This window comes from Poecilia reticulata, chromosome 7 (genome assembly GCF_904066995.2).
Source record: "Poecilia reticulata chromosome 7, P_reticulata-male-v2, whole genome shotgun sequence".
Lineage (NCBI taxonomy): Eukaryota > Metazoa > Chordata > Actinopteri > Cyprinodontiformes > Poeciliidae > Poecilia > Poecilia reticulata.
The window spans coordinates 29,722,536-29,982,114 of NC_088836.1; the positions used below are offsets into that span (position 1 = coordinate 29,722,536).

The following is a 259,579-nucleotide window of genomic DNA, read 5'->3' on the forward strand; positions in this document are numbered from 1 at the left end:
CTTCCTGACCTTTAAAGCCACCCTGAACTTTTGGACCTTCTAAATAAAAGTGCATAATTGCAGAGCGCCCAATTGCTTCTAAATAAATATTATTGTATAACCTCATATTATTTTAACAAACCAATGTTTTTGTTTCAACAGATATCAAGCTGGCAGTGTGTGCAGCTGCCACATGCTCTCTAGTCCCATGTCTTTAATCCAGGTTATATGAGCATGGATTAAATTAGCACCCAGATGAACACCAGGTAGTTTAATTAACCAACCTCCTTGTTCCTTTTTGTCAACAGTGAAACATGCAGTAATAATGAAAAATGTCACAATCTCTTTTTAGCATTTCAGGAACAATTTAAATTATATAAGGCCTTTGATCCATTTAGCATAATCCTGTGGACCATTAATTTAGCCACCGGGAAACTAAAGAGCTGCAGGTGGTTTACATCACAGAAATGACATAATGAAAGGTGGAGTCTTAGATAACGGCTGGTGGGGATTAAAGTGCTGCTGGAAGGACGGCGCTGCTCTAATCACACACTTAAAAAACAAAACGGTGGCAAATTACACCCAGAAAATTACGCTTTGGATATTTCCGTTTAGTTTAACTTAAATAAGAACTTGTGTTTTTACATTGTGGAATAATTACAGAAGAAAAAACAACAGGAAATCTACAACAGAATGTCAATAACTTGTTTTCAACTTGGCAACCAATAAATAGCACATTATCTCAAACAAAACCGCTACTAAGTCACATTTCTGGTGTAATCGTGTTTAATTCAAGATGTTTCATATATTTGATGTTTTGATATTTTTAGGACTTTACAGAGTAAAGAGCTGTGATTTAACTTGACTGGAGGAACCGACACGGCTTACAGTTTGAACAGGAACATATTTATAATTAAACATCAGAAAACCAAGATCAATTCATGATATTTTTTATTTAGCTGGGAAATTTTCTGTTAGTGTTACCCACTGAGAAAATGGCAAAATGAAATTGGTCTGAGGCAAAACACAACATTTTCACAGGAGCTTTATTTATGCATTTTTATGAACAAAGATGTATGTTTTGTTTTCTTATTTACCTGTAATTTATAGACTATTTTGAGCTGTAAAACTTATGTAAGCTCCCGTCCTGCCGACATGATGGCTCCTCAAAACAGAAAAATCATTTGAAACACCTAAAATAGCAGATGACCACAATAACCTCTTTAGCCAGTATCCATGGCAACATAAAAGCGATAATCACTTTGTTCGTATTTTGTCTCTTTTTGCATCAGATGGATTCAGTTCAGGTAGCCGAGTCCATCAGAATCCCTTCGTTTGTTTGTTTTTGAGCTTTTTCAAACATCTTAAGCATAAATGAACAAAGAAAACAATAACATAATATCAAAATATGCAGGACAGATGTTTGGGGGATTTTATAGATCCAGTTTCTGCAAGTTTTCTTAACCAGTCTAACACAGGAGTCTGCAACCTGGACCAGCTTGATAACATTGACTAAATAAATAAAAAACAGTTTATTTAATATAGATATAACAACAAATGCAGGATTTCAACAGTATTTTGTCTTTTTTTCTGGAATATTTACATTTAATGTCCACAAAGAATGACCCTAAAGCACTATCGTCCTTTTACATCTGTTTTTTTTGTGTTTGTTGTTGTTTTTGCATTTTCTGTCTCAGAAAAAAAAGAATATTCATCCTTTCTTTCTTTTTTTTGTTTGAAATCCAGACAAAATAAACATATTGCCACCACAAAGGTGGCTTTAATCTTTAAAGCAAATTCTGGAAGTTGCTTTAAAGATTACGGTGGATATTTGTCTAAATCTATACGTTTTTGTTTGTTTTGTTTTTTTTGCATTTTCTTTCTGTCTCAGAAAAAAATAACATTCGTCCTTTTTTATTTTTTCTTTATTTTAAATCCTGAAAATAAACTTAATGGTGGTTCTTTAAAAATTAAAATACATTTCCTAAAGTTGATATTTGTCTAATTTTATAAGTTTGTTCTTTGCATTTTTTGTTTTGAACTTTCCTTCTCAGAAAAAATATTCATCCTTTTTTATGTTTTCTTTATTTTAAATCTTGAAAAAAGAAACATAGTGGTGGTTCCTTAAAAATTACAGCAAATTTCCTAAAGTGGACATTTGTCTAAATTTATAAGTGGACATTTTTCAAAACGCCATGTGACATTTGCAGCTCTAAATGAGTTTTATTTGTTTTTCCTGAGAACAAAGTGACTCTTAGAGTTTGCAGATCCCTGGTCTAAAAGAAGTCTGCAGGGTCTGCTGTGAATAATCTCAGTTTCCAATAAAGAGATTAGAAATAACCTCATAATTGTTCCCAGTCTGAGCATCAGGCAGGTCATTGCTGATACATTTCCATCTAGCTGCAGCATTACCTCATGTCTTATATGGAAAACATAAAACCAAACTTATGTTGTTGCTTCTGAATTTCAGATTTTTACATAAACTGTGTTGTTTTATCATGTCGTAAAACTAAAACCAAAAGAGAGCACCGTTTGTCTTCACCACTAAACATAGCAGCACATCTGCATGTACCCAGCATCTCTCTTCTCAGATGCATCATTTAATTTAAGCTCAATAAAGACTTATTGCATCGTGCGCAGACAGTGGTAATGTTTACCAGCCATAATTACATGACCAGAGGGGACAATCTGCGTGGTCTGCACAACATGTCCTCTGTCCGCGCTGCACGCCTGTTCGTAAGGCAAGCGACAAGAGCGCCTGATGCAGATTAATACATAAGCCTGTTAAAGGTTGCCCTGAAGTCGAGTGGTGTGCAGCATACCTCAATAATCCAAAGCTCTATAGCTAAAGGACGCCTGCTGACCTACTGTACATTATCTGTGAAAGTGATGTCAACCCCAGAGGCTGTGAAGGAAATGTTTGTACCCATATAATAATGGATCTGATGCCTCTAATGTGGTAAAATTAAAAAGTAGTAAAATGTAAATAGGAGTAAAAAAAGTATTTGGTAAAAGGCCTTAATGAAGTACTGAGTAACTGATCAAATTATCAATCATTTAATATTTAAATACTACATCATCATGCCCTGCGACAGACTGGCGACCTATCCAGGGTGACCCCGCCTCTCGCCTGGTATGTTAGCTGGAGATGCACCAGCAACCCTCCCGACCCCACTGAGGGACAAGGGTGTGGGAAAATGGATGGATGGATGGATGGATGGATGGATGGATGGATGGATGGATGGATGGATGGATGGATGGATGGATGGATGGATGGATGGATGGATGGATGGATGGATGGATGGATGGATGGATGGATGGATGGATGGATGGATGGATGGATACTACATCATCAGATGGATCAGAATTTAAAATTAAGGGTACATTTTGGTATTTAAGGACCAAAATGACAATAATTCACATAGGTTACCAAAAAAAAAAAAATCAGCCAACCAAATTAGTTTTATTCAATATAAAACTTATGAAACAAAAACTGACGGTGTGTGTCTGTGCCTGGTGAATTTTTGGCTAAAACATATTTGCTCCCCAACGCAACATTTACACCTGAAAATGGCTGCTAACAGTTGTGCAATTATACAACCATGCATCTTTGAAAAGCAATAGTAGAACCTCCTGCACGCGTTTCTGGATTGTAAGTCAACAACATAACACTTGTTTTTACTGAAGTCACTGTATGATGCAAACAGCAGTAAAACCAGCTGATAAAACGTGTTGAAGCTCCAATTGTGTTGCTAGATAACAGGCGGGGCTCTTAACAATCAGGAGGTTTTTGAAATGGCTCATTTTCCAGACACCAAAAACACAGTCAGATGTTTTTTTATGTGCTTGGGTTGTTTTTAGAAGCAACTGTGAACTAAATTAAAGTATAAAATTGTGCAAAATGTGAATTTTGTATAATAGTTCTGCTTTTGAATGTATCTAATTTTAGCTCACCTCTCTCGCCACTACAGCTTCACCCATTCAGAAGACTTTGTTGTGAATGCTAAGGCTAGTTAGCATAGCCAGTGATGGCAGCAGAAAAACAGATTACCTGTAATGATGAGTTGTTTCTCCGCCATTACCACATTCAGCAAAGTTCATGAGTTGATTGACAGCGCTAAGCCCCGCCTCCCTTTTCTGATTGGTTGTTTTTGGTTGCAAGGTGCAGAGAGGGTGGAGGAGATCAATCTTTCACAGATTATCTGTCACACATTTTACTGTCACATGCTGTAAAATGTAAACTTTGTTTTACTGCATCTTTAAATATTTAAACGACCAGTGTCGCTTTGTACTCTATTTAACAATAAAGCTATTTGTGTAAAATCGTAACGTTTATTATTATTATTATTATTATTATTATTATTATTATTATTATTATTATTATTATTATTATTATTATTATTATTATTATTGTCCATTTGCTGCAGGCTGATGAATGATGCGGCTGCAGCCAGGTGATCCTGTCTGAATGAGAAGCCCCGCCCCTTCCGCGTTCTGTCCACGGGGATGCAATAATCCCCGATGTGACAACGGCTATTTGAGCGCCGCTTCACCCAGTAATCTGTCCAGACCCCGCTGAGCTTTTGGTAGGAGAGTCGCAGCTCTTTACCGTGCAGGAGCATCTCGGTGAGTCTCAGCTGTTTGATGCTTCATTTTGTCTTATGCGAGCAGCTTGTTTAGATTAATAATCGACAATATCTTCTATTTGTTGTTGTGCTTTTTTGTTTTTTTTTTTCTATCATGGTTTCAAACCTGAGCTGAATGTCTGATGATTCATTTGTGTCGCAGAGATTTTATTTTTTTATTTTTTCCAGCGGATGCTGCAGCCGCTTCGGCTCCTCTGCTGGTGCATGGATGCATCATCCAGCCTCAGACAGCAGAAAGCATTTTCTCTTGTTTTCTGTCACGACAGAATAACAGCAACAGCAATTAAACAGGAGCAGAAATGATTTATTTTTTAAACTGCAACTTGTTGCATGTTTTTGACTTTTAGAAATCGCTTTTGTTTTTTTATTGTCTTTGCTGCAGGATCTGCGTCATGTAATGACATGAAAACTGAATCCACTCTAAGACTCTCATTAATTTCGCCGTTAAAGTTTAATACATTTAACTGAACTTATTGAGACACTCCATAAGAAGAAACTAGGTTTTACTAATAAATTCTGCAATCGTTTTTGGAGCATCTGACTCAGTGAAAGGTTGATCCAAATGTCCTCTCTGTTTCTTAGTAAGTCATCTTTGCCTTTATAAAATGTAAATCCGTGCAGTATAGAGAGTTTCTTAGATAATTTCCTTCACAGCTGTTTTATTTTTTTTGTTTGTTTTCACTTCGTTTTATTAGTGTCAGTTTATGCGTTTTTCTTTCGTCAGCAATCTATTAAAAAAAAATATATATATATATATATATATATATATATATATATATATATATATATATTTCTCCTTTCAATATTGCCACCTTCATAAAATAATAGTCTAAGTAATTTTTTGTCAAAAGTGATTTATTTTATTTTTCATAAAAATAAAATTGTTTGCCTAAATTAAAGAAGAGATGGTGTTTTGTTTTGTTTTTGTATTTTATTAAACAATAACACTTCTGGCAAAAAGAAGAAAATATTTATTTGTTTGTTTATTTATTTGAAGGCAGACAATAAAAAGTAATAACAAAATAAAACATGTCATGCCAACAGACATGCAATTTTACCCGACTTGTTCAAAATGAAACGGGTAGAAGATGCAATATCTTATCACTTCCTGTCCCTCTAAAATGACTCAGGTTATTAATTTTAGTGATGACATGTTTCATTAGGCCTGAAGGTATTTCAGGGTGTCACCTGTGAGGCGGTCAGGTCTCCAGATCAGGAGTTTTTAATCCCTTATATAAGAGAAAAGAGGACACGAAACCAAAGTGGGTAACCTGCTCCTTTAAAGTGCTGCTAATCCTTCTTGGAACCTCCAGTTTTAATGGCTTCTTCCCCAACTCAGATTTAATCCTTCCAGGTCTTGATCTGGTTATTTCCTCAGGATCTGATTTTATTCTCATCATTCGGTTTTGCTTTTATTCCCTTTGTGAAGTTGCTGCCCAGATGTGAGCTGAATAAACTGGCTTCTGGTCAGATTATTGGGCGAACCCTTAGTCTGCTGCTGTCAGACAGTCTGAGCTGTGCGGCAGACGCATCAACCTTCACAACTGCTTCGTCATGCCTGCAGTAATCCCACATGACTGTCTGGACGTATGATTATTATATCACGGTGGAGGAGTCGGCACGCTGAGCAGGCGTCGCTGCCCACGCAGCACTTTGACCTCCGTGGAGCTTCGCTGTGCGCTGACCTCTCGTCTTGTGTCTTCTGTTTCCCTCTGAAAGAAATCCCCGCCGCAGACATGGGACGCCAGGAGGCCGACTACGCGTGGAAGAAGAACACGGAAAACATCCAGGAGATTTTTGAATTCATAGAAGAGTTGGGATCGTAAGTACTTCGCTCATCTGTCTGTCTCTTGTTGTTTGAAATGTTCTGCACAGCTGGAGGTGGAGCAGATTAGTGGTTTGATTGGATTGACCTAAGGAGGCCTGCTTCGTTAAAGTTTGAGTTTCCTGTTTGATGAGGCAGAGACAAAGTTCATTCACTAAAACTGGGACATGTCTATTGGTGTTTTTCTTTAAAAAAAATGAGTTGAAAAAAACTGAGATGTGCCACTCAAATAATCTTTCTTTTCATAAAGAAAATCTAAAGCTTCATCTGTCTCATATTAGCAAAAATTAGGGGCAAAATTTACATTTTCGTTCATGAATAAAACAGAAATAATGCAGCTTGAGTATGAAAACTTAAGAGTTCAGAAATCAACATTTGGTGGAATAACCAGGAGGGTTTCAACGGGTTTCAGTGCAGTGGGCTCTCATGTTGTTCCAGAGCTGTATCTATTTTAGATAATCTTTTCTGCATGTTCCACATGTTGCCTGAACAAAAGTGTCTATTTTTTACTTTTTGTCAAATTTTCATCTCCATAAATTATCCTAAACGTCAAAAAACTCATCATTAAAACTATTTATGTAAATGTGAACATATATAGATGCTCCTGACATAAACAGTGGTTTTCTAATCAGGTTGTGGTGATAATAAATACAAATTAAGTATTTATATATGAAAAAAGACACAGAAACAGACTAAAATATAAAGCATTAGCTATAATTCCTCCTGCTGAAGTCATCGCTCTGCAACTTTTTGCTCCACTCTGTGCAGACGGTTCTTAATCTCATCTGCTGGCCTGATTTCTTTCCCATCAGAGGTGATAATCAGCAAGCTGAGTGTCTTAAAAACAACAGATATAAAAAAAGACAAATCTAAGGTGCTGCCAAACTGAAAACACAATCTTGTAGAGAACGCTGCCGAGGGATTTTGAGCTGCAAGCATCAGCAGTGATTAGACTGTTTTCCCTGCAGGGAACAGTGTGTGGCTCAGTTAGTCAAAAGCAATTACGTTTATTTCCCTGAACTGCTTGAAAAACAGGCTCAAGGTTTTGGTTATGTGGGCGAAGATTTATGGAAACCATAAAGCGCTAGACGTTTTTTCATTGGTTTAGTAAAAAGAGGCACCAAAATTGTTTCTTTGTAAATTCACTTTCAAGAGAAATTTAGCTTCCTTCACTACATTGTCATGAAAATCCACAAGAATTTAAAATGAAATAAAGCACATTCTTAATGAATTAAGCTTAATTAATAATAGATATTTTTATTTTGACAGTTTGCTGAGAAAAAAGATAAATTGTAGTACACACTTCAGTAATAATGTCGACTATGATTCATTGTGGTGTACCACAAGGTTTTGTTGTCGGCTCTGAACCTTTTTTCTTCTTGTTGTTACACATAAATTATTATTAACATGAAATGCATTACTTGCAAATGATGGAGAAGTCAAAAATTAAACATTTGACATGAATAAATAAACAAAAAATTACAGCGAAATTTTTTATATGTATATTTAGTGATAAGCAAACAAAAAATAACATCAGTTTTATAATAAATTATATCACAAGCATCCTAAAATAATGGCCTAAGTCATTTTATTTATTTTGCCAAAAGTTATATATTTTGCCTAAATCATATTTTGGCAAAAAATGACTTTAGGAAGATGATGACATTCAAAATGCACCAAAAACTAGTAGACAAAAAGCTCAAAAATACAGTTTGATTATCATTGTGAGACTTGACTATCTTAAGTCTCTGTTTTCTTTTTGTTTTATTTAAAAATGTTATATAGACTGTAAAAACATTTAAGTGTATTAAGATGCTTCTACCTTTGATTTGCGAATAAAAATGAATATAACATACATTCATTCGACTAAATGACATAAAATCCTGCTTTGTTTTAAAGGAAGTGTGAATTCTCTTCAGATCCAGCTGGATGAAGAAGTTCTTGTTTATTTTGTCTCTAATGGTGCCTGAATATTTCTAGCTTAACCATTTGGCAATAAAAACAAAACCGGGTCATAAAACTACAAACAACAGATCAGCTGTGACCTGTGTTTTATTTTTCGTCTATATGAAAAGTGTGTCACGTCCTGAGCAGGTGGCGGCTTTATGACATCCTGTCTGCCTGAAAACCTTGACACCTGTCTGTGACCCGGCCCGCTCAGCGTCTGCTCCTTAAGACGCCCCGCCGCCGCTGCACATGCTCACCGTCTGACCTTTGGGGCCCTCAGCTGGCCACGGTTTCCGTTGCGTCAGGGATAAACGCTCTAATCCACCTGGAGGAACAACTATTCCCAGGCTGGGGCTGAAGATAGCATGGGAACAGAACACAATAACAAGCTTCTGGCATGCGAATAGTTAAGCTGCAGAGTTCATCGGATCTTAACCTTATGATGATACTCTTCTTTACTCGCTCCAAGAAACTCAAATCTGGACATTTTTATTCCAAGAAGAGGCATTAAAGAGAATAAATGAAACACAAAAAACATGCAAATAAATTTATTCAATCAAATTTCTTGAAACTACGGGATTTGCTTAATTTCTGTATTAGTTATGTTTACATTATTACCAATTAATTTACAATTTTTTTTGTCTATTAAAACTGAAACTGTGCGAACTACTTTAAAATGCACATTTCTGTGATTTATGGAGTAAAATTATGGAATAGTTCTGATAATGACTTGAAAAAATGTATCCAAAATACTTTTAAAGAAAAAAAAGTATGTATTATTTCCAACTTATATTCTTGATTTAATGTATGCAGAAAAGAAAAACATTTACCACCACAACCAACCACACATTTTTAAAAAATTATTTTCCTTTCTCAAATATGCTCTGCCTTTAGTTGTCACAAAAAATCTGGGTTACATTTTGCAAGGAACTAAAGATTTAATTTTTCTATTTCCAAAAGTAAAAATAATTTTCTACTGACTCATCTGAAGCTGCTGATGCATTAAATAATCACAACCTACAAATGAACGTGTTTTAATTAACTTTCGAAATGTGAAAAAGCTTCTAGCAGACGAACAGGAAAGCAGGTTAATGATTATGTGACTAATAACTCATTTCCTCCACCGCTGATCGTCTTAAAATCATGTGTGTCGTCAACAGAGGCGCGTTCTCTCAGGTCTACATGGTGAGAGAGCGGAAGACCGGAAAGACGTTCGCCATGAAGTGTGTGAAGAAGAAAAAGAAGAGGGACATCAACCTGGAGAACGAGATTGCTGTGCTGAGAAAGTAATGACTGTTTCATTAACCGTTCCTCAGCTGGTATAGAGCTAAAAATGTCTCATAAAATCTTGTTTTTTCAAACAGAATCCAACATGAGAATGTTGTAGGGATGGAAGATTTCTACGAAAGTCGGACGCATTACTACCTCATCATGCATCTGTGAGTTTTCCATGTGTGTGATGATCTAATCAGAGCTGCTAATGATGATGGCGATGGCTGAATTTTACCGGTGTGGATCCTCTGTGTCAGGGTTTCGGGCGGTGAGCTGTTCGACCGCATTCTGGACCGCGGCGTTTATTCAGAGAAGGACGCCAGCAGGGTGATCCAGCAGGTCCTGGAAGCCGTCAGCTACCTGCATGAAAACGGCATCGTGCATCGAGACCTCAAGGTGAAAAATCACATTCAGATTTTATTCCTCTTACTTAGATGAATTATTGATATATTGGTTCTTAAAATACCAACATTTCCACTTAACTTTATATTTCGGTCCACCTGATGATGCAATTTTTAGATATTAAATGATTGATAATTTGACTTTTTACCAAATACTTGAAGATTAATCATCAGAATTATCATAAATAATCATTAGTTGCAGCTCTAATTAGCCTTTCAGCTACTTTAGGATGCTGAACAGATGTTGTGTGTTTGTCCCTCCCAGCCAGAGAACATCCTCTGTTACAGCCAGGACGAAGACTCCAAGATCATGATCAGTGACTTCGGCCTGTCAAAGATGGCCGAAAACGGCATCATGTCCACGGCGTGCGGCACCCCAGGTTACGTAGGTAAGGAAACGCTGTATAGGAAATGATCAGATACTATAAATGTGACACGATATAAATTATTTTAACCTTTTCTTCTCTCTCTCTCAGCTCCTGAAGTTTTAGCACAGAAGCCCTACAGCAAGGCAGTCGACTGCTGGTCCATTGGCGTTATCACATACATCCTGTAAGTATCAATTAAAAATTGATTTTCACATTAAGGGCTGCTTGCTGCATCTGAGATCTGTTTTCCTAAATACTAAAAATATTGATTAAGTGATGAAGAATGCCTTTAGTGAGTGAGAATATGCTATTATAATAAACATATCTTAATAGTACATGAACAATAGCACCCTCTAGTGGACATTTACCTTGATAGAGCCGATGTGCGGATTTAAATAGTAAAATTAGAAACAATGATCAACATATTTGATGTGTATTGATCAGAGTTGAGTAGTAACTAGTTACATTTACTCAGTTATATGTAATTCAGTAACTTTTCTGAAAAAAAAAACAAACTTTTAGGAGTATTTTTTCACTATTTACTATTAAGTATTGTTGCTTAATTGCGTTTCTGGATTCTCCACCATCTGAAAGAAAAACAAATATGTTTTAACCAAAAATTCACCTGAAGCAGACATAAACTTTGCCAAAGTTTTTGATAAAGTTTCAGAAGTTTTTTTATTGAAAGAAACTGATTTGGAAATTTCATCTTTTGCCTGATTTTGTTATTTTCTTTATTTACATGAATTATTGTCATTAAAATACAAAAACTTCCACTTAACTTTATATTTTGGTCTGTCTGAGGATGTAATTTTTAAATATTAAATGAGCCGACTTTTCACTAAATATTTTTTTACTCTTACTTGTGTAATTGTGTAATAAATTTTACTTGAGTAAAAATATACTGAAGTAGTGCTACTCCTACTTGAGTATAATCTTTGAGTACTCTGGTTTTGCTTGTTTCATAAATTGGTGACTTTCTATGATGTATAACACCTTGAATCTATTTGTTGCTGAAAGTTGATACATAAATTAAATTGAAAACATTCAATTAAATAACTAAATGCTCATGTTTCTTTGCAGACTCTGTGGTTATCCTCCTTTTTATGAAGAAAGTGAGACAAGACTCTTTTCCAAGATCATGAAGGCTCAGTATGAGTTTGACTCACCATTTTGGGATGACATATCTGAATCTGGTAATTATTTTCCCTTTTCATGCACACAACTCTCTCTCTATAGTGTTTTCTTGTCTTTTTTCCAATAAAGTAAGTGTCCCGTTTTCCTCTGCAGCCAAGGATTTCATCCGTAACATGATGCAGAAGAACCCCGGCATGCGCTACTCCACAGAGCAAGCTCTCAGACACCCCTGGTGAGTTGCACTCATCTGTTTCAGGTAACAGCCTAATCGCTACCTTGGAATAAATCTAAGCTTTCCATTGCGTTGTTTGTTCTCCAGGATAATCGGAAAGACGGCTCGGAGCCAAGACATCTACTATTCCGTCAGCGCTCAGATCCAGAAGAACTTCGCCCAGTCCAAGTGGAAGGTCAGTTCGCTCTCATTTCCTGGATTTGATGTGATGTAACTTCAAGTTTGGAGCCCATTAATCAGGTGTGCGCCTAAATCCTTCCCGATTAAGGCCGGTTAAATAAGATGGGCTTATGGAAAAGGCACTAACTGATGATGAGGTACCAAACCAAATTGGATTGGTCCCCATTAGAAATTAGCTTAAAACATCTGCCAAGTTTATTTGTGTCGCACATTTCAGTTCATCATTAAAACATCACCAACTACAACATTTTAGTTTGTCAAATTCTATCATCAAAATTAAGAAAATACACATAAAATATGGAGATTATTGTTCTCTAAACAGGTTGCAAAATAGTGTTGTTGTTTTTTTACATTAGTTGAATATAGTTTTGTGTATATTCATAATAGAAACGCAGCTAATGTTCCGCAAACATAGAAAATCTTTTCAATTGCTTATCTTCCATTAAATAAGAAACACAATTAAAATCACACTTGAATAAGTTGGTCATTAAAACCATGACGAGCCTCCAACTACTTTCTGTTGTCTTCTTCTTCCTGGTTTGTGCATCATACGTCTCATGTAATGTGAAAAAAGTGTTTTCATTGCAAAATAAACCAATTTTGAAACAGTCAAAGAAAGAATACCTCATTAAGCAAATTTGTTTTCCAAATGTCAGATTACATTGTCAATGTAAACGTAGCTGGCATAATGACTTTGAGAGGAGTAAATTCACGCACAAAAATGAGGAAATTTCTCAGTTTTAAATGTAGAAAAGTTTCTAGAAAAAAAAGTACAAATTTTGAGATTAATCTCAGAAATTTAAAAAAAAACTAAATGTAACTTTCAGTTTCAAAAGTTGAATATTTGCTAGAAAAAAAAATTGAAATTTCCAAAAGTCAAAAATTTTCAGATTTTGAAATTCCAAGAAAAAAATTCCACATTTTTTGGTTGAAACTTTCTGAGATTAATCTTAGAAATTTCTGAGTATTTTTCTAGAAACTATTCCACTTTTCAAGCTCAGTAATATTTTTGTTTTTCTAGAAAATGTCTGATATTAACCCAATTTTTTTCTAGAATTTTTGTTACTTTTCAGATGCCAGTATTTTATCTTGCTTTGTCCATAAAATAACATAAAAAACCAATGCATTTTCATTACATGGTTAATGAATATTGGGGTGATGTGCTCCGGTTTTTCTGGTTTTAGTGAAAAACCAGGAAGGTTTGCGGAAAAGTTGTCTTGAATGTGACGTTTTTCCTTGATCTCCATACAGCAAGCCTTCAATGCCACTGTAGCCATCAACCACATGAAGAAGCTGCAGCTGGCGCACACAGAGCTGGCCCTGCGGCAGGCCAGTGTCCCAGACATCAAAGTGATCGACGTGTCTTCGCCAACAAAGAGCCGCAAACATCCAGATCTGGAAAAACCAGAGACTAAGAAGGAAGACGTCAACGGGAACATAAGCGAGACGCAGCACATGTCTCTGCCCCCGAGCCACGTCGATCTGAAGAACCACTTCCACCCACTGAAGGCCAGTCAGAGCCAGAACGCCGCGCAGCACGCGCCCACCATGGCCGAGCAGGGGAAGCACGTGTACCACTCAGAGCCCGCCAACCTGAACGGGTAGGCGTCAGGATCCAGTCATGGATCTGGACTGTCTGACAGAAGCAAACATCTACAAAAAAAAGAGCAGGCGTACATTTCTGCCAAAAATTCTTAGAAATATTCTAGAAAAAACTTGGAAATTTCTGAGTTTGAAAAATTTAAAATTTTCTTAAAGAAACTCAGAAATTTTCAATTAATATCTGAAATTTACTAGACAGCCACCCCCCAAAAGAAATTCTGAGTTCAAAAATTTGCTAGAAAGAATATCAGAAATTTTCATGAATTTGCTAGAAAAAAACTGAAATTTTTTGATTAAACTCAGAAATTTTTTTTAAACATGTTTTTAGAGCTTAAAAAGTCAAAAATTTGTGAGAAATTTTGGAGAAAAATTGTAGAAATTTTTTTGTTGAACATTCTCAATTTTTGAAATTTCCATATTTTTTATAAAAATTAACATCAAAATTTCTGAGTTTTTCCTAGCAAATTTTAAAATTTTCAAAGGCAAAAATTTTCTTGTCTTTTTCTGGAATATTTCTGAGATTCATCTCAAAATTTCAGAGATTTTTTGGCAGAAATTTACTCTGTTTTTTTTTTTAATCTGCATTGGTCTTAAACACATCTGATGTGTGATAACGTTTCTCTGCTTTTTTTTCTTTCAGGTACGCTAAAAACCGGAATGGGAAGACTTTACAGACCGGAGTTTGCTCTATCATGTGAAAGCTGGATGAAGTTTTAATGGGTTAAAACTTTTTTTGGTGAGTGGAAAATCAAATATGATATAAATTGTGTTGCATTCTTTCACGTTTTGTCACTTTACAAACAGCATGCATAATGTGTTTTGTTAGTATTTTATCTGATGAGTCCACACAAGGTTGTCTAAATTTTTCATATAGGTAAATCTAAAAAGAATCATACTCACTGAGTCTAGGCTTTGACTGGACCATTCTAACACCTAATGATGCTTTGGTCTAAAGAGCACCAACAAACACTAAACACTCTGACTTTTGGTTATAAGTAGCTCCAGGAAGCTGATCCTCCTCCCAAATTTAAAATCTTGGATCTCATTTGCTTTTTCCGCACCTTTGTAAATATATTTGAATTTTATTGGCCGGATCCAACTTCTTTGGGTTGCAAGTTCAGGTACAATTTGAGCTTTTGAAATGCTTTCAGCTGCTCCCAGATGTATAAACAATGCCTTGTTGCCATAGTTACACTTTACAACAGCTGTCTGAAAGTTAAAAAAGTAAAAGTAAAAACTCTTACAGCTGCACAGCATCCAAAACCAAAGGGAATAATCACCCTTTTTTTTTTTAAACAAAGATCTCCTTGAGCTGCTTTGTGTTGGTTTATCACATAAAATCCTGATAAAATACACAAATTTGAGGCTATAAAGTGACAAAATGTGCCTCTCAGTTCCAGCTCATACCAAAGATCTTGTGTTTCTGCCCTCTGCAGGTCAGTGCTGCTGTCCTGACTCGGCGTGACGCCGTCTTGTGTCAGCAGCTCCTCTCTGCTCAGAGTCAGAGGAGGCTGACCCCCAGTGGACCCAACCGGTCCGCACCATCAGCCTGTGGGGCTTCTTGTCGGAAAGAGTGCCAATAAAAACTCAAACACTCACATTAAACCCTCCAAACATTGATCTAAGACACACATCTCCACACTGCAGACACTGAGTTTCAAACGGTGGATTGGAAAAGAGAGTTCCTGATCTTTTTAAGGAAAGTCGACTTGTTTGCTTTTTTTTTTTCAAAGGATCCTTTGAGCTCTGAAAAGCTCAGACAGGAAGGAGACGACAACCTTCACAAAGTTTTGTAAATAAATAAAAACCCACGTTGTAAATAAATCATTTTAAAGAAGTGCTTCTACTAAGCAACACTGATGTAAATGTATGTCTTCATTCTTCCTGTAAATGCTTTTCTTTGTGTGCTCAAGCTAATAAATCGCAGTAATTATGAATGTTGCAAGTATGATTAAATATTGCCAATGCATAGCTCTTGCATGCCATCAGTGATTTAAAACCTAAATGCTTAGTTAAAACACACTTTGTAATGTGATTTGTTTATTTTATTGTATTCAGTTTGGTGCAGTTTTATTGTTTTCAGTATATTCTGAAGAAATCTGTTTGGCTCAGAAGTAAAAGATAAATGTGAAATTTATGTCATTACTTCAACTCATAAGTCAATAAAATATTCATTTACCAAAAATGTTTCTCAAATTGTTTTCTGTTGTTTTTAACAGAGATATTTTTAAAAGAAACTATGTAAATAAATAAAAATATATTAATAAAAATAAATGATAAAAATAATTTAAAAATCTACATGTAAGACATAAAATGAAATGTCTGAAATAGGTTAATTCTGAATTGTTGAAATTATTTTCAGTGTTTTTACTGACTAAAGTAAGCACTGATTAAAGTGCTTAGAACATTTTACTACATATAACTTGTTTCAGGTATAAGAAAAACTGTAAAATAGGCAAAAAAAAATTTAAATTTAGCAGTAAAGATTTCATCATCTATATTAGATATAAAAAGAAAATCAGCAAGAATATTTTTTAAACTAGGGTAAAAATAAAAACTGGCTTAAAAAAAACAACTGAACTTTTTTATTAGAGCATTTATGTATGACTGACTGACCAAAACTGCAAATAAACTTTTTTCTTACTGTTTTTTTCCTATCTTCAGAAACTCTTCAGCCATATTCGAACATTTTCACCTTCGACCTGATTTAGTGTCTCCAATTAAACTAACCTGAAAGCCAATTAGCAGGCAACACTTCATTAGATCGGATTACACTTAAGCGCCCAACACAGTTAGGATTAACAAGAGAGAGTATTTAGAGCGGCAGGTTTCAAAAAACGTGAATTACACTCGGCATAAAACACATTTTCAGAGGCTGCAACAAAAAAAAATCTCTAATTCAATGCATGTAAGCTTAACCAACTATATTTTAGCTTTATATACATTGTTCCGCTTGTCTGCATTTGCTCTAAACTCTTGGATTAAAAAGGAAAAATCACCCTTTCATTATTGAAATGCTGTAAGTAAGCATTCTAGTCAATCATTTTTATTTAAAAGCAGAATAAACAGGACATCCTACCCTTTTTCATCCAAACCCTCACTGAAAAGCCTCCTCACATCTGGACCCATTTCCTCACCTAAAGACCAGTCTGGTGAAGTCCAGTGTAGAGACAGACTCTCCATTCAAGCACAGAGATGCAGTAAATTGGGGCAAAGGTCTCCAAACAAACTCAACCTTTTCCCGGCAGCTGCCAACTCAAATGCCCAGAATCCAAAGTCACTTTGTTTAAAGAGGAACATTTTGGACAGCGTAATCACAGAGAGATTACCACAGCGTCTTTGGAAACCTCATGTTTATTTAGCAAAAACAAACCAAAATGTGCAACATTGTCAGCGCTCACATCAGGGTGCCGAGGAAAACCACAGAAAAAAATAAATAAAAGAGATAAACTGGTGAGAGGTTATCCTAGAAACAAAGTCCCAAATTTAAGTAGAAAATCAGGGAACTTTACTGGCTTTTGGTGTATAATTTGCTCCCTGATGGATGCTCGTACACTGTAAAAACACAAAATCTCACAGGGTTTCCCAAAGAAAACTTGCTTTTGAGTTTAAAAATGTTTAAAGTTGGCAGGAAATTTGAAAATATCACAAGGTAATTATGTGTTTCTCAAAGAATTATCAACAATACCTAAACACCAACTACAAAGTCTTTAAAAAAAAAAAATCAAACATTAAAATAAATAAATAAATAATTCTTACTCTGGTGGGAGTATAAGTTACACTTTCTAGTATAACTAAGATAGTTATATTAGAAAGTAGACTAACAATACTTGGTAAGATAGATAGACCAATTACTTTGAAATTCATTCGATGTAAAAGTAATTTCTCTTGTCAAAATATTTTTTTTTCTTTTTTTGTTCTGGATAGTTTTTTGTTTGTTGTTGATGATGATAAGAAAGGTTTTTGATGATGTAGTGAGAATGGTGGGCAGCTCATGGATCGCTGATGAGGCAGTAGAGCTTGATGATGATTTGAACAAAACAATATGGCGGTAGGAATCATTCGCCTCTGTTGTTGTGTCCTACCTTGCCTGAAGGTGTTGGCAAGGTTCTTCTAATGTTCAGATGGCGCAATATGGCAGCGTAGCTTTGGTCAACCTGCCCCAGGGCAGCTGAGGCTACAATCCAGTAGGGTTGAAAAGTGCTACAGTTAGAGCCAGAAATATTTGGACAGTGACACAATTTTCGCAAGTTGGGCTCTGCATGCCACCGCATTAGATTTGAAATGAAACCTCTACAACAGAATTCAAGTGCAGATTGTAACGTTTAATTTAAAGGGTTGAACAAAAATATCTGATAGAAAATGTAGGAATTGTATACATTTCTTTACAAACACTCCACATTTTAGGAGCTCAAAAGTAATTGGACAAATAAACATAACCCAAACAAAAAAATTTTTTTTCAATATTTTGTTGCGAATCCTTTGGAGGCAATCACTGCCTTAAGTCTGGAACCCATGGACATCACCAAACGCTGGGTTTCCTCCTTTTTAATGCCTTGCCAGGCCTTTACAGCCGCAGCCTTCAGGTCTTGCTTGTTTGTGGGTCTTTCCGTCTGAAGTCTTGATTTGAGCAAGTGAAATGCATGCTCAATTGGGTTAAGATCTGGTGATTGACTTGGCCATTGCAGAATGTTCCACTTTTTTGCACTCATGAACTCCTGGGTAGCTTTGGCTGTATGCTTGGGGTCATTGTCCATCTGTACTGTGAAGCGCCGTCCGATCAACTTTGCAGCATTTGGCTGAATCTGGGCTGAAAGTATATCCCGGTACACTTCAGAATTCATCCGGCTACTCTTGTCTGCTGTTATGTCATCAATAAACACAAGTGACCCAGTGCCATTGAAAGCCATGCATGCCCATGCCATCACGTTGCCTCCACCATGTTTTACAGAGGATGTGGTGTGCCTTGGATCATGTGCCGTTCCCTTTCTTCTCCAAACTTTTTTCTTCCCATCATTCTGGTACAGGTTGATCTTTGTCTCATCTGTCCATAGAATACTTTTCCAGAACTGGTCTGGCTTCTTGAGGTGTTTTTCGGCAAATTTAACTCTGGCCTGTCTATTTTTGGAATTGATGAATGGTTTGCATCTAGATGTGAACCCTTTGTATTTACTTTCATGGAGTCTTCTCTTTACTGTTGACTTAGAGACAGATACACCTACTTCCCTGAGAGTGTTCTGGACTTCAGTTGATGTTGTGAACGGGTTCTTCTTCACCAAAGAAAGTATGCGGCGATCATCCACCACCGTTGTCTTCCGTGGACGCCCAGGTCTTTTTGAGTTCCCAAGCTCACCAGTGAATTCCTTTTTTCTCAGAATGTACCCGACTGTTGATTTTGCTACTCCAAGCATGTCTGCTATCTCTCTGATGGATTTTTTTCTTTTTTTCAGCCTCAGGATGTTCTGCTTCATCTCAATTGAGAGTTCCTTTGACCGCATGTTGTCTGGTCACAGCAACAGCTTCCAAATGCAAAACCACACACCTGGAATCAACCCCAGACCTTTAAACTACTTAATTGATTACAGGTTAACGAGGGAGACGCCTTCTGAGTTAATTGCAGCCCTTAGAGTCCATTGTTCAATTACTTTTGGTCCCTTGAAAAAGAGGAGGCTATGCATTACAGAGCTATAATTCCTAAACCCTTTCTCCGATTTGGATGTGGAAACTCTCATACTGCAGCTGGGAGCGTGCACTTTCAGCCCATATTATATATATAATTGTATTTCTGAACATGTTTTTGTAAACAGCTAAAATAACAAAACTTGTGTCACTGTCCAAATATTTCTGGCTCTAACTGTATATGAGTCTGATACCATTTCATTTGCTAATGTTGGTGCCCTGCAGCAACAACACGCAAAGAAAGCGAGTGCACACATAAAGTTCTGTGCTTTTGATTTAGACCATATCCTTAACAAATTTCGGAATGCTGCAAATGGGAAAGTATCCAACATGCTTCCCTGGAGAAAGCAGATATACTCCTGCTTGGGTTTGAAGCAAGACATCCTAATCCTGTGGTTTCATATTTAAAACCTGATGCAGTCAGGAAAGCAGTAAAGGTAAAAATCCAAGAGATTGCTACTGTGGAGCAATCTCTTCACAGAGATTGCTCCACAGCAATCTCTGTGGAGGTGCTTGGACACTGATCAAGGAGTTACGCTGTGTTCAAAGGCTAGTCCCAATGTCTATGTAATTCCAGACGGGATAGGAGCTACTCTACTCCGTAATGTTGTTTGATCCCTACATCCAGAAAGCTTCTTATTCCTTAACATTCTTGAGGTAAAAGAAACACAAGGAACGGTCCAATCACTTCCTCAATGCATAGTTTCAGTCTTCTTTCTATTCATGATAATAAATGGACAGCCATCATGCAAAATTGTGTTTTTTGCATTTTTTGATGAGTTTAAGTGACTATCTGTGTATCTGTACTACTGGAAAGATACAGATTGAATTTTCTTTCAAGGTGACGTTATTGTTCTCTATCCTAATCTTTTAAAAAGTTCTTTTTGTATGTTTTCTCCAGCTTGTTGACATTGTCAATCGATATGACAACTTTGACCACAGAATTTGTTTTTATTTACACTCTTGCATGAAACTTGCTATATTGACATGGTTATTTCCCAACAATTGAAGAAGTTCTTTTCAAAATCTGACAGAAAGCTCAATCATCGAGTTTTAAACCCGGGAGAGTTGGAAGAAAGACCGTTACCTCAGTATATGGTGTATCTGCTCTACCACTGACCCATAAGTCACCTAGAAGTTTAAATATTTAATTTATCAGGTATTTTCTGATTACTAAAAAGACAAAAGACAAAAGATGGACATTGGCCATCACTGTGGCTAAAACTCCAACTAGACTAAAAGCTACCATGCAAAGTGTGCATCATCTGTTGTACAAATGTTGATTCAGCCCTAATTTGTGTTCTGTGTCAATTTCACTGAGTGTGTGACACATGGTCCTGTGTGACAAAGATCAGACGCATTTCCCAATTCACTTGCCTGACTTCACCCCTCTGTCGCGTGCAGCAAGATCTGGGTCGCAGGGCATGGAGTTTCAGGCAAAGATTGCATGCACACGCAAACATATACACACACACATGAACACTGCAGTCTCTTACCAAGTCAGGTGGGTTGCTTGAGTGCAGGAGCCAGAGCAGCACACGACTGCATGATTCAAATGATTGTGTAGCACCTTATCTGGCTGTGGAACTTATCTGTTGGTGTTCAATAAGGGGTATTACTTGTATAACCAAACTATCTTTGTCAGTCAATACGTGGGAGGGACTTTTCTCAGCCACACATACTTTGATTGGACATTGTTCAAGCTCACCTGAGGAAGACTATGTGCACAGTTACAACTCACCCAATACAAATCAACCACACGTGTTGTTCAGTTTGTGTCAGTATTGATGGATATGCCAAAACCCTATTGCTCGAGATTGTCCACACACCAAGCTGTTTATTGTATCTGCTTTGGCGCAAATGTGATGTCACATGCACAGCATCACGTACAAGGAGTGTCTCACTTCTTGCTCTACAACTGCATGCCCTTTGACACAAACAAGTGTGAATCTCTTAAAAAAATGACTGTAGTGTCTCATGAATATGCATCAGGTCTGAGGGAGTTGACGTGGCTCATCTCGCCCTTAAATTGCAGGATTTTCTCCTGCCTTTCCACCATCAAGATTGAGCCAAACACTTTGGGACAATCAAGACTTTGGTACGTGCTTCAAGGTGAGTTGTTGCTTCTAAAACACGTTGAACATTTTCAGAACTATTTTCTCAGACAAAACAAGTTTGTACATTTTTTTTTCTTAATTCTTTTTTTCAGCAGGGTCATCAAATCCAAATATGGAAAGCATAAGCGACATCATCCCTTTCGCCAAGGATCTGCTGAGCCAAAAGCCTACCCGCAGCATGTTGAAGATCTACATGCTCGGCTCCACTCTGGCTGTCCTTGGAATGGTTGGCGGAATGGTGGAGATGATTTTCCTGCCCTTTGCGGAGGATCACACCATAGAGGAAGAACTGGAGCAACTTCTCATTGAAAACAAGAAAAAGAAAGATGTACCAACAGCTGACACTACCTCTGTTCGTACTGAAGACGTGATGGCAGTCGTAATGTCTGAGGCGAAGGTCAAACATCCGGGATCTGCTTTGCAGAGAAGCTCAGCCAACCGTTTGCACGCATCTTAGGGAAACCTTTCGAACCCAGAAATGAACTCTGCAGACAGGGTTGTTTATGGCAGTAGTGATAAACCCTATCACCACATTAAACTGATCCCTTTTTCTGCATTATTTATTTCATATGTGGCTAAAAATGCAGTTTGCCCTTGTTGTTGACAAAACAAAATACGGTGAACTTTTAGACTGAAAAACTGCAGGATACAGTAATGTCTGGCTGCTGGGCAGCAGATTCTAATGAATGACTTGTACTGGATGTTCAAGGAAGAATTTTACATGTTTTAATAAACAGCTTTTCTTGTGCAAGCAAAATTCTACGTATTATTTTTATAACTATGTGGGCTAATTCAAATAAATTCATCATAAAATGTAAGCAAAATATAATTTATAAAATTCAAATTTAAAACAAAAAAACTGTTCATAATTGATTAAATAGTCTCATAAACTGGACAGTTTCACAAATCAATAATGGTTTTTGTCCTGACTTAAATAAGTGAGCAGAATCTGCACATCTCTGTTTTTTGGGGATTTGTTCACAAGAGCTTAGATACACAATGTATAATAATTTAGAGTGTTATGTCACTGTTCCGTGACATAATATTAGACATCAATTCTTCTAAAAAACATGAAAGCAGCATATTAATTTGAGAACTACTGTGATGATCCATCTTCCCGGTGATGGTCTGGAACAATTGTTTTAAACATATAAAGACACCATAATGTAAACAAAATCTCTATTTAAATTTTAGATTAATTTGAGGCAAATAAAACATGCACATTTTAGCTTCGGATGGGGTTTAAAGAGTGCGAAAATCATAGATTTTGGATTTGTTTTTTTCTGGTAACAGCACTAGATGGCAGTGTTACGTAAAACTGCAGGTGGATTCAACTTCCGCTCAAGTAGCGGAAACGACGTCATTAAACCGCACTATGTTTACTATCTGTGGCTACGCGCCAGTCGAATGAGTAAAATACGTTTACACATTTATTTAGCAAAGGAAAGAAAGTTGAAGTGAGTACAGATGGGGGATTCCTCGGCAGCATCGGGGACGTCGCTGAATTCAAGCGGGGTAAGAGTTGCTCTCTTCGGCCACGAAACAAAATGTAACGGTGTTTAAGCTAGGTAGCTTTAGCTCGCAGTCACACAGCAGGTATATTTCTTCAATGTCTTTCATATTGAGAAGGATTAGTTACTGAAAGTAAATATATTTACAAATTTCTGCGCTGTGTTATGAGCGTTAGGTTCAGATAACTTCCTTTTTGGTCATATCTACATATGTTTTGATAAAGTTGTAGCAAACTAAAGATAAAGGCTTTATTCAGGCTCTATTTCCTCCGTACTCTGTCAGCGGGGAGCTAAAGCAGCCTCCAGCCCCGCAGAGAACTACCAGCTGGCCCGGCGGCGGACCCTTCAGGTTGTTGCCAGCGCCCTGCTCACCGAGAGCGGCTTCGAGAGCGCCGAGAAGGCCGCCGTGGAGACGCTGACGGAGATGATGCAGAGCTGTACGTATGATTCATTTAACTGGAACATTTAAAATATTCTAAAGATCGTAAAACTTTCATGCGAAAACCTGAAATGGTGGCCGTCCATAAAATAATCATCAAAATAGAGCACTTAAAAAAAGGGATGTTTGAGAACCTGTCCTTTACTCCTCATTAGGAAGGGAAGAATAATCTTGGGCAATATTGCCAAAACTGATATCACGACATAATTCTTAAATGCCTTGATAATTTTTGTTTGGGTTTGGCCAAACAAATATTTCACTTCAAAACATTTTTTTTAACTAGAATAAAAAATATATTTATATATAAAAATATACAAAATCACACTATGCTTTTTGCACGTCAAAGAAAATACAAAAAATAGATGCATATAAATGTAAACTACTACTACTACTACTTTCTACCGCCTGTCACGAACATCTCCATAAGAGTAACAACTGTCAAATGACTACTTATGTTTCTGGGTAACCTTCCAGAAGGATAAAGAAGTACATATTACATCTTATGTTGATTTATTTTTATTTATTATTATTGTTATTTCAAATCAATTCTAAAAAAAAAGTACATAAAATGATGTTTCTTTTTATTTATTTATTTTTTAATATCTGTAAAATTTTGTCCAGGGATTTTAAATTGTTTTCTGCAGTTTTGAATTAAAATGTAATTAAATGCATTTTTCAGACATTAAGAGTTTGTGTTGACAATACTGAAATCCGTTCTCCACTGACATTCATTTAAATAAATAAATGAATGTCAACACAAACAAAATTTTCTTATTTTTATGCCACAAAAATAAGAAAACTTTTGTGGCAAATTTTCTCTTGTAATAACAAAAATGAATTCATTTTCTTATTTCAAACATAAAAAAGTCTATTTTATTAAAAAGCAGGATGTGATTTAAGAAATGGCAATTCTGTATTCACTTTTCTGTACAAACACAAACCCTTAGATAAGGAAGAAAAATCACAACTGGTGGTCCAAATTGTTTTATATTTGAATATTATTACATCCCTTTTGTTGTGAAATAGAAAAAATGAAATATTTGTCTTTTTTTTCCTTCAAGACATAACTGAAATTGGTCGATGTGCTAAAACGTACTGTGAACACACAGCCAGGAGCGTCCCGACGTTGTCGGACGCCGTGGTGACCCTCACTGAAATGGGTGAGCTCAGAAATCCACAAACCGACGGCATGCGTTTCCTGTTGCTGCCGACAGACTCGGATCTGATGAAATTCTAACTGTTTGTAGGTTTCAACGTCGACACGCTGCCTGTGTATGCAAAGCGATCTCAGAGGATGGTCATAACCGCCCGTAAGGAAGCTTTCTGCCTCTCATTTATGTTCCCCGTGTGTTTTCCAAACGTCTAGCGTTTTTATTTTCATTTTGAATTTCAGCTCCAGTGACGAACGCGCCGGTGACTCCTAAATCTCTGTCTGCTGGACAAAAGCGGACGCATCCGTCTCACATTCCCGGCCACTTCCCGGAGTTCCCCGACCCTCACACCTACATCAAGACCCCCGTGAGCCAGAAACCAGTTTTGGAAAACAAATCCTTGAAAATCAAATGAGCTTGCTGGTTTCTCTGAAGGTAACTGCTGATTACATTTGAACTTTTACGTCCTTCAGACATTTCGGGAGCCCGTGTCGGACTACCAGGTGGTGAGAGAAAAAGCTGCCACCCAGAGGAGAGACGTGGAACGAGCACTGACACGTTTCATGGCCAAAACCGGAGAAACCCAAAGCCTCTTCAAAGATGACATCTCTGCCTTTCCCTGTGAGTGATGTCATTGTAACGCTGGTTATTTTATACCTTGTTTGTTGAAATGAATTGTTTCTCAATAAGGTTTTAAGTAGAAAAAGTAACGTTTTAAGTCAATTCAGCAGTTTTTCTGTATCAAATCGGTATTTACTGATACTAAATCTAAAACATCAGTATCAGAAGTGAAACGAATGGATCACTGCATCACTAATACGTATGTGACTGATTTCAGTGATCGCTGCCCGGCCGAGCACCATCCCGTACCTCAGCGCCCTCCTTCCTTCAGAGCTGGAACTGCAGACTCTGGAGGAGACGGACTCGTCAGAGCAGGACGACCAGACAGACAGCGAGAACGCAGCAGGGAACGTTATCGCTGTAAGTCCTCACAGCTGGAGTCTGATGAGTTTAGTACTCAGTGGTATTTTTGTGGGCAATTTTCTTCAGAAAATTGAGTTTTTCTTACTGATCTTACCAATACTAATCATGTCTTTCAGTCATCCCTTCTGTGAGTTGTACGACTGAAAATCTTTGTTTAATTACAAGAATATAATTATTGTATTATTAAGGGTAATAATAAAAAGTCACAATTTTACCAGGAGAAACATTTAAAAATTCAGAGGAAAAAAGTTCTTAAAGAAAAAAACTTGCATCCTGACATGACAGTGAGCTATGGAAACCAAGAGTGGAAAATAAAATCCACAGCTTATTGCTTTTCTCTTTTGTTCTTCACTGTTCTATAACTATTTTTTTAGTGGCTTATTTAATTAGTTTGATACAGCAGCGGACACATTTTAACGAAAACTCTCTTTGCGTCTCAGGATGATCCAAGCGCTGACAAAGAGAACTCTATGCTGCCCCCTGGTAGCGTCGTTCCATCAAACAAGGCCAGCGAAGACAATGTGATCGACAACCCGTATCTCCGGCCCGTCAAGAAACCCAAAGTGAGGAGGAAGAAATGACTTCGCTCCTATGATGAACTCTTGTTTGCCTCTTTTGTTGCGGCTCAGCCGTGAAGACGTTTTCTCCTCTGAGGCAAAACTTAAAACCTGCTGTGAGAGCAGGAAGCAGCCGCACTAAGCAGATTGATGATGACACTGGTTTTTTTTTTGTTTGTTTTCTGTACACACCCACTTCATATTGGGATTTGTATGCAACAAATGTTCCACGTCACCTGCACCCACTTTTTTTCCAAATACAGAAAGCAAGTTTGTTTTTTTTATTAACTCTTACAGTATCTGCTCGGTGAGGATTTCTGCAGCTTCAGGCGACTCCTCGCGGCGTCCATGTTGTGATGTGATTTCATGCTTCAGCTGTAGAGTTAAAAGTACAAACTCAGATAGGCCAGTCTGCCTCTGTGCCTAACAAACTCGTAGTCGGCGGGTACCTGAGGGGAGGAAAGAAAAACAGAAGCTGGCTTTCATGTACAGTTTATACATCTGGGGTTCAACCTCTGTTGTTTGTGTTTCTACATTTATAGTGTTGGATTGTCTTTTAAATACAATGACTTGACAAAATAGTGGAGGTTTTTTTTTTTCTTCCTTCAAAGTTTGTTTTGTAAAACCTCAAATCTTTTTGGATTTTATTTGGATTTATGCGATAGCCCAACATAAAGTGACACATTTGAAAAGTTGGATCAAAATGATACTTGTTTTTTTTTTTTTACATTTTAAAAATAATGTGCAGTTTAGGGCTGCAACTATTGATTATTCTGACGATTAACTGGATACAAAAAATTGGCACATTTTGCTGATTTACACTTAAACCATTTTATACAATATTAGAAATACAATAGAAGATGCCAATAAACAAATTTAATTTTTAAAGAAGAAAAACATTTTATTGCCTGAAATGCATTGACAGCATTTATTTAGTGTTTGCTTGACACACAGGATGCATCTGCAACTAAAAAATACTTGTAAAAGAAAAAATAATCAGTACAGTATTGATTAATTTTTGGATTAAGTTATTAATAATTAAATATGAGAAGGTGCTTAAAAGGAGTTTTTTTTTTTTTGTTTTAAGAAAATTTGATTTGGTTGCAATGGATTTTATTTACAGGTGTCATAAACGAGGCTGAAACATCCCATTCACATCCATCCATCCATTTTCTTCCGCTTATCCGGGGTCGGGTCGCAGGGGCAGCAGCTTCAGAGGGGAGGCCCAGACTTCCCTCTCTTCCAGCTCCTCCGGGGGAACCCCAAGGCGTTCCCAGGCCAGCCGAGAGACATCGTCCCTCCAGCGTGTCCTGGGTCTTCCCTGAGGCCTCCTCCCGGTGGGACGTGCCCGGAACACCTCACCAGTGAGGCGTCCAGGAGGCATCCTTACCAGATGCCGGAGCCTCAACTGGCTCCTCTTGACGTGGAGGAACAGCGGCTCTACTCTGAGTCCCTCCCGGATCCCATTCCATCCCATTCACACTTTTCAGAAAATCAGCCACGTTTCATTTCCTTCCTGACCTAAAATATTTGATACTTTGTGTTGATCTATTACATAAAAGCCCAAACAAGACACAGTGAAGTTTGTGTTGTTCATGTGAAAAAGTTCAAGCGGTATAGGTATATATTTTGTTTTTTGGTGTTACTCACCGTCACTTTGACAGCCTGCTTGTCCAGCTGCGGCAGTTTGGACCAGTCCGGTTTCCCGAAGCACATGGGCCAGATCACCTTCCTGTTTCTTTTTGTGATGTGTTCGTACGTCCCGGGGCTGAGTCAGGAAGAAACGGCCGTTAGCTCAGTTCAACACTGCGGCGTAGTTATGGACCGTCTCTCACCCTGGGCTGTCTTCGGCGGTGGTTTTTGGCAGTTTGAATTTATATTCATAAGAACCGAACGGAGCTCTACCATGAAAAGGAACTCTGGATTTGCTCTGGTCTCTCTGGAACTGCTGAGGGGATGGCCGAGTCAACTGGAAAAATTCAAAAATGAATTTAAGGATTATGGATCAATCCATAAAGATGAATTAAATCAAGGTCAAGGGTCAAACATGACAGGATTGGTCAATATTTTAAAGGTGCAGTACTTTGTAAAATGTACTTTTTTGAGGTTGACGTCATGTTATAGAGTTATTCCCTAATCAAAATGACACCTGGAGTGTTGCTTTGATTCTCTCATGCATATTTGAGAAATACTTTAATATCCATGGCAACCGTTCAGCTGTGTAAAACGCCAAGGTGGACCTAGCCCCACCTTTGAGGCACAGCTCCTCCTCAGAGCTGCAGCTTCCAAGCTTCTGAGCTCCAGCATTGCACAACAGCTCTGCTCCTTCAGACTAGCCAGCAGCAATTAGCAAACACCTGGTGGAACTGCACACCTACTTCTCAGTACAACAATGCATAATAATGCGTTGTACAACAACGCATATCATAACATAAAGGAGGGATGTTATGATGACTTCCTGAAGACGGAGTTTCAGAAAGAGCGGGAGTTTTTAGACTGACGCCCAATTTCATTGCATTAAATTACGAAGTAAAATTTCTTTTCAGTCCTTTTTGATATCGACGGCATTTTTATAACAACTGAAGTTAACATAGTTACTTGATTGTGCCATTTTATAGCACAATAATACTGCCCTTTAAGTACACAGTTCAAGGTACTTAACTGTGTACCTTGAACTGTGTTGGTTTTGTTCAAAACCAATGCCTCCATACAAGAGCCTGAAAAATATTTTTCTTTAATCATGAATATTTGATTTATTGCTTATTGCCTTATTGCTTAATTCAATAATATTTGAAATTATTGAATTAAAAACATCACACTAATCAGGATTGACCTGAATAACAAACTTGTGCTTACACCAAACTTTTCTTTTTGTAATTTTAAATTTTTCTTTGTAAAAATTTGTTGATATGAAAGAAAATTTAAAACTTGGCCATCAAGTCAGATAATTGTCGAAAAATAATTACTTTTGTTTCTGTTCTGGGAACAACTGTGGACATTCTGAATGATTCTCTTTATTAGAAGTCTTAGTCAGAGGCTTTAGTCAGAGGCTTATTCCAAATCTTTGTAATACAGACTGCTACAGAAGCTATTTCCACCATTAACAGATGTTAATTAATATAAGCTATAGCAATATTTAATTTCCCTTTGGGATAAAAAAAAAGTGTTTTTGAATTTGATTTCTGTCTCTTATAATGTTTGCATTACATAATGAAGAAATTATTTGATTTGAGCATTTTCACGGTCCATTTAAACCAACAGCAGGGACTAAAATTGTAGATCTATAACCTTCAATCCTTTAGACATGAATGCACATGTATCATATTTGCTTTGTGATTCATAAAGTCATATAGATTCTTGAATATTTAGTATTCTCTGACATTATATGTAGCCTAATCCTGATCACCAAGCAGTGTGACTTATATTACACAAGATAAAAGACATAAAGAACATAAACCCATAAGGTAATCTCAGGTCAGCAGAGTGAAAACGCACACATGTTCTCTATTAAACTGAGTCAACGTCTCCATTTGATTCAGTGAGGGAAAAAAATCCAGCTCACTGTGCCAAAGATAAGAAAACCCATCAAACTCTGAGCTTCAACAAACATTATCAGGTTGTGTTTGTGCAGGGCGTCCGTCAGTGCTGCTCCAGAAATAAAATAGTTCAGTGTGAAGGATGTTGGTCTTGAGATGTAAACAGAGGAAAGATATGCTGCTGAGAAGGTGAAGTGGTTTTTTTTTTTCCAGCAGAATTCAACAGATCACTTTACACACGTCACTAGTTTATACGGTGCAGGTTGGAGTTCTGACAACCTCATGTTCCCTTATCAAAATGGAAAATATATCTCAGAATCAATGAAAAATCCTCTGAAGTGTTAGTTTACACATTAAAACAATAAAATGATCAGTGCAAAGAAATATTACACCAATTAGGATTTCTAAAGAATCTTCTAGATCAAAATAACATCATTTATTAAAACATCACTGTGATTTACTGCTTAATTCAAGTTTTAATAATTCATTATAAAATGATTGATTCCAGGTTTGTCACCCAGACAGAATCAGACTTGCGTTATTAAAATTTTGCTTATTGAGAAGGTAAAAAAATATATAGGCTATCTTTAATATTTTGCTATTTCACAAAAAAAAAAAAAAAACTTTGTTTTTGGCGCTTGAACGCCACTGTCTTCCAGCACTACAAAGAAAGGCTGCAGGTTATTTTTTATTAAGTAATAGCTGTATTTTATAGCTATATGCTGTCACATTTTCCTTCTTTTGATAAATGTTGACTGGTGTTCCTGTCGATAACTTAACAGTTAAAAACCGCTTTGACATGCAGTATAAACAATACCTTAAAAGGAGGGAAACGAGTGCCAGTCCGGGCAGAGAGAGCATATCCCTTGTAACTCTCAGGTTTTTTTCCTAGATTGTAAAGAATGGAGCGAAACTGTGAAGAGAAAGAAAACAGCGGTCCTCTTAAAATTCAACATAATGTTGACTAAAATCTCTTATCTCCGTATGTGTATTTATTTATTTATTTTATAACATCTTTCACATTTACAAAAGATTCACAGATTCACTCATTGGGATTTTCTTATCTGTAAAATCCACACACAAAAATATGCGGAATTTAATAATAAACAAAGCGGGGTGTAGGCTAATCTCCGTTCCTCCCCCAGCATTTTTAGATTAGACTATCCTCTCAATAAAAATGAAAATAAAAAAATACAACACAAAATGTGAAATGTGTACTGTCTGTATCTCAGGTTTAAAAAAAAAATGTGATCAGCATATTCACCTCATCGTTGTCATAGCAGCCCGGTCCGAGATGCGGCGGTTTCCGAGCTTCATATCTTTTCAAATGGTTTCCTAATCGGTCGAGTGCAAAATTTCCTGGGTAAATTCTCCTGTCCTGTGAGCTTCCGAATCTAATTCGAAGAGAAAGCGGGCTTGACATTTTACAGGTAAACTGCCGACAGAGCGAGTAAGACTAGCTGAAAAGTTTAGGGCCGTTGCTATAGTAACAGGGACGTCGCCATAGTAACACAACGCCGAAGTTGTGTAAAGTTCTGGAAGCTAACGGCTATGCTACAAGTCCAGACAGTAGCAACTACTTCTATGTAATAGAAAGAACCACGGTATGCAGAAAAAAAAGCATATTTCCGTTAGAAAACCTCGGCATTTTGAGATTATCAGAATTTTTTATAACAAATAAAACTTCAAGTCAAACATTTTCTATAAAAAACTAGAATTTTCTAGAACAAACACAAAATGTCAGAGCTGCAGAAGTTGAAAACTTTGCAAGAAAAAGATTCAAATGTTGAGATTAATTTAAAAAATTGGGGGTGGGAGGGGCGGAGTTCTATTTCTAGAAAAAAAATTCTAGAATTTTTCTGATTTTCAGAAGTCTAAAATGTTCAACATTTGAAGCTCAAATTGTCACTTTTTTCTAGGAATTTTCAAAACTTCAGCAAAACTTTACTCTTTTTCCATCTACCATGGTCATAATATGCACACCAACAATAGCCCTAAAACATTTATAAATACACACATACGCATTATAAATTATTACATTACACATGCTATATATGTGCACAATGTGTAATATTCAAACATTTGACAACAACCGTTTAATCCATTTATTTTTATTCACAATTTTAATTCAAATTCCAAAATACTTTATTGATTCCAAGGGGAAATTAAATGTTCTGAATGCATTAATTCAATATTCCTCATGTAGTAGCACTTGCACATCAAAAGTTTTGACAAATATTCAACTGAGGCACAAAATAGATTAGCTGACGATCATTAGGCTTGCAAGGCAAAGTAAACAGAGTAATTATTATTAATTTTATTTTTTTTTTTACAAATAAATTACAGTTTAAGCAAACATCTTATAACAGTGATAAACTAATGTGGCCGAACCCTGACAAGTGAAAAATAGATATTTTACACAGCCACCTTTTTTTGTTTTACTAGTCATGCTAGTATATGAATAGAAAAGCAAGATTTGAGGTCTGTAATGTTCCAGCCAGCATTCAGCGAACACATGCATTTTGGCAATAAAGGCATTCAGGTAAGAGTGCAAACTGCTTGTTTGAGGCACCATTTTTTTTAGCACATGGACATTAAATCTAAATGTATAACTTATACATTTTGGGACATTAAAATATGGAGGAAAAAAAAAAAAGGAATGTGTTTTGTTCTAAAAACATCTGCCAGGGAGTTGCTAAAGAAAACTGAAGAAAAGCATCTGTATCTATAGACGTCCAGATGTAGAAGCAACATGGCGGCTTCATCAGGTACTGAAAGACACTGGAGTGAATCTTTGGATAAACGCTTCAATCGGACTGAGGGACTGAGATTGTTGGACCTTTGGGGTCGTCAAACCGGTCCATTGTGTTCAGCTGCATGATCATATGCAAGCCGTACACGAAAATTAGCAGCAAGAGCAGTGAGGTGACGAGGCCCATCCAAATCCCAGCCGTAAAGAAACCGGCGCAGTCGCTGGCGTAAGAAAAGTTTGTTCCATTGGCCAAACGGAAACCCTGAATCTGCACCAGAAAAAACAAAACAAAAAACACACAAAAATAATTAAAGATTTTTAAAAATCATAATTTCCTTAAGCACATGAGGGATTCATGCGAGGTTAGAACAGTTTTTTTCAAAGTGGGTGGCGCTAGAGGGCGCTGTGGGGCACCAGAAAGTTAAATAAAAATAAATTAAAAATTTAATCCCATACATTCATTAATCTTATACATTTTTGTTTTCTGTTATTTGATCATTTTTAAAATATAAAATATAATTTTAAATAATTTATTAAAATTTTTGTTTCTGATTGGCTGACAGTCAAATTAACCAAACTGCTTTGCTCCTCGAGCAAGACGTTAAAAAGTTTGACAAAAAAAAAAAAAGCTGTGGAAGCGAACTGGGGGAATAAAGTAAAATATTAATGTAAGTAATAAAAAATAGTATATATTTCCTTAAGATCAAAATTTTGATAAAATTCTCCACCACAGAACTCATGGCCAATTAAAATCAGAAGGCATGAGGCAGCATTTATGCTAAATGAACGTAAAAATTACTGAAAAGTAAATAAAAAGCATTCTAAAAGTTTATTTTTCTTTAAATATTTTGCAGCATTATGTGGAAAACAGCCATTACCTGGAAGTCAACGAAATCCAGCTTCCACTGAGTGGCGTTTTGGTTGGCTGGGACGAGCAGGGTGTCTCTGAAGCTGCTGACCGACTGGCAGTGGAAAGAATATTCCGCAGGCGCGTAGATCCCGTGTCTCCCAACAAAAGACGCGGTCTGACCAGACGGACGCACCAGAACCTGGACGGAGTCCAGGGTGAACCAGTTTCGAGCAGAAACGGGATAGAATCGCTGACTCATTGCAAACCTGCAGGAGAAGAAAAGAAAGTTACTCGAAAATGTATTGAGAAATGATGAATTGATTCCAGCAAATGAAAAAAGAATCAAGATTATATTAGTATAGAAATCTGAATAGTAAAACAAGTTTATAGTCTCCCAGAAACAAATTATGGGGAAATATTTATTGATGTATTTATTTATTCACCTGCTATGGATCAATATTAAGAAGCGTTTTCTTGCATCTTCACTGGGGAAAGTTACAAAAAAAATTCTTACCAAGTTTTCTGGCATTTAGCAAACAAAAATAAATTTGGCAATTCTAACTAAGGTAAAAGAAGAAAAGTTCAGTCTGATTTAACTACAAACACTGAGAAAAAAGTGTCTTTTTTCAGTGCATGTAAATATCTGACTTCAACTGTATAATAACTTTAAGAAACTTCAATAGTAAAAACTCTTAAAATGTCTCATTATTGTTTTGCTTTTTGTTTGGATAAATAAAGTATTATTGGACTGTACTGAGTGAAGCGCTGTAGTTTAAAAATAAACCAAACAACTGAAAAAGGTGCCGCAGTTAAAAAACAAAAATATAGTTTTACAATATATGATGTCTACTAATCTAAGTCTATATTACACACATGCAGCCTTATTTTTCTATAAGGCTGTATATTATTTTAATAATTTTTTATTAAGATAATAAAAAGTTATTTTAAAAAACTTTAAAATAACTTTAAAAGATTATTTTTAGAGGGTTACTTTCTAAATACTTTCCATATTTCAGACTTTAGAAAAGTCAACCAATGACTGTAATTTAAAACATTACTCAAATAAGTTTAAAGTATTTAGTGTGCAGCTCGTTGCCTTACCTCAGAGTGTAGTTCACATAGGTGAGCACAAGCCTGCAGGTGGGGAAAAGCAATACATTGAAATAACTTTATAATTTATAATAATAAACCGATCATCTTTAAACTGAAAACACTGTCTTACTCTGAATTGGTGTTGTTACACATGGATCCGTCGACTGATGCGTTTTCTTTAGCAAGGTCGATGAAGCCCTGAGAGCCTGGATGGCTGATGGTGAGATTCTGAGCCCACAGCATAATGCAGGGACGTCCCGTCGCATTACTGAATATTATAGGTGCTTTAACATCAGCAGGAGGGGCTTGTAACAAGGTCCGGCCCACTTGCTGGTTTAACGAAGATGACTTTGAAATCACCTGAAAATTAGAACAAAGTTCAGTTAGTAACTTCTACTGAAAAATCCAGAGCATGTCCAAACTTTAACCATTTATGTTTCTGACAACTGTGAGATCTTACTTGTGACGGCTGCAGCCCTGTGTATGCTGCAGTGTAGGAAACATCTTTGGCCTTCAGGGAACTCAGAACTTTCCCTATAGTCTCATCTGGTGACAAAAATAATGAGTTATGTCCTTTATACTGATATCAATCCATAATTCTCTACTTAAAAAAATAACCAGTATTTTAAACATACCATTGTTGGAGAGGACTTCCTTGCAAGATTTGAGTGAGCTGCAAAACAATAAAGAATTGGTAAATCTCTACGTTTCCATTACAAATGTGAGAAAATCTGTCAATGTGCTGCTGATGTTGAAAAAACACAATTTTGAAATTGTAATGTTTCCTTTAAATAGGAAATTAAATGAAAATAAGCTTGTTCACAAGATAAGTCAATTATGCAGCAACGGATGTAAAAGTTTAATGAAATGTATCCATGTTTTAGCAATCATCATCTATCAACCATCAGAAGAAATGTCTGTGTTTCATTCAGGCACTGGGGAGACAGACAGGTAATAAGCAATAAATCAACTAATCGCACGATAAATTAAAATAAGCTCAATAATTTCCATTTACATAATTTATTGTCAACTCTTTTCTGTCTCTTTCTACCAAAACCTGGATGACAAATGTCTTCATTCTGGTGCTTTGTTTCTGTTGTTTTAGTTTGTTTATTTTCAATATTCAAAACGTCTTCCAGTTCCAGTGATAAACATTCATTATAATTTAATGCTAATTGATCTTTGAGAATGTGTTCTTGCATTATTGTAACATTACTTGAAAATGGCCTCAAAACAACAATATTGTCATTTATCGTAATAACTTCTGTAACGGTTTGTCATCTAGAAACGTTATTGTGGCATTTTTGGGAAATTGTAGTCAGATTTTACAGAAGAACTATGGATTCAACACGTTCAAATGACAACCTTTAATGAACTATCACTTCCTGTCGTCTTCTTCATCGTTTCTGCCAGCAGTACATCTAATTCGATACGGCTAAAATAAACACCGCATCCTATTAAGAGAATTTATGTTCGCAATTTGAATTTGCGCAGTTTTATGGTTAATGGGAACGCAGGTGGCGATTACAAATGGAAATTCACAGAAAAACAAAAGAATCTCACTCGCTACAGTAAGGCAGATTGATGATCAGTAAATTGCTGGTCGATGTGTTGAGGCTCAGGTGAGACAGAGTGTCTGGATCGACCAGCAGGGGGGAAGCGCTGAGTTTCTGCTGCAGCAGGGTGGGGATGGCAGACTCTCCTGTCCACTCCAGAGCAGGAAAACTCACTGATGAGGAAGATGACTGGAGTGCAGCCTGTAAAAAAGTGATTGGAATATGAATATTGTTATTATGCAGGTTGGTTACCAGCTCATAATTAGTGTCCAAAACAAACCCACCTCAAGGTTCCTAAAGGCACTTTCCTGTTTGTTTCCAAACGCTCCACCAAACATTGTGAAGTCATCTTTGCTCAACTAAACATAAAAATAAACATATTTAGTTAAAAACAAGCAACAAAATTATCAAAATAAGTTAAGAATCAACACAATAAACAAACTGCAAAAAGCCCAGAACAATGAAAGAAGGAACCGTGCAAAGGGAAGTACAGTAAAAACTCAGAGTCACGCCAGAATGAGGAGTCTGTTCCAGCGTCTCCTGCTTTTTCTCATGATTCAGTAAGACTGGGGCTTTTTGTTTAACATTTATTGCAGAGAAGGAGGCTGGGTTTTAATTTACCCGCTTGTCAATATGTACAAAAGGTTCTGTGTCTCAAAATGCCAGGAAGTCCAACAATAATACCCACTTTGGTAACTGAAGGCTTAAAATGACAATTATATATAAATCATACATGACATTGGTGCTTTTTTATTACAATTTATCTCCATTATTTGTCTTTAAGTAGCAATAGAAATAAAAATAGTACTTAGTGAATGCCAAACTGTCTTAATAGAGTAAAGATGTTAGCCTCAGCTTTCACAAGCCTCAGCTAACTTGTGTTAGCAAAAGCTAACTAGTGTGTGCGATGCTCTGACCTTGTCCTGCAGGAACAGGAGCACAGTGTTGGAGCCAGAGCCAAACACAGGCGAGAGGTAGGCGGCCAGCTCCTCCATGGATGTAATGTGTCCGGCCGGTGGAGAGGTCAACGAAGGCAAACTTAAATGACAACAACAGAAGCTAAATGCTCATTCTTCAACTTAGTTGCTAAAACATTAAGGACAGTCGTCACAGCAGTTTACCGGTTTATTCATGAGTCAATGCATTTTCAATTAAAATATTTTCATTAGTCTGTTAGACGTGTTTGCTATCATAAAAGAATAAACTCATTTACTTATCTGAAGCATCCATTTGTGATCAAATCACATGAGAGATGATTATGCTAACACCTGAAATGTCCTTTTTAGTTCTTATTCCAGATTTTAGTTTTGAGGAATTCAGACAATAATTTAGACAAATACATAATAGAATTTCTTAATTTTGTTTGGTTCATTAATAACAAGTACCTATATGCCAAATTAAGCCACTGATTTGATACATAAGAACGCAAAAACAAAATCAAGTTTTAGTTTTTAACAATAATGTTTACATTGAAAAGCAAAGCCTTTTTTGTTTCAAGAAAGATTATTCTTTATTACTGTTTTTAATTGCAGAAATATCATATTCTACTCTAAAAAAAAGTGACACTCAGGCTAAATAAAGGGATTGTAATATGCAGTAAATTACGTTTATTTTACTAACTAAAATCACAGATAATTCAACAGAGGTCATAAGGTCATAAGCTGAATGTTTGATGGCAATTTATAAAAAAATATACTTATAGTAAACTTCTTTGTACTTTTTGGTCACACTATTTCAAAGTTTTTAATGATCCAAAGTTGTATATTTTTAACCTAAACTCAACATCATAGTATCAACTAAAAACTAGTTTAGTCGTCTCAGAGGTTTGCTTTGAAATGTAACTCTTTAGAAAATGTTGCTAACATTCCTAATAATGCCAGCTAATCAGCTCGATTATTGAGCCTCTTGTCATGTCATTGACCCACAATCACACAAAGCACAATTTGCAGCTTTAAGAAAAATATGTGCGTATTTTTACAGTGGATATGTAAGTTTTATTATTAGTTGTGCTGGACGTTTGCTTGTGAAAATAAATACAACACTATATTTAATAACGCCCAAAGCTGCATTGTCGAATAAATTCTTTATAGTTTCTTTAAAAAACTAAAAGGACAGAAAAATTTCGATTTTTTCTTCACGTTTGTGTTGTTTTAGAAATCCTAGACATTAAAAGGCAACGTAGCTACTTTGTTAGCTTTAGCATGTAAGACTAGACTTCAAATGACTCTTCTTACGTAAATTTAAAAACGAAAAAGAAAATGAAATACCTTTTGGTAGACCACATAAGAAGTGGCACTTGTGCCGTGCTGCTCCCTGAAGCTAAAAAGGCGGCGAAAAAGAATATAAAAGCCATTATTGATCCTTTACTGAAGTTCCTGGATTCCGCCATTTTCGTTCTCCTTTCCGCACAGCTGCGCGTCACGTGACTCCGACCAGCTGACAGTCATGTGCGCGGATCCAAAGAACTTCCTGCTTCTTTCATTCAACCGGAGCAGCTCAACACTCACTCCAAATGCGGCGGAAGGCTGCAGCCTTTACCATTTTGTGATGTTTTAGTTTAAATTAAAGCTTAAGAAAGGTTTTAATTTACCCAACATGACAGTGTTGAACATTTTAGCTCCCTTCCCGCCTGCTTTAATGTTAAAAATACCTCATAATGTTGCAATGTGTAATAAAACACCTGCTATTGTTCTTAATAACGCTTGAAAATGTGTTTGAAGTGCGCTGACTAAAAAGTGAGGGTTCACCTGGAAGCTGTCCATGGTGCTGACACTACGTAAAATCATGACATTTTACCACCACAGCTTTTATATGCCTACATGTTCACACATAGCGATATAAAACTCTGAAAACAAATAATACAAAGAAAGTAACTGCATATACAAGTAAAACTATCTATATAGTGTGCCTTTTGTTATATTTATAAAGCCCAACGTGTTTTCAGTCTGAAAAACCAACTCCCATCCACCCAGCTGTGGCGGCGGAGGGATACCACTGCGTGCATCCACGCAGGCAACGCTGCAACCTACAACTGGGAAGGAAGGATGGCAAATACTAAGAAACCAGCTTTGCTCCCACGATAAACTGGTAAAATCTGAACAGAAATGTTGAACTAAACTTTAGGTGTGAAGAAGTCAACTCAAAGTGGGGTTTCACTTTGGCCTCACTGTGTTGTTAGGTGGGAAGAAGCATAGGCATAGAAAGGTAGACGCCGCATAAGCATCCGGATATACAGCAACGTCGCCGCCATATTGGGTGTGTCATTTATAGTGAGATTTACCCAAAAAATATTTTAAATAGGATTTTAAATAAAGCTATTTGTAATAATGAATGAAGAAAATGATATTCATAGTAATTATAACAAATCTAATTATTTTATATACAAAACAATACTAGGTGGTTCACATCTGTATTATCTATATATACATGATCTAATTCAGTGTTTTTCAAAGTGAGGGCCACATGCTGCCTGGTGGATAAGGGGGGCCTTAAAAAGTTGTAGCAAAGATGAGGAAAAAATGGAAAAATATAACATATTTTACTTATTACATATTTTCTTATTAAAAGGGGCGATTGTTGTAGAATTTTTTATTTGGTGATATATTTAACATCAGATTTAAAAAGTCATAATATATTTATTACTTGATAAAAAAAATTCTACCACAGAACCAGTTGTGGACATACATTTACGTGGAAATTTGGGTATTTTATTGACAATAATTCATATAAATGACAAAAAATAAATAAAATCAGGCAAAAGAAAATTATACCAAATCAGTTTCTTTCAATAAAAAACTTATGAAACTTTAATAAAACTTGCAGGTGTGTGTTTGGTGAATTTTTTGTTAAAACAGTTTTGTTGTAGGTAGAAATTTGACTCAGTTAAGAGTATACTAATAAACTTACTCAAGTAAAAGTACAAAATACAGCATAGTAAAAACACTTTTTCAAAAGTGTTTCTCGGGTAAATGTAACTAGTTTCTACCCAACTCTGAATAGAACTAGTTACCAACTAAAATCAGAAGTTATGAGGCAGCATTTAAATGAATGTAATAATTAGTAAATAAAAGTGATAAGAAAAACATACAATTTAATGATTCTTTATATATTTTTTGAAGCATTGTCTAATTGACATTTGGACTACACAGAACATATATTGTACATAAATTAATTCAGCAAAATCATTTGAAACGTAAATGTTGCTTTCCAAGGCGAACGTTCCACTCACAATATGGCGGACGCGCTGACGCATCGTCTCTGCTTCGCTACGTCTATGGGAAGATGGGAGAGAGAGGAGGATGCGCACTATTTCCCGACGCGCAGTGACATTGTTCTGTATCGCTCCACGGACAGGGCCATCTTTGGTCGTCTCCGCCGGTGACAGTGTGGGCTGAATTCCCCATTGATCATTAATGCCCAATGATTAATAAATAACACGTACCGCTGAAGAGCCTTTTAAAGCAGCCACGCCTGAGAGAAAACAGGAATTTTATTTCTCAGCTTTTTTTTGTGTGGACCCACTGGCATTATTTCCTTCAGCACCCTTTCATTTCCCAAGGCTGAAAAAAAGAGGGCGAGACGGGAGAGGCGGTGATACAACATGGATGAGGAATATGATGTGATCGTTTTGGGCACCGGACTCACAGTGAGTAGAGACAAATAAACACAGAGTTTGTGAACTTTTTAAATGATTTCCTTCCCCCCCACCCCCTCCACACACAGAGACAGAGATCAGGCCTGCTACCGTTTCTGGAGTGAAAGCCTCAGCTGCAATTGTGCGCTGTGACATCAGATAATTGTGTTTGGATTTGCGCATTAGAAATATCGCTAAATAAAACTACAATTGAGCTCCTCGTCTGTCACCAAGAAGCCCGCAGATCTCAGAGTCAGCTGGGTGATTTTTTAAACAATATTTTTTCTTATTATTTCGGCTGCAGACTGTGCTCAGTGTTGTGTTACGCCCTGTAGCATCTTTTAGGCGTAACCCTTCAGTGTGTCATGGTTCTCTTTGCATAGACAGGCCTCCATCCTGGGGTTGGCGCAGGCCTTATAGCACAGCTTTTTATTCACGGCTTTACTTTCACTAAACACGCACTGCGACAGAAACACGCCGGGCAGAAAGATGTGATCGTTTCATGTTTGTATTTGCAGCTATGGCAGCAAATATTTAGTTAGGTAGGTTTAATGTGTCACACGCCTCTCTAACATTTATTTATATATTATCTAAAATAATAATAACAATACTTTTAATAAAGAAAATAAAAAGTATATTTAAAAAACTATTTAATAAGATGTGATTAGAGTTAATTCACTTAATAAACACCGTATCTAAAACATAATTAAGCAAGTTATTAATATTAACTTTCTATAGGTCATGATAACCTTCAAATTCAATTTAATGTGTTTGTAACTCATTAGTTCAAAATGTTCAAATAGTTATTAATTGATAGTGATGGTTCTCCTGTAGCAGTTTGTATTACAGTGAATTTGAAGAAGCCTCTGACTGAAGACAGTTTTTTTCTAATATGGTCAGAGTTGTCCACAATTTCATTTATTTTATGTAAAGTCCTTTAAACTTAAGTAAAAAAATATCCCTTTCCTTAGTTATTTATAACATACATAATCCAAAGACCCAATATATCTTGTTACATTGTTGGTTTTTTAATACTAGTTATTTTAAATAATAATAAAAGTTAGTTTCCTATTCACTTATTATTTTGCATGTATCCATGTAAAAGTTTCTGCTTTGATTTTTGACCATTTTGCGTCTGGAAATGATTACATTTATTTCATGATTTTATGTAAAATCCTCTAAACTTAAAAAAATTCCCATTTATTAAATAATTTATAGCATAAATAATTCAAAGAGCCATTATATTTTACCTGTAACAAATCCAGGGCCAGTGAAATTGTTTTAGTTATTTAGTAGTTGTTAATAATAATAATAATAATAATAATAATAATAATAATAATAATAATAATAATAATAATAATAATACTTTCTTCCCTATTTACTTAACTTATATATTTTGCTTGTATGTGTGTAACATTTTCAACTTTTTGACCATTTTGAGGTTTGAAATGATCAAAAATGACATAATTTGATTGTGTTTGTATAAAAGATTGATGGACGAATATTTACTAAAGATTTATTTATATATATTTATTATTACCAGATTGCAAGTAGCTCCTAGCAGAACTTCATTTGCAGCCGTTTTTCCAATTGCACCGACCAAAATTATTACAAATGCTGGAGAGTCAGAGAAGAGGAGTTAAAGACTAGATTATTAGTTATTGATCAACAAAAAAAATATGTCTGGAGGTCATGAAACACAGTAGAAATGTGTAAAGTAGCAATAAAATAACTAAATATACATACAACATAAACTTATCCTGTGCCAGCAGGGTGACTAAACAATTACAGAGTTATTTAATACTTTGGATCAACTCTGATCACATTTCTCTACAGTAGATTAAACAGAATATAAACATTTCTTGTGGTGTGTTTGAAATAATTTGCGGTTAGTGTGAGGTGTCCCGTAACACTCAGCTCCTTTTTGGATGTAAAGATTAGGACTGAAACATTTATGTTGGGGTGAAATGATTAGTGCTAATAATGGTTATCGTCATTGTTTTTGCTCGTTTGAAGACAAATTCTATTATTTATTTTTGATATTGAACATCAAAATGCATTTTTTTATACAAGTTTGCAGTAACAGCGTAGCAGTTGTGTTCTGGTTGTGATGGTGCACTTTCTATAAACCTGTTGGCTTTTGTTCGTGGATCTCTGGTTGTTTGTTTTCTGAGTGTTTTCTGGTGTTTAAATGTTTCATGCAGGAATGCATTCTGTCTGGGATCATGTCTGTGAATGGGAAGAAGGTTCTGCACATGGACAGGAACCCTTACTACGGTGGGGAAAGCTCTTCCATTACACCGCTGGAAGAGGTACGGCGGACAGCAAATCATATTGAAAGAATTCGTTTATCACGTTTTTGTTAATTCTTAAGAGTTGATTTAATTTGCTTTTTCTCTTTCGTGTCCTGCAGCTTTACAAGCGCTTTACTCTCCCTGATAGCCCACCGGAGTCAATGGGCAGAGGAAGGGACTGGAACGTTGATCTCATCCCCAAGTTCCTCATGGCTAATGGTCAGTATCAGCTTAAATATACTGCATTAAACTTTTCCACATTTTGTCACGTCACAGTCACAAACTTTATCTTCTTATTGGGATTTCCAACAGAAAGAAGCACAATGAGGGTTAAGTGTTCATATATTTGAACGGTCCAGTCAAAGTCCAGACCGAAATTCAATTAAGACTGTGAAATTTGATGTGCACAGTTGTTCTCCGTCCAATTTTCCTGACACTGAGTTATTGTGAAAATATGTTTAAAGTCGGTAAAGACTTCCACCTGTAACTGTAATGAACGATGGATCATGAATCTGTCACATTAATAAGGTTTCCTGGACAATAAATTGTCCCAGAAGTTATTAAAATAAACAATAATGTTGTTATTTTGAGGCTATTTTCATGTAATATAATAGTAATGGCAAGAATAGAATCTCAAACATCACTAAATTTTAAATTTTAATGAACGCTTAACACTGGAACTGAAAAACATTTTAAATATCGAAAGTAAATAAATAAAACAATTCAAACAACAATTAATTATGAAGTGTCTGTAAACAAAATCACCCTTCAAAAAATGTGTTAGTTGAGACCAAAGACTTTTATCATCCAGGTTTTGGTAGAAAGACAAAAACAATAAATCATGGTAATGGAAATTATTGAGCTTGTTTTCATTTATCATGTGATTAATTGATTTATTGCTTATTGCGACAGGCCTGTTCATGTCGCAGTTTTCAGCTCTTTGATCCATTTGAAAACCATTCTTCACCTACTTCCTGTTTCGCAATCATGTGGCGTTTTGTTGTTGGTCGTTCTGCTTAAAGTCTCATTAAAATATGGTGAGGCTTCCTGTTATCCAAGGGATAATAAACGTTTCAAGGTCAATGTAGAACCTTAAATATCACAAACATAAGATAAAATGAGATGATAAGAAAATCTGAACAAGTATTTTTGGTCTAGTTTTTTAGTGCACTTGAAATAAGTCAAAAGTAGGTCAATGGTAACATTGCAGGAAGATATTGGATTTAGATTTGAGTAAATAATTCCTTAAAAATGTATTTTAAAAAGTACTAATAGAAGATAATTTTACTCAAAACAAGACATTTTTCTTATATTTCAAGTGCAGTAATCTACCAGTAGAACTAACACTTTTTAATAAATATTAAGGAATCATTGCTGAAAAATTATTTCAAGTGTACTGAAATAATTGCATATTTGAAATTAAGCCAAAAATACCTTGGTAAAACTTTGTGTTTTTGCAGTGAAAGATTCAAAGAACGAGTGTGTGTATTTTAGGTCAGCTTGTGAAGATGCTGCTATACACAGAAGTGACTCGGTACCTGGACTTTAAAGTGGTGGAGGGAAGCTTCGTCTACAAAGGAGGAAAAATCTACAAGGTGCCGTCAACCGAGACGGAGGCACTGGCTTCCAGTAAGACCCGCAAAACTCCTCGGATACAAATTCACAAAGAGCTGCTCTCGTTTTTCATAGTTTCTTGGTACATTTTGAGATGAATCGTCTTATTTTAACGTGTAGATCTGATGGGAATGTTCGAGAAGAGAAGGTTTCGGAAGTTTTTGGTCTTTGTGGCCAATTTTGACGAGAACGACCCCAAGACCTTTGAGGGGGTTGACCCTAAAACCACCACCATGAGGGACGTCTACAAGAAGTTTGACCTGGGCCAGGATGTCATCGACTTCACTGGCCACGCCCTGGCCCTCTACCGGACAGATGAGTAAGAGTGGGAAAAAAGAAATGTGAAAAGAAGTACAAATATTTCATGAATTTAATTTAAAGATTCACTTGATTGTTTTGTATCTGCATCCAGCTATCTTGACGTTCCCTGTTTGGAGACGATCAATCGTATCAAACTGTACAGCGAATCTCTGGCGCGTTATGGAAAGAGCCCCTACCTCTACCCGCTGTACGGTCTGGGGGAGCTGCCGCAGGGATTTGCCAGGTTTTTAAATTATTTCTCATTATTTAGTCAAACTTTCTGTACAGAGGAGAAAAAAGCTTGTTCAACTTTTATTGCATAATTTCACCCTTAAAATCAAGCCTTTAGCTTTAATACATTTATTGGAGAAAGAGACACTGCTAAGTAAAGAAGTTATTTTTAACACATCACCAGTTGCACAATTATTGTTCCCCTCCTTGCCTGTGGTGGCGCTGCACCAAGAATTACTGAAGGAAACTACATGAAAACCTCAGAAGAAGAAACTGAACACAACTTCCTCCTTCACCAGATGTAAACAAAACTGGAGTAACGATTTTACTGGTTGGAGGATTTCTCTTTTGTCGCTGGTAAAAAGACTATGAGCGATTTCTCCCGCCAGTGATAGACTTGCGTGTTTGTTTTTGTTGAATTTATTTACCCAGAATGCCATGCGCTGCTGTCCACTTCCTGCTTTTGGAGTGATCTGCGGTTCTCTTGGCGTTTACAAACACATTCAAACTGCGCCAACTGAACCGAGGCCAAGATTTTTAGGCAAACTAGAGTTCACATTTTTGGTCCCGATCAGAGGTTGATTGCTCATTCACACCTCCCGAAATGAACCGGACTTTTCAGGCAAGTGGACCGGAGTTTGACTGAAGCAGATTAAACAGGGCTGGTGGGAGTACAGAGATTGAAGATTGAAGTTTTGGGCTACAAATACTCTAGAAAAAAATAATAAATGTGCGGAAAGTACGCAAGATCCACAGTCAGATACAGCAGAGGACATTTGATACAATGGGACAGTTTTTTTTTTTCTAATTCAGCAGTTATGAAAACTTTGTTCTTACTGAAAATAGTTTCTGTAACTGATTAGTTAAACAAAACATTTGGCCAATCAACACAGAAATAGTTACCTAGTAAAAGAATCAGATTTCATGTCTGAGCTGCTTAGTCCTTTTCAATCCCATAGAAAACCAGTGGAATATAAGTTTGTTGAAAACAGTTAACTTAATTGAATTAACTGAATTAATGTACCCAGATTGAAGGATGTGTGAAATTATGCTTTTGTAGTAACATAAGAATTAATTGTTTTAATTTATGTCTGTAAAAAACAGTAAAGTTGAAAAAATTTAATTGAATTTGATTTAATTCGTCTGTTAGGCTGAGCGCAATCTACGGAGGAACCTACATGCTGAACAAGCCTGTAGATGACATCGTAATGGAGGGTGGCAAAGTGATTGGAGTGAAGTCAGAAGGCGAGGTATGACAGCGGGGGTATGTTATTATTCATGTGATAACAATAAGTGTCTTTAAACGTGCTGTGTGCGTTTCTCTCCTGCTGTCTCCAGGTGGCTCGGTGCAAGCAGCTCATCTGTGACCCCAGCTACATCCCGGACCGCGTCCGTAAGGCGGGCCAGGTGATCCGTGTCATCTGCATCCTGAGCCACCCCATCAAGAACACCAACGACGCCAACTCCTGCCAGATCATCATCCCTCAGAATCAGGTCAACCGCAACTCTGGTGAGCATTTCTCAACTACAGGATCGGATTACGTTTGATTAAACGGCACATGTTTACCAGAGGTAGATTCTTTTCTGTCATCTTAAAAATACAGTTAAAAATCTGCAATGTCGCATTGTGTAATAACGTAATAAAAGCAGGTTTTAAAATGTATTAAGACATCACGCAAAATGTGATTAAAATTATTTCAAGTTATACTCAATGTAATCAGCCAAAATGGAGGCACCTTTGTTAAAAAAGTCTGAATGTTTAAGTGGACAAATGACCTAAACCAGGTCTAAAGGGATTCTGCTTGACTTTTTTGTTTTTATTGACCAGACATCTACGTCTGCATGATCTCTTACGCTCACAACGTGGCGGCCCAGGGGAAGTACATAGCCATCGTCAGCACCACAGTGGAGACCAGCGAACCCGAGGCTGAGATCGAACCGGCCTTGGAGCTCCTGGAGCCCATCGATCAAAAGTCAGTGCCGACACTTTGTGCTTTTGTGCTTTAACAACCCGGCATCTATAGGAAACGTTTTGATAATTAGCAAAAATATAGCATTTACTGTTTCTTTTTCCTCAGGTTTGTGGCTATTAGTGACCTTTATGAGCCCACAGACGACGGCACTGAGAGCCAGGTAAGTTATTTCCCTCTTATATGTTGTTTTTGGTTAATATGCTAATAAAACAAAAGATCTTTGTTGTGAAATGTTCCAACATTCATGTATTTATCTTCAAACTATTACATTACCTTCATGCCTTAGTGAATATTCTCTTTGAATTCACGTTGTTAAATTGCATGTATTATGTAAATTTCACATTTAGCACATTTCTGTACTTCCATTTGGGTTTCTGCGGCTTCTAAAAACAGCCTAAGCGCTAAGTTAATATTTTTTGGTGTCTGGAAAATGATTCGTTTCAAAAACTTCTGGAATGTAACATCACAAATCAGCAAGCGCTGTCCGTTACCTAGCAACCTCAGCGGAACCCAACATGTGACCCCAAACAGACTTCCAGCACTTTCAGGCAGCTGGTTTTACCACTCTCTGCGCTGTACAATGGCTACTGGAAAAGACAAGTGTTCTGTTGTTGGCTTATCATTCAGAAGCTACTTGTTGCATTCTTGTCAGTTGTGCTGGAGGCTCTACTAATGCTTTTCAAAGATCTATGATTGCATAATTGTGCAGCTCATTGTGGAAAAATGATTTTGCGGAAAAAAAAAATTTAATGAACATGTTTTGTACATCGTGCAGACCTCTTTAATGAAGCACAACAGGTCACTTTTAAACTTCCAGGGGTCAGATATTTTGCATTGCAGACTTCTGCAACTGCATAATGTATTTCCACTGCTAGCTGAGCAGTGTGCTGGAGTTTCCCCTTTTTTCTAATATTTCATCATGCAAATGATTTCAAAAGCGAAAGTAAAAATGCAAAATAAAACAGCTTCTTAGGCACCAGCATTTTGTCAAAACTGCTTTCAGCTCCAAACAGCTGCTGCCTCAGTCTTAGTGCTAAGCTAGTGCTGCGTTAGCATCAGTTCATTAGCTTAAGCTGCTTAAACGTTGTTTCTTAATGTTTTTGGTGTGTTAGTGTGTCTACAAACACTCTTTATGCAGGTCTAAATGTGAACAAATAAAGCATGGTTTTGTTAAATATCAAGTAGTGTCACATATATATATAAAAAGTGTAATAGGGCAATGTGATTTTCTTTTTAACCATCATGTTTTCTTTCAGAGGGCTCATTTATTAATTTTTTTCAGTACATATAAATATTGAATTCTGTATTAGTGCCGACAAGTACTCAAATTATTATTAGCTCAAATAAACAGAAAATATGCCTGAATGTCTTGATGTTTGGGCTAATTAAAGTACTTGTTAGGAAAGGGCAATAAATCAATAACAATATATATCGTTATAGACAAATGATCAAGTAAAATTAACTAGTTACTACCCAACTCTGTATTTAAACATGATTAATTAAACAACAGATACATTGAAGATTTAAAAGATTTAAGGGATCAATATTTTTTTTTCTCATCTTCTCTCCAAGTTTCTGAGGCCCCCACAGTGGGCAGTGCTCGTTACCTAGCAACCCCAGCAAAGGCCAGGCCGTTACCTAGCAACCCAACTGACGTAAATGCAACCAGTTACCGCCCAACTCTACCAATGACTGTTGTAGAAACAGCTTTTTTTGTATTATATGAGATAAAGCACTGTATTTTGCTGCTTTGTCACTTTCTACCTTAAAATCCTCAAGTACAATAATTTTAAAAAGAAATGCTGTCAGAAATTTGTAAAAAAAAAAAAAAGATTTTTGAAAATCAGAGATAAAATGATAAATTGTCGCCAATTCTCACCGTTTTCTTCCAGGTCTTCGCCTCGAGGTCCTACGATGCCACGACTCACTTCGAGACCACTTGCAACGACATCAAGGACATCTACAAGCGCATGACCGGGACCGACTTTGACTTTGAGAACATGAAGCGCAAACAGAACGACGTGTTTGGGGAGGACGAGCAGTGAGGGCGGTCCGAGGGGTTTCTGGGAGCAGAAAAAAGAAGCGAAGGCGGAAAAGGAGCCGAGAGACGGCGTCTGCCTCCTTTTCTTTTCTCTTCCTCCCTCTCTCCACTCTCAATGAAATTCGCTCACAGACAAAAACACATACATGCTTTTCAAACACTCCCTTCCTCTGACACAGAAAAGCAGGGTTGAGTAGGTCTTTCTTTCAGTTGTGAAATATACAGTATAACCATAACTTCAGCTTCGTCATTAGGGGTGAGTTTTTGACTTGTTGCAGATTTTCAGAACATTTCAGTCCGTTTTTGTCCGTCATTCTCATATCAGGCTCTCGCTGTTTGGCAGGTCTGAGCTTAACGTAAAATCCTCTCGCAGGGTCACCTCCAGTTGGCATGCATGCATCTTTTACACAGTAGTTATTGTACATAGACTGGATCAACTCAGCGGTTTAAGGACCGGACCGCTCCCATCAACCCTGCTTTCACTCCCCCGTCTTTTACCTGCGTGACTTAAAACAGACGCCGCTCCTTTTTTTGGCGAAAACTTAAATGTGATCCAAACAGGCATATAAATGGGCTGTTCTGTCAACTGGTAGTGCTCACTTTTGCAACGCTGTTGTGTTCTCAGTGCAAGCAGGCAAGTTAATCAGTGGCTATACCTGTCGCCCTCCAACCCCTCTACATGAAAAAACGAAAAAACAAAAAACACTTTTCTTTGTCCGAGTTATGTAACAACAGTTTTGAAACTGAATACTTTCTAACTTGTTAAATTATTAAAGAGTTTATTTCTATATAATGGGTGCACATTTCACTGGCTGAAGTTATGAAGTTTACAGAGCAGAGGTAGAAACTGTGGTCTTCAAGTCGAACTTAAAAAAAAAAAAAAAAGGGAATTTGTGGAAAACAAAGACCAGACGTTGGTTTGTGAATCTTTTTTGGGGGAATAATGGCCTTCGAAGAAGTGAAATAGGAATAGACTGGAATGTGGCATGAAGGAAAGACTGAATGTTGGGAAAGTTGTTGGGTTTCTTTGCGGGGTTTTGAAGATGAAGACTGAAATTTCAGCTCTAGGTGGAACCACCCCGTCTTGTCTCGGTTGTTTGACCCCTTGTGTTTGACGTTGTTCCCTTTCTAGATGTTAGGTGGAAGGAGGACTTTGTAGCGTAGACGCAGTCACACGTGCGACCCATTCTGAACGAACCGAGTTGCTTTTATTTAGCCTTAACGTCCGGTCCGTCTCCGACGCATGGACACCATCAGAAAAATCGGCTGCTTTGTTTTAACTCAGAACGTTGTTTGCAGGTCAGTCTTGTGCCAAAATTGGTCTTTTTTGTTATTGGCGACGATTAAAGTTCACATCAGCAGAGAGTGCAGAGCTGAAGGGAAATTGTTTTGTTTCATACCAGTTTAAGGGTTTTATCATACAACTAAGAGGAAACAGACAGGCTGCTGCCGTCATTTGCTAGAAAAGCGGCTTCATCTCAATTTACCGCCCACCACCAACCCTCTTCCAACTCCAAACTAATCTCATCTCTGTGTCTTATCCTTACAATGTATTTATTTAAATTCTTGCCGACGTCAAATGCTGACTCATTTTAAAATTGTGTTGCTCTAATTTGTTTATTTGCTGTGTCATATGTCGTTTACCTTATCACGTGATCATTCCATGATTTAATGTTATGTCGTTAGCGTTCCTCTGATGTTTTGGTGGAAGGAAAACTCAACCTCAGCCTTGAATTCACACTGTGCACCGTTCAGCTTCATGTGTGAAACGTCACCTGAAGAAAACTGGAATATTGTTTACCTGTTGTTCCCTCTCTCTCACCATCCTCTCCTTTTTTATTTACCGAGAACAGAAGCCTTGTGTGGTGTTGCTGTTTTTATTTTCATCCAGTATGGCCTTTGAAAACCACTATCAACAACATCCCTCGAAAATTGACAAAATAGTCCAGGCTGAGTAGTAGAAAACTTACTGTCCTTGTTTGATCACTAGTATGTGAACAATACCTAATGTCTTGTGTAACAAATAAAACCAATTAAACTATGAAATGAAATGATAGAAAAATAAAAAGCACATGGCAAACCTGGAAAAAGTGCCTCAGATTTCTTTTTCATTTTCTGGGAATAATATAATTTCACATACATACAAGACCTTATACAATTGGACTGAACAGCTTAAGAGGAGTGATGCTTTAAAAAAAATTACATATGATTTAGACAGAAAGGAATACTGCAGCGTATTAGGACCACTGTAGATAAAAAAATGGAGTAAATTTCTGACAAAAAAACCCTAAAATGTTGAGATTGAACTCAAACTTTTTTTGTAAAAAAACAAGGAAATTTCTATTTGAAAAGTGAAAAAATTGCTAGAAAAAAAAACTAGAAAATTTTGAGGGATTTATCTCAGAAATGTTATTGATGTATAAAAAAAAAACAGGAAAAGGTCAGAATTTCAAAAATCAAAAACTTTTTGACTTGGAATATTTCTGAGTTTTTTTCTAGCAAATTTTCAACTTTACAAACTCCGAAATTTCCTTTTGTTTTGTAGAAAATTTCTGAGACTTTTAGCACATTTTTGACTTGAAACTCAACTCATCAGCAAGAATTTTTTTTTTTATCAGAAATGTACTTTGTTTTTCCTATCTGCAATAGACCCATTGTGCCATTGTAAAATGCCATATAAGATCATTCCAATAAATAACTTTCAAAGCGGCTGCATAAATAGATGATCTGTTGTTGCCAAGCGACCAGAAGCACATCGAGTCTCTGTTACGGACACAAAGTGAATCCAGGGAGAGATAAAGAGCCTCTGTTCAGTTCTCTATTTGAGTAACTGTAGATTTTAACTATTATTTTCCTAACTTCTTCTTTCTGCCTCCAAGCTGCGCCACCCAGCCCTTCCTGTTTCACAACCGCCTCTGTGTCTGTCGTTTTTATCCAGCGGACTCCCAGTCAGCTCCGTCCTTTGTGTGCGTCCTGGTACCTGAGCCATGCTGTGGGCCAGCAACAGGTGGAGCGGACTCGGCTTGGGTTACATATTGTTCACCACGTAACTCTCATAGGAGTGACTCAGCAGTCTCTCGATCTCCGCCTTGGGAACCACCCAGCATTTGCCCAGGTGGCGCTTTTGCACTGAGTCTTTCATCGACTTGTCCTGTAAAGTCACGTCCATCTGCTGTGCTGCCCACCTCAGGATTCCCCTCGCTTGAACCCCGTCTTTGTTTTTGGGGTGACGATTGGTTGTCACGGTTACAGTCATGTCAGAGTGCTGAAACTGGCCTGCAGGCAGAAAAAGAGGAGCAATAATTAACTGTAACTACATTTCCTCCCCATGAAATTATAATTTAAGGTTTTAAGTAACAGTGAAATAAACACAGAGGGTTTCTTCAAAGTCTTAAAAAGTCATAACTTTAATAAATTTTACTTTTAGACCTATTAAAATCTTACAAATGCTCAGAATATCAATGTTTTTGTGCCAGTGGCGTATATGTCCTGGGATTTGTAGTTCTAGCAAACTGGTTGACAAAAGACAAGCAAACAAAAAGTCCTCGTTAATTTAGCCTCCATCAGCTTCTTCATCATGTTAAGTTTTAGTTTTCATAACTCACACAGGTTTTTGCAGGCAGGCAAAGAAAAATAAAATAAGTAAAATTATCACAATAAAGTCATAAGATTATGACTTTTGTCTGGCAATACTACAATTTTATTCTTGTAACATTATGATGTTATTCTCATATTATTACAACTTTATTCTCATTATTATGACTTTATTCTGATAATACTACTGCAACTTTATGCAGGTAATCTTATGACTTTATCTAAATATTATGACTTCATTCTCATATTATTATGACTTTATTCTCATATTTCTCTTTTTTCCTTTAACCTGGCCCTAATTTCATTCATAAGACATTTTTCTCGTGTTATAAATCAAATAATCTGCCAGTGCAACAGATACTGACCAAAAATACTTGGTAAGATTTTGTGTTTTTGTAGTGATAAATGGATGGATGGATGTTGTTGAAGTTAAAACTTAACCCTGGATGAGTTCCTCACCAGCTATCTTTCACCAAGAAGCAATAATGTTACCAAAACCAAAGATTCTGCAACTCAACACAATGTATAAAAAGGAAAATTTTAAGATCTCCTGCTTACCCAGAAGGCCTTGGGTCGACCTTGACAGCCCCCTTCCATCTGTGATGTAAAACCCCAGGTGAGCCATCTGCAGGAAGTTGGGGTGTTTGTAGTGATGGAACAGCACCAGGAAGCGCACCCCTTTCGCCAGCTCGATCCAGCAGCTCTGATGGTTGTCCACGGTCACAGTCACGCCCTGCCTGGTCACAGATCCCTGCTGATTGGTGGGGAGGGTCTCCCTTCCTTCCCCATCCACTACCACCCCATCCAGCGTCAAGGTGATCATGATGTCAGCCGAACTGCCAGCCGGTAATGAGATGGTGAGCCGGTCGAAGTACGTTCGGGAACGGCCTTCTGCTCCAGGCTTTGGTAGAGCTCCCATCAGGTGACCGTCCACAATGATACCTGGAAGAGCAACATGCACCCTCTGTAAACTCCAAAATAGGCACTAGGAGGTGCTACAGCACCGGCTCCTTTTCCTCTGGACAAAAAGGTGCCCTTCTGAAATTTTTTATTATTTTCAGTGTATTGTGTGTGACTCAAGAGAGCACATGACTGATCAGAAATAGGTAACTACATATAATGTTCAAGTAGTGCCTTTAAAAAATCCTCATATTGCTAAAGAAGCTGGTGGGTCAGTGTGATGCACAAGCTGCCTTTTTTTGCCACTGGAGCCCCAGAATGTCTGTGTACGTCTCTGCATTTTGCATTTAAGATAAAAAAAACTTTGCCTGTAAATATGTTCTACCCTGAACTCATGTGGCCTAGTTTTAGCTTTACCTGGTTCAAATTCTAACCAAAGGTATATAATAATTCTTACAAAGCACCTGTTTATGTCTAATTATTAATGTTAAGTCAAGGAGAAAGGGATGAGCCTTTCCACATAAAATAGAAAATACTTTATTGATCCTCAAAGGGAAATTGCTTATATGCTAACAGCTACTCCAACCTAAGTGTTAAATATTGGTGCGTGCAGATAACCATATACAAATTACATATATAAGTGTAATATTGCACACATGTTGAAGCATTCTTTAGCTGCAGATGCATCCTTTGCTTCAAATGATCAAGCGTTCACTAAAGGAATGCTATGGAAATGCATTTTAGGCACTAAAATGTGTATAAAACATGTAGTTTTTGCATTTTTAATGTATAAAATATGTTTCAGTGGTTTAATGAAAAGAATCTAAAAATTTTTACTCGATTAATCGTTAGAATAATCAAATGTTAGCAATTGAATCAAATGCTTACCTCGCTCTGGATCCTCCAGAAGTCTGAGAACGTCGTTGGCTCTGCCGTCCACAGTGAAACACAGATCCTGGTGCAACTTTGGAAGTTGGACCACAAAATGAGGATCTCCATCCACTACAACAGAGAATCCAGCAGCTAAACAAAGCCAGACATCACGACTTTGTGATTTAAAATAATAAATAAATCCTGACCTGATGAGGAGAAGAGTCTCACAGAGTTCAGTCTGGACTGAGGTTCTAAAAGGACAAGACATTCAACTAAAGGACAGTCCTCCTCACTCCCAAGCACTGAAACCAATGACAGGACTTCTATTGCAGAGAACGGCACTACTATGAATTACACTCTCCTTCGAAATACTCACCAAATGAATCACTGCTGTCGTCCCCTGAGAAAACACAGGAATGTTTTTAACGTAAAACATCAGATTTGTTTTACCAAATAAAAAAACAACTAACTTACAGGTGTCGTAGCTGATATCGTAGTCATAATTATATGTTGCATCAAAATCTGGCAAATAGAAGGAGTCATTAAAAAACAAAAAATAATCACTTCCACTGCTTATGTGAAGAGATTTTATTTTCAAATGAAGAGTTGTTACCCATACCTGTAACAAGATTCAGATCTATTCAGAAAGAAAAGAGCAGAAATTAGTTAAATTCTCGATCACAGGCAGGTTTTACAAATTAGAAATAGGTTCATAAAACCTGAGTGAAGTTGGTTTCCCCACCTTCTTCAAATTTAACAAATTGATTTGTGCCGCTCTCATTTTAAAGATACTAATATTAAATCTTTCCAGAGGTAATCAAAGGTCAACTAGCTCAGCTATATTTACAAAATGGATGGTTGACATTTGGTGACCCCTTGAAACATTTAGTAATACCTTGAAAATGACATCAGCACAAACAAAATGTAGCATAAACGTTTGACACCAATTTCGTTTGAATAGAAGAAAGCAGGAGGAGCAAACGACAAATGAACAACTAAATAAAAATAACCAAATAGATCAGGAGGCAAATGAAATGTACCTTCTTCACTTTGAATGGAGGTAGAGACATCTAGGGGAGAAAGAGAGGATTTATTTTGAATTAAATATGAAAACCAGCATTCACTCCATCCATTCATCCATAATGATTCTTTGATTTGACTGAATTTCATTTTGTCGGGAAGTCAGAGAAACGGCAGACAGTGGCAGCATTTCCATCACAAATGTTCGTAAGTCCGCTAATGTCGAAAAAACACAACTTCCCCAACTGCAGTGTTTCCATTAAACAAGAAACGCAATTAAACTCACGTGTGAAAACGTTTGCGCCAGTGGGAACATCTGGTTTGTGATCAGCGTTTCCATTGCAGTTTTCCAAAATAAACCAATTTTGATACGGCCAAAAAAAATGAATACCTCGTGCCAACATTTTTATGGAAGAGTTTTTTTTTTTTTATTTCAGCGTGTTTCCAATATTATCAAAATGTTAAGTTACGCAATGACTTGGTCAATGGAAACGCAGCTACTGTGTTACTTACCCAGAAGTCCAGCTGCTTCCCACAGTCCTGGTCCTTCTGTAACGCCGGGCATGGGAGCAAAGGTCCCCAACACCAGGGTGGCAATGCTCAGACTGGTGTCAACGTCTAGATTTGAGCTGTTGTGTCCAACGTCTGGCGGTGAGGCCGGGGTGGGCGAGCGCAGTGTGGCTACAGGAGTTTCAGACTGATGAAGATCTGGGACAGACTTGGTGCGGTTCCCCACCTCTGAAAATGGCCCTGATGGTTTCCCAGGACTGGTTCTCCTTGTTCCAGCTGCAGGGTCGGTTCTGGATGAAGTGAGGTGTGGTGAAGTGCTGGTATCCAATGTTTGCATAGCTGTTGTCGTTGGGATAATGGTCGTTTTGCCAGGAGCAGGAGGCTGTGCGGTTTTTAGAGCATTTAGAAGAGAAGTGGATAACTTTGGAGAATGAAGGGGTGTTTTTGGATCATCCTGGGAGGTAGCAAGTTTTTTTCCAGAGATTGTTGCTGGGGCAGTTTTGATAGGCCTGGGACTTGGGTTTATGGCTGTTTTTTTGGCTGGAGGAGCCTTTGTTTTAGCCAGAGACACTGGCAAAGGCTTCGTTTTCTGTTTACTTGCAGGTTGTTGAGGAGGGTGTGGTTTGGCTAACCTAAGGCTGGGCTTTCTGGGAACTCTAGTGGTTAACATTTCGATGGGGCGCACTGTTGTTGTTGTTGTTGCTGTGGTGGTGGTGGTGGTGCCAGTAGTTGTGGGTTTCACAGTGGTCAATGGCTGAGCTGCTTCATCTGCATCTGGCTTTACAACAACCAAAGAAGTGACTGGGGTCACAAAGTTATATTTGAGGGAGAGGTTGGTGGCTTTCTCTGCCAGTAACCTTTGAGTTGCAGGGTCAGTTGCATTGAGTTTGCCCAGTAGTAGCTCTTTGATGGTGAAATATGCCCAGAGACGACGCACAAAGTTGGACACTCCTTCCAACTCTCCTGAACAGTTTAAAAAACCTCTGCTCCCATTTTCTTTTGCACTGGAAATAAGCACATTATCTTCCAGGCTTATGTTATGCTTTGAATCGGTTGCTGAGACCGACACCTTTAAGTCTTTGACTCCAGGTTTTACCCTTCCTGCCACAACTAACTCCGAGCCTTGGAAGTAGTTTGGGAACAGGGTATGGGTGACATCAAACGCCTGATCGTCCATGTAGGAAAGCTGGACGTCTGACAGCAAAGGGTTGGCCACTTCATCATAGAAACCCTTCAGTTGCAAAGCTGCATCTGCTTCCTCATACACCATCCTGGCCACACCTCGGTTCTCCAAAGCCAGGCGTCTTAGGAGAAGGAAGTCCGCGTCATCGCCAAAGGCAATGCCAAACAGAGTAACCGAGCCCAATGCCTTCTTGGCGTTATTAAGGATGGCGTCACCAGATGTCACTCCAGTGGTCGCTTCCCCATCTGTCAGAAAGATAACCAGGGGAACCCGCTGGGATGCAGGGCGGCTGGAGGATCCAGAGGATGACGGGTTAACAAGCTGGGCAGCAGATAGAAGAGCTGCGTTGATATTCGTCCCTGATTCGACAGTAAAGTCAACACAAATCAGTTTTATTGGCACAAAAACAACATACATTTGATGCAAAGGATAAAATTTCCACTCACATCCTTCTGCATTAATTCTCCTCACAAACTCTTTGGCCTCTCGCACGTTCTGCCGAGTTGCTCGCACTGTTCGACCTTTCTTCCAAGTGTGAACCTTATCTGAGAAGGTGATGATGTTAAAGTGGTCTCCTTCTCTAAGGTCTCCAAGGATGGTGTTCATCGCCTGCTTGGTCTACTGACAGAAATCAATGGTGTTATTGACCCACTTTTGTCTTAAGCAGAAAAAACAGTAAGTAAAGCTATTTTAGAGAAAGTATTTCATCTTCCAGATGCTTTCTTCTCTTTACCTGCTTTATCTTGGTGCCTATCATAGACCCACTGACATCTATGACAAATATAATATCCTTGGGAACCACTGGAAGCCCTCTTGGTGCAAAGTAATGCACAAAGTAGCCATCATACACCTAACGGGCGTAAGAAGTCAAAGATTTAGTGAGATTCAAGTGGCTTTGACAAACCAGAAGTGGAACGATGCAGCTGACCTGAACGTCACCCGAGAGGTCTTTGAGCTCCACATCATACTGAATGATGAAGTCTGCATTTAACCCTTTGGGGGATGCGCTGGTTTGCTGATGAAGAGTTGGGTTGTAGTAAATTCTAGCACAATTATCGCTCTGCTCAACCCGAGTGGAGGCAGGAGGGCTGGAGTCACCTGGAGGAAAGCAGTGCTTCATCAGGCATGTTGATAGATCACCATTAAATGCAGACAGGAGCAGAAAGTGACAAAGGAATGAGATGAAAATCTTTATCTTGGTCTAATTTAATCTATTTTGCGCAAAGAGCTTGAATTTTTTTCCCTCTATAATCGAAATCTTATTTTTACAGAAAATAAGTGTAAAGTGGAGATTTGAGCGTTGATGATTGGCAAACTGTGCTCCTAAAATATAATATCTAAAAACATACTTGGAAAGATTTATATTTTTACTGATTGTTTTTTTTCTTACTAATATTTCACTTAAAATACAGTTATAGAAAGTAATCTTCGTTCAACTAATTTAGTTTCTGAGGTTATGGTGAAGTGCATCTGTATAGATTTTTAGTGTTATATTTCAGGTAATAATAAAACAAGCTAGTCGTTTCTAGATGCTAAAATTGTTTAATTTCAACCTGAAGTATACAAAAAACAACAGATTTATGTTAATTGTTAAAGAAAAAGTAAATGTTTTGATTCAGATATTATAATCAACTGGACTGAAAAACATGTAAAACAAAATATAGCAACAATAACTACATGAACTTTAACAATTAACATGCTAAGTGAGGTGTCTAAAATCATTCTTTGGAAAGGATCTATAGTCAAAGCTGGTGACATTTTGTCTTGGAATAACCTGCGGATTGTCAAGTAATTAATTGCATTATTATATATTTATTATTACCTGGAATATATATATAAAAAATTTCCCATCTTTTTATGGTGTCTGAATTTCCAGACTTTTTAAATTTATTCTCATAAACACAGTGGACACTAGGCAACATACCAAGTGATATAAAACTAGTATTCAGTGATTTTTCACTGTTTTAAATTATACTTCTTGGCGTCGTACCCTGGGCAGAGTTCGACAGCAGTCGACTCGTCTTCAGAGGAAGAGCTTTGATGAAACTGATCCCCGTCCTTTCATTTATGCTGACTTCCAACGTGAGGTTCTGCACCGGCTGCCCGGTCCTCAGACCCAAACTGAGCTCGTAGCGGCCGAGTCGACGAGGTAACAATTCCTCGTAGGTCAGGACAAAAGACATCCGGGTTCCCGATGGGACGCTCACTGCTACACGAAACTTCTCGATTTCCCTTTCTCTGCATTGACAAAACGAATAAGGCAAGTGAAAAGTTCAGGTAGTTTTTAAGAAGCTCTATGAAACCAAAGATGTAAAGAACATTTCTTTGCTCACAAGAAGTTTAAAAAAAAAAAAAAAAAACTAACTTGGTGGCGACAAGTCCAGCTGTTTTTCCTTGCTTTTTAGCGGCGTCGTAAATTTTCCTGGCTGACGCTCTTTCCTTCACTTGGGCAACATACACCTTACCATTGGAGGCACTGTGGGATAGAGGGAAGAGGAGAAAGAAGCAGCTCTTTGTGTGACGTACAGTAGCCAGATTATGTTACTTTTAGTGGACTGAAGTGAGTTTTTGAGAGAGATTTACTTTATTTTGCCTCTTGTTTAGTAAAGCAAACATTCAATGCCTTATGAGGGTTAAATGGAAAAAAACAACCTTGAGGAACTTTGATCTTCTCAGGTTGAGCTATAAATACTCTCAGTTCTAAAAGACTGAAGATCTATGATGTCATGTGACAGGGTGTCACTTTAAGGTCATGTCTTTTAAGTGAATATTTCTAATGAGCAAAAAGGTGCAACTAAAATAAACTGGGTCTTATTTGACACAGAGCAGAAATCACATAAGCGGAGAGTGGAAAGTGTGTGTGCCGGGTGTATTTATGCATGTGGCTGGCTTAGTGGCTGAGGAAATGACTGAACATCACGCAGAACACAGACTTCTTAGTTTCACACACAAAAATGCCAAAGAACCAACGTAATGCGTCTGCCACACTAATTTCCCTCAAGGTATCTGGAGATAGGGCTGTTTTGGTCCTGTGTGTGTGAAAATATGGGAAAAAAGCTCACACATACCTAAAAATATTGACTCCACATGCAAAGTCTACATCCACCGATGCATGTAGTAGTATACAGTAGATGTAGGCTTGTGTGGAGTAAGTGTACGAAAACTGGCAGGCTGCCTCAGTAAACGATGTGGGGAGAAAAAAGGGGCGACTGGGCCAACCTCTGTCATTTTCTCTGTTAACTTTCTGACTTCCATTTACAAAGCCTGGTATTCATTCAGCTTCTGGTTTCCCCTCCTCCTGACCTGCTTCCGCTCCCAGAACCAGCAAAGCCCACTTGTTTGTTTTATTTATATTTAGCATTTTTAAATAGAATAGATGCCAGGCTTTTTAGTAATGGAATCAAAGTTCTTTACGCCATTCATCCAAACGTTTATCTCTGGATTGTGGCCGTCATCAAGAACATTTCTGATATCTGTCTCAATTTAGTCCGAGTGGCTATGAAGACTTGAAATATGTGAATTTTAGCTCAATTTGTGAAACCTAAGGGCCCTTTGTGACATAAATATATGCTATCTATCCCCCGAACCAGAACCAAACATGGAGAAACAGCCACAAGTCTGGAACAAACTTCCAGAAAACTGCAAAACAGCTGAAACACTGAGTTCCTTTAAATCAAGACTAAAAACATGCCTGTTTAGAGCAAAATACATGAGAAATGACCAACTTCTTGATGCGTATTGATGATTTTTGAAGCTGTGACTCAGATCGTTCCTCTTTAGGTCTAAATATAACTCTAGATTTTTTCTGTTTAGCTGAAAAGAGCTGTGGCATATTGACTTGTTCTAAGCATCTTTTCTGCTCTTGAACTGGTTCACAGTCACATGGTGACATCATAACGTAGAGCTGTGTATCATCTGCACAGCTGCAGTAACAAATCTGATAACTTCTTCTTCTATTCAAATCTTAAGTCGTGTTTTCATTAACTATAAGAGGAAAATCTTAAAAATTAATACAAAAACTCGAAGACATCAATTAGTGCGTAATTAATCTCTGTAATGTGTTTCACTTATTGAGTTACCAAAATAAACTGTTCAATAATATTCTAATGTCTTTTTAAATATTACAGTGTTTGTAAATATTTGTATGTTTTCAGTTTTTTTTTTATTTATCATGTTTTAATTTTTATGCTCTACTTTTATGTGTTTGTGGAAGGGTTTTATAAATAATACTTGCAGTAGGAGCTGAGACATGCAGATAAGATGAATTTGTTTTGGTTATCTTACATGGTAAAGTTGGAGATGAACGCCGACGAGGGCAGGTCCACCTCAAACGCTGCCTCTTTAGTGATGGGCATCTGGTTCCACACCGAACTCTGGATCGTTGTGACAGCGTAACGAGACACCACCGAACACCTGACATGGTAGTCTGTGACCTTTAGCTGGTGGCACAAAAACACACACATGACAACAGAAAAACTAAAAATAAAGTAGGATTTTTATCTATCAGAATGTAAACACAATATTCTGAGCCAATGTCTTTGGAAAACAAAGATGCATTTAGTGTCTTGTAAAAGTATTGTGAGCTTTAACATATATTTCTATGTCAGAACTGCAAATTTATTGGGACTTTATATAACAGATCAGCAATAAATAGTAAATAAGTAAATAATTGCAAAGTGAAATGAAAACTTGCTTTTAACAAATACAATTTTAAAAGTGTCGTATTCCTCTTGATTCTTACACCCCTAAATAAATCTGATTATATTATTAAATATTACCCCACATTTTTTAAGCCGTACATAGTACTGGCTAATCCATAAAGTGAAAATGGAAAGAATATAACAGAACTGGATCCTGGTATACTCAGATATTGGGAAATGATTCCTTCCTGTAGGCGTCAACTTTGTTGAGGTTTTAAATTTTCCCTAATTGATAACTTTTGTCTGTGACATATGTAATTAATGTGGCAGTTTGACGCTATGAAGCTTACCTATGGTGTAAATTTTATGCCACAACTCAATGTAAACAGACATCTATCATTGGCTGTTTATGCTAATTAACATCCATATTTAGTTCTTTCTGTGCTTTTTAAAACAATTGTTCAGGTACCACTATCTAATCAAATTCCCCTCGCAGTACACTGGAAATTCACCGAAGGTTGCAGACTCGATTGTTTTGCTGCTACTACAAGGCTGAGTAGCCATGGCAGTTAAACACCATGATATTGAACAATGCCATGGAGAAACATGCTTTCCTCCACAAATCTGACCTTTGTGGTGCCGAGAGAAGCCCATAAAAAGTCATGTGGATAGAGCCAGAAACCCAGTTAGAGACTACAAGTGGTGATGAGGTTCACCTTCCATCAGTTCCAGTCACCAGAACTGCATTGCAATGGTTTAGGTCAAAGTCCAGGCCTAAATCCAGTCTGCAGAAAGACTCAAACGTTGATGTTCAAACACTCCAACAAATCTGACTAAGTGCAAGTATTTTTGTTTTTGCAAAAATGATTGGGCAAAATGTTGATGATTAGATTGAGAAATGCTGCATCTTCCATGTCTCTCTGCCAAACAGAACTCAATAGAACCTGACTGCATGTCAAGGACACCACAATCTGACTTTTCATTTAGGTGTGCTGGGCCATACTCCCAGTAAGACACATTAAAATTTGTGGTTGTACCCAAATCTGAAAAAGTCTGAGGAGTAATAGTAACCTTGCAAGTGAAATGTTAAGTTTGGCACCTAGCATTGAAACGGAGTTGCATTTCCAGTTCCTTACACTGTATAAAGCAATTATGTGGCTTGTGGGTTTTACTCTTTAAAACAAAATGTGTGACGATGCCCTCGTTTTCCCACTGAGCCGTTACCTTGACGTTTTTAGCAAAACAACTTAGATTTTCCCAATTTTGCAATCCTGTACTAAAATTAGATTTTTTTCCATGCTTTTCTTCCTCCATTTAAGTGTGTTGCAACTCAATAAAGCAGATTTTAGACAAGTATGGACTCTGTTCAGGTAGAGGTCTTAGTGGAGTAAGCAGAAAGGAAGCAGTGTTGTTATCTTAAACTAACTGTGCCAGTCTGAGACGTATCACTTTGGTGCCCTTCCCTTGTTTACTTATGGGACGTTGGCGCCTGATCTGGTTAGTGCGGGCCACATGACTCCATTACGAGGCGACATTAAGGAGGAGGACAGCCACTCCAGGCCTCCAACTCACTGGTATTTAAGAACGCTGTGGTTTGTGCTACACAGACAAGATTACTGTATGTTCCTAGGAAATTTCTTAGTTAGCCCTGAAGCAAACTGAAGGTAAAAGCCACAGTGGCATGACTCAAGGTACCAGAAACGTCTCTTTATGTCTTTAAAGAAACGTCTCTTTATGTCTTTAAAGCTTGGACCTCTTGGTTAATTTGGTGTCATGTGTAGCAGTAAACTCAGTTGAAACTCACCACTGGTTTTGCTGGTTTGCTTTGACGTTTTGTTCTCTGGAAAAGAACAAAAAAATCATCAGGTATCTAGTGTTACGCATTTTTGGGAATCAGTGCTTTAAAGAAATGCTGAATTGCACAATAAATTAGGTCAAAACTGGGTTAATTGCGCCACCAATCTGAGCAAATGAGGGTTGGGTCAAGATCTTATGTCAAAACAGGTTGAATTAGCCATTCATGAATGAATGAATGAAGGGGAAGTGGAACTGGAAATAAATGCTCTCACTGTACACAGGATTGCACGCTCTGCCTCCTGTTAATTCTGCACACAAGTCCGTGCTGTGTCAGTCCATTACCAAATATCCTGTGCATTGGTGGGACTTTAAACATAAACAACCTGCAGGGTGGAAACCCTTCACAGGGAAAATATTATACAACCTATACGAGATGTAAATTACTCCTTTAGTTACCAAGTCTGGGCGTGTTCCAGAAAGTTGCATAAAAATTTAAATATATCCTTACCTGGAATTGTAAATTCCTCCTAAGATGCGTCTTAAAATCCCCCGATAATCCTTCTTGTGCGCAGTAATAAACGCAAAGAAGAAAACATTGAATCCTCAAAACCTTCATGCTTGCAACGATTCGACCTTTGGATTAAAACCGAAGAAAAACGTCCGGTGATCTCACGTTGGGCGCATTTTACACAAGCTTCAAGCGGGAGTAATTTTAGCTCCGATCCATGTGAGAGCGCCCTAAAAATGAGATCTGATCAAGAGTTACACCTGCGATAGGTGAGAGCAAAAGAAAAGCGGGTACAGCGCAGACGTCAGAGGGAGGTTTGCGCACAGCTGGGGTTCACACATGCTGCCACCGAGGTCGGAGAGAAATGAGGGGTGACTGGCACCCGGATCCAAGGTTTGGATGAAAACGCCTCCATCTCCTCCCCTTCCACTGCCGGTTTGAAAAACCTAAATAAATAAATCCGTGCAGCAGCGGTTAAGATCCATTGAAGTTTACGAATGTATTTTCTCACCTCACATTTAGTCAGATAAATAAATATCTGGCTCGGATAGATTCTGTCCAGTAGGTTCCCAAAACGCACCAACTCAACCCTCCTACCACTGACCCAACATGGATTAACTGCCAGAGAGAATGGATGGATTAGAAAATGTTAAAAGTTTCATCTCCATTTGTATTCAGCGAAAATCCTCATGAGAACACCCTTCATTGTCACGTTACATTAATGTCTAAATGTTTGAAAGATCAGGCTCATCAGAGGCTTCGCAAAACCACGGTGTATAATTTTTTGTTGTTTTAGATTTAGACCTTTAAAATGTCCTAGAAAAAACAAGAATATTTCTGAGTTTCAAAAGTTGAGAATTTGCAAGGAAAAAAAACCAAGACTGTCATGAAGTAACGGTGATGAGGTGAATGAGAACGCAGGTAGACCCAGGTTGTGATGATGATAAGAATTTTAATGAACTGCTCGACAGTCCAGTAAACTGTAGAGTTAAGACTGATGATGGGAGCTGGACTTAACCAGTTCTACTGGGACGACTAAGATTAGACTGACTGACAATGACAAGGACCCGACAAGAGACGGAGACAACAGCTGGACTTAAATACACACGGGGGTAATCAAGGGAACGAGACACACCTGGGGACAATCAGGGGCTGACAGGACAACACGGAGACTCACAAGAAACAGAAGCCAAAAATAAACACAATGAAAACTCAAATCCTCACAGACATTTTATAGAAAAAAAAGCGTTGACATTTTTATTTTCCAAACTCAAAAATTATCGACTTTTTTCTAGAAAATTTGTGAGACTAAATAAAAAAATATAATAAACGTTTTTTGTTGTGAATTTTAGACTTTTGTCCTATTTCTTGAATTTTTTTTTAGATTGATTTCAAAATTTTGGGGGAACTTTTGGAGTTTAGAAATTTCCATTTTTTTTTCTGATTTTAATTTCCATTTTTTCCGATTTTTGGAAGTCAGAAATGTCCTTGTTCTTTTGTTTGTTTGTTTTAATAAAATAAAAATAAAATCTGTTTGGCCCCGATTCACCGTCGTAGCTTCAGTTACAGCCATGAAAGCAAGAAAACGGTCATTCTCCAGAAAGATGGAAATCCTAAATAAAACAATACATATGTCATGCATGAACCAGTCAAAGTCCAGACATAAATCTTATAATCAACACATAAAAAACAAACGTATAAATAAATTATATTGAAGTTTTTGGCTTTAATGTGACAAAATCTAAACCATTTCAGAGCCTGAGTACTTTTCCAAGCCACTGAATGTTTACATAAAATTCTTCATTCCATTTATTTTCTGTAGTTATTCATGTATAATTGTATGTTACGATGTTATTTGTTCATAAAGAAGCAAAAGTAAACAAAAAATGTCTTGTTTGTTGGGAGCTGTCTGTGGTGCTGATTCCTAATCCGGTTTTCATCATCTGAAGAGGATCTGCATCGTTTAACCTCCACATACACACAGGGCATTTTTACATCAGTCATTCTGTAACTTGTTTGTGATGCGTTCAACATAATCAGAAACCTCAACCACACAGAGAAGACAGTAACTATCCATAGTTGTAGGTTTTCTTTCTTCTCTGGTATTGTAACAGAAGTCCATGTGAGTCTGGATTAACACTTTCCATCTCCTCCAGTTCTTCTGTTTTGATCCATTTCTCTTCTGTTCACCATCAGAAAACATTTATGTGGCTCTCTAAGATTTATTACTATCTATTAACATAGCTATAGTCCATTTCTCCCAGATCTGACTTTAGTTGTGGTCAGGAACTGTCTGAAGAGCTTCCTCTGTCTTTCTGCTGACGTTCACATTCTGCAAGCAAAGAGAAACACAAATTCAATTTCTACTGGCTGCTACTAGTGTTTCCCAAGCATGATAGGGCCACCACTGTGCTGTAAACCTGATAGAAATGGCTTTTGCTCATTGAAACCAGATTTTTAAAATTAAGGATACATAAGAGGCATTTCTCAAAACACAAAGATGTTCACATATAAACCTTTAAATAAATGTAGATTTATAAATGTTACACTTTCTTATGTTGCAGAGAAGTTATAAGGTTGGAAAAATGCTCCTCTAAAATTATTCTCTAACTAAAATAATATTACTCCAAAGCTGCATTTTCAATATTGATGTGACTTTCGGTTGTGTTTCTGTTTAAATTACTTCGTAATTATTTTACACAGGAAAACTCTGATGTGTGACAAAGTTCGTGTGAAAACTTCATTTTTTATTCCCATGAATGCAAACAAATGTCAGGTTTTTCAGGGTGGATCTGTCTGGTTCTCTTTTAGAGTCTTTGTGTTGATCTTTGGTTCTTTTAGCTTCTTAAAATGTTTTAAAAGTCTGAAAGATTATTCATAATTTAGACTTGACTTGTGTTAATTGTGAAGAAAACCAATACCAAACATGTAGCTTGATCTTGAAAACCTGGTGGATATTATTTAGAGAGAAAACTCTCATGAGAAGGCTTCAGAGTAATCCTCTATTATCTTATTATTCTCCTTTAAAGTTATGAGGTATAGACTATTTACTAATTACCAAAAAAATCCCTCAAAATCAACAGAAATTATTGCTTTATCAATAATCTTATCCTTGGTCAGATTGCATTTATGTTCAAACCACCATAAACTCAGAAATTTCCTTTTTTTAGTTTAGAAATCCTGAGCTTTTTCTGGTAAATTTTTGACTTTTTTAGCTGAGAATTTTCCTGTGTTATTCTGTTATTCCTGTGAAATTTTATTATCGTCATGTCAGTTTTTTGTCTTTTTTTCAGAATCATATTTCCTGTTCAGTCACGCTCCCTCAGGGTGCTGTAGTTCTCCTTCTGGACACTAGATGTCCTCAGTTACCAACATTTTTCCATCTTCCTGTTTCACTTTCACTCACTATTTCTCTCAAAATATACTCTTAGAGGTGACCTATTATGCTTCCTTGATCAAGTTTAAAACATGTTCATTACATTTTTTTTTAGCATAAATCATTCTTTTAATCTGGAAAATTCTTTCTGTTTTGAGTTCCTTTCCTTTTCAATTTAAATACGTTGCTGCTGCACCTCAATGTTGACACTCACATATGTGTAAACATACGCAATTATACAACCGTACATCTTTGAAAAGTAAAAGTGGAGCCTCCTGCACAACCAACAAGAATGCAGGAAGTAGTTTCTAAATGGTAAATCAACAACAAAACATTTGTCTTTTCCAGTAGCCATTGTAAAATGGCGGTAAAACCAGCTGAACAAACGTGCTGGAACTCAGCTTGGGTTGCTAGGTAATGGGCTGGAGTTGCTAGGTAACAGGAAGTTGATTTGTGAAGTTACATTCCAGATGTTTTTGAAAAGGTTCAATTCTAAACACTAAAAACCACTAACGTATTGTCAAAAACCTGTCTAGGTGTGTTTTTAATCACTTGAGCTGTTTTTAAGAAGCAGCAGAAACCCAGATGGAAGTACAAAAACATGAAAAATTAGAAGTTTTTTATAATATGTGCCCAGTAATCTTTATGTTTATTGAACAGGACAAATCTTCGACCCACTTCAGAGAGAAAATATTCGCCTGTGGATCTTACCGCTGGCCTCTCTCTGTGTGTGTTGACAGCTTCAATATTGAGAAAAAATGACTCAACTTTACATCCTGGCAGGAAAGACAAAAACAGAAGTGTCAAGAAGGAGTTCAGAGATCAGCTATTAAAGATACATAACTTACTGCCTACCGTAAGCTACTGGAGTGAGTTTGAGCACCGTGTGGAGGGGACACCTAACGTAAGGCAGCTCATCTTCACAGGTGATTAGAAACAATGTTTGAGCATTTAGAGCTGAACATTTTGTGGTGATAATAAGAAGGAAGGTGAATCAGTCCATCTCTTTTAGTACCTGCAGGTTTGTCTAGAAAGTAGGACAGCAGGCAGCGCATGATGGCTTGGTGGCAGATAACCAGGACGTTTTCCTGCCTCTCCAGCTCCATGATGACCGGCTCCAGACGATGGACTAGATCCTCATAGGACTTTTTCATAAAGACAAATCAAACTAATATTAGCTTTGATTCCAAAACTTTAAACCGCATGTTTTTCTGTGGCCCTCCAGTTTCAAGAATGACAGATAAAAGAACCTTAAAGATTACAGCTGGGTGTTTAAATATAATTTTATCATTCAATAAAAGCTATTTTTACCTGTAATTTTATCAATGTAGAAACTGAAAAGAAAATTTAGCTATAATATTTACAAATACTGGTGCAAAAATTCTATTAAAATGTTTTTAACACTTTCCATAATATTCTGCCTGTAAAGTAGGTAAATATGTAAACTTAAAAACACAGCTTGATTATAATATTATATGATAAAATACACATTTCTCTGACCGGACATGATTCTACATGAATAGTGTTTTTACTTCAGGTACTTATATTTTATTATTACTATTAAATTTACCTTACCTGTTAGTCCAGTTGGAAGAAAAGTAACTCAAAAGTTAACCCCAGCATAGGTAAGTTCGCAAATCCAAAAGTTAGAAGTGATAGATCATTAAATATAAAAATAAAATTAAGAAAAAGTCGTTGTCGTCTAATGAAAGCAGCTCTTACCTCGCCCTTTGGGTAACGGTAACGATATTTCTCCTGGTCTCTCATCGCAAACTCATCCGGAAAGTTCTCCTGAATCTCCTCGTATGTTAGCTCCTCACACACACCCTTAGAAAGAACAGGAATCAAATGTTAATTTAAACTGAGAGTCTAAGACTGTTTTTATAGAAAAGAATTATACGAACAAGCTTTAGGACAAACAACCGTTTATGTTTGTAAAGGTGTTTTAACCTCACAGCATCGATCTCATTGAGAGCTTTCCACTGTTCGTACTGGACGCCCAGAGCCTCTGCAGTCTGGATGGTCCGCTTCATGTGGCTCGTCCAAACCTTCAGGTCCTTGATGTTCTGACCTCTGATGAACTTCGCCAAGGCATCAGCATACTGCAGGAAAGATACATTTTTATGTTGTTATTCACAATGTAAAATACACTTTTCATAATTTCCCTAATTATGGTTTTCCACCATATGGTTTTCTAAAGCTTCTTTTTGAAATAAAATACCCAAAGCTAATTTAGTTTTTCTCAGCAATTACAAATTTTATTTCGATAATCTTGGTATCAAAATAAAGCTAACACTTGGGAGACTCCACCAGAAGTATCAGAATCCCTGCTGCAGTTTCAGAGAAAATGAGGAACATAAAATTATTTGGACTGTTTTTTACCCTCGCCGGAATCGTTTTTACAGTATACAGTATGTAAATATTTTAGAAATACCATAAATAATCCAGAAAACTGTTGGATACCATAAATCAACCTGTCACTGTAAATTGTGCAAAGACATGCAGATGAGGAAATTTACAGAAGTTTTAGTTAAAAAAAAATAATAAAAAAAATCTACACTGCAAAAAAAAAAAAAATCAAAGTAATTTTGGTCTAGTTTCTAATAATAGTTCCATTGAAATACTAAGTTATAAGATGTAGGAGCTTGTTTTAAGTCAATAATTCCTTAATATTTACTTTAATTTACTTACTCCATTGGTAGATTATATGAATTATAACATGGAACAAATGTCTTGTTATAAATTATACCATCTGCCAATATTAAATAATTACTCACTTAAAAAGCTCCTACATATTGATGAAAAGTTACTTGTAAGTTAGTTTTGTCTTTTTAGAAGTGAACCAGAATATTTGCTCTAAAAACTAGACCAAACATCCTTGATAAGATTTTGTATTTTGCCCTCGGTACGGGTTGACACCATCAACAAAACTGGGGATTTTCTGTGTTTTTATTAATTATCACATGTTTTCACTTATTATTAACCTTTGTTTTCAAACATTCACATTTATGTTTTACCCAATTATAATAAAACAATAAGAAATTTATATATTTGACTCCAATTCAAATGCATTAAAAAAAAAATCCTGAGTAAAATAAAAAAAATACAACAAATTTAGATACATTTTACTGAAAAGAAATATATATATATATATAAAACCACCAAAATATTTACATAGCTCCATACAATATCTTTTTGATGAATGTTCCTGGTCACTGATATCTTGGGCCTAAACTCAAAAGCTTCCTGCTCAACTCAAATGTTTTTTTATAGCTTCTAGCCAAGATTCTCACGTTTCCATGGATACCAAATATGTTTATGTTTAAACCAGGGGAGGCGCAGTGGTCAGTGTGGGCAAAAAAGTAAAAAACCTGCCCCCACTACCAGGGGCGTCGGGCTTAAAAAGTTTTAAAATCTAAGCTCACCTTCAGTCCTCGTGGTGATAAACCCGAATCGCCGCCTATCCGACCCAACAGGTTGAGTTCGCTCTCTCCGTGGCGGCTCAGGTAAATGGTTCTCGGTGTGACGTGGATGTTCATGAGGTAGTAGACGATCCGGCTCTGGATGTGATCCTGGACTCGGTTCACCAAGAACCTACTGCCCACGTCAAAGATCTTTATGTAGGAGAGCTTCCTGGTCGAAATAAGGAGAAACGGGCATTTTTTTCATAAACAGTTACTTAAATATTTAATCCGTTCACCTTCTTCACTGCTTTTGATATCCACATGTTTTCTATCATAACTCAAAGCGTCTCTAGTAGATTTCTTTACGGTTTTATTATGGTCAGTCACATTTACAAAACAGCACCATCCTTCACATCAGGAGGAACAAAGACAATGAGTTAAGAGACTAATCTTTTTTATTTCAGGTTGTATATATTGAGATGTTGTGCTATTGCGGGGACAATTTCAAGATAGGTGGACCGTGAGTGTTTGCTAAATGGGGTAAGTGGTCCTGCTGGGCCTGAAAAAGTTTGAGAAACACCAAAAATACTTGGTAGGATTTTGCGTTTTTGCAGTGTTGCGGCACATGGGTTGCTCAGTACCTGTCTCTCTCATCGTCTATTGACGTGTAGCTCGCCTTGTAGCACTCAATGCGCTGGATGAAGTCCGACATGGCCTCTTCTATGTCACGGTCGATGTAATCTGGGCTGCCAAATTTTACTTGCTGTAAAAAAGTTGGTTTTAGACTTTAATTAAAAAGTACGGATATTTTGTTTGTGCCTCACCTTGATATTCTCGGTTATTATGTCTGGGTCATCACAGATCGATTCTACGAAGAACACCTGTAAATAAGAAATAATTTCAACATTTTTGTAATTGAAGTCATTATTTACATTACTATGAAAAGGTATTTGCCTCCTTCTAGACTTCCTGCTTGTGCTTGTAACTGGTGTCACACTTTGTCAATGTTTTATATAACTAAACTAATTTGTGTAATTACCCAAGGTTAACCTGAGTAAATTGAAAAAAGATATTTTCAAGTGATACTTGAATGTATTACTCTAACAAGTCACAAATTATTAGTCAAACAATCTCCTGCAAAGATTTCTTTTAAGAAAGCAGAACTGATGTTTCTGAGGTATTTAGGTCCAGAAGCAGCTAATTTAGCGTATAGCTACATGTAGTTGGACTGGTACCTTCATTGTCTCTTCAGTCCCCAGATTGTTTTTCTCAAAAGCTTTGGGGTTCATCAAAATGTTTTTTCTCTGGTAATGTCATCGGACTTTTATACTTTTCAATCAGCTGTTGCTTTCAAGTTGTAAATCTTCCACTGAGCAAGTTTTGCTCAGTTTTTGTTATGACTTTCACTGATGAATGCAAAGTTTTTTTTGTTGTTTTATGTTTTCTTTACTTTGCTGGAAAGCATTAGAAACGACATTTAACCCTTTCAGGACTGATAGATGTCGATGACTTGTTTCATATTTCTCCTATTACTTTACTTCAAGGTGTTTTCTTTTCCAGTATGATTACAATAATGCTATACTAAATTCAATAATTTAAAATTAGTGCTTTGATATACAAAAATATACAAATATACAAAATTCAGGCAGTAAAAGGATATTCATTGTTTAATATATTTACTTATTACCTCATTTCACACAGAAAATAACATTTATCTAATGAGTAGCAAACAAATGATTAGTAAATTCAACAGTATTCCAAATAAAAATATGAAAACTGTTTTAAGCTACTGTAGTAGAGATTCCAAAAATGAGTTTGTCATTTACCTTATATCCTTTTTCTTTTGCAAAACTGTTGATGACGGCCCTCCTCTCTCTCGTGGTGTTAGTAGCATCGAACACCTGCAGGACATGTTTCCATCACTATCAATACTCGTATTGTTTTTAGCACTTCAGATGAAAAAATACCATCTGAAACACTTAGATCAGGCAGTAAGATCCACAAATGATAACAAATTCTCTAAAATATGTGAATGTCAGAAAGTCAGAATGTTTTGTTTCACTTTATTGTCTTTCCTCCGAAACAATGAAATCATGTTGGACAGTAATTAGAAGGAAAGTTTTAATTATCCATTAGCTTACGGCTACTTGTCCATGTTCTTTTGTGAAGTAGGCAGCAACGTCTTTGAGTGCAGCTGAAGCGCAGGCCCTGAGAGAGAAAAGGCAAACTTGAATAGGCAACAATGACAAAAAATGGCAAGATAACGATGTATTTAAACAGTTTGACATGATAACGTTCACACAGAAGTTCTTTACAGAAAAATATACAGTATTATTACGGTAGGGCACTGTGGCTAACAGGTGACAAAGAAATAAAAAGTGATATTTCAGTATAAATACTGCTAAGGTGTAACAGTCAATAATCAAAATTATGACAGAAAAGAGCCCAACAATAGAGCCTTGAGGAACCTCTATCTGATCTTTTAATAATGCAGTTGATAGAAATTAAAACTGCTCTACAAGAAGAGAAGGAAGTATAATAATTTAAATTATACTCCATCAACCTGTTGATACAACAGGCACACTCTCAGTGTTTTAAGCCATTGTAATAATGTTGGGACAGAAATATAAAGCTGTATTTCATCAGAAAAATAAAATGCTCTGAGAAACGGGAATCATGTTAATGCTGAACAAATGTGGCCTAAAATCAGAGCCTTGAGGAACGCCACATGTAATATTGGTTTGCTCAGATCCATAATTTCCAAATGACAAAAATCACTCCCAGTTAGCCAAGAGAGCCGAACCAGTTTAGATCACAAATCTGGTCAAATGCTTAAAAGTAAAAGAAAAATCAACTGTTGTTCAGTTTCATGAGTTTTCATGAGCTTTGCACTCACTTGCGGATCCTCATGGCCTCTTCGTTGTCAGGTTTAAAGAACTCAAAGTTCTTGTAGGTCTTGACTGCCTCTCTGCGGTACTGGCCCACATTAAAAACTGGTGGAAATTCAAAGAGAATATCTGGGTTTGAAAATGCAGCGTTCAATTAAATGTTATATAAATTAAGAAAATAAATAAATGTACGAATTTAAAGTTTCAACTGGCCTTTTGTAGGAACTCCGATCCAGTTTAGATATCGGGTGAGCTTCTTAGAGATGTATGTCTTCCCTCTGGCAGGTAATCCCACCATCACAATCACCGTTGGGGAGTTGCAGAACTGAGGCACAGACGCTGATAGGAAAACATGCACCAAAAAACACAGAGAGGATGTAATTCTGGACTGGGTCGGTGGTTAAATATTCAGGAAATCAACATCCGTTAGGTGCAATCCAGCTCGGTAGAGCTCAGTGTTGTTGGAGGTTTGTGTCATTAGATAATTAAACTTCATTAATAGAACAAGAGTTACACAAGGCAACTCACATTTCTGCAAAGCAAATCTGGATTTCGGTGAAAACTCTTAATATCAGGCATCAAACGCTTTGCTTCAGACTCAGATTTGACAATAAGGAAAATAAAACCTGCTCTTAAAATCATTTGTTTTTCTTATCCAAACATGATGGAGCTGAGTAAAATTTGTCACTCCTTTAGCTACAAAAGATACCAGTGAATTACAGGCAGAAACTTAAAAGAATGAGTTTATTGAGCCTTTGCACGTGACGCTCCTCAGAAGTCTGCCCACTCTGCCATGATGGACGTCAAAACAACCAGTGCTACCCACAATACTGTTTCAATGTCTCCTTGTTTACTTTCAGTAACTTAGTTGGTAGTTGATAAGTTTCTTTTTTACTAAATGCTCCTGTTCATCTGATGTTGATGAATTGAAGGAATACTTAAAAGTCTGATAAACGATGATCTGTAATTTTCTCCTTGAGCACATATGGAACAAGCTAGCTACTTCACATCCATTATTTTTCTGACCTCCTGTCACACAGTACTTCCACTAGAGGGCGCTTTTACACAAAAACATCCATCCATCCATCCATCCATTTTCTTGACACCCTTGTCCCTCAGTGGGGTCAGGAGGGTTGCTGGTGCCCGTCTCCAGCTAACGTTCCGGGTGAGAGGCGGGGTCACCCTGGACAGGTCGCCAGTCTGTCGCAGGGCATCACAGAGACACACAACCATGCACACACACACTCACACCTAGGGGCAATTTAGATAGACCAATTAACCTGACAGTCATGTTTTTGGACTGTGGGAGGAAACCGGAGTACCCAGAAAAGACCCACGCATGCACAGGGAGAACATGCAAACTCCATGCAGAAAGACCAGGGCCGGGAAACGAACCCAGAACCTTCTTGCTGCAAGGCAACAGCTCTACCAACTGCGCCACTGTGCAGCCCTACACAAAAACATGCTAAAATCTTACTATTAAAGAAATATCTAAATATGCAATAACCACACACAAATAACCATAAACAATGTTACAAAATTAGATTTTTGGATCTTAATATTCTGAGCCTGTTCCGAATGCTAATGCTAGTTAGAACAGCCTCCGGTGTTGGCGGCTAAATGGTTTTCCTGTAACAGCGAGTTGTTTCTCCACTATTATCACATTTAGCAGCGAGTACATGAGTTCGATTGCCACCGCTAAGACCCTCCTCCTGCCTCTGATTGGTCATTTTTGGTCGGGAGCGGTGCATTTCTGCAGACAGCAAGAATAACTCAAGGAGGAGATGGAGGAGATTTATCTTTTCAAAGATTATGTGTCTTAAATTAAAGTGTCACAACATGGTGACAGTTTTAACAAACATTTAAAAAACATATTCCTCATAAAAGTTACATACTGCAGCTTTAGGAAAATATCTTAATATACAATAAGTATACAATAACCATGCACAATAATAAAGAATGTTACAGAATTTAATTTTTAGCTCTTACAGAGGTTTCATCAAATGTTTTCCTCAACATGTGTTCAGAAATATCAGCATTTAACACCTCTCTGCAGGAAGCGTTCAACCAAAAGGCAAATGCTAAAACTAAATGAAAGTTTTACTGGAATCTCACTTCAAAACTAAAGTTTCTTCACGACTTACATCCTCTCCTACGATTCAAGTTATAGCCCATCCATGGCACCCAGATCTTCAGCAGAGGGGTCTGTGTGAGGTTTTTATGCTCTGTGGACATGGTACAGTGAACAAGTGAACGGCCGAGGTGCACTGTTCTGTGTGCTTTCCTGAAACTACATGGAGATCAGCAGATCAGCTGACTGTTGCTAAGGGAAAACATTTGGCAAGCAGGAGACGCAGAGGACCTGAGGCCCGACTGCTTGTCTGCCTTACAATCTGCTTCATTATTAAAAACTCCTTGTAAGAGCTGCCAAAGCCTCTTCTATGAACTCAGACAGCAATAAATCATGTCTAATTATTCCTAATGTTTTATACTGTAAACTGGTGAGAGAGAGAGAGAGAGCAACATGTCGTAATAGTTGAACAAGTAACACAAGAAGGAACTTCTCATGAATTTAGATGAGCACATTTGGCTTTGTTTATATGAGAAATTCCTTCAACTCACCACCAGAGGGCTGGTTTCCCTTTTTATTTTAAAATAAGAAATGGCCTTGCCAAGTTTTATATATATATATTTATGTGAAAAAATGTCTGGGTTGGGCACAAACCCAGACATTTATGCATGACGTCCATTCATTTTAATAAATGAATGGACGTCATGCACAATGACGTCAATTCAAAGCCCTCAGTTTGTATAGAAGTACAAGGATGTGTGTGTGTGTGTGTGCATGCATGCGTGCGTGTGTTCTTGTATATGCCTCACACAGAGGACATGTTTTACCACTTTCACCCACAAACTGAGGTCACTGTAGAAAATGAAGTTCAACGGCATCTTTTTGGCTAAGGTTGAGGTTAGGAACAAATGAATAATAGTTTCAGTTTGTGAGAATATCTGGGTTAGTCATCCCCACAGTTATTAAATGAATAGAAGTCAATGGAAAGTCCTCAGGTTGATGGAAGTATAAGGATGTGTATCCGTGTGTGTGTGCATGTAACCATTTAATTAGTAGAAATGCAAGCTATATTGCCAGTAGAAAGTCTCCTCTATGTGGTCTGGTTTACTTTTGCATTGCAGTTTTACAGAACAACAGCTCAGCTGGTCATGTGTTGCCATGAGCAAACCCTGCAGGCGAACCGCAACAGGCCTCACCTGCACGAAAACTTTTTTTTTTTTTTTTCAACAGAACCACAGTTTTTTTTTTCTGTTCAACTTTGATAAGTGCCTTGGCAAAGGTGGGTGTTTGAGGAAACAAATTTGGGTCAAGTCACTAAAGTGTGTAAGCCCCTAAAACAAGGTTTAACTTGCACTGTTGCAACTGAATGAATCAGAAGATTTCTGCCTTTTTAAATGCATACATTTTATTGAAATATGCAGCTTTATTTATAAATCAGATGAGTCTTTGGCTCTTCTGTTTTCAGCTACTTATCTGGATATCTTTCAGAACTTCCATTTAGCATGTTCCTCCATTGTAATCTGTAATCTATGGTTTTAAAATGCCACTGGCTGCTCATCCATGATGTCTACTGTATATGCTGAACCACCTTGAAGTCATCACTGCTCAGAATCTGTCAAACGGCAGAAACAACCAACAGGGGTTTTTAGAAATTTATGCAATTGTCAAACATGTTAAAGTTTTATTTGTGCAAATGCAGAATGGGGGTTTCTTGACACACACAGGAAGTCATCTTAGTCACTTCAATCGCTCCTTTGTTTGATTGCTATGATTGGAAGAAAGATGCTTTTTAATTTCCTTTTTTCAATAAAGCACAGAAATTACTGAATTTTAACACATTTACATTCATTCTGAACACATTCAACCGTTTTTTTCCTAGTCTTTACTGCAAGCGACTAACATGACAACTACGTCCCACTGTATGTCTCATGTCAAAAATACTCAAACACAAAAATGGGATATTTCCATTATTATTACAGAATGACTGTGCCACCTCTTAATGTTGCTGATAATAATCAGGTAACATTTTGCATCACACAACTTCTTAGTTATTTTCGGTTGTTTGTCTGAACTTCCTCTCTATTGGACAACAACACATTTCCGTCTGAAGATCCTACTTTTAAAAATACTACCGATGACTAGCTGATCTGATGAATGTGAAGTCAGACTTGTACAGATTAAAGTTTCTGGGTTAAATTTTGTAAATAGATGCTTACCTTACGTTTTGTTGGGCTTAGTATCTTTTTAATCACACTTTGATGTGATTAAATAATGTTTCTTATTCATTTTCAGTAAGTTCTCAATGATTCTGAGAGTTAAAGAACAAGATAAATGTTATATTTCTAAAAAAGATTTACACAATTGTTAAATGAGATATTTTTTGCTGTTTTTAAGATATATTAGTTTACTCAGACTAGAAAAAGTCATCTGATGCTTTCTTTGCAAATTTAATTTGGTCACGTGGTAGGCTAACTATAAGTAGCTTTATAATTAGATGGTGATGTGCTTTACTTCTGCTTTACAGGATATAGCAATGAATTCACACAGTCTGCAAACCACAAAGTGTGAAGTCAAAGACGCCCAAAGTGCAACGATGCATCTGTGGCAATCATGCAAAACAAAACCCAACTAGGCTGAACCCCTCCAACACAAGAACATCAGTTCAGCTGCTTGAACCTGGGACCCTGACATGTCCTAAAATATTCTGTAATTCAGTCAGATGCACTTCATTCACACTAAAAACTCTTGATGAAAATATTTTCTGCTGAACAGTTTCAAAAAAATAGACTACCTGCTTTTTAAATGCAAACTACCTAAAATAATGCCAACATCAGATCAAGTCATAAGTTTTTTCCCAAATGATCTGTTTTTATGTTTTAAAAGACCAAGAATTTAAAACCTTTCCATATTTGGTTTCTATTCTCTATTAAGAAAGTATTAGCATCTGAGCTTGCCAACCAATTATACTACCTACCTCTGGCAACACCATATTTAAATCCACAATTCAAGGATCTCCAAAAAAATATCATTATGAACCTGTTTTTATTTTGAATTCAAAATCTAACAGGCAGGACTGTGTGTTCTGCTTATGAGCTGCACATAACGTTCTTTGGTATTTCACCCTTCAAGAGTTCAACCAAACCAACCGTAAACAACAGCAGAGCACACATTCATCACTGTTTATACACTGGCTACTGCAGCAAATTGAGGAAAATGCATGTATTGCATTGAATCTTTTCCTCTTTTTTAACCTTGTAGAAGAAAAACAACCTTAAGCTTGGATGACGTCAAGCGTCATCCACCCCTTAAATATTTTCTCTTAAAGCGCATTAGGGTGTTTATTACAAGTCATCAAGGTAGCTACAGAGAAAATAGTGAAATTTTGATTAAACTCATTTAACTATGATGGACATCTGTTAACTTTTTCCCTTAGTCATGCTTCTTTGAAGTCTCGACAGCAAAACAGGGTAGTAGTTCAACTTGATGTACGAAGCATGAGGGCACAGATGTTTTTCAAACTCTGCTGAACCCAGTCAGCCTGAACACACCCAGGTGTTACACATTAATAGATAACTGTGGAATGGCATGCTCCTCAGAAAGGGCTCACCTGCACTGTCACACCTGCGGCGCCTTACATATTCCAGTTGGGAAGGCTCCATTCTTTCTAATACTTACAGTGAAGCAACCAGTGCACAAACAGGATCATGTGGCAGCACAGATCTTTTTAAAGACACGGACCCCTCCTGCCAATGCATTCTCAAGCCAAGCCCCCTGCTCTCTAAGCCATCACTTTCCACGGCCTGCGGGACATATGATAGCAGCACGTGGGCTTGTCCTTTAATGTTTGCCACGGCCAAAGTTCACAATGTACACGTATTGCTGGGAGAAGCAGTACTCAGAGGGAACTCTGTAGAAAAGGCAAAGGGCAATGAGAAGTTGACTGTTACCTCACATTAAAACAATAAGACTGTCTGCATTTCCACTGCAAAAGAAGCCTGCATGGGTGTTCCTTTTGACAATTTGGCAAGTGCCTTGCAAAGGTCTTCCCATCCCTTAACCTTAACATTTTGTCACACAGCAATCACCAACTTTAATGCATTTTTTTAGGGTCCCTGTGCTTTCAAATCCAAAGAGTTACTCATGCTCCGTCTCTCCTAAACAACTTAAGGGCCTGAAAATAATCCTTGTTGGGTTTTTCATTGTAGAAATTACATATAGACATTTATTGTCCCTAAAATAATTTAGGGGCAATGCAGTTCATGCAATAAAAACACATAACTTAAAAGTCCCTGGGGAGTTACATAACCTCCTGAGGTAAAGTTATTGCTAACTTTCTGTGTTACCAATAAAATGTGAAAAGACTTTTTGTGCATTTGTATTTACAGTGAACTCCCACCCATTGGTGCTTTCCATTTTTGCAGATTCACCCGTTTGTGGATTTGTCTTTGAAACGAGACTCCAAGTATTAACCCGTCAATTAGCTGATTTATTTAATTAATTTATTTTTTTTCGAAGAGAACAGCTAGAATATTTTAAAGAAACTGCAGCTTGGTAAACTGAAATATCAAGGTGCAGTGCTATTTGACACAATTGACTGGTATTTGCAAAACAACCAAAACAATCCAGAAGTGCCATTTATTTTCTCTGGCTCTGATTGGCTGAATCTTCAAGAGCGGAAATAAGTGAGACTGTGGATATTAGCTTCAGTGGAAACACTAAGACGGTTTCCACTGTGTGTGTGAGCAGATATTAAGATGCATTTGTTGGTTTAATTATTAAAAGTGACTGCATTTTTGTACTTCCATTTGGGCTTCTAATACTTCTAAAAACAGCTCAAGCACTTTAAAAAAAAAAGACATTTTTTTGGTAATAACTTAATGGTTTTTGGTGTCTAAAAAATGAGCCGTTTCAAAAACCTTCCTATTGTTAGTCGCATTCGACGGGCACTGCGCTGTTATCTAGCTACCCCAGCAAAGCTCCAGCACATTTGGTCAGCTGGTTTACCGCTGTTTGCACTGTAGAATGGGTGCTGGAAAAGACAAATGTTTTGTTGTTGACTTACCATTCCGAAACCACTGCTGCATTCTTGTTGGTTGTGCAGGAGGCTCCACTTCTGCTTTTCAAAGATGTAATTGCACAGCTGTTTCATGTGCGAGTGTAAATACTGAGTTGGGGGAGTATACCAGAATACTGGTGATCCACCATATTGGGATACAATTATCTTGCATAATTTTCCTTTCAATTATTCACTTATCTGTTGCATAAAATATCATAAAATATATTAGTTGGGGATTGTGACATGACAAAGTGCTAAAATCTTCAGAAATATGTCCATTTGTCAACGCTCTTCCACAAATGTAGATATCTGTATTCTAATTTGAGGAGATAACCATCACGCAATACGGAATGATGAAATACATCATACTGTACTTTTTAATCTTTCGCTTGCATCAGCAAACATAGCAGGTTGTAAAACAATTGTAGTTAATACAGAATCTAAACTATGAATGATTAAGCCCGATAGTTAAAGTATGATACCTCTCTTAACATCTAAAATTGAACTGTGTGGTTTCCAGTCAATAATGGAAACCATAAATAATAGGAAATTTTAACTTTAGGTTCTATTTTCTTATGCAATAGTAAAAAGTAAGTGGTGTAAAGGAATGTAAGTGCCATCTTGAAGATAAGAAAGTAGAGTTTCTGTTTTCTAGGGAAAGCTATAATTTGATGCAGCTTCCCAGAAGCAGGCAGAGTTGTGGGGAGATTGCTTGTTACATGTTAAAACAAGCTTTCAAAAGATTCAAATAAAAATGGATTACATTTTCATATCTTATTTAACAGAACATTCCAAAACAAAGCCAGCAGCCCTGAGCAGTTTCTGGTGCTGAGCCATCAGCAGATACAATAAATCTATAAAGTCACAGCGTCGGCCTTCCTGGATTGGGGATATTTGTCTAGCACACCTGTCAGATGTTTCCAGATCTGGACCCGGGGACTTTGGAGGCCAAAGTTACATGTAAAATGTACAACTGCTTAATCGGTTTTGCAGCATGGTAATATCGTTGAGGCTTTTATTTTAAGTCACATGATTTCAAAGATTCATGAGAACAAGCTGACGTTTACCACAGAGTCTTAGGGTGACACTAAGAAAAAAATAAAAAATAGAATTCCAAGAATAAGTCAAAATAAAAATAAAAAAGTCATAATATTATAAAAATAATAATATTATGACTTTGCTAAAATCCCCCCAACCCTACTTTGGGTTGGGGGGATGTCCTGCCCCAGTGGAGGAGTTTAAGTATCCCCAGATCTTGTTCACAAATGAAGGAAAAATGGAAAGGGAGATCAACAGACAGATTGGCTCTTGTCTGCAGTGAAGCGGACGCTGTACCGGTCCGTCGTGGTGAAAAGAGAGCTGAGCCAAAAAGCGAAGCTCTCGATTTACCGATCCATCTACGTTCCTACCCTCATCGATGGTCATGAGCTTTGGGTCATGACTGAAAGAACAAGGTCGCGGATACAAGCGGCCAAACTGAGTTTTCTTCGCAGGGCGGCTGGGCTCTCCCTTAGAGATAGGGTGAGAAGCTCGGTCATCCTGGAGGGACTCAGAGTAGAGCCGCTGCTCCTTCACGTCGAGAGGAGCCAGTTGAGGCTCGGGCACCTGGTCAGGATGCCTCCTGGACGCCTCCCTGGTGAGGTGTTCCGGGCCCGTCCCACCGGGAGGAGGCCTCGGGGAAGACCCAGGACACGCTGGAGGGACTATATTTCTCGGCAACTTGCCCTGTTTGCAGTTCATGCAAAGCAAACAGCAACCTCTGCAACTGCCCACAAGACTTGGAAAAGCTTGAGGAAATGTTGTGGTCCATTTTGTCTGCGCCGTTAGCCCCGTTAGGAGATTTCAGATTCCCATAGTGCATGTGTGGGTTCTAACCGGCTATTGATTCCTCCAACAGTCCAAAAATCTGTATGGGTTTTGGTTGAGGTTGCATTTATCTCAGAGGTCAGGACTTCTTGTTCCCATTAAGCACACAAGTAGTTACAAAATGCAGCTGGTGCCAGCAACAACTGGAGGCTTTAGATTTTTGGGGTCAATTACTTTTTAAATGCCTATTTTCTTTGATAAATTATATAATCTTTTTCAAAGGATTTTATCTCAGGCTGTCTTGATCTGATATTGGAATTATTTTAATGATCTGAAATATTTAAGTGTGAGAGAAAAGCAAAACTGTAAAGTAATTCATATGCAAACAGACAGAAATGCAAATTAATCATGAACCTGTGACTTCATGGTAAATAGAAAAATGAAACTGGATTTTCCATTTTATAAATATTTTGTTTTTGCTTATTAACCAGTAATGTTTACTCATTTTATAACTGGTAATTCCATGATGTTTTTATGATGTTTGTGTTTTTATAATGTAAAGCACTCTGAACTGCCTTGTTGCTGGAATGTGCTATACAATATATAGTGAATATGATTATTCACAGAACAGTTTCAACTTTAAGACTTGAGACCATTAGTTTTGCTTTAGGTCAATGAAGAAACACTCATGTTTGTTTTAAAAGACGCCAACCAGTCTTGACTGAGAAGTTGTCAGTCCGACAGTCATATTCAATTAATTAGAATGAGGTTAATTTTTATATTAAAAGTAAATTTTGTAAATTGAAGGTAGTAAACTTTTCAATACAGCTACATTTCTCTATGGAAACATTTTCTAAGGTCTGACTTAATCAAATTATGAATAAGTTTTCATTAATTGAAAGTGGAAAAATCCTCATAATTAACAATAAAGGCTGTCAAACATCCATGTTTGTAACTAATCTGCATAATGCTTTGACTTAGTGATAAAGTTCCTGAATTAAATACTTTTCAATAATACTCTGATTTATTGAACAGGTTTGTACATTAAGCTTTATTCTTAGACAAAAATACTTTCTTTTGACCCTGTAATTATTGGATTTATTGATGCAATTGAGCATGACTGCACAAAAATGGCAAAGCAAACATTAAGAGGGAACAGTTTTATATTTGCAGTGTTTACAGAGGGTTTGGTGGGGGCTAGTTAAAATATGCTTACATGCAGAGCCAGCCTACTGGGCAGGTTTATGTAGGAACATGAAGTTATATATTCACCTGCATTTCACCCAGCAGTTGACCATGACTGTTGCATGACAAGGGCAGGCATTTCATTGTAGTTTGGATTAGAATTGAAAGAAACAGAAACAACCAAGGCTGAAGGTGAGAATCAGTTTTATCAACCTATCAGATTTCATCTCACTGCAGGTAATATTGCATTTCATCATTTCAAAGATAAATGCTGCAGCATTTACTAAGACACTGATTCATTTTTTTTTTTACTGGTATGCTGTACTTTCCCCTCACGCTTGTGCTCATTTCAGTTCTGAAGGAATGGAGGCCGCTTCCTACACCTTTGATGCCTTGTTGTTTCCCTTTAAAACCAATCACCCATGTGGTTATGTATGTTCTGAATTATCAAACTTGAAAGCAATCAAACTTTCCAACTTGAGGACATGTATAGCTGCACGTTTTGGTTTTATCTGCATCTATATTTGGGTCTGTGCATCTTTTTTTTCTCGTTTCTGTCTGGCTTGTCTGCCTCCAGAACATTTTGTGCTGCACATATAGCTTGTGCATGTGGTTGTGGCAAACGTGCATACACACTCACACAAAAACCAAAGTGCATTGAAACATAAACAAGGCCATCATCAGGTTGTTGGTTAGAGGATGTGTAAAGAGTTGCAACCAAGCAGAAAATAGTTGTAACGGAGACAAAACAAGAAAAGCTCCAAAGTACACAATTTTCAAAAAACATGTAATGTTTATTGCAGGTTTGTTGTTTCGTTTTCCTTCTAATCATGTAAATTGCCTTGTTGCTGAAAATATGTGAGATAAAGTTGCCTTGCCTTAAAGTAACAAAGTAGCTGGAGACTATCAAACCACTACCACCACTTTAACTTTTAATCTTTTTTGCCTGGAATGCTGTTAGATTTATGCCACTTATAATTGGACTTTAACCTTCACAACCGATTCCACTTTCTTCTCAATTTGTCCTCAATATTGTCAAGATGTTTTCTAGGAAAGGTGGGATTGATTTTTGAATAACTAATGAATACACTTCAAGGGGTTTGGATTAGAATATATTTTCAAGTGCAAAAGATTGAGTATAAAACTAATATTGTAAATATCTAGAGAGATTTGCTTGATTCAATGACTCCAGTTCAATGACTCCAATGGATTCTATACAAGTTCAAATGTTCGCAAAGTGGCATGAATATTGGAAACAATTAACATACTTCTCTTAATCAAAAGCAACACAATCCAAATTTTGGTTAGTGAAATGCTCTTTATTCAACTGCTTGCTACATGTTGAGTTATAGCCCTTGAGAAAGAAGTGGTTGTTTGATGCCTTCTGCAGGAAATGTGCACGGCTGTAGTGTGAACTGACACAATGTGTGTGGTTTTCAACAGGGATGGATCTTTGCAGGCCATTTTGGCCAAGCAGGTTTATCTACTCTGGTTTACCCAAACAGAACTGTCTCGTTTTGTAGCTTTGCAGCTGTTCAGATAGCTGGATTGAAATTTGTCTGCATTATTTAACTGACTATGTATTTGTGTATAAAGACTGTTATGTTGCTAAGATCCTTGAGATGGTGCTGTGAGTGGGCACTTTATAAATAGACATATTTTTATATAATTTGCCTTTCTTTCAGACATGTTGGGCCATATGATCTAAAACTGAGTACATAAAGAATAAACATAACTCTTCAAGATGAAAAAGAAAAAAAAACATTAGAACATGAAAACCTGGTTCAATGGATTTAAATTTATGGCATTTTCTGGTAATCAGACGTACAATAATGTAAATTTACATATACATGGAGTTTATAAGATGAAATGTTTAGGTATCATTCTGGACAACAAACTTATTTGGAGGCCTCATATTTAATATATTAGAAATACAATTTCAAAAAAATATTGGAATATTGTTTAAAATAGAATATTTAGGCTTGTTAACATTTCAACATGCTAAAGAGAGAAGTAAAGTAAATATAAAGGTGTTTCAGTTATTGGGGTGAAATTGGAATGAATTGAATGATGATCTCAAATTATGAGCTTTTTTGGTGAAGATATGTATGTATAAGTATTGTGTAAAGATATGTATGCAATGTGAGTATTTTTTGATTATCAGTTTATAAAAAAGCATTTTATTTTATTTTGTTGTAAATTTACCAAAATAAAGTTAATCTGAATCTGACATTCTGTGTCTGTTTTTCAGAAATGAGTCCAGTTCTGGTGATCCTACTGTTGTCTGCATCGCTGCTGTCTACTGGTGACAGTGGAAAAGTGTTGGTTTTCCCAGTGGATGGGAGTCACTGGCTGAACATGAAAATCCTTCTGGAGGCGTTACATTCTCGGGGGCATGAAATAACGGTATTCCGCTCCTCAACCAGCTGGTACATTTCAGAATATTCCCCCCTTTACACGTCCATTACGATTGCCCAGGAGCAGCCCCAAAACATAGAGAGCCAAGAAGTCATGACTTTCTTCCTGCAGAGATCTATGGAAATCCATCAAAATAAAGGAACATTATGGGCTTTCTTTCAGTTTTACAGGAATCTGTTCAATTTCTTTGGAGAAAACCAGAAGGGTGTAGCAAAGATGGTCATCGGCATCTTCGAGAATGAGACTCTGCTAAGGCAGCTAAATGAAACTGGATATGATCTTTTTCTGACGGACCCTGCGTTCCCAGGAGGAGTGCTGCTAGCACACTATCTGAAGCTTCCCTTGGTGTTGAATGTACGCTGGATTCCCGGTGGAGAGGGTCACTTTGCTATCGCTCCTTCTCCACTGTCCTACATTCCTGCTGTGTTCTCCCATTTCTCTGACAAAATGCACTTTTTCCAAAGACTCCATAATATTATATTTCACGGCATGTTGGTCTACATGTACTACTATGTCTCAAATCCACCATTCCAGGTTGTATGTGATAAATATTTTGGAGATGACGTGAATACCTTGTCTCTAATACAAGCTGCAGATATCTGGCTAATGCGGGTTGATTTTACCTTTGAGTTCCCTCGCCCCACTATGCCCAACGTCATCTACATTGGGGGCTTCCAAGGTAAACCATCCAAGCCTTTGTCATCGGATTTAGAGGAGTTTGTGCAGAGTTCTGGTGAACATGGTGTAATTGTGATGACTCTTGGCACTCTGCTGAGCGACCCTGGCCCTGAAATGTCAGAAACCTTTGCATCAGCGTTTGCCAGCCTCCCTCAGAAAGTTTTGTGGAGACATGTTGGTAAACAACCAGCTGCTTTAGGGAACAACACTATGCTGGTTAAATGGTTGCCTCAAAACGACATCCTTGGCCATCCTAAAACTAAGGTTTTCATCACACATGGAGGCACCAATGGCATCTACGAGGCCATCTACCACGGCGTACCAGTTCTAGGCATTCCACTCCTCTTTGACCAGTACGACAACATCGTCCGTCTGAAGGCAAGAGGTGTGGCTGAGATAGTCGACGTGACAAAAATGACTGTTGACTCTCTGAAAAGTGCTCTGAAGTCCATTTTAGATCCAGAAAAGCCCTACAAGCAGAACATGGTCAAACTATCACAGCTTCATCATGACAAACCAATGAAACCCGTTGACAGTGCTGTGTTCTGGATCGAGTATGTCATGAGGCATCGGGGTGCGCCACACTTGCGCTCTGAGTCTTATAAGCTGCCATGGTATGCCTACCACTGCCTAGATGTGATGGCATTCTGTTTAGCAGTTATGTTACTTATCATTTTGTTGATCTGGGTTTCCTGTACAGCCTGCTTTAACAGTTTGATAAGAAACAGGAAGTCTAAGCTTGAATAGAGGTAGTGATGATACATTTTGTTGTTGTAAGTCAGCAAGAGCAGCTGTTTTACAGTTTTCTGGATTTACAGGGTATTACCATTTACATTTTCTTGAGAATACTATCAAGAACCACACAATATGTCCTCTAAACAATAATATGATGAAAAAAGTTTTAAACTCAATAAACACCACGCTATATACCTGATGAGACCATTTTTGATACTGCAGTAAAAAACATTTTGGAACTACTATTACTACTATTTACAACTGATCAGAAGATTAGTAGTTTTGACGTTAAATTTTTGGGCACCAAAGCAACTCTTTTGGTGAGATGGAAACAATGAATCAGATACATAATCCATTACCCAGGGTCTTTGTCTGCTATTAAACAAAAGCAGAAAAATATTAGCAAAGATAGCACTAACACAGGGGTGCCCAAAGTCGGTCCTCGAGGGCGGGCATCCTGCAAGTTTTAATTCTCTCCCTGGTTTAACACACCTGCATCAAATGATGGCTCGTGACGGAGAACATTGACTTGCTGAGGAGATTGTTACTACCACTAGGGAGTGATGCTCGCATTCTCACTAAAACCAGGAAGATAGAGCACATAACACCAGTTTTAAAGTCCCTACACTGGCTCCCTGTAGGTCAGAGAATAGACTTTAAAATACTGATGTTAGTTTATAAATCACTTAACGGTTTAGCACCACAATACATTAAAGATCTGTTATTGTTGTACCAACCGTCTAGACCCCTCAGATCTGCTGGTTCTGGTCTGCTCTGCATCCCCAGAACCAGAACCAAATGAGGAGAAGCAGCATTCAGTTTCTATGCACCACAGATTTGGAACAAACTTCCAGAAAACTGTAAAACAGCTGAAACACTGAGTGCCTTTAAATCTCAACTTAAAACCCACCTGGTTAGAGTTGCTTATGGCTAAATTAGGGTTAGAGTGCGGGTTTTCATGTCTTTAATGTTTTTAATTTCTTTTTATTTCTTTTCTACATTTTAATGATGTAAAGCCCCCCGGAAAACGTCCCAGTTAAACGACGTTTAACTAAAGTCCTAAAAGGGGTGCGGGTTTTAATGTTTTTATCTTTTTTTTAAATCTCTTTCTCACTGTTTATTCAATGTCACGTGCTGTTTTTATTTTAATTACGTAAAGCCCTTTGAAATGCCTTGCTGCTGAAATGTGCTACACAAATAAAATTTGTTTGATTGATTGATTGATACTGCATATCACATTTTTATTCAGCAATTTATAAGATCCTTTTCTTTTTGTTTTTGTGTTATCATTATTATTACTTTATAGAGAAACACAAAAAACTGAAAAAGGGATCGTCCAGTTTTATTGCTGTTTAATGTGTCTGTCAATATGGTGACACTTGGAAATCTTAAAACCGTGGTGGTCGTTGTTATGAAAGGTTTAAGAACCACTGCTCTGTTTGGATGACTTATTTACAAAGATCTCAAACTGTAAATAGCGATAGTGATTGAGTAGAGCTGCCAAAACAATCATAGACTGCACTAGTTGTTGCTCATTTGCAAAATAAATTTCTATGGATCCTTTGACTCTTAAAAGAGAGAGCAAAGGATTGGAAAAATAGTATGCAACAAAACCTCCAAATTCACTTAGTTTCAATATCAGTAATGAGTAACATCTAATTAGTGTAAGATGTGAATTCCCAAAGTATAAAATGAAATAAGTTCACATGGGAATCTTTAATATGTCTCGGAAAAAGCTGCTAAAGAGTTTTCTGTAGTGCTGCCACATGGCTAAACTAAGAAATCTGTATATATTTCAATATTTATGTATATTGTTTGAGTTATTTTGGTTAGAAAGGGAGTTTTTCAGTCTCAACTCAATGTGTGAACAGAATGAATACTTTCAAAGGTTTGTGAGTCCTACCTATATCAATTGCTGCTTGTGCAGAAAACAGGTTCATAATCAATCAGAGGTACATCAGTAAAGCAGAAGTTGGTAACAGGAAAAAAACGTGTTTTTGCATTATCAGATGGAAAAAGCTACTGCGTCTTGACTTCACACCAAGCATTGTTTAAAAAAGTGTCTTCCTGTTTTAGAAACACTTATAGTACCCTAGAAGAAAAAAAAAAAACAAATTCTAATTCTGCACTACTAGAATTTCCAGTCAGTGTGTGCATGACTAGTTTATCTGTTGGAAGAAGAGGTGAAGGCAGAGTTTTAGCTCACATTCAGGATGTGACAGAGTGACACTGACAGCGGTTCATGAATGTTGGTCCTGTTTCCTTAAATTGTTAGTCACACCTGGTTTGCCATCTAAAGAAAAATAACTTTGCTTCTAATGAACTGGGAAAAAGGTTCTGGTACCTGCAACATTTCTAGAGAAATGCTGCTTCATGCAACTGAAACGGTGACGTTTGTTTTTTTGTGTTTTAGTTTCAGACCTGCCCAGCTACCACTGCTGGATTCCAGTGATTATTTTCTCCTGTTGGTTTATTATCTCTGGTGGACGGGCAACCTGCCCAGTCAACCAATCAGCACCAATGATTGGTTGATGCTGCTCCTGGTCTGGCTGCTTTGAAAATGCCAGCTAATCCTGTATAAAGTAATAAGGTGCTATTGCTATTCCTCCATTTATTCATGTTGATATCTCATGAATAAATTGGAGTATGTTTTGGTTCATCATCACTTCAGTCATTACATTAAACAATCCTAAGACTATCTGTAAATATAAAGATATTAAGGGCTTGGTATAATTTATTTTTGTCATGAGGGTGAAAAATTATGCATATATTCAATGCTTTAAATGATTCAGGGCAGTGCATGTTGTAGATGTAGAGCGGCCATCCTGTGTACAAAAGCTATTAGTTCTCAAAGCAGCAGTCAAGGGTTTGATCTCTCTGTGACCTTAACCAAATGTCTTCGCCCTTTTCTTTTTAACCATTTCCTATTTGACCTGCTCAAAAGTTCAAACAGCCCAGAAAAACATCTAAAAAGAGAATGCTAATCAATGTTTGCCATTAACCCCCAACACACACATATGCAGATTAATGAAAAGGTTTAGATGATAAATTGGAAACCTACAATCCATAAAATGGATTTTATAAGAATTGCAGTTCTGCTGTGAATAATCAAGAACTTTGATAAAAGATGAATCACATAAAACATAAAATAATTGAGATGTTCATGTTTGTGAGGGGTGTTTGTAAATATCGAAACTGTATGTGTGACAAATATATTTGCTGATCAGTAAACCACTTAATTTTATAAAATATATTCCCTCTAGTTCAGATTTTAACTCACCAATATAAGCATAAGTCAGAAGAGGACTAATTGAATGAATTGGAGTTCATACATTGAACAAGGTTTTGTTATTCTAAAATAATAGGATTCTCATTATTCTAATGCTATTCTAGTAGAACATCAAAACCGATCTGACTTCATTTTAAATTTATTACATTCATTTGCATCTGACATCAGAAAAAAGAAAACAAAACATAAAAAACATTACAAAAATATACAAAAGTATCAATTATATTGAATGAAAAAGAAAAATGTCACACTTCATCTGGTTCACTCTGTGGTACCGGCGCAGAGCAGGAATTTGACTTAAACAATCGACTGAACATCTGTTGACTTCCCTGCATCTGCTGCCTGAGGTGAGCACCCATGTCTTCATAAACATGGAGGTAAACCAGCGGGTTGAGAGCGCTGTTCAGGCTCACAAGACCACGACTTGCCTGACGAGCAATGAAGACTCCTGAATCCCATTTGGGGCATATCTTCTGATATATCAGGACTCTGGAATACATGCTGAGGTTCTTGAAGACATGGTAGGGTGCATAACAAAACAAGAAGAGAAGAATCAAAAGGACCAATAGCTTGAAGCTTCGTCGTTTCAGTTCCTGGTCAATCGTTTTTGAGCGGCAGACAACCAGAGTCACATGTCCGTAGCTCCAAATGGTGATAAGGAATGGAATGCAAAATCCAAATGACGTCCATATGATCGAGTAAATCAGGTAACTCTCCATATGTTCATTTGAGGTACTGTCAAAACATTTTGTTTTCCCAAATGTTTTTGGGTAGAACATGTCTGGAAGACTTTGAGTCCCCACCAGAATCCAAACAACGACTGAGATGATCACAGAGTGAGTCGTAGTTAATCTCCCCATTGCTCTCATAGGATGGACGATGGACAGGTACCGGTACACACTTATACAGGTGAGGAATCCAATGCTGCAGTACAGATTCAGGTTGAAGCAAAATCTTGTTACCAAGCAGAATCCTTCTCCAAAGATCCATGTATTTCTTTTAAGGTGGTACACGATCAGAAAGGGGAGAGTGAGCAGATATAAAATATCTGCCAGTCCAAGGTTTAGGACAAAAATGTTGATATTCCCTAGTTTCTTCCAGTTGTGCCGCAAAGAGTTCAATCCCCATCCATTAGCAATCAGTCCAACAATAAACACCAAGATGTGAAGAGTTGGCAGAATTGTATGTTCAAATAATTTCTTATCTGGTTGAGGACAACTGGTTTTATTCATTTTGTCTTTCAGAAACAAATAATCTCAGCCCTTCTCCTCTGAGGCTCTGCCCATAGATGAAAATAAACTGAAAGAAAAAACGCCCTAAATAACTTCCTTTTTGAAGCCCCGCCTAGTTGTAGCCGGATTTAGCTGCACATGTAAAAGAAAAAGAAAAACTGCAACACCCTGTCCAAACCTGTCTAGAGTTTTATCACACTAAGTTGTGGGGCAGATTTTAGAATTAAGAAATGCTAATGATTCAATATAATAAAAATAAGTGATGATAAAAATAAGTAAATAATTTCTTAATATTGATAAAATACGAGTTCTACTTGAAGATTAACATATAACATGGGATACATGTCTTCTTATAAGTGAAATAATATGCCAATGCAAGAAGTACTTTCACGTCAACTAAGCAATTATTGACTAATTGCATACTAGTGTCAAGAGGGCCTTACTATGAATGTTGGCTCTGGTCCATCGGTTTCAAGTACATTAAAGGTTGTTCCTGAGTTTCACTGAGTTCAATTAACTTCCCAATTGTTCTGAGTATTTTACACCATTATGTCCCCCGTTGGTCCTGTTTGACATAATAAATAAATAAATAAATAAATAAATAAATAAATAAATAAATAAGGTCTGGGAATGAAGTGACAAGGCAGTTGGAAACAATGCGGTTTTGAGTTAGAAATGAAGTTATTTAAAAACAAAAATGATACAGTAACTTTATAAAAATTAGGGCAAAAATAAGCTCTCAAAAGTTCCAAAAATTTTAAGCGTAAAGTTTAGAAACTGTCTTGTTTCTGTAATTCTTCGGGAGAGATGACTTTCCATTTATGTGGTTTGTTTATGAAAATTGCAGCTTGGGGCCTTGTCATGGGGGTTGCCATGTAAAACTGAGCAATACTTTGTTTTTAAACCAAATTAAAACCAGTTTAAACCTCAAATTCATGAAATTTGTTTTTGACCTTTCTTCAAGTTGGATTGAGTCTTTGGTGCCATCTGGTGGCGGTGAAAATTATTACACTCATCTGGTGTTTACATGAACATTTGTGTATTTTTAAGCAGTTATTAATTTAACAAAGTGTCCTCAGACATATAATTATGTATATTTATATGCATTCACATGTGTTTGCCCAAGAAAACCAGATTCTGTCATGAATGCAATGCGGTTTTTACATTGGGTAAAATGGAGAAGTAGAGAGAAGGATTCTACCACCTACTGAAAACATGATGTTGGTTATGTTTGAGTTGTTGGATCAACAACTCAATCAGTTGTTGGACTAGACTGATGAAGGTCAACAGTAACCAAAAACAAACTTTCTACTCATGCAAACGGATTTTTTGGTAAAAATCATGACTATCCATTAAAGTATTCCATCAAAAATAAAGACTATTAGGAACAATTAGTTATGCTTTTAAAAATGCTTTTGGTAACAAAGCTGAAAAAAATGCAACCATCTTTGACTTAAAAGCTTACCAACGGGACGATATCCAGAAGAAAAGGCGTTGACATCTCTTCAGACCTGTACTGTTCCACGGACTTCGACTCATCCACTGCCGTCAGGTGAACCCTCTCAGGGGATTTCGTCTTCCCCTTCGCCATGGGCTGGATCTAACACTCTCCCCCAGGCTCCTTTGTCACCGCTGCCCGCCAGGCCCTCACCAGGGGTTTCCTCCAGACCTTCTGGTGGGAGACCGTCACCATTTCGGAATGGTTCCGGACATCCTCAGGTTTTTTCCTCGTAAGTCAGTGGGTGGTGTACATGATTGAACTTTTTGTGTTCGACTCTAGACCTCCGTCCAGCGCCCCTCCCCCTTGCCCTTTTTGGGCGTCTGGTAGCCACTGTTGAGGACGGGGTACTGTTGTGATCTGCTCCTCTACAGCCAGTTTCTCCTTGTTTACCCCTTTTTTCTGTGTGACTTTCCTTGATCGCCATCAGCTGTTTTCCATTTGTTGATTATCTCCCACCTGTATTTAAGTTTTCTGAGTGTCCCTTATCAGGGTGGATTCTTTGTTGTAGCATTGAGACCCTAGGTGAAGCCGAGCACATTTTGATGCTGTTTACTACCTGTTTTCGCATAGTAAAACTACTTTACCTGCCCACGCTGGTGTTCTTCCCTGCCTGCGAACTGGTTAATAACATAATTGTACAGTTGATATTAATTCAAAGTGCTCTACAAAAGAAATGGATGTATGTCTTCCGTGTGGCAGTTAATCCCACCTTCACAATCACCATTGGGGAGTTGCAGAACTGAGGCACAGACGATGATAGGAAAACATACACCGAAAAACACAGATAGGATGTAATTCTGGACTGGGTCAGTGGATAAATATTCAGGAAATCAACATCCATTAGGTGCAATCCAGCTCGGTAGGGCTCAGTGTTGTTGGAGGTTTGTGTCAGTTGAAAACTTCAGTAAAAGAACAAGAGTTACACAAGAAAACTCACATTTCTGCAAAGCAAATCTGGATTTCAGTGAAAACTCTTAATATCAGACATCAAACGCTTTGCTTCAGACTCAGAATTGACAATAAGGAAAATAAAACCTCAGACAGCAATAAATCATGTCTAATTATTCCTAATCTTTTATACTGTAAGCTGGTGTGAGAAAGAGAGCAACATGTCGTAAAAGTTGCGCAAGTAACAAGACGGAACTGCTCATGAATTTAGATGAGCACATTTGGCTTTGTTTATATAAAGATTTTCTTCAACCACCACTAGAGGGCAGGTTACACTTTTATTTTAAAATAAGAAATGGCCTTGACAAGTTTTATATATATAAACGTGTGTGTGTGCGTGTGTGTGTGTGTGTGTGTGTGTGTGTGTGTGTGTGTGTGTGTGTGTGTGTGTGTGTGTGTGTGTGTGAGATCGTAGAAAAGGCAAAGGGCAATGAGAAGTTGACTGTTGTCTCACATTAAAAGATTCAGCATGGATTTCCACTGAAAGAGAAGCCTACACAGTCTTTAGAGGTGTTCGTTTTGACAATTTGGCAAGTGGCTTGCAAAAGTCTTCCCATCCGTTGACCTTAACATTTTATGACATGGTAACCACCAACTTCAATGTATTTGTTTTAGGATTTATGTGTTAGACCACCAGTCCCTGTGCTTTAAAATCCAGAGTTATTCATACTCTGTCTCACCTAAACAAATTAAGGGCCAGAAAATGATCCTTGTAGGGCTTTTCATTGTAGAAATTCCATGCAGACATTTGTACTGCGTCTAAAATAAATAAAAAAATGAATAACTTGTAACTCCATGGGGAAGTATATAGCCTCCTGTGGTAAAGTTACTGCTAACTTTCTGCAATAAATGTGAAAAGACTTTGTGCATTTATATTTACAGTGGACTCATACCTATTGACTCTTTCCATATTTGCAGATTCACCTGTTTGTGGATTTTTCTGTGAAGCATGACTCCAATTATTAACCCATCAATTAGCTGATTTTTTTTTTGTAGAACGCAGTTAAAATATTTTTTAAAAACTGCAGCTTGGGAAGCTGAAATATCAAAGTGCAACGTTACATGACACACACAGTACACAATAGTGTTGTGGTTCCCATTCAATACTATTGGCTGACAAGTGCCATTATTTTCTTTGACATCGGCTGTACCCTTAAGAGTGCAAATAAGTTAGACTGGATGTCCACTATGTGTGTTAATGCATATTAAGATGTATTTGTTGTTTGAATTATTAAAGGGGACTGCATTTCTGTACTTTTCAACCTTTCATTTACAACAAACAGAACAGGTTGTGAAACGCGTGTAGTTAATACAGAATCAAATCTATGAATGATTGAGCCGACAGTTAAAGTATGATGCTTCTCTTAACATCCTCACTTGTAGTTACATCGACCTGATCTAAAATTTGTGTGGCTCCCATTCAATCAAATAATAGGAAATGTTAACTTTAGGTTCTTTTTTCTTATGTAATAGTTCATCACTAGGTGATGGGAAGGAATGTAAATGTCATCTTCAAGACAAGAAAATAGGATGTCTGTTTTCCAGGAAAAGCCTTACTTTGATGTAGCTTCCCAGAAACAGGCAGAGCTGTGGGGAAGATTGCTTGTGACATGTTAAAACAAGTTCTTACAAGTTAATACAAGCAGACTGCGTGGATTTACTGAAAATGCAGCCTACACAGTGTCTAGGGGTGTTTCTATTGACAACCTTGCAAAAGTCTTTCCTCACTTAACACGTTGTCACATGGTAACCACTAACTTCAATGTATGTTTTTAGGGTCCCTGTGCTTTAAAATCCAAAGAGTTATTCATGCTTACCAAATGTGGACAACCAACATCTAGTTTTATCAGAACAAAAATCCAGAGAAGCCAGTACTAATTTATAACTTATGGACTACTTATTCTCATTGAACACAGGGAACCAATATGTGGTTTTATAACTTTACATTTTTGTCTATTTCTTTGGTTAGTTTTGTTTGCATTTCCTTCTAATTCATGTAAAGCACGTTGAACTGCCTTGTTGCTGTTCAACAAGGCAGTTGAACAGCAACATGCAGTGCCAGCCTACTGAGCAGATTTAAGAGAGACTGTTATCTCTCTACAGCAGATCTTTTTAAGTAATCTTAAAAAGATAACTTTTTAATCTTTCGCTTAAACTTTCACTTTTTAATCTTTCTGCAAACGGAGCAGGTTGGGAAATACGTGTAGTTAATACAGAATCTAAACTAGCGGTTCTCAACGTGAGCGGTACCGCCCCCCGGGGGGCGTTCAGAGAACAGCAGGGGCGCTAGCGGAAATTTTTACAAAAGGGGGGCGCTGAGATTCCTCTGGGGGGCGTTTGGTTGAAGGTAAACTTTACACCTTAAATGCACCAGTTTAGACTTTGAGCAACTTGGTAAAACTGTATTGTGTAACATTAAATCATGCTTGGCTGCAACTGTATCGATGGCAGCTCTTCTTCTATTCAGTATTTCCTGCTAGTAGCTTCACTGCATCAGTTCAGCGTTATACCAGCTGATGACGTTGCTGTGATTCACTTTGTCTGATATTTTTGTACAAATGTTTTGGCAGTTCTGTGATCATGTCAAAGCAGGAACTTATATTAAAAAGTGTTTTATTTCCATTTGAAAGCTGCCTGCTTCCATAGAAGGATGACAGAAAATTGCTCTTATAAACATGCAATTACTAAGATCACAATACCCTCACTTTGTATCCCTCTAAAAAATCAACCCATTTAAATAAAGAAATCCCTCCATGGGTGATACCACGATAGAGAGCGTTCATTTTACAGCGTTAACACCGGCACTGTAAGTGGTCCGGCATGAAACGGGTGTAATAGAACAACGGTACCAGAGCACTTTTAAATTTCAATAATCAGAATACCGAAATTGTTTCCGTGTTCTAAAAGGTTTATGTCAGACTGCCTTTTCCCCATCCCAAACACTGTGCACCATAGGGGGTTAAAAAAAACAAAAACAAAAAAAAAACGAAGCGCACATTCCGCAAAACTCTGAAACAGGAGAAGCGGGACATAAAACGGAGCGACGAACTAGATGTGAATTATGGCATAAAAACAGAGAATCCGACGCTGAACAGTGAAAAATCAACACATGATGTGAAACGTGACGATTAGGCGGCGCAGCAGGTGATGAGTGAATATTACTGATGGTCAATAAACGATAAAATAAATCTAGCAACAGGAAAAAAACTAAAGTGGACATAGCAATAAACCAAGAGAGGACAATACTAATCAAAGGAAACTAAATGGAAATGAATGAAGAACAAAATGCAAGAATAAACTAAGAAACTAAAGTAAATACAGAGGAATAAAGTGGTATGGCAAGACCTTTCGAGCAATAATTAATACAGAGGACCGTATGGCAAGAATAAACAGACAATTTCCAGATAAAAGGTAAAATAATATTGTGCTAATAAGTGCTATGGGTTTAAGACCATATGTAGTACTGAGAATAAATATATCTTACAGACCATAACAATAAATAACTTATCATTTATTTATGTTTTTAATTAGATTTGATACATTTATTTCTTCAATATAATTTTTTATGTCAGTGTTAATGTCATGAGGCTGATGACTCCATGACACTTTCAATTTGACTCATTAAGATTTGATTAAGAACCAGATTTGTTCTTTGTAAATCTGGTTCTTAATCATATTTAAGAACCAGATTAAATCTGATTTAATCTGGTTAAATCAGATTAAAACATTAAAACAGCCATGTTTTAATGTTGCAGAGCTCAGTTGTTTGCAAATAGATAAAAGTTTAAACTGGCATGTTGAACATCTTTTATCTGGTCATTTTGTGGAATATTTAACAACTAGAAAATGGCACAGAACAGGAGTATTTTTTCCACTGACTGGCTGCTGTTAGGCCTACCGATTTTAAGTTGAATGTTCATTGCATTTTTCTTAGACACCTGTGAAAATAATTTCTATTCCCATGGCGTTTTTGTTCTCTGGGAAATTATTTCTGATGATAAATACAGAAACGAGCATAAAAATCAAAACATCTACAATAGTGATAATAAAATAATAGTCAGTTGCAAAGTAGCCTACACATTCTTTGGTGGGGCGGTGAGGAACCTGGATAAAGGCTAGGGGGGTGCTGGGCTGAAAAAGGTTGAGAAACACTGATCTAAACTATGATTGAGCCCAATAAATTAAAGTATAATGCTTCTCTTAACATCCTCACCGGAAGTTCCATCGACCTGATCTAAAATCAAACTGTGTGGTTCACATTCAATGAAATAATAGGAAATGTTAACTTTAGGTTCTTTTTTCTTATGTAACAGTTCATCACTAGGTGATGGAAAGGAATGTAAGTCCCATCTTGAAGATAAGGAGGAAGAGTTTCTGTTTTCCAGGGAAAGCCATAATTTGATGTACCTTCCCAGAAGCAGGCAGAGTTGTGGGGAAGATTGCTTGTGACAAGCTTCCAATTAAACGAATCCAATTAAAAATGGATTTTGTTCTCATTGCTTATTTAACAGAAAATTGCACAATCTTCCAGCAGGTCTGAACAGGTTCTGGTGCTGAGCCATCAGCAGATACAATAAATCTATAAAGTTACTGTAAGACCATAAGATTTTATTCTCATATTGTTATGACATTATTCTCGTATTATTTTGACCTTATTCTCATACGGATTTATTTGTGTAGTATTCTTAATTTTAAAATCCTAATTTTAGGATTTTATTCTTGCAATATTGTGATTTTATTTGCATATTAGTTTTTCTTCTCGTAACTTAACCTTATTCTCAAAATTCTCATTTTATTCTTATTACGACTATTTTCTCATTTTATCTCGTATTCTCGTCCAACTTTGTTTTCATAATTTTATTTATTTTATTCATATCGCCTAAATACTCCGGTCTAGAAGTTGAACTGAGTTTCTTATTTTTGCATGTTTGCTGTAGAGTAGAGGTCAGCAATTTGACAACTTGCCCTGTTTGCAGTTCATGCAAAGCAAACAGCAAACTCTGCAACTGCCCACAAGACTTGGAAAAGCTTGAGGAAATGTTGTGGTACATTTTGTCTGTGCTGTTAGCACCATTAGGAGATTTGAGATTCTCATAAGTCGTTTTCGCACTGCAAGGAACGGAACGGAACAGAAAGGGTTCAAAGTAGGGCCGACCGCGTTTGCATTAGAACTTCCGACCCGGTTCCACCCGGCTCCTTGGAACCACAAGAGCTGTGGTTCCAATCGGGCCGGCCAAGCGGGGCTGCTTAGAATCAGCAGCTGATTTTTTTAGAGTCAGCCGTTGGTTGTTCTGCAGTCAGACGTTGATTGGGTCTAGCTGGCTCTCACTAAACTGTTCTTACTGTATTTTGTAAAGTGCTCTTTTTAATATTTTTATTATTATTATTATGTTTAATTTGCGATGAATTCCCCTCAATATTCTGCTGTTACCTGGTCACATGATGAGGTAATTTTTTTCCTCCGTTTTCTCGCTGATGAATGAGTACAGAACGAGCCAGATCGGTCAACGAGGAAAGAGAACGTTTTCCACCGTATCTCTGAGGAAAAGGCTTCGGCCGCTGCATCAAAACCTTTGTTTAGTTTCAAAAATAATGTCAGGTACAGCTTTGATGCCGCCCTCAGTTATATGCAAACACAACAGGGCTGCAGTACGGGTGGAACTGGACCGAAGCGTGACGTTCCTTGCCGTTTCTTGCAGTGCGAAAACGGCTATAGTGCATGTGTGGATTCTAACTGGCCGCTATTGATGCCTCCACCAGGTCAGAGGTCAGGACTTTGTGTTCCTACTAAGCACACAAGTAGTAGTTACACAATACAACTGGTGCTGGCAACAACTGGAGGCTTTAGAATTTTAGGGGCAATTACTTTTTAACGCATGGCCAAATATTGATTTTTCTTAATAAATTAAATAATCTTTTTCAAATGCATTTTTTGTTTTTATTCAGGTTTTCTTGATCTGCTATTAAAGTTACTTTGATGATGTGAAATATTTAAGTGTGACAGAAAAGCAAAAACTGCAATAAGGTAAAGTCATATGCAAACAGAAATGAAAAATCAGGAACCTCTGACTTCATGGTAATGAAATACATCATGCATAGAGAAATTAAGTTGGATTTTTCATATGTTTGGCTTTTGCTTTTTGAACTAATGTTTAACTTGTTTTTTATGTTTTTATAATGTAAAGCATTTTGAACTGCCTTGTTGCTGATATTGAAGTTATTGTGATGACATGAAATCACAATAACTTCAAGTTAAAATACAACACATTTGAACTTGATTATTCACAGAATAGTTTCAACTCTGTCTTTAACACTAGAGACAGGCGGTTTCACTTTAGGTCAGTGAAGAAACACTCAACTTTTTACTTCCTACATTGGATTGTGAAAACACCATGCAACTTAACAGGGATGTACTGTAAAATGCATAATACTGATTTGAATAAAATAAAACTTATGCATTGTTCATGTTATATTAGGATATTCATTCATCAACCTCACCTGTTTGGTTTACTTGAACTCAACTGTAACAACAATTAATGTTTTAAAAGATGTTAACCAGTCTTGACTGTGATGTTTGAGGCTCATTTTTATATTAAAAGTACCTTTTGAAAATTGTAGGTAGTACACTTTTCAATACACCTACATTTCTCTATGGAAACATTTTTTAAGGTCTGACTTAATATTCAAATTATGAATAAGTTTTCATTAATTGTAAGTGGAAAAATCCTCATAATTAATAAGAATAAATGCTGTCAAACATCCATGTTTGTAACTAATCTGGATAATGCTTTGACTTAGTGATAAAGTTCCTGAATTAAATACTTTTCAATAATACTCTGATTTATTGAACAGGTTTGTACATTAAGCTTTATTCTTAGACAAAAATACTTTCTTTTGACCCTGTAATTATTGGATTTATTGATGCATTTGAGCATGACTGCACAAAAATGGCAAAGCAAACATTAAGAGGGAACAGTTTTATATTTGCAGTGTTTACAGAGGGTTTGGTGGAGGCTAGTTAAAATATGCTTACATGCAGAGCCAGCCTACTGGGCAGGTTTATGTAGGAACATGAAGTTATATATTCACCTGCATTTCACCCAGCAGTTGACCATGACTGTTGCATGACAAGGGCAGGCATTTCATTGTAGTTTGGATTAGAATTGAAAGAAACTGAAACAACAAAGGCTGAAGGTGAGAATCAGATTTCATCTTACTGCAGATAATATTGCATTTCATCATTTCAAAGATAAATGGGTAGCACTTTATTTGAAGGGGTGTGAATAAGACTGACATGACACTGTCATAAACATGACATAACATCTGTCATGAACATATAGAAGTCTTTATGAATGTTTATGACAGTTGTCATGAAGTGTCATTCGGTAAATAATGACACTTAATGCAAAGTTGCTCTAAAAGTCGCATTAAAAATGCCAACTTTGCATGATTTTGTAAATAATTTAATGCAAATTTTGCATTTTTAATGGACTTTCAATGCCTTGTTAGGTGCTACGGCTGTCGGCCTGCAAGCTCCAATGAGCTTTGTTAGGCGGGCAGATTGGTGCCATGGCCTGTAGGCTGATCGGGCCTTGTTAGGCGAACAGTAGTCGGGCCTGCAAGCGTTCACAGCTTTGTTAGGCGGGCCAAAGTGGCCGAGATTTGCAGATGATTCGAGCCTTGATAGGTGCAACGGTGGCGGTGCATGCGAGCTGTTTGAGCCTTAGAGATTGGTTTGCAAGCTGATTCAGGCGTAGATGTTCGGGCAGACATCCATGGCCTGCGGGCTGTTCCTGCCTTGTTAGGCTTGACCGACCCATTAGATGAAGAACAGATGTTAGTATGTCGAAGAGCTCCACCACCAGATTTGTTATGAAGGCTCACCGCTGTTTGAAGGCGATAAAAATGAAAGGTCTGGAAGAATACCAGAAGAGAATGTTGCTGGTGACCAGTAACTGGGTTATGATTGAACCTTGAGGGGAAACCAAGGTTGCCTGAGGACTACATGTAAGGCTGGAAACTTTGCAAGTGAGGGACGTAGATGATGAGAGAGAGAGACGAGCTTGCGGACTTTAAGATTTTGAGACTGGCGTGAAAGAGGCATAGATCCGGGACCTGCGTGTCCACTTGAGCATTCTAAACTAATAGATTGCTAAAACAGATAGTAAACAAGTAGCTGCTGAGATAAATTATGCTAGGTGGTTGATCTAAGCGGTGGTTTTAATCCCAACGAACCTTGAGGAAAGGTTCGTTGGTATTTATACAGCGAATTTCCAGCGCAAAGCAGTACTTTTAGAAGAAGATAGAACTGAATCTTAAAACCTAACATGCAAAACATATACAAACCGGATTCCAAAAAAGTTGGGACACTAAACAAATTGTGAATAAAAACTGAATGCAATGATGTGGAGATGCCAACATCTAATATTTTATTCACAATAGAACACAAATCACAGATCAAAAGTTTAAACTGAGAAAATGTATCATTTTAAGGGAAAAATATGTTGTTTCAAAATTTCATGACGTCAACAAATCCCAAAAAAGTTGGGACAAGGCCATTTTTACCACTGTGTGGCATCTCCCCTTCTTCTTACAGCACTCAACAGACGTCTGGGGACAGAGGAGATCAGTTTCTCAAGTTTAGAATTAGGAATGCTCTCCATTCATGTCTAATACAGGCCTCTAACTGTTAAATCGTCTTGGGCCTTCTTTGTCGCACCTTCCTCTTTATGATGCGCCAAATGTTCTCTATAGGTCAAAGATCTGGACTGCAGGCTGACCATTTCAGTACCCGGATCCTTCTCCTACGTAGCCATGATGTTGTGATTGCTGCAGAATGTGGTCTGGCATTATGTTGTTGAAAATGCAGGGTCTTCCCTGAAAGAGATTCTTTGTCGCACCTTCCTCTTTATGATGCGCCAAATGTTCTCTATAGGTCAAAGATCTGGACTGCAGGCTGACCATTTCAGTACCCGGATCCTTCTCCTACGTAGCCATGATGTTGTGATTGCTGCAGAATGTGGTCTGGCATTATGTTGTTGAAAATGCAGGGTCTTCCCTGAAAGAGATTCTTTGTCGCACCTTCCTCTTTATGATGCGCCAAATGTTCTCTATAGGTCAAAGATCTGGACTGCAGGCTGACCATTTCAGTACCCGGATCCTTCTCCTACGTAGCCATGATGTTGTGATTGCTGCAGAATGTGGTCTGGCATTATGTTGTTGAAAATGCAGGGTCTTCCCTGAAAGAGATGACGTCTAGATGGGAGCATATGTTGTTCTAGAACCTGAACATAGTTCTCTGCATTAATGATGCCTTTCCAGACATGCAAGCTGCCCATGCCACAAGCACTCATGCAACCCCATTCCATCAGTGATGCAGGCTTCTGAACGGAGCGTTGATAACAACTTGGGTTATTCTTGTCCTCTCTGGTCCGGATGACATGGCATCCCAGTGTTTCATAAAGAACTTCAAATTGTGACTCATCTGACCACAGAACAGTCGTCCATTTTGCCTCACTCCATTTTAAATGACTCCTAGCCCAGTGCAAACAGCTGAGCTTGTGGAGCTTGCTTAGAAATGGCTTCCTCTTTGCTCTGTAGAGTTTCAGCTGGCAGCGGTGGATGGCCCGGTGGATTGTGTTCACTGACGATGCTTTCTGGAAGTACTCCTGAGCCCATGCTGTTATTTCCTTGACAGTGGCATTCCTGTTTGAGGTGCAGTGACGTTTAAGGGCCCGGAGATCACAAGCATCCAGTAGAGTTTCACGGCCTTGACCCTTACGCACAGCGGTTGTACCAAATTCTCTGAATCTTTGGATGAAGTTATGCACGGTTGATGATAACTTAAAAGTCTTTGCTATTTTATGCTGGGTAACACCATTCTGGTATTGCTGCACTATCTTTCTGTGCAACAATGGTGGAATTGGTGATCCTCTTACCATCTTGGCTTGGAGACACCGACACTCTAAGAAGCTCTTTTTATACCCAATCATGTTGGCAATTGAACTAACTAGTGTTAATTGGTCTTCCAGCTGTTTGCTATATGTTCAATTTCCTTTTTCCAGCCACTTATTGCTACTTGTCCCAACTTTTTGGGGATTTGTAGACACTGTGAAATTTTGAATCAACATATTTTTCCTTTAAAATGTTACATTTACTCAGATTACACTTTTGATCGGCCATCTATGTTCTATTACGTATAAAATATTGACATTTGCCATCTCCACATCATTGCATTCAGTTTTTATTCACAATTTGTTTAGTGTCCCTACTTTTTCAGAATCCGGTTTGTATGTGAATATACAGCAATAACTAAGTATTTACCCCCCCCCCCCCAAAAAAAATCTGTACTCCATAAAACGAGCCCGAGAATGACACAGTTGAATTGCCAATTAAGGGAGTAAATGGTGGCGATGAAGACGAACAGTGAAGGACATGAAACCATCGTGAGGATAGGAAGATTTGCGAGTCACGCCGAATTTAGTTAAGGCATACCTTGCTGGGATTAAAGACTTGAGAAATATCGTTGACTAGTTGTTGGAATGACCTGAAGGGATAGTAGAGGTAATGGTGACTGTCCCCTCGTCAAGGAGGAAGGCTTGACGAGGGGACAAAGGCAGCTCAGAAGATTGCTATGCCTGAGCACCCAGACCCAAAGACCGGAGTGGAGCAGAATGTTGATGCAACAGATCTTCAATGAGTTGAGGAGCTAGACCGTTCAGAGGTCTCAAACGAACAGTGTTTAGGTCAGTTCTTCAAGCTGTGATGGACGATAGGAAATTGAGCTGCATTCCCCTGGTTCCAATTAAGCTGCAGTCATTAATGGATTAAAGATAAATGCGTGGATAAGTTTCCATAGGTCCTAAGTGTTTTATTTCATTTTGTTTTTTTTTTTGAGGATGCACGAACGGATGGCTGCAATTGTCAAAACAGCTATAGATATCAAAAGGTTGATATTTAAACTGCCGCATGACGGAGCAGATAGATAGATAGATCATCATAAGCCCTATGGGGGAACAGGAGGCATGTTCTATGCGCAAGTTCTTCGGTAACGAGCGGTGAGGATTATAGCTGGAGAAGCACACGTAGTCGTAATCAGATTTACAAATATATACCCTCTGCAAGTTAGTGATTACGCCAGAAAATTCAGTGTGCAGAATTTTCTGGCGTAATCCTATGCACATAGGCATAAGTTTATGCCTATGTGCAGGCTCCGTCGAGGCCACATAGGCATAAACCCAACCCGAGCACCTCGCCATTCATGAAGCATTTGAAGGGGTCTCGGAAAAATGTGTTTTACAATATGATAACGACGGATTAGATAGTTTAACTGCTGAAAACGGTGACAGAGGACGCAGATGGGAAGTGCAAAAGCCCCCTACTATATCAAACTAAAACAGGAATAACGGAGAGTTGGCCACTCTAAAGTAAAAAAACAAACGCTTCTGCACTAGTTGAGCTTATCGCGACTCTGAAGGAGCTTGAGATGACCGACAATGGGGGGCCAAATAAATAGGAGCAAAACAAAATATGAACGAGTCAGGAGAGTGTACATATTACCGAGGCAACGCCCCCACAGGAACAGCGAGGTTCCCGGTTCCTGGTACATGTGAGCGACCCTGGCGGACTGGTGGCGGCGTTCTCCTGGAGGTGAGCTGGAAAAGATGATCCGGGCGGAGGAGTCCACGACGAGATCAGCAGGAGAGGGCTGGTGAGGGTCAGCGGTGGGAAGAAAGGGACGGCGGATCGAAGAGAGGCGGGAGCGTCGCTGATGAAGGCCAAAGGGAGCCCAACATGGGGGCAGCTGGAAGTCTACGGGAGCACAGAGCGGTCAAGGGACATCTGAGCCAAGAAAGAAGAAAAAGGACGATTGGAGGGTGCTTTTGCTAGCCGGACCAGGCCGAAAGGAGCGGAACTGTTGATGCAGAGGAGGCAGCTGGATGTCACGGAGGTAGAGGAAAGCACCCATTAACGTTGAAGCACGACTGAAGCCATCTTGAAGCACAACTGAAGCGGGTGGACCTGTGGCTGCTTCGCCTTTTAAAGGAACTCTTGCTGGATGATTGGACCGAAGCGGAGCGGTGGAGCGTCCTGGTTGGCTGCAGCGAAGGCGTGGTGATAGATGATGCTGATTAAGGAGAAAAGTCTCACAGGTTGAATTTACGCCTAGGCTTCATTTAATAAGACACTGTTTCATTTTTTTTACTGGTATGCTGTACTTTCCCCTCACGCTTGTGCTCATTTCAGTTTAGTGGGGAGGTTTACTGGCTGTCAACCGTGACCGCCGGTGAACAGATGTTAACAGCAGGCGCGGCTGCCCACCGGCCCGGGCCCAGATGTGTGCCCATGGGGGCCCCGGTCTCGAGGTGCCAGGGAGGAAGAAATGGTTTCAAGTCGCTTTAATGTCTCATTATAGATGGAGAAAATGCGCCCTCGCCTGTTCAGAAAGGTGTGTGTAATGTTAGTTACTGTCCCTCAATGGAATATATAGTAGTCAGTCCCAGTGACTGTTTGACTCACTGTTTCTTGGGAGGGGATTTTTTACTTTTCTCATAACAAAAACAAGCAACGCTTAGCTTCTTAACCTAGCGGGGGGCTAGTGAAGCATGGCGGACCGCTATACGCATAATACATTGGGGAAAACCCTGCAATCCTGCATGTAGTTATGTATGTTCTGCATTATCAAACTTGGAAGCAATCAAACTTTCCAAACTGAGGATATGTACAGTTGCACGATTTGTTTGTATCTGCATCTGTATTTGTGTCTGTTCATCTTTTTTTTTCGTGTCTCTCTGGCTTTTCTGTCTCGAGAACATATAGCTTGCACATGTTCTTTTGGCAAACATGCACACACACTCACACAGACATTTGTGAGTGTGTGACCATCTTATTAGGTTGCTGGTTAGAGGATGTGGCTCAGGTAAAAAGTCACAACCAAGTCGAGAATAGCGATAACAGAGATATAATCAAAACAAGGAAAAACTCCAAAGTATACAACAAGCACGGTTGATTGTAGTAATCAGTGTTATGTGTACGTGCCTTCATGTATTTGGACAGTAGCTGCTGAGTCTATAGATAAGGTACTCTTTAGCCTATTCCTTTACTGGTAATTTATTGGTTTGCAAAATAGCATTTTATTAAAATTTTTTATAATGTTGTATATTTACCAAAATAAAGTTAATCTGAATCTGACATTCTGTGTCTGTTTTGCAGAAATGAGTCCAGTTCTGGTGATCCTACTGTTGTCTGCATCGCTGCTGTCTACTGGTGACAGTGGAAAAGTGTTGGTTTTCCCAGTGGATGGGAGTCACTGGCTGAACATGAAAATCCTTCTGGAGGCGTTACATTCTCGGGGGCATGAAATAACGGTATTCCGCTCCTCAACAAGCTGGTACATTTCAGAATTTTCCCCCCTTTACACGTCCATTACGATTGCTCAGGAGCAGCCAGAAAATATTGAGAGCCAAGAAGTCATGACTTCCTTCCTGCAGAGATCTATGGAAATCCGTCGAAATAAAGGGACATTATGGGCTTTCTTTCAGTTTTACAGGAATCTGTTCAATTTCTTTGGAGAAAACCAGAAGGGTGCAGTAAAAATGGTCATCAGCATCTTTGAGAATGAGACTCTGATAAGGCAGCTAAATGAAACTGGATATAATCTTTTTCTGACGGACCCGGCGTTCCAAGGAGGAGTGCTGCTAGCACACTATCTGAAGCTTCCCTTGGTGTTGAATGTACGCTGGATTCCCGGTGGAGAGGGTCACTTTGCTATCGCTCCTTCTCCACTGTCCTACATCCCTGCTTTTATCTCCCATTTCTCTGACAAAATGCACTTTTTCCAAAGACTCCAAAATATTGTCTTTCACTTCATGTCGCTGTACATGCAATACTATGTTACTGGTCCAAAATACCTGGCTGTATGTGATAAATATTTTGGAGATGACGTGAATACCTTGTCTCTGATACAGGCTGCAGATATCTGGCTAATGCGGGTTGATTTTACCTTTGAGTTCCCTCGCCCCACTATGCCCAACGTCATCTACATTGGGGGCTTCCAAGGTAAACCATCCAAGCCTTTGTCAGCGGATTTAGAGGAGTTTGTGCAGAGTTCTGGTGAACATGGTGTAATTGTAATGACTCTTGGCACTCTGCTGAGCGACCCTGGCCCTGAAATGTCAGAAACCTTTGCATCAGCGTTTGCCAGCCTCCCTCAGAAAGTTTTGTGGAGACATGTTGGTAAACAACCAGCTGCTTTAGGGAACAACACTATGCTGGTTAAATGGTTGCCTCAAAACGACATCCTTGGCCATCCTAAAACTAAGGTTTTCATCACACATGGAGGCACCAATGGCATCTACGAGGCCATCTACCACGGCGTACCAGTTCTAGGCATTCCACTCCTCTTTGACCAGTACGACAACATCGTCCGTCTGAAGGCAAGAGGTGTGGCTGAGATAGTCGACGTGACAAAAATGACTGTTGACTCTCTGAAAAGTGCTCTGAAGTCCATTTTAGATCCAGAAAAGCCCTACAAGCAGAACATGGTCAAACTATCACAGCTTCATCATGACAAACCAATGAAACCCGTTGACAGTGCTGTGTTCTGGATTGAGTATGTCATGAGGCATCGGGGTGCGCCAAACTTGCGCTTTGAGTCTTATAAGCTGCCATGGTATGCCTACCACTGCCTAGATGTGATGGCATTCTGTTTAGCAGTTATGTTACTTATCATTTTGTTGATCTGGGTTTCCTGTAGAGCCTGCTTTAGCGGTTTGATAAGAAACAGGAAGTCTAAGCTTGAATAGAGGTAGTGATGATACATTTTGTTGTAAGTCAGCAAGAGCAGGAATTTACAGGGTATTACCATTTACATTTTCTTGAGAATACTATCAAGAACCACACAATATGTCCTCTAAACAATAATATGGTGAAAACAATTTTAAATTCAATAAACACCACGGTATATACCTGGTGAGACCATTTTTGATACTGCAGTAAAAAACATTTTGGAACTACTATTACTACTATTTACAACTGATCAGAAGATTAGTAGTTTCGACGTAAAATTTTTGGGCACCAAAGCAACTCTTTTGGTGAGATGGAAACAATGAATCAGATACATAACCCATTACCCAGGGTCTTTGTCTGCTATTAAACAAAAGCAGAAAAACATTAGCAAAGGCAGCACCAACACTACTGCATATCACATTTCTATTCAGAAGTTTATAAGATCCTTTTCTAATTGTTTTTGTATCATTTTATAGCAAAATACTGAAAAATAAAAACGGGATCGTCTAGTTTTATTGCTATTTTAATGTGTCTGTCAATATGGCAGCACTTGAAAATCTTAGAACTTCGTTGTGGTTATGAATAGTTTAAGGACCACTGCGCTGGGTGGATTAATTATTTACAAATGTTTCAAACTGTAAATAGCAATAGTGACTGACTAGAGCTGCCAAAATAATCAAATACTGCACTAGTTTTTGCTCAGTAGTAAAAAACATTTTTATGGATTCTTTGATACTTTGAGTAGAGAATAAAGGAATGGAAAAATAATATGCAACAAAACCTGCAAATTCACTTAGTTTCCATATTAACAATGAGCAACATCTAATTATTGTAAGAAGTGAATTTCCAAGGTCTAAAATGAAATAAGTTCACATGGGAATCTTTAATATGTCTCGGAAAAAGCTGCTAAAGAGTTTTCAGTAGAGCTGTCACATGGCTAAACTAAGAAATCTGTATAAATCAATGCATGTCATTATTTGATGTTTTCATTAAAGCATTTAAATATTTATGTATATTGTTTTAGTTGATTACTTTGGTTAGAAAGGCAGTTTTTCAATCTCAACTCAATGTGTGAACAGAATGAATACTTTCAAAGGTTTCAGAGTCCTACCTAAATCTATGGCTGTTATGCATGAGGCTAGTGCAGAAAACTGTTGCAGGTTCGTATCACGCAACAATTCTTGAAAGGTATATCAGAAAAGCAGAAGTTGGTAACAGAAAAATACCTGTTTTGCATTATCAGATGGAAAAAGCTACTGCGTCTTGACTTCACACCAAGCATTGTTTAAAAAAGTGTCTTCCTGTTTTAGAAACACTTATAGTACCTAAAAGAAAACCCCCAACAAATTCTAATTCTGCACTACTAGAATTTCCAGTCAGTGTGTGCATGACTACTTTATCTGTTGGAAGAAGAGGTGAAGGCAGAGTTTTAGCTCACATTCAGGATGTGACAGAGTGACACTGACAGCGGTTCATGTGCTATATTCAAGTTCATTTCCTAAATAACATGTTAAATGAGATCAAAACTGTTCGAAAAATAAACTGTAATTAGCTTTAAAAGTATAACCTTTATTTTTGATTTCAGATATGAATATGAATGTTGGTCCTGTTTCCTTAAATTGTTAGTCACACCTGGTTTGCCATCTAAAGAAAAATGACTTTGCTTCCAATGAACTGGCAAAAAGGTTCTGGTACCTGCAACATTTCTAGAGAAATGCTGCTTCATGCAACTGAAACGGTGACGTTTGTTTTTTTGTGTTTCAGTTTCAGACCTGCCCAGCTACCACTGCTGGATTCCAGTGATTATTTTCTCCTGTTGGTTTATTATCTCTGGTGGACGGGCAACCTGCCCAGTCAACCAATCAGCATCAATGATTGGTTGATGCTGCTCCTGGTCTGGCTGCTTTGAAAATGCCAGCTAATCCTGTATAAAGTAATATTGTGCTATTGCTATTCCTCCATTTATTCATGTTGATATCTCATGAATAAATTGGAGTATGTTTTGGTTCATCATCACTTCAGTCATTACATTAAACAATGCTAAGACTATCTGTAAATATAAAGATATTAAGGGCTTGGTATGATTTATTTTTGTCATGTTGAGGGTGAAAAATTATGCATAAATTCAATGCTTTAAATGATTAAGGGCAGTGCATGTTGTAGATGTAGAGCGGACATCCTGTGTACAAAAGCTATTAGTTCTCAAAGCAGCAGTCAAGGGTTTGATCTCTCTGTGACCTTAACCAAACGTCTTCGCCCTTTTCTTTTTAACCATTTCCTATTTGATCTGCTCAAAAGATCAAACAGGCCAGAAAAACATCTAAAAAGAGAATGCTAATCAATGTTCACTATTAACCCCCCAACACACACACACATGCAGAAAAGTGTTAGTTGATAAATTAATTGGAAACCTACAATCCATAAAATGGATTTTATAAGTATTGCAGTTCTGCTGTGAATAATCAAGAACTTTGATCGAAGATGAATCACATAAAACATAAAATAATTGAGATGTTCATGTTTGTGAGGGGTGTTTGTAAATATCGAAACTGTATGTGTGACAAATATATTTGCTGATCACTAAACCACTTAATTTTATAAAATATATTCCCTCTAGTTCAGATTTTAACTCACCAATATAAGCATAAGTCAGAAGAGGACTAATTGAATGAATTGGAGTTCATACATTGTACAAGATTTTATTAATCTAAAATAATAGGATTCTCATTATTCTAATGCTATTCTAGTAAAACATCGAAACCGATCTGACTTCATTTTAAATTCATTAATTTTTTTTTTGCATCTGACAACAAAGAAAAAGAAATCAAAACAAAAAATAACATTACAAAAATACAAAAAAGTATTAATTATTACATTGAATGAAAAAGAAAAATGTCACACTTCATCTGGTTCACTCTGTGGTACCGGCGCAGAGCAGGGATTTGACTTTAACAATCGACTGAACATCTGTTGACCTCCCTGCATCTGCTGCCTGAGGTGAGCACCCATGTCTTCATAAACATGGAGGTAAACCAGCGGGTTGAGAGCGCTGTTCAGGCTCACAAGACCACGACTTGCCTGACGAGCAATGAAGACTCCTGAATCCCATTTGGGGCATATCTTCTGATATATCAGGACTCTGGAATACATGCTGAGGTTCTTGAAGACATGGTAGGGTGCATAACAAAACAAGAAAAGAAGAATCAAAATGACCAACAGCTTCAAGCTTCGTTGTTTCAGTTCCTGGTCAATCGTTTTTGAGCGGCAGACAACCAGAGTCACATGTCCGTAGCTCCAAATGGTGATAAGGAATGGAATGCAAAATCCAAATGACGTCCATATGATCGAGTAATTCAGGTAACTCTCAATATGTTCATTTGAGGTACTGTCAAAGCATTTTGATCCGTTTTTAAATATTTTTTCGTAGAATATGTCTGGAAGACTTTGAGACCCCACCAGAATCCAAACAACAACTGAGATGATCACAGAGTGAGTCGTAGTTAATCTCCCCATTGCTCTCATAGGATGGACGATGGACAGGTACCGGTACACACTTATACAGGTGAGGAATCCAATGCTGCAGTACAGATTCAGGTTGAAGCAAAATCTTGTTACCAAGCAGAATCCTTCTCCAAAGATCCATGTATTTCTTTTAAGGTGGTACACGATCAGAAAGGGGAGAGTGAGCAGATATAAAATATCTGCCAGTCCAAGGTTTAGGACAAAAATGTTGATATTCCCCAGTTTCTTCCAGTTGCGCCGCAAAGAGTTCAATCCCCATCCATTAGCAATCAGTCCAACAATAAACACCAAGATGTGAAGAGTAGGCAGAATTGTATGTTCAAATAATTTCTTATTGGGTCGAGTGCAGCTGGATGTATTCATTTTGTCTTTCAGAAACAAGTCCTTTCAGCCCTTCTCCTCTGAGGCTCTGCTCACAGATGAAAATAAACTGAAAGAAAACACGCCCTAAATAACTTCCTTTTTGAAGCCTCACCTAGTTGTAGGCGGATTTAGCTGCGCATGTAAAAGAAAAACTGCAACACTCTGTCCAAACCTGTCTAGAGTTTTATCACACTAAGTTATGATGCAGATTTTGCTTCTTTGGAAGTGAAAGAGAAATTAAGAAATGCTAATGATAATAAAATCTGCCTAGTTGTAAGCGTATTTAGCTGCGCATGTAAAAAAAAAAAAAGGCCCCGGGGAAGACCCAGGACACGCTTGAGGGATTATGTCTTTTGGCTGGCCTGGGAACGCCTTGGGATTCCCCCGGAGGAGCTGGAAGAAGTGGCTGGGGAGAGGGAAGTCTGAGCCTCCCTTCTGAAGCTGCTGCTCCCGCGACCCGACCCCGGATAAGCGGAAGAAAATGGATGGATGTATTTATTTGGAAATGCATATTGATTAGCAAAATGATCATTAGGATTATTCATAGTGCAATGAGTGCCTAAATAACTTCCTTTTTGAAGCCTCACCTAGTTGTAGGCGGATTTAGCTGCGCATGTAAAAGAAAAAGAAAAACTGCAACACCCTGTCCAAACCTGTCTAGAGAGTTTCATCACACCAAGTTGTGGGGCAGATTTTACTTCTTTGGAAGTGAAAGAGAAATTAAGAAATGCTAATGAATAAATATAATAAAACCTGTAAATGACATAAGACCTTTGTAGCAAAGCCCTTAAAAAATGACAAGTAATTTTTCAATTCATCATTTCAGATAAAACAAAAGAACAGGTGCACTGCAAAAACAAAATCTTATTTTTGGTCTAGGTTCTACTGTAAATATCTTAGTACACTTGAAATAAGCTTGTTTTAAGTAAATAATTTCTTAATATTGATAAAATACGAGTTCTACTGGAAGATTAACATATAACATGGGATGAATGTCTTATAAGTGAAATAATATGCCAATGCAAGTACTTTCACATCAACTAAGGAATTATTGACTAATTGCATACTAGTGTCAAGATGGCCTTACGATGAATATTGGCTCTGGTCCGCCATCAGTTTCAATTACATTAAAGGTTGTTCCTGAGTTTCACTGAGTTCAATTAACTTCCCAATTGTTCTGAGTATTTTACACCATTATGTTCCCCGTTGGTCCTGTTTGACATAATAAATAAATACATAAGGTCTGGGAATGAAGTGACAAGGCAGTTGCCATGTAAAACTGAGCAATACTTTGTTTTTAAACCAAATTAAAACCAGTTTAAACCTCAAATTCATGAGATTTGTTTTTGACCTTTCTTCAAGTTGGATTGAGTCTTTGGTGCCATCTGGTGGCGGTGAAAATCATTACACTCATCTGGTGTTTACATGAACATTTGTGTATTTTTAAGCAGTTATTAATTAAACAAAGTGTCCTCAGACATATAATTATGTATATTTATACGCATTCACATGTGTTTGCCCAAGAAAACCAGATTCTGTCATGAATGCAATGCGGTTTATACATTTGGTAAAATGGAGAAGTAGAGAGAAGGATTCTACCACCTACTGAAAACATGATGTTGGTTATGATTGAGTTGTTGGATCAACAACTCAATCATAAAGGCGGCTTCAATCAGAAAAAAATACTGTGATTACTTATTGACAGCTGGTAAGATGTCATGGGAACATCAAGCAGGTAGTCGGCAGAACAAGACCAGAAAATACAAAGTCTCTTAGGTTTGCTGTGAAGGCAAGATGGTGTGAAATTTTCAGCCATTCTGATAAGCTGAAACATAAAGAATGTTGTCACAAATTTTGAATAAAAATATCTTAATAAAAAGGAATAAATTGATGAAGGTCAATAGTAACCAAAAACAAACTTTCTACTTATGCAAAGGGATTTTTCGGTAAAAAATAATGACTATTATCTTTTAAAGTATTTGATCAAATATAAAGACTATTAGGAACAGTTAGTTATGCTTTTAAATATGCTTTTTGGCAACATAGCTGAAAATAATGCAACCACCTTTCACTTAAAACCAATAGAAAATAAAATAAAATCACCTGAGATTGACCATTTGCCATTTTGAATAGTTAGATATGTGTATCACTAGATTTAGTCTATATATGTTCCATAAATCCTTTATCATGTGCTTAACCATGAAAAAACAGAACGCAAAAATCAAAACAACTATTATCTTAATATAGGTTTCTTAGTTGCGTAATGCAAATCTTCTGTCGGCCATCATTTTTAAGTTTGTCTTGAAGTCTTATCCAATCAGAAAGTGTATCTGTGTCTCTTTCTCACTGATTTTGCTCTGAACCAATAACAAAGTCAAGCAGTGAGCACCATAATCCTTTCAAGACGCTGGACTGGTGTTGAGGACTGAAGAAAAAGGAGCTGCATGCCCTGTTGGATCATCTTTCAGTTTCGGCATTGAGTTAAAGAGACTTGTTTCCTGGTGTGTAAAGGCTTTCCCTGAGTTAACTTGTCTGTGGAGAAATGCCTTTCAGTTGAGCAAAGACCCAGACAGTCTCAAATTCTCTTCAGTGTTTTTCCCTACGACTTTTCTGGAAAAACTGATGTGTTGCGTGTCACATATCAGTTTACTAGCTGCACTCGTAAGGTTTCATTATATGTGCATGGTGTTAATACACCTGGCCAAGTCATTTTTCCCTTAAAGGGCTTGAATAAGTTTTTGTTTCACTACACTGGTTTCCATTTAGCACCCTGGATAGTGTTCTTTTTCTGGTGTTTTAATACGCCTTACAACAATCTATTTCCCCATCAATATGCCTTGCATACGTACAGCCATGCAGCCTGTCAGCCTGTATCCAAAGTGCTCTAATTGTACACATCAGCAACTAGAGCATGGATCTGAAACCTGAGAATCTGGACCCGCAAGTAGCTCTATGGAACTTCTCCAACACCTCTTAATAATTTGACTAAAACAGTTCAAAATCTAAAATATAGATGTAACAAACGTAGTATTTTTTTCTTGTTGTTTTTGTATGGAAAAGAATCCTGCATCAAATGATTATTAAAGTACTAGTAATTTTATATTGTACCAATTCTCTTTTTGTAAATGTTTTACATTTTTATTTTATTTTAAGACCCAAAAATAGAAATAAAATTGTGTTTTTCTTCAATGACCACTAACTTTCTCTGCATATATTTAAAAAAAAATTAAGGAAGAAAAATACTTAGGAAAGTGAACACTATAATAGAAAGACTGGGATCAGTGTAAGTGGATGTCTGAGTATCGCCTGGACCTATTTACACTGATGTATTCATTAAAGGAAGTAAGTGTTGTTTAACATTTTACTGCTCTATTCATCATGTGTTGTTTATGAATCTAACCACTTACAGTTGGTGATTATTCTTCTAATGTTACTAATGTCAACATTTGTTTTTTGGCCGTTGCCTCGTGTTATTATAAATGCCACCGTATAATTTGCTGTTGCTATGAGTAACGGTTACAGTAAATTGTTAATATATGCTGCTGTGGTGCTGACAGTTAAATATGGCAAATGCTGAAAAGTATTTCAGCTATTCGTGCTTGTAAAGTAGTTTAGGCACAAGGGTCAGAAGGTGAACAAAAAATCAGTACCAGCCACCGGTTTCAGTTTCTTCAGATTACTTGTTTATTCAGTCTTTTCACTGACTGCTCTCTTGAGCATCCAAAAGCTCACTGTTTTTATATCAAACTGGCACTACACCTGTGCTTGATTGGACACAACCACAAAGAAACATGTCAAGCAAACAAAATCTAGACAGAGAAACACTAAAATTACAAATTAATTTACAAACTCCTACATAATGAAGTTGTTTGGAAAATAAATTACATAATACAAGATAACTCAAAAGGTTACTTTGAAGGAAAACAAACAAAGCAATACACAAAAGAAAAACCCTCTAATTGGTAGAACCCAGCAAGGTAATCACTGACATCCAGCCATTTAATCAGGAAGTACTGGGCCGGCCTCTCCCATACTCCTGCCCTGCTGCAGATATACAAGGACAAACGATGGTGAGTACAAAGAGAAACAAATACCTTAATAAATATACCTTGAAACAAATTCAACCCATAATCCAGACATAACCTAAGCATACATAGATGGACCCTCCAACATAATGCTAACACAAACAAACCCGGGATAGTAAGTGAAGCAAAATTGCAATGTTTAAATTGATTATTATAACCAAATACAGAAAGTAAGTGAATGAGAAAGAATAAGGGACAAGTGGTGAACACAAACTGAACCACTTTGTCACAATGCTGTGAAGACAATTATTTCACACAAATAATGTTTTTTATTTGTTTATTATTTCTTTATTTTCTGTTAACAGATCACACACACACACACACACACACACACACACACACACACAACTGAACAACGGTTGACATCCCTGCAGCAGCTGCCTGAACTGAGCACCCATGTCCTCAAAAACACACAGGTAAACCAGCGGGTTAACAGCACTAAGACCAAAACTTACAATACGTGCATTATAGACTCCATTAATCCACGTGCGACATTCCTTCTGCTTAATCAAAACTCTGGAATACAGACTGAGGTTCTTGAAAACATGGAAGGGTGCATAACAAAAAGTAAACAAAATAATAAAAAAAACCAACAGCTTTAAGATTTGTTGTTTCTGGTTCTTTTTCAACATATTTGAGCAGCAGATAACAACCATCACATGTCCATAGCAGCCCACAATGACGATGAAAGGGATGCAGAATCCAATGAACGTCCAGCAGAGGCTGTAGGTCAGGTATTTCTCAACATTGTCTGGATCAGTTGTATCATAACACGCTGAAGAGTTGTTCTCTGAATATTTGGGGAATGACAAGTCTGGACAACTTATGACACTCGCCAGAATCCACATCACAACTGAGATGACCACAGAGTGAGTTGTAGTTAATCTCCCCATCACTCTTATTGGATGGACGATGGACAGGTACCGGTACACACTGATAGAGGTGAGGAATCCAATGCTGCTGTATAAATTCAGGTAGAAGCAGAATCTTGATACCAAGCACAATCCTTTTCCAAATATCCAGTCATTCTTATTAATGTAGTACACAATAAAGGGGTGAGTTAACAGATACAACATGTCTGCTACTCCAAGGTTAAGAACAAAGATGTTAATAATCCTAAGTTTCTTCCAGTTGTATACCAAACACTTCATTCCACATAAATTCAATACAAATCCAACAACAAAAACCAAGATGTAAAGAATAGTCAGGAGTGTATTCACAAATTCCTTCCTCTTCAGTTCAGTACAGTTGGTTGTATTCATTTTGGCTTCCAGAAACAAGTCCCGTCTGTCCTTCTCTTCTGAGGCTCCTCTCACAGAATGAGGATAGAAAGTAAGAAAACAACCTAGAAAGCTTCCTCCTTGAACATCAGTGGAGCTGCAAACGCAACAACGTTTCTGATAAAAGCAACATAACAGCACAGAAAATACCTGAACTCTAAGAGGGCGTTAACTTTGAATCCAAGAAGACGAGTCTGGTTTCGCAACTAAAGTTGGCTTCCACCCCAACCCCTTAACTGGTCGGACCAAAATCACCAAACATGGCTGAAAAGGCATACCCAAAATAAATGAGCTGCTGTTCTTGAACAATTTGGAGTACATGCAAAAGCTTGATCTCTTTATGAAGAAGACAATCAAAATGTTCTATTTTTGCATTCAAAAATACTCTTACTAAGTGGTTTAGAGCTATTATAAGATGTTAATAATCCGATGTTTCATCCAGTTACGTACCAAACACCTCGTTCCGAATGCATTGATGACCAGTACAACAACAAATACCAAGATGGACAAAGCATGCAGGACTTTATCGTTATCAAAAAATTAATCTTCCTGTGTAGTTTGTTGTATTCATTTTGTCTTAAAGAAACAAGTCCCATCTGCGCTTCTCTTCTGAGGCCCCACTCACAAAATGTAGAAAGAAAGTAAGAAAACAACCTAAATAGCTTGAACATCAGCTAAGCCACAGACAAGCCCAACAGCCTGTGTTAAAGCAATATAACACACCAAACCTGAACTCTATGTGTGTGTTAACTTTGATTAAGAGAAGATAAGTCTGGTTTGACAACTAAAGTTGGCTTCTAGCCCAACATTTTAACAGATCATGCTGTTTCCAGATAAAAGCTAGCACATAAAATGCCAGCTTAAAAGATACAATCAATGAACGGCAAGTTTTCAGATGTCTTGAAAAACCTGAATTACTGACAGCAACTTCCCCTGCATTAAAAATTCCAACTTCAAAATCCAAGTGTAAGTGAAGAGTTCAATGATGTGTCTGTGTGCACTTAAGACACACTATTTCTTATTGAATCAATGTCACACAATGTGCATTAAAACCTATATTAGCAAAAGCTTCTTGAGTGTTGGAATACATAAAAGACACAGACATCTATTGTTAACAGCTCATACTGCTAAAAGTAATTAGATGATTTTCAGTCTGATGTCTTTCTTCTTGCCTCTCTTCTATAATGACTAACAGTTACAAGGAGGGTGAAATTACAGTAATAACCTGATATTGGCTGGAAACCGCAACATCTCCATTTTCAGAGACGGTTGGAATTTTTCATTTAGTGCAAAGTTAAATATTACAATCAAACTCAAAACAAGTGATCATATGAAGCACTCTGTCTGAGAAAAAGCAAACTGTTCATGGAAACTATAAGTACCAGTAGGTAATGGTAATTTAAGGACATCTTGAAGGAATCAGTTGGTAACCGTATATATAAATACACTTTAATTATGCAGCAGGACAATAATCTAAGTTCACACAAGTAGCGCTTTTTTTTACTGTCATAACAAACTAACTTTTAATGTCTAAATATTAAATATAATTTAAAAAATTGGAGTGGTATTGTCAGATTCTGAGCTAAAATCTTGCTAAACCCCATCGAATGCAGCCACATCATAAAAAATGTATAGAGAAGAATGGGCCAAAAACTTTATACCACGATTAAAAGGCCAGATTAAAAATCCAGCACCATTGTAAATAGGAGTAGCTGCCACCCAGGAAATGAAAACAATTAAGATTTTTGGGTTTGGAAGGAAAATAACTTTTTCACACAGGATAATGTTTATTTCTATTTTAATACAAACATCATTTGCATTTTGTTTTTACTCAGGCTTTTATTATTATGTGTTTGAAGATCACAACTTGGGAAAAAAAAACAGAGAAAATAAAAAGATTTAAAAAAACTGTGTATTTTTGACCTGTGCAATTAGGGTCAAAAATCGTTTTAAAAAAATCATTAATTCTTAGATTGTTATTCCAGTACAGCAGTGACAATGAACTTGTTCGCTTAATTTCTTATTGAATTATTAATCTTATGGCATCTGGCAAAAAGATTCAACAAGTTAGACAAATGCAAAGCATACAGAAGTGAAAAAAAGTCACTCATGACATGGTCAGTAAAAAAAAAAAAAAAAAAAAGTCATAAGCCAGGTTCTGTCAGGGTCTGGGTTTTTCTGTTTTGTTTTTTGTTTCTTTTTTCCTTTTTTTTTCGTCCTCAGAAACACACAGGTTAACCAGCGGGTTAAGATCACTTCAGGCTTACAAGACCACGACTTGCATAACGTGCTATAGAGACATTATCATACCAACTGGGGCACTCTCCACTGCAACAACGAACTTTGGCATACACGCTAAGGTTCTTCAAAACATGGCAGGGTGTGTAACTAAGCGAAAAGAGAAGAATCAAAACAACCAACAGTTTTAAGAGTTGTTGTTTCATGCCCTTCTTCATTGTATTTGAGCGGCAAATAACAAGAGTCACATGTCCATAGCAGCCCGCAATGATGACGAAAGGGATGCAGAATTCAAAGATTGTCCAGGTGAAGTTGTAGTTAAAGTATTCCTTAATGTAATCTTTATCAGTGGCAGGAAGACAGTGTTGTTCCCTGATTGTTTGGGGTAGAACACGTCTGAAAGACTTCCAACACTCGCCAGAATCCACACCAGGACTGAGATGATCACAGAGTGAGTCGTAGTTATTTTCCCCATCACTTTCAGTGGATGGACGATGGAAAGGTACCAGTACACACTGATGCGAGGAATCCAATGCTGCCATATAAATTCAGTTTAAAGCAGAATCTTGGTACCTTGCAGAAAAATTGTCCAAAGTCCCTTTAACCTCCTGACTCCCTGTAGTTCATTTTTGTCCTCTGTAGAGGACATTTTTAAACTTGAATATCTCCCACCCCCTGTATTCTACTGAATTAATTCCTTTTGGTATCTGGAGAGGACGTTTAGGGCTTTTCAATGATACTACATGTGAAGGGGTGGGACTTTTGTACGTACCTTTTTCTAATTCATAAACATGGCGCACATCAGTAGTAACACATTTTATTGGAGGGGACAAAGTAAGTGCGTAAAACCTTTTATTACCTTACAAAGGCTGTGGGATTAAAAAAAAATGGTGATTGGACAATATTTTTTTCCCTGGTAGTCAGGGATCGATTATAAAGGGGTGAGTGAGAATATACAACAGGTTTGCTAGTCCAAGGTTAATAATAAAGATGTTAATAATCCGATGTTTCTTCCAGTTACACACCAAACACCTCGTTCCACATGCATTAACGACTACCACAACAACAAATACCAAGATGTATAAAGTAGGCAGGAGGACTGCATCTTTAGAAAGGTTTGCTTCCTTTGTGCAGTTGGCTGCAGTCATTTTGTCTTCCAGAAACAAGTTCCGTCTGTCCTTCTCTGAGGTTCCGCTCACAAAATGAAGATAGAAAGTAAGATAACAACCTAAACCGCTTCCTCCTTAAACTTCAGTTAAGCCACAGACAAGCCCAACATCCTGTGTGTTAAAGCTTAATAGCACATCAAACTTAACCTCTACCTGTTAACTTTCCGAGAAATCTGGTTTCACAACTAAAGTTGGCTTCCAGACGAACACTTTAACAGATCATGCTGCTTCCACATAACGGCTGGTATAAAGACAAACACAAATTAAGTCGTTTCCAGAAGTCTTCAAAAATCTGAATTTCTGAGGTATAATTCACAGAAACAGCAACTTCTTCTGAATTAAAAGTTCCAGCTTCAAAATCCATGTACAAGTGAAGAGTTCAATAATGTGTTGGTGTGTATTCATCACACCCTAAATCAGTGGTTCTTAACCTGGGTTCGATCGAACCCCAGGGGCTCGATGAGTCGGTCTCAGGGGTTCGGCGGAGCCTCTGCCGCGGAGGTAAAGACACACTTGTGTAAAGTCGTGATGACGCCCCGCTTTGCAATCACTTGCTGCAGAGGATCACGTTACATTGCTTAGCTAATCAGTGCTGCGGAGGAGCCCTGATTGATGGAGCTCCACTCTCAGCAGGGATTTGAACTTGTGTCTTAATTACTTCAGCAAAGCTCAGTTTTTACCAAATTCTGTAGCTTTCGTTGTACTTCTAAATCTGGTCCTTAGTCGCATTTTTTCGGGCTTGCTACTGCCTCTAGTGGCGTGGGGGTGGTAACACGACTAATATAATTACATTACTAAATCAGAATACCGCAAAGTCTTATTAATTTTTAATTCTCTTAAGAATGTAGAGCTAATTAAATGATCTAAACAAGTCCTTAAAGTGGTTCCAGTTTCTCTCGATGGCCAACCTGTTGAAACTGTGGCAAATTTTAAATATCTTGGGTTGTTCCTGGACAATCAGCTCAACTTTGCTGAAAACACTGATTATATTTTGAAGAACTGTTCTCAGAGACTCTACCTTTTAAGAAGACTTAGTGATCTTGGATTTGACCCTATGTCTTCAATTTGGAAAAAAAATAATTTTATTTAGAAGGGTTCAGTGAATGCGCATATGAATCTGATGGGTTTGGTACCTCAAAAAAGGTTAAGAACCACTGCCTTAAATCAATCTCACATTAAAACCTTTTTTAGCAAAAGCTTATTTAGTGTTGAAACACATAAAAGACACAGACATCTATTGTTAAAAGCTCATACTGCCAAAAGTAATTAGTCTGGTTACTGAGCATGACGAGCAAATTCCACTGGTTTTCTAGTAAGCAGTGTGACATTTCAGATATCTGACCTACAACAGAAATATAAGCAAAAAATTAGATGATCTTCAGTCTGATGTCTTTCTTCTTGCCTCTCTTCCATAATGACCATGCAGAGCATGACTAACAGTTGCAAGGAGGGTGAAATTACAGTAATAACTGGATATTGGCTGGAAAGCGCAACGTCTCCCCTTTCAGAGTTAAATGTTATAAATATTACAATCAAACTCAAGACAAGTGATCATATGAAGCACTCTGACTGAGAATAAGCAAACTGTTTGTGGAAACAATAAGTACTGGTAATGGTCTTGAAGGAGAATGTCCAGCAATCAGTTAGGGACCTTAAATATAAATACACTTCAATTATGCAGCAGGACAATAATCCAAAAAAAAAAAAAAAAACATAATCCGCTTAAAAACAACATGTCATAAAGCACTTTCAGCTTCTTCCTCAGTGTGTATTACTGGCTCAGAGCTGGATTTCTGCAAAAAAAAATTTTGGGGGTGGGGGGAGGGTGGTTCATCCAGACGGCTTCCCGCGCCCCAAATCTCTGGTTTACGGTAAGGCATAAACTGGTAATGGTTAGGTTAAAGGTTAGGCTGCAGAGATGAATGGAAGTCGATGCAAAGATAAAGAAACATCTTTATATTACATTGCTATTATAGGTTTGATATTTGAATTATCACACAAAATGTAACTGTTCGCCCATTGCTCAATATAAAACCAATCAAATTTGTTTATTATCATGCATGACCAGTACAGAAGTACAAGGTTGTGTATGCAAGTAAGTAAATGTGATCTGCAGGGCACGTTCAGCAGGTGTGCGTGATTCTAACTGAACTTTATCAGCCCCCATCAGAGAGGATTACAGAGAAGAGCAGCACCCCTGAGGCAGATGCCAGATTGTTTTCTCATGCACTCATAATTAGGCCTTTAGCTTTTCCTTCATCATCTCTAATGCCATCATCAAAATAAAAAATTATCAACATCAAATATTGGAATGAAGTCTAGAATAAATCAGTGTTTCAGTTATTATTAATCAAAGTCAATCTGAAGAAGTGTGTTTTTAGTCTTTATTTAAAAGAACTGTCTTTCAGCACTTCTGCAGTTCTCTGGAAAACTGAAGGTTGGTTCTTCATGTTTTGGTTCTGATTCCTGGGATGCAGAGTAGACTTTAACCGGAAGACCTGAGTGATCTGATATTGAAACGTGAGGATTTGAAATATGCAGCATTTTTATATATTGTAAACAACTTCTCAGCTTTAAAACAAAAAGTCATTTGCACAGTTTCTATGTTTCATGTGCATCTTTAAACGCAATCATAGTCTTTTCTGAGCAAAACCACAGATCTTCTGATAACCAGCCTGTTACAGCCACTGCCATGGCTCACACGGCAAGTCTGTGAAGACCGCCAACGGTCATCCTGTGTGTCTAGTTCATTTTGTCTTTATCGGGCAAAGACAAAGTGTGCCTATTTTCTGGTTTTGTCTTAACTTACAAGTAACTCTTTAGCAAGATTCATGAACTTGTTTTAGGTCAATAATTCTTGAATACTGATCATAATTGCTAGATCCCCTGCCAGGTTTTTTTACTTATGGAAAATTTGTCCAAAGTATATTTCCAGAGTACTAAGATGTTTGTAGAAGAAACTAGAACAAAATACTTGGGAAGATTTTGTGCTTTTGCCATGTAGTTATTTGAGGGTTGCTTTTACTGCCAGTAGCACATTAGATCATCTGTACATTAAAGAAAATCCACAAATTAAACATTCATATGTTGTTTTTGAAACAACATATGAAGTCCACCCTAAAAAAAGGAATGGTTTAAATAAACAATTAAAGGCCAGAATTAATGCAACATTCATACCAAAGACGAAAACACACAAACCTCTGGCAATGCAGCTCCTTTCTTGTTGCAGAATTTAAAAAAAAACAGCAGGTTGATGTGCGTTTTTTTAAACAACACATTTATCATTTTTGAAACACTGGTGTGTGTATTACACAAATTTAAACTCTAACTTTCTGATCATCAAAGTTTAGTTTTGTTCATCTTTTTCTTATTATTTTATATATGAATAAAACATGCCGGGCTACACAGTGGCGCAGTTAGTAGAGCTGTTGCCTTGCAAAAAGAAGGTTCTGGGTTCGATTTCCGGCCCCGGTCTTTCTGCATGGAGTTTGCATGTTCTCCCTGTGCATGCGTGGGTTTTCTCCGGGTACTCCGGTTTCCTCCCACAGTCCAAAAACATGACTGTCAGGTAAGTTGGTTTCTCTAAATTGCCCCTAGGTGTGTGTGTGTGTGTGTGTGTGTGTGTGTGTGTGTGTGTGTGTGTGTGTGTGTGTGTGTGTGTGTGTGTGTGTGTGTGTGGTGTGTGTGCATGGTTGTTTGTCTTGTGTGTCTCTGTGTTGCCCTGCGACAGACTGGCGACCTGTCCAGGGTGACCCCCGCCTCTCGCCCGGAACGTTAGCTGGAGATGGGCACCAGCAACCCTCCCGACCCCACTAAGGGACAAGGGTGTAAGACAATGGATGGAATAAAACAGGCCATGGACCACAAATGTACACTGCCATTTTCATGAATATAAAAAATTAAGGAATAATGTGAAGCCTTCTCATGTTGGGCTAGCTATGCAAAGTAAGACTTAAAGATTGTTTAAAATCAACATTTTAGTTAAAAAAAAAGGATTTGAATATGTTGTGGATTTCCTCTAATATACCAGCAGCATAAAAGTATAATGCTACCACTGTCATGTTTTACAGTGTTCTTAGATTTCTAAGCTTCACTGACTTGGAAGCTTTCCTGGTCGTTGACACAGTGATATTACCAATGGTTGAATCTGCTAAAAAAAAATAAAATGAGGGTTTTATTATGGTAGATTTAAAATTAAGTACATAGAAAAAAATAAAATCAAGATAAAGAGCAGCTCAGTAACGCTACAATCAATGTTTCCTGTTGCCACGCTCAGCCCATTATTTCAACAACTGACTCGCCTTCGGGTGGGGTGAGATGATTTTACACCTGAACGCAAGGCTGAAGTTGTGCCAAGCTGTCTCGCTACAACCAGTAGGAAAATTCAGCTGCTTTGGCACCGTTTGACTGAAGGAGGAGAGCAATGAGGCGGTTTTAGGTAAAATATTACTGAACTAATAAATATGTTAAGACAAAAACGTCAACGTTCGCACAGAAACATGAAGTTAGAAGAATAGAAAACAAAACAGTGTAATGAGTTGAAACGAAACCTAATGGTGAATTTAGAGTGACCTTGTTAAATTCTACATTAAAATCTGACTGAATCAAAACAAACCTGAAAACAGGAACAAAGGCAAAATTCCTACACAGCAACGTAAAAAACTAATTTCCAACCAGATATCCAGCTGAAACACTAGATGGGAGTAGTTTCCGACCAGTTATTGGGTTTAGGCGGAAATCAGAATTTTTTATTAATTTTTTTTTTCAGTTTTAATAAACTAAATTATAATGTGAAAATTGCATTTTATATTTACTCAGGATATATTTGTCTTATGTTAGAAAGTGATTGATGATAAACATTTGAGTGTCAGAAAAACGTTAACAGAAAATAACATGCCAGGAAACTAAGACTTTTAAAAACAAAAACTGTCATTTTAATCCTGTGAGGATGAGAACAAAAACCGGCTAAAAAGAGACTGTATGTTGAACAGGATTTCAACATGCTCACATCACATAATATCTGATATTTGTAAATTGTGAATTTTCTAGCATCTGGCAACAAGACTAAGCAGGTAAAAATAATACAAAGCATACAGAGCTGAACATCAGAATGAGAGAATGAGAACAAAAAACTCAAAACAAGTTAAAGCAAATGGGCTAAAAAGAAACTGTACATTGAACTGGATTTCAACATGCTCACCTCACATTATATTTATCTGCTATGGAATTTTCTAGCATCTGGCAACAAGACTAAACAGGTAAAAAATAATGTAAAGCATACAGAGCTGAACATCAAATTCAAAGATATGGTTGTTTTAACAAAAAACCACTTGCTTTCATAAAGCACTTACAATTTCTTGCTCAGTCTGTGGTACCGGCACAGAGCTGGATTCTGGCTTGGACCACCGACAGAACATCTGGTGACATCTCTGCAGCAGCCGCCTGAACTGAACACCCATGTCTTCATTTACATGCAAGTAAACCAGTGGGTTAAGAGCACTGTTCAGGCCCACAAGACCACGACTAACCTGATAGGCAATAAAGACTCCAGAATCCCTTGTGCGGCATATTTTAGCATATTGTAAAACTTTGGAATACAATCTGAGGTTCTTGAAAACATGGTAGGGTGCATAACAAAGAGAAAACAGAAGAATCAAAAAAGTCAACAGTTTGAAGATTTGTCGTTTCTGGTTCTTTACCATTGAATTTGAGCGGCAGATGACAAGAGTCGCATGTCCATAGCAGCCAACAATGATGGCGAAAGGGATGCAGAATCCAAAGAATGTCAAGCAGAGGTTGTAGATCAGGTATCCCTTAGCATGATAACGATCAGTTGTATCAAAGCATTTCTCAGTCTTGCTCACTGAATTTTTGGGGAAGAACAAGTCTGGTAAACTTTGAGCACTTACTAGAATCCACACCAGGACAGACATGACCACAGAGCGAGTCGTAGTTAATCTCCCCAACACTCTCATTGGATGAACGATGGACAGGTACCGGTACACACTTATACAGGTCAGGAATCCAATGCTGCTGTACAAATTCAGTTTAAAGCTGAATCTTGTTACGAAGCAGAAAGGTTCTCCAAAAATCCATTTACTATCTTTAAGGTAGTACACAATGAGAAAGGGGTGAGTCAGCAGATGCAAAATATCTGCTAGTCCAAGGTTAAGAACAAAAATGTTCCATCCAGATAATTTCTTCCAGTTGTGCAGCAAAGACTTCATTCCCCATACATTCAGGATCAATCCAACAACAAACACCAAGATGTAGAGAGCAGGCAGGAGTGTATCTCCAACTAATTTCGTATCGCTTTTAGTGCAGTTGGATGTATTCATTTTGTCTTCCAGACACGTCAGATCAGCTCTTCTCCTCTGAGGCTCTGCTTACAAAATGAAGATGGAGTCGACAAAAAAAACTAAATAACTTCCTCTTTGAGCTCAAGCTTAGCTGTGACCACAATTATCAGCTCACATAAAAATTACCACAAGACCCTTTCCTGTCAGAGGTTTTGTTAGCAGGTTGCGCATTTTTGAAAGTCAAAAACTTGCAGATATGTATTTCCATTCCATAAGCTGTTGGATATTTTGTTTTATCCGACACAATATTCATAATGTTAAATGTAGCTGATAAATAAACCTAAAGGAATATCTAAACACAAGCTAATGTAGTTTAACCTAGTGGACACCTGTAGTGAAACTGACAATAAAACTGAAACATATAGTGAGTATAGGTTATCAATAAATGTCTTATTTAATAAAGTGGCCGCCTCTCTTACCACTTTCCTGTCCAAGCAAACTGCTCCTCCAGCCACTAGGACAATTATCATGCCCCCCATAGGGATCATACGTTTTTCTGTTGTTTTTTTTGCAACCATTTTACTCCTGGAAATGAAATGCTACAAAGAATCTGATATCTAGTCATCTGTCTATACAAACCACTGACATGATCATTCTATGACCTGATGAATAGAACAGATTGTTAAAATGATCAGAAACAACTTCAAATTTATTAACTCCCTATTGATTAGTTTTAACACTGCTGCCACCTAGTGACTGAAAGTTTGTTTATCTGTCAAGCATGGCTGATAAACGGTCAGTTTGAATTAAAATGTTTAACCTGTTCAGATTGGCTGCTGCCTTCCTAATTTGAGTTGAGTGTTGGTTAAACTGTAAAATGGGGAATGCACTGGACTTATATAGTGTTTTTCCAATCATTTTGACAACTCAAAGAATATTTCAGTCATAATACACCTATAAAAATAATTCCAGGCTTTTCTGTGTCCTGGAAACTAACAATTCAGTGATCATAAAAGCAACAACAACGGCAATAGTGATAATATTATTAATAAAGTATTTAGTGCAAGTAGACTGTATCTTATTGGATGGTGTGGTAAAGGACCTGGTTTTTAAGTTTATTAAAATATTAAACCAGTGCATACATTGGTGGCAGAACATTTTTAAGATATTGTGAATAACTTTTCAACTTTAAATGCCTATTGCACAGTTTTGATGTTTCATATGCAACTTTAAATGCAATCATAGTCCTGTCTGAGCAAAACCATAGATCTTCTGATAACCAGCCTGTTACAGCCACAGCCATGGCTCACAAAGCAAGTTTATTCTGTGAAGACCGCAATGGTCGCCCTGTGTGACACAAAGTGTGACACAAACACAAAGTCTTACCCAGTATTTTTGTCAATTGTCTAGTTTTGACTCAATTTACAAGTAACTCTTCAGAAAGGTACATGAGCTGGTTTTAGGTCAATAATTCTTTAATATTGATCATAACTACTAGTTCCACTGGCATATTTAGTTTTTACTTATGGAAAAAATGTCTTGCTTAAAGTGAATTTCAAGAGTACTAAGATGTTTCCACAAGAAACTAGACTAAAATACTTGGTGATATTTTGTGTTTTTGCTATGTAGTGTTATTTTAGGGTCGTATTTACTGCCAGTGGCACATTAGATCATCGGTAGATTAGAGAAAATTCACAAACTCTACAAACTCTTCTGATAAGTTTTGGAACTTATCAGTCCACCCTGAAAATAGGAACAGTTTAAATAAACAATAAAAGGCCTAAATTAATGCAATATTCATACCCGAGATGAGAGCATGCAAACCTCTAACAATGCAGCTGTTTCTTTCTTGTTCCAGACTCAAGAGCAGGATGTTAGTTTTTTTAAATGACACATGTATCATTTTCTAAACATTGGTGTTAAACAGCTTTAAGCTCAAACTTTCTGACCAAGAAAGTTAAGTTTTGTTAAGTTTTATCTTATTATTTTATATATGAATAAAATAGGTCAAGGACCAGAAATGTACATGCAACTTTTTTCATGAATATAAAAATTAAGGAATAATTTAAAACCTTTTCATGTTGGGCTCATTATGCATAGTAAAACTTAAAGATTGTTTAAAACCAACATTTTAGAACATAAAAAAAAAAAAAAAACTTGAATTTGTGGAGGATTTCCTCCAATATACCAGCAGCAAAAAAGTAATATGCTACCACCACCATGCTTCACAGTGTTCTTAGATTTCCAGGCTTAACTGACATTGCAGCTTTCTTGGTCTTTGACACGGTGAAATTACCAATAGTCAAATCTGCTAAAAAAATAATAATAAAATGAAGATTTAATTATGGTAGATTTAAAATTTAGACAGAGAAAAAATAGAATCAAGATAAAGAGTAGCTGAGTAACACTACAATCAATGCTTCCTGTCGCCACGTTCGGCCCGTTATTTCAACAACTGACTCGCCTTCGGGCGGGGCAGCATCTCTGTTATACACCTGAAGTTGTACCAAGCTGTCCCGCTACAACCATTGGGAAAATTCAACTGCCTAGTCACCGTTTGAATGAAGGAGGAGAACAATGAGGCGGTTTTAGGTAAAACATTACTGAAGTACACAGACTTAAACAAAAATGGCAAAGCCTTGTTAAATTCTACACTAAAATCGGACTTAAGCCCCAACAGTTCAGCCAAATCAAAACAAACCTGAAAATAGGAACGGCAAAATTCCTACACAGCAACGTAAAAGACTCGTTTCCAGCCAGATATTCAGCTGAAACATTAGATTGGAGTAGTTTCCGACCAGTTATTGGGTTTAGGCAGAAATCAGGTTTTATTACTTTTTTAGTATTAATAAATAAAACCATAATAAGAAAATTGCATTTTGTAATTACTCAGGATATATTTGTCTTATATTAGAAAGTGACTGATGACAAATATTTGAGTGTCAGAAAAACAGAAAAAAGAAACATGCAAGAGGACCAACACTTTTTCAAAAACTGTATAATTTTAATCCTGTGAGAATGAGAACAAAAAACTCAAACAAATTAAAGCAAATGGGCTAAAAAGAGACTATATGTTGAGCTGGATTTCAACATGCTCACCTCACATTATATTATCTGCTATTGAATTTTCTAGCATCTGGCAACAAAACAAAAAACTGCTAAAAATAATACAAAGCATACAGAGCTGAACATCAAGTTCACTCATGAAATGGTTGGTTTAACAAAAACTACTTGCTTTCAAAAAGCACTTAGTTTCTTGCTCAGTCTGTGGTACCGGCACAGAGCTGGATTCTGGTTTGGACCATCGACAGAACATCTGGTGACATCTCTGCAGCAGCTGCCTGAACTGAACACCCATGTCTTCATTTACATGCAAGTAAGCCAGTGGATTAAGAGCACTGTTCAGGCCCACAAGACCACGATTTGTTTTGTTCCTGTAAAACTCTGGAATACAGGCTGAGGTTCTTGAAAACATGGCATGGTGTATAACAAAGAGAAAACAGAAGAATCAATAAAGTCAACAGTTTGAAGATTTGCTGTTTCTGGTTCTTTACGATCATATTTGAGCGGCAGATAACAAGAGTCACGTGTCCATAGCAGCCAACAATGATGGCAAAAGGGGGTGCAGAATCCAAAGAATGTCAAGCAGAGGTTGTAGATCAGGTAATTATCAGCATTTTTCAGATTAGTTGTATCAAGACATTTTTCTGTCTTGCTCACTAAATATTTATGGAACAACATGTCTGGTAAACTTTGAGCACTTACTAGAATCCACACCAGGACAGACATGACCACAGAGCGAGTCGTAGTTAATCTCCCCAACACTCTCATTGTATGAACGATGGACAGGTGCCGGTACACACTTATACAGGTCAGGAATCCAATGCTGCTGTACAAATTCAGTTTAAAACAGAATCTTGTTACGAAGCAGAAAGGTTCTCCAAAGATCCATTTACTCTCTTTAAGGTAGTACACGATGAGAAAGGGATGAGTCAGCAGATACAACATATCTGCTAGTCCAAGATTAAGAACAAGGATGTTCCAGCCAGATAATTTCTTCCAGTTGTGCCTCAAAGACTTCATTCCCATACATTCAGGACCAATCCAACAACAAACACCAAGATGAAGAGAGCCTTCAGGATTGTATGTCAAAATAATTTCTCATGGGGTGGAGTGCAGTTGGATGTAGTCATTCTGTCTTCCAGACAAGTCAGATCAGCTCTTCCCCTCTGAAGCTCTGCTTACAAAATGAAGATGGAGTAGACAAACACAAGCTAAATAACTTCCTCTTTGAGCTCAAGCTTAGCTGTGACCACAATTATCAGCTTAAATAAAAATTACCACAAGACCCTTGCCTGTAAGAGGTTTTATTAGCAGGTTGCACAATTTTGAAAGTGAAACACTGTTGGTGCAAGATGCTGGGATCTGCTCTCGCTGTTGCGAGAGCAGTCCAAAAGCTCTCGCGGTTGGACTGCTCTCCAACAGCAGTATTTCACCACTCATATTTCACCACTCTGTGAAATATGAGTGGTCATATTTCACAGACCACTCAACCTCAACATCTGCTTAAAGCTGCAGTATGTAACTTAAAAAAAAGATTTCAGGTATGTAATAAAATATTTCTATTATGTATAAATTAGGTGAATTTACTCCCAGATAGTTTTTCCATTTTGCCAGACAGCATATTATTTATACCTAAATCAAAAAATTAACAGCCATTCAAGGCGATCGGCAGGATGATCATCCATGAGACCATCCATGATCGGCCTCATGGATGATCGGTGTTGGAATCTGCAGCAAAAAACCGGATCGGAGCATCCCTACTGACAATAAGACTGAAACATATGATGAGCATAGGTGACCAATAAATGTATTATTTAAGAAAGTCCCCGCCTCTTACTGTCTGCCTGTCCAAGCATCCATGGCTGAAGCATACTCCTCCAGCCACTAGGACCTCCATCCATCCATCCATCCATTTTCTTTCACCCTTGTCCCTCAGTGGGGTCGGGAGGGTTGCTGGTGCCCATCTCCAGCTAACGTTCCGGGCGAGAGGCGGGGTACACCCTGGACAGGTCGCCACTAGGACCTGTCTTTCTAAATTATTTTCTATCATGCCTCCCTTACGGATAGGTTTTATCACAACCATTCTACTCCCCAAAATTAAATGCTATATTTTAAAAAATTTTCTATACAAACCACTGGCATAAGCGTTCTATGGCCTGATTAATAGAACAGATTATTAAAATTTTAATTTTAATAATAGATTATTAAAATAGAACAGATATATCAGAGATATAACACTTCAAATTGCTGCCACAATTAAAAGTTGACTTTTATTGCATTTTATTATGAGTTTGATGATCACAATTTGACTGTGACAAAAAAGAAGGAACGGAAGAAATATGCGAGAAGATAAATACTTTTCAAAATTCTATAATTTTGACCATGCGTGGATAGGAACAAAAATATAACAATGAATTCAATGAAATGTGTTAAAAAGACTTTCATCCTTCTCATATTGTTATTGCAGTATAGCAGTGATAGTGAAACTGGTTTTGCTTAATTTCTTATGTAACTATTAATTCTTTAGCATCTAGCAGAAGGAGGTAACAAATTAGATGAATACAAAGCGTAGTGAGCAAAAATGTCACTCGTGACATGGTCAGTAAAAAAAAAAGGGAAAAAAAGACATGTCATAAAGCATTTTCAACTTCATCCTCGGTGTGTGGTACTGGTTCAGACCTGGATTTCAGCTTGGAACAGCAACTGAACATCTGCCAACATCGCTGCTGCAGCTGGCTGAACTGAGCACTCATGTCCTCATTAAAATACATGTAAATCAGAGGATTAAGAGCACAGTTCAGGCTCACAAGACCACGACTTACATGACGTACAGTAAAGACTTCATCATACCATGCGGGGCAAGGTGGCTTCTTAAAACCCACATATTTGGCATACACGCTGAGGTTCTTCAAAACAAGGTAGGGAGTGTAACAAAGTGAGAAGAGAAGAATCAAAATAACCAACGGTCTTAGAATTTTTCGTTTCTGGTTCTTATTCATCAGTTTTGAGCGGCTGATGACAAGAGCCACATGTCCATAGCAGCCCGCAATGATGATGAAAGGGATGCAGAATCCAAAGAATGTCCAGATGAGGTTGTAGTTAAAATATCCCTCAATGTGTTTTTCATCAGTGGCAGGAAGACATGTTTCATTGTTCCCTGATTGTTTGGGGTAGATTACGTCCGGAAGACTTCCAACACTCGCCAGAATCCACACCACGACAGAGATGACCACTTGAATCACAGTTAATTTCCCCATCACTTTGATTGGATGAACGATGGCCAGGTACCGATACACACTGATACATGTGATGAATCCGATGCTGCCGTATAAATTCAGTCTAAAGCAGAATCTTGTTACCTTGCAGAAAGGTTCTCCAAAGGTCCATGTGGCCGTTTTAAAGTAGTACACAATCATAAAGGGCCGAGTGAGCAAAAACAACAGGTTAGTTAATCCTAGGTTCAGAAAAAAGACGTTAATAATCCGAAGTTTCTTCCAGTTATTCGCCAAGCACAACATTCCACAAGCATTCAGGATAAATCCAACAACAAATGTAAAGATGTAAAAAATAGGGAGGCCATTGTTATTGGTGAGTAATTCCTCATCCAGTTTCGTGCAGTTGTTTGTAGTCATTTTGCCTTCCAGAAACAAATCCTATCTGTCCTTCTCGTCTGAGGCTCGGCTCAAAAAATAAAGATAGCAAGTGAGAAAACAACCTAGATGGGTTCCTCCTTGAACATCAGTCAAGCGGCGGTCACGCCCAACAGCCTTTCAGATGAAAGCAACATAATAGTACAGAAAATGCCCCAAGCCTAAAAGGGCGTTAACTTTGATTCCTGGAAAGTAGGTTTGGTTTCACAACTAAATTTGGCTTCCAGCCCAAAAATGTAACGTATCATGCTGCTCCCAGATAACAGACAGCACATAAAAGAAAGACTGACACAAATCATTAAATAATAAGTTGTTTTCAGATATCTTAGGAAATCAGAATTTCTTATCAACTTCATGCATTAAAATTTCCAGCTTAAAAGTCCAAGTAAAAGTGAAGAGTTTAATAATGTGTTTGTGTGCAGTCCTGACATCCGATTTCTTATTAAATCAGTGTCACACAATGTACTTTAAAACCTCTTTTAACAAAAACTTAAGTTGTAATACATAAAACTTGTTAAACCTCACATTGTGAAGCCATATCAAAAAATTGAAGAGAAGAATGATCCATAAATTAAACACCACGATTAAAAGACAAAAATAAAAATCCAACATCATTATAGCAGTAGCTGAAACCCAGGAAAAAAAGACCAAACCAGTTGTTGGGTTTGGAAGGGAATAACTTTTTGACACCATTTTAATAAAAACATAATTTGAAAATTGCATTTTGTCTTTACTCAGATTATATTTGTATTTTACTACATTTTATTATTATGTTTGATTATTACAATTTGTGACAAAAAAGAAAGGACAAAAATATGCAAGAAGATAAATACTTTTTAAAAGATCTATAATTTTGACCATGTATGCATAGGAACAAAAACAACAAAAATGAATTCAATGAAGAGTTAAAAACACTATCTTCCTTCTCATACTACTATTTAAGTACAGCAGTGATAGTGAGACTGGTTTCACTTAATTTTTTTATGTAACTATTAACATTTTTTGCATGATGGCAGAAAGAGTCAACAAGTTAGACAAATAGAAAGCATACAAAACGGAACAAAAATTTCACTCATGACACAATCAATAAAAAAACTAAAAACATGTCGTAAATCACTTTCAGCTTCTTCCTCAGTGTGTGGTACTATTTCAGAGCTGGATTTCAGCTTGAAACAAAAACTGAACATCTGTCCACATTGCTGCTGCAGCTGCCTGAACTGAGCACCCATGTAAAAAAGCGGGTTAAGAGCACAGTTCAGGCTCACAAGACTTTCAAGATGACGGGCTTTCAAGACTTCTTTATACCATGGGGGCAATATATCTCCTTACCCAGAAAGAGAAATATGGCTTAGTGTGGGTTACTGAGCAGATCATGCTGCTTCTACATAACCACAAGTACATAAAAGGAAGAAAAACAGGCACAAACCAATGAATGACGAAGTTTTCATATTCTTGAAAAGTTTCTGAGGTCTAAATCTGAGGAAAAACTGCAGCAACATTTAGAATTCATAATTCCAGCTTAAAAATTCAAGATGGAATTTTTAAGTCATGTATTTGCACATGACTCCTCATTTCTTATTAATCAAAATAAGCTGCCATCTGTGTGCACAATGTACTTTAAGACTTCTGTTAGGGAAGGTTGAGAGACTGAATCCTTTTCTTTCAAAGAACAGGTCCATACATGCCTAAGATCTTGCAAAACATAGTTATGCAATGTGTTATCCACTGTTAAAGTGAACTTTAGGCCACAATTCCGTCATTATGTTTGGCACAAATCAAATTCAACACGGATATTCACCAGTGGAAACAACACTGTGATATGTGAATGACAGCATCATCAATTATGGTTCTCTCTTCAAAAGAAACTGAGGTTTTTGTAGAGATTTCACTAAAATATTTGTTACGACTGGCTCAGGTTCGTAACAAAAACAATAGACCATGCCGCGGTTAAAGTGCATATGAATTTAACATATTTTATTAACTAAAACAACAATGGACTGTGGATATCAGTATCAGTGGTGTAATGAAAATGCTTGGATGTGTTGTATGAGTGCATATGGAAGTGTTGCAGTGCCAAAACAAAGACAAATTCAAAAGTGCAACAGGAGGGGAGCTGAGGCCTGGCCACCAAACATCACAGTGGCAGAGTGGACGATGAGGCGACAAGCGACGCAGAAAACGGAGACAGCCAGGTTAAAGTACTCTGTGCTCCCAATCAATTGATCGGAGACACCTGCAAAGGGGAGGAGCACAAAGACGGACAACAAGACACTTGCAGCCCAGCCTACAAGGCCCAGGGCCGTAACAATATTCAAGGCAAGTCTAGTTTGTATAGCTCATTTAGCCAAGAGGACAATTCAAAGTGCTTTACATGTCAGTGCAAAGTGGACAGTCCACTGACTGTCTCTAAAAGCTTATGTCCTTTCCACATAGCTGTGTGGACAAATGTGTGTGTGGACTTGTATTTGATACATTGTAAGGATCATTTTCCTAACACATACTACATTGTGGGCACCAGATTTTGGGGTAAGGGTAAAGTTCTGTCACCAGGGGCGGGGGGAAGGGGATCACCTGCCCTTCTTCTGCTACAGAGCCAAGAAGGGCTGGTGGAAACGTGGTCACTCCGAAATAGAGCCAAGCCGAGCCAAGCTACTATCTAACCTACTAGGGTATCATACACCGTTTTCAACAGGAGAGGGCTCTCCGTTTACAGTTCTCGTCAGATGTGATAAAAAAAAGTTGGATCCTTAAAGGCATGTTCTGCCTCCCATCTGGGCCCCCTGTAGGTCCAGGCCAGTACCCTGCTGCCTGTAGCTCCTTCCCTGATGTGATGTCACAAATATGTAACAATTTTGGGAGGGACTGTCTGATGTTGATTTCTAAATCAACATCAGACTGAGTTACTGTTGGTGTAAATTTAGAAATCAACACTGAACTAGATTGCTTTTTATTTAACTCTTTGGAACTCTTTAGGGAAACTAACACTCATGTTGTTTAATTAACACTATATTTTAACATACAACACTTACACTGGAAATCTAACACTTTTGAATTTGCTGTGTAGTTAGATTTAGAGGTAATGTGTGAATTAAGGCTAGCAATAGACAAGTAATAGTTCGAATTAGGAGAATAGGAGAAATACCTAGGTTATGAATAAATCCAGTTACCAAAATGAATGGAGGTTAATAAAAAGACCTCAGTATGTACAGAAGTACAAGGTTGTGTGTGTGAGTAAGTAAAGGTGCATCTCTTAACTTTCTCTGCAGGGCACGTTCAGCAGGTGTGCGTGATTCTAACTGAACTTTATCAACCCCAATCAGGGAGGATTACCGAGAAGAGCAGATCCCCTGAGGCAGATGCCAGATTGTTTTCTCATGCACCACTCATAATAAGGCCTTTAGCTTTTCCTTCACCATCTCAAATGCCATCATCAAAATCAAGAATCAACATCAAATATTGGAATGAACACTAGAATAAATCAGTGTTTCAGTTATTATTAATCAAAGTCAATCTGAAGAAGTGTGTTTTTAGTCTTTTAAGAACAGTACAAGTGCAGTTTTCTGGAAAATGAAGGTTGGGCTTGAACCAGAAAACCTGAGTGGTCTGAGATTAAAATTTGACAATATAAAATATGTAGTATTTTGCATTAATTGTGAATAACTTCTTAGCTTTAAAATAAAATGCCTTTTGCACAGTTTCTGTGTTTCCTGTGTAATTCCTGTCTGAGCATAGTCCTGCTCAGACAGGAAGCATAGTCCTGTCTGAGCAGGACTATGCTTCCTGTCTGAGCATAGTCCTCCTCAGACAGGAAGCATAGTCCTGCCTGAGCAGGACTATGCTCAGACAGGACTATTCTTCCTGTCTGAGCAGGACAGGCCTGCACAGACAGTCCTGTCTGAGCAAAACCATAGATCCTCTGATAACCAGCCTGTTACAGCCACAGCCATGGCTCACAAAGCAAGTTTATTCTGTGAAGACCGCAATGGTCGCCCTGTGTGTCTCAGTCATTTTGTCCTTGATGCGCAAACACACAAAGTCTTACTCAGTATTTTTTGTTAATTTTCTAGTTTTGTCTTAATTTACAAGTAACTCTTCAGCAAGGTACATGAGCTGGTTTTAGGTCAATAATTCTTGAATATTGATCATTACTACTAGTTCCACTGGCATATTTAGTTTTTACTTATGAAAAAAATGACTTGCTTAAAGTGAATTTCAAGAGTACTAAGATGTTTCCACAAGAAACTAGACTAAAATACTTGGTGATATTTTGTGTTTTTGCTATGTAGTGTTATTTTAGGGTCGTATTTACTGCCAGTGTCACATTAGATCATCGGTAGATTAGAGAAAATCCACAAACTCTACAAACTCTTCTGATAAGTTTTGAAACTTATCAGTCCACCCTGAAAATAGGAACAGTTTAAATAAACAATAAAAGGCCTAAATTAATGCAATATTCATACCCGAGATGAGAACATGCAAACCTCTAACAATGCAGCTGTTTCTTTCTTGTTCCAGACTCAAGAGCAGGATGTTTGTTTTTTTTTAATGACACATGTATCATTTTCTAAACATTGGTGTTAAACAGCTTTAAGCTCAAACTTTCTGATCATGAAAGTTAAGTTTTGTTAAGTTTTATCTTATTATTTTATATATGAATAAAATAGGTCAAGGACCAAAGATGTACATGCAACTATTTTCATGAATATAAAAATTAAGGAATAATTTGAAACCTTTTCATGTTGTGCTGATTATGCATAGTAAAACTTAGATTGCTTAAAACCAACATTTTAGAACATAAAAACAAAGAAACAAAAAAGCTTGAATTTGTTGTGGTTTTCCTTCAATATACCAGCAGCAAAAAAGTAATATGCTACCACCACCATGCTTCACAGTGTTCTTAGATTTCCAAGCTTAACTGACATTGCAGCTTTCTTGGTCTTTGACACGGTGAAATTACCAAGTAAAATCTGCTAAAAAAAAAATAATAATAATAAAATAAAATAAAATAAAATAAAATGAAACTGTAAACATTGGTAACTTGTCAGCTTCTTCTGGTTTCCACTGGGTTGGACGGCATTCCTTTTGATTTATTTGAACACTGCTGCCATCTAGTGACTGAATGGCTGATAAACATTGAATTAAAATGTTTAGCTTGTTCAGATTAGTTGTTGCCTTCCTATTTAAGTTGAATGTTGGTTAAATGGTAAATGAATTATTTCATTCATATACACCTGTAAACATAATTCCAGGCTTTTTTGTGTGTTGGACTGGGAACTAATAATTCTGTTATCATAAGAAGCAACAAAAAATGGCAATAGTGATAATATTATTAATAAAATAATATTTAGTACAAGTAGCCTATATCTTATTTGATGTGGCTGTAAAGGATCTCAATTTTGTATAAGGGAGCTCTGGGATGAAAAGGGTTGAGAACTCTTCATCTATCTATTGAAATATTTTGTGTTTATTAAAACATTGAAGCCGTGCACACATTGGTGACAGATCATTTTGTATACATCTTAAATAACTTCTCAGCTTTAAAACACAACTTTTTAGACATTTTTTCTGTTTCCTGTGTGTCTTTAAATGCAATCATAGTCCTTCCTGAGCAAAAACATAGATCTTCTGATAACCAGCTTGTAAAAGCTTCCTTTCACTCAGCCGATTTGTCCTTGTACTGCAAATACACAAAATCTTACACAGTATTTTTGTGTCATCTCTAGTTTTGTTTGTATTGTGTGGGGGTTATGTCTACGAAGTTACAAGCAACTTTTTAGAAAGATACAAGTTCCGGCCATTTACCGTCACTGCTGAGTGATCACGACTGTCCCTTAACATTAGCATCTCCTCCATTGACATGCCTTTTTTTTAAATTGTAAACTTTTTGGACACGACGACATGAAAACTGTTTTGAGGCGTCGAGATGTGGTATTCAAACCAAAGAACAATACATGTATTGTTCTTTGTTTCTTTCTTTCTTTGTTCTGTGCATTGCTGTTTAAGCATGGTGATAATTTCATTTCTTGGGTTTTACTGCAACTGACTCATTAGCTCATCTGTAGGTTAAAATCCAACTAAAACATTCATATATTGTTCTTAAAACTTACAAGTCCACCCAGATAAAGAAATGGTTTAAACAAACAATAAAAGGGCCAAAATAATGTGGCATTCATGCCCAAGATGGAAACATGCAGACTTTCTTGTTGCAGCTTCAAAAACACTATTAACTCAAACTTTCTGAAAATGAAAGCTTGTTCATCCTTATATTTTTATTTTAAAAATAAATAAAATAGGACAAAGACCAGAAATTTACCCATAGTCATATTGAGAAACATAAATAGTCAAAGATTAATTTGAAGCCTTTTCATGTTGGACTGGTTATGCACAGTAAAACTTTTTTTTTATTAACTACAAACATTTGAATTTGTTGTAGATTTCCTTTAATTCTGAGGGTCCAATGTATCAGCAGCAACAATAACCTCAGTATGATGCTACCACCACCATGCCTAACAGTTGGTACATTGTTTACAATCTTTTCCTTCAATGCAGTGATATTACCAATATAAGGGTTAAATCTGTTAAAAATAAACATTAAAATGAGAGTTTTGTTGTTGTACATGCAATTTTAGTAGATGTAAATTTTTGTGCAAATAAATACAAAAAAATAAATTCCAGATAAAAAAAGAAATCCATATGTGATGTAATGTTTATGACAAAACCACATAAAATCAAGCAATATATTGTTTTAGAAAATAGGGAATTTTTTTTATATCTTATTTAGACTTTAATTAAAATTTCTATGACATTCAGCACAGTCTATGCAAATCTAATCTTGTATGCGGAGCTTAGGTTGCTTTTTAACAGTGTGGTTCACAAAAGACATACTTAATATAATTATTTTCTTATCTTACACATAAACTAACCACCATAGTTCCCTGGAAAAATTCATCATGAACTTTACAAAACAGGAAGTGTGCGGTGCATTTCTGTTCATACAAAAACAAAACTACACTTCGTCAGTAAAACTGCAGTCATTTTTTTCGAAAAGCCTTCCAATGAATTATAAACCAGCAAAAGTATTCTATTCTCTGAGCTACAGTGAGTCATTTCAAAAACGCTACACTTTTGACAATGGGTTAAAAAGAGATTGCATATTGAACTGGATTTCACCGCTTTGACATTGTCGTTCTCAGCACTATGTCAGGATTAGATTTCGTGCTCCATCCAGCTGCAGCCGATGGCCGACCTCACGCAGAACATTTCAGCTGGATTTAAGGGAGGAGATTTGCCTGGGTCCGTCCTTCTTCCGGAATGTGCCTCCTCGCTTCCTTCTGTTTGTTAACTTACTAGGTAACCGAGTTAAGTTAACTCCCACAGATCACACCCACTAGCGGACATTCTCCTCTTTTTCACAACATGCTCTTAAAGTTTGCCCAGGTCAGGATTTTTGCGTCGAGTTACAAGTTGCAGAGGAGATATTTTCATCTTCCATTTGTTTGCTAAGCCACCGGTAGTTACACCTTGTCGATTTATTTATTCGAACACCACGATTAACTACACCTATCAGAGGACTCCAAGGTGACACACAGAAAGAATGTCCACTACGTGACTGTCTTCATATGCTCATTTAATTATGGGCTGAAGAACAATTTGTGAGACGTAGAACAGGAACCACAAACTTCAGCTCGGTCCGTTGGCATAGGATCAGTCCTGGTAGAGCGAGGGGGACGCAGTCACAGGGGAGTTGAGGCCTGCAGGCCCGGATGCTGGAAGAGTCCTGAATCAAAGCTGCTGGGGTTGGAACTTGGGGGAATTTCCTCAGGCGCGTACAGGTCTCCACTGCAGTCCAACAGCTTCTGGATCTCTTCCACATAGACCCAAGGCATAGTTGATCCATCTAGTTGTCAGAGAGGACCTTACAGAAAGAAAAACCCTTCTCTCCTTTTGCGGCAGACTTTTCAGCATCCTGAGAATGCTCAAAGGGCACTCTCATGTCACAGTCTGCCTTTTTCCACTGGCTGTCTGCTTGAATAGATGACCTCAGATCCACCTTAGGTTTGAAGACATCATGTCACGTCAGTATTCTTGTCTCGGGCCTGCTCAAGGGTCACAGCCCATCCTTTAGCCTGCAAACTGTCAGGGCTTTGGGTTTTTGGGTTTGGTTTTGCTTTTTTATCTTATTTGTTATGTTTTAGTTCCCTTTACGTTAGCCCTTCAGTCATTTTAGTTTTATTATTTGAGGTTATTTATTGTGGTTAGAATTGTCTTGTTATTGCTTTCCTTATTTCAGTCCCCCGGTAGTGTTTCTAGTAATGTTTATTTCTTAGTTATTTCATCACTCTAGGTTCAGTTATTCTTTCATGTCTGAGTCCTACATAACTTTCTTTAGTGGTTCCAGTTAAGTCCTTCTAGCTCCCACCGTAGTGTTTGTAGTTTTCTTATGCTATCACTTTAAATTAGTTAGTCTTTTTGTCTGAATTTATGCCCATCTTTCTTTAGCAATTCTAGTTAGATTATTTCTTTGATTAGTCCTTCTAGTTAATCTAGCTCTACTTTCTTGAGTTCTTATTGTTAGATGAGCCTTGTTTCTGTTTAGGTTTGATTATGTTTTCCCTCATGTCTTTTTCTCTTCTAGTTTATCAGGTTTTCTTAAGTCTTAGTGTGTCTTTAGAAATAGAAGTACTTTCAGCTCCCTTGTGTTTCCTCCCTTTTGTATTCCCCAGAATATCTACTTGTCTCCCTGTGCCACCATTTCCCCGCCCCTCAGCTAGCTCCTGTTCCAACTACTCACACCTGCAATCAGTTAGCTCATCTAGCAAGGTCCATCGGTCCATTTGCTACCTCCCAGTATCTATCTCAGTCACAACTTACCAGTCCGTCTCATCACTTTGCTTGTCACTCTACTTGTCATTACCCTTGTTACCCTCGTGTCTCCAGTTTACTTTTGTTTTGGATTTCCTTGTACCACTGGATTTTGGATTTTGTTAATTAATTTTCTTCATTAAAATATCCACAATATACTACGTCTACTGCCTGCTGAGTTTGGGTCCACTCCTCAACCACATCATGACACAAACTTTTCTTCTGTTCAGCAGTTTCAGTTCCTCTTTTGGGTCATTCATCTGCTTCCTGATCAGCACTGTCTCATCTCTTGGACACTACTTGTCAGCAACCAGTGTTAAACTCTGATCAACTTTACTGGGGTTACAGGTCATTTCTGATTCACAAACACATTAAACATGATTATTACTGATTCTCCTTTTCCTAACCTTTTACATAGTATCTACCTCCAACACACATCAGTGATCTTTGATTGAAGTTACATATTTTACATCATTTCAAGTTCATTGTCAAAATCACATCCATAACAACTTTAGATTTTCCAATTCAGCATCAAAACAACATCAATACAAGTATTTTGTATTGGGTCTTATTCAATCACTTCAAAGTGTTTAGAATTCATTCTTTAAAACTTTCTGCAGGCTGTAAATGTACTTCCTATTTTTCAGGAAGTCTGTTGTTCCTTTTTATGGCTTGATAGAACTCTCTCTCTCTCTCTCTGCCTATTATTATGAATTTTTATGATTAAATACAAAAAGAAAAAGAATTAAAGTAAAATTTGCATGAAACAAAACAGAAAAGCACAATCATATTGATCTTACTGAAGTTCGATTCTACGGTTAGGTCTAGGTGTTACTTTGTATGATTAATTTTACAGGTAATTTCATCTATTGTTACCGTTAAACCAAAATGTCTAGCACGGGGAAATGGGATGATCTCAAGTTACCTCGACAGCATCACATTATTTGTTACAATTTTACTCATGACAAAACGCTACCTGCTGTCATAAATCACTTTCAGCTTCTTTCTCAGTCTGTGGTACAGGCACAGAGCTGGATTTCGACTTGAAACGACGACTGAAAACCTGGTGACCTCCCTGCAGCAGCTGCTTGAACTGAGAAACCATTTCCTCATATAGACACAGGTAAACCAGCGGGTTAAGAGCATTGTGCAGGCTCACAAGACCACGGCTTGCTTGACGGGCAATAAAGACTCCAGAATCCCATTTGGGGCATGCTCCCTGCTTGCGCAGAAGTCTGGAATACAGGCTGAGGTTCTTCAAAATATGGTAGGGTGCATAACAAAGCAAGAAGAGAAGAATCAGTAGAGCCATCAGTTTTAAGATTTGTTGTTTCTGGTCTTTTTTCATCATATTTGAGCGGCAGATAACAAAAGTCACATGTCCATAGCAGCCTACAATAGTGACAAAAGGGATGCAGAATCCAAAGAATGTCCATGCGATGGTGTAATCCAGGTAACTCTCAATATGTTCATAAGAGGTGCTGTCAAAGCATTTGGATCCGTTTGGATACGTTTTTGGATAGAACATGTCTGGAAGACTTTGAGCACTCACCAGAATCCAAATAATTGCAGAGATGATCACAGAGTGAGTCGTAGTTAATCTCCCCATCACTCTCGTTGGATGGACAACAGCCAGGTACCGGTACACACTTATACAGGTGAGGAACCCGATGCTGCCGTATAAATTCAGGTTGAAGCAGAATCTTGTTACCTTGCAGAATCCGTCTCCAAAGATCCATTTGTTTTCTTTAAGGTAGTACACGATGAGAAAGGGGTGAGTCAGCAGATACAACATGTCTGCTAGTCCAAGGTTAAGAACAAGAATATTGATACTCCAGAGTTTCTTCCAGTTGTGCAGCAAAGACTTCATTCCCCATACATTCAGGACCAATCCAACAACAAATACCAAGACGTAGAGTGCAGGCAGGATTGTATGTTCAAATAATTTCTTATCGGGTTTAGTGCAGTTGGATGTATTCATTTTGTCTTCCGGATCCAAGTCAATTCAGCCCTTCTCCTCTGCGGCTCTGCTTGCAAAATGAAGATGGAGTCGACAAAAACAACTTAACTTCCTCCTTGAATTCAAGCTTAGCTGTGACCACAATTATCAGCTTAAATAAAAATTATCACAATACCAGTTCCTGTCAGAGGTTTTATGAGCAGGTTGCACATTTTTGAATGTCCTAATGGACAACTGCATTGAAACTGACAATAAATTACCAATAAAGTTATTATTTAATAAAGTCCCCGCCTCTCTTACCACCTGCCTCTTCAAGCATACTGCTCCTCCAGCTACTAGGACCGGTCTTTCTCAATTATTTTCTGTCATACGTTTATTTTGCAACCATTTTACTCCCAGAAATTAAATGCTATAGAGAATCTGATATTTCAAATCAATCAATCAAATTTTATTTGTATAGCACATTTCAGCAGCAAAGCATTCCAAGGTGCTTTACATAATTAAAGAAAAAATAAAAACAGCATGTGACATTGAATAAACAGTAAGAAAGAGAAAGATTAAAAAAAAATTAAAAAAAAGATAAAAACATACTTTTGTTACGGAATTTAAGCGCCTGTTGTTGCCGGACTCCGCCGTCCGTTTTAACACAGGTATTATCCAGGCCCCGTCACCTAACAGGACAAAGTCCCTAACCTTGCAGCACCAGGCTCCGTCCACCTGTCACGCAAATTTTTGCGCTAGGACTTCGCCGTCCTACACGGATTTTTGTGAATAAAAGAAATTAATAAATAGATAAAAAGTAAAGATAAAAACATTAAAAACATCGAAGACATCAAAACCCACATTCTAATCCTAATTTAGCCATAAACAACTCTACACAGGTGGGTTTTAAGTTGAGATTTAAATATTTAATGATTTGTCTATACAAACCACTGGCATGAGCATTCTATGGCCTGATTAATAAGGCAGATTACTAAAATGAGGTCATTTTATGATTTTACGTCTTGAAACAATTTCCAAGTTCAATTTATTAACTCAATTTGTAACATTTAATCCAGACTGTGTTATTCTCAACAGAGAAAAAGTTTCACTTAAATGTGAAGTTTTAGATTTAACTCTGCAAAACGTTTCAAACTGTAAACATTGGTAACTTGTCAGCTTCTTCTGGTTTCCACTGGGTTGGACGGCATTCCTTTTGATTTATTTGAACACTGCTGCCATCTAGTGACTGAATGGCTGATAAACATAGTCAGTTTGAATTAAAATGTTTAGCTTGTTCAGATTAGTTGTTGCCTTCCTATTTCAGTTGAATGTTGGTTAAATGGTAAATGAATTATTTCATTCATATACACCTGTAAACATAATTCCAGGCTTTTTTGTGTGTTGGACTGGGAACTAATAATTCTGTTATCATAAGAAGCAACAAAAAATGGCAATAGTGATAATATTATTAATAAAATAATATTTAGTACAAGTAGCCTATATCTTATTTGATGTGGCTGTAAAGGATCTCAATTTTGGATAAGGGAGCTCTGGGATGAAAAGGGTTGAGAACTCTTCATCTATCTATTGAAATATTTTGTGTTTATTAAAACATTGAAGCCGTGCACACAATGGTGACAGATCATTTTGTATACATCTTAAATAACTTCTCAGCTTTAAAACACAACTTTTTAGACATTTTTTCTGTTTCCTGTGTGTCTTTAAATGCAATCATAGTCCTTCCTGAGCAAAAACATAGATCTTCTGATAACCAGCTTGTAAAAGCTTCCTTTCACTCAGCCGATTTGTCCTTGTACTGCAAATACACAAAATCTTACACAGTATTTTTGTGTCATTTCTAGTTTTCTTTTTATTGGGTGGGGGTTATGTCTACTAAGTTACAAGCAACATTTTAGCAAGATACAAGTTCCGGCCATTTACCGTCACTGCTGAGTGATCACGACTGTCCCTTAACATTAGCATCTCCTCCATTGACATGCTTTTTTTTAAAATTGTAAAATTTTTGGACACGACATGAAAACTGTTTTGAGGCGTCAAAATGTGGTATTCAAACCAAAGAACAATACATATGCTGTTTAAGCATGGTGATAATGTCATTTCTTGGGTTTTACCGCAACTGACTCATTAGCTCATCTGTAGGTTAAAATCCAACTAAAACATTCATATATTGTTCTTAAAACTTACAAGTCCACCCTGATAAAGAAATGGTTTAAAAAACAATAAAAGGGCCAAAATAATGTGGCATTCATGCCCAAGATGGAAACATGATGACTTTCTTGTTGCAGCTTCAAAAACACAACAGGATGTGGTAAGTTTTCTTAAACCACACTTATCTTTTTTGGAACATGGGTGTGTCTATTACAAAGCTATTAACTCAAACTTTCTGAAAATGAAAGCTTGTTCACCTTTATATTTTTATTTTAAAAATAAATTAAATACGACAAAGACCAGAAATTTACCCATAGTCATATTTAGAAACATAAATAGTCAAAGATTAATTTGAAGCCTTTTCATGTTGGACTGGTTATGCACAGTAAAACATTTTTTTATTAACTACAAACATTTGAATTTGTTGTAGATTTCCTTTAATTCTGAGGGTCCAATGTATCAGCAGCACCATGCTTAACAGTTGGTACATCGTTTACAATCTTTTCCTTCAATGCAGTGATATTACCAATATAAGGGTTAAATCTGTTAAAAAGAAACATTAAAATGAGAGATCAGTTGTTACACATGCAATTCTAGTAGATGTAAATTTTAGTACATAGAACAAATAAATTCCAGATAAAGAAAAATAGTCCATATGTGATGTAATGTTTATGACAAAACCACATAAAACCAAGCAATATATTCTTTTATACTATAAGGAATTTTTTTACATCTTATTTAGACTTCAAATTAAATTTCTATGACATTCAGCCCAGTCTATGCAAATCTAATCTTGTATGCGGAGCTTAGGCTGCTTTTTAACAGTGTGGTTCACAAAAGACATACTTAATATAATTATTTTCTTATCTTGCATGTAAACTAACCACCATGGTTTCCTGTAAAAAATCACCATGGAGTTTGTAAAACAGAAAGTGTGTGGAATATTTCTATCCATCCATACATCCATTTTCTTGCACCCTTGTCCCTCAGTGGGGTCGGGAGGGTTGCTGGTGCCTCTCCAGCTAATGTTCTGGGTGAGAGGCAGGGTCACCCTGGACAGGTCGCCAGTCTGTTGCAGGGCAACACAGAGACACACAAACAACCATGCATGCACACACACACACACACTCACACCTAGGGGCAATTTGGAGAGGCCAATTAACCTGACAGTCATGTTTTTGGACTGTGGGAGGAAGCTGGAGTACCCGGAGAAAACCCACGCATGCACAGGGAGAACATACAAACTCCATGCAGAAAGACCGGGGTCGGGAATCGAACCCAGGACCTTCTTGCTGCAAGGCAACAGCTCTACCAACTGCACCACTGTGCAGCCCCTTTGGTGTATTTCTATTCATACAAAAAATAAAATAAAATACACTTCGTAAGTAGGAAGAAATGGTGTGGAAGGTTGAAAGAACTGCAATTATCATTTTCATCAAAAAAAAACTTTCCATGAATTATAAACCAGCAAAAGTATTCTATTCTCTGAACTACAGTGAGTCAAATATTTTTTCAAAAACTTTATAATTTTGACAATAAAAAAATACTGAACTGGATTTCACCATTTTGACATCACATTATTTGTTACAATTTTACTCACGACAAAACGCTACCTGCTGTCATAAATCACTTTCAGCTTCTTTCTCAGTCTGTGGTACAGGCACAGAGCTGGATTTCGACTTGAAACGACAACTGAAAACCTGGTGACCTCCCTGCAGCAGCTGCTTGAACTGAGAAACCATTTCCTCATATAGACACAAGTAAACCAGCGGGTTAAGAGCATTGTGCAGGCTCACAAGACCACGGCTTGCTTGACGGGCAATAAAGACTCCAGAATCCCATTTGGGGCATGCTCCCTGCTTGCGCAGAAGTCTGGAATACAGGCTGAGGTTCTTCAAAATATGGTAGGGTGCATAACAAAGCAAGAAGAGAAGAATCAGTAGAGCCATCAGTTTTAAGATTTGTCGTTTCTGGTCTTTTTTCATCATATTTGAGCGGCAGATAACAAAAGTCACATGTCCATAGCAGCCTACAATAGTGACAAAAGGGATGCAGAATCCAAAGAATGTCCATGCGATGCTGTAATCCAGGTAACTCTCAATATGTTCATAAGAGGTGCTGTCAAAGCATTTGGATCCGTTTGGATACGTTTTTGGATAGAACATGTCTGGAAGACTTTGAGCACTCACCAGAATCCAAATAATTGCAGAGATGATCACAGAGTGAGTCGTAGTTAATCTCCCCATCACTCTCGTTGGATGGACAACAGCCAGGTACCGGTACACACTTATACAGGTGAGGAACCCGATGCTGCCGTATAAATTCAGGTTGAAACAGAATCTTGTTACCTTGCAGAATCCGTCTCCAAAGATCCATTTGTTTCCTTTAAGGTAGTACACGATGAGAAAGGGGTGAGTCAGCAGATACAAAATGTCTGCTAGTCCAAGGTTAAGAACAAGAATGTTAATACTCCAAAGTTTCTTCCAGTTATGCAGCAAAGACTTCATTCCCCATACATTCAGGACCAATCCAACAACAAATACCAAGATGTAAAGAGTAGGCAGGATTGTATGTTCGAATAATTTCTTATCCGGTTGAGGACAGTGAGTTTTATTCATTTTGTCTTCCAGAAACAAGTCAGTTCAGCCCTTCTCCTCTAAGGCTCTGCTCACAAAATGAAGGTGGAGTCGACGAAAGCAACTTAAATAACTTCCTCTTTGAGCTCAAGTTCAGCTGTAGCTAAATTTATCAGTTCAAATAAAAACGACCACAAGACCCTTTCCGCAGGACTCTGCCTGTCAAGAAATTTAGATGATATCTTTTTACATAATAACCTAGAAGCCTTTTTGTAAACATTCATGTTAGATACAGCTGATAAATAAACCAAAAGGAATACCCAAGAACTCACATAGTTAACCTAATGCATTTCTGGAGTGAAATTGACAACATTTCACAAAGAGAATCAAAAATTTAATAAAATGTAGTCAAGGTTATGGAGACTGATGATGCAGCTCACAAAACGCCTGGATTGAGATAAACCGCCTCAAAGTTTTCGTGTGCCGTTATTCACAACATATCTGTTCAAACAAATAGGTGTGATCAGCTATCTGCTATGTGATAGAAGCAGATAGCTGATCACATTATAGTAGATCACACTATAGTAGATCACAAGAATAGTTGCCATTAAGGCTGTATAATTAAATCGATTCTATGATATGTATCGATATTTTCCCCCCTCGGAAGGTATTGATTTTTCATCATCGAATATCGACGTATATACGTCCATAGGCGTCCATATATACGCCCATATATACATGTTTGATTTGTGACGGCGTAGCAGCAAGACTCCGCCTCCCTCAGTCTCACTTTCAACTTGTGCTTAAAGTGCACATTATAAACTACACACCAGTTTTTAAATTGTGTTAATAGGCCGGAGTTATGCTAAAATAAGTAAACCATATTTTTCCGAATGTCAAAAACCGGCTTTTTTGGTTATGTGACAGGGAATGAGCTTCCAAACGTAAAAAATGAAATACAACATTAGACTCCTTTGTTGTTAGAAATCTCAAATCTTTAACAAATAACAATGGGCTGTGTTTTGTTGCTAAGAAACGAAGTAAAGTTACGCAAGTAACCGTGAAAGAGAGGCGGAACGGTGTAGCAGCGCAAACGGAGTAGCGGCAAAAGCAGTGAGATCGCGAAATTAATGCAAAGTTTGGATATTGGAGCGATCAGTGGCATCCTCTTCGTAATTAGTTTTTAGCTTAGTGGTTTCTGTTCTGTATATAAAGGATTACCTGAAGAATGAACGTGCAGACGGCTCTGTTATGAGCTGGAAGACAAAGAGGGGAAACCCGGAGCCGGAGTCTGGGCGCAGTGAGGATTGCCATGATGATGATGGCTGATCGATCATTCTTATTAGTAACTGACAAAGAGTATCAGAGACTGTGAGTACGATGAGATCCTGGCAGTCTGAGAGGCAGCTACTCCAAGATCCAAGCAGGGGAATGGCGGCACTGTGCAGCTGCAAGGAGTCGATCAGTACAGGGTGAGGCAGAGCCACTCCCCCAGCAGCTAGTAGTAAACAGCTTACGGCCACGGCTAACTCTGTGTAGTTCAGTGGTCCTCAACCGTAGTCCTCAGGGACTGCTGGCCTGCATGTTTTTGATGAGTTCGGATTCCAGCACAGCTGATTCATATGATTCCATTACCTCCTTTGCATTCCTGCAATAGCTGCAGAAGCTGCTTAATCACCTGTTCATTTAACCCAGGTGTGCAGCAGCAGGGAAACACATAAAATATGCAGGGCAGTGGGCCCTGAGGACCACTGGTGTAGCTGATGCTTTTAATCAGTTTTCAGTTAATTAAATCCAACTGAAAACTGATTAAATCCAAGCCTATGAACACAAAACGTCAAAATCACCTTATCAAAATCACTGTCCCTCTAAAATCTTTCAGAAAATCATAAAAGTGTATCGAAGCGTATCAATCGCCGAATATCGTGATATATATCGTATCGTGAGCAGAATATTGCGCATCTAAATTTCCTCTTGTTCCTCTTGTGCTTTGGTTAAAACTGAAATGGCTAAATGTTACTGCGCAATAATTATTATTCCGGCTGGATGGAGGTAGCGCTGTAGGATCTAGCACATGTCATCTACCCAGAATACATTCCAACATAAACAGCAATGGCGATGTATGTGTGACAATATTCTATAAAATTTATAAAAACTAAACAACCTACAATATTTTCATTGTGTTTACAGCAGCAGAAATAAATGTTCTGCTTTGTATAGGCTTTGCCCTTTAAGGTTATCACTAGTGGATTTATCCCTGCATGCACATTAAAACTGAACAAACGGCTCCCATTTTTCCTTTAGCCAGCAACAAGCACTAGCTAAGAACTTAAGAGCAGAAGATGTGCAGAGCCAGCAGAATCTGCCCACTCCCTGCTTGAAGGGAAATTCCTTGTTGCGGATAATTATGCGGTGGACATCTTTGATGTCAAGCAATAGCTTGTGTAGACAATAGGCTTGCTGGTTAGCACCCTCCTTGACATTGTCTCTAAAGTAGTGTAGTGTTCATTTTTTCCTCAGTATACCACCCAGGTATGTTTGCCAGTTTTGGGACCTGACCAAAACCAGTGTTATTATCTAGAAAAATAGTGAGATTTGGTCAAGTATGAAACAGGCTTTTCATGACGAAAAAAGATGAAATGTTACAAGCCATGCAAGTCATACAAATGGAACAGATACAGAGTGACATTCACCGCCACCAGCGCTGGGCTTCACTCAGCTCACCTTAGGAGTGACACCAAGTGAAGCTAAGATTGTAACGCAAGTTTAGCTTTTATTTTTCTCCTCTGATTACGCTCCCTAAAGTGTAGCGTAATCAGTTCTATTTTGTTTATGTGTGACCTTTGCCAAATGTGATCATGGTTATGTACGCAGCAGCAGTCTGTGTGTATGCAGAGAAAAGAGACAGAGGAAAACACGGAATCCATAGCAGTAGCTAATGCTAAGTCTAACACTCAAGTTACTTAAAAGACTTAAGTCAGGATTCACTTCACCAAATCTTAATGGGAAGGAGATTAAATGATTTAGACCAGAAGGCTCAGTTACTTACAGAAGATGTGAAATGAATAAGACTAAGACAAAGGATTAGTTTTAAAAATTGCCATCTTGTGTTTGTGAAAGAAAATGTTGGCCTACCACAATGTGCAGTGAAGACAAGGAAGTTGTTGACTGGTTTGTCTGAGGGATTGGCTCTCCATCAACAACAGATCAATCCAACATACAGCAGACAGTGCAAGAAAAAAAACTAACCTGTCAACGACAGTGTTATAAAACACAATGACTTTTCAAATAATCACATTTCACAATTTGTTAGTACTTGGAAGTGCTGCTGGTAACCATTAACCATGTTTACCAATGAAAATAAAATAGTGAAAAAATGAATTGATTTTAAAATGTTTTTTCAGACTTCTGTCAATAGCTTAAATATTTACAAATTCAATCACATTCTTAAGTAAAAATAAAACTTTACATCATAAGCTGTTCATTTAATAAACGTTATAAACATTTTACTCAACAGTAAACTCATAAAAGTTCAAATAAACAATGAACGGGTAAAAATAATTTGCTCACCGATTTCACATGGCAGCCTAACAGCACAAAATGGCGCCGCCTTTAACCGAAGACGCTCTACAACCTGAAGTACAGAAAGAACCGAACTACTTAATATGGGTGAACTTAACGTATCGTTATAGACATAAACATACATGAAATCGTTCTTAATGGCAGCAACTTTTGCTAACAATTTATTTTGCTCCGTTTTGTACCTGTTTTCCATAAATCTCCGCCGCTCAAGGCTGAAGTAGCAACGGAAAGGGCATATGAAGATACGCGCTCTGAGACGGAGGTGGTGGGTGGGACTGAAGCAGCTCATTGGCTAACAGCGATGCAGCTTCATCGCTGTTAGCCAATGCGAAGGTTAACCTGTTAACCCGTTAATTGCTGATCATGACAATGATTCGCCACAAATAATTGATAGCTTATTTTAATCTCTTTTTTCAGGTTTATGAAAGTTTAAAGGATTTTTTCTTGCTAAATCCATATTTATATGTGGGTTATTAAGGATGTCCTTGTGATATTCTTAAATGTGAATTTCTCTCTGTAGATTTTCTTAATTTCTAACAAAAATAGGAGTTTGGAAAATGGCATGACAGTTTTAAAACTTATATATGTTTGTCTGACCTAAGATGAAATGTGGTTAAAGACGTGGAAATGAATGTGGAGGATTCAATGAAAAAGAAATATCTAATTGAGAAAAGACTTTGCCTTGAACAGTGCCGCAATGCCACCGCAGAAGATATCCTACAAGAAAGGTGTTAACACTTTCCAGTTGCTCTTTTTAAAAGTTTTAAAGCTAATCTGGCCTCATTCCACATTCTTTAATAAGAAGCTTGACTTCTTAACAAATATTTCCTCTGAACTGCGATGTCATTGCGTCTTTCTATTGGTTGATTTTATTAGTATTTGTTGCTTTTTTACTTTGAATAGTTTAGTTTCCCTTATCTTTTTCATTTTCCTTAGTAGTTTAATTGAATGTTACAACTCTAGTTAAATAGTTTATTGACTGAAATAGTTTGTTGTAAAGCTAAAATCTGGCTAGTGACCTTCCAGTGCAGCTGAATCAAAACAAATATGCAAAAATTGTGGATCAGAGTTTCTACACAGTAACATAAAAAAGTAAATTCCTGACATCCAGCTGCCATACTTTACGGAAGTTGTTGCTAAGGAAATCAGGACCAAACCTGTTCTTCAGTTTAGGGTGTCTTTATTTTAGTAAATAAAATCATTTGTGAAAACTGTACTTTGTGTTTATTCTGAATATGTATATTAAAATGTGTATTCATAAGACCAAATCAAAATACAAGTCAGTTTAGCCCTTCTCTCCTCTGACGCTTTGCTTACAAAATGAAGATGAAGTAGACGAAAACAACTTCGCTTCCTCTTTGAGCTCAAGCTTAGCTGTGACCACAATTATCACTTTAAGTAAAAATTACCACGAAACCCTTTCCTGTCAGAGTTTTTGTTAGCAGTAGGGCTGTAGTGATACAATAATCTCACGATACGATACATGATATTCTGCTCACGATACAATATACAGTATATTGCGATATTCAGCAAACAATACAATTCAATACACTTTTGCGATTTTCTGAAAGATTTTAGAGGGACAGAGTGATTTTGGTGACATTTTGTATAGAGTTGGATTGAATTAATTTAACTGAAAATTGATTCAAAGCACCAACTACACAATACCTGGCTCTGGTTGGACATGGACACAGACTTAAAGTCGACAGCTGGACAAAATGAATCAAAGAAGTGGTGAGAAAACATGTTTCTTTTAATTGAAACAGTAAAAACTGTAGCTTACATGCATTTGTAAAGTAAATAAAGTGCACCAAGTACCCTGCTCTGAATAGTTTGATACCTTTTTAACATTGACACTTAACATCTGAAGGAATCACTCTAAGCTTGATGACCTAATCACTCTCCCGGAGAAGCAAGCAATGAGTGAGCAAGGTGACAGTTGGATGTTACGATACTTGCGGACGAATATAAATGTTTTTCTAGGAAAGAAAATATCGATATATATCGCAAAATCGATATTATTACACAGCCCTAGTTAGCAGGTTGCACATTTTTGAAAGTCAAAGACTTGTAAATATGTCTTTTCATGCCATAAACTGTTAGGCATTTTTTAACAGAGACAAAATTGCTAATGTTTAATCTGGCTCATAAATAAACATAAAGTTCTGGCTCCTCTTATATGGGCTGCCAGGTCCCCGTACAACCGATGTTAGAGTCTGATCCACATTGCCGGCAGTAAGTCGGGCTTGTTTCGGGCTGCCCAATGTCATCTATTCTGTTCATTACTTCTATGGATGGATGGACTTTAATGGACAGAATTTCTAGGCGCAGCCAAGGTGTTGAGAGGATCCGTTTTGGTGGCCTTAAGATCGCATCCCTACTTTTTGTGGATGATGTGGTCCTACTGGTTTCATCAAGTCGTGATGCGCTTTCAGTAAAGCGGTTCACAGCAAAGTGTGAACCAGCCTGGATGGGGATCAGTGCCTCCAAATCCGAGGCCATGTTCTTGAGTCGGAAAAGGGTAGGGTGCCTTCTTCAGGTCAGGAGCCACACGTATTTCAATCTGTAGAGACTCACACAGAGAGAGTAAACAGCAGTTAAACGCTTTATTGGACCGAGAATTTCACGCTGTAGCCTTGTTGAAGTTTGCAGAACCACTTTAGTGAATTATTTACCTTTTTATACAATATGCAACTTTTTTAAACATCTTCTAGGAAAAATCAGTTTTGTCACATGATTGCTACTGGTAGAGTAAGACACTGAAGAGTAAAGTGTTGGTGCAACCCCTATTTTAAAGCGAATCTGGCCTCATTCCACATTCCTTAAAATGAAACTTGATTCTTATTTCCATTGAACTGTGACGTCACTGCTTTCTATTTACTTGTTTTTATTGGTGTTTGTTGTTTTACTTTTAATGATTTAGTTTTCCTTATCCCTTTCATTTAGTTTAATGTTGCAACTCTAGTTAAACAGTTTGCTGCCTCGAGTATTTTTGTAAATAAATTCCAACATTTTGGAAAAAAATGGTGTTTATTCTGTATGCGTGTGCTATTTGAGAGTAACAGTGTGTGTTCATTATTTCATAAAGACAGGTATTTAGGTCACGCCCATTTCTACAAAAACTTATTTTTCTCTTTTTATCTTGTGACATTTGCAAAAATTGTCTTCAAGTTGTTGGTTTCAGTAAATTTTTAACCTTGAACACACTTGGATTATGTAGGCAATCCTGCAGGCAACCCAACGCAGCTTTAACATCTAAAAAAAAACTATAACAGAGAATTTAGAGTGGTAAATATAAATTAATGGTATTTGAATAGCACTTTATTCAAGTCCAGAGGAACCTAATGTGCTAAAATCTGGCTAATGTTAATGTAAATCTAATTTGTGATCTCTCCTAATTATTAACAACATGTCTTTATTGAAATAGCCTAAATATAGTTTTTGGACTAATCTTTAGGTTACCTGTAGTTACAGCAGATTGCCTGTTAAATCTTTTGATCTGCTCTTTGTCTGTGTGGGAAAAGAATCAGGAGAAGTTCCAGCTTTCACACTGATCTGTGAAAAGCCATAAAACAACATGAGTTCATGCCGGTGGAGGAGAAGCTCTGCTTCCACTTTGTTTAGATAAAGGAGAAAACTGGTGTTTGATCTTGAAAACAAATTGTAGGGAGTTTCTAACTTTTAAGAGGGTTCGAGACAGCTCCTGGTTGGATGAGCAAAGATACGCCTTATTTGAATAAATTAAAGAGAAGAATATGCCTTTACTATAAAGATTTGTGCATTTGAGGAGCAAACCAGATTTGCTTTTGCAATTCTCCAAAGACGTCTTTGCTTCTTGTTTGTCGTTTCCATCTTTTGTCCTTTTCCGTCTCTCGGGTAAATTCATGTGTTGTTTGTGCTTTGAGTTTTGTGATGTGCTTTTGTGGTGACAGTATGCATCTGTCTTGAATAAATGCTGATTATTTGGACGCTGATACCTTTGGGTGGTCTCAGTTCTTAGCGCACAGCATTTTCTGAATCCGGGTATATGAAAGGATATAACGAGTAAAAGACGGGAAACGGTGTGAAATCCACTGGCGGCATTAGCGCCCAAACGGACAAGGAATCTTTATAATTAATCTTCTCTCAAATCAAAATCAAATCAAATTTTATTTGTATAGCACATTTCAGCAGCAAGGCATTTCAAGGTGCTTTACATAATAAAAAAAATAAAAATAAAAACAGCATGTGACATTGAATAAACAGTAAGAAAGAGAAAAGAGATTTAAAAAAAAAAGATTAAAAAAGATAAAAACATACTTTTGTTACGGAATTTAAGCACCGGTCGTCGCCTGTTGTCGCCGGACTCCACCGTCCGTAAAACACAGGTATTATCCAAGCCCCGTCGCCTAACAGGACAAGGTCTCCAACCTTGCACCACCACAGGGAGGTTAAGAACTGTGTTTTAAATTATAGAAAACTAAACTATTTTAAATTTGCGCATGACCTTACACTCTCAACACTAATGAACCTCCAGTGCAGCTGAATCAAAACAAATATGAAGAGATGAATGAGCCAAAATTCCTACACAGTGACGTAAAAGACTCATTTCCAGACAACCAGTTGGCACATTTTATGGGAGTTACTACCAAGGAAATCAAGACCAAACCAGTTATTCAGTTTAGGATGTGCTTGTTTTAATAAGTAAAATCATTCATAAAAACTGTAATTTGAGTTTAGTCTGAATATCTTTGCATTACATGTGTATGTGTATTCATAATGAACATTTGAAAGAAAGAATAAATGTGTAGGGGTACACATAATTTTGACCATGTGTGGATGAAAACAAACAAAAACAATATTCAACCAAATGTGTTCAAAATAGACTTTCTCTATCCTGCTAGTGCAGCAGGGACAGTTAACTTTGATTAATTAGTCAAGAAGATGGAAGAATATAAGCGAAAAAAAACGTCACAACACTTTCCCTCGTGACAGTCAGTAAAAAAAACGATTTTCTCTTATAAAGGACTGACAGCTTCTTCCTCACTCTGTGGCACCGACACAGAACTGGATCTGGACTCGAACAAACGTCTGAAACTCTGTGAGCCTTCATACAACAGCTGCTTCAACTGAACACTCATATCCTTATTTACATTTAAGTAAACCAGCGGGTTAAGAGCGCTGTTCAGGCTCACAAGACCACGACTTGCCTGATGTGCAATGAAAACTTCAGAATCCCATGTGGGGCAAATCGCCCTGGTGAACTGAACTCTGGAATACAGGGTGAGGTTCTTGAAAATATGGTAGGGCGCATAACAAAATGAGAAGAGAAAAAGCAATAAAACCATCAGTTTTAAGATTTGTTGTTTCCGATTCTTTTTCATCGTATTTGAGCGGCAGACAACAAGAGTCACATGTCCATAGCAGCCCACGGTGACGACGAACGGAATGAAGAATCCGATGAACGTCCAGCTGAGGCTGTAGTGCAGGTATTTCTCCACATTTTTCAAATCAGTTGTATCATAACATTCTCCAGTAATGTTCTCTGAATGTTTGGGGAAGAACATGTCTGGAATACTTTGAGCACTTACAAAAATCCACACCAGGACTGAGCTGAATACACAGTGTGTTGAAGTCAGTCTCCCCTTTATTCTCATTGGATGGACAACGGCCAGGTACCGGTACACACTTATGCAGGTGAGGAATCCGATGCTGCCGTATAAGTTCAGTTTAAAGCAGAATCTTGTTACCTTGCAGAAAGGTTCTCCAAAGATCCATTTGCTTCCGTTAAGATAGTACACAATCAGAAAGGGGAGAGTCAGCAGATACAACATATCTGCTAGTCCAAGGTTAAAAACAAGAATGCTAATAATCCGATGTTTCTTCCAGTTGTGCAGCAAAGACTTAATTCCCCATACATTCAGGACCAATCCAACAACAAACACCAAAATGTAGAGAGCAGGCAGGACTTTATTTTCAAATAAGTCCTTATGTCTGGTTATGCAGTTGCCAGTATTCATTTTGTCTTCCAGAAGCAAGTCAGTTTTGCCTTTCTCCTCCGAGGCGCTGCTCACAAAATGAAAGTTGAGTGAAAGAAAGCAACCTGAAAGACTTCCTCCTTGAATTTCTGTCAAGCCGCAGGCGAGGCACCCATTCCAAGGAAAGTGTCTTGTCATTACATGCTTGGTTTGGAGCAGGTTTGTAATTGCAGGTAAAGTACCAGAACTTCATATGGGCAAAAACACAACAGCAAACAAACACAAATGAGTGATCAATCGTTTTTAGATGTATTGAGAAATCAGAATTTCTGAGGTCCAAATCGGGGAAACAAAATTCAAAATCCCAACATAGAAATTCAGCTCCTCTTTACCAAACACAGTCTGGATTCCCCGGCCACACTACTATATATAACAAAGACAGTGAGAGATCCTTTAATAAAGTATTGATTAGCACTCAAGACAGCTTATTTCTTCATAATTCAGTGTCACACAATGTGCTCTAAAATCTTTATGAATGAAGCTTATTAAGTGCTTGAATTCATAAAATGCATATAAAGCTCTTGTGAACTGCTCAGACTGCTAACAGTCATCAGTCTGGTCACTGAGCATATGAATAAAAACAAAAAAAAAATCACTGGTTTGCCATCCTTCAACTGGATCTTGGTAATCATTCAAAAATCAAATTCTTGAGGTAATGTAAATTACATGTGACATGTTGGAAATTAGTTAGCTTCATACTACTTTTAACTGCTTTTTATGTTTATTTTACTTAGATAAAATTAGTGACCAACAGCTAGTTTGCAAGGGTTTATTATTGTTATATTGTTTTGTTCTCATAGACTCAGGTCAAAGTCTACAGGAATGCACCATGGAGCTGGCATTCACACTCAATATGCAAAATCAACAAATACTAACGGCAAATTTTGTTGGGTTAATGGCCCAACAAAATCACATTTTTAGTGATTATTCGGAGAGCTGACTTCTTAGGTTAAATACAACAAAGCAAGCAAAAAAACACAAACAATAATGACTTTTCTTTTCAGTTAACATGGGATGTAACATATCTGTTCAGAAAATTAAAAAACCTTTGGTGGAGGTGACAATCAACAGCTGAAACTCAGCTGGCTCATTATTGACGTATTCGGCATCTATTTACAAAGTCGGAGTAATAATAGCCAAAATAAAGAACACACCCAGAGTTTGGAATTGCAACTTGATATGTTGGCCAAACTAAACCTGAAAATCCAGAAAGGTGTGTAGCACAAATACGTAAAAGGAGGCAGTAATAAACAAATGGGTAGTTGTGTGCATATTATGATTTGTACCATATTGTCTGAATGCATAAAATATAATTTAATTTAAAGAAAATTATTTTGGTTTATGTTGTCAATGCTAGCGGCAGGCTTTCCAATGTGCAAATAGAACAGGAGTGTGACAGGAAGTTTTTACTTAAAAAGAAAATTAAAATCCCTGATAGTGCTCTCTGCGTTTGGCCCAGATGTAAAATTCTTATTTCATTTTTCAAAATGTTATGCAGATTTGGCGACTTGTAAACTGATTTGAAGGAGATCTGAATGCTGTCTGGGAATGCAACATTATAGATAACATTTTAGCATTAGCATTTCATTGGACATGAGAAAAAGAACATGAACAATCTTATACAAATGAATGAATTAATAAACAGAAGGACAGAAACAATCAAAATAGTCAAACAACAAAAACTATATTACGTGTCGTAAAGGGAGTAGGAAGGAGCATATGTTTATGTTTGTTAAACATTTGAGTGTGACAAATAAGAAATATACAAGTTTCTTTTTCAATCGAAGGTATTTAGAATTTTTTCAATAAGAACAAAAAAACCCCAAAGAATTAAATCAAAAAGGGCTAAAAACAGACTGCACATTCCATATTAGTATCTGTTATTTGAACTATGCCTGTTTCAATAATAAATAAATTAATCTCATGATAAATTAAAACAAGGTCGATCATTTTTATTTGCTTGATTTGTAGTTTTTCTTTTTTTTTTCTCACTTTTTGTACCAAAAACTGGATAACAACTCCTCAGTCTGTTGCTTTGTTCTCAACTAGCCCTTTTATTTTGAAGGACAATTTTGTTTACAGAGACTTCATATTTCAATATATTTTTTGCTTTGGTTGCCACCCATCCATTGTCTTACACTCTTGTCCCTCAGTGGGGTCGGGAGGTGCTGGTGCCCATCTCCAGCTGGTGTACCGGGCGAGAGGCGGGGTCACCCTGGACAGGTCGCCAGTCTGTCGCAGGGCAACACAAAGACACACAACCACGCACACACAGTCACAACTAGGGGCAATTTGGAGAGGCCAATTAACCTGACAGTCATGTTTTTGGACTGTGGGAGGAAACCGGAGTACCCGGAGAAAACCCACGCATGCACAGGGAGAACATACAAACTCCATGCAGAAAGACCCGGGCAAGGCAACAGCTCTACCAACTGCGCCACTGTGCAACCTGCTTTGGTTGCTTTATTTATAATTTTAAAATGTCTTCCAGTTCCAGTGTTAATTGTTCATTAGAAATTTAAAGTTTATTGATCTTGGAGGATGCGTTCTTGCATTATTATGCCATTACCATTATATTACTTGAAAATTGCCTCAAAACAACAATATTACATTTACCACAACTTCTGGGAGCAGTCCAGCAAAATTTGTCATGGTGACGGGCCAAAATCCAACAGCAACAGTTAAAATGTTTACCTTCATTTTACTTGTTTAATTGTGAATTTTCTAGATTCAACCAGTTGGAAAAATACAAATCAAACAGAACATCAAAAAATTCACATCATGACATGATTAACATGAAAAACCACACCTGCTGTCAGAGAGGACTGTCAGCTTCTTGTTCAGTCTGTGGTACCGGTACAGGCCTGGATTTGGACTCTAACAAACAACTGAAACTTTGTGAACATCTTTGCAGCAGCTGCCTGAACTGAACACCCATGTCTTTATTTACATTTAGGTAAACCAGCGGGTTAAGAGCACTGTTCAGGCTCACAAGACCACGACTTGCCTGACGGGCAATAAAGACTCCAGAATCCCATGTGGTGCATTGTTTCTCCTTACTCAGGGTTCTGGAATACAGACTGAGGTTCTTGAAAACATGGTAGGGTGCATAACAAATTGAGAAGAGAAGAATCAGAAAAAACATCAACTTCAAGAATCGTTGTTTCAGGTCCTTCTTCATTTTATCTGAGCGGCAGATAACAAGAGCCACAAGTCCATAACAGCCCACAATGATGGCGAACGGGATGCAGAAACCAAAGAATGTCCAGGTGATGCTGTAATCCAGGTAACTCTTAATATGTTCATTAGAGGTGGTGTCAAAGCATTTGGATCCGTTTGGATATGTTTTTTGGTAGAACAGGTCTGGAAGACTTTGAGCACTCACCAGAATCCAAACAATTGCCGAGATGATCACAGAGTGAGTCGTAGTTAATCTCCCCATCGTTCTCATTGGATGGACAACAGCCAGGTACCGGTACACACTTATACAGGTGAGGAACCCGATGCTGCCATATAAATTCAGGTTGAAACAGAATCTTGTTACCTTGCAGAATCCATCTCCAAAGATCCATTTGTTTTCTTTAAGGTAGTACATGATGAGAAAGGGGTGAGTCAGCAGATACAAAATGTCTGCTAGTCCAAGGTTAAGAACAAAGATGTTTATACTCTGCAGTTTTTTCCAGTTGTGCAGCAAAGACTTCATTCCCCATACATTCAGGACCAATCCAACAACAAATACCAAGATGTAAAGAGTAGGCAGGATTGTTTGCTCAAATAATTTCTTATCCGGTCGCGGACAGTGAGTTTTATTCATTTTGTCCTCAGAAACAAGTCAGTTCAGCCCTTCTCCTCTAAGGCTCTGCTCACAAAATGAAAGTAGAGTAAAACGAAACATCATAAACAACTTACTCCTTGAACTCTAGTTAAGTTAGATAATATGTTGTGTGGAGCAGGTCCAAAGGTTTCGAAAGTCAAAGACTTATAGATATCTCTACCTTTTTGTAGCATAAGCTACACATCTCTATAACCGCGTCGATGCCTTCAATCAGGTATGTGCAGAGGGGGGACTGGGGGTGCTTGACCACCTGGCCCTTTTGCTCCTTGCCCCCAAGTGCCCTTTTGGTCAATTTTATTTGTTCTTTTTTTGTAGCATTATTTCCTAAGCCCTCTTCTGACACATAATAACATGTACTAAAATTATTTGGTTTTTTGTTGGGGTTTTTGTACAACATAATAAGCTGGTCACCTTGTTACCTTTGACCTTTTGCCCGTGACGCATGACGCATTTGCCTCTCGCGCAGTGAGATAAGGTGGCTAACTGCGGAGTTCCACGTTAAAGTTTGATGCAGCTCTGCTTTCCTGAATGGACCGTCTTCATCTCCACTGCAGCAAACAGGCAGCTAATTTTTTTAGATTACAGTCACTAAAAGGTTGCATTGTGCCCTTGTTTATATTTTTAATAGTGTAATTCTGTAAAGACAAAATATGTCTGGTGGTCTAACTCTGGTTTACATATCTTGCTAAATTGCAGGTTTGAATATTGCAATACTTTCCTATAACAAAATAGACCTGCAGAAAGAAATTACTAAGAAAATAGCATAGTTGTATGTTCTATATAGAGATTTTCCTTAGCTTTGATTGTATAGCTCACAATTTTGTAGTTTATCATTGTTTATTAAACTCTGAAAGCTGTGTGGCTTTGTTAATATCCTGTCCTAGAATGTGGTTAGATGTGCCCTTTATTTTTTGAGCACCTGCCCCTTTAGTGGTCTCTGCATGGCCCTGCCTTCAGTTCCTAGGAAGTAAGTCAGGGTTTAGAGCTGAAGTTGGCATTTGGCCATGTTTTCACTGACACAGAAGAGAAATGCAAGTGCAGACAAATCAGTGAATGACCAATTCTACATGCATGTGCTTGTTGTGTAATTTGTTTTACAAAATCAAACTGTGGTTATTGTTCCTCAGAAGGAACAAAGTTTTTTTTTAAATTGAGAGTCATCAAAATGTGTGTTGCAGCATCACAATGAGTTCAAACGTGTATTTAAAGAAGTACTTCGTGATAGGAGAAAATCGAAGTTGTGGAGTCACATTACGGTGACATTATGCTATGGACAAGAAATGTATTTGAAATTAGATAAAGAAAACTTCACTGGCAGATTGTCAAAATGCAGGATGTTAATACACTTCTACCAAAGAAAACTGAATGTCGAAATAAAATCAGAAGAAGTATTTAAGCATTTTCTCATTTATGCAACCAAGTTGAAGATTTTTAATTTTCCTTTTAACAGATTTGTTTTACTTTAGCATAAGTGGCACTTTATATGAAGAAAATGTTTTAAAACTCTTTGAAGTAAAACAACTGTATATTAGCATATTTAATGTATAACCAAACTGACCTGCTATACAAAAAAGAAGTAGTTTAAATCTTAATATTGGGAAGTGAACAAATTCAGCCTGTATTGTTCAAGCAGTGCAGGGTGGCAGTTCACAGCCCAGGCTGTTTCTGGTAAACTTTATGGCATCAAACTTTAATGACTGTGTAAAATTTAAAACTTCAGCGTTCACACCTCTAAAAAGCAATTAATTTTTAAAAGGCAAGAGTCCAGAGCCTCTGTACAACTAATGTTACATGCATTTATTCTAGTTTGTCACATTAAAAACGTCGGTTGTGGTTTTCAGACATGCGCCACCTCAGAGGAGCACACTCACATTTTTTCCATTGTTGTAAGTGTAATGACAGTAAATGAAGAGACTATCGCAGTTCAAATGAAACCAATGCGAGAACTGCGAGAAGAGACCCGCAGAAGGGTCCACATCCTTTGTAACCAGTGTATTAAAGGTGTGACTGGTTGTCTGTCTGCAGGCTGCAGATTTCACTGTGGCCACATTCTGCATTCGCACCTTCCTGTCTTAGTCACTGCAGCTATAAAGTTATTTTTTCCCCTTTAAACAGAGTTGCGAAACTGAGAAACAGAGGTAAAAATCCTATTTTCAAACACTACAAGGGAAAATGTGATGTGTCAGTTGCAAAAAACGGCTTTTAAAGCGACTTCTTCTTTCAGAGTCTGGTCCTGGAGCCAGAGCTGCTGGTTGAATCCTTCCCTGTGACCTTAAAGCCCTATCAATACAAAGCTTGGTTTAATTTTTTAAAAACATTTCCTATCTGCTTGTGCTGAATTTTTTAACCTGGTGTTTGGATTTTCTGTTTTTTTTTTTCATGGCCTGGAGCTCAGAATTACACAACTGTGGGAAAATAGCTGGATTTGTCAGCATCAGCTGTATGTTTGTCTGTGAGTCATTTGGACAATGTTGAAATGCTAATCTGTAAAGCTGAAGCAGGGTTTTTTTTGTATCATACATGGATAATATCATTATATATATCAGTTATTACAGCTAGAAACGACTGATTAGACCCAAAATCTGGGTGAACATTCAGAGACACATAAAGATAATTACAAAGTCAGCCTTTTATCACCAGAAAAACATTTAAAAGATTAAAGACTGCAAAAACACACACTCTTACCAAGTATTTTTGTCTAGTTTCTAGCACAAGTAGATACACTTGAATTAAGACACAACCAACTTATTAGCAAGATAAAGGAGCTTGTTTTAAGTAAATAATTCCTTCATAATGATGAAAAAGTTATAGTTCTTTTGGAAGATTATTTCACTTGCCTTATCAGTAAATTTATCTGCCAAATAACTTTAATATTTTCATTAATATTAAGAAATCATTTACTTAAAACAAGCTCCTTTATCTTGCTGAAAATATACCTGTAAGTTAGTTTTTGCATAGGATATGTGCACCCCAACTCTAAAGTCCTTACACTGGGTCCCGATCACTCGGAGAACAGATGTTGAAATGCTTTTGTTGGTTTATAAATCACTGAACAGCTTAATACCAAGGTACATTTTTTGTGGTTGTTTCAACCTTCCAGACCTTTCAGGTCTTTTGGTTCTGGAATCAAAAAAACTGCTGAAAAACTGAGCTCCTTTAAATCAAAGTTTAAACCCAGTTTGTTCAGAGTTGCCTTCGATTTATAGCTGGAGCATAATTTGTTTGCGTCAGATTTGATTTTTTTTTTCCGCCTTACTTTGCTTTTGCAATGTGACGTTTCTATTATGTAAATCACTTTGAACTGCTTTGTTGCTGGAATGTAAACTTGTCTTCAGGACGCTGACATTTTAAAACATGGAAATGAATTCTGTCTTTTTCTGACTTTTTCTAGACATTCCTGCATGTCTGTGTAATCTTCACCAAAATAATCACTCAGTAATAGTGCCAGGATGTTAAAATTGAGATACCAGAGCAGTTGACATCCTTCCTGTTTCCGATGCAAAGTATTAGTCACAAACTCTACTTGAGTGTCCTACGGTTGCAAATGTCTTTTATGTGGAACAAATTTGATTCAGCCATTTTATTTCAAACCTTCTGCATCTTGTTTTTTGCACATCAGTTAAGCTTTTCACTTGTGGTGGCAATGCATTTAGGACTGCCACCACAAACCATACACAATCTACTAAATATTTTTCAATATGTAATTTCCATAGAAACATATAACAAACAATTTAAACCCATAACTACATCAGGAATTAGCTCATGTATTCCTGAATGTGCTTGAGAAAAGAGTTTGGGTGTTTGCAGAGAGCTGAGTTGCAGCTTGCCGAGTCCGCTGACACAACTGCCTGAACTGAGCAGAGATATTCTCGTCTACATGGAGATAAACCAGAGGGTTGAGAGCAGCGTTCAGGCAAACAAGACCGCGACATATGCGTTGAGCGATGTAGACTCCGTTAGACCATTTGTAGCATGTATTCTGTTTGGAAAGAACTCTTGACCAGAGGTTGAAGTTCTTCAGCACATGGTAGGGGATGTAGCAGACGGAGAAGAGAAGAATCAAGATGATTAATAGTTTTAAGCTTCTTTGCTTCAGGACTTTGTCAATATTATCCTTGTAGCAGAGGAGGACGATCACATGTCCGTAGCAGGCCACCGTGATGAGAGACGGGATGCAGAATCCAATGATTGTCCAGATGAGGCTGTACTGCAGGTAGTCCTCAACATACTCAATCCCGGTTGTATCAAAACATTGTAAAGTCATGTTTGCTGAGTTTTTGGGGAAGAACATATCTGGTAGGCTTTGAAGGCCCACTAAAATCCAAACAATGGCTGAGATGATGACCGAGTGAGTCACAGTTAGTCTCCCCATCACTTTCATCGGATGGACGATGGCCAGGTAGCGGTACACGCTGATACAGGTGAGAAACCCGATGCTGCAGTATAAATTCAGGTTGAAGCAGAACCTTGTCACCTTGCAAAAAGCTTCTCCAAAGATCCATCTTCTCTCGTTAAGGTAGTACGCGACCAGAAAAGGAAGCGTGAGCAGATACAAAATATCTGCAATTCCAAGGTTGAGTATGAAGACGTTGACATTCCCCAGTTTCTTCCAGTTGCGCCACAAAGAGTTAAGTCCCCATCCGTTCGCTATAAGTCCAAAAATGAACACCAAGATGAAGACAGGAGGCAGAAAACTCAGCGGAAATTTAAAGTTGACTCCAAAACAAGATGTGGGATCCATTATTCGTTGGCGGCGCTGAGAGGAGAGTTCGTCCTCTTGGTGCCAGTGTGCAGCTGTTAGACAAACAGAAATACGCTGCACGTGGCCCGGACACTTCCTGTTTTATAACGTTCATGGTGGGGATTTTTTGTGTGTGCAGGAAACCACATTGGTTGAATGATTCATGAGATACGAAAATGTTTAAAAAAGTGAAATAAACTGTATTAAAAGGGAACTCCACAAGCACAGATTATGATGAACATCACATGGAAATTATTTAAATGTGATGTTGAAGATTTCTTTATTTTATGAAATATTAAATCAGTTTGTCTGGTTTTGTGGTTTGTTTTTAACAGCACATCACTTATGGGTTATTTCTTCATTTTTAAGGCAATGAAAACCTCATTTTATTTCATTTTATTTTTGCAGATTTAGCCCTTATATTGCATTGAAGATTGAAGATCAATAAGATGTAAAGTCAAATGGAAGCTTTCGCATCTGAGAATACAGAAACAAGGTGGTGGTAGCTTCATACTGAAGGTCTTTTTTGCTTTGGACCTTCAGAGAATTAGAGAAAATCCACCAACTTTCTTTACTAAAATATTGGTTTGAAAAAATATACACAACCAGTCCAACATGAAAATGTCTCAAATGAATCCTTAATTAATTCTGTTCATGCCCATTATGACTACAAGTGAACTTCTGGTAACAGGCCTACTTTCCTCATGTTTAAAATATAAATTAAAAGCTGAACAAAATGTTTCAAAACAGAGTTTACCACAACCTGCTGTGTTTTTGAGGCTGCGACAAGAAAAGATTTTATTGCTAATCTCAAATTGAATGTTCTGTCCAATGCTCTGCATCTGCAGTACTCTGTTCCGACCACTAGATGTCAGAACATGCTTAAAGATTTGGGCTTTAAACCTCCTTGTCTGAATGCAAATGAATAGACAGCATAAGGTGATTACAGCTCTCATTTCAGACACAATGAAACAGTTTTAACAGAGTTGAAAGTTCACAGAAGGAGCAGTTCTGACGTGCAAAGGCAATTTGTTTCACAATCTACGATCTTGATACTTCTCAGAACCAGTACAAAGTGGTAAAATATGTTAAAAATACCACAATATTAATGAGGAATTCAATTCAAAATTTGTAAAAACATAAAATTTATTTAGAAAAAAACTCCATGACACGGGATACAAAAATATTCATTTGAAGAAAAGCTTCTGCCTAGAAAATATTTACATTATACACAAAAAATAACAAAGTGCAACATCAATAAACTGCTATTACAACTTTAAGACTGTACATTTTAGAGGTTGCAGAAAAAAATAAATCAATGTTCAAAGTTATTTAAAGTACACTATAAACAGATAATGTACATGTACTAGAATCTATTTACATGTTAGCTCCAAAAGATGCTTCTCAGCTATTCAAACAAGTATTTAAAATATGTATTACTTTAAATCTAGTCAGGTCAAAGGTCAGGTTTACAGAAAAAAAAATTAAGTTATTTTCCCTCTTCTTTGAAAAACTGTTTTCCAAATAAGCTGCTGCTGGCCACGCCCTCCAACTCAACCTTTACGCTCACATGTGAAACTGGCTGCAAATAGATGCGCAATTATGCCTTATCACCTTTGAAAAGCAGAAGTGGAGCCTCCTGCACAACCAACAAGAATCCAGCAAGTGGTTTCTGGGTGGTAAATCAACAACAAAACACTTGTCTTTTCCAGCAGCCATTGTACAGTCAAACATGCTGGAACTTGGCTGGGGTTGCTAGGTAATGGGCAGAGTTCCGCTGGGGTTGCCAGGTAACGAGCAGAGTTCCACTGGGGTTGCTAGGTAATGTGAGGGTCAGTAGAGACCCAAATGTAAGTACAAAAACATGGTTACCGCAGAAACACAGAATATCAAAATAAGTAATTTTTGTCTAATTTCTTGTACAAATATCTTAGTAAGCTTGAAATAAGACAATACTAACTTATGAGTAAATTTTCTGCAAGCTATAGGAGTTCATTTTAAGTCAATAATTTCTTAATATTGATGAAAAAGTTGTAGTTCCACTGGCAGATTATTTCACTTACAACAAAATATTTTTCTCATATTATGAGTGAAGTAATCTGCAATGGAACTAGTACTTTTTCATCGATATGAAAGAATTATTTACTTAAAACAAGCTCCTATAACTTGCAGAAAATGTACTTATAAGTTATTTTTGTCTTATTTCAAGTTGCACTAGAAGCGAGACAAGAGTACTTGGCAAGATTTTGTATTTTTGCAGTGCAAAATGTGAATTTTACAGAATAGCTCCCATTTGAGAGAATTTTTTTGAACTAAAGTTGCTTAAATTGTGAATAAAAATGAGCACACAAATGCTTTAAAAGATGCCAGAGCTTCTTGAAGCTCCCAAGAGAGTGCAGAGTTCATCAATGTGTATAAATCAACATTTGTTCAGGTCAGTCACAGTTTCCTCTGATCATTTTCATATCTTTCTTAATTTACACTGAACCTTGTGACGTTTTTCACCAGTCAGCCTATCAGATCAGTCGTCCAATTCTCCACAGATCGATCAGGGCCTGTGTGCCCAGAGAGCCGGGTTAGTGTAAGGCGCGTAGGGACAGTTGTTGTGACACACGCAGGAGTGGATCATCATAACGGCTTTCTGCAGGAGTCTGCCCGTAGGGCAGCGGAAGGTCACCTGAGTGGTGGAGGTTTGGTGCGGCGTGCAGCATCGAGAGTCGCTGCACTGGCCACAGTACCGCAGCTGGTAGGCCTGAGTGCTGAAGCAGCCATGATGCACGAGTCGGATGGGACCTGGTGACCTGTAGCTGGCTTTGCACCAACCCTGCTGTCCCCTCTGGGAAATCAAAAATACCGACAAATCAGAAACATTTTGCAGATTAGATCCTCTACAAATTTTGCTGGACGACAAATTGTCCCACAAGTTATTGCGATAAATGATGACGTTGTTGTTTGGAGGCCATTTCCAAGTAATATGTCAATAGCAAAATTATGCAAAAACACATTTTTAAATATCAATAAACTTTAAATTCTAATGAACATTTAACACTGGAACTGGAAGACATTTTAAATATCCAAAATAAATAAACAAAACAAGAGAAACAGCAAATAAAATGAATTATGAAGTCTCTGAAAACAATATTTTCCTTCAAATAAAGGGATAAATCATGACCTGTCATCCAGGTTTTGGCTTCAATCACTGTCTAAGTCTGCGTTTACTTCTGGTTTCTTCTGGTGCTGATTTATGACACGTCTCATGTTAATGAACTAAAAGTCGAATAAAATGCAACATAACCATTCAGACCATCAACACTTGGAATGTTATTAAATACATATCAGTTTTTAAGTTTTTAAGGAAAAAAAGATCATAATTGGACCATGAAAAGTTGGATTTGAGTCACATTTGCTTGCTGTGTGAACAGTTCCTTCCTAATTTAGAGCAGAAAGAAAATACATGAAAATGCTACTCTTATCCATCACATTATGCCAACAAGGAAGCTCTAAACAGACTCCAAATGTATTCTGTAAACACAAACAAATAGCTAATTGTCATTAAGAACTGCAGTACATTCGGTGGCAAGAGAAACAAGAAGCAAAGTGACAACATGAACCCTGAAGATCCTTGATCTCATTGAAGATACTTGGAGAATTGGAGGAAATCTACTTCCGTAGAAGATCTTTGGTTAGCTCTACCAGCTGAGTATGGCTGATGCTGTTTTGAATGTTAAAGTTGGCCATAACAAACACTAATGTAATTTAAATTTCTCTTCAGTTCATGTACTGAAGAGAACATGAATTCCAATGGTTAATTCTGTTAACCTTTGGAAATACAACATTTGTAAACAATTGCCCAGTCTGGGAATTTAGTAAACATAGTAACTCCTTGCTGCATGTATAATTTAGCTAAAAACAGGGAAAGATAATGATTATGATAAAGACTGTGTGGTTCAGAGTCAAGCACTGAAACCTTGTGGTGAGTAAAAGACGTCTGTGGTGAGGGAGAAAAAAATGTTTTCTGTTTTTGAGGAAAGAGTTTGCCTACTGCTGCGTGGCAAATCCCTACTGCTTTCCATCTCTTCGCATAAGCAGCAGGAGATGTAATTAAACTTTTTCTAATTTTACTTACAGGCAGCAGCTTAAATATAAACAACACCACAGTCTCTGGTAAGCTAATGTAATTATCTGAATGACTGAAAATTGAAGACTGAACACATTCCTATTGCTAGTTGCATATTTATAAACAGCTGCACAGCAAAACAAATTTCTATTTTCGAAAATACAATAAAAAGTTATTTTAGTTTCTGTTCTTTTTTGTTTCTTTTTCTTTTTTTCTTTAGCAAGCACACGTCCTAACGCTAATTGTTCCCAAACATTTGAAACATTTTGATTATGCAGAGTTGTCTGAGCTTACCCTGGGTTTCCTTAGCGCAGGCTGAACGGCCCCGCAGGGCCGCACTTTGCACAGTCGGGTCTCCATTTGCAGCTTGCAGGCAGGATTTTGGTTTGAGACCCGAGTGGAGACGCCGGCCCCGCAGCTCTGGGAGCAGGCGCTCCACTGGGTGGCCTGCTCCACGCAGCTGGAGGCTGGCAGGACCAGCTGTTTCAGGACAGGAGCTCCTGGCATCGTTGACCCCGACCTGCCTGGATTCATTGCTTGAAGAGAATCAGAAACAAACAGTGAGTTGGAGAAATCTGCAGCATGAAGGTTTTGGTCAGCATGACACCAAGATAATAAACTTTGGGATAAATAGTAAGATATTAGAATAAGAGTCTCATATAGACTCAAAGTTTCCTAAAAATGTAAAGTTGGGATGTTTTCACAGTGGTGACCACATGGGGGGGAGGATAGGGGACCGCGACCCCCACAGAGAATCATGATCATGTAGAAAAAAGAGGCATACAGAGTCTTCTTCTTCAAAATAAAGACAAACATGTAAAATCCAATAAAAAAAAAATATATATATATATAAATATATACAAAAATCTATATTTTTTAAATATCTAAAATATATGTATAATATTTTTATATATTAGATACATTTTTTTTTAAATATCACATATATACAAAATTATATTTGTAATATTTTCATATATATTTTATATATTAGGGCAGACAGAGAGACAGACACAGACAGAAATCCAAGAAAGATACATTATATATTTATTTTTGATTAGATAAGTTAATGCTCTTGTATGAATTGTTCTAACACAATACTTCCACTTTTAGTTTTTTTTTTAAATGATACTCTAATTTTTTGACATGTACCTGTACGAACCTCCGTCCACTCCAAGCCACCCAGGAGAAAAGCAGCTGCAGGAAATATTCCAGGATATAATGTAATGCTTCATAAGAACGCAGCTGTGGATGTTTTTGTGAAAGTAGGAAACTTTGACTGGTGGAGAAACGTTTTCAAACCAAAACCATGTGTCTCATAGCTGGACCCTGGGAGTTTCACTTTGGTCAGACTTTGTGATTTAATGCAGAAATTTAACTGGTGAAAGTGAAAGTTTAAACATGATTTGTCTGTTTGTCTTAGAACCACGTTTTAACAGCTCTCAATGTTTTTCATTCTTGTACTATAAAAAACTACATTCTTTTTCAAAACTGACTCAAAATCATGTTTTTCAAGCACAACAATAACAAAATGTTCCTTTGCTGTTTCCATAATGAAGTGTTGCTCAGACAGAGCTTCTTTTTCCAAACACCAGCCTCGTGCACAAACACTCACTCCCCTTTTTTTTTAACAGAGTAACGTAATCTTCACGTGTTTAAACCTTCCCCAGCTGCGGTTTCTGTTATGAAACGAGGAAACATGGTGACTGACAAAATGAAATGTTTTGAACCCCCCAAAAAGAGGAAAAATGTGTTTTATATTTGGACTTTTGTAATTTTCCTCTGGCCGGACACACCCTGGTTTAAAGCAAAAACACTCCAGTAAAAACTTCCAGACATCGACAGAGCTCATAAAGCGGATTGAACGATTATTTTACACATTTGCTAACTGATCGACAGAAATGAAGCCACACGAACCCAAACACTGGAAACTATGCTTTCAGTTTCCAGAATAAAAGCTTTGTGATTTTAGAAACGGCTGTTAAACACAGAATCACAGCCAGCAGACGGCTTATGTTGGCTTAAAGTCTGGGGCACAAAATTCTCCCAGCCGGACGACTAAAGCTCATTAATTAACACATTTCAAGTGTTTAATCTTCCTAAGTGTCAAAATCTGTTCTTTGTCAACATATTCAGCTTTCCTGTTTCTTTCTCCACATCTTAAAATAATCTAAACAGATGCTAATCACAGCATGAAGCATGTTCTGTCAAGTTGAAATCCTGAGCATTAATGTATTTTATTATGTGATAGACCAAAAATAAAATTGTGCATAATTGTGAAAGTATAAAATGTGGCTTGGCCTTGTATTCACCGTCTGAGTTTTTGGTACAATTACAGTTTTATCTGTACCATGTTCACACCCAACCCCACGTCATAATCCTATCACCACCATGTTTTATCATGGAGAGTGTTTATGGCTATGTGAAGTGTTTTCTCCATTAGATGGATGACTGCGCATTCTTCCCATTTTCAGAAGGAGGATTGAAAACCACAGTATGAAATGTTTTAAACATTAAAGTCAGGACTGGATGCTGCTTCCTGCTGCGTCTTCAAAAAGCTTTTTGTTTTGTTTCACAGATCATTTTGTTGGATTTTTTCTGCTTTTAGTTTAGTTCTATTTAGCAATGTTAGAAAAAAATATAAAAAGAAAGAAGAAAAGAAAGGGAGAACAAGAGGAAAGAAAGAAACAAAGAACAAAAAGGAAAAAAGAAAGAATGATGTAAAAAATTACAACATGAAGAATGACATAAAAGTACAAAAAAGAGAAAAAGAAAGAATAAAAAGGAGGATTTAATGACTTAAAGAAAGGAAAAAGACAAAGAAAGAATGACAAAGAACGAAAGAATGAAGGAAGCTAGTTCAGACAGAAGGAAAGGAAGAAAGAAAAAACAAGAAACAAAAAGAAACAAAAACAGAAATAAGGACAAAAAGAAACAGAAAGAACGGAAAACAGACAGGAGAAAGAGGAAACCTTTTAGATTTTCTACATCTTTGTTCCTCTTTCTTCATGATTTTTTTTTTATTAATTCTTTTTATAACGAATCTCTGAAGCCTTTTTACTAATAAACTGGCTGGATTTTATTTATGGAGATCAGAGTAAATATAGCAAAACTTATTTTCTTTAATTTTCTTGTCTCCTGACATTTACACGCCCCTTTGTGTCGGTCAAACACATAAAATCCCAAAAAACTCAATTAAATGTTTTTCTTTAAATAAGGAGAAATTGAATAATTCTGCAACCTCTTTCAATTTCCAGAATGATTTGTTTTCAGTTTATCATAAATGTTCTTCTGGATTTGATCCAAGGTGTGTTCATCCATCCCGTCCAGGTGTCTCTCACCTGTAATGGCGTCTTGAATCACGGTGTTTTCCAGGTTTTCACACACCCATTCCCTGCAGCACTTCCCCGGTAAACGGACGAACTGTGGGCTGGGACAGTCCGGAGTGGGAAGACGGCCGGTCAGCGGACAGGCCGACACGCAGCTCACCCCTCCGCCTCGGCAGTGGCAGAAAGAGTCGCAGGACGGCTGGAATGACTGGCCATTGAGGTATGTGATGCCGTTCACCGTGCAGCTCAGATCCTCGTCAGCTGCAGAGAAAACATCAGGAAATTTAGCATGATTTTGTACTTAACATTTGGGTCTCAACTGCTGCCAAAAACAGCCAAGGTGCTTAAAAAAACCACCCACCAGTTTTTTTGGCGCCAAGTTATAGGTAGCTGTTCTAAAAACAGCTACCTGTCTATGTGATGTACAAATGCTGCTGGAAAAGACAAGCCTTTTGTTGTTCACTCACCATCCAGAAACCACTTGCTGCATTTTTATTGTGCAGAAGGCTCCACTTCTACTTTTCAAAGATGTACGGTTTGGATTTTTACAGCCATACTTATCAACATCTGATGAAATTACGCTTTGCATGGCTTGGTTCATTTGCTTCAAACCAGTAAATGGAAACATGGCTAATTCACATATTGTTTTTTTGCAAAAAAGTTTTAAAAATTGCTCAAAATTTGCATCACAATTGCCTGAAAACATGACCAGCAACAATCAGATAGCTGAAAAACGAGGCCCTTTATCTTTCACCAGTAGCTGCATTTACTATAAAGTTGAGCAAATTGTATCACAAAAATACAAAATAAACAAGCCAACCCCCCCACCCCCCACACACACATTTTTAAAAAATAAAATGTGGGTTTTGCGCCACAATATTGCGTTCAATATTAGTTTATTTTTGCAAAACTGCAATAGAAATATATATTTTTAATGGGAATAACAACCTGATGTTACTACTGTCAGAAATGACAAAGATGGCAGGAAGTGATAGGAGGATGATGGTGTAGCATATTTTTAATGACTTATCAAGTGAACACACATATACATGTGTGATTTTAATTGCGTTTAACAGTGTTTTTTCGACATTAGCGAAATATCAACAGTTTTGCACCAGTGATGTAATCAGCAACCCTTACTACTGATGGAGAAGACAAAGAAGACGACAGGAAGTGGTGGGAGGATAATAGTACAGCATTTTTTAATGACTTATAGTTAACAAACCTCTTCACGTGTGATCCTAATTGGGTTCCTTATTTAATCTAAATACCGAAATAATTGCAAAATTGTGTTTTCTGACATCAGTAGAATAATATCAACATTTTGCTCATGGAAATGCAGCTAGTACAATCTATTACCATCAAAAGAAAGTCATCAAACAAAAAGTGCCAACAGGAGCAATAGAAACAGAAATAAAAACATTTAGTCTTCCTAGAATATCACTGCCACCCCTCGCTGTTTCCTCCCGGCTGCACAGACTCTAAACATTCATTTTCTGTGTTGCTCATACATGTGGATTTGCTCTGTCATTCCTCCCAAGTGTGTCTTTCACTCACCGACACACTCTCCAGGGCCTCCGGGGAAGCTGGCGCTGAAGTCACACTGCAGTCCTTTCTCCCTGTCGCAGGGCAGCATCTCTGAGCAGGGCTCCCCTCGCTGCCGAGCGCACACCTGGCAGCACCTGCAGCCATTCGGCACCAGAGGAACGCCCGCAGCGCACTGAGGCACAGAGGCGGGGCAAAGGCAGGCCCTGTTGCACAGCTGGCACAGAAGCTGGAAGAAAAACACGAGAAATGGTGAGGAGGTCCGAGAATGAAACATGCAAAGGAAGGAAACAGACAGAAAGCTGCTCCAAAGGAAAAAATATGGAAATATTCAGGGGCTGCATCACAGTTGGAGCAAACGTGTCAGGGTTCTACGACGTAGTGTTATAACAATTTTGTGTAAAGGAAAAAAATGAGTAAATTTTTGCCACAAACGCCTTACCCTAACCCAAAATTTAGATTCAAATCAGATTTTGTTTTTAATACAAAAACTAGGACATTTCTGAGCTGTATAGTGGAATATTTGCGAGAAAAAAAGTCAGAAATGTTTAGATTAATCTTAGAAAATTTCCAGAAAGAAAAAGGAAATTTCTGACCTCCAGAAGTAGAAAACTTGCATAACCCCCACCCGGATATTTTGAGATTAACTAAAAAATAAAAAATTAAACTTTTGAAACAGAAAATTTCTAAAAATGGAGAAAATTCTTTACTTTTGAAACCCTCAAAATTTCATTTTTTTTCTTGCAAATGTTTTATTTTTGGAGTTAAGAAAGATTTTTTTTTCTTAAAAACATTCTCAGGTTAATCTAAAATTTTCTCAATGTTTTGTTGTAAATTTACTGTTTTTTCTGCAGTGGCCTTAATGCACCATTGCATCAATAAATCCTGGAATAAAGATCAAGATCCAAGATCTGACAAACAAAAAGTAAAGGTAGATACATTTTTACAACTAAAAAGTAATACAAACACTCAAATTACATAATGGGTAACTCAGGTGTATGTTGTTTTTCTATCTTTTTTTTTTTGTTTTTTTTTTGCTTTTGGTCCTTTCTTACTAAAGTCTGACCTGAAAAGTCAAAGGTTTCTCAACAGCCCCAAAATCCAATATGGCTGCCCTGCTTTTATAAAACGTAATTATTCCTGTAGCAAAGTAATACTTTACATCCTGTCCATGTTAAAAATACATTGTCTTCAGCTTTTTAATAAGAATTTGTCTGATTTGTAGCTTTCATTAACTAACTGTGTGTGTAAAAAGTTAGACTTTGACTCTCTAGCTGATTTTTCTGTCACATTTCCACTTGTTTTAAAACTTCTAAAATATTATTCTGAGTATATGTGGGCAGGTTTTGTAAAGGCACATTTATTTGCACAGATCAATATATATTTGTTTTAAGTTAAGAGCAAATTCTGCTCTTAACTTAAATACTCTCATTTTGGAGAGTATTTAAAAAAATATCAGATTTTTATCCCAGGGAAACAAAAATCATTGATTAAAAGCCCCAAAACATTCAGATAAACAATTTAATCTGAACAAATATGTTTTACCATTTGATCTTTTTTTATCTACATGATAAATTCACTCAAATCGAGTTTAAATGTTTATATTTTTGAAATCTTTACTAAGATTTGTGGATAATGATGTCCAACAGCTGATGAAAAAATAATGGGGACAAAGATTAAAGTTTACTAAAAATGTTTTTGTTTTCAAATCAAAAAATAGGAATTACCAGGCTGCATGTTTAGTAGGCAGATTTTTTGTGCTTTTAATTTACCTCATAATAAATTAAAAGCATTTACACTGTTTCCATGCTAATGTTCTGCTAAAAGTTTAAATTTAAAGTTAGGATGTTGTTGATCTTGTTTGAAAGTCAAATGCTCATCCATGATCAAAGTAATCAGCAGATATATGAATTCTAAATAAAGTTTTAATCATATTTAGACTCAATTTGAGTGAAAAACTGACCAGACTCTTAAAATAAACATGAATCAAATTAACAAATGAATCAAATCCCCACCTCAGTTATTTTCTTTGCATTTTCAGGCTTATAATTTAAGAAAAAAAAAATCACAGAAATTTGACATTATTGTTTTAATTCTGACCCTTTTTCCACTTCCTGACAGTTGATTTTAAGTTGTAAGTGGATGAGTGAGCAGGCCTCACCTGTGTGGCCACACAGAGCAGCGCAGCCAGAGTAATCACACAGCGATCCAGTCGGTCCATCGTGGTTCTGGTGCCGCTCGTTGTTTCCCTCTGTGTGATGGATGGGAGCCGTTCACTAAGAGCTCGTTCTCATGCCTGCTGACATTTATAAAGTCTGGCCTCTGATGTCACTGCTGTGTAAACAGCCTCTAGTCCGGCACCAGAAATGTTTCACATTCCTCCTCCCTGCTGCCCATTTCCACCTCCACCTCCACACACACACACACACACACGCACACACACGCACACACGCATGCACACACGCACACACACTCGCAGACACACCTCCACCCTGAGATTTTTCCTTTCCTCATGCGCTTGGAGATTTCAGAGCTTCACTGGAGGAAAAAATACACCAGCTCTCTGGTCTCTTAAGTAACAACCAGGCTTTTATGGCGACAGATGTGATTCAAGTTGAAATTATGTTCCAGATGTTTTCACAAGAAGCCGACGTGTCATTTTTGATGAGCGACAGATGTGTGGAACAATTAAAGGGCAGCATTATGTGTTTTCCAGGCACATTGTGTCATTTTGTGACATAATCAAGTAACTAAATTCAGTTATAAAAATATACATTACTGTCTGAGAAAAAAAGCTATTTACAGTTAAGAGACCGCTTAAAATTATCTCTGATTTGACTTATTTTATTCTCTGAGCCACTGACATGTTTCTAAAATTCCAAGCAAAATGTAGTATTTATTTGCAGAAAATGAAAATAACAAAAAAGAGCATTACTTTCAGAACACAAATAATGCAAAGAAAACAAGTTCATATTCATTTAGAAACAACAATACTAATGTTTTAACTCATGAAGAGTTCAGAAATCAATAGTTTGTGGATTAACCATGAGGCTTTCAAAGGGGTTAAATCACAAAGTCAAAGGAATTTGACTTTGTGATTTAATGTCTTGAAATTGGACCTTTGTCTCTTTAAAACCTTTGCCTTCAGGAAGTTATAACATCCTCCGTTAACCCTTTAACAAACTTCTAAAAATGGCATTTTCTGGAAAAATACACCTTACAAAATGAGAAATGCTAAAACAGACGCATAGCTAAAGGCAGATTAGGCCATAAATACCACCAACTGCTCAGAACTAATTTAAAGTTTTGGGTGTAGAGTTGTAATAAAAAAGAAAAAGGTCTAAATGTTGTTTCATGTTGTGTCTTACTACCTATTTAAGCTCCATTGCTTCATTCGTATCCAGCCACAGGATGTCTAGACGAATGGCAGAAAGAACGCAGCTTCTAAATCGATCCATCCATTATGAGGCAGGATTTCAAAGTAACACTAGATTCCTGAATGTCAGGACCAGCCATGTTTCCCAGCGCTGGGCGGACTGGAAACCAATCCAGCCAGTTATAAATAGATGCAGACAGACAGTGAGATAGATGAACGTGTTAGCGTAGCAGCAGGATGGACTCCAGGTGGCCGGGAAGCAGGGATGTACTGTAAAAACTCAAATTCAGCTTTCACATTCCTGGACTCGGCCGCTTGTTTTCCATCCACTTTGTGAATGACTGAGGCTGGAAGGATTTCACTGTAATGGATAATAGCTGTTAAACAGTTTATTCCAAAGAACTTACGTTTTCTTGAGTTAAATTAGTAATGATGACATTATTCAGAATGAAAAACCTGCAATGAGTCAAACGGAAATTAGATCCATCAGTTCTAATCAAGACTGGAGAACAAGATAACACCAAACCAGATCGGGTCATTTCTACGACAGGGTATACTGATAAAAAACATTAAAATATTACAAGAATAAAGTCAGAATTATGAGAATAACGTCAAAAGTTTAAGAACAAAGTCATAAAATATTACGAGAATAATCTTTTACAGGAATAAATGTATTAAATTGCAAAAAGAAAATAATAAAGACAATATTTTGGGAATAAATTCATAATGTGGAAAAAAAAGTCATGCGGGAATAAAGTCAGAATAATAATAGAATAACATATTATTAAAAGAATAAAGTCATAATAATGAGAGTAAAGCCAATATTTTTAGAATAAAGTCATGTTATTACCAGAATGAAGTAATATTATGACTCTACTGACACAATACTGTGACAATTCTCACATTATTTCAACCTAATTGTCATAATACTATGACCTAACATAGTAACCTTCCTGTAACATTATGACTTTATTTCCGTCATTTTATTTTTTAAGTTTTCTTTGTGTGGCCCATTTGGTTGACTTTATTAAAGAAACATGCTAATCATGGAAATCGCGTGAATCTGAGTCAGTGTAAACATCATTTGAACCTATAACATAAGATTTTTTTGAATTTCATGCAGATTTATAAATGTAAATATATAAGAAATGTATCCTTTTGCTTCTGTAAATGTTACTTAATCAGTTAAAATCCAGGTGCTGAAAGCAGAACTAGCCCTTCAAAATTCATGAGGCCAAATGTCTAACACATGTTTGGACACAAATCTGTCTGAAAACACCAACATGCGGAACTTAAAAATGTTGGAGGACATTGTATTGCTTCACAGTGAAATCAGACACTAACCAGGATTTCAACAAGGAGGAAAATATAATATAACCTTTGACAATTTGAAGGGTTAGAGGCCAATTTGTTCATTTGACAGCTGAAACTCCAGACTGAAGTGTCAGCCAAAGACCTGAGCAGATTCCCATCAAATTTTCTTCAATTTACCGTCTTAGCAGGACGAATGCTGCCACATACCTGTCAGGTTTGATCCAGTTTGTTTTTTTTTTGCTCATCTGGAGCAATTTTATTGGATTGAGGAGAACTATCCTTTAAAGCTGCAGTACGAACATTTTTTTTTTTTTTACATATTTGTTAAAACTGACACCATGTTGGGACAGTTTGTTATCAGACAAGCAATCTGTGAAAAAATCAATCTCCTCCATCTCCTACCTGACCTATTATCGCCGTCTGAAGAAATGCACAACTTCCGACCAAAAACATTCATACAGTCTGTAGGCCGGCCTTACCGCTGTCAATTAACTCGTGTATACGCTGATAGACGTGATAACAGTGGAGAAGAAAGCCGTTTATCCGCCATCACACTGAACATGATTTGAGCGTCTTGTTAACATATGTGGCGTGTTGCGGCATATTTTGTGCATCTAGCGCTGCACAGTTGGTTGTTTCTAGTTAGCAGTGGGAGGCTAGGAGAAACCAGAGAAGATTTATCTTTTGACAGATTATCTGCCTCATAACATACGCTCACGTCATTGTGCCAGCTTCAAAAAGTATGTAGTAAAATAATATTTATAAAAGTTAAATACTTCGGTTTGAATACAGAAATGTCAGATCTGGAGCCCATTTGAAGCAGATGGAGGCTTTTTATGTTTAATGATTGTCAACAGATTAAAATGCCAAATGTTAGTGGTGACACAAGCCAATTATCTTTTAATAACCAGGCTTTTGCTTTCTGTTTAGTTTTATAGTAAATAGGACCACATCTGTCTGCTGACCTTTATTCAGAAATCTGCTTTTATTTTTATTAAACTTGGCAAAATAAAAATAAAAAGTAAGAGTGACTTAAATGTTTCTCTTGAAAATGGATTAAATGCTTTTTTTTCTTTTTGTCAAGCCCAAAAGAATTAGCTAACCGGATAATAATGTGCAAAACCCTTAAAGCTATAATAAAAATGTCCTTTTCTATAAAAAACAGATCTATTTATTGATTTAATTAGAATACTGGGTAATTTATTGTTGCTTTTGAAAAAAAAATCAAAGATAGATTTTTGCCAGTTTGAGCTGCAGTGTTAATTTTATTTATGTATTTTTAAAAAAGAAAAACAAAAATTAATCATCCTTCCAGTGTATGGAAACCAGTGAATATATGACACTCTGTCTATAGGCAATAAAAAGACATGACTTCAGCACCATTAGTTACATAAAAATGTAAGAAAAGTGAACAAAGATAATTGAACAATGGAACAAAAACAAACTGTAAGTTTCCCTGAAATGCAGGTGGCTGTTGTGAGTCAAATTACAGGAAAAACTGAAGGCTCAGCAATAATACAAGAATCATTGAGCTAAGAGCAAAAAGCCTTTTATAAACAGCAATGTTGACATTTCTTCGTCTTTCGTCTGCAACCTTACGCTGAGCTGTTTGTGGAAAATAAGCCCAGTTCACTTTGTTTTCAGTCTGAAAATGTGTTTTTGTCTGCTGACCATTTCTGACCTCGACAAACCCAGACAAAGTTTGACTGTTCCAGTGTGCGGCTCTGATCGGTGCTAGGAGTGACTCAGAAAAAGCAGCTGCTACAACCCAAATCTTCTTCCAAGACAATATTTGACACACGCTGAATAAAATGCAGAGTAGCTCCTGATGCACGTGCTGCTGGTTTCTGTCTGAGGTTTTTACCTCCACGTGTTGCTGAAAGTTTCCCGTCACAAAAAGGTCATCCTTTCCTGCTGGATGAGTCAGGTAGAAAAAAAAAATTAGATGTTTACTTATGTTCATGGTCATGCCGGCTTATCCTTCCAGTAAAGTAGAGGGATGATCCATCATTTTCTGAACATTACTGATCAGTTCCGTCTGAAAAGGGGTTTGGAGGAAATTTAATTCTCGTTTTCATCCAAGTTATTGGAGCATAAATCTGAACTTAGACTTGATTGCTCAAAATGACCACATTATCTTAAAAAACAAAAGAGAAGTGGCACTTTAAAGGGGACCTATTAAGCAAAAGTCATAAGTTGCATGTTTTTGCCCCTTGATTTGGGTTTCTAAAAGCAGCTAAACGCTTAAAAAAAACTCAGCTGGTTTCTGGCAAGAAGTTAATTTATTTATTTTTACTTATTGCTAAAATAACTCTGCCCATTACCTAACAACCTCAGGGGAAGTCTGCTCGTTACCAAGCAGCCCCAGTGGAACTTTGCCCGTTACCTAGCAGCCCAAGTGGAACTCTGCCCGTTACCTAACAACCCCAGCAGAAGTCTGCACGTTACCAAGCAACCTCAGTGGAACTCTGCCCGTTACCTAACAACCCCAGCAGAAGTCTGCACGTTACCAAGCAACCTCAGTGGAACTCTGCCCGTTTCCTAGCAACCCCAGTGGAACTCTGCATGTTACCTAAAGACCCCAGCGGAAGTCTGCACGTTACCTAACAACCCCAGCAGTACTCTGCACGTTACCAAGCAACCCAAGTGGAACTCTTCCCATTACAAGTTCCAGCAAGTTTGATCAGCTTGACATTAGACGAGGACCTGACAAGAAAACTTCTTCTTCTTCTCTTCTATTATGGCGGATAGCAAGCAACTTTGAGGTGCATACCGCCACCTACTGTACACGAGTGTGTAACAACATTTCTTTACATCTATTAAATTCTATTTATTAATCTTGTATTTTTAATAAAAATAAATAATGCTTTCCTTAATCTATAAATATCCATTGTTTCCTTCATTTACTAATATTCCTTTCAGACTCCATTCTTGACCTGTCCTTCCAACCATTCTTTTCAAATTCTCCCTTTCAGATTAATATATTCTACAGTTCATTAATACATGTTCTACATTTTCTTTCTCACCACATCCTTCATATTTATCATTACTTTTCTTCCCTATTAAATGTAAGGTGTCATTTAAATAGGTGTGGCCTACTCTTAATCTGGTCATAATTATTTCTTTCCTTCCGTTTCTCTCATTAATATTTCTAATTGATACTGACTTTTGTACTTTATATAATCTTCTCTCTTTCTTATCTTCATTCCACCTTTTTTGCCATTCTTCTATATCTTTATTTTTGATACATGATTTCCCTTCTCCTTTTCCGAAAGGAATTATAATCATTGTTGTCATTTTCTAATGCCCTTTTTGCTAATTTATCTGCTTTTTCATTTCCTTTAACCCCTTCATGAGCTGGTACCCAGCAGAACCAAACATCAATGCCACCTCTATGTATTCTAAATAAACTATGCAGAGTTTCTAATACTAAATCTTTCCTATTATTCCCTTCTCCCTGAATGCTTTCTAATACTGCTTTAGAATCTGTACACATCACCACCCTGTCTGGTCGAACCTCCTCTACCCACTGTAAGCTTAATATAACTGCCATCATTTCTGCTGTGAAAACAGATAGGTGATCTGATAGTCTTTTGGAGATGTGGATTTCAAACTCTGGTATATTTATTCCTATTCCCACACATCTTTTGAGATTTTTAGAACCATCTGAATAAATTTTGAGGTAGTTGTAATATGATTTTCTTAAATATACATCAGTCTTTACCCCTATTTCATTTAAATTCCAGTCATTTTTCATTTTAAGAAGTCTCATGTCTACATTAACCTCAGGAAATAGCCTTGGAGGGATAACACTAATTGGATTAATCTGAGCTATTTTCTTATCCTCTAATCCAGTGGTCTCCAACCCCCGGACCGTGGACCAATTGGTACCGAGCCGCGCAAGAAATAGTGAAATATTTCCGTTTTATGTATTATTTGAGTCTGGAGGATCTTTTATTTTGAAAATCCTTTAACCGGATTCTCTCGGTTACTTACGTGCCAACATTGAGCCCACAAGCAGCGAAATGAGTAAGAAACAGATCAGATGTCTTTGGAAAGTTTCTTTGCGAAGGGGAAAAGGCCCAGAGAAGAAACAAGAGAATGGATTTATCCTGGGTAGGCGAGTCCCATGTTACAAGCCGCTCTGCGTAACATGCGGCGACCGGCTGCTAATGAGGCAATGAAGCTTCAAGCTGCTTCGCCATGTAGAGACCAAGCAGGCTGTGGATATAAGCAACACTTCGGGTGTTATTGTCTCTCATTACTCCCTGATGGAACCGTCTCGTTGCAGAGACACAAGCTCAGGGCTCCCGTTAGTCATTATCGTGAGTTACAATTTTCACGAAAGTAAAATGTTCGTTTTTGTGGCGCATCTGTATCTTATTTTGAAGGGATATATAAACGTTACCATAGCGACCAGAGTCAGAGCGTTTGGGCAGTGGTCGAGAGGAGATGAGTAGAGCTTGTGAGTCTTAAGTCTGGTTTAGACGGAAAGATTTAAGAATTATCGCCGATTCTCCAAACCTCTGTGACCACAGAGCTGATAAAAGTACAACAGGTTCGATCGGTTCATGTCTCCAGCCACACAGCACGAACCGATTCCAGTCACGAACATCCCGATTCCAGAGGATAATCCAGTAAAACTCCCAACATAGCTGGAATTTAGAATAACCAAACACGGATGACCATGTAGAAGCAATAGTGATAGTTTGTGGAGTCATTTTAAGAGATAGAAGATGTAACAAAAATAAAAGGCGGTGGATGAAAGACGACGGGAGCAGCCGCTCTATTTGCTGCACTATGATTTGGAGGTGAACATGTTTTTTCATAGTTAACATTTTTAACTGAATAAACATAATAATGACCTTTAGATTTAATAATAAACATTTCCACATATCATCTCCGATATCCACCAGACTCAGTTGTGCGATATGTCAGCTGTTTGGGATTCCCCTCTGTTCTTCTGTCACCGCGCTTTCTGATTGGCTACCTGTCACATTCAGCAGGTCGTATTCTCGTTCCCAGACAGGAAAAACCCCACAGGTTGAGATAAAAACTCCAAGACAACCCAAATTGGGTATATTCAGAATTTAGCGGGAACAACAACACGGCCTCACCGCAGCAAAATTTTCCAAGTCTTGACCGGTCCAAAAGGTTGGGGACCACTGCTCTAATCCATACATTTTGGTCAATTTACTTATCATCCATCCAAATCCATTACTGTGGAATTTGGCATATTCCCAACAGTTTTGTAATATAATTGATGTTACATTCTCTTCTTCATTACTTTTAATTTTCATCCAATATACTAAAGCTAATTTTATTCTTCTCATTTCCAGCAAAGTCTCTCCAGTCTCTATTAGAAGAGCGTTAATAGGTGTTGTTTTCACCACTCCTGTACGTAAAGCCCTACTCTGTAATCTGTCTATATTTTGTAGTGTTTTAGCTGCTGCTCCATATATAAACCTGCCATAATCAATTATTGATCTGATAAGAGCCCTATATATGTTTAATAATGACTCTCTATCTGCACCCCAGTTTTTTCCAGCCACAGCCTTTAGTAAATTTATAGCTTTCTTACATTTAGTTTCTAAGTTTTCTATGTATTTTCCATGTATAAGAACTATCCAACCATAATCCTAGATATTTAAATTCTATAACCCTTTCTATAGGTTGTCCGTATAATGTTATTGTTCCTGTATCGATATTTCTTTTATTTGTAACAACCATAAAACAAGACTTGCTTGCTGATCATTTAAAACCCCATTCATACGACCATTTGTCCACTTTATTAATTGCCTTTTTAATTTTTCCTACTACATGTTTTACATTTTTTCCCCTCACCCATATGGCCCCATCATCTGCATACAATGCAGAGTTTATACATTTATCAGTATCAGAAAAAATGTCAATCATTATATTAAATAATATTGGACTAATTGCACTACCTTGAGGCATCCCATTTTCCACATTAAACTCTTTTGAATAATCGTTCCCAATCTTAGCTCTTACTTTTCTATCCAGCAAAAAATTTGCTATCCAATTATACATCTTTCCACTAATTCCCATCTGATTGATTTTTATAAGTAGTCCTTCTCTCCGCAGTGAATCATTTGCTTTTTCTATATCAAAAAATACTATAATCATTACCTCCTTCATTTTTAAAGCTTTCTCTACATCATTACATGCTCTGGTTAGAGCGTCCATTGTTGATCTCCGTGTTCTAAAACCGCACTGGTATCCATTCAATAGTTTCTTATGCTCAAGAACGTATCCTAATCTACTGACTATTATTTTCTCCATCCATTTACTTAAATTAGAGGTTAAAGCTATTGGTCGAGGTTATTTGGACTAGTAGGATCTTTCCCTGGTTTGTTAAACGGAAGTATTATTGCCCTTTTCCAGCTATTTGGTATTAAACCTTCATTCCATATTTTATGAAATAATCGTAATATTAATTTCAATGTTACTTCTGGAATCTGTCGAAACATAGCATAACATAGTTGATCCTCTCCTGGAGCTGAGTATCCTGTCCCTTTCAGTACCGTTTTCATTTCTTTCATGGTTATATTCATGTCTAACGTTGACATGCATTTTTGACATTTTTCCAAAATATTTTTATAATTTCCAAGTTTTTGTATTTTCTGCTGTCTATGAGTGTCTGTAAGATGTTCACCACTGTGAACTGCAGCAAATGTCTCCCCTAATAGATCTGCCTTATCTTTGTTTAAAACTATTATCTCCTGTTCTCGGACTAATGCTGGCATTTTAAATTCATTCCTTTTCCCCGTCATTTTCCTAAACATTGACCAAACGTTCTGCAACTTTATTTCTGAACCTATTGAGGAACAATATTCTCTCCATGTTTTCTTTTTAGCTTCTTTAGTAATTTTGCGAGCCATTGCTCTTTTCTTTTTATATTCGATAAGGTTTTCGGTTGTTAAATTTGTCTGTAATATTTTAAATGCTTTGTTACGTTCTTTAATTGCTGTACTGCATTCATCATTCCACCAAGGAACTACTTTTTTCTTACCTTTAACTTTGGTTTTTGGGACCAGCAAAATGCCCAAACAGCGTAACCCCCAAGTCGAACCTCAGGAAGCTAATGCTAGCGGCCATGATGAAGTGCTGACTGCTATTGGTGGACTGCGCGGTGAACTGATGGCCACGCTAACAACTACGGCAAAGGTACACACGGATAAACTTCAAGAATTACAAAGTGCACTGGGAAAGATAGAATCCAAAATAGATGACACCATGGGCCGCGTTGTGGAGCTTGAGACTGCTGCTGCGGCCCACTCGGATTCGATCCATGCTATGGAGGTAGACATATCGGCCATGAAACAAGAGCTAGCAACCCTGAAAACTCGCTGCGAGGACCTGAAGGCCAGATCCCGTCGTTGCAATCTGCGTAACTTTGGTTTTTGGGATGCTAGAATTTGCAGCAATGTGTTCTGTTATCTGTTTTGAACATTCTTCAATGTTACCTCTTAATGTAACCATATGGCTAGTTTTTTCGCAATTGATTTTAAATTTTTGCCAATTAGCTTTATTGAAGCACCATCTTGTTAATATGAAATCTTGCTGCCTATTTATACTGTCATTAATTATTATACTCACTGGAAAATGATCACTCCCTAATGTAGTCTCCCTGTTAATATCCCATTCACATGAACTAACAAGACAATCAGTTATTAATGTAACATCTAGACATGAAACTGTATTTTTATGTATATTTACTCTTGTACCTTTTCCATTATTACGACAAACTGACAAGGAAACAGGACACAGCTGGGATCAATCAAGGGGTAAACAGGACAACACAGAGACTCAACTGAACAGAGAAACCAACATAAACACACAGAAAAAACAAATCCAAAGTTTTTATCTCATGATTATGACTTTAAATCCCATAATTGACTTTTTGTCTGATAATTAAGACTAAATCTCATAATTATGACTTTCTGTCACATAATTATAACTTTAAATCTAAAAATTATGACTTGATAAAAATTATGACTTTACATTTTGTAATTATGGCAAAATTTTATAATTATGTCTTTGTATCTCATAATTATGGCTCTAAAGCCCAAAATGATGACTTTTATATCATAATTATGACTTTGAAAATCAAAATTTTGACTTTCTGTTGGGCATAAATTTTTTGTTTCATGGCAGAAATGGGCTTCCATATAAGTGATCAAAACATGGCCAAAATCTAGAAGTGAGCCCTGATTTAAAGCAGCCTCGCCTTCAGCCAGAGACTAAATACAGCAATCACAGAAATGCCACAAACTGAAAGTCTAAAAACGTTCTGGCGCAGACATGACAAACCACAAAGTGGAAACTGTAACAGCAAGGAATTTGGAGATTTGATTCGGAACGATAACATGACTAATGTGTCAAGATGCGGTCCAGATGTGAGCCGCCGGTGGGAAACACACGCACACACACACACGCACACACACAGACCTAACACAGAGGTTTCCAAATGGGATTTTTCATACAGCTGCCAAAATGTTTTTCCTAAAAATTACACCTGGATTCCAGTCATTCCTGCCCGACGTGTGAAAGTCCCACGGTGTTGCCAGAGAAACACCCGGAGCGGACGATACGGACACCATCCTGTCCAAAGGTTGCCTCTTGACCTTCACAGGTGAAAGATCGCTTCCTGTGTCAACAGATCCCATTCACTCCTAGTGACAGCTGCGGGATGAACACATTGGTTAAGGTGGAGAGACAAATGTCTAAATAATATCAGCTGCAGAAATAACTAACACAGACGTATCCAAACTTCTTGTCGCAGGTCAAAATATCCCAAAACCAAGCAAATGAAGTAGCCCAAGTTTTATTTTTATGTTTTTGAAATAGATATTTCGAAAAGGTCCAAAACTTGACAGCGGTGTATTGGGGCCATTTTAGACAGAGAAAAAAGAAAGGACAGAGTAAATTTCTGCCAAAAAACTCTTTACACTTTACATATACAACAACTCTAAGACTTAAAGGCTGTTTGCAGCCCGAAGTGACACAATTCCGATTTTTTTGTCAAATCGGATTTTTTTTTTTTTTGGCGTAATCGTTCACACTTCCAAATATATACAACCTGTATCTGTTCTGCAGTGTGAACTGCAAACGACCTGAAAGTGTCCCGCATGCGCAGTAGAGGGCGCAATACCGTCACACATAGAGATAGTGCTCAGTGTTCTACCAACCGTCACAAAAAAGAAAAAGTAGGGAGACCGAGCAAGATGGCGGAGTGAGTGGCCGTTCTTTGCAAGCTCTCCCGAGATTGTCTGGATAAGGAGGGAAGCATTTATTCCGAGACCTTCGTTAAATATTGTGCTTAAAAAAGACGTCCTGAAAACTTCAAATGGCTGCAAGTGGTAAGCGCAAATCCATCCATCCATCCATCCATCCATCCATCCATCCATCCATCCATCCATCCATCCATCCATCCATCCATCCATCCATCCATCCATCCATCCATTTTCTGCCGCTTATCCGGGGTCGGATCGCGGGGGCAGCAGCTTCTGAAGGGAGGTCCAGACTTCCCTCTCCCCAGCCACTTCTTCCAGCTCCTCTGGGGGAATCCCAAGGCGTTCCCAGGCCAGCTGAGAGACAAAGTCCCTCCAGCGTGTCCTGGGACTTCACCGAGGCCTCCTCCAGGTGGGACGTGCCCGGAACTCCTCACCAGGTAGGCATCCAGGAGGCATCCTGACCAGATGCCCGAGCCTCAACTGGCTCCTCTCAACGTGGAGGAGCAGCGGCTCTACTCTGAGTCCCTCCCGGATGACTGAGTTTCTCACCCTATCCCTAAGGGAGAGCCCAGCCACCGGAAAATACACCAACTAAGATGTCGGCTAAAAGTAAGGAATTGACGGAAGACCATGACTTCGCTGAAAACATTGTAGCAACTTTAAAGTTGACGATAAACGAGAGAGCGGACGGTCTGCAAGCTAGCATAAATGATCTCAAAGATTCGGTGGATTATATCCACGCTGAAATGAAAGAATTGCAAGAGAAGATGACAGAAACCGTCAGGAGAGTTGAGAAATCAGAAAAAAAGATGCTGCAAATGAGCTGCTCGAACTTTCAAGTTATAAAAGAAGATGGGACTTGCGGCTATCGGGAATAAATGAAGAAGAAGATGTTCGTAGCAAGATTATTTCCATTTGCCAGAAGACAGCGCCAGGATGCAAAGAAAAACTACCAGACGTCATCGACAGCGTACACCGGCTGGGTCGCGCTACAGGATCGAGACGTCCTCGAGAAGTGATGATCCAGTCCTCCATGAGACACTACAGAGATGCGGTATGGAAGGCGGCCAAGCAGTCATCTTTTCTGAAATCAAACAACCTGCGCTTCAAGGAGGACTTCTCCTCAGAGGACCGTCAGAGAAGAAACACGCTGTGGCCGCTGGTGAAAAAAGCATGCGAAGAAGGAAAACAGCTTCTACATCGGTCCCAGAGCCTGTGTTATTGACAAAGGAGGAAAGAGGAAAGAACTTGAACCTGTTAATGACTAGAAGACATATTGAGAATCAGAACTAGCAGTTAAGTTATGGCATTTGGATATTGAAAAAGCTCCGTTTATCATATAATTTCTCTGTTGGGAGAGTTTGTTAGATCTTCCTGTAACTCCATTTAACTCCGGGTTAGAAGCTACAACTCTTAGTAGCATTTCTTTTTTAAAGTTACTTCCCTTAATGCTTGAGGGTTAAGGAACAACACTAAAAGAAAGGCAGCTTTTTTATATCTTAAAAATGTTAAGGCTGGTTTCTATTTTATCCAAGAAACTCATTCAACTGCAAATGATGCCAAATTCTGGAAAACTCAGTGGGGGGACGAACTATGGCTGGCGCATGGCACTACTCAATCAGCAGGAGTGAAAATATTACGGAACAACATCAGTGGAGATGTATTATGTATTATTATTCCAGCTCCTTTATCAGACCACAAGCTTATTTTAATTGAAAAAACTAAATTAAACCAGTATGGAAAAAATAAAATTACAGCTTACTGGAAACTCAACTCTTCACTTTTAGAAAATAAAACAGTGGAAGAAAACATTAAACAAATAATTATAAAGTATTGGAATACAGCTTGCAGTCAGAAGGAATTTAGTAAAAATTGGGAACTCCTAAAATATGAAATTCGCAAGATGTTTATGAAAACTGGAGCTGAAATTGCTCAAAGAAAAAGTAAAATAGAATCAGAAATAATAAAAGAACGTATCTTACTGAACAATGTCCTGCCAGAAAATATGTCTGAAGAACAAAAAATGAGATTAAACCAATTACAGCTGAACCTGGACAAGATTTACATTTCCAAAGCTAAAGGTGCGTACATCATATCGAGACAGAAATGGTTAGAAGAAGGAGAAAAAACACTCTTCTTACTTTTTTAGATTAGAAAAAAAACATCAAATTTCTAACAGTATTATGAAACTTCAAATCAATAATAATATCTGCGAAGATCCTGTTCGAATCTCTTCTTACTGTGAAGCTTTTTTCCAAGAACTTTATCAGTCAAGATGTTTTGAAGAAAATGTCACACAATTTGTTAACTCTCTAAATAAAATGCAACAAATTAGTAAAAATAATAAAGAACAATGTGATTCCTTGATTACACTTGCAGACATCCAAAAATCCATCAATAAATTAAAACTAAACAAGTCACCGGGGACCGATGGCCTCAATGCAGAATTTTATAAAACGTTTTCAGATCAGCTCTCGCCATTTTTACATCAAGTTTATCTTGAAAGTTTGGATTCTGGATCACTTCCACCAACAATGACCCAAGGTGTCCTTACATTGGGTCCTTACATAACCCAATTACATTACTACAAAATGACTATAAAATTATTGCAGATTGTATTGCTACAAAAATTAAGAACACTCTTGAAGAAGTGGTTGATGAAACTCAGTCTGGAAACTGAGTTGAACAAAGATTTAATTTATGGCTCCAGCGAGATCTCTCTCTTTCAGGACGTTCAGTCAAAGCTGACGGCTTATCTAGACTCGTTTATCCGGCTCTTGATGTTCCCAAACAAATCAGTACCAATATTAATAAAATTAACTTTATATGGAAAAAGAAATGCCATCTTGTCAAGAAAAATATTCTAATGAATAAAGTTGAAAAAGGCGGAATTGAAGCCCTTCAGTTCACATCTTTAAACAATTCATTAAAAATTAAGTATTTAAAAAACCTTCTAAAAAACCCATATAGAAATGGAATGCTATTCCCATTTACAACTTTGAGAAAATTGGAAGATTACTTTTTCTTCTTAGATGCAATTATAGTATACCTAAAATACCCCTAAAATTATCTGTTTCATAAACAAATGCTGTTAAGCTGGTCACTTCTGTACAAACACAATTTTTCTCCTCATAAATATTAAATCTGGAATAATGAAGACATTAAATATAAAAATAATACAACATTTTATAGAAAATGGTTTGACAGAGGAATATAAGCCAATTACTAAATCCAAATGATCATTTATTGTCTTATTCTGACTTTATGTTACTTTTTCAATTTCCTGTTACTCCTAAAGAATATGCTGTGGTGTTTGACGCAAACCCTAGTGGGTCATTAAAGCTTTTATCATCTTTACCTCCAGATCAAGTTTTGATCCAAACTCCATTTATATTGTATATTTGTATATTTTATTGGTCCAACATTTTTGAAAATATAAATTGGAAGTTTATAAAATAATACTTAATAAATAATAAAGTAAGAGAAATTTCTTATAAAATTATTCATAATGTTTATCCTGTTAGAACATTTTTGATAAAAAGATATAAATGGGATCTGGACCCTATGTGTACTTTCTGTAAAATTAATGAAGAAAAGCTTATTCATCTTTTTTGGGATTGTAATTATTACACCAAAATATTCTGGAGAGATTTGTCAATTTTCTTTCACAAAAAAAAAATCTCAATATTTAACAAATAAGGATGTTTTGTTTGGAATGGAGAAATGTAAACTTGCCAAAAAAGAGTTTTTATATGTTGTTAACTTTTTTATTATTTATGGTAAACATCATATTCACACCTCCAAGTATTTACAGCAAAAGCCTAATTTCCAGATCTTATTATCTTCTATTAATATCTATATCGAATCCTTAAAACTAAGCTCAAATGCTGAAGCCATTCAAATCCTAACTGCCCTTAAAGAACTGCAACCCTCGAGCAACGATTTGATTTTGACTTTGTAAATTAATTGTTCTATGTTCTGTAAATCCCTTGGATGTGATCTATGTTTGTAACTACTGGTGTTCTATATTGTTCCTGTATGTTGCTTGTTTGCAATAAAAAAAAGAAAAAGTGCTCAGTGTTTGCGGAAGTAAACATGGATGCTAACTGTGGAGCATAGCTTACGATTTTGAAGTTGTTTGACCGGAGCCAGCATTTTATCAAGTTAATCCTCATTACAGTCCGCCATGGCTGTTGTTTTTCTTCCTGCATGGGTGTGTCAGGATGCAGAACAGTGACGTTTGTCGAGTATCAACAGCGTTCCAGTCGACCTTAGGTCACATTTGAATCGGACACCCAAGTGGCCTGGATCGCATTCGAAAAAAATCAAATCTGTGTTGTACAGACTATCATCAAAAGATCAGATACAGGTCGCAGTATGCAAAAAAATTGGAATTGGGTCACTTCAGGATGCAGTGTGAACCAAGCCTTAGACTCAGCTTCTTTTATTTATGGGAATTAGTTCTGCAGCATTAACGCTTCATTACTCACTGCTGGCCTGGGCTGAACTCTTGAAGCTAACTCAGATACTTTGCCGTCTCTCTGAGCCTCATCCTGGCCTCGCAGGTTTCTGAAGTGCTTATTGAAGCGGCAGAGAGTGAAAATATCCTGAGTTTGTTGACACACCTAAACCAACAGCGAATCCATTTCTAGCTTCACTTTCTAAAAATAAAACCAAACAAATAAACAAGAAACAACCGGTCAATTCAAGAGCAAAACTCCGTCTGTGCAGAGTAAACAGTGAGAGAGTTTTCAGCGGAGACAGGTGCCAACTTCACTTACAGGAGAGATGAAATCCACAGACGCCGCAGAGATCTGAGGCAAAGAAGGGGGTCACTTTAATCACAATCACGGCTCAAAATGAAAAACATTCAAGGAAAAAAATGAAGAAGAAGCCTGCAAAATACATCTTTGGTAAATTATTCTTCAGATTTCATCCCACATGCATCGCTGGCATATTCAAAACTCTTCCAGCAACAACACGAACAGTGATTTGATTTTACAGAAAATTGAGTTTGAATGAGTGCAGATGTGAGATAAGCAGTGTGAGAAATGCCAGAACTCTGCAGAACTGAATTACGGGTGGGAAAACGCTGCAGCCGCTGAATGCGTGGGAAAGTCAGAAAGCAATTTCTGACTGCTAGTATTTGTGAGACAGAATGAAAGACGATATTATCCATCCACAAAACTTTTGTCTGTTTCAGAGCTCTGAGAGAAAAAAAAGAAACATTTATTTTGTTTAACTAAGAGGATCAAACTGTTTTATATCTGGTTTTGTGAATACAATTATTTTCCGTAAGAATACTCATTTATGTAAAAAAAAAAAAAGTTACAGTTCTAAACATTACAAACATCAAACTAAAAGATCTACATTTGAATTATTTAATTACCGCTGACATGCAGTTCTAATTTTCTGGGGTGTTTTAAAGGTTTAGATAAGGCGCCCTCTGGCGGTCAACTTTAATCTAACATGCACATTTTAATATGATTCAGTTTTAGGCTATCTGCCCACCTCCAGCTAACGTTCCGGGCAAGAGGCGGGGTCACCCTGGACAGGTTGCCAATTAACCTGACAGTCATGTTTTTGGACTGTGGGAAGAAACTGGACTACCCAGAGAGAACCCAACATGCACAGGGAGAACATGCAAACTCCATGCAGAAAGACCCCAGGCCGGGAATCGAACACAAAACCTTCTTGCTGCAAGGCAACAGCTCTACCAACTGCGCCACTGTGCAGACCGCTCATGTATTATCACACCAATATTTTTATTGTTTTATTGTTTAAGTCTGGTTATCCTGTTGCTTGTAAACCTTGTCTGACCATACTTTTTTCTTCCACTGAACTTTCCATTAGTGTGATAAAAGACAACATTCCCCCTTCCTCATTGGTAAGTTGGATTTCTGCATTTAGCTGTTGATCTTTGAGAAGGCAAACTTGCATTACTATTCCATTGTCAATATATTATTATACAATTTTATTGTTTATTTGAATAACTATCTTCCAGCAAAATTTATAGTGACATGCCTAAACTTTTCAATGATATTCTAATTTATTTACTTGTTTTTATAAAATCAGAAGCCAACAAATGGATCAACTTCAAACACAAAAAATCAAAAAACATGTCAGAGAAGCATGTAATCTCAGAATTCTGAGATTAAAGTCCGAATTTTTTATTTTTTTCCCAGTGACCCTAATCCTCTTCCGTAAAATTAGAAACATGTCTGAAAAAGTAAGAAAAAAAAACTACAAATAGTGAAGTCACAAAACACAACAGAACAATAATAATCCATTTTATTTATAAAACCCTTTTTAAGTAAATTTAAAGCTCAGATTTGTAAATATATCACTGAATAATGAATGAGTAATACATTTATAAATCTCAAAGGCCTCATACATTTTGTCACTGTTAAAATCTTCCTCCTTGACAAAATGGGTGGATATTTGGCGCCACCTGCTGGAGGAAAGTAACATAATTTCCCCAGCATTTTTCCTGTTAGGTTTTTAATCTGCACTTCCTTCAGAAATATAAACCGCTAAGTTAGTTTATTAGATGAATTGTTCTCAAATTAGTTTTCCAAGCATATAAAAACATTTTTACGTATGTATTTATTTATTTGCTGGTTGATGTGGAGGGTATAGAAAAAGGATGTTATTTTAAAAATATAATAACATAAATTACTGGTTTCCTTATTTTTCTGAAATTTTAATTATCTTAAATGTTGCGGATATTTTTGCAATTTCCACCTCTATCTATTTGTCAATCGTGCTGAGACTTCCTTCATTTTCTTATGCAACACTTCCTCAGTAAACGTGATCTTATCTTGTTTTGGCGAGTGAAAATGGCGCAACATGTTTTATGTTTAGAGCCTCAGCTGTTTGCTCACTAATGAGCAACTAATGAATGTTTGCGCAGCGGATAAACAATCAGCCGGGGAGAAAATATGTGTTTTTCCATTACTAATGTGAGCATCTCTTGTAAATAAACAGGTTTAGCTTTAGCATTGAGTCAGTGGTGCAACAAACACAGGAGTCTGGGAGTTTTCCAACAGGTTGCTTCATTTCTTATATTCCTGTAAATCCTTGAACAATTTATTTCTCCATTAGTTTTGCATAAAAAAGGAAAGAAAAAGCAAACAATTTCACAAGCTATTAAGTTTAAGATGTGTTGAGTTTGTTTTAGCTTCGAAGTTTGCTAAAAACTCCACAAACATGTGATTTTTAAATATATTTTTATGTTATCTTTTAAATTAAAATGTTTTCTGTTCTTTAAAGTACATTTATTGATTCAGTCTGTCCATTTTTTACACCCACTTCCAGTTTTAGGAGCTCTTTTTCATCTTCTGGCTGCAAGGAACAGTGCAGCAGAGTTCAACTCTAATTAATAAAATAATTACTTCCCAATAAATATCTAATTAGAAAAGGAAAACTTCAAGAATTGTTAAAATAAATACATAAGTGACTAAATAACTATCCAACCTTTTGTAATGCATTGCCATAGGTTGTATCTAGACACAGGAACCAAAATGGTCGACCTCAGAAGTAAAACCCAGACGTTAAAAAAACAGAAAATAAAAAAATAACGTTAAAGGTTCTGGTTAGGCCTGGATTGGAGCAGCTGTTTTGTGAAACCACCAACAGCCCACAGAGGAATCCCAGAAGCCTCTGCTAAAAGTAGAGCACAGACTTTTATTTTTTCACTCTAAGCAAAGCTTTCATAACTTCACTGAGCAAAAGAATAAAGTATCTGGATAAAAATTCTAGATTTTACTAGCACAGGGGAAACTGTGTTAGGGTTTTAGGAAAACTCCAGGTCTGGAGGGCCGGTCTCCTGCAACTTTTAGATGTGTCTCTACTTCAACACGCCTGAGTCACATAATGAGGTCGTTAGCAGGACTCTGACTGCACTTGGATTCAAGTGTGTTGGACCAATCAGACATGGAAGAGCTGCAAGACTCGGGCCCTCGAGGACCAATTATGTACTAACATAATTTTGCTGTTCCATCGTTTTTGTTCTGTTTTTGTTCTGTTTTTGAAAGCCACACAAACCTGATGAGTCAAAGCAGAAATGATATGTTTCACATTGTGAATATAGAAGATTTCTTGCCATGCATTTTGCGGCATAAAAAAGGAAGTTGCGAAATGAGGTTTCAGGGATGTTGCCGTTCTGCAGAAATCTTCCTGGTCTGCTAGAACATTTTAGTGAAAAAGGGAGAAAAAGTCTCAAGCTGAGAGTTTCTGTTTAGAAGTGACTTCAGTGGAATTTGAGCCAAGAAAACCTTCTCTGGGTGATGAATTTATATGTTTAGAGCTGGATTTTTAAACAAAGTAAGCACAGAAGAGGTTATTACTACCCTTAGTTTCACATTTAATATGAAAGTGGAATGAGGAAGAACAGTCAGATATGCTGATGTGGTCAGTTTTACAGCTGCATTGGTCATTAAAACTGCTGCACAGGCAGATTTAATTTAATTTAGTGCAATTTTAACTTTTTTCTTAACAATAAATATATTTTTGCATGACTCTACAGAGCAAATAGAATGGAAAAAACAAAATCAGGCATGTAAAAGCAGCACTACTTCATGTTTTTACTCATGTAAAGGTAAAAAAATTGTTTTTCAATTAATTATTATTATTAAATATTCACGTAAGAGTCAAAAAGTATTTGGTAAAAAAGTCTAAAGTACTGAGTAACTTATCAAATGATCAATCATATAATCCAGTGTTTCTGAACCTTTTTCGGGCCAGCGCCCCCCCAGCCTTTATCCAGGTCCCTCACCGCCCCCCACCAAAGAATTTGTAGGCTACTCTGCACTGACAATTATTTTATTATTAATGTTACTATCATTATTGTAGATGTTTTGAATCGGCGCAGCGATTATGTTTTCCCGTACACTTCAGCGCGCCTTATGCCCCTTCACCTCACGCACATAACCGGGTAAATGTAGCGAGTTTTGCCCTAAAGGTATCGGCGTCTGGATGAGGGGTGGGGGGGGGGGGGGGAGGCGAGCGTATGTTTCTACGCTCCTTCCTGGGGGGGCGCCGATTTATGTTTTCGCATCCACCTGAATAATGTGTAGTTGAGCCCCTGCCCATGACATTTCAACCATATTATTTTACCTTTTATCTGGAAATGGTGTCTGTTTATTCTTGCCATAAAGTCTCTGTATTAATTATTGCTCAAAAGGTCTTGCCATACAGGTTTATTCCTCCGTATTTACTTTAGTTTCTTAGTTTATTCTTGCATTTTGTTTTTCATTCATTTCCATTTAGTTTCATTTGATTAGTTTTATCCTCTCTTGGTTTATTGCTATGTCCACTTTAGTTTCTTTCCTGTTGCTAAATTTATTTTATAATTTATTGACCATCAGTAATCTTCACTCATCACCTGCTGCGCCTCCTAATCGTCATGTGTTTCACATCATGTGTTGATTTTTCACTGTTCAGCATCGGATTCTCTGTTTTTATGCCATAATTCACATCTATAGATGAAGCGGGCAAAACGGAGCGAAGAACGGAGCACTCCGTTTTGCCCGCTTCTCATGTTTCAGAATTTTGCGCAATGTGCGCAGCGGTTTTTTTTTTCTTTTTTTTTTAACTCCCTAAGGTGCAGGGCGGGCGGGAAACATATCGATGGGGAAAAGGCAGACTAACATAAACCTTTTAAAACAACTGAGACAATTTCTGCATTCTGATGATTGAAATTTAAAAGTGCTGTGTTGTTCTATCATCCCCGTTTCATGTCGGACCACTTACAGCACCGTGTTACCGCTATAAAATGAACGCTCTCTTCCGTGGTATCACCCATGGAGGGATTTCTTTATTTAAATGGGTTCATTTTTCAGAGGGATACAAAGTCGTGATTTTAGTAATTACACGTTTATAAGAGCGATTTTCTGTTGTCCTTCCATGGAAGCGGGCAGCTTTCAAACGGAAATAAAACACTTTTTAATATAAATTGCTGCTTTGACATGATCACAGAACTGCCAAAACATATGTAGCTACATAAATACCAGACAAAGTGAATCACAGCAGCGTCATCAGCCGGTGTAACGCTGATCTGATGCGGAGCGGAGCTGCGCCATGAAGCTACAAACACTAAATAGAAGAAGAGCTGCCATCGATACAGTTGCAGCCAAGCATGATATAATGTTACACAATACAGTTTTACCAAGTTGCTCAAAGTCTAAACTGATATTGTTGTGCATTTAAGGTGTAAAGTTTACCTTCGACCAAACGCCCCCCAAAGGAATCTCACCGCCCCCCTTTTGTAAAAATGTCCGCCAGCGCCCCCTGCCGTCCTCTGAACGCCCCCTGGGGGGCGGTACCGCCCACGTTGAGAACCACTAATATAATGTCTTAATATTACATCATTAGATGCACCAAAATATTAAGTGAAGTGGAAATTTTTGGCATTTTAAGAATCAAGTTGACAATAATTTACGCAAGTAACAAAACATAACTAAATCAGGCACAAGAAATTGTTACCAAATCAGTTTCTATCAATAAAAACCAATAGCTTTGATAAAAACTGCAGGTGTGTCTGTGTCTGGTGAATTTTTGGTTCAGTGGGTAGAGAATCCAGAAATGTTACTCAAGTAAGAGATACTTTCAAATAAAAAAAGTAAAAAGTACAGCGTAACAAAAATACTCCTAAAAGTAAATTATTTTCCCAAATTGAGGAAATGTAGCTGCTTCCCAACTCTGGATTAAAGTTATGAAATCTTTTACTGCGAATTGGGACCAGTTTGGTGACCTGGTTCGTTGATTAATTGGCCTTACTGTAAAGCTCTCATCACATGGGTGGAAAGCTGCTGCCGTCCCGGGCCGCTAATCCTTCCGTACCAGCCTGAATGTGACGAAGCGGCGAGCAGCCTGTTGCTTCGCCCTGCACAACATCTTCCCCGGCCTCTCGCTGCTGCTGTTATCTGCAGAGCGCACTGTGCTGAGTGTGTGTGTGTGTGTGTGTGTGTGTGTGTGTGTGTGTGTGTGTGTGTGTGTGTGTGTGTGTGTGTGTTTTACAGTTAGCAGAATAAAGGCGTGTCTCCGAGTCATGCATATAACAGCGCGACGAGCCGCGATAGGCTTCGGCTCTCCGCTTCTTCCCAGCTCAGTACGCACCACCAGCAGACCCACCGGCTGCCGCGGGCTCCCGATCATGGCCGAGCGCTCCCCACATTCAGAGGTGTTCAACAAGCCCAAGGTACGTCAGAAAGCCGGAGAACACGGCGGCTCAGAGTGTTATTGGCGGGCTGGTTTCACGGTGCTGCCGCCGCCGGTACAGTAAGTACAGTGAGACTGAAAGTACAGGGAGTACAAGCGAGAGAACATCCGCAGCGCTAAGGTGTTTCTGAGCCAATTAGGAAGGAGGAACGTCAAAAAGTTCGCTTTGGTTGGCATGGACTCGGGTTTTGAACGAGGAAGTTCGTCTTGCTTCTGTTACCGGGTCGTTGGGGAAACAACTGAGAATATTAAATGAAACCCACTTTTTGGTGGTTAACTAGACACATTTTTTCTTACTTTTACGCGCGTATATATATATATATATATATATATATATATAGAATATACATCGCTACTCTTGCTTCGTAAGACAAGAGCAGTGATGCTTAAGACGCGTCGCTCCGTCGCTACTCTTACGTAAAATGTCAGTATTTTCTGCCCACTAAATGAAAAACATGTTTTAGCCCCCAAAAAGAAAAAAACACACAAATTTATTGAAGGAAACTAATTTCGAAATCCTTTAACATATATATTTTTTTACGTTAATTACTGTCATTAAAATACCAAAAATTTCACATAAATATATTTTCGTCCATCTCGTATGTAATTTTTAAATATTAAATGATTGATCATTTTACTTGTGCAGACTTTTTCCTGTTACTTGAGTAATTTCTTGGACGGTTACTTTTTATTTGTGCAAGTCAAAAACCCAATTTTAAAAAAATTTTTTACTCACTAATAAGGTTAAAATAAATAGCTTTAATTGGCACTAGGCACAGGCTTCCCATTTAAACCAGAGGTGTCCAAAGTGGGTCCTGGAGGGCCGGCATCCTGAACGTTTTAGTCTCTCCCTGGTGGTATAACAACCTTTTCAGCTTGTCAATGTTCCTCTTAGGCCTCTAACGAGCCATCATTTGATCCAGATGTGTTAAACCAGGGAGAGAACTAAAACCTGCAGGACGCCGGCCCTCCAGGACAGACTTTGGGCTCCAGTGATTTAAACGTTTATTGTCGCATCTTCTTAATCACTTGTGCCCTTTGAATCCGAGTCCTGTCTGAACATGTACCTGTTCTGACAGCTGATAAGCTGACAACAAAGGGCTGAGTCAGAGTGAAAGATGGGTGGAGGATGTGGGCAAATGACAGAGATCAGCTGTGCAAGAAGCAGAGAGCTCAAAGAGTGAAGGCGGAGTGCTGGCAGAGATAACCTCATTACATATTAATATGCTGCTGCAGAGCTGATGGTGGCGCCGGGGTCACTGTGCACTGCAGCAGCAACCTTCACAGGCTCAACATGCAAACTTATTGTGCTGATTCTGTTTTTTGGAGTGTTGCATCACCTTCATGAGGTTAATGAGTTCAGTCATCCATGTTCTGAAAAATAACATCTCAGTTTCACTTATTTTAGTTTAGTTTGACTAACAGTCTCCAATTTCTCTGTTGCCAACAAAGTTTCTCAAAATCCACGCAGTTCTCAGCTACAACTCAAAAAGATGCCATATGTCAAAAACAAACTCAGAAGAAGCCTGATCATCTGATCTGTGTCTTATGTGAAGTTGAATTCATCTCTGTGTTTGGAAACGTTTAATTTTCAGCAAACAAAGGATGAGGCAATGTTGCACCGCTGCTATTTTTGTTGTGACTCTTGCATAATTTGAGACAATCGAAGAGGCTCTTAAAGTTCTAACGTAACCAAACGATCTCTAATTAAACTATTTGTATGCATCAACTATTCCCAAAGTCATCATGAAGCATCTGAATGTTTTAATTATGGAGGGCGTTCAGTCCGAGTCGTTCTTTTATAATTAACTCTCTTCCTTTGTGGTCAGTTGACAAATTCAGATCATGTCCCAGCGGATGAGTCAACATTTACGACGCGTTGCAGAGTGAATGAGCAACATGTGCTGCACAGTTTGTGCAACATTTTATTAGGTTTATCCAGTAATTCTGCTACACGTGTGGCCAAAAATCAAAAACATTTCACACGGCAGAATGAAATGATGCAGCTGCTGCATCATTTCATCCCTATGAATGGCTTCACACCCAAACTTGCATTCTAGCATCATTTGGCTTATTAAAAAATATGAGTTGGGATCATGCATTAAATGATTCACAAATACGAAACTAATAACTAGTGGGAAACTTCTGCACAAAAACGTTTGAAAAAATGTTCATATATAGAGATTTTTCACTCTGTCATGTGAAAACTACAGACTTTTAGTTGTTTGTTAAATTTTTATATGACAAACCAACACAGATCCTACTAGTGATAAAAAAAGATACAAACTCTTCTCATGGTAAAACACGGTGGTGGCAGCATCATGCTCTGGTGTTGATTGTGGTCTAAAATGAGAGAAAGTTTAGGAGAAATTGATACTTTTATAAGATATTGCAGCTTATTTTTATCCAAGTTATTCAGTTTTCTTAAAGTAAAAAAAAAAAGTGAGTTTCTGTTAGATTGTGGCACAGCTGGATCACTTTAAGTGTTTTTTAGCAAAAAATAGGATGTGAATAAAAAAGCTGCATTAGGGAGAGTCATAAATCTGAATCTCCTCAGTTCATCTGAACTTCCTCTTTGGCTTCATACTCTGATATAAAACATTTCTCTTGCAAAACTGCAGACATCTTCAGTGTCACGGGATTAATTTAAAACGACCGCAACATGCTGCAGGGTGAACTGAAAGAACAGCCACATGATTTCCTGAAATGGATATCGAGTGGAGAAGCATTTCATCATCTGTGAACAGCTCTGAAGCTGCAGCATTTAAAAAAACTTTTATGAAAAATGATTGTTAATAAAAAGAAAAGCTAGAAAACACACATGAATCAGAGATTAGATCGATTAATTTATGGAGATTTTAGAACTGAAACGGTTTTTCTCAACAAATGGGTAGCAAACAGAGCCGGCCAAAGGTATGAGAGTTAAGCTAGCATGATAAAAATATATATTTAAAAATATATTGAAACTAAATACAATTTTGTATTTTTATAGTTTGTAAACAATAGGTTGATCTCTTCCTTCTGTCACTGTTGGGGAAATTTAAGACATCAAACCTGTTGACTTATTTACTGTAAATTTAGTGTTTGTTACTTTCAAATAATTAAAATGATGCAACGCACTTAAATGCATTTCAAAATCCAAATAATTTATACTTTAAAATCAGCAGCCATAATAATAGTGGTATAATGTAAGCTGATTAAAAATGATAATTATTTAGAAATGATACATGTTGGTATGGGGGCGGGGGAGGACCCAAATTAAAATGTGCCCAGGGCCCCAAAAATGCTTGGGCCAGCCCTGGTGACAAATAATCAGTTATGATGTTTAAGTGTTATTAAAGCAACATATTAGAAAATTTAAAGCTAAAAAATCTGCCAATCATCTTCAGTTAAACTGAGAATGGGTTGTTGAAGCAACAAGTCCAAGAGGATATTTCCATCTCAAGAACTTCCAGGTGGGACCCAAGACCAGGTAGGTCAAAGGTGACCTTTGCCTACCTGGGTTGGTCCCAGATAGGAGCTCTGGGTTTGTCCCAGTCGCTCCTCTTCCAAGTTACAGTTAATCATAGATAGGAAAAAAAGGAGGAGTAAATTTCTGCCAAAAAAACTCAGAAATTTTTTAATTAATCTTAGACATTTATAAAAAAAAGACTTGGAGTCTCAAAAAGTAAAAGATTAATCTCAAAGTTAACTTTTTTTTTTCTCACAAATTTCTGTTATTCATGCTCAGAATTTTTTAAGTCTTTTCTAGAAAATTTCTGACATCTGACAAATGTTTTCCAGCAAATATTCAACATTTGGAGCTCAGAGAAAATTTATGAGAAAATGTAAAAATTTTGGGGGGTTTTCTAGCAAATTTTCAACTTTTGAAAACTCAGACATTTCCTTGTAAATATCTTTGTTAATGTTAATCTCAACATTTCTGAGGTTTTTCTAGCAAATGTGTTACATTTCAAGCTCAGAAAGTTTCTTCTTTCAAACAGATTTCTCTTGCAGAATGATTTTGTGCAAAAAAAAAAAAAAAAGTAATGAACATGTATTAAACAGCACATAGAGTTGTGCTAACCTGCTAAAGGACTTTAGGAACTGTTGAACCGTGGCTTTTACTGAGGCAAGATGGTAGCACTGGTTTTAACATCAACAGCATCAGGAAACTGTAACACAGGGCAACTGCGTCAAAGTAAAAAGCTTTGACAGACAGAAACAACTTCTGTGTTTTACATATAAGGGCAGAAAAAGTGCAAGAATGTTGACAAGACAGATGTGAGAACTCGCCGTTCGGCAAATTAATGTGGGAAACTGACCTTCAGAGAGGCGAGTCGGATAAGGATGTTCCCTAAACATAACCATAAGTTCAACACACTCATAATGTAATAACATTTTTCATTACAAGTACAAATGATCACCTGAATCTTTTTTTTGCAAGGCAACAGTTCAAATATCTTGAAATAAGACAAAATTAGCTTGCAGGTAACATTTAAGCAAGATATGAGCTTCTTTAGAGTCGATAATTCCTTAACATTGATGAAAAAGTATGGCAAATTATTTCACTTTTATACATGCTTTCTTATAAGTGAAATAATCAATGGAGCAAGAAGGTTGTCATCAATAATATGGAATTATTTATTTAAAACAAGCTCCTATATTTTGCTGAAAAGTTACCTGTATGTTAGTTTTGTCTTATTCCAGGTGTACTAAGGCATTTGAACTACCAAAATTACTTCATAAGATTTTGTGTTTTTGCAGTGCAGCTATTATTCAATGTGTGGGAATAAAATGTCTGATATACAGAATGCTTTTATTTGCATATCCTCAGTCTCTGCCAGGTCAACAGCATGAAATATCTTCATACGTTGGTAATGGTTTGTTCACATACAAGGAGAACAACACATGCTTTGTTTTACTGCAGCTCTTTTATTTTTTTTTTAACACAAATCTTGTTCCTCAAAACTGAAAATCACGTAGCTCAGCTGTATTTCCAGTCCAAAGCAACACAAGCCAAGCGGTTAAGCAGCAAGGAATCTGATTTGAATCATCCGAGGTTTTTCCTGGCCTGCTCTCAAGCTTTAGGTCATGACGAGCCTCGCTTTGCTCTTTCTTAATCGGAGCAACTTATCTAACTCGTTGAGGGACGAGTCAAGATGCTTCCACTTCATCTGCTGGCATAAATCACAGCTTTCAGCAGCAGAGGGGGAGCCAAGCCGGCCGTTCCTGTTTGCCCCCTGCGGCGCCCCTGGGCCCGGTCGCCACTGGTTGCCCAACCATGTGCTCTGTATGCACAATGAGCTGCAGCCAAAGCACAACCTCAGCTGCACTGCTCTGTTTGGTCCAGGAAGATGGGGCCTCGGTCCTGTGTGTGAGAAATTAACATTGATTGATTGATTGATTGATTGTCTTCTTCATCCACAGATCGAGCTGCATGTTCATCTTGATGGAGCCATCAGAGTGCAGACCATTCTGGATGTTGCCAAGTAGGTGGATTTGCTTTTTTTATGTTCCTCAAACATGTTGATGCACTTTCTTTTGAGTTTTATCTATTTATTTATTTATTTAATTTACTTAATTATGTACGTTTTTGCATTGCACCTGGTTACCTATAGCTCTACAAAAACACTCCACCCCCACAAAATCTTAGCAAGTATTTTTCGTCTAGTTTCTAGCGCAAATATCTTATTACAACTGAAAATAAAAGTAACTTTTTATTAAGAGATGGGAGCTTGGTTTAAGATAATAAGTCCTTAAAATGTTATGAAAAAAGTGCTGTTTCCACTAGCACACTGCAAAAACATAAAGTCTTACCAAGAATTTTTATTTGGTTTCTGGTGCCAGTACACTTAAAAATAAATCGAAAGCAACTTTTTAGAAGATATAGGAGCTCGTTTCAAGTAATTCCTTAATGTTGATGAAATATTACTACTACCACTGGCAGATTATTTCATTTATAATATGGGGAAAATGTCTTGTTAGAAGTCTATTAATCTGCCATTTAAATTAGATATAGGAGCTTAAAAAAGCTGCTATATCTAAAGTTACTTTCAAGTATTTTTATTTTATTTCATGTGTGCTAAGATGTTTGCACCAGAAATACTTGGTAAGATTTTGTTGTTGTTTTTTTTGGATGCAATCCCAATTGTGTGGTTGATTTTATTACATCAGGGTTTCCTGCTGGCTTCAAGGTACAGAGGTTGCGTAATGAAATTTGAACCTGTGTCTGTCTGACCTTTGACCTTCTGGATTATGTACAATTGAACGTGAGCGTGTGAGTCCTGAGTATACGGCAATCAAGTGAGCTGATTGCCATATTGCTGATGAGTAACACAAACGATTATCACAACATAACCCAAGAAAATACACCATTAAGTCGTAACATTCTGAACTTTGACAAGTGAAGTAAATTTATGATTTTGGTATCTCAGGTCAAAAGTAAACATTTCCAGTTATCAATGTTGATGTGTCAGAAGCAACCTAAGGATTTAAGTGAGTTTCACAGGGAACAAAATTGCAACATTTGTTACATTTTCTGCTGCTGCTGTTCGCTTTCACACTAGACTGTGTCAAACGAACCAAACTATTAAAAATCTATTCCCCTCCCCGCCTGTGGGGGCGCTGCACCAAGAACCACTGAAGAAAACAACACAAAAACCTCTGAAGAAGAAACTGAGTGCAACTTCCTCCTCCAGGAAATGTAAACAAAACTAGAATAGCGTCAGATTTGAGCAGTTTCAGGATTCCTCTTTTGCATTTGGTAAACGATCATGAGCCATTTCTCGTGCTAGCTTTTGTTTTGGTTGTTTTTACCCAGAATGCCCTGCGCTGTAGTCCACTTCCTGCTTTTGGGACCGTGTCCAGTCTGATTGGCAGTCACATATGCATTCAAACAGTGCTAGTGTTCATTTCAATCAAACCTAGGTTTTTGGGCGGACCAGAGTTTGTTTGTTGGTCCCAATCAGAGTTCACACCGCCCCAAAAGAACCAGACTTTCTGGACAAATGGACTACAGTTTGATTAAAGCAGACTGAACATGGCTGGTGTGAATGGTGCACCAACCAACAAAACTGGTTTTACTGGTTTTACAGTATTTATTTTGGCACTGGTATTTCATATTCCATTGAAACCAAATGGGATGTGGTCCATCACAGCGATAAGTAGTTGTAGCCAAGAGGGTGTTGGTTCGAATCGTGGGTGTAGGTCCTGAGATGAAAAAGATCTTTCAGTCTAAAGAAAGCATCTTGAGGAGCAAGGGAGCATAGTTTTCCATCGGCCATGAAAAGATCCTGGCAAACAGTCAGACATTACAGAAAGGGGAAGCTGTCAACGCCGTTTGCAGCGACTCTGATCTCATGGAATCCATTCTGGTGGTGGATGGATATCAATCAAAGAGCTTCAAAACCCAACCGACTGCATCCTGGAACAGAAGGACTTCAGTAGAGGTTTTTCTCCATTTACAGTGGTTTAAGTTTGTTGTTGGAGAGATAGAAATGAAAATCATTTCCAGACAGAGCTAGAAGTTCAGCTATCTTTGAGAGGCGAAAAAGTGAAAGGGGGCTTCTGCTTCTTGGTTGGAGGTCTTCCAGATTTATCCCAGTGGGTTTGATTTCAGAGGGAGGAGGTCTAGCTAGGGGAAGAGCGAGTTATGGTGGAAAGGTTGTATCTTCCAGCTGGCTTTGGAAAGCCCAAATATCCCACAGAAGAGTAAAGTGGTGAGAAAAGGAGGTCTGGTGACCTCTGCTCAGACTTCTTCCACCAAATCCCAATGGGAAGCTCTCCAAAAAGCAGAACGGCGGTTGAAAATCCATATTGGTGAATAGTTTCTACAGAAACTATTCCCTACAGTTTCTGTAGGGATGAAAAATGATGACAAAGGAAACCATTCCGTTTCCTTTTTCATCATGGGGATAAAAAGGAAACGGAATGGTTGCCTCGTTTTAAGATGAAGCAAAATTCACATTCTGCGTGTTTTTATACTTTCAATTTCTAAAAACAACTGAAGTGCTTCAAAAATAAACATCCAGCCATTTTTTTTTTAGGTGTAAGTTAATTCAACGGTCACCGAGCCGTTACCTAGCAACGGCAGCACAGCACAGCCCCGTTACCTAGCAACCCATGCTGAGCTCCAGCATATTTGGTTAGCTGCAGAGGTGAACAGAGTAGCAAAAAATTGTACTAAAGTAAAAGCAGTTCTACTTCAACATGTAAAGTAAAAAGTGTCCGTCTAAGAAATTACTCAAGAATATAAAAGTATTTGGTCAAAAGTCCAAACAAGTACTGAATAACTGATCAAATGATCAAATGTTTAAAATTATTTATTTAAAAATTACATAATCAGACGAAGTAAAGTATAAAGTTAGTTGGAAATTTTGGTATTTTAAGGACCAAAATGACAATAATAACAAAATCAGGGAAAAGAAAATGTTTCTAAATCAGCTTCTTAAAAAAAAAAAAAACTTAAAGTATCCGTTTTCATTTTTACACTCTTTTCACAATATCTTCCATCTTTTATCCACCTAGGAGACGAGGCATCTCTCTTCCTGCAAACACAGCCAAGGAATTGAAGGAGAAGATCATCGTTCACGAGCCTGCCACTCTCACAAAATTTTTGGAAAAATTCGAGGAGTACATGCACGTGATTGCGTAAGTGTCGACGCAGCAGCCTCTCAACTTGTATAACCGTAGAGGGAGTTTCCTTACAGGAAGTGCAAAGTGTGACAGTTGGGTCAGAGTTCACCTTGAGAGCTGAAGTCCAATCTCTTATAACTGCAATTATGTTGCATCCAAAGTCTTTAAAAAAGCTGTTTGTGATTGATGGACTTGGTATGTAAAGCACAGGAGGATTGTGCAATGCAACTCTGCCCCACAGCAGGGGGCGTCGCTTTTAATGCCAAACATGAAGAACAGGAACACTGCATTATTGAGATCAAGTGTCATCTTGGCAACCCACCAGAAAAAGGACGGTAAACGTGTTCAGGAGAGCCTTTCATATGTCACTCTGCCTTATTTTTAATCCTGAACTCTGAAGAACAGACCAAATGCAGTCTTTCAGTCCTGAACGCTGCCGGTGTTGCACCATATTATGTCACCGCCATACATTGTGACCGGAGGAGGCGCTGTTGCAGTTTTACACCATACTCTGCCGTACTTAAGCCAAAGGAAAGATAAAGAAAAAAAAGCTGAACAGAGGATAAAAATTAACATTTTATCACTGTGTTCACAGAATATGACAGCTCTTATCAGATACTGTGAACACACTGTAACTTGTAGTAAAATATTAGTTACTACTGATCCTTTGCACGTGACGTCACGCTCTTCAGAAATTTGCACGCTCCGCTGTGCTGAATGGACCTTTTTTCTGTGTAGCTCGAACATTAGGGAACTTGCTGGCTGGGTTTAGCTCTTGCAGGGCAGCAGTGTGGCTTTGTGTAACAGGAGGATGCTGCAGAACAAAAGTCATTCAGGAGGGCAGCATTCACTGGAAACGCTGGAAGCGTTTTGTTCTGTGACGCGTAGCAAAATGAGTCCTACATGACAGGAAGGATAAAAACCCCATAACTACATTGTCACTGGACAACAAATTTTGTTGGGCGATAAATTGTTCCAGAACTTATTGTGATAATGGATATTATTGTTGTTTTGAGACAATTTTCAAGTAATATAACAGCAAAAAATGGCAGAATAATGCAAGAACACATTCTCAAAGATAAACACTGGAACTGGAAGACATTTGAAATATTCAAAATAAAGAAAGAAAACAACATAAACAATCAAAAATGGGCTAGTTGAGATAAAAGAGAAACAATAAATCCAGCAAATGAAAATTATTCACTTTCTTTTATCATGCGATTAATTGATAAATTGCTTATTGTAACTGGCCTAAATGTCTTTATTATTAAAGATATCAATAGCTCTCTCTGTTTTAATATATCTTTGGAGGCGACTCACAATATATCACAATTTGGAGTGTAACTATATGAATATTTACTCAACAAAAACACAAAATCTTACCAAGTATCTTTGGTCAAGTTTTTAGTGCAAACATCTTGATGCACATGAAATAAGTCAAAACTAACCAGGAAGTTGGTTAATAACTTAAAAAATATTGATAAAAAGTACTGGATCGACTGGCAGATTAACTTATGATGTGGAAAAAATGTCTTATAAATGAAATAATCTGACAGCGGAACCAGCACTTTTTCATCAATATTAGGGAATTATTTACTTAAAACAATCTATGTCTTGCTGAAAAAGTTACTTTGTAAGTTAGTCTTGTTTTATTTCAAGTCTACTAAACTATTTGCACTAGAAACTAGACTAAAAATACTCTGTGAATTTTAGTTTTTTTTGCCGTTTCTGCTTCAGTTCTGACCTGCATTGTTACTCTAATGCTTACAGGCCTGTGCAAATTTTGCCAGTTTGAACAAAACAAGTTCACCAGAAACGGTTTGATACAATCGCACCAGCTGCACTGGAACTACCCCAGATCAGCTCTCATTGATCTCAATATTTCAATGTCGGTACTTTGCACAGTTTGTGATCATATCACACATCCGCAAACAAAACTTACTTGCGTTAGTTCCTGTCAGTCTGTGGTTTTCAAGATCCCTTTTCAGCAAATTAAACATGTAGTAAGAGAACAAACAGGAGGCGCAGCAATATCTCGTAAGAACTCGCATAAAGACGATGCAATAAAAAGACGAGAACATGGAGAGAATCTGATATCATTTGAATGTAGAAACTAATTTTTCCTGCTTGTAAATAAAAGTGCTCAACTAGCAAATCAAGCTGATTAATGGACAGAACAAACAAGAATAACAAGTCGACCAGCCAACATTTTTTGGACTGGAAGGCTGTCATGTCCAGACTGGGACACTCCCAGCTCGGGTGGCATCACAGAGACTATAAAGATTATAAAACCAAATCATGAACCAGTTCTTCTGCATCTTTGACGAAATGATTCTCCTAAATGTCGATGTTGCAGAAGTGAACAAAAGCTGCGATTAAGGTTTGTTTGACGCATCATGGACAGAAACTCCCTGATCGAAACCAAAAAAAAAGAAGAAGTTTAGCTTCAACCTGAATTTAAAAACAAGACGGTGAACAGTGCAGAACAAAAGTCAGTCTTTTTTATTGTTGTTTTGTTTCTGCAGGCTTTCTGAAAGTTTTTCTTGGACGTCTTACTCCTTATTACCAAGCTGTAAAGAAATAAAGAGATTTGGATTGGTTTATCACTTTTGCATGGCATACAGATAAAGTACTGCTAGAAAAGAGGTGTAAAAAAAACCTGTAGTAAATTCATCTTTGACTGCAGTAAACATATGTAGAAAAATCCAACTGTCTTTTAATATATGTAATGTTTTAAAATAAAATCCAAGTAGGTCAGAGTTGTTGACATCCATTTAAATTGATGTAAAATTAAAAATGTGTTTTAACCTTTTATACTTTAATCATGTCAGTCTGACTAGGAAGTTTTAATTAGTGATTAGTTACTTATTGTTTCCCAGAGGAATGAATGTGATGTTACAGAGATCAGTTTTTTCATAAAACATTAAAGTCATGATTAAAAAGTTTCAACTAACAAATGGGTTTTTTCTTCTTGGTAAATAAATTAACAATAAGTGTTGATTTTTTTTTTAATGTTGTTGCAAAGAATAAAATTTAATAAGTATTTAGGAAGAAATGACAGATTAGTGCCACTAAAATAAAATAGAAATATATTTGACTTTTTTCTCTGGAGATTAAAGTCAGAAATCTGAGATTGAAATTTGAATTTTGAGATTTAAATCTGAATTCTGAGATTATGGTAAATTGTTCTTTTTTTTCAGTGGCACTAATCCTCTTCCATAGGAAACTGTCCAATTGCTCTTTGCACCGCCTTGTTGCTAAAATTTACTATGCAAACAAACTTGATTGATTAATTGATATTTAATACTACCTGTCGTAACCTTTAGCTGAGATACCAAGTTGAACTAATAATATTAAATAGTTCATGACAACCAAAGATGCCACTGATAAAAAGCTGTTACGGTACACAGCATGACTTTTATCACACCAGCGTTTCTGTTGCTCATTTTTTATGTTGTCGCTGCCCAGATGATGGATTACTGATTAACGGATCAAAAAGTTTCATTGCTGTTTCCGTTTCAGCGGCGACAGAGACGCCATAAAGAGGATCGCTTACGAGTTTGTTGAGGACAAAGCCAAGGAAGGAGTCATTTACGTCGAGGCCAGGTACAGCCCGCATTTCCTCGCCAACTGTGATGTTGGCAAAGACATTCCCTGGAACCAGACAGAGTGAGTGTTTTTTTTTTATTCATTTATTTTATTATTGTCTGGCTGTGGTGGGGTGTGTTGCATTTGTTTTGTGTTTTTGTGGACAGAGGAGACTTGACCCCAGATGAGGTGGTGCGTCTGGTTAACGAGGGCTTCAGTGAGGGGGAGAGGGCCTTCAAAATCAAAGCCAGGTCCATTCTATGCTGCATGCGCCACATGCCAAGTAATGACCTGTTCATGCTCGTGTCTGCCAAAACACGCTTGTGAGATAAGGGTCCTGTGTGCTAATGTCTTGTGTCATCGAAGCTCTGCCTTCGGTTATTCTTTCAAAAAGACTCGAACGATTTTATGCTTTAGAAACTTTAAAAAATCTTTTCCAGGACAAAATGTGCTTTTAATGAGAAATCAAAGAAATGTGGAACAAAATAATTTAAAAAAGGAAAACAAATAGTTGCTAGCATGGGATTTTTTTTCCTGACATAGTTTGCTGTATTGGTAAGAGAAAATAAAAGTAAAAAAATAAAATAAATGGACGAAGATAAAGTTAAAATAATACAAGAATAAAGTCGGAGTAATTCTTGAGAATTGTGTATATGTTTAATGACACATTTAAGTGCATTTTCTGTCTTACAAAGTGCTGAAAGGAGGATTAAATCTATTCTTAAACAAAACGAAAGATCAAATATCTGGAAAAAATGGAACAAAATCCTGCAGCTTCAATCAAAAAAGAAGCATTTTCCAACCCATGGCAGCTTATTCCTCTGATTTGGGGTTGCAGGACTTCCAGCAGCAGCTGGTGTTGCTGTGTTAACATGAAGCATCGCTGACAGTAACATGAACTGCAGTAACACGAGCTGCTCCGTTCCTGCAACTGTTTCCATGCAACCCAACAGCCAAATTCACTTCACATGCGAAATAAATGCGAATATGTTTTAAATAAACCCAACGGGAAACATTATGCAGACATTCTAAGTGGAAGTAAGATTATGTTTTGTTTTTAGAAATGTGTTATAATTAGAAAATATGGGCTAGTTACAGATTATTCAGGTATTATTCAGTTTTTATAGTAGTAAATATATGATTTAAAACAGCCAAGCAATAAATCATTTAAACATTTTTGAGCTCTCCTCTTGCACAGCTACATGTCTCATGTCTCCGCAGTAAATATGAGACGGCGACACATGAGCCTTGCACCAGCGAAATCTCATTTTGACTTTTCTAAGTTAAGCTCAAGAATCCAGCTGCTGGCAGAGCTTCAAATTTCCTGCACAGACCCGAGAAGAATCCATCTCAAAACCTAAAACAAATCATAAGAACCTAGTCATAATGTTAAATTCTGCACCCTGCATGTCGATTCATGTTTTTCTAGGCTCAGGATCTCCTTGGATTTATTCAGATGTCTCATTTCTTTTGCACACTGCACACATTGTGTTCAGTTAGCAGGCCTAAAACGTGTCGTAATGGAAATTTGAACTCGTTCCAGACTGGTCCATTGAAGTGGTGGAGCTGTGTAAGACGTATCGGGATGCCGGCGTGGTGGCCATCGATCTGGCAGGCGATGAGTCGATGAACCTCGAAGCAAACTCAAATCACAAGGTGGCCTACGAGGTGAGCACGGAAAACCATGAAGATATTAAAAACACTCCAGACGTGGAAAAACGGCAGAATTAGAAAATAAACACATCATTCTGAACGTCTTAACTTAGAAGTGAGTTTCCACTTTTACTACGAATCTTTCAGAAGCTACACAGGAATAACTTTCTCTGGACGTGTCTCGGCATACACTGCAAAAACACACCGTCTTACTGCGTATTTTTGATCTAGTTTTTAGAGCAAATATTTTGAAATTGGATAAACCTAACTTTCAAGTAACTTTACAGCAACATATGGGAATTTGTGTTAAGTCAATAATTCCTTAAAAATTATTTTTTTTAAAGCGCTAGTTTCACTGGCACACTGCAAAAACATGATGTCTTCCCAACTATTTTTGGTCTAGTTTTTAGTGAAAATAACTTGGAATAAGATAAAACTAGCTTGCAAGTCATTTTTCCAGCTAGATTGTTGTAAGTAAATTATTCCTTAATATTTATGAAAAAGTTCTGGTTCCATTGGCAGATTATTTCACTGACAAAGTGGGAAAATGTCTTGTTATAAGTGAAATAATTTGCCAATCGAACTAGTACTTTTTCATAAATATTAAGGCAATATTTACTTAAAACAATCTCCTATATCTTGCTTAAAAATTATTTGTAAGTTAGTTTTGTCATGTTTCAAGTGTACACAGATATTTGCAGTAGAAACTAGATAAAATACTTGGTAAGATTTGTTGTTTTTGCAGTGAGAACATTATTAGACATTCAAACACAAACAAAGAATACACAATAAAACGTCAATGCCATATCCCGTCATCATAATCACATTTCTTTTAAATGCAGAAAGTAAATTAACACCTTTATTTGAAATGTCTCTTTCAATCATTGCTTATTTGAAAATCTCAGTTGCATTTCCTTTCTCTTCTTGCAAATCTGTTTTGACTATAGTTAAAAATAATTGTGCTTCATGTGTGAATTTTAAAATATTGTTGTCTATTAACACAACTTTAAAACTTCGGCTTCATCTTTGTTCAATAAATACAGATAACTTCACATCTGTTACTCTAACTTTGCTTCGAATAAAGTTTAGGTCTAAGGTTATTAAATGCTCCATGACCAGTTTTTCTGAAACTCCAATCTCTAGTTTGTCCAGTTCTGCTTTTCGGTTCTTGTTCTTACAGTTTAATAGGTTTAGGTTTTCATTCATGTTAACGTTTCTTTCTGCGCTGAAGCATGAAGAAGTTTGTTTACCTGTGAAAAGCTTTGGATCAAATACAAGTGACGCATTTCACATGAACCACCCACGATGATCTTATCTACAGAAACATGTACTGATGAATGAAATGAAAACATTATTCAGTGAGGAGAAGGAGCAGAGTCCTCTCTGAAAGCAAGTTTTATCATCTGCGGTTTATGATCTCGGATATAAATGTGCCGACTAAGCAGAAGTGGGCAGAGTACCCAAAAATTATACTGAAGTAAGAGCAGCACTACTGCAACATTTTTACTCAAGTAAAAGTAAAAAGTACAGCTTAGTTAATGTAACTAGTCATTACTATAAGCACAAAATGCTGACTATCTGAAATAAAACCAGACGACGTAAACATGGGGAGTATTTTTGTGTCTTTAGATTCATGTGAAATTTCATTGTGATTCTTTTTTTAAGTGAACTGGAAAAGTTGCTCCAGTGAGAACAAAACCCGGCGTTGCAGATGTGAAAGCCAGATGTTTGGCTGCGCTGCTTTGTTTCTCATATGTTCCTTGATGGATGTCGTTCCCAGGAGGCCGTTCGATGTGGGATTCACCGCACGGTTCACGCAGGAGAGGTGGGCCCGGCGTCGGTGGTGAAGGAGGTGAGCCGCTCGACAGTAACGGCCAAGCTTTGGCGGGCATGTCTGACATCTTAGTCGCTCTTAAATGTGCGTAAACAAAACCCTGAAGTCACGCCACAACAATAGAGATGAGGGCAAAGAGCCAAGCACAACAAGCAGAGCAGAGTTTTTGTGTCGACTGATTAGAGGTCAGTGGAAGAACAATAGAAGCGATCGACTGAATGTGTTTTGTTTCAACAATGAGGAAGGTGGTCAACAATACAGGAAGAGTTTAAACTGTCCTGACGTGTGAATATCTTAAAGAAGCAAAATGGTGGCAATGAAGAAAGGGGGAAACCAAACAAGTCTGCTGTGAGGTGATGAAGATAAAACTAGGAGTAAAAGAAACCAGATATTCTGTTTCTCTACATGACAGAATCATCAGAGGGGCTTTTTTAATCACTTTCTTCAAATTCAGACATTTATGCCTTTGAATCAGTGGTCCCCAAGCTACGGCCCGCGGGCCAGACCCAGCCCGCCGCCACATTTGGTCCGGCCCCCTGAACAATGCCAGAGAGCATTCAGATTTTTTTTCATATATTGTATTTTCCGGTTTATATGAATAGAATAGAATAGAAATACTTTATTCATCCCAGACAGGAAATTACTGTGCAGTTGCAGCATACACATACACACAGATCAAGTTACCAATAAAAAAAATAAAATTAAAAAAATTTGATTTTTCTTCAACCACCAGGGGGCTCTTTAGCAGGAGGTGTGTCCTGTAAGCTGTGGGTGTTTTGTTTTGCATGGCGCATTGCTGCCATCTGTTGGACTTTTAGGGAACTGGTTGACTTATGTTATTTAATCAGTACGGTTGTTTGCTAGCGGTAGAGCAGATGAACACACGTGTTTGTTATGAACGTCGCATTCCAGGTTTCCCTCAATGAAATATATACTAGTCAGTCCCAGTGACCATTTCACTAACGGTTTTTGCCCATGTGCTTTCTGGGTAAAAATCAATGGAGACCCCCTATACCCCCCCACCCCCACTCCGCACCCCCGTCAACAATTTACGGCAGCGCAGGTGATAAACGTGTAACACATCTTCTGTTACAAACTGATTCCAGCCCCCCACCAGAGAAGGGAAAAGTTATGTGGCCCTCACAGGAAAAAGTTTTGGGACCTCTGCTTTAAATAATTAAGGGAAAGCTCTGATGATGATGTCATGCCTTTGTAAGCTTCATTTAAAGGGGAACCTAGTTTCCAAATTTCACATTTGTACCTTTTTTTTGTTTGTTTTTTTTACTTCCATTTGAGTTTCTTCTGCTTTTAAAAACAGGCAGAGCATTAAAAAAAGAAGAAAAAAAAAATTTCTTGTCAGTAAGCTAAACATTTTTAATGTCTGGGAAATGAGCCGTTTCAAAAACCTTCCGTTACCTAGCAACCCCAGCCAAGCCAGGCCCTGTTACCTAGCAACTCTGTTCAGAGTTCCAGAACATTCGGTCAGCTTGTTTTACCTCTGAATTCGCTGGAAAAGACAAGAGTTTTGTTGTTGTTTTTTAGCAGCCAGAAACCATTTCAACACGAGGATTAATAAAGTGATTCTGATTCATTTTTATAATTAAGAAAGAATAAATGCTCATTAGTGTACATATAAGGATAAAATTACTTATTCTTCTTAAAGGCTGTTGCTGTTTGATAATAATTACAACTAGAAAAAAGATAATCTCAAGTAAATTATGAATTTATCAAACCTGAGGTGACCAGTGCATATCAGGTTAAACTTGTCGGCGATTTTGTTGTTGTTGCTTAACTTTTTTTGTGTGTTTGTTTGGCGTTTTAGGCTGTTGAAGAGCTGAAGGCCGAACGAATCGGACACGGCTACAACACGCTTCAGGACAAAGACCTGTACAGAAAACTGCTGGAGCAAAACATGCACTTTGAGGTAAACGACCAACTTCACCAGCCTTTCCATCAAAACAAAGTCCTTATATTCATGATGGCATATAAGGACGGAATAAAGTCATAATATTTTGGGAATAAAGTTATAATTCAAGAATAAAGTCGTAATATTTTGATAGTCAATATATTTTGAGAACATATTATTTCAAGAATAAAGTTGTAATATTTTGAGAATAATGTCATAATATTGTCACCATATTCACAAATTGTTTCATCTTTATTCTCATAATTTCATTTCATTTTTTTTCTTGGCGTGGCCCAAATACTCAGTCATATGTATTATGTAAATATCCTGAAAGTATTTCCTCCTGACTCCTCCTCCTGTAGTTTTAGTCATTTTAGTGGTGAACTCCCTATGGAAGAGGATATATTGCGCCCTCTAGTGGAGACATGAGTTGAATGAAACGTTCTCCTTGCAGATGTGTCCCATTTCCAGTAAGCTGACAGGTGCCTGCAGCTCAGACTTTACCCAACACCCCATCATAACGTGAGTTTTTTTTATCCCCCTCACATTGAAATGTAGATTAAAACAAAAACGTTCAAGAAACCGGGATTTATTTTGCTTCTGCAGCTTTAGAAAGGACAAGGCTAACTACTCCCTGAACACAGACGACCCTCTGATCTTCAACTCCAACCTGCCACTCGACTACAGCGTTGTGCACCAACACATGGGATTCACAGAGGAGGAATTCAAACGGCTGGTGAGATCAAATGCAGTTTATTAATGGCACCAGATCACAGGGAGAAGCCGTTTAAATGAGGGTTAGAAAGGAGAATTGGCCTTTTATCAGCTGATTATTTGAACGAGAACAAAGCCGTACTCTGAAAAATATTCCATCTCAGTCCTGTTTAAGAATTCAAGTTCCTTTTGTGCAGCATAAACTCTTAATTCCACTAAGAAAAACAACAAAGCAGGTTTGCATGAAACATGGCCTTGCATAAGACTGTAGAGAAACAAACTGGCATTTGGATTTGCGCGATCGAGTCACCTCAAAGCCTGAACGGCTCAACCTTAACGTAGCAGATTCGCTCACCAGCTCCATTAAAGCTCAGTGATTATATTAAATACCGACATGTAAATAAATTAACATCAACAGACTGTTTCCTGACTGCTACTGACGATATTTACGCTTCAGTTCTGTAAAGTGGCCAAAACAATTCAAGGGTTTTGCAGATATTTATTTCTGCACAAGTCCTTTAAGGTCAAACTGCAGCATTTCACTAAAATTAAGGTCTAAACTTTGACTGACCACCTGCATTAATTTATTTTTTAATACATTTTGTTGTAGATTTACAGCATTTTAGTTTATTTTAAGTGATTTAATTTATTATGAAATCTCTTCCTTGCATAGTCTGAAGAGTAGAAATTATAGTTACTTAATAAAAACATGAAGATTGATTTATTTAAAGAAGTAATTATCACAATTTTTAGTAGCATTATATAGTCTATAAATTGATCTAAAACTTTTGCAATATCAGCCCCTGATTGGCTTGAATAGCTTTATCCTTGCAGTGTTTATAAAAAACCCGAATTGAAACAGTTGAAATGTTAAATAGCTGCAGCATTTAGCACAAGAAAAATTGCTATCGCAAAAGTTTAAATATATTTGTAATTTGGCAGTAACAGAACCTCAACTGCTAAAACAGAACAAGCAGAATATGAACCACTTAGACTGCAGAATGTATGGAAAGCCAGAAGTGCCACAATTCAACAACATAGTTTAAAAAACAATGTGACATTTTTTTTACAGAACTGGAAATGTATAAATCAAATTATTGAATGTAACTTTATCTTAAATAAATAGAAAATGCATTATTTAATTGTTTGTAATTATTCATATATGAATATATAAATATATAGTTGTTTCTAATTAGCACTTGGAGAAGAGATTTTTTCAGATCCCGTCTCATACATGTCATCACATGGTGACAGTGTAAACAAACATGTAAGAAAAATATATTTTAATAAAACTAACATACTGCAGCTGGGCCTGTCACAATAAATGACTTTGCCAGATGATAAATTGTCACAGAACTTATGGCAATAAACGGTAATATTCATGTTTTGAGACAATTTTCAAGTAATTAAGGAGAATAATTATTTATCTCAAAGATCAATAAGCTTTAAATTATGATAAACATTTAAACACTGGAACTGGAAAAAATGTGAAATATCCAAAATAAACAAACAAAACAAATAAAATTAATTCTGAAGTCTCTGTAAACAAAACTGTTTTTAAAAAAAAGGATAGTTGAGACCAAAACACAAGATGATCAGTTTTATAGAAAGAAAAATGATAAATCAAGCAATGAAAATGATTGAGTTTGTTTATTGTGCGATTAATTGATTAATTGATCTATTGTGAGTTTTAACTGCAGCTTTCACATGCTGAGGGCCAGTAGAGTCTGAAAATGAGCTTTTCAGACAAACCCTGCTGCTTATATTGAGCTGCTCACACTGACTTATAATCACTTAATCAATGCATTTGATTAAAAAAGGAGCTGAAGAAGCTGAAATCCATTTCTTCATCCCCCTGAGCCAATCAGGAGGGAACTGAAGGGGAACTTTGTCATTTTGTCTCGTAGAACATCAACTCTGCAAAGTCGAGCTTCCTCCCAGAGAAGGAGAAGGAGGAGCTTCTCCACCAACTGTACGAAGCGTACGGGATGTTGCAGAGCACCGCCCTCTGAAACGCCCTCTGACCTCATAACCAGCGACAAAGAAATGTGGTTCCACTGCTGTGTGAGCCGACATGAAGCCTGGAGAACATCAGACAAGCTGGTTACCACTTCGCCTCCCCTCGTCATCCGGTTTCATCTCAAGAAGTTCTTACATACCTCCACAGTTTTTATCCACATGAGCCTACATTCCTCTGGAAGGTGCAGAAACATCCGAGGGTTGTCGTTTCGTCATCTCATCTTGAGTTTACATGTTGTTATGAAGACAAGCTTTAAAATGCAGAGTTATTCGATATTCATAAACGTATGCAGCTTATAGACTCCAGCTTGTTTTTTGTCGTTTACATCCTGTAGAGGTAAATTGCAGCGCTAAAGGATGATGGGGAAAAATAATTGATTCAAGAGCAGAATAAGAGAAAACGCATGTGGACAAGCAGCAGTTTTTGCTCTCCACATGAAACGAACCCGGGACCAGATGCATGTAACGTTCATGAAAATATACATAGTTTTCTGTCAGTGGGAGACGTAATGCACATTAGCTTTATTCCCACTTCCATCTTTAATTCTGTGAGGATGCAAATCACTAACATAAATAATGTTGTTGCACTAATGAATAAAAATAACTGGTGCCAAACTGGAAGAAAGTAAAGCTAATTATTCTTCACTGGTAAAATAAAAAATTATTTGATTAATAACGACAAGCTACAGTCTCCTGCTTTTTCTGCATCAGATGAATAAACGGTTTATTGAATCTGCTCAGTTTTACTAAGAGGAATTCTAAAAACTAGCAGCAGCACAAAGGAAAAATCAACAAATTCAGATATTTATTCTTCCTTTTAAGACTTTACCAAAATGCTCTTTAGTTGTTTTTTTTGTTCAGTTTCTCATTCACAAAAGAAAAGGTGCTCGTTTCCGTTTTCCACCCCATGTTTCTGCATCTGGCCCCGGGAGGAAAAGCAGGTGAGGAGCTCCATACCAAAAGTGCAGTCTTATATGTGCCCACTAGGTGGCATCGCGATGTCACCCAAGCGGAAAAAGCATAGCCTCTCTAATTTAGTGTTTTTACTTTTCTTTTGATGTAAACATTTAAAATATTTTCATTTAACTAGAACAGAAAATCACTTATTTGTCGGCACTCATTTGTAGCTCTTGTATAAAAAAATATATTGCAATAAAAGCTATAAAGACAATTTTGTTCTACTTTTGAAATCTTTTCACATCTGATTGTTAAAATTCACACCACTTAAAGAATTGTATGTTTGTGAATTAGAGCCATTATAGACAGAAAAAAAAATTCTGCCAAAGCTTAAAAATTGGGAATATTCTTGGAAATTTTAGATAAACTTTTTTTTTATGTTTTTGAAGTTTCTGAGCTTGAAGTCAAAAAATTGCTTGAGAAAAATCCGAAATTTTCTAGAAAAAAACAAGGAATTGTAACATTTTTTTAATGTTTTTTTCAAAAGATTTTTGGGGGATTTGAGTTTGAAAAGTAGAAAAATTTCTTGGAAAAAAAAACATTTTTGAACTTCACAAACTCAAAATGTCTCAGTTTTTTGGTGGAAATTTACTTAATTATTTTGTTGACCTACAACGTCCCTAACACACTGTTGTACAAACATCTGTTTCTTTATTGTGCATAGCGATAAATGAACACGGCAGCCATGCTGGATGGAAATGTCAACACCATCCTCATGTACACAACAAGCTGCGTTCAGGAATATTTATGGATCTAATTAACAGATCCATAATCGGGGGCTGCTGCTCCCTGATCAGCAGCCTTCAGTAACCCACAACACGGACGGATTCCTAGTGTAGGAACGTAATTATCTCTTAGAAACATACAAATGTTACAGTAATTCATCAGTATTTTATTACACAAAGAATAGTTCTATCACAAAGTTATCACTTAACATTTAGCAATAAATATGAAGTCTTTACTTGACAGTAAATGAAGACAATACTAGAAAAAAATGGAACAAGAGTCACAAACGCACACAGACGTGAAAAGAGAACGACAAACGGATGATAATGAATCCATGACACAGTTCCATTCTAGGCCGGAGCGATGCCTTTAGTTATAAATAATTTTGTTTAGCTCAGTTCTTCTCCTCAGGCATTAATCCAAAGTTTCTGTGCTTCCTCATCCTGTCAGGAAATACAAATGACTAACAGAGTATAAAGCAAAGGATCCCATTTTCCACTTCCACTCAGTTCTCTTAGCCATGTTACTATCTGGTCCGGTAAAAAAGAAGAAAGAAGAAAGTAGTGGGCGACATTTGGGACGAGGGAAGCTCCAAACAGGCCGGCAGTGAGTGACAGTGTCCTCAGCTCCAGAAAGGATGGCGAAAGTTCCACTTCTTCATTTCCCTCTCTGCGTTTCTCAACGCCGCTTCGTCTCCTGCTGCCTTTAGGACGGGCCCCCGCCGCCCTGGGCGTCTTGGCTTGTGGAGCCCTCGGCCTCTGGAGCCGGGGAGGCCCCGGGGTCTCCTTCTGCGCAGACAAAAATGATTACAGGACACATTCAGGGGGAAACATGACAATTCTGTTTAAGGAAAAAAAAAACTTCCTACAGCGACTAGGGCTGAAACGATTAATCAAATTAAATCATGATTAATTGAATTAATCATGATTAATCGATTGTGATAATCGCCAACTAGTTTAGTAATCGACTGATTGTTGCACACAGATTGAAGAAAAGGTCACTTACTCAAAGAACAACATACTCAAAGCAGTAATTAAGCCAAAACTGTACAAAATATGATTAATCACATTAATTATGCCTAATGGATTATTGAAAGATCATCAACTAATTTATTAATCAATTGTTAACTGGAGTACAAAAGACTGAAAAGGTAATTTACTGAAAGCACAATATACTCACAGCAGACAAACTAAAACTGTACAAAATATATTACAAATCAAATTAATCATGCAGAACATGCCATTTTTTATTTGATTAATCAATTAATCATCAGAAAAATCGATTAAACGTCAGAATAATATATTACTTAAGTAGCGATAGAGCCTTAGCAGTAACAAAATGTCAGCCTGACACGAGTTTGTTTTCCAAGAGGTCCTTCTCTCCCCTGAGTAGGTCTCATCTCTGCAGGTCATGGGTCACCGTTTTACAACGAAAAAGGATGTAATTTCCCGGTAATACAGTGAAAAAGTGCATCAGAGCGGAAGGATTTGAGTAATATGAAAGGGAACCAGACACCATTATGAAGAATAATTGAGGGCTGAGTCTGCTGCTGCTGTTCCGGCTCATTTAACACAGAAATCCCACAGCTGAGAAACCAAACACCTGCGTGGGCTACTGGTTATTGGTGCCTTCAGCTCCAGGATCAGTTGCTCACCTGCACTTTCTATTATTAGGACACAAAAGAACTGTAACGATCATCACGAAAATGACGGTTTTAAATTTGGGACAGGCACAAACTAAAAGCCTACGTCTTCTTGGTGAAGAATTAAAGTCAAGGCCCAAGCTAGCCACAGCAGGAAGTCGTACTTTTTGGATTTAAATAGGACTCTTAAGAGTCAAATTAATTCAAATTCAGGTTTACATTATTGCAGGGATATGAGGAACCACCAAGAAGAAAACTATTAGACAAGAAAAGGTTATATTTCCATAGCCAGAAGTTTAAAACGCACTCATTTGGGGCAAATGAGTGAAAAGCTTTTTTTTTTTTTTACTAACTTTTAAAATGCTTAGCACACTTAGCTTCCTCTAAATTAATTTACTTATAATTTACATGGCTGTTTTGTAAACTTTCACTTAAATAAAGTTTAACATTTGTGTTAAAGTATTAGTTCCAGCAGGATTCTAATATTAATACTCAGGCTCTTTTTTTTTTAAGTGGGTGAAGACCTCTTCCTCGCGTCGCGTCCTCCATTCTAAAAACAGCTAATTATGTTTATTTTATTCCCAGAATGCACCAGTTTAAAATCCACAGATCAACCATGATCAATTAAGCAAAATCAGCAACTAAAGTAGCAATAATCAGCAACTATAAAACTGAAACCGTAAGTTTCTGGAGCACAAGCAGCAGAAAGGTACGTGTGCAATAACAAATGTCACCCTGTTGGGGGCGTAATGCTATCTAACAAAAACATTTGAGTCATTGACACATGGTGGGTTTCAACATGGCTGAATTTAGCACTTTAGCATTAGCTTGTGCTAAATACCATCTTAGTATTAGCAAAACTAATAGTTATGATTAGCAGGACTTGCTTTTCAGCTATCAGTGCATACCACTGATTATTCCTGATCTGAAATGATTTGTAGTCATTTAAGTTTGAATGTTTTGGGTCAGGTGAATAACTTTCCCACTCACACATCCATGTTGGTTTTTACAATAATCAATAATCGAGACTTTTGAATGATTCTGACCACAACATTATTAAACATTAAAGGCTGAGCAAAGTAATTTAATGAACTTTACCAATTCTGAGAGAATAGTGAACTAATATCCACATCTAAATTGGTACAAAAACTGTATAATTTATCTTTAACATTCTAAGGAATATTTACCCAAATATTAAAAGGGGTGTTATATAAATTAACACATTTGTTGATTAGGAATTCACACTGCTGCACCCAATTATTGCTTAAAAATCCATAGCAAGTGTATGTAGCATCATCATTCCACCTTGGAAAAAGAAAACAAATGAATTATTCATTCATACTGCAGAGTATGTGAAAACGTCTTCAATTCTTGATTTTATTCTTTATTATTGTGACATAAAAACACAACAATCTGCCCGATCTCCTCACTGAAAACACAGAGCTGAAATAATCTCTCACTTTCTGCAGGAAAAAAAGGCCTTTATACATAAAACCTGTCAACATCCTGGCTACTGCTGGTCAAACAGACCCAAATTCTCCATCTTTACTCTGTTGCAAAACACTGCAGGCACATTATTATGCTGCAGTCTGGAGCCGACGCTCAACATTTCTGAGTTCTACCCATAATTTCATTTTATGAAAGAGTGTGTGCCTTGTGATTAACGTGGAAAAGCCCATAATAAGAACTCTGATCTTTATTTCTTTTTAAATAAATGCTTTGATTTTCCAGAACTATTCCTGCAGGGGATTTAAAAACTGTCCACACTGCAGTTAAAATGAAATGAAGCCTTTTCAGATGTAAAAAATAAATAAATATTGCTGCAAGTACATTGAAAAACAATTTAGCCACTAATATGCACAATAAAATTTAACCGTAAGAAAAACTAGCAAAAAAATTAAAGCAGTGTGCAAAAAGTTGGCCCGTATTTAAGAAAAAGTCTTGCAGACATTCGGAGATGTTTTTATGCCATTACCATGATATTACTTGAAAATGGTCTCAAAAACAACATTTTTGTTTATTCCAATAACTTCTGGGATAATCCATCATCCAGTAAAATGTGTCATAGTGACAGGACTAATAAAATGCCACTATACATAATGCTACCCGTTTAAAGGTGATTGCATGACATTAGGTTCTAGTATCTTCTAGATTTTCCCATCTCCATTTTGATTTGAACAAACTTAGACCCTGTGAAAAACCGGTTTACGTTCCACTTCCAGCTTCATCTCCTCAGCTGTAAGTAAAACCGTCCTTCCTGGCGTTTTGACGCACGTCTCCGGTTCCACCCACCTGCAGCCTTCAGGTCCATCTCTGCCATGTCTTTGGTGAGCTCACTCGTGCTCGCCGTGGCCGTCCCCTCCCCTGTGATGTCGGGCACGGCGTTCCGGCGGCCTGTGCGGTCACAGTTGATGAAATCCGAGTACGACGTCTCCACGTCCATCATCTGTCCATGACCAGCGCTCTCATTACACCTGAGGGAGGGAGAGAGCGTCAGGCTGCGGCAGAGCGCTCAAAAGAAACTTTTCTACTCGTCTTCTACTGCTTCTTAAACCAGGGGTGTCCAAAGCGCGGTCTGGGGGCCATGTGAGGCCCTCTGCAGGGTTGTCTGCGCCCCCCCCCCCACCTTAATTTAAATTAAAAAATATGTTGGTGATCCCAAAGGGAAATTAAATGTTGTTTTAACTCATATTAATTCAAAATTTTCAAAAAGTTATTGGAGATAATGTCAGGAAAAAATCTCCTGTAGCCGTCTGTATTACAGCGGTTTCGAAGAAGCCTCTGACTGAAGATAGATGGTCAGGGTTTTCCATCAATTTTTTTATTTTATTATAACAAAAACAACTTTTCTGCATTCACCTTCATTTAGGACTAATTAGAACCACACACTTATTTTACTCAAACACAAAAACCTAAAAAAGTCTGAAACTGTGGGCCGGTTAGCATCTCCAATGATTTTCATTTTTACTTTAGTTCATTATTGGCACAAAACGTTTGTCTTAAAATACTTTTTGCGGCCTCATAGGTGGATTCAACGTTTTGATTTTGGCAAAACGTTTGGACAGAGGAGAAAACGAGTTACTGGATAGAAAGTACAATACTGAGGAAGCAACTCTGGATCTTTAGGGTAAAAACGAGAAAAGCAGAGGAGAAAAATCAATAAGAAAAAAGGAGAGAAGATCTTAATCATTGTTCTTCCTCTTTCTGCACCGAGACTAATGGAAGCACTGACATCTTTCCTAAATGCTTGACCTAATTACATCAGGAAAAAGGGCCTTCACTTGTTCGGTCCAACCCCTCTCAGAGTTCATTCGTCTCTCCTGAAGGTACTTACACAGCGTCTAAAAAGGAGGAGTGGATAAAGCTCCTGTCAATATGGAAATCCGGAGTAAGAGCGCTCTGACAGCCAGCTGACGTGGGGCCAGAGGGAAATATAAATAAAAGAAACCCCATTAGCAATTCACTCCTCGTCCGTTTCCTGTTTTCACTCCATTTTCAAATGGGTCTCAGATCCGGCCAAGTCAGGAAACCGTTTCCTCGAAGAAAAAAAAAAAGGACGAGGAAGAACCTGCTGCAGGGAGTTAAATAAGCGGAGAAAAGCAGCAACAGAAAGTATCTGGGTAGAAAAAGGAGGCAGAGGCTCTCAGACTGGAGACGTCGTCACAACTGGTAAAGGTTTCCCTGGAGAGATCTACGTATGTGAGGCGTAATTACAGCAGCAGCTGAGCGACGAGAGCCACATCACATGAAGAAGAAAAGGAGCCGGCAGAGACGATGACATCACGCTGACCTGGCCGCATGCCTCAACTCCTTCACTGAAACTCCCGCTTTATGCGTTTCCATTGACGTTATAAGTGAGCAATTTGACATTTCAGAAATAAGTTTGCTTAATTTGAAAACACCACTTTAGAAAGAACTCAAGTCTTTTGGTAAAAGTGGGAAGTGAAATTGGCTTATTTCACAAAACTGCAATGGACTTTTTTTTCTTTCTTCACATCACTTGAGTCACATGATCCGCAGTCGAGTGTTGCCATTGTCGCAAACCACAAACAAGAAGACAACAGAAAACAACTCAATGCTTACGCTCGCATGTGAAAATTGCTGCAAACAGCAACCGTACATCTTTGAAAAACAGAAGTAGAGCCTCCTGCACAGCCAACAATAACGTAGCATGAGGTTTCTTGATGATAAAAACAACAAAACTCTAGTATTTCCCAACAGCCATGGTACAGCGTACGCAGCTTTAAAACCAGCTGACCAAAACTCTGCTTGGGTTGCTAGGTAACGGGCTGGGCTTCGCTGGTGTTGCTAGGTAACGGGCTGGGCTTCGCTTGGGTTGCTAGGTAACGGGCTGGGCTTCGCTGGTGTTGCTAGGTAACGGGCCACTGCTGATTTGTGGCGTTACAGGTTTTTTTAAATGGAACATTTTCCAGAAACCAAAAATAAACATTTACTTAATGCCAGAAACCATCTGGGTGCTCTGGTTAGAAGCAGTAGAAACCCAAATAGAAGTACAAAAATGTGCAAAATCTAAATTTTGCACAATACGTCTCCTATAAGTATTTTTGAATTACAGTGTTTGAGTATTTTCGCCACCGCTGGTCACATGTTTCAGCTTCTATTCACCACGAAGCTGGAAAAAACTTCCAGAAAAACAGAGTTCATTTAAATCTAGATTAAAAAGCCATCCGTTTCGCTTTTCAACCATAATAAATGAAACAATAACCAACATTTTGATGTGTAACAATGATGTTTTATGACTTTGTATTATGTTTTTATGACATAAAGCACTTTGAACTGCCTTGTTGCTGATGTACAGTACATATGTGTGGTCTGTAAAAAAAAATAAAATGAATAAATCAAGCCGTCAGTCTGTGGGAGGCCAGCAGCCAGCATGCCGAGTGAGGAACTGAGGTCCTGTATGTAAGAGTGAAACCTCTGGAAATGTCACCGTATTCTGAACTGGTGGCATTTTCCCCTGACTGCTCCTACAATCACACAAGAGCCGTTTTGTGTTCCCAGCCACAGATGGTGGTATGATCCACGGATAACTCTGTGGTCTTAAAAAGCAGGCGGCGCAATCCTGACTGAGCCAAAAAACAGCAGGAGGCTCTCACTGAAAGTCCCTTCCACGACCTGAGGGGTGAAACAGACGGAGATATAACCACCATCGTTATCCACCAGAGAGCAGAACGGGACGATTTTCTCTTGATTGGATCAGATCAGCAGGGAAAACACAAAAAACCTGCCCTATTTCAGTCATTTTTTTACAAAACAAACAGGGGTGAAATTCAAAAATCCTTAATTCTCTATTTAATTCAACCAGTCAAAGACAGAAAAGACAGATAAGACTGTAAAAGACACCAGAATAAGCCAGAAAAACACTGTGAAACATGTCAGAATCTTACTATAAGATTGACATGTTTTCCTTTTCTGAGTAAGATTTAATATAAAATCCATAACTTTGTGTCTTATTATACAACTAACATTTCCCAGATGCCTTTTTGACCACTTTTCAAAATAGGAAAGACAAGAGAACTGACTTCAAGAAAGTAGCTGCTCACCTAAACATGCCTATATCTACAATCAGAGCAACAATTAAAGGGTTCCAGCAACTTCAACTGTGACAAACTCAGACGAACGAAACTCCAACTTAATTTTGGCACCAACCGTAGCAAACAGGAAGAAGAGAGTTAAAAAACAGAAAGAAATCTAAAGAGCTCATTGCGAGATTTGTTATAATTGATGCCAGAAGACATTGGGAAGAATGCCAGGAAAAAAATATATTTTTCTACTCACCAAATTTAACTTGACTGCAGGGCAAATAAAACAGTGAACATTGGGGAATAAGCCTTTTGTCTTTCAGATGGTTTGCATCTCATTAATCCAGTGGAACACAAAGACCTGCACAATCTACTTGGAAACATAGATTTTAGTGTCAGAACGCGTACAACAGTTATTAGCCGTCAACACTTAGCAAATACCACAGTAATGATCAGTGGTGGAGAAAGTACTCAAAAAATGTACTTAAGTAAAAGTACAAATACACAGACAAAAATGTACTGAAGTAAAAGTCAAAGTACCACATTAACATTTTACTTAAGTAAAAGTAAAAAAGTACTGGATTTTAAAAATACTTAAGTATTAAAAGTAAAAGTACTTGCTGAATGCATTGCCTAATCACTAATATCATTAAGTGTACCGATCATATGATCATATGCCACAGATAAAGCATGTTTTTATTGAGTTTATTCTGTAACATAGTTTAGACTTAGATATGTGATTCTATGCATCATAATTTCAGGGATGGAAACATCTGGTCTCCTGTCCTAACATAACATGAACTTCACTTTTTTTGCCACACATTTATTTTGAAAGAAATCCAACTGGCACAGGAGGACATGGAACCAAGGAGCCACGTAGCAGAGTTGTAGTCTAGACCACCGAGCCCAAGACCAAACCAAAACCAGCACCCAGTGCTACATGACAATAAAATTTAGTGCACCTATCAAAACTGCTTCTCAAATTGATCTGAAAGATTCACTTTCCCACCTAGATATTAAATACTTAGAGCTGAAATAAATTTAACCAGTATCAATTCAAACTTGTGCCACAGGAAAGGGAAAAACATAAAGCAGAAAAACCAACAAAGAACAACTCAAGAAAACATGCATTTCTCACTTTGTCGGCTACGCTACGCAGAGAGCCGTTGCCATAGCAACCGACGACAACGGCACTTTGTTTCAGGATTCAACACCAAAAAAAAAAAAAAACCCAAACATTTCCTACACAAAGAACAGAACATTCAGTCCGTTACAGTATTACGCCTTTGATGTTTATTTTGCGATTATTAATAAATGATAGCGGTGGCAGATTAGCTACAGCTGCTATTAGCCAATATGGTTGTTGATTAGCTAATTTAAACTCACACTCCAGTGATGATCTGTCAGAGTTGGTGTTTATGTCGCCTTTTTAAAAAAAATTTAACTGAACCATTCTACATCACACCTACATGATAAGGTTGTCAAAGTCAAGCTAGCATAACTGAACTACTTCCCTTTCCCTCGCCATTTTTTTTCTGACCTTGTCATCTAGTTGTAGCGTTGATAATTAGTAGCAAAGAACAGCATCCTGTTTTCTCTTATATATATCAGATGCAAATGTAAGATTTTGTGTGTTATATTGACCACTGAACAGCTGAAGCCATCAGGCAGCAGCTTTTGTCCTCAGTATGGTTCCGACGTCCCGCTGTGAGGAGTCGCTAAGGGCGTTTTCACACCTCATAGTCCGGCAGATTCTGTTCAATTGGAGAACAAAATTGCAACATTTGTTACATTTTCAGCTGCTGTGGTTCTCTTTTACACTGCACTACAAACAAACAAACAAACTCTTTGAAAAACCTGTTCCCCTCCTCGCCTGTGGGGGGCGCTGTACCAACAACCACTGAAAGAAACGATGCAAAAACCTCTGAAGAAGACATGAGCACAACTTCCTTCTTCATGAAATGTAAACAAAAATGGAGTAGCGTCAGATTTTGGTGTTTGCAGGATTTCTCTTTTGTCGTTTCTCCTACTAGCGCTAGACTCCGTTTTGGTTCTATTAACCCAGAATGCCTTCGTCTATGGTCCGTTTCCAGCTTCGCATCCACTTATGTATTCAAACCGGACTGAGTTCACTTCAACCGAACCAAGACCTGAGTGCACAGGCGGACCAGAGTTCACTTTTCTGGTCCACATCAGAGTTTGATTACGCATTCACACCTCCCCAAGCGAACTGGACTTTCTAGGCAAACAAAATGGAGTTTGATTAAACAGGACTAAACAGAGCTAACTGACGGGAAAATGTAATGGAAAAGACATCTTTGTTCTGCAAAGAAATGTCTCTCCAAGCAGCAAATGACTTTCTCTAGCAGCAGCTGTTGTCAGGCACTGGGAAAGCTTTAAGGAGAAAAAAGTAAGTAAGGTTTAATTCTCAGCTCAGGAAGCTGTCACTAAAGACTAAAAAGACCTAAAAAGTTGTTTCTGGCTAGCATTCAATCAATTCCTCTGCACAAACCAGCCTATAAAATCCAAGTTGGAATTAAGAGTTTAAATGCCAAGTATAATTGGGCTTCTTCTTGGTCAATGAAAGCCTCCAGGACTCAGAGAAACGCAAATAATATCAACAATGTTTGACATTTTGATTCTATTTCCTGCTACATAAAATCAGCAATTTGAAATCCCACTAGAACAGTTGAGTGATTTCTCCATCAAGCGTAATGTTTGGCAGAGAGATTTATGACAACGCCTGGCTGCACTGGTTCGTCTCCACTCGCCTGGTTGTTAAGTGGATTATGGGACTCCCGTCTAATTGCCGTTTGTTTGTCTAATTAGTTGCCTGCACATGTGGATCGATTCCAACCCCAAGATCATTAACATGGTTTCCATGATGATGGTGGTGGAGATGATGATGATGTTTCTTCGGCATGCTTTTGCTCTTGGTCCCATCTGCGGTGGCAGGACATTAATGGTGTTGTGTTGCAGAGGAAAAACAGATTTTATCCCCAGTAATCATGAAGGGAACTGCGATGAAGTTGTTATTGTGTCTCTATCCTCACCTGGTTGTTATTGTCGTTATGGTCCACCTGCTGCCGTTTAAATAATGTCATAGAAAACAAAAGTAAATGTTCATGACATGTCAAACTCAAGGCGCGGGGGCCAAGTCTGGCCCGCCGTAGCTCTTTATGTGGCCGTCTGGACTCCAGAGGTGTCGAACTCAGGCTCATTTTGGGCCAAATGAAGATCATAAATGTTCTTAAAGGGCCGGTTAATGAGATGAGTTTTAGCCAGAATTAACTGCTAAACTCATCAACAAACTGTTAAAATATAAATAAATTCTTAAAATTAAGTTACTTCAGTCCCTCCAGAATTTTACAAATGTTTTTGGGATTTTTTGCAAAAAAAAAAAGTGTTTGTGGTAATAATTTAGAAATATTTGCACTCGTGCATGATGGGAAATATGACTTTTTGTTATTGGCTGTATCATTAAGGATTATAAATTATATAAGGTATAAGTATGAAATACTGCCACCTCCTGGTTGGAGTATGCAGTCACTTGGATCCAATATTTTTCACCATTTTTGCCAAAAATCTTCAATAAGCGCAATTATGTATTAATGTGAAAAATACAGGGATTTGTTAATTTTTACGTGAATTTCCACGATAATTCTCAAGAAACTGGAGAGACTAATTTAGAGTCTAGAGGGCCACATAAAAAGCTGCGTTGGGCCAGATTTGGCCCCCGTGCCTCAAGTTTGACACATATTCTAAAGGGACACATAAATACAACCATCAATATAACACTGTGCTTAGATATTCCTTCATCAATCAAATCAAAGCAGTTTTTATCCGTTTATTGTAAAAATTCCCACAAAACAAACGAACAAAAAAAAAATTCCTGCCCTTTTTCACACCAATGTGTATTTGCAAGTTTGTTGAAAATATTTGGCAAAATGGTGAAAAATATTGGATCCAAGTGACTGTTTACTCCCACCTATAGGTGGCAGTATTTCACACTTCTAACACTCACTCATCAGGTTTACTTGATTTATAATCCGTAATGATACGACGAATAATAAAAAGTCCCATTTCCCATCATACATAAGTGCAAATATTTCTAAATTACTACCACAAACACTTTGATTTTTTTGTGTGCAAAAAAATCCCAAAAACAGTTGCAAAATCCTGGAGGGAATGAAAGCATGTTCGATATTATTTAATTTTAAGAATTTATTTATATATTAACAGTTCATTTATGGATCTTATGAATACATTCTGGTACAACCGGCCCTTTAAGAACATTCATTTTGAAGTTTAAAGGAAATGTAAACAAAATAACCAGATTTTATCCACACCATTGCTTTCTTACACTCAAACATCATAAATGTAGAAACAATATCCTCTCTTTCAATGTTTAATAAGCTGAGCCTTTCACATTTATGCCTTCCTACATTTAATTTACCATATCCAATTATGTGAAAAGCCCCCGGGAGTTTACAAGGAGAAACACGACAGCTGCAACTGGAAACCCCACCACCAGACAAATGTCACCGGTGTGGTTTTCACAGACAATAATAACCCAATCCTCAAAGGTAAACTCAACGCAGCTCAGCTTATTGGCTGATCTCTGCTCAGCCTCCCTCCTTTACACATCTCTCCTTTCTGACCTCAAAAACCTTTAAAATCTGTTAATCCCTGTAATTTGGAATTAAGAAGTCATCCTGATCATTTTGGCTGCAAGAGAGTGAGAGAGAGCATTACTTTAAGAACATAAGAAGTCTGAACCTGGAGGTTTTCTCTCCTAATCCTTTTGAATACCTGTAGAAATGCTATTTTTAACTGTGCTAGCCAGGCTAACTGCTAATGTAGCATGCTAAAGACCTCAAAGCATAGTAAATCTTGTTTTTTTCATAAAATTTCTTACAAAGCACTTTATGTTGACACTATTTTGTGCTTTTCAAAATGGACCATATTCAGTTTCAACAGATTAAAACTTTACATACATCAGAAATTGATCACAAAATTCTGTATCGCCAGAAATGCTGGCAGCAGAATCAGAATGCCTTTCTTGTCATTGTAAAGAAGCACAACAGAAGTTCAGTACAGCCTGTTGGGAGAAAACAAAAACATATTTGGGGGGATATGATCAGGAAGAAAAAACAAATCTCACACTGTGTCCAAATAAACATAATGTGGGGGTTGCATGAAGAACCTCTACATATATAAAGCAACATAAGCAGGACTAATAATTGTTTTCTGGCTTTAAATTTCAGCACTTGGTTCATGTTACAGTTTTTGTTTTCACTTTTTGTGTGCTACTGAAAAATGAAACTGGTGTTTTCCTTGGTGGGAACTTCATACTGTCCTGTCCCTGTTAAACAATGAAGGAAAGTGGAGCAGCGACACCATTCAGAAAGCTTTCTGACGAGACACGTTTGAACCGAGACATCGACCAACACTTGCAAGGTGACAATAAACAGCGGAGCTTGTGGCGCAGAGATAACCAGGAACAAAAAGCCTTTGGGTTCACCGGGGGAACATGAGTCAGAGCACCTCCCCCCCATCAGAGACTCGGGCTCACTTCTGTCCCACTGGAGCCTTTTAAGCCTGATTTGTGTGTAATAAACTTGTATTATCTGCAATAAGCTGTGCTGCGGCCGACTTCTTCGCCGATTCGGCTGTCCATTAGAGCCGTCCGCCCAACCGATTTTAGGTCTGTCGACTATTTTTGCAGCGATTATTGATGAGGCAGGAATTATCCACGTGGATGAGAGTCACCTGCAGCTGAAATTTTCCACTCGTCCTTCATTTGATTTATAATATGTAGCTGATGAGGTGTTTGGGTTTTTTTAAAGGTGAAAAGCACAAACATTTGTCAATCTCTAAATTTAAACTTTTAGTTTGATGTTTTACGTACTTAAATGAACATTGGAGATGCAACGATTAGACTGAAGACTTTTATCATCCAGCTTTTGGTAGAAAGAAAAGAAGGGGAAAAACAATCAATCATGCAAATGGAAATTCTTGAACTTATTTTAATTTTTCATGTGATTAATTGATTTATTGCTTATTGCAATAGGACTAGCACCGATCCACATTTTTCACTTCCAGCACTGATATGAGGTTTAGTGTTGGCTGATACCAAAACAGAAAACAGAACCGAATTGACTAAAAACACAGATATGAATGTAATGAATTACAACTTATTTGATTACTTTAAATACACAATAACTTCAACATGACTTTAATTTGTTCAGTCAGTGTAATTAGGAGAAAAACAGTCAATCTAAAGTAAATAAAGAACTGAAGGTAACTAAAACAATATGTCACACGTGCAAGAAAACCTTCTTTCAAAAGTTTTTTAAAGTGGAATGTTAAATATAATTTAAAATAAATAAAGCATGATCACTCAGAGCTCAAAACATAGAATTAGACCGACTAGATCAACCCTTATGGATCTGGTACATTGCCACCTATACTAGATCTAGAACATCTCCGATATCAGGATCGATACAGATATTAATACTGGATCAGTGCATCTCCAATGAACATCACACATCTCTGCTTGTGACATTTCATACAGCATTTACTGTCGATTGTAGCACAATTTACTTTGTAAAAATGTCAACAACTCTTTGAAACAATGCAACAAAGTGTGCAGAACCACTTTCTTACCAAAGAGAACGTAGTCGCCTCTTCAGCCCCCATGCAGACCCAAACTACTTCAGACAAATTCATGCAAATCCATTCCTCCTGCCGCGCAAAGTGTTAAAGACACTCGTGTTCGCTGCCTCTCAAACCTCCGTCAGAAGACGCCGCCACGGTTTGGTCGGCAGCTAGCTGTATTTCTTCACCGGGATTAGCATTGTTGTCTCTCTCCGGCCTTCATGAATAAATAAGAACCTGAACTGCTCAGCTGTGCCTTGTATATTTGCCCCACATCCTTCCTCTTCTTCTGGGATCCAGACTGGGTGTAAAGACCTAATTTCCCCTGACGAATTGCATCTTTGCACACAGCTGCCTTTCCCCCTGAAGCGGTTGGCCTTTTTAGGCAGGAACAGTGAAAACTTCAAAAAGTAAAATAATAATAAAAAGAATCTTTCTCCTCTAATCACCACTGTAAAACCTCTGACCATAAAATTTCTCTCTTCTGTCAGACGTCCAGGATTAATGGGTGATACCAGCTGATGTGATTTATAATTTTTCCTCCACTTCTCACTCTGCAGAAATCCTGAAAGTGCTTTCACATAATTGCCATCCTAAACGAACGCACTTGGCTCTCACACTCCGATTATGAAGCATCCGAGGAACACGAGATAGGAAGCCTGACCAATACCATTAGCATCAGCTAAAGTGGTGTTAGCTCATTAATTACAAAAGGAGCAACAAAAAACTCCTCAGAAACATTTGACCACAAAAAAACAAGCCTCCCGTTGGATAATTACTATGTCTGATTATCTTTCAGCTAGCAACAAGATATTCGACCCAAACTGAAGCAATAAGTACCTTCTTATTTCTTTAACAGCCATGTTGAAAAACATCCCATGATTGTGTTGAAGATGATCAGTCTGTGTAGGAAGGATAAAATCCTCGCATCAAGCAGAGAAAGCACAAAGGAGACGCAGAAACAACTAAAACTGGGTTCAGGAGAGTCAAATGTCTTAATAAAAACTGAAAGGAAACCATCATCTCAGCTGACATCTTTAGTTAAGATAAACTTTAACTTTACAGTAATAAAATCTGACATAACCAGTCAGTTGAAAACCCTCCATCACAGATGAGATGTGTTCCAGGCAGATGTGTAGAGACTGCTTCATAAGCCACAGTCTCTACACAACACTAATAATCTACCAGCTTTAATGGTCAACAATGTTATGAACATTAAGGAACGCCGCAAGATCCAAAACGTCCGGTTTTAATGACTTTATACAGCTGGACTGAGCGCATACGCAACTGGAGAAACATGGAGAGCAGTAATAATATCAGAACCTTCGGGAGGCAAAGCTTTATTTCCCATCTCTGCTAAGCCGCGATTTGCTCGTTTAAAATCGTGAGCTGGAGTTTCTGTTTTGTACATTTGGTTGCGAGTAAAACAATACATAGTTTCCACAAGTCTGAGCTACGAGGTTATCTTAGTGTTACACAGTAGAGAACTCAAAAGTTGTGACATATTTAAGCTGTAATGCACTTAAATTGTTTAGAAGTTAGAAAGGAACGAGGTGAGAGCTAGTTGTAAGCTTGCGGCTTATTTACTGTTGTCATAGCAACTCCATAGCAACGGCCTGCTAAGCTGGCTGTCAGTTTCCGGAAGCATCACCGTGTATTCTGTAACATTGGAGACCCATGACATGAAACCCAGCAGGGGACAAAAGAAATGGGATCAATTACATTTTAATCACAGATTAATGCCAATGGGGCTTTGAATGGGCAGCAAAGAAAGATACATTTGTTGTTCCGTAACACGACTGTAGGGGGTCGAAGGAGCACAAACACTTTAAACATCTGATGGTTGGTTACCAGTTCGCTTACAGCAACACCAGATTTAGCTGATTTTAGCCACTCAACCGCTAACAGCCAGCTAAGTTAGCTCATTCATTCTTTGGTTACCTAGCAACTCACTCATTCTTTGGTTACCTAGCAACAACCTGTTGAGTAATGGGTGCAGCAGCAGTTTCAGATTTTGCCACAGTAGTGTCTCATAACTGCTTAAAAAATAAAAAAAAACAATAAAAACTTTGGATAAGATGCCACGTTTGCTAGTATTTCTTATATTTAAAACAAAAAAAACTAAAATTATCAATATCAACTGACATGAAACGCTTATATTTTTCCAGCTATATTGTCCAGCCCTACGTTAATCACCACAAAGCTTACATCATAAATATTAGGGCAGCACAATGTATCAAAAAATGTGAAGTTACTTAATATTGCTATTTTTAATGTCAATAGTGCAAAAAAAATGCAATACAGAGCAGCTAATTTGGCATTTACAACATATTCAGGCTCATTATGCCCACAAAATAATTGGTAATGTTTGTTTAAAGCAACAGAAAAATGTTTTAGAAAGGCGGTGAGTAACAACAACTAAGCTGTGTTGTTGTTTAAATGTCACACATTGCCAGAATAAAACTTTATTGTCATAAACATAACAAACCCTCACTTTCTGGGATCTGTGTTTGCAATGAATCCAAAGCAGAAACACGTTACCATCGATAAATATTAGTTAAATTACTGCAAGTTATATCACTACCAACATTATCTGAGGTTTTTCTTACGTCGTTCTGTCCTGACGAACATCAGTTATGACATCAAAGGACTCATAATATAAACGATCAGTATCTGTTTACAGCACAAAGCCTGAAATCCGTGTTATGTTCTATGCAGCCAGTAGATTTCCTCTTTAACTGGCCGGCCTGAGAGCTGCTTGGCTGCAACTGGGCCTGAGCTCAGCTCCACTGGTTGCCAGGAGACCTCCCAGTGATCAAAACGTTCCAGGAAGTGGAGCTAATCTTGACTGTTGCCTCAGGTTGAAAGCTGTATTCTCATCTGATGCCAGTAAAAAAAAAAAAACAAACAGTAAATACCGTGATCACAAAAGCGTATATGACTGTTTATTTGAAACGATAAACAGCAACCAGCTGCACCAGAAAACACAATCTGACTCAGTACTGCTTTGCATTTTTAAATGGAACCTATTATGCTTCCTTGACCATGTTAGGATGAGTCTATCACAATCATTCTTAGATAAAATTATACTTTAGTCTGATCAGTTCTACCCGTTTCGAGCTGTTTTAGGGCATCTTTTCACTTTAAATCCAAATAAGCTGCTGCTGCTGACCACGCCCCCAACTCGCCGTTTACACTCGCACATGAAAACGACTCCAAACAGATACAACTGCACAGCTTTGAAAAGCAGAACTGGTGCCTCCTTCACAACAAACAAGAAAGCAGCAAATATAGTTTCTGGATGGTAAGTCAACAACAAAACACCTGCCCTTTCCAGCAGCTATTGTACAGCGGTAAAACTAGCTGACCAAATGTGCTGGTGCTCTGTTTGGGTCGCTGGATAATGGGCTAGGCTTTGGTGAGGTTGCTAGGTAACAGCGCTGTGTCCGCCGATTTGTGGCGTTACATTCAGGAGGTTTTCACTGCAAAAACACAAAATCTTACCAAGTAATTTTGGTCTAGTTTGTAGTGCAAATATCTTATTACACGTGAAATAAGACAAACTAACTTAAAAGCAACTTTTTAGCAAGATATGGAAGCTTGTTTTAAAGTAAATAATTCCTTAATATTGATGAAAAAGTACTTGCTCTATTGCCAGATAAATTAACTTATAACATGGGAAAAATGTCTCGTTATACTTTAAACAATCTGCATCAATATTAAGGAATTATTTACTTAAAAAAAGCTTCCATTTCTTGAAAAAAAAAAAAAAAAGAAGTTACTTGTAAGTTAGTTTAGTTTTATTCCAGGTTTGGTAAAATATTTGCTCCAGGAACTAGACAAAAAATACTTGGTAAGATTTTGTCTTTTTGCAGTGAAACGGTACAGAAACCAAAAAACAAGTGGGCACAATTTTTAAGCACTTAAGTTGTTTCTAGAGGCAGTAGAAAAGTTGAAAAAGTTGAAAAATGTCCAAAATGTGAATATCGCATAACAGGTCCCTCTTTAATAACTGCATGTTTGATACACTTAAACTTAAAACAAACACTGGAATCTAAAATAACCCAGCCACAAAAACACAAACACACTAAGTTTCTGTTAAGCAGATAAAACGGCTCTTCCGTTCAACAGATGGCCGGATCACATAGTAAACACCAAAGAGACAGACAGACAATGCTCCTGCTGCAAAAAACTGGCAACAGCTGGGCCGATCAATGGCAGCTGACGTTAGCTTCACATGATACAGAAACACACACACACACAGAGAGGCGGAAAGGTCAAGTTACAGGAGGAAATGTGTGTGAGAGTGTGTGTGTGCCAGACTCCAAATAAGTTGTGATCAATTCAGGCAGCAGACGAGCAGACATACGAGACCGAACCAGACAACGGGCAACAGGGAATTCCTCGTTCACTCCGTGTGTGTGTGTGTGTGTGTGTGTGTGTGTGTGTGTGTGTGTGTGAGAGAGACTGGTGTGATTGATTCTCATTAACCACCCGTGATTCACGGCTGAGTCACAAACAGGTGCCTCCGCTGGACTCAAAGACACACGTTCCAACTCCAAACTTGAGCAACTAGTGTGTGTTTGGTGTTTCTACTGAAACAAAGAAGTCTGCAGAAAACGGAGAATCAAACAACTTCAAAGTCTGAGCAATAAAAGAGACGAACGATCCCAGAGTCACAGTTTAATCTTTTGTTTTCTTATGAATCTGACATAATTTATGCCGGTTGTGAACACACTCTTTACAAGAGGCAGAATAAGGAAGTGGAGAGGCTGCAAGCGAACATCCCAGTGGAAAATATTCAGACTCTGCTTTATGTCCGGAGTTAAGAGAGCGCTAGACCGGGAGGGAGCAGGACTGTTCCCTTTACTGCAGCGCCGTCCAAACATCAAGTGGGCCGAGAAAATAAAAAACATAAAATCGCAACTTTTAGTTCCGATTTTGAAAGTTGTTTTCCTTTCATAATTAACTGTATTTGTCGTTTCTGTTGTTTTTATGCATGTTTACATCTAAAATGTCTTCCAGTTCATTAGAATTTAAAGTTTATCCATCTTTGAGAACGAGTTCTTGCATCATCATGTCATTATTAATATTTCACTTGAAAATGGTCTTAAACCACCATTATTATCGTTTATTGTGGTAACTTCTCAGGCAATTTATTGTCCAGCAAAATGTGTTAATGTTTCAAAAACCTTATCAAAAATGTAACTTTAAAACTAATTTTACTGTACAATATCAAAAGTGAAGCAGCTTATCGATATTTACCTCTTTATGCTAGTAATAAAACTGGTGATTGTTGTTTAAATCAGAAAAATGTTTTTAAAAAAGCGTATCAAGTAACTACAACTAAGAAGTTTCATTGTCAAAATGTTGAATTTGATGAGACATTTTTCAGCCAAATCGTCCAGCCGTACCGCTACAGTTACGAAGGCAAACAGACAAAAATAACAAAGACCTGATCCTAAGCATTTGCCTTAATTATCCCAATCAGCTGTTTATTCAGGGTATCTCAGCCTCCGTCATGTTTTCTCTATCTCTGCAACACAGAGGCTTTCTGGATCGCTGCAGCGCCGGTCTGTGTTTTTCCTCCCACGGTCCAATCCATCTCGTCTCATTCTGCTGCAGCGTTCACATTTACGTCCGCACATTTAGCGACACGAGACCTCGGCAGGAAGCAGGTGCTCCGTTTGCGTGCCTTGTTTATGCCCTCATCTTTTCCCAGGCTATCTGCACACACGCTGGAAGCCAGCGAAGACACAATGAGGCAAGGACAAGCTGGAGGTGAGGATGAGGAGGGAAGGAGACGAGAAGAGAGGATGGGGAAAGGTCAGAAAGCGCATGAGGACAAGGAAGTGATGGGAAAAAAAAAAAGAAGAGTTGAGGATGAGGGCGGCAGAGGAGGAATGCATGTTTATTGTGCTTGCTAAATATGGACATATTCCTTCACAGGCTCCACTGTTTGCATTACTTTTTTAAGCGCTCCATAAACAAAATTCCCTCCTTCAGCATCAGAGCAGCACTCGGTTATTAAGGCAGCTTGGAGCAGAACATGTAATTAGATCGTGGCCTACCGCTCTCGGCTACAACCTGCTTCTGTAGCCGCTTCTTGTTTTTCAATCTCCAACCACAACTCCAACCTAAAGAGAACTTCTGCTGCGTTTCCGCAGAGCAAACCCTCCGTCACATTTTTCTCCCACAAGTCAGTAGAGAGGATGGAGGCGTCATGTGGCACGAAGCACATGTGACCCTCACTCACAAGCTAATCAAAACGGAAAAGAAAGAAGGAGCAGAAGCAGCCAGTATGCATCCTGCTGTACCTCAGAAGATTCATGACAAACTGGAACAGGTTCCAAACTGGGCAGGAAGAGGCAAGCTGAGGGATTAAAGTGTCAAAGCATCAAAATGATCCAATAAATTCAAGCCAAAAGTGCTTGAAAGTATAAATATGCAAACTGAATACATTTAAACATGATATATTAAGTGTTTTACACTCTTACCAGAGTGCTACTTAAGTTGATTGAGACCAATTAGCAATATTATATCAAATCAGTGGGTGAAGAGCTAAAACCATTAGAAAACAGTTGATTAAAGAGGCTCTGACATAATTAGTGTCGTGTAAATCTGTGTTTTTCTCCACAAACATTAAGTTCCAACTGCATACGAAAATATGTCCCTTTGCCAAAGGTTTGATAATGAGAAAAAAATATATCATTTTTGCTGGGAAGTGATAAAAAGCTATTTATCACTGAAATTGAATGTGCAGTGTAAAGCAGCATAATCAAAAAGCAAATGTTCATCAATGAGTTTAAATCTGCCAGGTAAAACATTTTTAATTTAAATGTGTAAAAACTAAAACGTCCAACATTTTAGCATCTTTTACAGACGGTACTAGTTGCCAAACTATTAATATAATTCAGGATGGATCAGGGCAGCCATGTTTACACCAAATACTGACCTTAACTTCTGAATTTTGCAGATGAAACAGCAATTCATTAGCGAAGACAACACTTTAAAAATCTGCCACTAAGCTATGTTTCCATTATAAATGTGGGCAAAACTTTGTTGATATTCCACTAATGTTGAAAACAGACAATTTTGCCTTTGGAAATGCAATTAAAAATCATACGCGAGTAGCTTTTGTTAAAAACATGGCGCACCATCTTCTTACCACTACTTCCTGTTATCTTTTTTGCCGTTTCTGCCAGTAGTAAGATCCAGTTGTTGATCATGCATGTGACTTCTGTGGCGTTAAATCTCTACTGATCTATGATATGCAACTCATTTGTGTAAACATCATTTTAATTCAACAATCAACTGAAAATGCATAAAAACATTTAACAAAATTGCTGCAAGTTTGTTGTTTTTTTTAAAGACGACAGCATTGACACAAAAAATGAATGTCTTACAAGAATATCCCCATTTATGCATCAAACCACATCCTTCAATGTTCTGATTCTCATTATAGTCAAAACAAAGTGAATCAAAAAAATCCATGTTTACAGACAAAAACTTTTTTTCAAAATCCAAACTCTGATCATAACTGATTAAGAGAAAACTGATGAAATCCCTGGTTGACTGACTGAAGCATTTTAAATCAAACTGGCAGTGAAGCAGACATCATGTCAAACGACGGAGAACCATTTTGTCCTTTTTTCTTTTTAGCTGTCCCGGATGTTTCCGTCTCGCTGCGTTCACAGCTCACCGACTTCACCTCTTTGATCGCGACACGTGGAGCTTTAAATGTGTCATCTAAAATAATTGAAGCTCATTTTCATTTTTCATGACGAGAGACGGCCATCAAATCATCTTTTCAATAACCTGTTGGGCTAAAACGGGACAAGCTGGTTCACTTTGATGACAAGCTATTCATAATAGAGAAGTCTTGATTAAAATTCCCCTTGCACAACACATTTAAAATGACATTGTGTGAATTCATTTAATCAACCTACAAAGTCTGCTAGTCTGATGCAGAAAAACAGAGGAAAATTTATTGCTATTTGGTGAAACCGTCCAGCAATCCCGCAGCCTATCCCAGCTTAAAATACTGTTTATGGTGCCAAGTCTAGGCAGGAGTGGGAAACCAAAGCTTGAAATTCCCTTCAGGCTATGATGCACACAATCCCTCTGGGCGTAATATATGTTTTCATCTTTAGCAGGAAGAAAAGGGGATTGTGGTGTGCTTAATTTTAGTTTATCATCACACAGTTTGAGAGAGTAAAAACAATGCAGATTTGCAGCAGAGTAGATTCCTAACTCCATATATGGTTCAGGGCGCTGTGACCCTGCTGGACCTTCAGGGACGGCTGTATTTGGGATTGAGGTCGCCAAATAAACAGCCTCCTGATCCCAAACTGGTCAAAGCTGATGGATGGTTTCTTAAAGGGGACCTTTAATGCAAAATTCACATTTGACATGTTTTTGTACTTCCATTTGGGTTTCTACTGCTTCTAAAAAAAAAAAAACCCAAACGCTTAAAAAAAAAAAAAGGCACCAAGCAATTTTTTTGCAACACGTTAATGTTCGTCCTCCGGAATGTTTGTCACCCGTTACCTAGCAACCCTAGCCTTACCCAGCCCGTTACCTAGCAACCTAAGTGGAACTCCAGCACCTTTGGTCAGCTCGTTTTACCGCTGTATGTGCTATACAATGGCTGCTGGAAAAGACAAAGTTTTGTTGTAGACTTGCCATCCAGAAGCCACTTGCTGTGTTCTTGTTAGTTGTGCAGGAGGCTCCACTTCCGCTTTTCAAAGATATACAGTTGTAAAATTGTGCATCTGTTTGCTATGACAGCTTACATTATAGATAGAAAAAAAAGATGCTAAATTTCAGTCAAAAAAAATTCATAAGCAAGTTTTTTTAATCTAATTTCTAACATTAGATTAAGCTCAGATATTCTGTAGAAAAATGACATTTTTTACCTTAAAAAAAGTCAAGAATTTTCGGTTTTACGAGCTAAATATACCAAAGAAGCTACATGACATGCTACTGGCTCTGGATTACAAAGCAGCCAATCCAGGAGCGGCATTTATGTCGGTTGTTAGCATCTGTGCTAAGTGCTAAGTCAGGTTTGCAGATTTTAGTTATTCTTATTATTTTAGTGGTTTCCACTCTACATCTCATCCTTCACCTCATGGATGCACTGTACCTCTTTGACTTTGCAATCATTACTCAAGTGTAAAAATAAAAAAAATCAATGGCTGGATGACCATTATCACAATAACTCATCTAGGGCGATGTTGCATCAACGAGACTTGGACCTTCTCATTTTTTCCCCCTGAGGGGAAATGTCTGGTTCTCCGGCAGATAAATGCACCCTGTGTTCACCAGGTAGCCTCTAACTGCTTCTGTCAGCTGTTTGGCAAGTAGCAGGTAGCGAGCCGAGAGATTTTCTGAGGTTTTCTGGTGGAAACAGCTGCAGCTGCCAGAAACTGTGTTAGAGGAGCAGTGAAAATGAGTCATAGCAGTTCTAATGTAAGAGGACAGCTGTGTCGAGGCTTGCCATGAAGCTTTAATAAGCTAAGGGAAGCTGTGAATTTGAGAAGTTATTATGTGTGGGACTCATTATTACATGCAAGCTCATTTGCATTGGTTTCACCTGGTCAGATCCAGAAAAGGCGCCTCTTTAAAATCGATTATTTTAAGGATTTAACTCTTCAATTCATGAATGTGACCCATTATGCTTCCTTTAACAGGTTAGGATTGGTTTTGTGGGCTATTCAAAATTACATTCTCTGTAGAAAATCATTCTCAGAATATAAGATTTTCTGCCTATTTTGAGCTCCTTTCAGAATGAGTTGTTTTAGGGCTCCGTCACTTTAAATCCAGATAAGCTGCTGCTGGCCACGCCCCCAAACTCAACGTTTACGCCCCCACATTAAAATGGCTGAGAGCTACGACGGCGTATTAGGGCTTTTGTAAATAAGACGATAAATTATCCCAGAAGTTATTGCGATAAACTTTAATCCTGTTGTTTTGAGACCAGTTTCGAGAAATATAATATGCATAATAATGAACGAATACATTCTCAAAGATCAAACTTTAAAATCTAATGAATATTTAACACTGGAACAGGAAGGCATTTTAAAAATTCAAGATAAAATGAACTATGATATCTCTGTGAACAGAATTTTCCTGAAGACGCCTCATCCAATTTTTGGTACATCGAGAGCGAAAAGAGGAAAACAATAAATCATACAAATTGAAGTTGTTGACTTTGTTTTAATTTATCAAATGATTAATCGATGTTTTACTCTTCTTTTGTTGCGACAGGCCCACTCCGCCCTGATCCACCTAAATCTTTTTTGAACTGTTGACTGCTCAGGTGGGCTCCGGTGGCCCAACATGCCCTCCTGCTGGCTAAGCTGCTGAAGTGCCAATCATTGATTGTGTTCATCTACCTTTTGAGTGATTTTCTCAGCAAGGGATGGAGTCCAACTCACACAATGAGTGGCACTGAAGCAGGTCACAGCAGTCATTGCTCTGCTCTTTGGGAGAGTTCCTGAAAACTCGAGGTACGAGCAGAGCGTACAAATTCAATTCAGATCAATCAGATTCATTCCAATACCGACACATTTTGATCCAATCAAATTGATAATAAGTCGGTCCTAATTACAAAGCAACACGATTCATTTCAGTTGGTATAAAGCCAAAGGAAGCCAAGTCGACTTTGCAGCATAATCCTAAAAACAAACGTGTGGCGACATGTAAATTTATCTGGATTGCACATTCCAGAAAGAACATTCTGTCACAGTCAGACTTTTCCCCTGTTGTCCTTTTAGATAACTTCAGGGGAAAACAAACAAACAAACAAACAGCCTGCAGTTCACTGAGTGTGAAGGGATGAGAGTCAGTTTAAATCTGAGGTTCCTGACAGGAAAAAGGTGGAACAATTAGGCGTCTCGCCATAAGTAATAACTCAATTAATAGAAGGATAAATTAAAACGAGCTAAATAATTTTAATTTGCATGAGTTATCGTTTTTCTCTTTTCTCTTTCTACCAAAAACCGCATGATGAAAGTCTTCAGTCTGGTGCTTTGGTGTCAATTAACTCTTTTTATGAAGTATAATTTTGCTTAGAGACTTCATAATTCCTTTTATTTATCGTTTCCGTTTGGTTATTTTAGATATTTAAAACATCTTTCAGTTCCAGTGATAAATGTTCATTACACTGCAAAAACACAACATCTTACCAAATATGTCAGGTTTAATTTATATATCTTAGGCAACTTGAAATAAGACTAAAATAACTCATGTAGCTTTTCTGCAAGACTTAATTTCACTTATAACAAGAAATTATAAATTATCTGCCAATTAAACAAGTACTTTTTCATCAATACTAAGGAATTATTTACTTAAAACAAAGACTATATCTTGCTGAAAAGTTGCTTTAAATTATTTTGTCTTATTTCAAGCATGCTAAGATATTTACACCAGAAACTAAACCAAAATTACTTGATAAGATTTTGTGTATTTGCAGTGCAGAATTTAAAGTTTATTCATCTTTGATAATGTGTTGTTGCATCATTATGCCATTATTACCTTAATATTGCTTGAAAATGGTGTCAAATCAACCATGTTATTGATTATCACAATAAATTCTGGGGCAATTTATCATTCACCAAAATGTGTTACCTTGACAGGCTGCAAACAAGTTATTTTACATGTGCAACAAACCACACTTATTAGGTAACGCAGCAAAATTTACGCAAATCCAAAGGTTGCAGAAATAATCCCATATTAGCATGACTTGACGTCATGCTATGCTATGCAGACACACCGTCTGCAACGAGGAAGTTTTATTCACCTCAACATGAAAAACTCTTAAAGTCCAAGAGGATAAACTTCTGATGAGTTCAGCTTCTATTTATTTCATGAATTAGGTGCATTATAATCTGTAAGGCGGAGACGATTAACTGCATCAATTGTGATTAATCGATTGTTGAACCTATTTATAAATTGATTAATCGTTAACTGGAGGAAACAGACTAAGAAAAAAAAGGCCATTTGTTGAAAGAACAACACACTAAAAGCTGCAATTAAACCAAAACTTTACATAAACACGTTAGATTTAAGACACAAAAACAACCGTATTAGTCTCAAAAAATGTCTGAATCCTCCTTTTAACCAGCAATATGTTTAGCTTCATCTGCAACCTGATGGATTTTCTAGGGAAAACATTCATGAAAGGGTTGAATTATGCAGCCAAAATGTAGAACATGAAGCAGATTCTTGGTCTGCAGCAGAACAGATTGACTGGATCTTTCCATCTGTCACATGAGACAGTTAAGGCCGGGGCGATGGCGCTCATTTTCTCCTTATGGGGAAGTTGGGAAGCTAAAATCTGAGACGCTCAGAGGCCCCACCAATAAAAAAAAAAAAAGGGGGGGAAAAAGCAGAAACATGTCGTTGGAGAGAGGTTAAGACAGTTGAACTGACAAATCCCCCAAGAGCAAAGTATGTACACATCAGAGCAATGATTATACAGAGCAAAGCGGGCGGAAATAGACCGAGAGGAGCGAAAGCACAGCATTAAAACTCTGCTTCACCGTTGTGTGTGCACACAATGTTCGACTCTTAAATACGCTCTTTGGGTTGTGAAGGAAATCTACAAGGCATCTGAGCTAATTTTTGAGAATGGACGGCTATTTTTAGCTCAAGAATGTCATGTTCTGTCCACAACGCAGAAAAAAAAAAAAAAAAAAAGTGGCTGCTAAGATTTCCATTTAAGGCCAAAATAACCAGCAATAAACCAACAGGACACAGAGGGAAGACAACCTGATGGCCAGTAATGAACCAACAAACCCACATTAAACTGTCGTCTCAGTTTGTGGTTCTAGTTTCTAGCGTTTTACAGATCGAGTAAAACGCGTTTCAGCGCTGCTGATGATCGCAACAGCACCGCTGTGACCCGATTACTCAGGTTTCTAACCGCTTTCTGAGAAAAAAAATGGCATCCCAGTTTAAGGGGATGCGTAACGAAAAGAACCCGAGGACAAGATTTCATGACTGTCAAATCATCAGCGTGTGTAATCTCATTGGCAGAGGCTGAGCCGTTCCTCCTGCCTGAATGCCTGCCGCGTTTTGCACCGACTGAAGGAGGCTCTGCAGGGCTCAGTCCAAGGTCAGCAGGGCATGACCTTGGCATGATCTCTTTGGTGGCAGGGTTGTTTCTGGCCGCTCTCCAGCACCTTTAGCCATTCTGACAGACAGCAGGCTATGTTTGGCAACGACCAAAGAGATGAGGTGAGGCGGCGCGGAGCTGCTCCACAGAAAAGCACATCTGACCTCAGAGAGAACAAACTGTGCCAAATTTAATCTTAAATTCATCAGGTGACCTAATCCCCTCTGACATGTAATCTTTCTGCTAAACAAAAAGGTAATATCTGCCCTGAACTGGAAATAAATTGACCTAGGGATATAAAAATAGAGTGAGATAAAAATGGATCTAAACATAAATATTTTCAGATAAGTAGGAAAAGAAATAATAATAAAAAAATATATACATTTACTGGATTATTTTTACTATTTAGAAGCCTTCTCACTTCGGCTATTCGATTTATTTAGACTAATAAATACATAAATTAATAAATAATAGTATTCTAGTCTTTCTGTTACCAAGTAATTGCTTATTAACAGATGCATATTAAATTTTAAAACATGAATTTAAAAAAATATTTTTAAAAAACTAAAAATGATAGAGTTGTAATAATACTAGAGTTTTAAACTCCTTACATAAATACTGCAGCACCCTTTACAGGCAGAAGGTTATTTTATTTGAAAAATACACCCGATAAGTTCAAACTAAAAGTCCATTTCTGAACAAATTTTGTTAAAAGTTAGATTGGATTCATCTTCTTTCACTGAAAACAGTTTGTTTCATTTTATCCAGTGAAAAGCAACAGATTGATATGGAGTTACCGTATTTTCCGGACTATAAGGCGCACCTCAATTTTATCGAAAAACGGCAGTACGCCTTATAATCCGGATTTATTGCTATATGTTGTTCTGGAGCAAAACTGCCCCTTTTAGTAAATTAATATGGATTAATTCTGGTTGTGCATGGATCATAGTGCTGCCCCTCCTCCACCTGTTGCTGGGCACTGCTGGTCAGAGGGCTACTACATCTTCTCCGACATGCAACAAATATTAACTCGGCCGTTTGGAAACAGTTCCTGTTCAATAAACCCAACCAGTCACGAGTCTCCGAAGCGTCACCGTCACCCTTATTAAAATATAATGATGTCTATCAACTACAGTCGTCACTCTGTGAATACCATGACTGTTAATTAGCAGCCGTAGCCCAGCTAATTACCCTGATTACTGATGCTAAATTTAGTTGTTTTGTACTAAAAAGTCTTGGAATCCAAAATTACAATAAATTAATGGTATGGATGCTACATCAGGAATAATCAGGTCATTATTTTTGCATATAAAAAGCTGCTATTGCAGGAAAAATGTACTCATGTTTTACTTTGTTTCCTATTTTTGTGTTAACACAGTGATATACAGGTATTTTTACTCAGACATGGATCTGCAGTTATTTATATTTAGGAACCTGAACAATCCAGTTTAATAGCCTTAATTTACTAAAACCAAAATACAGTGAAGGTTATCGTTATGAGATGACCTTCAGTGAAGTCTTATTATACTCAGTTGTACTCATTTATTAGATCGTTTATCATTTATCGCAATACATTTCTCATCATGATAATGATTTTGACTTGTCGTATTGAGATTATTTTTTTCACTTTTCAATGAAAGCATCAATAAATACCAATAAATTTGAAAATATGATTAAATGCAGTTACAATTTAATGATATCTCACTTGTTTTTCAACAGCCCTATTTGTGTTTGTAGGGCTATGCACTGTTATTTAAAAAAGGCAATAAATAGTTTTTGTTTTCACTTTTATCGTTATAGTATCACATGGTATCGTGATAAAACTTTAAGTCCATCACATGTACTCTATAAAGATAAAATGACAAAAATAACTAAACTGCTGGGAGGCATTAATATGAACCTTAAGATAGACTTAAAAACTACTTCAGCCAATTTGCTCCCTTTAGTATTTTAAAGGCAGCATACAGAGTGTTAAATATTGATAAATAACAAATAAAGTGATAAATTGCATTAGGATTTAAAAATGCCCTCAGGGAGTTTATATTTTCAGATTTTTTTTTATTTGGCGGTGAAGTGTTTGTTGTTGTTGTCGACTCATTAAAACATGTATTTGGTTTAGGAAGTCCCCTCATTAGGAGGAAAACTGTACATTAAATCAGTTTCAGGCCTGCTTATTAACCTAGTTTGGCTTCATCATGTTGTATTTTTAATCGTTGGCCTAGAAACAGTAGTTCCTTTTGTCTTTCACACTGACAGGAAAAAAAGAAAACTATGCCAAATATGTACATGTGTGTAGAGTTTTAAAACATTTCGCTAAGCCTTTGCCTGTTAGGACAAGCTGCATCTCCGTTTCCCAGCACCTGTGTGACAGTTAACCGATTGTTCTGGTGTAGGGCAACAGAGCAAAGCCGTGTTATTTCTGCCTCATCACAAACACCGCTCATATTTAGGTAGCTCAGTGCGCTTGACGCTCTGGGAGTTCTTCTTTGTCTTAGTCAACAGTGAAACAAGCCACCACAAGCAGGCAAGGAGCCAGTGTTTATTTCCACCAGTACATGCCCAGTAACACTGGCACTTGCCCACCATCACACACACACACACACACACTCTCACAAAGTGGGGGGTCCTGCTGCTGTGCCTTAATCACATTCAACATCCAGTTCCTGAACTGTTGTTGTCATCCTCTGATAACGGCAAACATCTACAAGTAAAAGTTATGGAAGAACAGATCTCTGCTTTAGCACAGCAAAGTTTAATTTACAAAACAGGAATGGTTGATTATTGTGTAAGAACACAGTTGGATGGATGGATGGATGGATGGGTTTGGTTGGACGCAGAGGTCTGATGGATGGATGGGTTTTGATGGACGAATGGGTTTGGATGGATGTTTGGTTGGACGCAGAGCTCTGATGGATGGATGGATGTTTGGTTGGACGCAGAGCTCTGATGGATGGATGGGTTTTGATGGACGAATGGTTTTGGATGGATGTTTGGTTGGACGCAGAGCTCTGATGGATGGATGGGTTTTGATGGACGAATGGTTTTGGATGGATGTTTGGTTGGACGCAGAGCTCTGATGGATGGATGGGTTTTGATGGACGAATGGTTTTGGATGGATGTTTGGTTGGACGCAGAGCTCTGATGGATGGATGGGTTTTGATGGACGAATGGGTTTGGATGGATGTTTGGTTGGACGCAGAGCTCTGATGGATGGATGGATGGATGTTTGGTTGGACGCAGAGCTCTGATGGATGGATGGATGGACGGATGGATGTTTGGTTGGACGCAGAGCTCTGATAGATGGATGGGTTTTGATGAACGAATGGTTTTGGATTGATGTTTGGTTGGACGCAGAGCTCTGATGGATGGATGGATGGATGGATGGATGGATGGATGGATGGATGGATGGATGGATGGATGGATGGATGGATGGATGGATGGACGGAGGGATGTTTGGTTGGACGCAGAGCTCTGATGAATGGATGGATGGATGTTTGGTTGGACGCAGAGCTCTGATGGATGGATGGATGGACGGATGGATGTTTGGTTGGACGCAGAGCTCTGATGGATGGATGGATGGACGGATGGATGTTTGGTTGGACGCAGAGCTCTGATAGATGGATGGGTTTTGATGAACGAATGGTTTTGGATTGATGTTTGGTTGGACGCAGAGCTCTGATGGATGGATGGATGGATGGATGGATGGATGGATGGACGGATGGATGGATGGAGGATTGGTTGGACGCAGAGCTCTGATGGGATGGATGTTGGTTGGACGCAGAGCTCTGATGAATGGATGGATGGATGTTTGGTTGGACGCAGAGCTCTGATGAATGGAGGATGGATGTTTGGTTGGACGCAGAGCTCTGATGAATGGACGGATGGATGTTTGGTTGGACGCAGAGCTCTGATGAATGGACGGATGGATGTTTGGTTGGACGCAGAGCTCTGATGAATGGACGGATGGATGTTTGGTTGGACGCAGAGCTCTGATGAATGGACGGATGGATGTTTGGTTGGACGCAGAGCTCTGATGAATGGACGGATGGATGTTTGGTTGGACGCAGAGCTCTGATGAATGGACGGATGGATGTTTGGTTGGACGCAGAGCTCTGATGAATGGACGGATGGATGTTTGGTTGGACGCAGAGCTCTGATGAATGGATGGATGGATGTTTGGTTGGACGCAGAGCTCTGATGAATGGATGGATGGATGTTTGGTTGGACGCAGAGCTCTGATGAATGGATGGATGGATGTTTGGTTGGACGCAGAGCTCTGATGAATGGATGGATGGATGTTTGGTTGGACGCAGAGCTCTGATGAATGGATGGATGGATGTTTGGTTGGACGCAGAGCTCTGATGAATGGATGGATGGATGTTTGGTTGGACGCAGAGCTCTGATGAATGGATGGATGGATGTTTGGTTGGACGCAGAGCTCTGATGAATGGATGGATGGATGTTTGGTTGGACGCAGAGCTCTGATGAATGGATGGATGGATGTTTGGTTGGACGCAGAGCTCTGATGAATGGATGGATGGATGTTTGGTTGGACGCAGAGCTCTGATGAATGGATGGATGGATGTTTGGTTGGACGCAGAGCTCTGATGAATGGATGGATGGATGTTTGGTTGGACGCAGAGCTCTGATGAATGGATGGATGGATGTTTGGTTGGACGCAGAGCTCTGATGAATGGATGGATGGATGTTTGGTTGGACGCAGAGCTCTGATGAATGGATGGATGGATGTTTGGTTGGACGCAGAGCTCTGATGAATGGATGGATGGATGTTTGGTTGGACGCAGAGCTCTGATGAATGGATGGATGGACGGATGGATGTTTGGTTGGACGCAGAGCTCTGATGAATGGATGGATGGACGGATGGATGTTTGGTTGGACGCAGAGCTCTGATGAATGGATGGATGGACGGATGGATGTTTGGTTGGACGCAGAGCTCTGATGAATGGATGGATGGACGGATGGATGTTTGGTTGGACGCAGAGCTCTGATGAATGGATGGATGGACGGATGGATGTTTGGTTGGACGCAGAGCTCTGATGAATGGATGGATGGACGGATGGATGTTTGGTTGGACGCAGAGCTCTGATGAATGGATGGATGGACGGATGGATGTTTGGTTGGACGCAGAGCTCTGATGAATGGATGGATGGACGGATGGATGTTTGGTTGGACGCAGAGCTCTGATGAATGGATGGATGGACGGATGGATGTTTGGTTGGACGCAGAGCTCTGATGAATGGATGGATGGACGGATGGATGTTTGGTTGGACGCAGAGCTCTGATGAATGGATGGATGGACGGATGGATGTTTGGTTGGACGCAGAGCTCTGATGAATGGATGGATGGACGGATGGATGTTTGGTTGGACGCAGAGCTCTGATGAATGGATGGATGGACGGATGGATGTTTGGTTGGACGCAGAGCTCTGATGAATGGATGGATGGACGGATGGATGTTTGGTTGGACGCAGAGCTCTGATGAATGGATGGATGGACGGATGGATGTTTGGTTGGACGCAGAGCTCTGATGAATGGATGGATGGACGGATGGATGTTTGGTTGGACGCAGAGCTCTGATGAATGGATGGATGGACGGATGGATGTTTGGTTGGACGCAGAGCTCTGATGAATGGATGGATGGACGGATGGATGTTTGGTTGGACGCAGAGCTCTGATGAATGGATGGATGGACGGATGGATGTTTGGTTGGACGCAGAGCTCTGATGAATGGATGGATGGACGGATGGATGTTTGGTTGGACGCAGAGCTCTGATGAATGGATGGATGGACGGATGGATGTTTGGTTGGACGCAGAGCTCTGATGAATGGATGGATGGACGGATGGATGTTTGGTTGGACGCAGAGCTCTGATGAATGGATGGATGGACGGATGGATGTTTGGTTGGACGCAGAGCTCTGATGAATGGATGGATGGACGGATGGATGTTTGGTTGGACGCAGAGCTCTGATGAATGGATGGATGGACGGATGGATGTTTGGTTGGACGCAGAGCTCTGATGAATGGATGGATGGACGGATGGATGTTTGGTTGGACGCAGAGCTCTGATGAATGGATGGATGGACGGATGGATGTTTGGTTGGACGCAGAGCTCTGATGAATGGATGGATGGACGGATGGATGTTTGGTTGGACGCAGAGCTCTGATGAATGGATGGATGGACGGATGGATGTTTGGTTGGACGCAGAGCTCTGATGAATGGATGGATGGACGGATGGATGTTTGGTTGGACGCAGAGCTCTGATGAATGGATGGATGGACGGATGGATGTTTGGTTGGACGCAGAGCTCTGATGAATGGATGGATGGACGGATGGATGTTTGGTTGGACGCAGAGCTCTGATCACCAGCCTTCCCCCTCTCCGTAGCCTCCCAGCCCAAACCTTCCCCGGAGCTCCGCGCTGCAGAGGAGCCGTGAACTCCACCACCTGACCGCGGCATGCAGCGCTTCCACGGGTCATCAGGAGTGAGGAAACCGAAGTTGATGAGGGTTTACGGGATAGGGGGAGGGGAGAATGGACGGCAGCGTGGTGCATTGACGGAAAAGGATGAGGCTAGTTGATGAGAAAAGGAAGAGGAGGATTTCAAAGCGCTCATGTGTAGGAGGAACAGGCATGCCAAGCTTTCTAAAACGGAACCCACACAAAACACAAGCGCTCACATTAATGGATCCACTCGATCGCCTTCGACAGAAACGCGTAAATATGACCAGGAAAGATGAAGTAGCTGAGCCCAGGCTGACCCAGAGGAGAGGCTGGTCGTTTGTATGCAGCGTGCGTCTCAGATGTTATTGTCTCCGGCTGACTGGAGGCTCGGGCTGCCTCGGAAAATGCCTTAGTAAAATCAAAGTGGACGCGCTTGATTCGTGACTCCGCAGCTCCCTGCGGATGGATGCCCACTTCTCACATAAACGCATAAACATTTCATTTTTCCTCGCTGCACTCACCTTGGTCGGGTCGCCTCCTGTTATCCACTTGTTACAATGGAAATTTAACACCATGGATCTCGAGTTAAGTTTCCTGGCAGTCGGACAAAATCACAATAGCTCCCCCCGTAGAGAAGGGCCGAAACCCGGGAGCGCGGCGGTTCGGAACCTCCGGTGGCGGAGGAGGAAGAAAGCGTCTGCGGAGGGTTTTCTTCTCTCACGAAAGCATCAGTGAGAAACGGGAAAAGCTTGCGCCTTCAAACAGCTGTTTTTCCAAAATGGAGTTTAGTCTTGTGTGAGCCAATCAGAGCGAGGCTGTGGGGGCTCCCGCTCCTCCTGTGGGCTGGAGCCAAATCCACGCCACGCAACGATGAAACGCACTTCGTTTCTTCTGGTGGAGAGAAGAGGAGAGGAGAGGAGGGGAGAGGAGGGGGAGCCTTTGTTATATCTTTTATGTTCTACGGCTTTTTTCAGGCAGACATCAAAACAACATGAAGCGGTGACGTGAAACTCCGAGCAGGAAACCCCGTCAGGTTCCGCAGTCTGGAAAAGTGGGAATTAGAAATATCACGATTGGATATTTATTCAAAAACAAACTGTTACGACGGGCTATAAGGGAAATTATAGATAGAAAAAAAGGAGGATTTTTTTCCAAAACATAGACATTTTTAGATTAATCACGGAAATGTTCATGTTTCTTATGAAAATTTCTGATATTAATCTAAACATTTCTCAGAAATATTCTACAAAAAACAAGGGACATTTCTGAGAAAGAAAAATATTGAGATTAAT

At 37.8% G+C, this 259,579-nt stretch overlaps 21 protein-coding genes and 3 pseudogenes across 25 annotated transcripts; 6 read left to right on the forward strand and 18 right to left on the reverse strand.

The window, feature by feature from the left end:
- Positions 1-4,445: 4,445 nt before the first annotated feature.
- On the forward strand, positions 4,446-15,774 carry camk1gb (calcium/calmodulin-dependent protein kinase IGb). The gene is made up of 13 exons (XM_008414577.3): positions 4,446-4,605; positions 6,345-6,447; positions 9,558-9,683; positions 9,762-9,836; positions 9,927-10,065; positions 10,336-10,459; positions 10,547-10,622; positions 11,522-11,634; positions 11,729-11,807; positions 11,895-11,982; positions 13,239-13,588; positions 14,230-14,325; positions 15,026-15,774. The coding sequence occupies exons 2-12, from the start codon at positions 6,362-6,364 to the stop codon at positions 14,285-14,287; spliced, it is 1,314 nt and encodes a 437-aa protein (XP_008412799.1). The 5' UTR covers positions 4,446-4,605; positions 6,345-6,361; the 3' UTR covers positions 14,288-14,325; positions 15,026-15,774.
- Positions 15,775-22,721: 6,947 nt separating this feature from the next.
- On the forward strand, positions 22,722-26,608 carry taf8 (TAF8 RNA polymerase II, TATA box binding protein (TBP)-associated factor). The gene is made up of 8 exons (XM_008414578.3): positions 22,722-22,900; positions 23,180-23,333; positions 24,397-24,495; positions 24,583-24,645; positions 24,729-24,853; positions 24,960-25,107; positions 25,325-25,467; positions 25,911-26,608. Exons 1-8 carry the CDS (start codon positions 22,853-22,855, stop codon positions 26,049-26,051), a joined length of 921 nt encoding a protein of 306 aa, XP_008412800.1. The 5' UTR covers positions 22,722-22,852; the 3' UTR covers positions 26,052-26,608.
- Positions 26,294-31,072, reverse strand: LOC103467859 (ciliary microtubule-associated protein 3). The gene is made up of 5 exons (XM_008414579.3): positions 30,828-31,072; positions 30,381-30,476; positions 27,863-27,996; positions 27,678-27,795; positions 26,294-26,476 (listed from the first exon to the last, which is right to left on the reverse strand). Exons 1-5 carry the CDS (start codon positions 30,984-30,986, stop codon positions 26,411-26,413), a joined length of 573 nt encoding a protein of 190 aa, XP_008412801.1. The 5' UTR covers positions 30,987-31,072; the 3' UTR covers positions 26,294-26,410.
- A 582-nt stretch (positions 31,073-31,654) lies between these two features.
- LOC103467860 (V-type proton ATPase subunit S1-like) lies at positions 31,655-38,262 on the reverse strand. Its single transcript, XM_008414580.3, has 10 exons — positions 38,081-38,262; positions 36,731-36,851; positions 36,098-36,172; positions 35,821-36,014; positions 34,893-34,930; positions 34,718-34,803; positions 34,388-34,617; positions 34,267-34,299; positions 33,194-33,431; positions 31,655-32,583 (listed from the first exon to the last, which is right to left on the reverse strand). The coding sequence occupies exons 1-10, from the start codon at positions 38,200-38,202 to the stop codon at positions 32,371-32,373; spliced, it is 1,350 nt and encodes a 449-aa protein (XP_008412802.1). The 5' UTR covers positions 38,203-38,262; the 3' UTR covers positions 31,655-32,370.
- A 1,880-nt stretch (positions 38,263-40,142) lies between these two features.
- Positions 40,143-50,989, forward strand: gdi1 (GDP dissociation inhibitor 1). The gene is made up of 11 exons (XM_008414581.3): positions 40,143-40,458; positions 42,651-42,758; positions 42,860-42,959; positions 44,235-44,369; positions 44,475-44,673; positions 44,767-44,898; positions 46,036-46,135; positions 46,224-46,395; positions 46,714-46,858; positions 46,964-47,018; positions 48,751-50,989. Exons 1-11 carry the CDS (start codon positions 40,414-40,416, stop codon positions 48,901-48,903), a joined length of 1,344 nt encoding a protein of 447 aa, XP_008412803.1. The 5' UTR covers positions 40,143-40,413; the 3' UTR covers positions 48,904-50,989.
- Positions 50,986-64,691, reverse strand: itih6 (inter-alpha-trypsin inhibitor heavy chain family member 6). 2 transcript variants are annotated; one of them, XM_008414582.3, is made up of 17 exons: positions 63,925-64,691; positions 63,424-63,459; positions 61,264-61,418; positions 59,345-59,455; positions 58,970-59,217; positions 57,908-58,077; positions 57,713-57,829; positions 57,426-57,597; positions 55,800-57,338; positions 55,307-55,336; positions 54,886-54,903; positions 54,741-54,788; positions 54,643-54,666; positions 54,473-54,568; positions 54,282-54,395; positions 53,052-53,435; positions 50,986-52,175 (listed from the first exon to the last, which is right to left on the reverse strand). In XM_008414582.3, exons 1-17 carry the CDS (start codon positions 64,030-64,032, stop codon positions 51,928-51,930), a joined length of 3,618 nt encoding a protein of 1,205 aa, XP_008412804.2. In that variant the 5' UTR covers positions 64,033-64,691; the 3' UTR covers positions 50,986-51,927. The 2 variants fall into 2 exon arrangements, with proteins under 2 accessions (XP_008412804.2, XP_008412806.2); XM_008414584.3 differs by having other exon boundaries at positions 54,473-54,517; positions 63,925-64,690.
- Positions 64,692-65,630: 939 nt separating this feature from the next.
- On the reverse strand, positions 65,631-154,400 carry pfkfb1 (6-phosphofructo-2-kinase/fructose-2,6-biphosphatase 1). 3 transcript variants are annotated; one of them, XM_017305926.2, is made up of 16 exons: positions 154,281-154,400; positions 154,087-154,150; positions 153,652-153,765; positions 73,806-73,931; positions 73,601-73,697; positions 72,846-72,912; positions 72,531-72,605; positions 71,529-71,585; positions 71,346-71,467; positions 70,726-70,933; positions 69,256-69,402; positions 69,023-69,127; positions 68,316-68,445; positions 68,156-68,218; positions 68,012-68,076; positions 65,631-66,256 (listed from the first exon to the last, which is right to left on the reverse strand). In XM_017305926.2, the coding sequence occupies exons 4-16, from the start codon at positions 73,888-73,890 to the stop codon at positions 66,197-66,199; spliced, it is 1,281 nt and encodes a 426-aa protein (XP_017161415.1). In that variant the 5' UTR covers positions 73,891-73,931; positions 153,652-153,765; positions 154,087-154,150; positions 154,281-154,400; the 3' UTR covers positions 65,631-66,196. The 3 variants fall into 3 exon arrangements, with proteins under 3 accessions (XP_017161415.1, XP_081465396.1, XP_008412813.2); XM_081609270.1 differs by lacking the exons at positions 153,652-153,765; positions 154,087-154,150; positions 154,281-154,400 and adding an exon at positions 79,271-79,393; XM_008414591.3 differs by lacking the exons at positions 153,652-153,765; positions 154,087-154,150; positions 154,281-154,400 and adding an exon at positions 75,737-75,884.
- LOC145552291 (UDP-glucuronosyltransferase 2B17-like) lies at positions 83,690-88,734 on the forward strand. The gene is made up of 2 exons (XM_081609269.1): positions 83,690-83,902; positions 85,962-88,734. Exon 2 carries the CDS (start codon positions 85,964-85,966, stop codon positions 87,551-87,553), a length of 1,590 nt encoding a protein of 529 aa, XP_081465395.1. The 5' UTR covers positions 83,690-83,902; positions 85,962-85,963; the 3' UTR covers positions 87,554-88,734.
- Positions 90,954-92,400, reverse strand: LOC145552293 (P2Y purinoceptor 1-like). The gene has a single exon (XM_081609273.1). The coding sequence runs from the start codon at positions 92,060-92,062 to the stop codon at positions 91,076-91,078; it is 987 nt and encodes a 328-aa protein (XP_081465399.1). The 5' UTR covers positions 92,063-92,400; the 3' UTR covers positions 90,954-91,075.
- LOC145552290 (UDP-glucuronosyltransferase 2A2-like) lies at positions 101,570-110,311 on the forward strand. Its single transcript, XM_081609268.1, has 2 exons — positions 101,570-101,705; positions 107,724-110,311. The coding sequence occupies exon 2, from the start codon at positions 107,726-107,728 to the stop codon at positions 109,313-109,315; it is 1,590 nt and encodes a 529-aa protein (XP_081465394.1). The 5' UTR covers positions 101,570-101,705; positions 107,724-107,725; the 3' UTR covers positions 109,316-110,311.
- LOC145552292 (P2Y purinoceptor 1-like) lies at positions 111,536-114,790 on the reverse strand. Its single transcript, XM_081609272.1, has one exon. The coding sequence runs from the start codon at positions 113,181-113,183 to the stop codon at positions 112,194-112,196; it is 990 nt and encodes a 329-aa protein (XP_081465398.1). The 5' UTR covers positions 113,184-114,790; the 3' UTR covers positions 111,536-112,193.
- On the reverse strand, positions 116,456-118,618 carry LOC145552289 (P2Y purinoceptor 1-like). Its single transcript, XM_081609265.1, has one exon. It carries the CDS (start codon positions 118,528-118,530, stop codon positions 117,538-117,540), a length of 993 nt encoding a protein of 330 aa, XP_081465391.1. The 5' UTR covers positions 118,531-118,618; the 3' UTR covers positions 116,456-117,537.
- Positions 120,698-123,368, reverse strand: LOC145552122 (P2Y purinoceptor 1-like; annotated as a pseudogene).
- Positions 126,867-128,960, reverse strand: LOC108166448 (P2Y purinoceptor 1-like). The gene has a single exon (XM_081609266.1). It carries the CDS (start codon positions 128,291-128,293, stop codon positions 127,292-127,294), a length of 1,002 nt encoding a protein of 333 aa, XP_081465392.1. The 5' UTR covers positions 128,294-128,960; the 3' UTR covers positions 126,867-127,291.
- LOC145552123 (P2Y purinoceptor 1-like) lies at positions 131,238-132,399 on the reverse strand (annotated as a pseudogene).
- LOC103467866 (P2Y purinoceptor 1-like) lies at positions 133,672-135,035 on the reverse strand. The gene has a single exon (XM_008414590.3). The coding sequence runs from the start codon at positions 134,947-134,949 to the stop codon at positions 133,948-133,950; it is 1,002 nt and encodes a 333-aa protein (XP_008412812.1). The 5' UTR covers positions 134,950-135,035; the 3' UTR covers positions 133,672-133,947.
- LOC103467864 (P2Y purinoceptor 1-like) lies at positions 144,146-146,128 on the reverse strand. Its single transcript, XM_008414586.3, has one exon. The coding sequence runs from the start codon at positions 145,808-145,810 to the stop codon at positions 144,812-144,814; it is 999 nt and encodes a 332-aa protein (XP_008412808.2). The 5' UTR covers positions 145,811-146,128; the 3' UTR covers positions 144,146-144,811.
- On the reverse strand, positions 148,490-150,447 carry LOC145552124 (P2Y purinoceptor 1-like; annotated as a pseudogene).
- Positions 154,401-155,833: 1,433 nt separating the features above from the next.
- LOC103467868 (P2Y purinoceptor 1-like) lies at positions 155,834-160,292 on the reverse strand. Its single transcript, XM_008414592.2, has one exon. It carries the CDS (start codon positions 160,251-160,253, stop codon positions 159,096-159,098), a length of 1,158 nt encoding a protein of 385 aa, XP_008412814.1. The 5' UTR covers positions 160,254-160,292; the 3' UTR covers positions 155,834-159,095.
- Positions 160,293-160,302: 10 nt separating this feature from the next.
- LOC103467870 (P2Y purinoceptor 1-like) lies at positions 160,303-166,749 on the reverse strand. The gene has a single exon (XM_081609274.1). It carries the CDS (start codon positions 163,927-163,929, stop codon positions 162,931-162,933), a length of 999 nt encoding a protein of 332 aa, XP_081465400.1. The 5' UTR covers positions 163,930-166,749; the 3' UTR covers positions 160,303-162,930.
- Positions 166,750-166,881: 132 nt separating this feature from the next.
- On the reverse strand, positions 166,882-169,706 carry LOC103467871 (P2Y purinoceptor 1). Its single transcript, XM_008414594.3, has one exon. The coding sequence runs from the start codon at positions 168,689-168,691 to the stop codon at positions 167,711-167,713; it is 981 nt and encodes a 326-aa protein (XP_008412816.1). The 5' UTR covers positions 168,692-169,706; the 3' UTR covers positions 166,882-167,710.
- A 106-nt stretch (positions 169,707-169,812) lies between these two features.
- ccn5 (cellular communication network factor 5) lies at positions 169,813-180,102 on the reverse strand. Its single transcript, XM_008414595.3, has 5 exons — positions 179,841-180,102; positions 177,692-177,908; positions 176,147-176,395; positions 173,103-173,344; positions 169,813-171,527 (listed from the first exon to the last, which is right to left on the reverse strand). Exons 1-5 carry the CDS (start codon positions 179,898-179,900, stop codon positions 171,240-171,242), a joined length of 1,056 nt encoding a protein of 351 aa, XP_008412817.1. The 5' UTR covers positions 179,901-180,102; the 3' UTR covers positions 169,813-171,239.
- A 22,525-nt stretch (positions 180,103-202,627) lies between these two features.
- ada (adenosine deaminase) lies at positions 202,628-224,347 on the forward strand. The gene is made up of 11 exons (XM_081609275.1): positions 202,628-202,826; positions 208,256-208,317; positions 211,355-211,477; positions 214,985-215,131; positions 215,218-215,333; positions 216,594-216,718; positions 218,484-218,555; positions 220,360-220,461; positions 220,898-220,965; positions 221,050-221,179; positions 223,065-224,347. Exons 1-11 carry the CDS (start codon positions 202,677-202,679, stop codon positions 223,167-223,169), a joined length of 1,200 nt encoding a protein of 399 aa, XP_081465401.1. The 5' UTR covers positions 202,628-202,676; the 3' UTR covers positions 223,170-224,347.
- Positions 224,348-225,004: 657 nt separating this feature from the next.
- Positions 225,005-259,161, reverse strand: pkig (protein kinase (cAMP-dependent, catalytic) inhibitor gamma). 2 transcript variants are annotated; one of them, XM_008414598.3, is made up of 3 exons: positions 258,809-259,161; positions 228,794-228,975; positions 225,005-225,647 (listed from the first exon to the last, which is right to left on the reverse strand). In XM_008414598.3, the coding sequence occupies exons 2-3, from the start codon at positions 228,945-228,947 to the stop codon at positions 225,565-225,567; spliced, it is 237 nt and encodes a 78-aa protein (XP_008412820.1). In that variant the 5' UTR covers positions 228,948-228,975; positions 258,809-259,161; the 3' UTR covers positions 225,005-225,564. The 2 variants fall into 2 exon arrangements, with proteins under 2 accessions (XP_008412820.1, XP_081465402.1); XM_081609276.1 differs by lacking the exon at positions 258,809-259,161 and adding an exon at positions 258,524-258,547.
- Positions 259,162-259,579: the final 418 nt, after the last annotated feature.

Bases quoted from the DNA above. Each gene is read 5' to 3' on its own strand.
- LOC145552293 (XM_081609273.1), bottom strand. From the start codon at position 92,062: ATGAATAAAACCAGTTGTCCTCAACCAGATAAGAAATTATTTGAACAT.
- LOC103467870 (XM_081609274.1), bottom strand. From the start codon at position 163,929: ATGAATAAAACTCACTGTCCGCGACCGGATAAGAAATTATTTGAGCAA.
- LOC103467868 (XM_008414592.2), bottom strand. From the start codon at position 160,253: ATGACAAGACACTTTCCTTGGAATGGGTGCCTCGCCTGCGGCTTGACA.
- pfkfb1 (XM_008414591.3), bottom strand. From the start codon at position 75,827: ATGTCCACAGAGCATAAAAACCTCACACAGACCCCTCTGCTGAAGATC. The intron at 73,698-73,805 runs GCCAGTTGAAAC...AATTTCCACCAG, and splicing joins GATCGGAGTTCCTACAAAAG to TTTTTAATGTGGGCCAGTAC. The intron at 72,913-73,600 runs GTGAGTGCAAAG...TTTCTCTCTCAG, and splicing joins GAGGCCATGAGGATCCGCAA to GGCCTGCGCTTCAGCTGCAC.
- LOC145552291 (XM_081609269.1), top strand. From the start codon at position 85,964: ATGAGTCCAGTTCTGGTGATCCTACTGTTGTCTGCATCGCTGCTGTCT.
- LOC108166448 (XM_081609266.1), bottom strand. From the start codon at position 128,293: ATGAATACATCCAACTGCACTAAAAGCGATACGAAATTAGTTGGAGAT.
- taf8 (XM_008414578.3), top strand. From the start codon at position 22,853: ATGGGGGATTCCTCGGCAGCATCGGGGACGTCGCTGAATTCAAGCGGG. The intron at 23,334-24,396 runs GTACGTATGATT...TTTTCCTTCAAG, and splicing joins GACGGAGATGATGCAGAGCT to ACATAACTGAAATTGGTCGA. The intron at 24,496-24,582 runs GTGAGCTCAGAA...AACTGTTTGTAG, and splicing joins GGTGACCCTCACTGAAATGG to GTTTCAACGTCGACACGCTG.
- LOC103467860 (XM_008414580.3), bottom strand. From the start codon at position 38,202: ATGGCGGAATCCAGGAACTTCAGTAAAGGATCAATAATGGCTTTTATA. The intron at 34,931-35,820 runs GTGAGATTCTTT...ATTGTTTTGCAG, and splicing joins AATCTGCCTTACTGTAGCGA to CTCACTCAAATCTTGCAAGG. The intron at 32,584-33,193 runs GTAATGGCTGTT...TTTCTGGTGCAG, and splicing joins TGGATTTCGTTGACTTCCAG to ATTCAGGGTTTCCGTTTGGC.
- LOC103467866 (XM_008414590.3), bottom strand. From the start codon at position 134,949: ATGACTACAAACAACTGCACGAAACTGGATGAGGAATTACTCACCAAT.
- gdi1 (XM_008414581.3), top strand. From the start codon at position 40,414: ATGGATGAGGAATATGATGTGATCGTTTTGGGCACCGGACTCACA. The intron at 42,960-44,234 runs GTCAGTATCAGC...TGTGTATTTTAG, and splicing joins CAAGTTCCTCATGGCTAATG to GTCAGCTTGTGAAGATGCTG. The intron at 47,019-48,750 runs GTAAGTTATTTC...GTTTTCTTCCAG, and splicing joins ACGACGGCACTGAGAGCCAG to GTCTTCGCCTCGAGGTCCTA.
- ada (XM_081609275.1), top strand. From the start codon at position 202,677: ATGCATATAACAGCGCGACGAGCCGCGATAGGCTTCGGCTCTCCGCTT. The intron at 215,132-215,217 runs GTGAGTGTTTTT...TTTTGTGGACAG, and splicing joins ATTCCCTGGAACCAGACAGA to AGGAGACTTGACCCCAGATG. The intron at 220,966-221,049 runs GTGAGTTTTTTT...TTGCTTCTGCAG, and splicing joins ACCCAACACCCCATCATAAC to CTTTAGAAAGGACAAGGCTA.
- LOC145552290 (XM_081609268.1), top strand. From the start codon at position 107,726: ATGAGTCCAGTTCTGGTGATCCTACTGTTGTCTGCATCGCTGCTGTCT.
- pkig (XM_081609276.1), bottom strand. The intron at 225,648-228,793 runs GTGGGTGGAACC...TTGTCTGCGCAG, and splicing joins GATGGACCTGAAGGCTGCAG to AAGGAGACCCCGGGGCCTCC.
- camk1gb (XM_008414577.3), top strand. From the start codon at position 6,362: ATGGGACGCCAGGAGGCCGACTACGCGTGGAAGAAGAACACGGAAAAC. The intron at 11,983-13,238 runs GTCAGTTCGCTC...ATCTCCATACAG, and splicing joins TCGCCCAGTCCAAGTGGAAG to CAAGCCTTCAATGCCACTGT. The intron at 13,589-14,229 runs GTAGGCGTCAGG...TTTTTCTTTCAG, and splicing joins GAGCCCGCCAACCTGAACGG to GTACGCTAAAAACCGGAATG.
- LOC103467864 (XM_008414586.3), bottom strand. From the start codon at position 145,810: ATGAATACATCCAACTGCACTAAACCCGATAAGAAATTATTTGAACAT.
- itih6 (XM_008414582.3), bottom strand. From the start codon at position 64,032: ATGAAGGTTTTGAGGATTCAATGTTTTCTTCTTTGCGTTTATTACTGC. The intron at 59,218-59,344 runs GTTAGTTTTTTT...TTGTCAATGCAG, and splicing joins GCTGGACTTGTCGCCACCAA to AGAAAGGGAAATCGAGAAGT. The intron at 57,598-57,712 runs GTAAAGAGAAGA...TTCTGTCAGTAG, and splicing joins TAGGCACCAAGATAAAGCAG to ACCAAGCAGGCGATGAACAC.
- ccn5 (XM_008414595.3), bottom strand. From the start codon at position 179,900: ATGGACCGACTGGATCGCTGTGTGATTACTCTGGCTGCGCTGCTCTGT. The intron at 176,396-177,691 runs GTGAGTGAAAGA...TTTTCTCTGCAG, and splicing joins AGGCCCTGGAGAGTGTGTCG to CTGACGAGGATCTGAGCTGC. The intron at 171,528-173,102 runs GTAAGCTCAGAC...TTGATTTCCCAG, and splicing joins CTGCGCTAAGGAAACCCAGG to AGGGGACAGCAGGGTTGGTG.
- LOC145552289 (XM_081609265.1), bottom strand. From the start codon at position 118,530: ATGAATACAACCAACTGTACTGAACTGAAGAGGAAGGAATTTGTGAAT.
- LOC103467871 (XM_008414594.3), bottom strand. From the start codon at position 168,691: ATGGATCCCACATCTTGTTTTGGAGTCAACTTTAAATTTCCGCTGAGT.
- LOC145552292 (XM_081609272.1), bottom strand. From the start codon at position 113,183: ATGAATACATCCAGCTGCACTCGACCCAATAAGAAATTATTTGAACAT.
- LOC103467859 (XM_008414579.3), bottom strand. From the start codon at position 30,986: ATGTCAAGCCCGCTTTCTCTTCGAATTAGATTCGGAAGCTCACAGGAC. The intron at 30,477-30,827 runs GTGAATATGCTG...TTCTCTTCACAG, and splicing joins GCTGCTATGACAACGATGAG to TTTCGCTCCATTCTTTACAA. The intron at 27,796-27,862 runs GTGAGAGACGGT...TTCCTGACTCAG, and splicing joins ACCGCCGAAGACAGCCCAGG to CCCCGGGACGTACGAACACA.